Source organism: Saccostrea cucullata, unplaced genomic scaffold (genome assembly GCF_032062105.1).
Source record: "Saccostrea cucullata isolate Sc308-1 unplaced genomic scaffold, CSIRO_AGI_Scuc_v1 ctg506, whole genome shotgun sequence".
In the NCBI taxonomy this organism is placed as follows: domain Eukaryota; kingdom Metazoa; phylum Mollusca; class Bivalvia; order Ostreida; family Ostreidae; genus Saccostrea; species Saccostrea cuccullata.
Window position 1 is genome coordinate 32,566 of NW_026928892.1, and position 263,059 is coordinate 295,624.

General features: G+C 33.2%; 8 protein-coding genes, 1 long non-coding RNA gene and 1 pseudogene across 16 annotated transcripts; 3 read left to right on the forward strand and 7 right to left on the reverse strand.

Annotated features, from left to right (window-relative positions):
* The first annotated feature begins 1,109 nt into the window (after window positions 1–1,109).
* LOC134279080 (uncharacterized) lies at window positions 1,110–5,771 on the forward strand (annotated as a pseudogene).
* A 73-nt stretch (window positions 5,772–5,844) lies between these two features.
* Window positions 5,845–7,593, reverse strand: LOC134279081 (uncharacterized). The gene is made up of 4 exons (XM_062761422.1): window positions 7,328–7,593; window positions 6,717–6,935; window positions 6,274–6,522; window positions 5,845–6,121 (listed from the first exon to the last, which is right to left on the reverse strand). Exons 1-4 carry the CDS (start codon window positions 7,400–7,402, stop codon window positions 5,858–5,860), a joined length of 807 nt encoding a protein of 268 aa, XP_062617406.1. The 5' UTR covers window positions 7,403–7,593; the 3' UTR covers window positions 5,845–5,857.
* A 9,488-nt stretch (window positions 7,594–17,081) lies between these two features.
* On the forward strand, window positions 17,082–17,585 carry LOC134279074 (uncharacterized). Its single transcript, XM_062761416.1, has one exon. It carries the CDS (start codon window positions 17,082–17,084, stop codon window positions 17,583–17,585), a length of 504 nt encoding a protein of 167 aa, XP_062617400.1.
* A 10,899-nt stretch (window positions 17,586–28,484) lies between these two features.
* Window positions 28,485–206,051, reverse strand: LOC134279072 (uncharacterized). 2 transcript variants are annotated; one of them, XR_009994568.1, is made up of 2 exons: window positions 204,207–205,564; window positions 28,485–28,496 (listed from the first exon to the last, which is right to left on the reverse strand). XR_009994568.1 is itself a non-coding variant. In XM_062761414.1 (2 exons), the coding sequence occupies exon 2, from the start codon at window positions 205,164–205,166 to the stop codon at window positions 204,516–204,518; it is 651 nt and encodes a 216-aa protein (XP_062617398.1). In that variant the 5' UTR covers window positions 205,167–205,343; window positions 205,860–206,051; the 3' UTR covers window positions 204,125–204,515. The 2 variants fall into 2 exon arrangements, 1 of the variants encoding a protein (XP_062617398.1); XM_062761414.1 differs by lacking the exon at window positions 28,485–28,496 and adding an exon at window positions 205,860–206,051 and having other exon boundaries at window positions 204,125–205,343.
* Window positions 54,427–59,617, reverse strand: LOC134279071 (uncharacterized). The gene is made up of 4 exons (XR_009994567.1): window positions 59,598–59,617; window positions 58,230–58,266; window positions 55,667–55,725; window positions 54,427–54,549 (listed from the first exon to the last, which is right to left on the reverse strand). It is a non-coding gene; the product is annotated as an uncharacterized LOC134279071 (long non-coding RNA).
* LOC134279075 (uncharacterized) lies at window positions 130,946–140,568 on the reverse strand. Its single transcript, XM_062761417.1, has 9 exons — window positions 140,310–140,568; window positions 140,036–140,216; window positions 139,605–139,690; window positions 139,217–139,354; window positions 137,939–138,585; window positions 137,378–137,517; window positions 137,100–137,281; window positions 136,729–136,942; window positions 130,946–130,994 (listed from the first exon to the last, which is right to left on the reverse strand). Exons 1-9 carry the CDS (start codon window positions 140,413–140,415, stop codon window positions 130,946–130,948), a joined length of 1,743 nt encoding a protein of 580 aa, XP_062617401.1. The 5' UTR covers window positions 140,416–140,568.
* LOC134279077 (uncharacterized) lies at window positions 166,759–167,687 on the forward strand. The gene is made up of 3 exons (XM_062761418.1): window positions 166,759–166,789; window positions 167,204–167,362; window positions 167,491–167,687. The coding sequence occupies exons 1-3, from the start codon at window positions 166,759–166,761 to the stop codon at window positions 167,685–167,687; spliced, it is 387 nt and encodes a 128-aa protein (XP_062617402.1).
* On the reverse strand, window positions 191,573–194,773 carry LOC134279078 (uncharacterized). The gene has a single exon (XM_062761419.1). It carries the CDS (start codon window positions 194,771–194,773, stop codon window positions 191,573–191,575), a length of 3,201 nt encoding a protein of 1,066 aa, XP_062617403.1.
* A 7,517-nt stretch (window positions 206,052–213,568) lies between the features above and the next one.
* LOC134279079 (uncharacterized) lies at window positions 213,569–214,937 on the reverse strand. Its single transcript, XM_062761421.1, has 2 exons — window positions 214,284–214,937; window positions 213,569–213,642 (listed from the first exon to the last, which is right to left on the reverse strand). Exons 1-2 carry the CDS (start codon window positions 214,894–214,896, stop codon window positions 213,569–213,571), a joined length of 687 nt encoding a protein of 228 aa, XP_062617405.1. The 5' UTR covers window positions 214,897–214,937.
* A 15,114-nt stretch (window positions 214,938–230,051) lies between these two features.
* LOC134279082 (solute carrier organic anion transporter family member 5A1-like) lies at window positions 230,052–260,196 on the reverse strand. Of its 7 annotated transcripts, none has more exons than XM_062761423.1 (12): window positions 260,093–260,196; window positions 244,402–245,271; window positions 243,372–243,698; window positions 237,687–237,851; window positions 236,573–236,653; window positions 235,483–235,615; window positions 235,065–235,245; window positions 234,645–234,832; window positions 232,853–232,917; window positions 232,554–232,682; window positions 231,417–231,517; window positions 230,052–230,994 (listed from the first exon to the last, which is right to left on the reverse strand). In XM_062761423.1, the coding sequence occupies exons 2-12, from the start codon at window positions 245,162–245,164 to the stop codon at window positions 230,848–230,850; spliced, it is 2,280 nt and encodes a 759-aa protein (XP_062617407.1). In that variant the 5' UTR covers window positions 245,165–245,271; window positions 260,093–260,196; the 3' UTR covers window positions 230,052–230,847. The 7 variants fall into 7 exon arrangements, with proteins under 7 accessions (XP_062617407.1, XP_062617414.1, XP_062617412.1 ...); XM_062761430.1 differs by lacking the exon at window positions 260,093–260,196 and adding an exon at window positions 257,778–257,801; XM_062761428.1 differs by lacking the exon at window positions 260,093–260,196 and adding an exon at window positions 249,830–249,970.
* Between the last annotated feature and the right edge of the window lie 2,863 nt (window positions 260,197–263,059).

The window sequence follows — 263,059 nt, forward strand, 5'->3', positions numbered from 1 at the left end:
GATGGAATTTTCAAAAAGTTACGCCTCAGGAGAAGAGACGTCTTACAGGCGTCATTTGTATTTTCCGGGCGTCAATTGGCAAGTTCAGATTTTCCGGGCGTAAAATAGAAGGAAAATAGAAAAAAAAATTACGCCTGGAACTTTCAGGAGAAGTAAAAGCCTCTGATTGGTCAATTTAATTATCAATTAAGGGTCATTTCAGATAGGGGTTAAGTTTGAATTTGATCATGAAGGAGGGAGTTTAGTGTGGGTGAAATAGGAAATGCAGATATTTCAAGGTTAAGGCTTTTACACTTCTTCTGGATAACAAGTACATTATCTGCTGGTAGGTGTGATCATTAATATCTGGTACCTATTTGAGTAAATTTGATTAGGATAATGTACAATGATATAGTTATAACTTGTTGACCCTAAAATTACTTTAGATATTTGAGTTTCCTTGCACTCATTTCTGAGAAATAATAGTCTGATAGTCAGGCTGCAGTGAGTTTGAGGAACTGTAAACTACTGAGTAAATGAAGAATTGTATTGACTAAAATGGTTTCAATATGATTACTAAAGTGATAAAATGTACTGGTATTGTAAAAAGTTTGTTTAATTCTAAATACACACTCAATCTTGGATGTTTTTAAGTGTCCCTTAATACACAAAATTTATGTTATATTTCTATACTATATGTTAATGAAAAATGCTGAAGTTTTAGCTTAACATTGTAAATCATAATCTAAATGTTTTTCTTTGTTAACATTGGTAAATATATAGGTTTTTAGGTCACATAGTATTATATAATAAGAAGGACATTCCAGGCGTAATTCTATTCCAGGCGTCATTTTATTTTCCAGGCGTAATTTTTTTCCAGGCGTCATTTATTTTTCCGGGCGTAGCTCATTTGCATTTTTCGCCTCATATTCCTGCCCAATTCCTCTTGGGTTACGCCCGGAATCTGTGTATCACCATATATAGAGAGACAAACTGACGCCCGGAATTCACTCTCCAAGTACGCCTCAATTCCCCCTATATTCCGGGCGGAACATTTCGTACAGGTGCGCACGCGTGCAATGCTAAAATTTGAATGAACTTGGTACCCTTCTGGGTAAACGTTGTTAAACGGATAATAAACGTCGTTTTGTTGATAATTTTGTTAAGAATTTGATCACACTCAACATGACTCGTACATATTCCTTTTCTTATATTTTAATGATTTCATGTCATTATCTGCGTTTATTCCCCCGTATAAAACCACTACAATGCTCTGAAAAACGTTCGCTGAATTTTTGCTTCCTGGACAAAAATTCATTCGGTCATTTGCATATTCCGATGACCTTTGGCTTGACCCTTCTCGGAATCAATTTCGGTTGATGATGGCGGACGCTAAACCAAAATCGAATCGTGGAAGAAAACCCACACTGACTGATTCTGGGCGGAAAAGAAAGAAAAAGGAAACTAATGCTTTAATTAACAGGTCCCGTTTATATGTTGGTGAGCAGTACGATCGCTGGAACACCTTGAAATTGACCCTTCGTCTACAGACGCATGCTGAAGTTGCCAAAGTTTTGCTTGATCGGTATGTATCGATACATTACATGATCAAATCATGTCAGCGTTGTTAGAAATATTGTCAAATATAAGAATTAGAACCGGACTTAATTTATCAATTTATCGTTGTCTTTAATTATCTCAATATATTCCATTTTATGCTGTCTTATATAGGTGTAAATTTTATCAGAATAACTTGTTGCGAGATCGAGAAGATTTTTCAAGGACACTGTTTACATCAGTGGGGCCCCCCTAAGGGGTTTTTGTAAAAAAAAAAAAAAAACAGAGAAAGACACGAGAAATTGAGCATTTATCAAGTTGATTCTCTAAAAATGACATCATATTTATTTTAAATAAATGTTATAATAATATAATATAATTTATTATATCTGTTATACATATATTTAAGGTATGAACAAAGCGAAAAAGATTTTGTACAGCCAGTTCTTCAGACAAGGAATGTTGCAATGGCTACACCTGATTTAACAGTAAAACATGGTCTGACATCAACACCAGGACCTAGTCATCGCCCTTTTTCACACATCCCATGTGATGTTTCAGGGATTTCCAACACAGATTCTACAGAGAGGTAATTTTTATATTATTTGTTGTAAATTACACTCAAATTTTTGGTGCTTGTATGTATGTGTGTTTTCTTCTTTTTTGTGAAAAGCAGACAAACCTTTGTACATTTCATTAACTATTTTAAATATAATTACAATATTTCTTTTTCAATTTCCCTCTGTAATTTCAGTGATGGGGCAATATCAGGCGTAGAAGCATTACCAACCAAGAGGCCAAGGATGGAAAAATCAAAACAATCAACAAGTTTTCTTAATCCTTTAGAGTAAGTGTATAGATATCAAATTTTGTTTGTTTGATCAGGCTATTAATGTACATTGAAAGTAATTATTCTTTTTATTTGCCAGGGTATTCTATTATTATTATATTTGTAGGTTGTCCATTATAGATGTATCTGATTCAGAGTGCTACGAAAGCCACAGTTCTGATGTCGATTACGAGCCAAGTTTAAATATCACTTTGAGGTAATTTTTTTTGCTTTTTCTCTAGTTTCAGTCTTGTTCAGTACATTTAAGATTATATTTGTACAAATATACCGGTTATAAAATTATTTCAGACCCAACAAGGATGGTTTCAATTCTCTAAAGATTGTCAATGATGAGATGAATTATGATGGTTCTGATGATGATGAAGATACAGATAAAATGGAGGAAGGCGATGTAGATCCTGGGCCTGATCTTATCAAGATAACTAACTGTGATGTGGAGAAGCTGACCTCTGATCAGCCATTCTTGGTCTATTACCAATGCCTGGTGCAACTGGTAGATATCTGCATTGTAAAAAAATGCAAAGAATGTGGAGCAGATATAGAAATGTCGAAGAACATCATTGGGTCAGCATTACATTTGAAGTGGGTGAGCAAATTTATCAACAGTTATGATGATTAAGCTGAATATGGAATATTGCAGATAATATTGCAGATATTCAATCTGTGGATATAAATAGCCACTGGTTTGGATGTCAAATTATAAATTGATAAACTGATGATAATCAGCATGTTTTTAATTTCATTTCAGACATGTAGAAAAGGACACATTGTAAAGAAATGGTGCTCGCAGCCAGTTTTGAATATGAGGATGAACAGTGGGGATCTGCAGTTTGCATCTGCCGTTCTGCTGTCAGGGAACAACTTCCAAAAAATTTCTCTATTCGCCAAATTTCTTAACCTGCCTGCAATCAGCAACACGACCTTTCACAAAATTCAGAGGACATACCTAATACCATCAATTGATAAATTTTGGTCAGAAAAGCAGGAAGAAACCATCAATCTTTTTCGTGGTCAGGAATTGGTTATACTTGGTAAATAAAATATGATTTTGTCTAGTGTTAATTGTATGTGTATACATGTACTTTTTAGTTTAAAAGTTGGAACAATTCTTTTTAACACTTTAGGCTTAAACATGGACTGTATGTAAACATATGTATGTTTTTTTGATTAAGCTTTTACATAATTTTGCTTTTTGCAGGTGATGGTAGAATGGACAGTCCTGGGCATTCAGCCCAGTACTGTTCCTACACATTCATGGAATATACCACGAAGAAGATCCTCTGCATAATTACCATGGATAAAAGAATGACAGACCTCAAAAGTACAAATTTAGAAAAGGCTTGCTTTATGAAAGGATTACAGTTTCTTCTAGACAGGGGTTTGAATGTTGTGGAAGTCGTAACCGATGCTCACTTTCAAGTTGCTTCGATCATGAGTAAGTTCCATTCAAAAAATTTCTATCTATATTTAATTCACTATATTCATATTAAATTGTATATAATAATAAATGAAATTATTTTATTCTGCTTCTTTTCTATATGTTATTTTTATTTTCATTTCTCAGAAAAAGATTACCCACACATTTGCCATTCATTTGACATCTGGCATGGTACAAAATATTTGGGAAAGAAAATAATGTCAGTAAGTATGATCATTAAAATACAATGAGAGCATTTTATTCATTTATTAGAAATTGATTTGTTCAGAAAGAAATTTTTTATTTTTGTTTTTATCTCAGATTGCACAAGAGTCGGATAAAAAGGAATTGCTGCCTTGGACGAAAGACATCATGAATCATTTTGGTATGCAGCACAAGTTAGTGATACATATGAAACTTTCATAGTAAGTATTTTCTAAACTTGGTCAAGAATGAAGTAGCCACTGCTACTTAAATTAAATTCTTTTAATATTTTACCAATCATTTTCAGGGTGTATGGTTTGGACTACTTCATCATGTCACTGATGAGCATGAATGGATTTTACCGTACAATGACAGTGGAATAAATGCATGTCAACATGGTCCCCTGACTGAGGAAAGAACCAAAGGGTGGCTGGAAAAGAATTCCCCTGCTCACAATGCCCTCCGCTATGTTGTCATGGATAAGAGACGACTGAACCAGATACACTACTATTTAAACTGCAGGTAAAACATGTTTGATATTAGATATGTATGTACATGTATAGTGTTCAAACTTTTGTGAATGCATTGTTCAGTCTACATAATAGATCTTTTTCATACTTAGGAGTACTGCTGAGCTTGAAAATTTTCAAAATTTGATACTGGTGTACGCCTCAAAAAGATTTTCCTACAGTCCACCCACATACAGGGCTAGGAATCTTCTTGCAGCCCTAGATCACAATGGTCACGCAGAGAGGGAGATAAAGACCAACAAGGATGGAAGTGTTAGGTCTGTATCCAATGTTTATGTAATTTGGAATCTCCATGCAATATTTTAAATGATGACAAGTTTTTTGGGAGAAGCTTGCATTTCATATCACAGTATTTTACAATGAAATGGAGGTTTATAAATCTATTACAGGTATCAGAGGTCTTTTAACAAAAAAAGTGGGATATGGTCCGTCCATGAATTGAAGGTGGATAAAACCTATAGTTACATACAATCTCTAGTGGAAAAGATCGTGAAAAGAAGATTAAATGATGAAGAGGGAATGAGTGGCAATGTTGTCTTGGAAGCAGATGATCCAAGAAGAATATCGAAAACTCTGGCCCGCATTCCTCCTCCCCCAACTGAACAGCTTGTGAAGGAGAGGAAGTCTCGGTTTGAAGATCCAGACAAAACATTGGACTATTCATGGGACTCTTGAAAATATATTTATTTGTTTAGAATGCAGTGCATGCAAATATACTAGATATAAGGTCATGTGATACATCATAAAATCCCTATTAACCGCCCCTGCCACTATAAGCGCCCCCTAGGTTTTTTTTTCAATTATCAGGAAATAAGAGCCCCCTGCACAGTGATTAAAATAATCTAGAATCGTATCAAAAGTCTGCCAAAATTTCAAGAAAGTAAAAATGAAACTTGCCTATTATCCAATTTCTCAGTGGAAAATGAATCATTTAATTAGTATAATTTGGGTGGATTATCTTCATTGAAAGTAAAGTTAGACAATACTTTAGTGGTTCTTTGAATTGTTTTTTTTTTAAAGAATTTTATACTCCCCGCTTGAAAAGCAGGAGGTTATATAGTTTGAAGTTTAAATTATGACATTTATAATATCATATCAAGAATACCAAAATAACTGCCAACTTTTCGGAATTTTCTATTCACCCGGGTGGCTAATAGGGATTATATGATAATATTTTTTACCAACTCATAAATTGTACATTCAATATATTTATTTATTAAAAGACTGTCAAATATTCATGAAAATATTGTGATAACAAACAGTAATTCAAACTCAAAAGTTCATTTATCAAATTGCCTAAATTCAAGATGGAAGGGACTGTTATGCAAGTCTGCCATGCACAAACCCTGTATATTGTCCAAAAGGATCAGGAAAAGTATCCCTGATCCTCCACACACAACAGCTTGGAATCACTCGCCGATTCCCAGCACCAAGCCGACCATACTGCCAGAGGATGTATTGCCTGTAGGCAGTATGACGGTTTCCTCTGTTCCAGTCATTGTCATTTGGAACTGCAAGGACATCTTGCCTATAAGTCCTGGCAACGTGGAGGATTAACTCGTCTAACACCACAAGATCAAAATCCTAAAAGCATAATTGAAACTAATCAAGATTTCATATACCATGTTATTGAGAATGAGGTTAATATCAAAGATTATATATAAATTTAAATATAAGATGAAATTTTAGATAAGTATTTTGTTAATAACACATTATAATATTGAGAATCAACTAACTCTGATCCTAGAAAAGCAGTTTTCTGGCAGCTGTCCACAACATAGCCGTTCTGCTTCAGTTGGCATCTCTCGGCAGTTCCTGCAGGAACACCAGTCTGGACTTCCCTGGTCTGGTGATGGGTGATATCCTTGCTGCACTCTAGTCCTGCTTCCTGCCTCAAGGATGTCAAAAACAAAAGCTGGGTTCTTTTGCGATATATCAAAAAGCAGCTCCCGCACATTCTCTTCAGGGAGATTACTAATGCGCTCCTGGAATTAAACCCACAATCATATCATAATGTAATCTAAAAATTTATTTAATAAATTTGCTACGTTAATAATATTTTTACACTGATATCAGTAATATAAGGATATGGAAATAACGAACAGTATTCAATCTCAACGTCCATTAAACAAATATACAAAACAAGAGCAGAGCAAACACGGACCTCCGAAATTCCTGCCTTCAGTTCTGTGGTTCTTTCTACTCTGGCAGTTGCTGCTATGTCAGCTCTGTTAGGGGTCTGAACTCGACCACCCCGGCCTCGACGTCCACGGGTCAGCCCTCTAACTCTACTTCTGATCGTGCGCCCAGCTCTCCTTACTCTTCTCTGACTGTGCCCTCCTCTTCCTCGTACCACTCTATCTACATTCTCATCACTTATATGTTCCTCTTCAGAAGTCTGCAACATCAATGAGTGACCATGCATATCATTGTTTTTATGTTTTGCACAGTACATTACCATAGCCATGCTTATTCAATAATTATATCCATTTAATCTTTTTATGCAGTGATAATATACGGTATTCAAATAATTGGTGAAAAATCTTCTTTGATTATTCATAGATAATTATACTAGTATAGATCAAATTATCGAAATATTTTTGTTTTCGATTTCCCCTTACGGGGCCCCTTTGAAGTCCGAGAAACGTAAGGCTCATGTTCTTAGAGTAATAAGCATCTTATTTCATTTACCGCTTCCCTGAATGATTATTATAAAAAATATCTTCTGTCAAAATACAAATAAGATGCTTTTGTACAATGTTTCACTAAAAAAAAAGTTCTAAAACTTACATTTTGTGCATCGGATTCCATGCCTGCAGACTTTCGGTAATCTTCGTTATCAGCAGCGCGCGCACTACGAAGCATCTTCGGAACAGGCTACGATGCTTAATTAGGTGAACCAGATTGCTTTTATTTACACACATTACTGGGATATATTGGCATAAGTTATGTGTTTTAAACCATAAAATTTTAAATTTTTGTCAACATGATACGTAAGGAAAACGTAGGTATTGATTAAGACTAAAAAAAATGTGTTTATTTGACCTTTATTATTCCTTTAAAGTCTCAAATGCATAATGTTCGTCTTATTTAATGAAGCTTACAGGGAATATGGCACCAAAAGGGAGATGGGGAGCGTTTGGGGAACATCTGTAACGGTCCCCGTTACAATTAGCACTAGTTTATTTAGACTTGTCACGTGATGTCGACGTCACATGAATTTAGCAAATATACTTGCAGTTTAGAGGTTAACTATAAATTCCAATATTCCAAAGGCATAATCAAGTTAAAAATCTGACTTTAATTTATAATCCTTTTCAACACTATAGGTAGTTTGTGAAAAGAGCTGCAAACCTGTAAAGATTCCTTTTTTAATTGCTAAAATTTAGATTGTTGAACGGCAATTGGAATATTTTGCTTGTCAACTACATTTAATATAGCTATAATTAATTTAGTTGCAAGATTTCATGAGGTTCGCAACACTTTTCAGATACATTTATGCTTCTTGAGTTTATGTGTGAAAACTTGACAAGATGCATTGAGGGTATGCCCTTGCAATAATGCAATTTATTACACAACACAGTTAAGGCTACAAAAAGGAGGCGGAGCCTATTTTGTACGGGAAAACTTGACTATGACATTATACACAATATACGTCATAAACATTTCTTTAAAAACCACAAAATGAGTTTATCTGCTAATTTAACCAGTAATATCTACATTTGTGGTATGTCTCTATTATATAAACATACAGAGAGAAAATATCTTCAATTCTGTATGAAGTTTGTCCGAGGTCAGAGGTCAATACATGACCTAATCGCACGGCGCAATAATATCTACCGATACGTAAAATATAAAATGACCTGCTTTACTTGCTTATCATGTACAAAAATGAACAAAATAAGAAAGTGAAATGATTAATACATTGTAAATAAGTATTTCAGATTGTTGGCTATCGATTCAACCTGTGTACATAGAGAAAATTAACACGTTAGGGGCCTAGCTTTGTTTACATTTTTTTTTCACTTTTGTCAGCTGCACAGTCTCTAACGGTCATCCTTATTTTGGGGGTAGATTTTCATGATAAACTAGTATTTTATCTTTAAATACTACTCACGATAAATGTGTAAATCTGCTGGAAAATATCAGTGCAATCATGCCATGAACAGCTGTCAAACACCCCGGTGTTTTCGTAGTTCAATGTAAACATGGTAAAGCTGTCGCCAGTGTCTCAGTGTTGATCAGCGATTTACAATAACTATGCCTTTAGCTACTGACATCGTAGAATGTTTTTGATCAAATTGCAAATTAACTGGTTCCGACAAGTGTCGCAATCCATCGGATCCACTCATCCCTTTCCGGCGACCGAAATTCCTCAAACTTTCTACCATCAAACTTCGAACGTGTTTCTTGTGTCTTTTCAGCATCGATTATCAATTTTCACGAATAAAAATATTCCCAGACAACAATCTGTTCACTATTACTGATCACAATTAGCCTTTTACGAAATATTCCCTTCGAAATAGATTCCTTAGCCTAATGAATTCGAAGCGTAACCGCCATGCAAGCCGATTTACACCTTGCGTCATTTTTCAAAATCTACGACGGACGGTTAGTGCAATAATTAAATTCGAAAATATTCAATTGACTGTCTCAAATGTATATATAAGTAATAAATAACAAGTTTATAAACTTCAATGGGAATTGAAGTGGGTCAGTACGTGATCAAATCTTCTGAGAAGGCCTTCGGCCTTCACAGGATTTGATCACGTGACCGACCCACTTCAATTCCCATTGAAGTTTATAAACTTGTTATTTATTTCTTAAAGAAATCATCAAACTACATAAAAACTTACTACAGCGTGTTGTTTTGTCGTTAGTAAAATCCCATATAACAAGTTATAAACATGTCACTGATCCCAATACACTTGCCAAAATGACGTCATTTTTTACAACTTGACGTAGTTTGTATGCAGTGAGAGACAGATCAAATAATATTTTCTCAACAAAATATGCATTCTCTAATTAAATAAAATATTAATTACAGATATTCTATGGGCCAATAACTTGAATTAAATGTCTTTTTTGCTATTTTGTTAATATATTTTCTGTACATAGCGTAATTAATTGACACTTACGTATATTTGTATGCAAGTACATCGGAGGGTAATGAGGGGGGGGGGGGTCTTAATAAATCGATCTAGTGCAAGGGCATATACTCTATGGATCAAAGTAAACTTTTACATTTCAACTATAAAACTATTAAGGTGTCTGAAAAGTGCTGCGATCCTGATGAAATCTTAAAAAAACATTTTGATTATATCAATATTTCATGCCGCTGGCCAGCAAAAAAAATATAGTATTCGGTGATACAAGTATAATTTTAACAATGAAATTGCAAAATTTAGAAAGGGTTGCAGCACTTTTTGGAAACTAAAATGCATGTTGAAAATATTTATATACTAAACTTTGAAACTTAACTTGGTTATGCCCTTGCACTAATGATATTTATATGTAACATTAAAACTTCAAGTCGATGTGCTTAAATCGCGTGACTGCCGCATCAGGTGACTAGTCTACATATAAAATATAATCGTCCTCGATATGCAGTTCTTAATCATAATTACAATTATCCGATATGAATAATGTACTTAAAATAATTGCCATCCCGATTACGAATACATTTTTAAATACAAAATTTAGTCGATATTTCCATTGCGCAAGTTAACTGTACTGTACGGAAGCCCATTAGTGCAAAACAAAAATATATAAAGAAAAACGGAATTAATATATAAAGGAAAACCAAAAATATATAAAGGAAAACAAAAAATATATAAAGGAAAACCAAAAATATATAAAGAAAAAACCAAACATTTAGAAAGAAAAACCAAACATATAGAAAGAAAAACCAAAAATATATGAAGAAAAACGGAATTAATATATAAAGAAAAACGAAATTAGTATAAAGAAAACGGAATTAATATATAAAGAAAAACGAAATTATTACATAAAGAAAAACGAAGTTGTTAAAAGTAGAAAAACTAAGATACGGAATTTATTGAGGTGCACGGTAAGGGTCTGAACCCATAAATCATTAGTGCACCGCGTCTGATAGTCCTGATTTTGTTTCAACAACAAACAAGCGTGGTGTTTGCCTTTACATTCAACTTTTCCGTTTTCCATAAACGACATCAATCAGCCAGACTTGATAATGAGTTATTGGGAATGTCGAAATATAATAGAATTTTACCAAATACAGTGTGTACTTATAAAATCACGGCCTCGATTTAAAGAAAGCAGCAGCACTTTTCAAGTTAAGGAATATATCCTTTATCTATATTCAAAAAATGGTTCAAATCTATGCAGTGTATGCCCTTGCAAAAGTACGATTTTACGAGGCATCGCGATGTAAAATATACGTAACCTGTACATAAAACACGATATAATTAATAAAATACATTCTCTTTGTAGTTAATTAACAATCGCACTCAATAAAATCTATAACGTGGTATTTATCGACTATTTAAAATCTGTAAATAATATTCCGTTTAATAATAAAACACATTTTTCATTGATAAACAATTTCTCAATCTGCCTCTCACAGCACACGAAGTACGTCATTTTTACCAGTATGACAGCATGTTTACAAGTTCAGTGCGATGAGTGCTTAGTTTTTTACCAGCTACAAGGGATTTAACTAGCAACTTTTTTAAATGCATTGATAAGTTATAATGTTGTTTATTATGCGAATACTGCTCAGAGTTGCAAATTATTTCATATACACGTATTATGAAAACTACATAAATGTCACATTTTTGTGTGACGTCATAGTATACTTTTCCCGTATAAATTAGGCCACGCCCCCTTATTCAAGCCTTAACAATCCTGCGTTCATACAAACACAACATAGTATCACTTGTCTGGAGAACGTAGGGACAGTTTATAAATAAAAGACTAGAATAGAAATCGCATCGAAGTTAACAGCCTTTTATTTAATTGCAAATGATATTTGAATTGAGAACAAAAGACATTTTTCATTGTACAAAATGTGACTTGATCAGCATCTCACTGTATAAAAACTGTGTTATTTCTGCGATGCCGTCACATTGACAGGTGCTTTGCGATCGATACATCTTTCATAAGCTGTTTTGCGGTATTTAACAAAACTGCATGTAATAGTAAGATTGTTTGTAGTATACAGCTATCCAGCTGTTTGAAACATAATGTAGCAAATAATTTCATTTAGTGGTATATATTTTGAAGACCTTATATTATATGTGACTAATTACAAATTAGGCCCCGCCTCCTTACTTTAACCTAAAATGTGCTATGCAATCTACACTTTTCAAAAGTTATGTCCCATGACCGCCATCTTAGGTGATAAACCTATACAATCCACACAATATCCTTTGAAGTTTTCAGGTTTGTACAGTCCCTGAAACGTTCTATTTTCCTATTTTCCTGTTCGCTCACCGTTCGTTCACCATTCGTTCAGCGTTCCTTCACCGTTTCTTCAGCGTGCGTTCAATGTTCGCTCTCCGTTCACAGTTTTGCGTTCTCTGTTCACCGTGCGCTGTGTTTACCGTTCACAAAACGTTCAACGTTCGCTCTTCGTTCCGTTTACTTTGCGTATTCCTTGCTTTTACCTTTAACTTATCGTTCAGTCTGCATTGTCATTTGGCACTCCAAAGTGAAAGGACAAATCTTTTTTGATGGTAAGGATTCACACGTTTTTTTTAATTAAATAATTAAGATATCGATTTTTGAAAAATAATTATTTCATTACAAAGAGGATATACTATGTTAATATTTCTATTAATTTCTATTAATTTGGCTGTTACTTTATCCATGAAATTTCCCTAGAAAATGATATAATAAGTACCAAAAATTATGCAGAACGATGCTAAAATATTAAATCTAAATAAGGGCAAAGTACAAATGCTACAAGCACAGCTACATTTTTTTTGCAATGTAAAAGACAGCCAATCGTTAATGGATTTTCTTTTACCAGACAAGAATGAAAAAAAAAATTCTAACAAGTATTTTTAAAAATATGCACGAAAACATATTAAAACTACATGTAGATCTTAGAATTATGAACAGTACTGCAGATTTTCAGTTAATTAAATACAGTATATCTAGAGCTAATTAATTTGATAGTGTTATTTTAAATTTAAAAAAAAAGACCAACTGTTTAAAATGTAATAATTACGAGGGTTGTCCGTAAAATTCGTGGATAAGCCAAAAATTTAATAAAAGTTGTGTCATTGATATTTATTATTGGCATATTTCTAATCTTTTACTTAATGGGAATTGAATAATGCAAAATTTTTTCAATTTCAAATGTTTAATTACAATTTTATGTTCATAATTAGACTTGGAATGGAGATCCAGAGGACCGCAAAATTTTGATAAAAATAACTTTTCATTTTTTTTTTTATTTTATTTGTATTTTAAAAAATTCTTGGGAAATCTGAAAAAATTTTACATTATGAAGTTGACAGAAGTTATCACGTCAAACCTGCAAAATGTGAACGTTCAAAATTTCAAAATGGCTGAGGAATCAGCATTAGAACTTATTGAGACAGGATCGGAATCGTTCAAAAAAGAGACTTTTCGGAATAGGTGACGCAGTGAACAGTGATAAAATTCTGCGTTGACTCCGGAAAAAACCTATAGAGACCAATACATTCTGTAAACAATTGGGAAAACATAGTGAAGAAAAGAGTTCACTAGTATTTAAGTGGCATATAATATTTTCGGACGAGATGAACAGTTTACAGGATGACATGCGTGAAGAAAACCATTATTTCGAGATTGCCGTGCTGTAAAATTTGAATTTTGTAATGTGAGCATGCCGTATTACCGTAAATGAAAAGAGTGGAGTGGGCTCATATAGACCACGGTTTGAATTTCGCACGCAATGACGTCATCAAACTTTCGACCAATCTGAAAGCAGCATTTGAATTTTGGTCACGTGACCCTACAGGCGGGAATTTTATTAAATCACCTATGTTTATAGGGGTCAAGGGTCCAAAAAAAAGGTGTCCTAAAGGGTATCGTGCGACATATCAAATGAAAGGTCTCGACGAGTAGAGCTCAGCCCGAGGATGGTCCGGGGTCATTAAGTGCAAAATCGAAAAATTACTCAAAAGGTATCGTGTGACCTATCAAATGGAGGGTTTCGATGAGTAGAATTCAGCCCCGGGGTGTTCCGGGGGTCATTAAGTACAAAATCAAAAGGTTACCCAAAGGGTATCGCGCGACATATCAAATGAAAGGTCTTGACGAGGAGAACTCAGCCCGGGGGTGGTCCGGGGTCATTGAGTGCAAAATCAAAAAGTTACTTAAGATGTATCATGTGACATATTAATTGGAAGGTCTAGACGAGGAGAGGTCAGCTCGGGGTTGTTCCGGGGTCATTGAGTGCAAAATCAAAAAGTTACCTGAAATGTTTAATGTGATATTTCAAATGAAAAGTCTCGAAAAGTGGAGTTTAACTCGGGGTGTTCCTGGGATCATCAGGTGCAAATTCAAAAAATAACCTTAAGGTAGCGTGTGACCTATCTTATGGACGATTCTGGGGTTTTTCCGGGCCATTAGGTGCAGTTTTTAAGACTTTCCTAATAGTATAAATGCTCTGAACAATCGTGAATCTCTTCATTATCAAACAGAATGGCAACGACGCCAGTCCTTCGATCTTCGAAGGGCAAACACCTGTTTCCAAGCAACAAACCTTATGATTTCACCGTCACTTTGCCAAAAACGTTGGTGTAAAAGGAACAGTGGACACTAGAATTATGTGAATTTTATATCACAACCCCTGTCAAGACCACAAAGAAGGAGCTTTTCATCTACTGTGACGCATGTGACATGTCTGTAGTGGGTGAACAATACAGACCATTGCTAAGGCGTGTTGTTTTGGGGTCCAACAAGAATCAAATCTTCACGAGACCGTACCCAGTTCTGATTCAAATCCCAGAGTTGAAAAAGATACGCCTGGAAATAAGAGATAAAGATTATGAGCATGCCACCTTCTTGAATGGCGATATAAGCCTGATTCTGATATTTCGACCCGCAACCATGACCAGTTCCTTTGCTTAAAAACTATAAGAAGGTGATTCAAGAATAAATTGGTCACATTTTAAGAGTGTCTGCGGAAGAGTCAGCATGCATAAAGTCTAGTGCAACGATTGCCGAGGCTGGTTTTCCTAAAAGGATGTCTTAAAGCGGCATCAGCGAAGTGTAAACGTAATGATGGGAATGCAGCCACCACCACCATCGTCGCCACCGCAGGTGATCACGCCGCCTCTGCCACCGCCGCCGGAATTCACGCCGCCGCCATTCAAGCCGCCGCCGCCGCTGAAGATGATCACGTCGCCACCGCCGCTGGAGTGCACGCCGTCGCTCCTCAAGCCACCACCGCCATCAGCGACTTTTCCTTTACAGCAACAGCACTAGGACTTTGTCTTCAGGCATCCATTTACTGCGAATATTTCTGGCCCCACGTGTTGTGGCAAGACGTATTTCTGTAAACTGCTCTTGCAACACTGCCTGAAAATAATATGGCCTCCTCCTGAGAGAATTGTATGGCTCTACAAACGTTGGCAACCACTGTATGATGTCATTCAGAGTACCGTTTATCCCAAGGTCGAATTTATTCAAGGAATACCTTTGGATCTTGATCAAGATTCCTTTATACATTCCAGAACGAGGAATCTCGTTATTTTGGATGATCTGATGTCTACGGCTTCCAAAGATTCCAGAATCAACGAATTATTTACGGAGGGCAGTCATAACAGAAATATGTCCGTCATAGCCATCAATCAAAACCTATACTACAACAAAGATCCCACCTAGAGACGAAATTGACATTACCTGGTCCTGTTTAACAATCCTGTGGACAGACAAGAAGTTATGACCTTGGCTTGCCAGATGTATCCCGAAAATCCTCAACACCTGCTGAGACATTACTTCCAAACCTTATGGATACCTGTTGTTGGATTTGAAGCCCACTAAACCCGAACATCTGCGCATGCGCACTGACGTCTTGAATTCTATCAAACAGCAAGAAGCAGAGAATTTCCATCATTCTTCGACAGATATTACTACCGATCGGACGTACCACGTGTCTGTTCCTTCAACCTACCAATCCATCGGGTCGGATTTTCAACACGTCACCCCTAAAGAAGATATGCCTTCCTGTGACGATTGTGGTCTGGTCTTTAAAAACGTCCACGACCTTCAAAGACATGTGAAAAGATGGTGTCCCGAAAACGGACAAAAGAAAGATGATGTTGCCCTCATGGAGGTGGATGAATCAAATGCCTCCCCTGTCGGACCAGAGGAAGAAAATGATGACGAACACGAAGTCTTTAACTTTCTCATGGAAAGGGCCAAAGAAGACAACGAAAAACTATGGGACCAGAAATATGATAAATACATAAAGGAAGGTCTATTACGAGAAGACGCTCGAGTTCAAACAGAGGTAAAAATGAACTCTCAAGACCTTAAGAAATTCTCTGAAAAGTATGGACAACTCATCCTGTACATCCTTCAGTTACAAAACGGATCCATTCACACAAAAGTCATGGATGATGTTAAAGATTTCCTGTCCGCCGGCTATGACGAACGCAGAGCAATCAGAAAGGCGTTGAATAAGAACCGTCCTGTCCTTGAAGAAATGTGGGATCCCGAGAGCGATTTGGAGATCGTTGATGCTTCCGAAAGACCAAGAGGGAAAGGATGACGATAGCGAGATGGAAGAAGATAGTGATGAATTTTAAGAAGTCTAAATAACATTTTGAAACTATTCCAAATTATTGTTTGAAGAATGGACTATCGATTATATACCGTTGCATTTACTTGAATAAACAGTGAAAAAAAGCATTGTTGTTTTTTATGTCATTATCGGTCACGTGCTTAGGTATTAAATAAGGAGTGGAAATACATTTAAGCTTCATTTTAACGCTATCCATGCCAGAAGAAACATGTCTTGGGAAGATTATCTCAAGCAAGTGTATTACGATCTATCCACAGCTTGTAGTTTCACTGGAGTGAATAGATTATTCCGATACGTTCAAAAAGAGGGAAAATATGGTATCAGCAAGTACAAGGTACGCAAATGGTTACAGAGACAAGAACCTTACAGTCTTCAGCGACCCATGAAGCGACATTATCGTCGTAATCAGGTGGTCGTCGTTGGTTTCGATGATCAATGGGACGCTGATCTCATGGACATGACAAAATTCAGCAAAGAAAATGAGGATGTGCAGTTTGTGCTGTTGGTCATCAATATCTTCTCCAAGTACCTGTGGATGCAACCTTTAAAGGATAAGAAGGGGCCAACGACAGCCCGGGCGTTCGAAAACGTATTGTGTGAGGGGAGGCAACCTCCGAAACATCTCACGGACAAAGGACAAGAATTTCGATCAAAAGCCTTTAATAATGTTTTGAAGGATCACAACGTAGAACATTTTTATTCTCAAAACACCGAAGAGAAAGCCAACTATGCAGAAAGAGCCATCAAGACGATCAAAACTACATGACATTTAAACAATCCCAACGATACATTGATCGTCTTCAGGAATTCGCTCGGAGTTACAACAAGACATACCACGGCACTATTGACACCGAACCTGAACCCGTTAGACCAAACAACGAAGAAGAAGTGCGCGTGTCAACATTCCAGTCTCAAGAAGAGATCCCACTCAAGCAATCAAAGTGGCCCTACAAGTTCAAAGTGGGTGATAAAGTGCGCATTTCAAACATATCATCCATTTTTGACAGTGAATACGATCAAAAGTGGTCTGGTGACATTTTCATCGTGTTTCGACGTTTCCCGAGGAACGGCATTCCAGTATACAAATTCAAGGACTACAATGACGAAGCCATTACGGGGACATTCTATCAACCGGAACTCCAAAAAGTAGACGTTAGAGACGAGGATACGTTTAAGATTGAATGGATCCTCAAGACTCGTGGAAGAGGACCAAACAAGCAATATTTTGTTAAATGGCTGCATTGGCCAAAGAAGTTTAATTCTTAGATAAATGCTGATGACATGTATCCATAACATTGTGCAGTTATCATTGTTTCGCTTAAATTAAATGTATACAGATTTTTATACAAAATATGACTCTGCATGTCTTGCAATAAAATATAAACCAAAACATGTGTTATTTTTATTTGCGTTTGATGACCCCTATAGACCCCTGGGCTGGACGTTATTCGTCAAGACCTTCAATTTGATAGGTCACAGAATACTCTTTGGGTAACCTTTTGATTTTGCAATTGATGACCCCCGGAACTCCCCTGGGCTGATCGAAACTTGATAGGTCGCACGATACCTTTAGGTAACCTTTTGTTTGTGCACTTGATGATCCCAGAACATCCCCAGGCTGAACTCGACTCAACGAGACCTTCCATTTGGCATGTCACACGATACCCTTTGGGTAATTTTTTTTATTTTGCACTTAATGACCCTAGACCACCCCGGAATGACCTCCACTCATCGAGACCTATTTGATTTGTCGCATGATACCCTTTAGTAACCTTTTGATTTTGCACTCAATGACCCGGAACAGCCCCGGTCTGACCTCTCCTCATCGAGACCTTCCATTTGCTTTCTCACTTGACCCCGGACCACCCCCTCGTTAACTCTCCTCGTTAATACCTTCCATTTGAGAGGTCACACAATACCCTTTAGGACACCTCTTTATTGGACCCTTGACCCCTATAAACATAGGTGATTTTAAAAAAATCCCGCCTGTAGGGTCACGTGACCAAAATTCAAATGCTGTTTTCTGAATTATCGAAAGTTTGATGACATCATTGCGCGCGAAATTCAAACCGTGGTCTATATGAGTCCACTCCACTACTAATGAATCGTCTTTGCAGGGACAGTGGTTGGATGATTTCAGGATATGAGATAGGCATTGTAAATTATTATTTTATGAATGAAACTTGGACATTTTGTGCATATTTTTATGATTGGTCAACGCAACATAAGACATGTACTGAGTTAAACGCTAACTATTTTGAGAAAAGTTACAAGTGCTCGTATTTAGCTTTTGACATCCGTGACGTCAAGAATTTTCGTTTTAGTGCTCCGGGTATTAGTATGTATCTTTTTTGTTTCTAATAAAAATATAACTGTTTGTGCCTTGTTTTTGCGGAAAACTTGCATATTTATAAAATGAAACATGAAGTTAATAAAAATAATAGTTTGAAATATTTTGTCAGTATTCAACAGTTTTTATCAATGTTGTTCACGAACTTTACGGACAACCCTCGTAGATACAGTGATTTTTTTCACTTAATGTTTACTTTATTATTAGAGAGGGAAAATTCTTTCCTTAAACGTACCTAAATAAATGTTTGTCATTAAGTATGATTAAGAGCCCCCTTCCCCCTCGGCGCCTTTTTCTCCTGAAATCAAATTCTTAGTAAGTATTTTCAGTATATTCAAATTGATATTAATGTGCATTGTAAATCAGTTTAAAAACGAACATCAAAACTTTCATGAAACAATAGTAGTTCAAAGTATACATATCCCGAGAGTAGTACATGTATTTCAAATTGGCAGCAAAATGTTTCAAATTCAATTTCAAACTTAATCCTTCTGAGTTTATATTCCCATTATTTATTAATTTACTTCTGCAGAAATGCAAAAAATGAATCTAGAAATGATAGGAAAAAATAATAAGTGACTCTTTGCCTTCGGCATGTTCGGTGAAACGAGTTTTCCCCACATCCACTAGACTGTGTCGAATGATTTTGATTGACAGGACAAACACGTGGATTTCATGTGAACCGTGTGATTTTGATTTTTTTTTATTTTAAATCAAAGCCGATGATTACTGTCAAATGGATTTGTTGAATAAAATAAAAAATTTTTACCGCTTGGATATTAAGCAAAAATAATAAAAGTTTTATTTGATACAAAAGATATCCGAGAATTAATGCTCTCTCTCTCTCTCTCTCTCTCTCTCTCTCTCTCTCTCTCTCTCTCTCTCTCTCTCTCTCGTACACTTCTTTGATCAATAAAAATATAAGAGCACATTACTTATTTAGTTTTGAAAATATAATCCATTTCAAATAACTCGATTGTCTCTTTAAGTCATCTTGTCCCAGCATAATCACCTTCGTAAAATGTCTACAAATACATGTAGAATTTAGCTAAAATAATCATCATAAAAGAATAAATTTGACAAATAAATATATAAAGTTTAGCATTTGAATTTTAAAATACGAGTGTATTTTCGCAATACGCAAGCATAAATTTGTAAATTTAAATAAAAACGGTAAATTTACTCAGAATCGGCTTGGCACGGAAATACATGTTTGGTTGTTTCAACCGCGTACAATGTAAATGATTAATTCTATAAGTAGTAATTTAATCTTCTAGAGTCCAAATTATTTTATTAGTTAAAAGAATAAGCATATCTACTATATAAGTAGATTAATTAAATATTAAAATTAAATTAAAATCGTGTTATTAAAATATCGATTAAAACATGTTACGAATGTGCAGAAAAAAATGTTTCTATTATTTATTTATCTATTGTTTATTTATATTTTAGCATCTGAAATTAGAATTATAGAATAATAGAATAATTTCAATCCTAGGGAAAGATCAGAGGCATTCCGAATAATTCATTCATCTTGCGTCCACCGTTCGTTCACGGTTCCCTACATTCGCGTTCTGCGTTCACTCACCGTTCACATATTGTCACCAAGTTGTGTTCAGCGTTTGCTCACCGTTCGCTCTGCGTTCGTTCACAGTTCGTTCCCCGTTCGTTCCCCGTACAGGTGGGAAAATAGAACGTTTTAGGGACTGTAACTTCATCATTTGACTTTTAAAAAGTTCTGTCTTTTGAGTAGTGTTTGCCCCAAGATGTGGCTACCAACACATTGAAAGAGAAAAAATGAAATACAACGGATTTATCAAAGGACGGCGAAATATTTGATAGTATAAAGAGGAGAAATGGTATTTCTTTCCCCTTTGACCTTTTGGTTGACCCCACAAAGGAAAACAACTTTTGCAGAGTATGGATTGGACTCTTCGGAAGCCTCGTCCCCTTCGAATATCGTCTGTATACAGCTTGGCAGATTCTTAATTTATTTAAACCTAAATTACTTCCAAAATTGTAGACATCCTGATTGATGGCGTCTGGATTGACAGGTCTTTTCTGTATTTCTAATTAAGTACACAGTTTTCCTAAGTGATAATACTTTTTGTGATAAAATTGCTGATCACGAAAAGAAAAAAAAAAACATGCAGATATTGACTTAGATAAAACAGCACATCTTTTTACTACATGTTTTTCATTTCAAGTAGTATACATGTAGTATTTAAATAATTCTAAAAAAAAACTTGCCTGAAATTTACTTACACAGATACGCGTCCGTTGAGCTGAAATTGATTTTACATGGAGGATCGAACTTGGTGCAATCGAATGCAACATGATTCTGGACTCTTTCACCAAGCACATTGAATTCCAGGCAGTAACCTGTAAATAATTCGAAACATATATTTCGTTTAAAACAAGTATTGTAGGGTTATTGAAACTATATTGATGAATATTGGAACAAGTTAGCTGTACATATGCACGCGTCTGCGAATGCATTCGTACATGTACAGCCAACGAGTGCCAATATTCACAAATATAAATTCAATACCCGGTAACTCTTCTGTGATATATCTAGAGCATTTCTAATAATTATTAGAACTAAGAATATCAAATTAATGATTTTTAGCGTCGGTATTCAAATTAACGCCTGTCTGTAAATATTTAATATCGCATTATTTCGATGACCGCACTGAGTGTTACGATTTGCAATTGCTTATTTTGTTTTAGTGGGTCTAATAAGTAATAAATTATTGATGAAAAAATTCTTCATTTTTTGTTCGACCAGATAACTTATTGTTTACAACGGGGCGTTCAATTTGAACGATCGTATTCGAAATGTTTTGGGCATGTTTACGTGTACGTAATAAGAAATCAGCGTTCATAAAACTTCCAGATTGGTAGTATTTTATGAGGGACTATTTATTAACTATATAATAATGAATGTCATTTGATACTTAAAGACATAGTTCAAATTAAGTGAAGTTCGGAAAAAAGTATAGGTATTGTTACATATATGAATCTAGTATCCTTTTGATACGAATGGTCGACTTGTTGAACAAATCAAGAGGAATGACAGTTTATCTCACATTTATCTTGTGCAATTTGAAAATAAAACATCTCTATGGTTTTTGCATTACTTATATATCGGTTAGAGTACACCGAATTGCGAGTTTTTTAATGAGTTTTTATAATAATGTATGAACAAATTAAGAACAACTCATTTTCAAACCGTTCATTGGTAAAATATCATTACCGGTTTGTACATATGTGTTTTTATCTGTAACTTTGTTCAAGGAACACTAAACATGGTGAGATTATTTCTTTATATTTATATGATTTGCTTCCTTGTTTCTAAAATCTGTAATGCAACATATGTACCATAACTTTGAGTTTCCATGGCGCATACTTCAATTGTTTCATTTCCAAAAGTATTGATAACGCAGTGGTATTGAAATCTTAAAGGATCCTCCTTACAGCCGTGTTTATGAAGGTTCCAATATCTATCACAATTTTTCTTTCTAGCCAGTTTGTTTTTCTCATGTTCATTTGATGGACATTGGGCAACTCTCGCCATTGTTACCAGTGACAATTCACCACAGGAGAGTAAGGATGGAGTGGTGTAGTCCTAAGATAAATAAACAACTCATAAAGAAAAATTCATAGAGTCTAAAATATAAATTATGCATGCATGATATCCAATGAATTATGGTCGGGTGTGTCTTTTATTGAAAACGTTTTGCGTTCTTCTATCCCCCAATCTTGGCACAAAACCCGTTTTGACGTCATAACTATAGGATATGAAAAAATCAGTTAAATTGATTGGATAAAGATATTCATTAAAGCTTAATCTTTTTCCTGTGTTAAGCAGTCTTTTTGGAATCTTTCATATGCAGCATATCTCATTTTAATTGATATATCGCATGTGCTTTGAAAAATACGTATATGTTTCAATTCGCTGTGGGTTTTTTTACCCATGCAACTATGAAATAGATTTCAATACTATTTTCTTATATTTACATTCAATGTGATTTTCTATATAAAATCCATAAGAAGTCCACAACGTTTAAATCTTTAAAAACATAAGCAAAACCTTGTCCACTGGAGAAACCACATGCATTTTCTATAATCTAGAAAAAGCAAAATGTACAATGTTTTGACTTAATTTAAATAAAACTATAATCTTGTCAAATTTACATAAAAATACTACAAAAGTGGTTTAAAATTAATCTGTCACCTTTTTTTCTCGCAATGACTGTTTGCATTACTTAACTTTGCGTCGTCATTCAACGCCATTTAACGTCACAAATGGCTCTTGCCTCAATTAAACACGGTAGCCTAGTGGTAGAGCGTTCGCTTCGTGATCGGTAGGGCGGGTTAGATTCTCGTTCCCGGCGCTGCGTCAAACCTAAGACGTAAAAAATAGGCAATGACTGTTCCTTCGCCAAGCGCTTGGCATCAGATGTGAAAGTCAGGGGTTTTTCTGATATGACCTTAAAAACATAGGTACCGTGTAACGGTAGGTGCTGGCACGATAAAGAACCCTCACTGCTCAATGGTCCAGAGTGCCGAGTATAGGTTCAAATTTGAAGCCCTTCCCCGGCATACGGTGACGTCTCCATATGTGTGAAGCATTTTCGAAAGGAACGTTAAACAATATATGTTTAATCATCACGCCAGTTTTGAAAAACTCTTACTTTACATTAAATATTTTTTAACGAAATGAGCAATTATGATAAATGAAAATTAGAGAATGTAAATATAGGTATTGAATTAATTTATTTGGATGTCTTTGGTTTTATAACACACCTTGTCGAGCCGACTATTATCATACCACACTTGCGCGCAGTATTCAATTTGTCGGCACGGTGGGTTATAGGATCGAGGACATCCCAAAATATGAATTCAATGCTTAAGTTGACGTCAATGAGGCTACAGTGTCGTAGGTTAAAGTGCAACACTATTGGGCAGTAAGAACTTCAAACACAGAGTATATTTTTGCTGTTTTCAAACATGTAAGATGTAAATATAAAAAAATGTTTTAAGTGTAGTGTGATTTATTGGTGTGTAGATCACACAGTCTTGGACATCGAAATATTATTCATGGAGCGCTTCATGTCCGTTTAGTGTACACATCAATAACTCAAACAATAACTTTTATGTATTTCTTTAATTTTCGCATATTCACCGCATATATAATCGACATGTGTGTGTTTGACAGTAACCTAATACATATCAAAGTTTAATAATAAAAATCAGTTGATAAAATATTTTAAAAAATCAACAACAACAACAAAAGAAATACATAATGTATAGTCTTCAACATTAAAGGAAATTGTTTATGTATTTTGCGATTCGACATTATTAATATAGAATGCATTACAGCCAGGGATTGGGTAATTGAATAAAGTAATTGTTATTGAGCGAAATTCATTACATTTTTCAAGGTAATTGGGAGTAATTTGTTTTGAGCGAGCCTTCAATTACAAGTAGCCTAATTGAATGTATTTAAATACATTTCAAAAAAAGCCATGCATTTTCAATTACTAAATACGATTTTTGCAGTGCCACGCTGCCCAAAGAACACCTGAAAAACACTGAATAAAAATTCACTATAGAAAAAATCTTTTTAAAAAACAAATAAATCTCATTTTTAAAAAGGTCAGTATTTCATTGAATAGAAAAAATATCAAAACTCAAGTAATGAGAATGTATTTCATTACATTTGTCAAAGAAATTGAGAGTAATTAATTACATTTGAAAAAAATCAATGTAATTGTAATTGCAAATAATTGACAAAATTATCATTTTTTATTTTTAATGTATTTGTAAGTAATTAATCACATTTCAAATGAATTGACCCAAAGCCTGATTATAGCTTAAAATGGATTGTCTAGATTAAATTTAAATGGAAATTGGAACAAAAATTGACTCGAAAACATTTCTATCTAAAATCGGTACTCATTGTATTTTCAGTAATTTTTAGAAGCATGCCGGAAAACGATTATAGCATGAGTACTACATGTACCTAGAAAACAAAATCTCTATTTTGTCACAGGAAGATACACATTTACTGGGGAATAGAGTAAAAAAAAAATTGCCCCAAGTAACAGTATCTTATATCGTATAATATAAGTTTGAATAAGCTTCGCAAGTGAGTTAAGGCTAAATATGGATATTTTTATGCAAATAAGCTAATGAAAATTCATAATTTGTATTTTCTATGTACAGAGAGGGTTCAAATTGATTTTCTGATACATACTCAGTACCCACAGTTTATTAATGCAAGTGCACATTACGACGTCATATTATGACGTCATTGTTCTCTCCCATTCAAGGTATTAAATAATATAAACAAAATCATGTCGGCGCAAGGGCCTATCCTATCTAATTTAAAATAAACAATTTATAATATTAAGGTGAATATTCTTAAAATTAATAAAATTGCTGCACAAATCCTATACACTTTCTCAATTGATAAAAATTTTAGGAAACTTACCCTGGACAGTGAATTTTTACCCTGTTAAAACTTAAAACTGCACGAATAGTAAGTAACCAATTGCATTGCCGACATTTGTGCAGCAATATCTTAAATCCTTGGAATATCCTGCGTCTTTTGATACCTTGTTTCTGTAAAACAAAGTAAGGTATGCCCTTGCGCCGAAGCGATTTTGTTGATGTGTAGTACAGGTCGATGACGTCATAATATGACGTCATAATGTGTACTGGCTATTGCATGTCGTGGGTACCAAGAATGTATTAGAAAACAAGTCTTAGCATTTTCTGTGCGGTAGGTAGAGCAATTATGGAATTTAATTAGATATTTTGTATAGAAATTTCCATATGTAGCCTTTACTCACATGCGTTCATTCCTTATAACTTAATTCCAGTGTAACAAAGAGAAAATATTTTCCTCTAGGAACAGGTTGTTGATGAGAATTTTTATAAAAGTGTAATGTTTGGCGTAACTCAATTCTGACGTAGGCAACTTATGTTATAGGAAATGGATCTTTTACCCAATTAAATGACGCATTACATGTACTACTAAAATTCTGTTTTCTAGGTATGATGGGACCCACGAATTCATGTCCACCACTAAATGTTAAATGCTACATATTTAACTAATCAATGATTCTTCATTCACGAAATCAAATCCCCTCGAACCAACAGTAATTACTCAAAACACGAAAATTTGACGCTATGAAAATATGATATTACACTAGTCAGAAATGTTAGTGCTATTTACGAAAGGTTCATAATCTGATAAAATTTAACATTGATAGTATTCTAAACATTAGCATCTGCTATTTTTCACAATTAATATAAGGGTTTGGTCTATTTTATCAGACCCCTTCGGATATTTGAAACAAATATCGATAAAAAACAAGGTTTTAAGTAAAATCCTTCTTGTAACCTGTTTGTTATATCATACAAACTCATTGTATTCGTTAAATAGCATTACTTTTACAGCAATAATAATAATAATAATGGATAGAAATTAAAAAAAATACAAAAGATATCATATTTATGCAATATTTAAAGTTTGTGAATTTCTTATTATGTTTCAATTATTATAAAACGACAAAAATAAAGTTGCATTTGATCATTAATGTTTATTCCCAGAAAATTCTGCACAAAAGTGTTCATTGTTTATTTCAATTCTCCTATATATGATTGTTTTACATGAAGGTGTGTGATATCTGAGACGAATTACTCAAGGTTTGTTTCCGGATTCAACATTTAGGATTTTATTGACTGATTTTGCTTTCGATAAGGTCATAATCTCGATCTGTGGCTCTGTAATTTATTTTATTATTTCAAGATATAGTATTGAAAATCATGGAAAACGAATAAAACTCCATAAATTTACTTACTTTGAAATAATACAAAAGGAAAAATGATAAATGTCCTCTGCACCACATTTCTATCTAACTTGTACAAAATTCCTGTGAATTCACAAATAAGTTTTCTAGTATCCACAATTAAGATGTCTACTTAAAAATCAGACAAAATTTGAGGTTATTGCAGGGGTTCTTTGGCTTTAAATTTGTAAAAAAAAAAAATATAATAGTAATAATTTACTGTTTTCGGATTAAACTGAACACTTGTCTATGTCGGTGTTGATAAAAAAGTATATATTTAATTTAATGCGGAATCAAATTCTCCTTGTATCTCGATTGAGGAAATTGTTATTTTGTGTTCTATTTTTACAAAACTTATAAGCTAACAGCGTTTTTTTTTTCTTTTTTACAAAGCTTTACTTGTACATGTAGAATACAAATCTACATTGTAAATGTTCATTATGTGTTTATTTATTACATGTCTAAGCAGAAATAAGCAGATCAAAAACGAAAAATTCCACGTTGGCCTTAATCTTTTTAACAAGTTTATTTTTTTGATAAAGATGGTTGAGCTAAAGCCAGCGCCGTAGCATTTTTTTAAACACAGAAAGGAAGGTTGGTGATCAACTGGTTGTTTTTTTCTATTGAATCAATCGCTTATAATTTCATGCAAACTTTTAAAAGAAAAAAATGAAGATTTTTTATGATATTGGCGGTATTATTCATGAGGGTGGTATAATGTATAGAATCTTGGCATTATATGACTGTTTTTGTTGTGTAGTTAACTTTAAAGTGTTAGAGGAAGTACAAAATTACACAAGAAATACACAAATCTCAGAAAAAATCAGAAAAAAGTCTGTGTAAGTTAATGACACAACAAAATGTTATCGTACAGTCTCTCTATTCTACTGTAGTTTTCTAGAATGCTTTACACTGAAGTTTTCCTAGAATGCCCGATACTAAAGCCAAGCATGCGTATTCCTGAAATGCGTATACACTAAAGTATTTCTAATTAAAATTGAATGCGGAAATGTTTGCGAGAAAAAATATTTTTTTTAGGAATCAACGTGTGCTTGGTGCAAAGTTAATGGCTAAATTAATTTTTACATTTCATTTCCCTTCAGGATATGTTTTAATGCTCTACTTTGAATCTAACACATAGTGCTTGAGGAGGAAATTGAAATAGGCATAGTAAAGTAAAATATACCTAAAGTTTGACTAAAACATCGCAATTTTTTAAAATTTGTATTGGATTTCGCAATCCATTTTTTTTTTCAATATCTTTTATTTTGGGAGAGCTTTCGAGCTTATAAATAAATTTTAAATGTATATTTTTTTCTGATTTGAACATATTTTATCATGTTATAATGCATTAATGGATTTTGAAGAAGACAAAGGTTATATAAGTCCTCTCAACAGGTAAGAATGTTATCAAAATGTACACAAATAATGCTACATTTAATAACAGTTCATATCATTAATATATTCAATTAGAATTACAGCAATATATAGATCCTCATTTGAAATATCGACATTCTTCCTTAGCAAACAATGAATAATATTTTGACTACGATGTATACATTTACGAAAAAAATTTGATTTCATTTGAAACGCAAAACTAACAGTTTCTTATTAGGAAGCTGGGGGGTTCCATTTAGACATTAAATTCATGTTTTAGATGATGTCGGACCTGTAACACACCTGGTCGTGCCAAAAATGAATGCAACGCGATATCGTATTGGTATAAGGGTAAAGATACATAAAAAATATCTATCTGTCTTAGTAAATTTCTCATTTACTGTAATGCAGTGAAAACTGTTTAGCCTGACACCTGAATAATCTGACACACTGTGAATTCCAACGTTCAGGATTCACCTTACTTGTTTTCATTTCCGAAATTAATTATGAATCAAAGATTCAATGATCGTACTAATTCCTTTCAATTGCTTGGAATAATGTGATTTTATTAGCTATGTTTGTACATGTCTATCTTTAATTGATTGGTCCTGATTTTAGTCATATAATATATATGAAATAACACTCAAATCTTTTAAATCGCCTTTTGTCTGCTCTAAGATTTTCAGTCAAAGTATAAATAGTTTCAGTGTTAAGTTCTTACAAGTTGTAAGCTTTTTAGCTCACCTCAACGAAGTTTGCAGCACTGCTAAGGCTTACTATGAGAAATCAACGGAAAATAAAAGTTCAAAAAAGGGAAATTTTTAAAATTGAATTTATTGTTATTCAGCAATTCTATTATCACGGAACTTAAATACTTATGGAAATAGCATAGTATAACATACTCTGTACTGTGTAAAGTTAGGTCCCATCGATGGACAGTCACATGATGAACGCATAGCAGGTACACGGAATGTAGGTCAATAACAAATTTCAATATGACAATGGCATACCCTAATTGAAATTAAAAATTCAAGCTATTCATTGTTTCTGTGTACTTTGTAGTTTCTGAAAAGTGCTGCTGCTTTGAATAGACTTCGCCTTTTAATACTTAAATATTTTAGTAAATAGGCCAATGTCGAAATAAATTAGAATTTTACCAAATACTGTGTGTACTTATAAAATCACGGCCTCGATTTAAAGAAAGCAGCAGCTTTTTTCAAGTTAAGGAATATATCCTTTATCTATATTCAAAAAATGGTTCAAATCTATGCAGTGTATGCCCTTGCGAAAGTACGATTTTACGAGGCATCGCGATGTAAAGTATACGTAACCTGTACATAAAACACGATATAATTAATAAAATACATTCTCTTTGTAGTTAATTAACAATCGCACTAAATAAAAGCTATAACTTGGTATTTATCGACTATTTAAAATCTGTAAATAATATTCCGTTTAATAATAAAACACATTTTTCATTGATAAACAATTTCTCAATCTGCCTCTCACAGCAAACGAAGTACGTCATTTTTACCAGTATGACGTCATGTTTACAAGTTCAGTGCGATGAGTGCTTAGTTTTTAACCAGCTACAAGGGATTTAACTAGCAACTTTTTTAAATGGATTGATAAGTTATAATGTTGTTTATTATGCTAATACTGTTCAGAGTTGCAAATTATTTCATATACACGTATTATGAAAACTACATAAATGTCATATTTTTATGTGACGTCATAGTATACTTTTCCCGTATAAATTAGGCCACGCCCCCTTATTCAAGCCTTAACAATCCTGCGTTGGGGGAAGCTTATGTGATACCCTCGGCGTCGGCGTCGGTGTCGGTGTCGGCGTCGGCGTCCCGGGTTAAGGTTAAGTTTTTTGGAGCAGTTTTCTTTTTAAGTACTTGTATGTCCTATATTGATTAGACATGCATGGAGGTGTTGCTAGTGTGTTTCATTGTACCAGTCAAAGTTTCAGATGCTGCAATTTCAGCAAAGGAATGACCATGTTAATGTTTTTGGTGCAGGTTAACATTTTTGGTGCAGTTTTTGGTGTAGGTCTCATTTCCGAGTAACTATAAGCCCTATGTTGACCAAACTTGCATGGATGATACATCTTATGATGCATACTACCAGCCTTGCTTCGGATGCTGAATCTGACCTAGATTTTCCGGTTGAGTGAACAGGTTAAAGTTTTTGGTGAAAGTTTCATTTTCAAGGTACAGTGTACTATGAACCCTATTATGACTAAATTGCATGGATGGTACAATTATTATTTAGGATGCATATTACCAGACTTGCTTCAAATGCTTCAAATGCTGCGCGAATCTGACCTACATTTTTGGACGAGTAAACAAGTTTATTGTGCAGGATTCATTTTCAAGTAACTTTGAGCCCTATAATGACCAAACTTGCATGGATGGTACATCTAAGGGTGCATTCTGCTAGGCTGGCTTCGGATACTGAATCTGACCTACATTTTCTGGATTAGTGGAAAGGTTAGTGGAAAGGTTAATTTTTTTATACAGGTTTCATTTGCAAGTAACTTTAAGCCCTATGTTGACCAAACTTGCATGGATGATACATCTTAGGATGCACACTAATGGACTTGCTTCAGATGCTGAATTCGACATACATTTTCCAGATAATAGACCTCGTAAAAGTTATGGGTGCAAGTCTATCACCAAGACACTATAAGGCTTATATAAACCAGTTGCACAAATGATGCATCAAGGGATGATAGCTCTCAATCTTGCTTCAGATGCTGGATTTTAATTACATTTTCATGATGAAGAACTGGTTTTTAGTTTTTATATAGATATATTCCAAAGTATCAAAATTGCATAAATTTTGCATTTTTGGATGTATACTTTTTGTTTGTTAAATGTGTGACTTAATTTGCCTTACTTAAAGACAACACACGTTGAGGTGAGCTCTGTAATCTCTGATCACCTATTTTTCTGAATGTTTTTTGATTAATACAATTTTTTAAATTGGTTTGGCAGCACAGGCTAAATATCTGAATTGCGCTATTTTATTAAACGCTATATTCACTATATGCTTTATATTCTAGCGGCTTTTGTGTGGACAGCAATGCACTAATTCTTGTATACCGCTAAAACATGTATACATGTACATATTCAAATCCAAATATACCGTTCACGGTAGCTCAGTCGGTAGAGCGCTCGCTCCGTGTACGGGAGGTCATAAACTCGTTTCTCGGCCTCCACTGACTTAAGTCGATTAAAAACGGGTAGCAACTGTTCCTTCGCCATGCGCTCAGCACTTTGAAATTAAAGATGCGGGTGCTTTTGATAAAAACCAAGATGCCGTGTCAGGAGCAGGCGTTGGCACGATAGAGATTCCTCACTGCTCAATGGCCCTGAGTGCCGAGTAAAGGTTAAAATTTGAAGCCTCTCACTGGCATACGGTGACGTCTCCATATAAGTAAAAAAATCTCGAGAGGGACGTCAAACAATATACAATCAATCAATCAATCAATCCAAAATATGTTTAACGATTATTCATGATTACGCCGACCACTTACATGTACATGTAAAAACCAGTGGTTGTCGATCTCTTTCATTGACCGACTATACTTCTAGCATTATTTCCAGAACTGGTTTTCACTAGGAAATAGAATCAACATTATTTTAAACATTTTCCTTCCTTCACTATGTTGTTTATAGAACATACATTTGACTCTATGTGTGCCACGTTTTATTCTGATCTGAATTGAGTTTTGTAAATATTGAGAATTTTTTTAGCTTCCCTCGTACATGTATATATAAGAGCTTATCAATTATTATGAGAACGTCAGTCATCTTTGTGCTAATAAGAGAATACATTTGCTGATATCAAAATTGTACTGAAAATATAACTTACAAAATGATGACTATAAACGAATATGCTGATATTTTTATTCATCAACTTTTTGACAATAAATCACTTCATTTCAGAAATTTTGTCATAGTAGAACCAATATTTAGTTTGTACATAAATATATGTGTATAAGATAGAAATTTAGATCCGCAAATAAACCCTCAAGCGCATCAAATAGGATTTTTACGTCAGAGGTCGGAAAGCTAGTCAGAAAGGCCAGAGAAGTTGCGATTGGGTGTCAGCCGAGGATTGCCGATTGAAACTCGCGCATGCGCAGCCTAGCATATGTTTAGGGTTTCCGGTTTAACCTCCCTTATACATTTCCTCAAGGTCCACGCAATTACGTAAATGTATTGTCGTTTTAAGGTCAATACCATAGTCTACCGATTTGAGCAGTATAATATTCATTTCCATAATCACCCAAAGTTTCAAAACTAATAAAAAAAAAAATAAAATTCATGTCATATTTTTGGTTTACATTAGCTGAAGATTTGAAATGCAGCACAGTTAAGATTACTGTAAGGAGACGCGGTCTAATCTTTTTTTTTAATATCAGTGAAATCCGAAAACGAATCTCTAATCCTTTTAAATAATACATTCTTTATCTTAAAAGTCGAAGATATGTCCATTTGTTACCATAACTGTACAGCGAATGACAGTTATTACCTTAATGCAAATATATATAATCGAACTGAATTTGAATTTCTTAAGGGGACGAAGGATGTATGGTCACGTGACTCAGTTTAATTACGTCATAATCTCTGATAAAATATGTACAAAACCTGATTGAAACCACAGAATTTGGGAAAAAAGGACTGTTTGTTTTGAGTTCACCATCTTGTATAAAAATATCTAAAAACATTTAAACTTTCTTCTTATATTTTCAAATTACGGAATAGATTGATCCACTCTTCTGTTTCCCTACACTGCGCGTCAAACGAGTCGCTTACGTCATAGTGGATCTTAGTACAGTAAGATTATATACAAGGTAAAACACGGGTAGTATAATATCATAAAAGCGGGTCACGATCAGTACATGGTAGGATATTCTATGAATTACAGAATACAAAAAAATGTTTTTACATGGTTTTTGACGGAGATTTATTGTAGTTATGTCTTACTTAGCTTATTTTGCAAATGTGTGACGTCATACAAGGGTTTTCCCGTACTCGAGAAATGTAAACATGACACGTTTTTCTCATGCTCATGTTTTGTTTAAACATGCCCTGTGCAGTATTGAGCTTAGCTTCACCAATTGATATTTTTGCAGTTATTAATCAATAACATGACGAACTTGCATTTCGACGTAATTTTTCAAATATTGAATGATAGGATTTTTTGTAAATTAATTTTTTTTTTGTCGTTAAAGTTGTCTTAAAAAGAACATAATTTTCCGTCTTGCTTTTTCGAATTTTTAACCCTATTCATACTCTGAAATATTTATAAAGACACCTGTTCGCTGACATATTTTTATCTATGCTGAAAAAATTCCATTACGGACCGAGTAATGGGTCCAGAAACACGGAGAATCAAAACTTCAATAAGACACTGTGGGACATAGCATTTGTCACTCAATATCTCAGAAATAAATCTAGAATCCTACTGATATATCTGCTTTAAGTTGTGTGGGACATACTAAATAAGAGATATACAAAATATGAAAAAAATTGAATGACAGGTATTTTTTCAGTTAAAGGTCCTACATCCCCTTAATCTGTTTTAAATGCGATGTTGGAACAAATGTAAGACACGAACAATGTAGGAGGGGTTTTGAAAGTGGTGGGATGCCTTGTTTTAGAGTCATTAGATGGACAGTCGGAAAGTGTACTATTCCCGAAAACAGATGGACTCTACAGCTCTAAATTTATTACTGGGATGCGTTGATCTATGTAGATTTTCGATGGAAGGGTAGGGGTAGGTCTTAGACACCTTTCGAAAAAAATAATAATTTCATACTATATCTATTTTTAGTTTTGAAAAAAATATTTTTTAAAAGTGTAGCAAAAATCCCAGGCCAATTGGACTCAATGCTTTCCCAAACGTATTGTTTGAATGGTGTATTCAGCTGAGTAGACATTAAATACAAGTCAAATAACTTTTTAGAAGTAATATCTTTGTACCTTTGTACATATATCAGTCAGGGAGTCCAATGAAGGGAAAAAGTGACTTATTGTGCCAATGTAATTCTAGAGTCGTACCTCTATAGAAAAGATATATGTATTTTTTTAAATAATACAATGTATTTTTAATACAACTACCAATTAACCGTTACATGAAAGTGTGAAACAAATTATTTGTCTTTGTTCCTTCATGCGTAAAGTCCGTCGAGGGTTCAGGAGATACAGTGAAATTGATTATACAAGGTGAAGCCTTATTTTAGTGCTCTACCTGTTAGAATTGAAAGAATTGTTTGATTAAATTTTCAGTTAGAGAGATATATATATATATATATATATATATATATATATATATATATATATATATATATATATATATATATATATATATATATATATATATATATATATATATATATATATATATATTTGATTTTCTTATTATCACAGATCTTACTATGTCGGCAAAAGTGTTACTGTGTCGCACGCATAAAATTTGAATCGTAGCTCATGTAGAACCCTGCTTTAATGTATTCATGCATTGTACTACAAGAATGAATTCAAAACAATGTTGCACGTATCTTAGAATATTTAAAAAAAATATCAAAAAGAATGATAAAAGAAATCTTTTTTTTTATTTCTATATGGTGTATCCCTTTTTCTACATTACAGTATGAGAGTATGTAATTTTATATCATTTCTTTTTTTAGGAAACGACTAACACAAGAAATTTATTGATTTTTTTTTCAAATAAGTATTGCAGTAATATATATTTAAATAATATTAACGATGGAGAAAAATGGAGAAAAATCAAAAATCGGTGTTCCTCAAACACATCTTTTATTCTTTATTTGCAAGATTTTTTTTATTGAAATATCTAATTTGATAGATTCATTAATACAATTTTCTTTGAAATCTAACATAAAACAGCAATATAGATTGAAACTACATCTTCATTTCAGTTTAACAGTTTATATAATGTTCAAGTTGATTTATAAATTCTTCATTCAATGACATGCTCAGAGCCAAATGTATACCTTCAAAATCTATTGCAAGACCGTTTGGCCAATACAAGCCCTTCGTAATAAGATCCTGCCTTTCTGATCCATCATAATTTGTTCTTTCCACTGCTTGAAAAACACCTTTACAAAACTTTACTTGCGAAGTAAATTTCATTAAAGGTGCTCCAAAAAGCAAGGTCATCTTTGTATTAACTTTACAAAAAGTAAAGGTGAAAAGCTAACCTTTACTTACACGAAAAGATAATTAAATATAACCTTTCACCTTTAATGCCATATTAAAGTTCATTAAATAATACCCAGTACATATTTTATAAAAGTCTTAGTTAAATGTTGACTATTGTTTAATACACTTATACTTTGGATTTTCACAGTTGGTTTAAAGAATCTAATCTAGTCAGTACCCAGAATTTTAAGACAAATGTCAAAGATATCTTTATTAATTATCTTGTATCCATTTCCAGTTGAAATTAGAATTAGAAAGGGTCATCGACAGAATCAAACACTCGTCTCATAATTATTTGACAGACTACACATCAAATAATACAACAACTATGTCGTAAGCCAGGTTAGCTTGGTTGGAGCAGCTGGCGTTTATTTTGATACATATTTAACATACATTACATTGAATGTGAAACAATAAAGCAATGGAATGCATTTGTAAAATATTTTACTTGTAATAAATTATATCCCTATCACAGACATTAAAAACCGCCCAGGCAAAAAACCATAGATGGTTAACTATAGAAAACCTGTGTCCATCGCTATATAAATAATGTCTCAAGGGAGAATGTTGGACGTGCATTCAGTGCAATAGTTAAAAATGCACGAACACCCTATAATATTTGCATGTATGAAAAAATCAAAATTAAAATACATTTCAACAGTTTTGTAATTTCTTTTACCAGTATATTTATACAAATTTGTTATATATATTATATATAAAACAAAAAAATAATTGTGTGTATTAAAGAGCACTGGCTTAGAATGATTTGAACACCTTACTGAATACTCATTTCTCATTGGCCTTCCTTTGGCCACGCCCACATATACAACCAAAACCATTAATATACTTTCCACTCATACAATGTGTTCCCGCTCTACTACAAAACACGGGAAAAAATATTATCTGCACCAGGATTGCCTACAACTCTCTGGATTGGATGGCATAGATTTTTTTTATATGTACATTGATATTAATGATATATTAATTAATAATATAACAATGGGAAATATTGGCATATTGATAATTTTCATTTTCCAAACAAAAATATTCTGTATTTTGGCTTCTCATCATATGATGAGTCAGATATACAGCACAAACAATATCCAGTTTTAACCTTGAATATAAACATTATATTGAGCTATCTTTGACATTTGTTTTCCTTTAAACATTCAGATACATGTGAGACAGAAAAAAAATACAGATGATAAGTATAAATTTCACATTTCTGCTTATGAAATGGAGGTCCCATTTCACTTTAAAATAAAATACCGGTAAAATATTATTCATTCTTTATGGTGCATGTACATATATAAAATAAAGCTGTTTAAATTGAATTAAAAATGTGAAAAAAAAATTACATAAAAGGCTATTTGATTTGCACTTATATACAGGCTAATAACATCCTCAACTTGTAATGCAAAATGATGCATTTTACATATTCACAAGCACAAAAAAATGGTGAAAAATCTATTAGAATATATGTAAGGATGCAGTTTGCAAAATGCATGAGATCATGTATGAGTCCAGCTTCACCTAGTGGGCCTGTCTGTGCTTGACTTAGTTCCCAGATAGCATGACTATGTTGGGCCAATACTGGTAAAAGGTTGTATGGTTGGCGTTGGAGGAACTACGTTGGGCCAATGTTAGACCAATGCTACCATGTCAACCTTCTCGACCATGACAGAATTCCTATGTTGGCTCAACGTTGGTCCAACATAAGCATTTTCCATTCACTTTACTTTCCAAGGAAGGAAGGATGCTTTCGTTGGCCCAATGTTGGCCAAATGTATATAATACAACCTTAAAGAAAGTGTCTTTTCAAATTGGTAGTTGTATGTTGGCCCAACGTTGTCCCGATGTTTGTAATACACCCGTAAAGAATGTGTCAAATCAAATTGGTAGTTGTATGTTGGCCCAATGTTGGCCCAATGTTTGTAATACACCCTTACAGAAAGTGTCTTATCAAGTTGGTAGTGGTATGGTGGCCCAACGTTGGCCCAATGATTGTAATACACCCTTAAAGAAAGTGTCTTATCAAGTTGGTAGTTGTATGTTGGCCCAATGTTGGCCCAATGATTGTAATTATTGTAATTGTAATACACCCGTAAAGAAAGTGTCTTATCAAGTTGGTAATTGAATGTTTGCCCAACGTTGGTCCGATGTTAGCAAGAATGTTATTTTGTTTAGGTGTTTCAAAGATGGGATATATATATTGGGCTAAAGTTGGTCCAATTATTATATTGCCAACTGAATGATGGTGTCAATTTTATAATTAGCTGCTGAGCTTTACGTTGGGACAACGTTGGTTCCAAATATTAATCTAGATGCATATTCTGAAATATTTAAGAGGATATTCTATGTCCATGCTTTCCATTGGATGATTGCTTTTGTTTAGATATGATATTTTCAACATTTTAACTTTGAACTTAAGTGATTACAGGACTGTTTTACTCTATTTTTTGAATTGTGTGCATGCTTATTTATTTTTAATAAAGCGCTTAAAATTATGTTTTTTTTCATGAGCGTTATATTCATGAGAATGTAGAGAAAACTGAATAAATGTTAGTTAAAAGTTTTCAGGAAAAGGATGTGAATCCCAGATAGCAGAACATCGTTGTTCCAATCTTACATTATGATTGTATTATCGCTGTTGGGTTACCTTTATTTGGCCAACAATGGTCCAACATGGAATATTGATAGTTGGTTATGTATAATGCGGCCAATGTTGGGCTAACTGTTGGCGTTGAATCATAAAACTAATATCGTGAGAGAAAATATTGTTGGGGGATTGGCATCGGCCCCAAGTTGGCCCAATATACCATGAATCTGGCTGAGCATCTTGGGTAGACAACATCCGGGCTACTTGTACTTTCCGCGCCGTTTTTAATCTGACACGAGCGTAATGAGACTGATGCCTTGCATATCTGCATCCACTTTGTAAGTATTTATAATATGTTTGCTTCGAAACAGCTTAATTTAAACGTTTATAGTTTAAACGATATCGTGTACAGATCTGTGTAAATCGGTGCAGAGGCCAGATGCCGTTGAGTCAACACTGTCCCAGATAGCAACATTGGGCCAACGTTGGGCCAGTGTTATCGGTCACATTGGGCCAATGTTGGCAAATGACATTGGCCCAATGTAAGTTTGCCAACATTGGGCCAATGTGTATAAACATTTAATTGTCACAAATCTGTATATTAACAAATCCGATAGTCTCTAAAATCAGTAATAAATCTACCACCAATCCTTCTTGAAAATACAAGTTAGCTAAAATAAATTTACAAGGCCTGTTTAAATTCTTAAAATTTATCAAAACAAAATAAATTATCAGTGATTAAATTTATTGTTTCTATACAAGAAAAATAAATGAAAGTATAAAATAACAAATGTGTTTTGATACAGCTAAACCAATAAATAATTTGCCCCTTATTTAGATTGAAATTTGTGTTTAGTAGAATAAGTCTACCACTCATTTTAATTATATACACTTAAAGTCGAGCACATGATCAAACATGTTGAAAATGTTGAACATGTTGAAGTTAAAACAAAATACATTCAGTACTAAAACATAAATTGGGTTCTTTCATTTAAAATGTGTTCAGTGTATTCATTGAACCGACAAATTTTCTAAGCATGTGTTTTACTTTGAATAATGATTTATATGGGGTAACATTGAATCAGTGTGATGATGATGATCAAGCGTAGAAATTTTATGCATAAATGCCTTCATCATGCAAGCTAATCGCTTAATCACACCATAAAACAATAAAGACGGTTATTCCTCAATTGACTGCTTAAAATTATTGTGAAATACTTGTAAATTTAATCGAATTTTTACTCTTTACTGAGAAAAGTAACAAATGTATTAAGTACTAAATATACTACAATTTTAGTGCTACTGGAGATTCTAAAAAGACATTGAGAACAAAAATCAAAGAATGGCTAAGGTATGCCAAGGACAGGGATAAGGGAGGCAGAAACGGGCAGAAAAGAAAGGAAGGGGAGGAGGAGACTCTGGAGAGAGAAGAGGAGACTTAGGAGAGTGATCAGATTGAACGAGGCAGTACCTAACTTTTTTCTGTTATATACTGTGACAAACCTGTAGTTCTCTCCTTTTCTGTGTCTGTTTGTCGGTAACAAACACGATGAAAATGCCAGAAACATTTTTTTGTGTAAGTAAACAAAATTGCGGGATCCATTTAAGGGGGCCGACTACAGTTTCCATTGCGCAATATTTCGTGCATCATAGTAAAATGAAGCGTATTTACTGTTTTAATGCAATTTTTTTCGCTTAATTATTAAAATTAAACAAAATTAAGAAATAATAGGTATAAAAATGTAATTATAATTTTATATAACTGATGTTTTAACCGATTTTGCAATTGATAGGCAGGTTGACGTCGTTGCAGTGTGTTTTTGATGTTATGATAATCTGTAGCTCTTAAAGAAAGGGGTAATAAAAATATTATTAAAGAAAAAGTAATAAACATACACTCTTAAAATTTGAGTATATCTCCAATATTTTTATTATGTTTTCATGTTAATCCATTGTGTACGTCATATTTTGTAATACTCTATAAAAATACATGTAGTAAAATTTGCTAATTTTTTGCATTCTGAGATGCCCTCTCTGGTAACAAGGCGGTAGAATTTTGTGTTTCTTACATATATTGTATAACATAGTATTACTCATCAAATATTATAATTTGAACAAAATGTCTATCGTAGTATTTGTATAATTTGCTTTAAAGTGCTAAAAAATTGGCATTTTCCTATATAATCCTATAGTAAATGTACCCGTATTTTGAGACGGTCCCTCAAAAGTACCTGGACGGTAGATTTCCCCCAAACTTGGCATGTAAACTGAAGTTAATGTAAGTTATATATGGTATAAAATTGAAGAGTTTTGCTATTGTAGTTTTCACATAATTAAACTATAGTCGCCCCCCTTAAAAATTATTTTTAGAACAGGATGGCTTTGTTTATTTTTTAGACCTTCTTATTGATATATGCAATTTACTGAACTTGTGCATAAAGTTACATCACAGAGGGAGTATACAGTCATGTAACCCTACATGTTTCGCTTCAAGTGAGCATCAACTTTCTGTTCTTTATCAATGTTTTCTTCATGCACTGAGTAATAAATCATTAGTATTTTATAATACTATATTTTATATTCTGATTTCTTTTTCCTCATTATTTTGATTAATGTAGAGCTACTTACAAGGCAATACTTGTTGATGGTAATTCTGAGATATTGTGGATATGTATTGAACTATTATTCTAGATGCAAGCATATATAGTTTTAAAGGGCTTTTACCATTAAACTGTACTACAAAACTACTATAACCTTATTATATTTAGTTTGTTATTCAATTTGGAGGACAAATGGCCAACCAGTGAAGAAAATTGAGTTGTCCTGATGGAGAGCCAATGAGCTACAAACCAACGTTGGCCAAAACGGTGTTTGCCTAAAATTGAAAGAATAAGTGGCCCAACAGTGGCTCAGTAATATCCGTTCGTTGGTCCAACAATAAGCCAACAAGTTGGTTTGATTAAGGGCCGATGAGCAAATTACCGCTGGCCCAACATTAATTGCTTACAATGGCCCAACTGTACAAAAATGACGTTTGCCCAACATTGAAAAAAATACATTGGCCCAACAGTGGCGCAATATTAACTGTTACATTGGCCCAACAATAAGCCAACAAGTTGGTTTGATTAAGGGCCGATGAGCAAATTACCGCTGGCCCAACATTAATTGCTTACAATGGCCCAACTGTACAAAAATGACGTTTGCCCAACATTGAAAAAATACATTGGCCCAACAGTGGCGCAATATAAACTGTTACATTGGCCCAACAATAAGCCAACAAGTTGGTTTGATTAAGGGCCGATGAGCAAATTACCGCTGGCCCAACATTAATTGCTTACAATGGCCCAACTGTACAAAAATGACGTTTGTCCAATATTGAAAGAATACATTGGCCCAACATGGGCCCAATATTAACTGTTACATTGGACCAACAATAAACCAACAAGTTGGTTTGATTAAGGGCCGATGAGCAAATTACCGATGGCCCATTGTTGAATGCATACGGTGGCCCAATATAAGGAGCATTGTTGGCCCAACAAAGGTCCAATAACATTCTGCTATCTGGGTTTAGATTATGTTTTTATGTCTGTGGTATATGTTAGTGTGTTTGCATGTGTCCAGCTTCACACATTGTCATGTATGTGCTCGACTTCACACGCCTTGGAAAATATGTAATAGGTTGAGGCAGATGCATGTGCATTTGTGTATGTGTCCAGCTTCACGCATTTTCATGTATGTGCTCGTCTTCACACACATGGGAAAATATGTAATAGGTTGTGGCAGATGCATGTGTATTTGTGTATGTGTCCAACTTCACACATTTTCATGTATGTGCTCGACTTCACACACCTGGGAAAATATGTAATGGGTTGTAGCAGATGCATGTGTATTTGTGTATGTGTCCAGCTTCACTCATTTTCATGTATGTGCTCGACTTCACACACCTTGGAAAATATGTAATAGGTTATGGTAGATGCATGTTTGCATGTAATCAGGTATACGCATTTTCATGTGTGTGCTCGATTTACATGTCATCAATGTAAAATATGTAAACATGGTGGTGTAAAACATTTACAAGTGTATGATGCACACAGAGAAAAAAGTTCTGTGTGTTTTGTTGTGCAAGAGTGATCGTATAAATAAACTACAATTATGTCCTCTTGAAAAATTGACAATTATAATAAGTAACACATTCATTTTACATAACTGTACTGAAAATTACACATCCAGTTTAAATTACTGTACTGAAAATTAAATTTGTGTTAAAACTCTCTGGCTGAATAACATTAAAATTCATGAATGCTTGCATGTTCATCTATAAATCTCCAAGATATTTCCTAGTTAGTTTGTAGCGCCGCACCGAGCGGCTTTCAACACATTTCATAATGTCAGTTTGCATGAATAAATTAATTTATCCTTGTTCCTCATATCTTGAAAATAGAAGCCAAAATTCTAGTCTACAGTTTACTTACAGCACATCACAAATAGAAACATTCAGGAAAAATAATTCACAAAAAATAAAATCCAAGTAAAACAATCACATGTACGAGGGTTGTCCAAAAAATTCGTGGACAGTGACGTTTTTGTTAAAATAAATGGTTTTATATTCATCTATTGTATATCAAAATATTTCTCATGAAAAAATAAGTCACAATGATTTAATTTTTATTGATGAAACTTAATATTTTTGTAAAAATCGGGATCCTTAAAGATCGCAGTTTGTGCGCACGGACCAGTCTGACGTTCCGCTAATTTCATTATAACGTCAAACATTTGGATTTTGTCTTAACACATGTTCATTTACACACACTATATTTCTTTCTTAAGGTGCAACGCACTTCGAAGTGCTAGCAATAATCTCAAAGTATAAATAATAATTTATTTAATTTTCAAAATTCAAAATAATGCACAAAAATATACGAGCGTCATCTAAATAAACAGTTTGTATACTCTAACTGCACAGTCCAGTCCGACGCTGCGCTAGATTTATAACAACGTCACAAATAGAAATCTCCATTTTCAGTAAATTACATGTGATTTTAAAATCTTGTAGTATCTTCGAATTTGTACACACCGTTGAAAAATCGTATATACCAATCCCAAATCGATACACTAAATATATTTCAATAAATTTGAGTTGTTTTAACAAATATTTTGATTCTTACGTCGTTTCAACCGATATAAAACTATTTTTTTATCGGATGCTGCCCCATGCAGACGTCCAACGTCGCTTTTTCTGTTGAGTTTTGGCACGTACTTGTTAGGATTTTCTTTTAGTATTTTCGTTGTCTATAGAGTAAGAGATGCTTAAGATATCAAAAACTGATTATAACCCCTTTATTTGTGTTACATCAAATTTTTATTAATTTTTGACTTGTTTTATATAGAAAATAATCATTTTATTCCGGACACTTTATATCAGAGTTTATATCATTTTAACCTTGGCCCGTGCGCACTACCTGCGACCCTTAAAGACCCAAATTTTTACAAATATATTACGTTCCATCAATAAAACTTATATAATTCTGACTTGTTTTGTCATAAGAAATAAATTGATATACAACAGATTTATACAGAACCAATTATTTTAACAAAAAAGTCACTATCCACAAACTTTTTGGACAACCCTCGTACATATAAATTCAAGAAATATTAGGTAATAGTCAAAGTAAGTGAGTAACTTTATCTATCTCTAAAAGTTCTATCTACTAAGTCTTCTATATTTCCATCTTCCTATCTTATTCTAAAATTCTATCGCACTATATATATACTCAAGATCCGTTCCTGACGATCAGGAGCACATTACAAGATCCTTAAGATCAGGAGTCAATACACAGGTCATTGCGATCAGCAGGGGGTTAGATAAGAGGGGGCGATTAATATACAGATAAGATTTAAAGCATAAGTGTAGATGATAATGTGTGAACAATTAAGTAATGAAGAGTGATTTACAATTAAGATATTCTAAATCGTTACAAGTTTACAGATTCTTGATCATATCATTGATAACAGTACACATTCTTGATCATGACATGTGTATTGGATTCCCCTCTCTGACATCTTTTCTTGTTCACCAAATAGTTAAACAGTCATCTAGGTACTAAGGTGTTGTACAAGTCCTAATAATAATCATTTTCAAAATTATAAAGGAAAACAATACAATTTTCAAAGAGGTTTTCATTACTTCTATTGAAATTAAAGCACAAGCTTTTGAAGACATACTTAAGTAACTTAAAACATGTATAACTAAACATAATGGAAAAATATACAATGCGACTCAATGTCAAACATATGATTGTGATACATTTGTAATATCCATGAAACTTACTGAGATACTTAAAATGTTTGTGGTGTGCTTTCACTAAGCTAAGCAATATATAAACATTTCTTGATTACACGTTGAAGTCCAAGGCTTTAAACAAAATAAGTTTGTTTCCTGTAACATTCCCAAAAAATCATGGGTCGGTAGTTGGGATTTTTTCTTTTTTTTTTTTTTTTTTGCTTATGAATGGTGAAAAATCACCAGACTGAAAATATCAGGTGTTATATTAATACAGTGGAAACCCAACATGGCATCCAAAATGGCTGCCTAGCGGCAGAAAACAAACTTCAGAAAGTTGTAGGGGGAAACTGTTGTTACAATAATGATTACTCTTTATATTTAAGGTAAATGTAAACTATGTTGACATATTTTATGTTTCAAATTAAGCTACAAGCTATGCTTTAATTTAATAAATGGAATCAGCTGATTGATCAAACAAAGTTTTGCCATTTGTCAGGGAAAAATAATCCACTCAGGGATAATTTGAATGGGTCGGTCGGGTTACAGGAACCAAACATAATTTTTTTAGGCCCAATCCTCACCTGACTTGCAGATTCATATGGATTGGTTCTATGCTGATAATCCCTTTCAACAATCTCAATCACAACATCTGAAAGTCACCCATCTTCAAACTTAAATCTGCCGCTCACCTCATATGTATATAGACTCCCTGTACAAATGCATGGAAAATAAAATTTTGAATAAGATATGAATTATCTCTTCACCATACCTGGCTTCTTTAAAAAATGTGAGAAAATAATTTAAATACCTTTCTTTAGATCTAGATAAATCATGTAGTGAGTATCCAGCAATGTTGAAAAAAAGTTATCTCTAGAATTTTACATTTACATTTACATTGAATGAAAAATGCATAGTTCCCTCTACTTAAAAAAACTCAAAAGACATTACCTAAAATGGAAATAAGGTACAACTGTGACTAGTGTCTCAGGCAAAACCAATAAACACAAGACCTTTCCATCCTTAGCAGCATGCATTAGCTCCATATTCCTTGTTTCTACAAAAAATATACACTGAAAATTTAAAAAAAATGAGAGCGAAGAGTGTTACATGTACCTGGGGGAACAGAGAGGAAGGAATTTTGAACAGGTTGGGAACACATCCTTATTAGCGAGATCATCTCGCTAAAGCGCGATTATCCCTCTCTAGCGAGAGAAAATACATCTCGAAAAACCGAGATTTGTACTCCGATTCAAACTGTAATCGTGTTAACTTCTTAAAAAGGAAAACCCGGAAGCATGTCAACCCATTCGATAAATATTTACTGTCTCATCTCAATAAATTTGCTTCAAAATCTTCCCACTACTGCTGCAAATCATGGAAATCGGAATAAGTTTATGAACAAAAGCGTAGCCTTCCTATGGAGGACTGAAAGTGATAGTTATCACTACAACTAAACTTACTTCGATTATACCGTTATTGTAATTGCATGTTTACCTTTATTTTTTTAACACGCCTGCTTGAAAAGCGGGAGTATATACAGCAGGATATAGTGATGGGATGTCCGTCACTTTAATATGGACTTTCCATAGGGCATGAAGATATCGACACGAAGTCTGTTTGGTGACCTATAAATTCCAAATCGCCTGATTGACTGATATAAAGTCCCACCTTTCTTACTGTAAGAAGCGCACTCATTGTTTATTTGCTACACTCGTCAGAGTTTCCAGGATCTTCTAACAGATACATGTATATTAATTTTTCTGTATATTTTACCCATGAAAACAATACGTCCAGTGTCAGTTTTAAATTTTCGTCCTACGTAAATTAATCAACCCTAAAAAATGTTTTATCCTATACTATTGCACTGTCTCAAACTTTGTAAGTTATATTGGAAACGTGATATGTTAGACGGCTGGAGATGGTACATGTAGATGGACAGAAAGGTGTGTGTGTGTGGGGGGGGGGGGGTTACTAGAAACAAATACAGTAGGTAGGTTGTGCGACTAGATTTCTTTAAATGTATCATTTACCAAGACTCTTATCAGGCATAGTAAAAGCTATCGACATAAGCGTTTTTAAATCTTTACCATTTTAATTGAAAGTCTAATCGGTGATCAATTAAGACTCCATCTTCACAGGCACCTGACGTTACTTATTTTTCTTTTAATAAAAAAAAAAAATGTACCATTACCTTATAATAAGGTAAGGGTATATTTTTTTTATTAAAAGAAAAATAAGTAACGTCATGTGCCTGTGTCCATCTTCTAATAAGGAAGGTATAATAAAATCTTTCAAAATAAAGAATGTCTTTACCAGTATTCATCTGCCGCCAAAATACAGCTGAAATTTTGCCGACTCGGCATTAAAGAATAACAATCAACACTTTTAGTATTTTTTAATTTCTTTGATTTTTGGGGACATATTTTTCAGAAGCCCCCCCACCCTTTTTAAATATTAAAATGCCACTTGGTCTTTATCTTGTAGCCTATGTTTTGTAAAGTATCTGATTTCTTATTAAAATTTACACATTTTAACTTTTAACTTATGCAGGATCTCAACATATGTTTCCAACGCAATTAAAGTGTCCTCAAACGAAGAACTGTTCATTGCCACCGGTAAAACATTAAGAATTTATGTCATTGAAATACGAATACCTAGGGAATACTTCTTTAAATCATAATTAACAACACGTAAGTAGCAGCAATTTCAACAATGCAATTTCGAATTTCTGTTTCTCTAATTTCGTACAGTTATTAAATGTAATTCAAGGAAACATGTTTACACTTTCAACAGGCACGTTTCTGTGTTAATGAAAAGATGGTAACTGAAAAAAAAATTCGAAGCGACCCCCCACCCATTCTTCCTGCACGAAATAGGGTTTTCAGGTTTGGACAATGGTCAAATTCTCCTCTTCTTTGCATGTCAAGTTTTTTTTCCAGGTTGATTTTTTTCCTTTTCCAATTTGCTTCCGACGCCGTTGAATTATGCTTTCCTGAATTTATAAGTTTACCATGCATCAACATTTGTACTAAGTACAATATCGGTTAGACTCAATATAAACTTTTTTGTATAAATTTCTTTTCAATACACCATTTAATTAATGGTTTACCCATATTCTATATACATCTCAGTTGATACTTGTTTATTAATCATTACTTTTCCACAAATGTAACAACCCTCTTGCGCTTCCGTTCTTCTTTGCGTCAACCAAAGATCAAATATGTAAGCACATATCATGGGTTTGTAAAGAGAATTATTTTTAACTTTTGTACAAGAATGGAATGCTAAGAGCCTGACGAATATAATTTTGATATCTATACAAATTTATATGCTTCAAAAACATATATATGACTGTAAATCTTGAAACCTTCGCTTAAAAGGCACGATTTACACGTGGATTTCAGCCTCTTATTCTCACACGCAGCGGTGATTATCTTAAATTTCTGGCCAATATTGTCAGTTTTTTGTAGTAAATTCACGCTTCAATGTAGCTTTCTCTCGGATTTTCAATACGCACGAGATTTTTTATTATTTCATAACGAAAACAACAAAATTCCCGTTTATGGTAATGTTTTTTCTCCCGCTACAGAGGGATAATCGCACTTTAGCGAGATGATCTCACTAAAGGGGATGTGTTCCCAACCTGTTGAAGTCAGATTAACTATATTTCTGCCAGTGTTGGGACGGATAAATTTCCATAATAAAATGAAACGAATTATTCGCAACAAATAAGACACATGTATTACCTTGCAGTCACCGTCGCACATAATGTACACATACAACTGACAACATCCCAAATCCCTTTCTTTGTTGTTTACTTGGCGGAATTTTCTTTGCCTTTTAGACTGGTTCCCATACATTGCCGTGAATGAATGCGGGTGGTTTCGCTCCAATTACGCGTTCGCGCCGAGTGGTTTCGCACCGATCACTTGTTCGCGCCGAGTGGATTCGCCCCCATTGGTTTCTACTGTATAACTTAATATACCGCTTATCGGATAGTCATTTGATTAATATTTATATTAAGATATTATAAAGAAAAGGCAATTGCAATGAAATGGGAAGTCTTATAAATCGGCATGCATAAGAATCCTTGTTCTACTCCTTGTTCTACATAATTTGATATTGTAAATCAAATGAAAAACAATTACATGTACAACCTTCATTGAAAATTCAACGAGATTAGTGAAATATTTATTTTAACATCCAGTCTTAATTATTCTAATTCGACGATGAAATTTGTTCAAATATAGTCATCATTTGGCTAAAATGCATAAAATATATAAATACAATATGGGATAATTATCCGACACACGACATTAACGCTTGGGGTTATTTAATTAATAGGTACTTAGTTATATAATTAAAAGTAATCGGGGGAAGCCATACTGTATACATGTACTACCCACATCTTACCTGTAGATAAACGGGGTGAAACCACTGGGCGCGAAACCACTCGGCGCGAACACGTAATCGGCGCGAAACCACCCTACAACCCGTGAATAAGTCCTACGTTTATTGGTTTTGTTTACAAGCTTCAATATCAATAAAATCTCCCGCGCATTAACAGTCTGTATTGTAAACTACTACAACATACTTTACACACAATTTTCAGCTCAGTAATTTGTTATTCTCTTCATTCAAGTAATATGTAAACTCTTCTCGAATGTAAAACGAACGATCTACAGACTGTGGACAAAAGTATCGGAACGATTTACGTTAGTGTATTTATTGATGCAGATGTTCGCGTTATTTATAGCTGGCATTTTCGGTGTAGATACGATTTGATGCTACACCTTGGGTATTTTTAGGTTGATGACTACTTCCTGTTTACATTAACTACGTCATTATTTATCGTCTGCAATCTAAAAGTAAGTAAAATCTGTCCCCAAAAATCATGGCTGAGAATCGTCATTATGCATCGGATGGTCTTAAAAAATCCGTTGTTTTATTAGTTCAAAATGGAAATTCTTTTCAAAAAGTTGCAGATATGCTTAAAATGTCTAAAACAACTGTGCATCGAATTTATAAAATTTTTTGTGAACGAGGAACTGTAAAAACTGCCCCGAAAACAGGTAGGAAAAAAAGTTTGAGCGATCGTGACGGGAGAAAAATTTTGCGAGAAGTAAAAACTAACAGGAAAACTCCGCTGGCTGATTTGACGGAAACATTCAACAACAATGAAAACAGAAATGTGTCTAAAAAGACAGTGTGGCGATTTTTGAAGAATCAAAAATATCATCGCTGTGTCTGTAAGAAAAAAAATAAGGATTTCCCCTGTAAACAGACAGCGGAGAGTAGCATGGTGTCGTGCGAAATCAACATGGACAGACGAAGACTGGAAAAAGGTTATTTTTTCAGACGAGAGTCAAGTAACGTTGTTATTGGCAGTGACAATAAAGTTTACATCTGGAGAAAAAGTGACGAAGCATTTAGACCAGAGTGCATTTCACCAATTAAAAACAAGAAACTTTCCGTGATGGTTTGGGGTTGCATAACCTATCAGTGCGTCGGGTAATTAACACGTGTGGAGGGAAACATAAATTCAGATAAATATATTCAAATTATAGATGACAATCTATGGCCAGTGATAGCAAGACACTTTCCGGACAATAATTATATTTTTCAAGATGATAATGCACCAGTTCATCGGTCTAGGGTAACGAAAGCTTTCATGGAAAACAGCCATATCAATACAATGGAGTGGCCAGCGCAGAGCCCCGATATTAACATCATAGAAAATTTATGGTTAAAGATTTAAAGAAAAATAGAACAATCCATGCAGGAAATAACTTCTGTGGAACAATTATATGATAAAATATTTTCAATTTGGACTCGTTTTGATTGCGTAACAATTCAAAATTTATATCGATCTCTCCCCACAAGAATCGACGCGGTACGTAGGGCCAAAGGATACATCACAAAATATTATGGTAAGTTTTAAAAAATAACCTTTGTTTTAATCAGAGAAATGCAAAATTGTTATTCTTTCAAAAATTGTAATTTATATGTATTAGCTTTTACGTAATACGGCTATTTTAAGCATCGAATCAAACGCGAGTATTTTCCAACTATAAAACGACGACGTAAATCGTTCCGATACTTTTGTTCACAGTCTGTACTCTGATAAGTAACCCAAATATGGCACGGTGTATTCTGTTGAAGAGCCAATCATTTCAAATCAAGTGGAGCGGGTCTGCATCGCTATTTTGACGAAGTTTGCAACTTGTGGTTATTTCTTGAAAGCTCATCTAGATTTCAGGAGATTCTTGTCTTGACAACTGCTCAAACTCCCGGATTGGCATGCACTGCAGGTTTGTTTACGATTTCCAGCCGTTTTCACTTTCAGCATAGATCAGTACATTGTGCATACATGTAGTGAAACAATTAAAGTCAGGCAAAACTTCGCTGTATATATGTTATTTACTGCCAGAATGTTAGATTAGTATTTTGATAATTTGGGGATTAAATGTTTATGGGTTTCAGTTTATTCTGTAAAGGTGTATGTCTCTGGAATATTAAACAAGACAAAGAAAAACAAATCTGGAGTGGGAGTAAAATAAGTAGTTAAAACCGAGCCGGGCCGGGAATTTGAAACTGAAACCGGGTTTTTGCTAATTACTGAGAATATACACAATCAGTTGTCATAAAACTTAGTTACAGATGTATTTATGCCTTGGCTGAGAGTTTCAACTCCTAAATTGACAAATAAGTTTATTCTATTTATAACATTTTGTATTTTAATTGTGTCGATTTTGTAAAAATACAGGTTGAGTGAAATCAGTTTGCAGATTATTGAAGGGAAAACATCCAGACGGGGCGAGGAAGACGACAAAACATGATTGAGTTCTTTGGTACAAGCAGATTTTAAAAAAAAATCAAATAATAAGTATCGTGAAATGTTACTTGAACAAACCTTTACATTATTTAGTGCTTGACTTGCTCGGGAGTCATTATTGTCAGATGTATTTGTATAAAATGTTCAAATGCAATTTCTTTTGTATAGGCTCAAGCTACTCAGCCTACCATGATAAAATTAAAAGATCTGCTATGAAGAAGAGGCAGGTTCTCAAGTTTCATATTATAGATGACAATTATTGTTTAGATTTAATTTTAAAGTATTCTTGATAAAAAAGGGTGTTTGGCAGTTCATAGCTATTAACTGTGATTGGATTGTGTATGAATTTTCAAAATCAATTCACTCTTTGTTGACCGTGTACTTCAAACTCATAATTTTTAATAAAAATATTGACTATATATTTGTCCAGGTGTATAAAATGTAAATCACTGTATGAATTCTATTTCAGCATGATTGTCATCATAAATTTGAGGGACTCTCACCTTAAGTCCTTTTACTGTTCCATAATAGGAAAAAGTTCATGAGCAGAAACATGCTATTTGGTAAAAAGGTACATATATCGTAAACCATAACTTGAGTATGATTCTGTACACATGTACAGCTAAGGCAAAAAAAAAATAATTTCTTGGTTCTCAGGCCCTCCCTCATCTCTTCCTAGGGTGCCTCATTGACCCTTTTTATTTTTAAATCAATAAAACATCAACACCAAATCACCTCCCTCATCATTTTTTGAGGTTTTGTACAATGTAAAAAGCTGCCCCATCATGTTTTGGGGGCAATAAAAAAGATTATTATACCTCTTCTGTAATTACTCTACATAAAAATTAATACCATAAAACTGTCTATTTCCCAGAGAAGAGACAATTTCCCTCATCTGAAGACTACTCCCTGGAAAATCGGAGCTACTCCCTGGCACTACTCCCTCATGAATATTTATTAGTAATTTTGACCAATCAAAGTGTTCAGTGGGCGGAGCGTTAACGTTCAAGAAATCTCGAGTCTGTGACGTCATGTTATTAGCAATGTAACTATGACGTCAAAAAATTTCGACATGCGATGTCAAAATCATACTTGAATTCTAGCATAATGAAGATAACGTTAATTCGAAATGTCATTGAAAATACTTTTAAAAAATAATTTAATTGTTTTAGGACACAATAGATTACTTATCATACAATCTTTTTAACAGCATTCATTTGTAATTATGCCTCTACAGTGTTTTTTTAATGTCGGAATATCTGTTAAAAAAATAAATAAATCGCCTATGATTGTTTCGGTGTAATAAAACAGTTATGGAATGTGAACTCGAGAAATAGCAAATTTATGGTTCCCCTCGGCAGTAAACTATTTCCCTTGGCGGCTTCAAGGCCTCGGGAAATTGTTTCCTCCCCCGGGGAACCATAAATTTGCTATTTCCCTCGTACCCATTCCATAACTGTATAAAAAAATGCCTCCTTCCCTTATCATATTTCTTAAAAAAAAGCCTGAGAACCAATTAACTAACTCTTTATGGCCTAAGCTAAATATGTAGCACTATTTTGTTCTTTTTGTAAACTAACTATGTGAAAACCTATGATTTCTCTATATTTCAGGGATTTATTCTTTGTTTATGTTTAGTACCCATAAAAAAATACATAATTCTCAAATTGTAATTTTAGGCTTTAGGATTTTTTTGATAAGGGATACATGACCTAACCCATTCATTCTTCATATAATATATCAATAATAAGAGGTCCACTCATCTTATTAAATAAAAACATTTTCTATTTTTCAAGTTAAAGGTCATATATGAACTTTTTATTTATTAATTAGGTTGTGCATTGTTTTTAGTTTTATTAATCATGGTATTGTGAGTTCTGATAACAGATGCCTTTGAAAATATGCATACTTATGCATAGCACTGAAAATATACTTATAGATTTATTTATTTTTTCTTTTAGGAAAAGCATTAGAAGAATGCCTGCATGGGAAGAAAAGTTTTGGACTCTGAAAAGGAAGATGTGACAAATACATTTTGACAGTTATTGATTTCCACTGAAACCAATATCCACAAGAAAGAGGAACATAGTAGTTTTTTGTTGATTCACAACTTTAAATTCAAGAATGTACTGTTGGTTTTATTATAAAAGATGTCACGTACGAAAAACATTTTCGTGAAATGTACTCTGTCTTCGATACTTATTTAAGTGTATGTGATTTGCAAGATAGGATGTTGGCAACATATACTGTCAAGAATCTTGATGTTTTTTATCTTATGTTTGTAAAAAAAATTTAATAAACAAAGTTAAAGTCAACTTTTTGTTACTTTGTATATATTAATGATGATGTCCAGACTTCTGCAGTATCGACTTGAGAGAAAAATCTTATTTATAAATTGCATAAGGCTTTATTCACTAGAATGGAAAACAGAAATTATTAACTTTTGTGGTAATTAAAGATGGTATTTAATTAAATATAAGATCTGGTAATTATCAGATTTAATATATCCTAAATATAGTGTTTAATGGTTGTAAATATTAACTTTACTTTTTTGTAAAGTCTAAACAATGTGGGACATTACATCATATTTAAGTGAAAGTAAAGTTTATGTAAAGGTTATCTTTTCCAACTTTGACTTTTTTTTCAGAAAAGCCAACAAAAGGCATTGTAAATAATAAATTTACATTATCTTTACTTGTTTTGTAAAGCCACATTTTCATGCAGTGTTCAATCCTTGGACTCTCAACCCAATCCGTCCAATATATAACCCTGTAAAACTAACTATTTTAGGACGTCAGAGAACAAGACGGATATTTTAAATACTATTTGATGTTCAATATATATAATAATTTTACTTCAAAAAATGTATATCAGAATTTATTTGTGTCAATGTGTGATTGCATACATATCTTTAATTGAAAAAGAAAATAAAGGGTAGTGATATAGATAAGGATTACCATATAAGATGAATAAAAAGGACTCATCAGTTATCTTGACATTAAAACACTTTTTGTGATATTATCGTCAAAGAAGCGGACCATGTATGATTTACACAGTTTCTTAATCCGAAACAATTGATCTTGGCTTATCCACTGCTCCTTTATGATCTTATTCTGATAATTATTTCCGTCTAGAGTTACTACAGAAATAGAGCTATATCCCGAATCTGTGAAGAACAGCAACCTAGACACCGAGTCTACGGAAATCCCATCTACCACGGAATCTGTAAATGGAATGCATATACATGTAGTTTACAGTGGGTGCAACTGATCGACATTAAATACCTACATGTAGTATTCCCAATCATCTCATACAACTCTGATTCTTTTGGATGCATATTGAAATTTTTTTTTATAATTCAAAAATTTAATGAGTTTGATTATTTTTCGTTATTTTCACTTACATCAATAGTTAGTGATAATCTCTTCCGAAAATACTTACCGTTTCCAAGGTAACGGACTACTCTGTTCGTTTAACCTTCAAGGTCACCAGATTTCAACTGACGTTATCCATTATCTGACCAGTAAATGCGTTTTTTTTTTTGGCTTTATCGAAACTTATAGCAACAGGATTGGGATGGAAGCCAAACAAAGGTTCACTGATATACGTCGATAAATTCATCTTGTATATCTCGCCTTCTCGAGAATCAGTAAAAAGCAAAAAGTTCCCATCCTTTATTGCTGAAACATAATCATTTTCAGGATATCAAAAGTACTACTTCCATAAAAACTTCTGTGTAGAAAATGTGTCTGTTTTATTATTGTTATTATCATTCAGAATACTATTTGAAATACAGTGAATCCTGTCTACTCCGGACTCTGTGTATTCTAATCATGTGTAATAACCTGTAAACTTTAAGTCCCTTCCGGTTTTTTCGATTATTTAAAATGTTCGCAAGTGAGTTAAGGCTATCTATAGAGTTTTTTAATGTGCACATTATGACGTCATTGACCTCTACTACACAAGTTTTTAAGAAACAGAAACAAAATCTCTTCGGTGCAAGGCCAAACTTTACTTTGTTTTGTAGAATTAAGGTATAAAAAGACGCAGGATATTCTAAGGATTTAAGATACTGCTGCACAAATGACAATTATAAGTTTTAATAGGGGAAATTCACAGTCCAGTATAAGTTTCATAAACTTTTTATCGATTAAGAAAATGCATTGGATTTGTGCAGCAATTTCATTTATATTTTTAAACATTATACATTATTTACATTTAATTACATAGGAGATGCCCTTGCGCCGACGTTGTTTTGTTGATGTGTTTTATTAACATGGATGGGAAAGAGCAATGACGTCATAAGATGACGTCATTATGTGCAGTTGCATTACTATACTGTGGATACTAAGCATGCATAAGAAAATAAATTTACACTTTCTCAGTACATAAAATATACAATCTATTCATTTTTATTAGCTTATTTGCAAAGAAACCTTAAATCACTTGCATTGTCTAAGCTGAAATGTTGTCTTAACGATCCAATTTCTTTGGAATCATTGGTGGCCGGATTAGTCAAGTTTTACTATACATATTCGTATCTATTATTGTATAAGTGGTACATGTAGAATGTGAGTTATTATTAATGCAAAACTCTTATACTCATCATAGACTTTAATATATTTGAAGTGTAAAATAATCAAGATTGCAACTTATTACAGATCCCTTATTTTCTTAAAAAAATATATGTTATGAAAACTAATATGTAATTCACTATTGTTAATCGTCTTTAAAAATAAGAACGGTTATCCTTAAATTAACACCAATTACCTAAATATACAGAACATAAATACTCACTGTATACACTGGTTATAAATCCCAGAAATAGAGAGATATGCATAGTCAGTTTTTCTTTCCTTTAAATATAAATAATAAATAATTTAATATTAATGATTATATATAATAATGTAAAGTTACAAACAAAAATTACAATGACAATACACCTAAATCAATATTTGAGGAAAAAGATATTAATCACAAGGGCAAGTTAAGAAAGAATTCAAATCATATCTCGGGTGTTTATTCTTCTTTTTGAAATTTAAGTCTGATAAGTTTTCAATAAATCTAATCTATTATAAACAATCGCAAAACGAAAATAGACTGTTTAAGGTCAAGAAGTGCGCCAACACAAAGTTATCACATGGCTGCTATTAATAAAATATATTTTCATTCAAAAAAGTAAACTGAGCAACACTGCCGCGGTTTTCGAAACATATCATTTCTTTAAATTAATTATTTAAGGAAGGAATTTAATAGCTACCCATTTCATACGGTATAAACTGTGTTGGGGCAGTTTACGATTTTTCCAACACAGTTTATACCGTATAAAATGGGCAGCTATCATATTCATTGCTAATAATTAATTTTTACTCATTTGATTCAGAAAAAAAAATTATTGTTCTAGCAAGATGACTTCAATTTGTACAAAATTTGAATGTAACGTGAGGCGGATTGATACGTTTTTGACGTAAGTCATTGTGACGTAGGCAACCCATCTGATACGATATAAAATAATTTTTTTATCCAATCAAATACATCGTTACAACCAGAATTAAACTATATAGCTGAAAAAATTTAGAATGCCTAAAACATGCTGCTAGAAAAATACTCTCTGATTAAGGAAAAAAATTATTCTAAGTGACGATCGCTAAAGACTGCGCAGCACAGTTAAGGTTACAGTAAGGAGGCGGGGCCTAATTTGTACGGGAAATGTTTACTATGACGTCACACATAATATAAGGTCTTCAAAATACCACAAAATGAAATTATTTGCTGGTTCGCACAGCTGGATAGCTTTATACTGCATCCAAACTTACTGTTACATGCAGTATTGTCGTTTGTTAAATCCCACACAACAGTATATAAACGATGCATCGATCGTAATGTACTTGTCAATGTGACGTCATCTCGCAAAAATGACGCAGTTTGTAAACAGTGAGAGGCTGATTTTGTACAAAGAAAAATGTCTTTTGTTCTCAAATAAAATATTATTTGCAGTTAAAAAGAAAACTTGGATGCCATGTCTTTTATAGTATTTTATTTATAAAATGTTCGTGCATTCTCCAGACAAGCGATACTGTCGTGTGTTTGTATGCAGATTCATTGAAAAAGTAATGGAAGGGCCCTAATAAATCGATTTATTGCAAGGGCATACCCTCAATGTATCTTGTCAAAATTTTACACATAAACTCAAGAAGCATTAAGATATTTGAAAAGTGCTGCGAACCTCTTGAAATCTTGCAAATAAATTAATTATAGATATATTTAATGTAGTTGACCAGCAAAATATTCAACCTGTCGTCCAACAAATTTACTTTTACCAATTAAAAAAGGGAATCTCTATAGGTTCGCAGCACTTTTCACAAACTACATATAGTATTGAAAAGGACTATAAAATAAACTAAGATTTTTAACTTGGGTATGCCCTTGCAATATTGAAATTTATAGATGTCCTCTAAACTGCAAGTATAATTGCCCAAGTCATGTGACGTCGACATCACATGACAAGTCTAAATAAAAAATCTAAATGTCCCCGACATGTAGATATAAACCACATTACATTTTTTTATATCAATGAAGTCCTAAAAAGAATCGCCCATCCTAATAAAGTATGTATTTTTTATCTTTAAAAATCGCTAATATTTCCATTGGTAACCTTAACTGTGCTGCGTGACAGAATGTCCGATTTGGATACGTAAATAGCGGTTGTTTTCTATAAAAGATATCATGGCTGAAAAAATACCTGTTTATCTTATTCCAAGTCAAAATAATTACACACGACATTCATAATATTTAACCGCCATCCTTTTAAAGAATCTTTTTACACGCCGTTGCTGCAAATTCTCATCACATTATTATCAATTTTCAAGTAATTGAAGAGTCGTCGGTTGCAAGTATCAGATATAGCACAACAGAATAACAACAGTTTGTTTTTGTCGACATTGGCTTGTTTTCATTTATTTTACGAAGTACAGTTATATCTCATTTACATTTACGTCCCATTCGAGAATTTATCACTCATTTTGTGACGTCACCGAAAACATATGATGGTTTTAATTTTAGACCTTTACTCAGGGCCATCGAGCAGCAATGGTTCTTCACGTGCCAACCATGGGACGGGACTAGGGTCCAAAATCCAAAAGACCCACATTTTCTCTTCAGACTGTTCAGCGCTTGGCAAAGTAACAGTTGCTTACTGACTCAGGCCGGTCCAAGCCGTACTTTTAACACAAAAACGTCGGAACAAGAGCTCTAACGACTAATCTGTTGTGATGGCCGATCAACTATTATATATACTTCTAGATAATTTCTCTCTCGCTTACCGGTGAATTTCTACATGTACATATAACAAACAACTTACAGTTCTGTGTTTGTGGAAACGTCAGTGCTTTTATCTGCTGTAATAAGAAATTTAGATACATGATTAACATTCTTTAATGACTGATAGACTTTATTTGTTGACAGAGTCATTACAACAACCATATCTGTAGAATTCGCAAAATGTTGACTTAAAATGCGACAACTGATATCCTTGTTTCATCACCTTTAATTTATTTTATTTCATTTTCTACAAAAAGCTTGCCTCGTTTTACAAATTTTTCAAACGTAAAGCATCCTCTTAGGAAATTGAAATCCACATTTCCATTGAATTTTTAACAATTTTTACATTGCACTTGCACAATGTAATATATTTATCCATTATGACAATAAAGAGAATATTTTATTTCCTTAATTTTATCTAAAATACTCAAGTGTGTTTTACGTTTTATACAATATTCGGGGTTTTTTTTTTAAATACGGGGATAGTTTTATACACACCTACTAACATTGGGATATTTATATGCAACAGACGATTTATAGTCTATCTTTAAAAACCGTTTTGTGGTTTTTTAAATGTCTCATGCGATTGAATCTCACGAAAAGAATGCTATTGATCGGTAAAAAGAGATTACTATGTGTATCATGAATTAAACTGGTCAGACTTGACGAGATATTGGAATATAAGGAACTTTTATTCATAAAAAAAATCCCTTAACAATTATCGTTAACAAATTAACATACAGTGTTTTAAACAGTCTTTTGAAAAACAAAATTCTCATGTATTTTCAGTATGGGTAGTATGAATAAAAGTATACTATTATCTGGATATATATTTAGAATTTGACCTTGATATATAAATTGCAAGACTGCCAAAGTCATAAGATTATCAACAATGTCTGTGTAAAATCATATCAAATAACGTGTCAATTAGCTATCATAAATTCTAATCATGTATCTGCCTCAGAAATAAAAGTATTCTCTCAGGTTAAATTTCTTATATTTTTCATTTCTTAAATTTTATTATTTTATTATTATTGTTGTTGTTATAATGATTACATGTATAAGTATAATTATTATGTTCCTTTATGATTTCTTTTATTTTGGAGGCTCAGAGATCAGAAGACTTGGATGTTCAGTTTTTTTTTAAAGATGGAACGTAATAATAAAACCATTAGTATATTACTAATTTCGCTCCTCCCCTAAAACTTTTACATTAACGTTTGAGAAATGAATGGTTTTAATATTAGAAATAAATATAATCACTTTCAATACATTTACTAATTCTCTTCTCAGTTAGTACTTCTACGTGTCCCCGATCTGAATAAAATAATGTTTTTAATTCAACTAGAAAGGGAAAACTAACCGATTTTTTTAAAATAAGTAATTGTAAATCAGACCTTGTTCTTACCTTCCGTGTTCAGAATCTTTTTCACGTACAATCTGCTGTGACCTTTTAAATATCTGTAAACTTCAAGTGACTTTCGTTTTAAACTGTAAGTTCAAGTAAAGACTCCAAAAAAAAATTCCATTGAAGCAAAATAATTCCACGTCATTCTCCAGAATAATTTTCAGGATAGAAACTTTAAGACTTGTTGGGTCTCATTGATAAAAAGGGAGTTTTCTGCTATTTATTCATAAGAAATATTATTGAATTAAATATTTTTTTTGAAATATAACTATGGATATACGAATATGTATAACATTGATCTGATTTTGCGATCCAATATTTAATTTTTGATTACATGTAAAGTTCTTTTCATTTTCTTGAAGCATGTAATTCATAAAACATATACACATCGGATATAGTTGAAGCCTCTTAGTCCGATTCTAATCGCTAAAAAATAATATATTCGTTTCTCTTCTTGAATGATTGTCCATAAATTGTATCAATTTTTGTCAAATTATATCCCCCAAATTCTTTTTTCTTTTAAAAGATATAAAAATTCAAATGTAAAAAAAAATTAGGCCACACAAAAAATAATCCTTTATTGATACTGCGTGAAATCACCTTCGAAAAATCAAATTTATTGCTTACATGTACATGTATAGCTCATGAAAATCATTTTTTCACAACAAAGCGTTTATACCTGTACACGAGCAATATTGTAAACCAACTTTTATTCGCGTGCGAGATATTTTCGCGAAGTTCTCGAGTTCCTCGTCATCGTGAACTTTAAAGTGTATTTGTCTATTAAAAATGACAAAAAAGGCTTGGTCGCGAAAATTAATCGTTGCAAACTAGTTTATCCCTGGTAAATCCCGAAATAAAGTCGTCACGAATTCAAGTTATTCTTTTCAAAGGTGACTTCACAACAGATATTAAATTTCCGTCAGGAGCTTCTGTTTGTCAATAAGGTTTTTGATCTATGTTTTTCATGTAAGGATTGTGTAATAAAATGTTAAATCAATCTTATAATTTATTTCTATATATTATCTATGTAATGATGTACGTTTTTTGTTGAAGATAATATATGCCTGTATCGGATGTAGCGGCTTTGAATTGTCACCGAGTCATCACTACTAGGTTTCTAACATTTACCATTACGTTCACTGGGTGACGATGATTAGTAACTAATGCAACCACTATTAAAATAATAATATCAATAGTGGTTGAGAGTGCTTGCTATTGAAATGCATTCTCAACCACTATTGAAATAATTATTTCAATAGTAGTCGTATTTCAATAGTGGTTACTTTCTCTATTTGTTATTGAAATGCACTCTCACCCCCTATTGTAATAAATATTTCAACAGTGGTCGTATTTCAATAGTGGTTATTACCTATGTTTGTTATTGAAATACACTTTCAACCACTATTGATATAATTATATCAATAGTGGTTGTATTTCAATAGTGGCTACTAACTATGTTTGCTATTGAAATACACATTCAACCACTATTGATATAATTATTTCAATATTGGTCGTTATTTCAATAGTGGTTGCAACAAGTGACCATTCAGTCATCATTCATGAATTCAGTAATACTATTTGATAAACGTTGATTTATAAAAAAAAAAAAGATTTCAGAAGAGCTGTTGTTTAAATAATATGATGAAATTTTTATAAAATGAATCATTTTTTGCAGATAAGAGTCTTACATAAATGTATGCTTACCGGAAATAATTTGACTTGCATATTCAATCTTGTATTCTTGGACCAAGGAAAGGCAGTCTTGACATTGCAGCCTTTAAAAACTATTTGTAAATTATTTCCAAGTAGTAAAAAAATATAAAATATGTCTTGGCAAATGGCAAACTCTGCATGTACAGTAGCGGTATAACGATCTACGATTGGAGATATCAGTATTGACCATGTTGAATAAGAAATAAGTAAACACTTATTATCTAAAACATTTGCCGTTTTATTCCCCATCCTTGAAAAGTAAACACATATATTCTTAAACATATTCCGTTTTATTCCCCACCTTTGAAACGTTAAATTCTGGTTTAATCATATAATAATGTCAAATCTGAAAAAGACCATGTGGAATATTTATTTTTGTTTGTTTGTTTTTTTTCCCAATTCTTTTTCCTTCAATTTACAAATCAATCATACGGTGTCAAGGAAGGAACAGATAATATTTTAGCGGACAAAAGTCATATATGAATCATCATTTTTCCATGTCCCATGGGGATCCGGGTTAGAATAGGTCCTCAGTACCCCTTGCTTGTCGTAAAAGGCGAATAAATGGGACAGTCCTTCGGATGAGACCGTATAAACCGAGGCTCCGTGTCACAGCGGGTGCGGCACGATAAAGACCCCTCCCTGCTCAAAGGCCGTACGTGCCGAGCATAGGCCTAAATTTGCAGCCCTTCACCGGCAATGGTGACGTCTCCATATCAGTGAAATATTCTGGAGAGGGACGTTAAACAGTATACAATCAATCAACCATTTTGTCATTTAACTTATTCGATGAAACATTTTTTCGAGAAAATGGTCAGAATAATATTAATGGAAGTTTTTTGTTAGTTCCCAGAACGACCTAATGTCAAGCTAAAAAAGTTTGGCAACCTAAATAATATTGTTGTTTGTCTTTGTAAGTACTTTAAGAGTGTTAACATAATTATTCTGTTATGCTAGACAAACCCTTTTCAAAATGAACAGAGTTATAAATCTAATTCTACAGGGATTCTCATATATGAATCTGGGGGAAATTATGATATCACCACATACTCGTATTCATGGAAGAACACATTGTTCTAGATCAGTTACATAAAGTAAATAAAAATGTTTTTATCTTTGAAGAATACGGAAGATTTTGATAGTCGAAGCAAACTACGTTCAGTCTAGAGGGTCAGTAGATTCAATTGAAGTGTAAGTTAAACTATCAATATTTTCAAATCTTACACCACCTGACTCTGCTTACAGTGCTGTTTTTAATCAACTTTATGCGTCATTAAATGTTAATATCTTTTTAACGAAGCGTAAATAATATCATATAAATATAGCCTTCTGATGAGGTCGATCCATAGATTTATCGACTTCACAGAAATGCATATCGACCGAGCGATTTATGCTTGTCTGTGAAGTCGAAATATCTAAGGATTGCCATTGACCGAATTAAAGGGTTACATTTGTTACACTATTTTTTATAGAGATTGACAAAATCACCGTATATTTTATCTCTCGTTTTTTTTTTTTCAACACTGAGAGACTAGAGTTTAAAAAAATAATATGTAAATTAGGGGATTTCCATGTTTAAAAATCCAGTTTGTCTAATTAAGTTTTGTACTGATTTTTTTTATAGACATATCTATTATGTACTAACATTAAGTAGATTTTTCATCAGGGCATCGTTACGTGTATGTCCTACTCACTATAACAGAATACAACAATTATAAATCAAGAGTTGAAGTACTGTAGAAGCAGAAATTTTCGTGGGAATAAAATTTCGTGGATTTATCATAAAAAATAAGTTCGTGGGTATTTAATTTCGTTGTTTTGAGAGTAAGTCTATTCAATATATAGTCATATAAAATTTCGTGTGGGATTTATTTTCGTTGATTAGTGTTAACAACGAAATAAACGAAATTAAATCTCCCACGAATATTTGTGCTTTTACAGTATATATTTTTTTTTAAATTCAAGTCATAATCTGTCTTACCTTTTTTAACGACAGCAAAAAAAAAATTGTTTTACAGTACATTATTTTAATTTTTTAAAAGCACTAAGTCGTTATGCAATTTTTGAATCAGTATATAGTAGCTCAAGACTATATACTTTTATATAATTATTATGTGCATGATCAGGTATGAGCCAATCATTGAGAATATATGAGAAAAATGATATTACTTTTTCATATTTAATAAAAGTAAGAGAAAAATGTTAAATTTAATTTATTTTGTTTAAAGGCCGTGTCACACTGTCACGATTTTTGATACGATTCCACACGACTTACAAAAAACCATCAATCGCCGACAATCGCCACGCTAGCCTAGTATTTTTTGACAGATGGTAATTTTTTCCAGTGTATCACGATACGACTACGATGTCCGCTCAACAATGTACGAGGCTTATACGACAACAGAACGAGTTTTGGCGAGTAATGTACGAACAAAGACGATAAAATGACGAACACAATACGATCCTTATACGAATGTGTACGATAAGACACGACTTTATACGATGCTCTTACGAATACCTACAAGTCTGTACGATGCCTACACGATATTCCCACGAACAGTGACGAGTTCTTACGAATATATTTGGTTTAAGTAGATATATAGAGAGAGGGTTGCTTGAAATTTCAAAGTTGTATAATTATGGAATTAGCTACCGTGCGGAGGCTTCAACTGCTGCAATATTTGAGGGAATTGGAACAGAGTATTGCAGAAAATGACAAGGCAATTGCTAATTTATTTGACGACGGGCGTCCACAGAGGCAAAGAAGAAGATACTGGATTTAAACATGGGTCACCAGACGTACTCATTATGAATACCGGTATTTTGATCGCTTGATGAAAGAACTTGAAACGGAGATTGTATTGTCATTGAAAAACTTCCCAAGAGTAGAGCCAGATATGTTTAGAGAGCTTGTAGACAGATTACAAAAGACAAGACACGTGGTTCAGAAAAGCTTTGGAACCTGGATTAAAGTTGGACATTACACGTCGGTATTTAGCAACAGGAGAGTCATACACAAGTCTGATGTACGGATTTCGAGTTCCACATAATACATTTCCTTGCTGGTTCGTGAAGTTTGTGTAAGTATAATAGTAGAATATGCTGATGAAGTAATTGCATGTTCAACAACTACAGATGAGTGGCAACAGTTAGCTGAGCAGTTCAGAATTAGATGGAAACTAGACCATGTCCTTAGAGCTTTAGATGGGAATCATATTGCTATAAAATGCCCCCAAAATGGAGGTTCATTTTATAACAACTACAAAGGGTTCCACTCCCTCATTCTGATGGGTTTTGTTGACGCTGATTATAAATTTATTTGGGTTGACGTAGGTGCAAATTGTTCTACATTAGACGCTACTGTTTATCAACTCAGAATTAAAAGATGTAATCGAAAATCAAAATATTGGATTTCCAGAAGCTGCACCTAAACCAGTGATAACAGAAACATCCCGTATTTCATCGTGAGTGATGACGCACTCCCTCTCAGTACATGACGTATGAAACCTTTCGCAAGGACTTTGACCAATGAGGAGCGTATTTTCAACTAAAGACTCAGCAGAGAAATACGTGTTGTAGAAAATGCATTTGGAATACTCGCCAAAAGGCCTAGGGGTCATAAAACTTAGACGATTGAGTTCACTTTTGATCTCAGTATCACTTTTACCACAGGAATATAAAGTGAAAAAAGTAAGACTGAGATGAAAAGTGAGCTCATCTAACTTTTGTGGTCCCCAGGTCAGATGGCAATGCCTCTTGGCTCCAACGCGCCAAGAACCAGAAACTATTTCATCTTTTGTCGCTGTCTTCATGATTTGATGCGAATGATATTTCCAAATCTCAAAAACGCGTACAATCGTACTATTTCGCAGTTCACTCGCACGGTACTTGTATTGCACTCGCCGTCAATCGCCTGTTTTCGTATCATATTCGCATGAAATCGTACGGCATTCCTTTTGAGTCGAGAAACACTCGGAAAAACTCGAGGGACACTCGCGATAAATCTTAGGAAAGTTGCAGAGTCGGAAGTTCTACGAATTTTTGCGAGTGTCCTACGAATGTCAAAGATTTACAACGATCATGTGTACGAGTGTACTTCGATTGCTGTACGATCGCTTACGGATAATTAAAAATCGTACTGTGGTCACGATTGTTTCGAAAATGCTCAAAACAATCGCCGCGTTTGGCGATTGGTTGCGATGAAACACGAGTTAAGAAGATATACTACGACTATCTCTACGATGAACGCCGAATTACCGCGATTTTTTAACTCGTACTCTGTCGTAGCCAAAAATCGTGACAGTGTGAGACGGGCTTAAGAGACATTTATTAGAAAGCAGGCTATAGATATTTTGAAATGTATTTATAAATGAATACTTTTTTACACTGCTGCATGACACCATTTCTGCTGTTTAAGATAGTTGATAATTTGATAGATTTCAAAGATGTTTTTTATTCAAATTCGTTGTTTAAGCGTGTGAACCAAATTTGAGTTTATTATGACGTTAATTTAAAAGAAAAAAAACCCTTAAAACAAGAGTCTAAAAAAAGCTCCAACTTTTGAATTATCCTCATATTTACAATGTGTTTTCTTTTTATTGTAAAGTTTATAATCAAATGAAAAAAAAGAAACCCGGGCCGCTATGGAATTGTACTTTTGATTTTTTAAATATATTTCCTCTCTGGTCATTTTGACAACTCTGGTACCTGTGCCTAGTAAATTTTATATACTATGTAAATAAATATATACCTGTAAAGGTTTTTGACCGGAACTATTCATTTTTTCCAATGCATAGGAGGCTACTGTCTTTCTGGGGTTTACAATAGATATTTATAAAGACATTCGTATCAGCTAATGTGACCAATATTCTTCAAAACCTTCTTATTAATATATTTTTCATGAATGCAAATACCTGATATTTTTTTTACGAAGGAGCGTACATGTATATTGATTTTGAATTTCTGGGGATTGCGTAATTCTAAAAAAAAAATCAATTAAATTTCAAAGGTTAAATAAACAAAGGATGCTTGGTATTAAAATATTGTTTCAAATCAGTAGAATTGAATGCTATTAACGACATCTGAATACATACATGTAAACATAGAAGGCTTATATACCAACTTTGTTCATCTGTACTTTAATTTCAAACACGACAGTATTTGTAATTAATTAAATTAATAATTTCTATATACTTTGGAAACTCACATCAAATATTTTAATACTCTTTCCTCGAGCTCTTTTCTGCAGTTTCCTTGAAATGTTATGTGGGTCCGAGGTGTAATTTGAGTTTTACAGCGATTCTCTACTTTGTGTGTGTGTGGGGGGGGGGGGTTCTTTCTACCCTTGGGTTAAGGTCAAAAGTTAAGGTCGATTTCAAGTTCATAGGTCAAGGTCATTTTGGTAAATAGCTAATATCAAGAGGTACTAGTGACCTTGACCTAAGTATTCAGGTCAAGGGTAAAAAGATCTGCTTCAGTATGTTACATGTCTTTACATTTATAAGTTCTTAATTCTGCATGAACATCAAAAGACTTATGTATACTGTCGTTTAACGCATTGTGTGTGCGCGCATGTGCATGACGTCCTTGCATTTACTTTTGATGGTAGAATAATGTAGGCATTCATTATATCTATTCATATTCGAAATTTCACCCTGTATTATTGAGAACTAAGAAAGTTTTAGGCATTTAAACTTTTAGCCAATCAGATTGCAGCTAACGTGCATGTGCGTGCGTTCATGATTATTCTTATATATCATGCTGTAGATCTTCATAATGTATGACTATGTTCAAAATTTCAAAGGATTTTGTAAGAAAACAAAAAAGATATAAAGACTTTTGTTTCAACCAATCGGAACGAAGCGCACGTGCATGTGCGTGAGATCTTGCTATTTTGACTATGTCATCATGTCTATACTACTATTATATCCTTATATTATGAGTTTCAAAGCATTTCATCAAAAATTTAAAAGGTTACGGCTATATCTATCATATTGGTCATTTCACGCGTAACACGTGTGCGCACATGCACGCACGTGCGCACAAAATGACCTTCGTTCCGCACATCTACATAACATACCTAGTGACCCTAAAAAGGTTTCACCTAGATCGGATGAGTAGTTTACGAGAACACTCGCGGACAAATTAGTACCGGAGAAGAAAATCCAGAAAAAAAAGTAAAAACAATATGTTCCCAAACTTCGTTTGGGGAACATAATAATAAGAAGAAGAACCCATGTTTTTGAATGTTGATGAGATACAATATGCCCAATTTTTCGCAAAGAATACTTGAATAAATAATTAAACCTCACGGCTTATCTAAAATATTTTCCATTTAATATGCTCATATTCTTGCAAAGAAAACTTGGACAATGTAACCATTTCTTCAATATTGATCGAGAGACCAGTAAGAACACTAAGTCTTGCAGACAGCGTTGGTAGAACCCTTGCTATATTCATTTCCACGTATCTTTCAGCTTGACATAAAACTATTTAGTTTTATTTGGGAAAATACACATGTATATTTATTTCATAATTAACAGGAAAAAATTAACATTGGATTAAAATGTAATAATATATGAATAAGTGCATATTCTCTTTTTATCCAAAAATAAAGAAAGGGGTGGGGGCGGCAGGAAATGGGAATAAAAGGAAATAAGACTTTTATTACATGCATTATACTTATATAGGGTTTTCGCAAATTCGATTTACCTGACGTCATAATAGCCATAAGCAGGGTTGATGTGGATTTTCAATTGCTTCAGATATGTTCAGCAATTAACGAAAAGACATTTTCGTAAGGTTGTTCAGGATGTTGAAAATGTTTTCTGACTTGGTGGACTGATCATTGAAAACAAAAGTTATGTACCATGCAGTATGTGCGTAAGAAATGTATACAATTTTAGCTTGATACGTTGATATTTTACCAAATTATTCTAAAATAAAGAGATCATTATATGATTACCCCGTGCTAGATGTCTTTGCTTAGTTTTATAACGTCCGACGTGATATTTTTTTTCCTTATGTCCGCTTTTTCTAGCTCATACACTTTTCTTGTTATATAGTAAACCATTTCTTCAATATTGATCGAGAGACCAGTAAGAACACTAAGTCTTGCAGACAGCGTTGGTAGAACCCTTGCTATATTCATTTCCACGTATCTTTCAGCTTGACATAAAACTATTAACAGGAAAAAATTAACATTGGATTAAAATGTAATAATATATGAATAAGTGCATATTCTCTTTTTATCCAAAAATAAAGAAAGGGGGGGGGGGCGGCAGGAAATGGGAATAAAAGGAAATAAGACCTTTAATTACATACATTATACTTATATAGGGTTTTCGCAAATTCGATTTACCTGACATCATAATAGCCATAAGCAGTGTTGATGTGGACGTCAGTTCGGCAATTAACGAAATGACATTTTCGTAAGGTTGTTCAGGATGTTGAAAATGTTTTCTGACGTCAATTAAAGAGATATACGAGGGATTAATCAAAAACTTGGTGGACTGATCATTGAAAACAAAAGTTATGTACCATGCAGTATGTGCGTAAGAAATGTATACATTTTTAGCTTGATACGTTGATATTTTACCAAATTATTCTAAATTAAAGAGATCATTATATGATTACCCCGTGCTAGATGTCTGTTTAGTTTTATAACGTCCGACAACGTCATATTTGTTCCTTATGCCCGATTTTTCTAGATCATACACCTTTCTTGATATATAGTTAAGTAAGGACCAGTTTGCTAAAATTTATTTTTTGAAAGGTATATTTTGGATAAGTACTCATATAGTGTGACTCAAAATCGCATAGAAAATAGGGGGTCAGTGTGCAGTTTACTGATCTACAGGTACAATTAAGTTGACCTTTTTGCACTTAAACTTTAACTCTTTGGTAAATTACTTTAACCTTTACTATATTTTATCAGATGTTTCCATTGCAATGAATATAATATAAGTTTACGTAAAATAGTGTGAATGATATTTATCATTGATCAAATCTTACAAACCAATGCTCGTAAATTATTGTGTGACCTTTTTGCACTGAAAAGTAACATATTTGTGGTATTAAAAAACTAAAAAGGTAATACAACCTATTATTAAATCAAGCCTTTTTACGACTTATGTGCTAATCAGTCACAAATGAAAGAAAAAAGTTGGTGTCAGTGATGTTAATTTTGAAATATTGGTCAAAATATGTGATTTTCAGTCGAAAAATGGCAATTAGACTTATTTGACATATCCTCATTTTGTTTGTTGAAGAAGGGTGTACAATTTGTTCTAAAAATATGAATTAAGACCTTTATTAAATATCCCTAGCAATATCATAACGGAAATTATTTTCCAAATAGAATTGTGTTAGGCTAAAGTTCGAAGATATTAAAATTGATAAATGTGTAAATTTGCAGAACTATCTGCTAAAAGTCCTTCAACCACAATAAATAGTTTCTCATACATCTTGCTTCTTTTTAGCTTTTTGAGCATTTTTGTCGTTGAATGTGTAAACATCAACATTGTTGAATTTGAATATGCTATAAATATTGAATTTTTATACAAAGTTTTGAAGGAAGTTGGTTGAAGGATCTGCGTCAACTTTCCTAAAAAGCTGACGAGTGACATACCTGAAGTATTTTCCCTTACTTATATAGTTATTGGTACAATGAACTTTAATTTAATATTTGTTTTACCTGGCACAAAACCTGACCAATGCATAACACCAAATCGAAGGATTGTTGTCCCTTAAATTCCGGGATTATTATTGTCCGTGAAATAATTGGGCATGAACGTGTGGGCTACAATTAAGTCTCAATACAGATATTTATGTTACATAGTTCAATGTATATTTCAAGTATTGACAGCTGTCCGTCGGCGTGTCTGATCTTTTATCTATTTAAAATTAATTTCTGTACCCAAAAAGTCTTTCCGGTATAAATAAATTGCATTAATTGGTTTTGCTTCCTGCCTTCATTCTAATGTTAAGAAATTTTATTTTCAGCATCATGTCATATCATATTTTTTAAATACTATCCATGTACATGTATATTCCATTTCTGTACTTTTTTAAATAATTGAAAATACAATATATACAATTTTCAATAAGTTTCCATTCTTCTGATGAATTGCATAGAAGCAAAGATGAAAAATATTATTTTAATGATGTTTAGTATGAAGTATTAAAATATGTAAAGTATTAAAAAAAAATAGCGTCCAACACAACCTAACCACTTACAATAATGAAAATGATGGACAGAAGTATGTATTTCATATCATGTTTATTTGGTCTACAGATATTATAGTTGCACGGTCATGCAAGCTTTTTGGAAAGTTTTTACATGTTTTGCATTAAATGAATCTTATTTATATAATCTCAAAAGCTATAAACACTGTGCCGGATAATTATGCCACTTCAAAAGTGGCATTTTGGCGCCCGCCAAATTCTCATTTCACATAAAAATCATGTATACCAAGTGGTAGACCATCACTCACAGAGTTCATAACTACCTTTGTTACAGGTAAATCACACCTGTCAGGTGAGATAATCACCTTTGAACAAAAAATTCCTATGGGAAAAAAAAAATTCCTTTAGGAAAAATAAAATTCCTGAGGGATATTATCAAAATCCTGCAGGATTTCTTAATTTCCTGTAGGATATTTAAGTAATCCTACAGGAAACTAAATTACTATAGGAGAATTCAATCTCCTGTAGGAATACAATTTCCTATAGGAGAGAGAAAAAATCCCTTAGGAAAAATATATCCTATAGGATTTCTTAAATTCCTGTAGGATTCTCTTTTTCAGTCAGAAATTCCTGTAGGACATTTTTTCACTTTTGAATTATTTCTTTGCTCCTAAGGGAGAAAAATATCCTGTAGGAAATTTTAAATTCCTATAGGATTTCTTCTTCTCCTATATGAATTTGATTCAACTGCATTTAGCTACAGCTAAAAATCAGCAGTATACCTTATATTGTGTCAAAGAAAGAATGACTTGAAAAAATATAAATGAAAACACACATTTACAACTGAATGTTGATAAATAACATTTTGCAGCTGACCAATTATTAATTCACACCCATTGAAAACAAACAGCCATCATAACTGTCAAATTCTAAAAAGAACCCCAGAAAGTTTTATATAATGTTTCCCTAGCAACAATGTATTCAGTTTTTAATGTCTACTTATTAAATCAGTAATGAACAAATTCAAAGATTTTTTGTTTTTGCAATGTTTTCATAGTGTGTCTTCAATATTCCAAAAGTATGATAATCTATAATCCACAGTGGCAAGACTTGCTACCAAAATGTATAGGACTTCCAACGTTATTGTAAAACGCCAAATACACTTACGTTTTGTGAAATTATGTCAACGACAAATTTAAAAAGTTTAAAAAACCTTTGTATATTTATAACTAAAATAAACGACACCGTCTGTCCTCCATAAGTTAAATGTTACCATATCCTCTTTTCTTTTATTTTTATTCTTTTTTCATTGTATGTTTATTGCTATACTTTGCACATATGTTATGCCTCTCATTTATGCTATTGTATCATAATTATATTTATTATTTCTTACAATTATGACGACTAATTTATATACTGTACCTCATGTACCACTGATGTTGGTGTGAGTGAAATAAATGAACTTGAGCTTGAACTTGAACAACTACCTTTAATCATTTAATCAATGAAATTATTGTGTTACTGCTTGTCTTTCATACTTTTCATATGGACAGTAGGGGGTAAGGCCTATTAATAACTCACTTAAATAATTATCACATTATATGTTCAATTTTAAAATGTAAATGATGTTTATAAACACAATTTATACCACTGAATACATGTAACACAAGATGATAGATACTCAAAGAAATAGTGGCTGCTATATATTTTTTTAGCTTACCAGTCCTGTTACATAAGTTTAATTTTAATTATCATTCCTAGGAGCTTAATAAGCCTGTAGAATAATACAATGCATTGATCATGTTGATACTTACATCTTACACACTTGTTATTGCATCCGATTGTGATGTTAGTGAACTAATTCAGGAATTTTAAACCAATATCTCAATAAAGTGAATTTAAACGAGACTACATTGATTTAAATGTACGTGAATTAATCCGTAGCTTTTGTACTTTGAGCTTTCTTACAATCTTTGACAACATTCACTGTCTTTCTTCGAATTCTTTCTCCAAAAACTAAGCGTCTTGCAGACCTTGATCGGTAACAGATCGATTCGTCCCCAAATGAGTGGATTCACCCCCAGACATTTCGCTCTATTTCAATGCAGGCTACTAGCTGTTGAAGAATGGATATTTTAGAGTGTTTTTCCTGAGAAGCACATTCCTCTTGCATGTTCGTTAATTTTCAAACCAAGGGATTAATTGTCAATGTATTTTTTTCAGGGGCTGGGTGCAATATGAACTTTCATTCCAGTCCCTGGTTCTCTGAGCTATCCACAATATTATATTTATTAGAAAGATGTTATTTATCATTAGTGCAGTGTCGAGCAGTGTGAGACCAAATTTAACATGTAATAATTTGTCTAAAAAAAAAATTATGATAATTTAAGAAAATCAATATACTAATAGTGATTTACTGAGATTACCCAGTGGGATTTTAACCCGTGACATCAACTTCTTTCTTAGCAACTCAAGAGCAGACACTTTAACCACAGTTCCACAAGGGTGACCTGCTTTTACAAGAAAAACAGCACAATATAATGGAAGCATTCCTTGAGATATATTTTTATTGGGGGGGGGGGGGTTTGCTTTCTAATATTATATCTTTTTCTATATCTAGAAATGTCATGCTCTTACAAGTAAAATAATACAAAATCTGTCATCTTTTATTTCAAAATAAAAAAGATATGGCAATTTAAGGGAACACACCATTGTCGATTTATTCAGTTCAACATGGTAATGGAAGCATTCTTTGAAATAATTTTTCTTTTTTTTTTTTTTTTTTTTTTTGCTTTTTGACTTTAAATCTTTTTATTTTTAAAAAGATCATGCTTTGACAAGAAAAATAATACCAAATTTGTTTTCATTTATTTGAAAATAAAAAAGATATGGCCAGTTAAGGGAACACACCATTGTCGATTTACTCAGTTCAACATGATAATGGGAACATTCTTTGAGATATAAATTTTTTGAGGGGCTTTCTGGCATTATACCTTTTATGATTTAGAAAGATCAAGCTTTGACAAGAAAAATTACACCAAATTTGTTTTTATTTATTTGTAAATAAAAAAGATATGGCCATTTAAGGGAACACACCATTATCGATTTACTCAGTTCAGCATGAAAATGGAAGCATTCTTTGAGATATATATTTTTGAGGGGCTTTCTGACATTATACTTTTTATATTTAGAAAGATGATGCTTTGACAAGAAAAATAATACCAAATTTGTCTGCATTTATTTAAAAATAAAAAAGATATGGCCATTTAAGGGAACACACCATTGTCGATTTACTCAGTTCAACATGATAATGAAAGCATTCTTTGAAATAATTTTTCTCTTTTTTTTAACTTTAAATCTTTTAATTTTTTGAAAGATTATGCTTTACAAGAAAAATAATACCAAATTCGTTTTCATTTATTTGAAAATAAAAAAGATATGGCCATTTAAGGGAACACACAATTGACCATTTACTCGGTTCAACATGATAATGGAAGCATTCTTTGAAATAATTTTTTTTTTTTTTTTTTGGCTTTTTGACTTTAAATCTTTTATGATTTAGAAAGATCATGCTTTAACAAGAAAAATAATACCAAATTTGTTTTCTTTTATTTGAAAATAAAAAAGATATGGCCATTTAAGGGAACACACCATTGTCGATTTACTCAGTTCAACATGATAATGGGAACATTCTTTGAGATATAAATTTTTTGAGGGGCTTTCTGGCATTATACCTTTTATGATTTAGAAAGATCAAGCTTTGACAAGAAAAATAACACCAAATTTGTTTTTATTTATTTGTAAATAAAAAAGATATGGCCATTTAAGGGAACACACCATTGTCAATTTACTCAGTTCAACATGATAATGGAAGCATTCTTTGAGAGAAATTTTTTTTTTTGGCTTTTTGACTTTAAATCTTTTAATGTTTTAAAAGATAATGCTTTGACAAGAAAAATAATACCAAATTTGTTTTCATTTATTTGAAAATAAAAAAGATATGGCCATTTAAGGGAACACACCATTGACAATTTACTCAGTTCAACATGATAATGGAAGCATTCTTTGAGAGAAATTTTTTTTTTTTGGCTTTTTGACTTTAAATCTTTTAATGTTTTAAAAGATAATGCTTTGACAAGAAAAATAATACCAAATTCGTTTTCATTTATTTGAAAATAAAAAAGATATGGCCATTTAAGGGAACACACCATTGACAATTTGCTCGGTTCAACATGATAATGGAAGCATTCTTTGCAATATATATATTTTTGAGGGGCTTTCTGACTTTATACTTTTTATATTTAGAAAGATGATGCTTTGACAAGAAAAATAATACCAAATTTGTCTGCATTTATTTAAAATAAAAAAGATATGGCCATTTAAGGGAAAACACTATTGACGATTTACTCAGTTCAACATGATAATGAAAGCATTCTTTGAAATAATTTTTTTCTTCTTTTTAACTTTAAATCTTTTAATATTTTGAAAGATTATGCTTTGACAAGAAAAATAATACCAAATTTGTTTTCATTTATTTGAAAATAAAAAAGATATGGCCATTTAAGGGAACACACCATTGACGATTTACTCGGTTCAACATGATAATGGAAGCATTCTTTGAAATAATTTTTTTTTTTTTTTTTTTTGCTTTTTGACTTTAAATCTTTTTATTTTTAAAAAGATCATGCTTTAGTTTGACAAGAAAAATAATACCAAATATGTTTTCATTTATTTGAAAATAAAAAAGATATGGCCATTTAAGGGAACACACCATTATCGATTTACTCAGTTCAGCATGAAAATGGAAGCATTCTTTGAGATATAAATATTTTTGAGGGGCTTTCTGACATTATACTTTTTATATTTAGAAAGATGATGCTTTGACAAGAAAAATAATACCAAATTTGTCTGCATTTATTTAAAAATAAAAAAGATATGGCCATTTAAGGGAACACACCATTGTCGATTTACTCAGTTCAACATGATAATGAAAGCATTCTTTGAAATAATTTTTCTCTTTTTTTAACTTTAAATCTTTTAATATTTTGAAAGATTATGCTTTGACAAGAAAAATAATACCAAATTTGTTTTCATTTATTTGAAAATAAAAAAGATATGGCCATTCAAGGAAATTAACACACAATTGACCATTTACTCGGTTCAACATGATAATGGAAGCATTCTTTGAAATAATTTTTTTTTTTTTTTTTTGGCTTTTTGACTTTAAATCTTTTATGATTTAGAAAGATCGTGCTTTAACAAGAAAAATAATACCAAATTTGTTTTCATTTATTTGAAAATAAAAAAAGATATGGCCATTTAAGGGAACACACCATTGTCGATTTACTCAGTTCAACATGATAATGGGAACATTCTTTGAGATATAAATTTTTTGAGGGGCTTTCTGGCATTATACCTTTTATGATTTAGAAAGATCAAGCTTTGACAAGAAAAATAACACCAAATTTGTTTTTATTTATTTGTAAATAAAAATGATATGGCCATTTAAGGGAACACACCATTGTCTATTTACTCAGTTCAACATGATAATGAAAGCATTCTTTGAAATAATTTTTTTCTTCTTTTTAACTTTAAATCTTTTAATATTTTGAAAGATAATGCTTTGACAAGAAAAATAATACCAAATTTGTTTTCATTTATTTGAAAATAAAAAAGATATGGCCATTTAAGGGAACACACCATTGACGATTTACTCGGTTCAACATGATAATGGAAGCATTCTCTGAAATATTTTTTTTTTTTTTTGGGGCTTTTTGACTTTAAATCTTTTATGATTTAGAAAGATCATGCTTTAACAAGAAAAATAATACCAAATTTGTTTTCATTTATTTGAAAATAAAAAAGATATGGCCATTTAAGGGAACACACCATTGTCGATTTACTCAGTTCAACATGATAATGGGAACATTCTTTGAGATATAAATTTTTTGAGGGGCTTTCTGGCATTATACCTTTTATGATTTAGAAAGATCAAGCTTTGACAAGAAAAATAACACCAAATTTGTTTTTATTTATTTGTAAATAAAAAAGATATGGCCATTTAAGGGAACACACCATTGTCGATTTACTCAGTTCAATATGATAATGGAAGCATTCTGTGAGAGAAATTTTTTTTTTTGGCTTTTTGACTTTAAATCTTTTAATATTTTAAAAGATAATGCTTTGACAAGAAAAATAATACCAAATTTGTTTTCATTTATTTGAAAATAAAAAAGATATGGCCATTTAAGGGAACACACCATTGACGATTTACTCGGTTCAACATGATTATGGAAGCATTCTTTGAAATATTTTTTTTTTTTTTTTGGTTTTTTGACTTGAAATCTTTTATGATTTAGAAAGATTGTGCTTTGACAAGAAAATAATACAAAATTTGTCTTTATTTATTTGAAAATCAAAAAGATTTAAGAGAATACACCAATATCGATTTACTGCATTTAACATGGTTTATTATTTTGAAGCAATTTTGAATTTATTACCATATTTATTGCTTTCTGACATTATATCTTTTTATATTTAGGATCATGGGTTTATCAGATTTGTCATCTTTCAATTAAAAAAAAAAGCATAGCCATTTAATGGAAAACTTTAACAATACTTTATTTTTCTGAGTTTTAATGATATGTTAATGGGTGCATTAATGTTTAATGACACTTCAATCTTATAAGATTTAGAAAGATCATATATATGCTTTTAGAAAAAATAAAAAGCAAAAAAATTGCCATTTTCATTGAAAATGTTTTTAATGTTTCTAGAACAAAAGAGAGAAAGATAGATAATATACTAATGCTGGAAAGTGGAGAAATTCTCCCAAATGACAGACTGCGAAAAAAATCTAGCGCCGTAAATTGCACTTTTTTTTATTACGGGACCTGTAGCTTTATGATCAAATCCTAATATATAAAACTATAATGCTACAGTTCTGCGACTTAAATTAATTATATCTCTTTGATGCTATCGCATATTTTAGATCAAAACCTTTAATTATCTATCAAAAAATCATTTAAGATTTGTTTTTAGCACGGATTACACTCCTTAACTTTGTAGTATTTTTTTTTTTATTCACATGCCCATGATCGGCCGTATTTCCGAGAAATCGCCGATTTCGGTGATTTTTGTCATTTTTTTATTTTATTTTTTTTTTTTTGTCTCTTTATTAAAATTATATTATTTATGCTTTAAATTTTATTAAAGAGCAATACCAATACACAAAAGGAATAAATTAAAATATTTAGAAAACATATGAGTCCCTGCAAACACTAACAGTTTTTCAAACCCGAGTGTGTACAAGGCACGTACTGTTTGACGCATGTGTCTTCAAAGCATGCAAATTCACATTATCATGTAGCACAGGTAGCTGACCTGTCAATCAAATCAGAGGTTTCAAATTCAGGTTTCACACCTTTGGAAATATATTGGCCGTAGGATATACTCACACCTATCGGAATTTCAGCCTAAGCGTTATATACACATATATTCAAGAATTCATCTCCACGCCGATTGATCACGACACGTGTCATTTCCTGTTTATTATCCATTTGTGTATACATGCAGCATGCTGTCATGCAAAATTGCACATTTTGTGGAAGTTAAATGGAAATATCAGAAGTGTAAAACATTTTTCATTTAAAATGTAAATAGTGAACATACAATGGAAACGGTTTTTACTGCATAAACATGTATCATTTGCATACGACTACTTTAGTTCTACAAAATTTTGAGCTAATTATTCAGTAAAAATTAAGTGAAAACTGGCATTCGTCTGTTTTTTTAAGTGCCTAATGCAGATTACTGTAATTCATGATATCCCAAGTAACGACCCACCCATTCCCAAAAATATGCATGTAACTAAAAACTAAATATAACTTCCGATTTATGAAATTTATCAAATGTATGAATTAGATTGGCTATATTTTTTTAAAGTTGGAGGAAGATGAAGCAAACATTACATACCTCTGGACTCTTTTTATATCTTACAATTTCATTAAAAATTAAGCCTTAAATTTTCTAAAAGAGCATCCATCAACATGTTTAATTAATAACTTTTGGTACAGTGTTCTCTGAAATGACCATTTCTTATATCTATATATTTTATACACTTCGCAACCCTTATGGCCGCCTCTACCAAAGTCTTGGTGTTTAGAATTATGCATGGAAAGGTTGTTGATTGACAAATTTTGGAAAGTGGAGTAATTCTCCCAAACAGTGCGAAAAATATTTTACGCCGTAAATTACACTTTTTTTTTTTTTTTGCATTACTGGATCTGTAGCGTTATGGTCAAATCTTAAGATATAATACCACAACGCTACAGTTCTGCGGCTAAATACGTGTTTTCAATCTTCATAGCTGAATGGTTCATGTATGCGATATGTCGTCCAAGATATCTGTAGAATTTAGGGGAGTGATTTGCCGTAATTGAAAGTCCTAATGAATGATAAAATGGAATACATAACAAATAAGAAATTAGCAATAATGGCCAGGATTACAAAAGATTCCCTTTTCACATGTGTTATCTTTGTAAATATACATATTGATACAATCTACACTTTATTATAATTAATGCTGAAATGCTCTAACGTCTGTCTTTTTTCCTAATGGAAAGGTGAAGATAACGAAAATATATACATGTATGAATATATAAATATCATCACTCTTTTAATTAAAAAATTAATTAAAGGACAAATACATAATTAGAAAATTAGTACATAGTCATTATTAAGGATCGTTGTGACAGTGAGGAACTTTTGAAAATAAAGAAAAGTGAAATGTATCCGTGCATATTGACAAATGGTGTGCCAAAAATGACGGTTTTTAAGAAAAGTTTCTCTTGAAAATCCATATGCAAGTTGATCTTCTTCTTTCTTTGGAAGTAAATGAGGGGCTCGATTTAAATGAACTTAAACTTGCGGCAAAACGGGAATTTGACCGAATGAGATAATTAGTTTATTAGTATACTATTCTATGCCAAAGTCGGTAGATGGGGGAAAGAATTTGAAATAAAATGAGAAATTAAACAACAAAAATTAGCATGTGCATTACAAGTTTTCATTTATTACTTTGATAACAGTATGCTAAATAATTAATCATGAATAATAATCGGCGTCAATTTCTGAATTACCAGCTTTAAAAACTATTTGTTTTTCAAGAAATGGCAGTCTCTTTAAAATATAATGTTGGGTGTTCTATAAATTTACTTTTTTCCAAATAAATATTCATATACATTGAATTAATATTTATTCTTCCTTTTCATGATACTTAGGTAAAATAAGGTAAACTCAGGTAAATCCTAACCAGAAATCAGACTATAATATTGTTAATATTCAAAACATATTTAACACCATTATTGTTTTATACCTAATTATAAAATGTGTCCAAAACAGGAACACACCGCTGGGAGTAATATAGAAATTCAAAATTTGGGCTACTGTAGCTGGGAATGATATGCCAGTTGGGGTTAGTTGGGGATTTGTATATACACTGTTACGCACGCCTGAACTTCAACGATAGCCAGTAAACAGCAACAGGGCCATGTCAGTCAACATTTTGTTAGGAGAGGGTGTAAAGAGAGAGATTCAGTGCTGTATTTAAATAATAAAAAGAATTTCTTTTCCCCAATTATTTCATCCCTTCATAATTATACCATGTTTCTTCAAGAAATAGTTATAGACTTGACATAATTATGGTAGGATTGCCGAATGGTTTCTCGCCCAACCAATTATAAAATAATTAATTTACTACTAACAGAGACATATAAGAAATATTTTATGAAATTTAAAACTGTTACATTTATTCCAAAGGTGGAATAATGTCAAAAATGTCCATGATAATTTTTTTCAATCAAAATTGATTATCGGGTGTACATGTACGTGTTATTCAGTTATCTGCGCAATTATATGCATTAAAATTTCAGTGATTTGGATTATCTCATAATAATGTGAATGTAGCAGACCGAAGATGATGGCGAGCAAAGAAAAAAACAGGTTTTAGATTGCTTACGGATCGAAAGGGGTACAGGCTAAAATATGTCACAGAAAAGCAAGGAGTTAGTAGAATCGCGGAAAAAGCTGACCAGTTTATATTTTAATGTATAATTCAATTATTTGTCACCGGAAAGCAGGATTTTTCTCGCGGTACGCTGTTTCGAATCTCAGAAAAGTGACACTGCGAGTCTCTGTTGCTAGATATGATCACACTTATAATATGGAACCACAATATTGGTCATATTAAAGTTATATCAACTTTGGATAATTATATCGTGAACTCTAATTATCAATAAATAAAACCCCCATCTCTATTTCTCCCGACATATTAGTATAATAAAAAAACTGGTACACGTGCTTCACAATACATTATAATAACTGAAACATAATTACATGATGAAACTGACACCCCCACCCCCCCCCCCACCCCCCCACCCCCCCGAAAAAAATACAATAGTGTTTTTAGCGAAAGCTGCAGGACTGGATGAGAACTGAGAATGAAGAGAATAGACCCCCACCCCCAATAAGCAAAACTATACATATGAACGATGGACATCGATCTTCTTAAACGCGCATAGACATAGATTTGCTGTAAATATTTTCTCAAATTTAATTATTTTCTGTATAAAATTATATATTGCAATTATAGCATTTACCATCAAAACAAAGTTTTTGAATATTTCTGGACGGGTTTTATTGATATTGTGTATCTTTTAATTCTAAAGGAAAAGAATATTCTGATTAGCAGTATTTTTAATGTTTAGAAATCCTTTAATTCTGAATAACTTCTCCCACCTCAACCCCCATACACCAACACTTAAACTCATTTACTGATATGTATAGAGCAGCCTGGTCTTCCGGGCTGCAATGATATCAACAGAAACTGCACATGCCATTCTTCTGATATATGGCTTAGCATAGGGCCAACTTCAAAAGCCATAACGGTTGTTCTTAGGGAAAACAAAATCATGTAAAATATTTTAGAAAATTATTCAATTTTTAAACAGGATAGTTTTATTTTAAATCAGTAATAAAAATTGAAATCTTAAGTTCTAAATAGTTGTTCTTTCAGTGAACTTTTTAAAATAAATGTAGGTTATTTTATGAATAAGTTCTCTTGTGTAACTTATGAATTATTATACAATAATTTTTAATGATTGAAAAAACCCCACAATTCATCATCTTGCGGAGACTGTGTGTGTACTTGCATGACAACAGCCCTTTGTTCTCTTTAGCTAGAAAAACCCTCTCAAATCACATAGAATATACAAAAAATACACAGGACAGGTGTCTTCGCGGCACGTGTCTCCACCTGAAATAACACGTTAGGACAGGTGCCCGTAGTAAAACAGGCCGTAACAACGTTTTCAAAAGACTTGAAGTTTAGTAGTTTGATTTTATTTTTTTTTTTGGGGGGGGGGGGCTTATATACCAAATTACTCTCATCTCAACATTTTGTAACATTATTGACATTCTATATATGTTATTCGAAATAATTAGAAAATAATCACACATACGCGCGCATACACAAAATAAACCGCGGAACTGTAGCTCTCCAAAAAAAGAAAAATATTGACAGACCGGAGAGCTACAGTGCCACCAATTTAAAAAAAATGTATATTTATTGTGCATTAAAAAATTGCGCTTAGTTTGCGCTTTGTTTCCACATTTTCACTTATATTGAAACAAAAATGGAATCTGAACCCATTCTACATGAAAATCGATAATTTCTGAAAAAATGTACGCTTCAAAAAACACGTGTATTTAAAATCACTATGAAAGACTTCGATAATGCATATACTTCGTAGCTTAGCACTGGTTTATGCGGTCGGTCTTGTGCCAAACCCTGAGCTATGGAGAGAGAGAGAGAGAGAGAGAGAGAGAGAGAGAGAGAGAGAGAGAGCTCGTATCATGCGTCAAGCTCTTTTTTTGTTTTGTTTTCACATATCTTAAAACACATGAGTGAAAAAGTAAATTATTAATGAAAATTTAAAACAATGAAATACAGAATTAAATGAATTGTGTAAATTAAAGATCATGATAAACATCGTATAAATTTTAAAAATATAGCTTTCATGAACGTTTAGAGTTGAGAAATGTCAAATGTTTTTTTCTAAGAGCGGGGGATTGACATCGTCTTACAGTACGCCTCTATTCTTTAAATAATTCCTTACTTTTGTATCATGATGCAAGTTCTCTCTTAATTTACATCCGCAAGAAGCATTGGAGAGGCCATTCCTGATGTCCAATCCAATTATGTGATCTTACTTTAAATACCGGTAATAAAATATTAATTAAATTAGAATTAATTAAATGCACGAAGCATTCTGAGAATAATCTTTTGCTGTAGTTTTAATAATAATATTATGTTTTAGAAGCTCCCTCCACATTTTTTGTTTACGGAAAATACGCAGATTCAAGCATTTAAAAGTAGTGTACCGAACAGAAAATTTACAGGAATCCCCCCTAACCCCCCCCCCCCCCGTCGAAAAAAAATTTAGAATGTGGTGAATATAGGTGGGTTTTTTTTTAATTATTTCTTTTTTTTTGTTTATATTTTGTTTTTGCCTCTCAACTGTTTTTGATGCCCCCCTTTTTATATATGATGCTATGGACTTGAAGTGACCATGGTGTGATTCTATGCATGAGTGCTGGGGACACCGACCTGGAACCCCCCCCCCTTTTTCAACGATTGCTGGATCTGCCCCTGTATATACTAGTTTATAGGTCCCTAACTATATACTGGTAAAATGACTACGATTAGTTCCTTCAAATTGTTTATTTGGTGTGTAGGTTTTGAGACAATTATATCAGTATATTTTGCATTAGATGCATTATTGTAGCTCTCCGAAAAAATATTTTGACAGACCGGACTCACCGGAGAGCTACAGTCAGAATCCTCCCTCCATCTGCACTCTACACTAGTCAGGAACATTTTGAACCTTTCTCTTCGTCATTGATTAAAATATTTTATGCATTCTTCGAAAAGTTAATTACTTCTAAAGATGGTCCAAAAATGGTATAGCTAAAGTTCGCCGGAATCTTTCCTTGCATGTTACTTGTGTGTGGTCGAAGCCCGTAGCCGGGGTTGTCAAGGTACAGATACACAAAGGAAATCAAATATACGCAAAAATATACAGATCTAGCGAACAGAAAGGACAGATTTTTTTCTTCAAATTATATTGCCAATTCGGCGTAAAACATTAATCAATAAAATTATTAGACGTATAAAATCTATATTACAGAAAAATCTCCCCCTCTCTGTGTACAAAAATAAAATAGGGTGGGGTTCCAACCACCAACCCCCCTCTAGATCCGCCCGGCAGTGATATAGGTCCCTGTTTTTACAAACTTTGCTCTGGTAAAAAGGTTTTTTTTTTCTATTTTCACGCAAAACACGGAAATTCCTTTTTCATGAGATCTTTGGGAGGACATGTATATTTTTTTTTAATCGGAGTGTCCTTGAAAATGTGATTTACAGTATATACTGTAGTTCGCTATAACACCCCCTCCAATGGAAACATTTGTTTTTACTATTCAAAATAAAATAAGAACAAAGCAGTAATTCCCTTTGTGTCGCATATTCAAGTTATTACGAATATTTTTTACATAAAAAAATTTCTGAGCATTTGTAAATTGCAAGTCCATTTTTGAAAAATTAAATTCTAAATATCTATATTTTTAGCTTCAGTAGGTCTTATTTTATAACAATATAAAACACAAATTAAACAGGATGAGTTTGTAAATGTTATGATACCTGTACAAATTAGAAAAAAAAAATTATACCCCGAGTTCGATTACGGGGGCATGAAATATAGTGTACACCGTGAAACGCTCATTCGGCTCACCTCGGCTGACTACGGTACCTTACATCAATTGATGTAATCGTCCGAGGTGTGCTGAAAGTAAAACACTTTGAAATCGAAAGTAAGAATAGATAGTTTTCGATTGACCAAAAGTTACTTCCCGTTGGCCGCCATACTGGAGGTCCAAACGCTCATAGTCCTTCATTGTTCAACCAATTTAAATTTTTTATATTTGCTATTCTGAATTAGAAATCATTATTTTCTGAAGTATATAAATTTTTGGAAGCCTCCTTTATTTAAGAAAAATTATTTGATAAAGATTTTCCACCAAATATTTCTGCTTTAGTTTCTTAAACTTGGTAAAACCTCCAATATGGCGGCCAACGGGAGGTAACTTTCGCTAAATTCAGGCCTATCGAAAACTATCTATAAGAACTGAAGAAGATCGAAGGGATAATTCATGCAAGTGTAAATCATTCTGTTTGAGTTTCTTGATTTAACCTGTGTGAATTACTCCATTAACATCACCACCAACTTGACCAAGACCCAAAGTTAGCAGACGGAAGTGCCTTGAATGTGTCAAACTGTAAGTACGGCCTACGGTTAGCATGGTTATATAGTATACCGCGCAAACGGATTAACACAACTTGCACACGTTAGGTCACATTCTGTCACATAACTGTCTATCTGATAACATTTGGAGTGTCGAATTAGGGCTATCTTGTCAGTGTTAGAATTTTAAATAAGATTTGTTCAAATAATGGCTCATTAAAGGAGAGATAATAAAAAATGAATATTTGTCAGTTTGTAGTCATGCATCTTTCAAATATTGGCCCAGAAAAGTTGAAACTTGTGTGAAACATTTATTACATAGTTTAGATTCAAGTTTGTTCATATCGTGAACCCGGGGGTTAGGATGGGCCACAATACTGAATAGGAGATCAAAATTGTACATAGGAATACCATGTAGTTTTTTTTTTTAATAATTTTATCAAGAACAACAAAGATTGGATTAGTTATTTTGATATGGAAGTATTATTATGCAGTATAGATTCAAGTTTGTCACAATATAGAATCAAAGTTTTACAAAACAATTATATTATAAAAAAAATTTCAAATCCTATTTTTGAGTAAAGCAAAACCATGATTAATCTTTTTGATATGGAAACATCCCTAGGTAGTGTAGATGAATTTTTCTTATTCAAATCAATGAAATCATGACCATTAGTGGTAGGATGGGGCCACAATAGGGAAACGAAATTTTACATATAAACATGATAAGGAATACCTTATTTTACCTTGTTTTATACAGGACCACAATGTAAACTAGTATTACAGGTATGTACTAATAGCCTGTGCTATCCTGTTTAAATAAAAAAATTTATTATGATACCTAGCAAACTTTGTCAGTTGATGTATCTTGGATCTTCTGATAATGTCGACCAAAAAGAAGGTCACAGTGACCTTCTTTTTAAATTTTATTGCTATATTGAAATATCTCAGGTACTTATTAGTTTAGAATCACCAAACTTTGTCAGTTTATGCATCCTGGGTCTTCAGATAATGTCAACTTAAAAGTAGGTCACTCTCAGGTACTTATTGGCTTAGAATCATCATCCTTTGTCAGTTGATGCATCATAGGTCTTCAGAGTGTTTTAACCAAAATGTAGTTCATGATGACCTACATTTGGAATTTCAAGGTTTTTTTTAATAGATTGTACAATTTATCAGAAGAGGGATTCAAGGCACTTGGGCCTAATGTTCTTGTTAAACACTGACATCCACACACAAATAAGAGGAAACAGTACAACATACTCAAAATGGGTAGATACAAAAAATCCTATCGGAGTAATATTTTAATTTCTAAGGGAATTTTTTTAAAACTAAGATTATAAAATTAAGAAGAAGATGGCACAAAAAACAATCCTATAGGAATAACTTTCAAATTCCTATGGGAATTTTAATCCTATGGGAAATTTAAATCCTAAGGGAGAAAAAAATTCCCTTAGGAGAATTTTTTTTCCTATAGGATATATTTCCTCCCATAGGATTTTTTTCTCCTTTAGGAAAATAAATTCCCTTAGGAAATTAAATTCTCCCATGGTAAATTAAAGTCCTACAGGAATTTTTAAATATCCTGCAGGAAATTAAGAAATCCTGCAGGATTTTGATAATATCCCTTAGGATTTCAGATTTTCCTACAGGAACTTTATTTTTCCCATGGGAATTTTTTGTTCAAAGGTGATTATCTCACCTGACAGGTGAGATTTACCTGTAACAAAGGTAGTTATGAACTCTGTGAGTGATGGTCTACCACTTGGTATACATGATTTTTATGTGAAATGAGAATTTGGCGGGCGCCAAAATGCCACTTTTGAAGTGGCATAATTATCCGGCACAGTGTTTATAGTATGTGACATTATTTTACAACTTTAGGTTAATTTTTACTGCAATGTCAGCTAATAGAAATATGAAAGGTAAAGTGCGGCATCTAATCATCGACGTTGCTTTTTAAGCATGCAAGAGTTACTTGATCTTGGCCATTCAAAATACTCAATGCATTCAATGAGCCATTGATTCATCTTTCCATTGTCTTTAACAATTCTAACACATGATTGATTCATTTCGAACTGTTTAATAATTGGAAATTTTGTAACCTGCAATTTAAGTTTATATTAGTGAGTATAGGAGGTTCAAATCAGATAATTACTGAAGCAAGTGAAAGTGTTTTAGTTCAATTCGAATTTGAAAATATTTGGTTCAGTGACCAAATATTCCTTGTCATAATGTTTGGTCTAGAGAACAATGCATTTAAGGGTTAATATTTCATTAGACAATTACGGAAATGTATCGTTATATTAAGATCAATACCATAGTTTACTCATATAAGGGGTACAATAGTCATACCAATTTTCACCAAAAGCTATAAAACTGATAAAAATGTTCATGCCATCTTCCTTGTTTACACCTGCTGAGGAATTGCAATGACATTATAATGATAAATATTTACAATCATATTAATTTCGAATTTCTTAATATGTGATAAGTGCGATGTAGAAAAAAATCTCAGGCACATACAGTGTAGGATGGGCTTTGAAAGTGGTGGGATGCCTTGTTTTTTTAGAGGCATTAGAAGGACAGCCGACAAATGTACTTTTCCCAAAAACTGAATGATTCTACAAAAGTGAATTTTATTACTGGTTGGGTTGGTCTTGTCCATTTGCGAAAGAAGGGGGTAACAGACCCTTCAAAAAATAATTCCATACTATATCTATTGTTAGTTCATTCAAAAAGAGTGAAGCGAAAGGCACAGACCGATTGGACTCTTCGCTTTCCAAAATTTATTTGTGTTTGAACGTTGTATTCACCTGAGTAGACATTTAATACAAGTGAAATAATTTTTGAGAAGTATTCTCTTTGTACATATATCAATAAGGAAGTCCAATGAAGAAAGAAATGGAGCAAAGATTTTTTTTTTGATTTATTTTAAAACAGTACCAATTTATCCTATTAAAGAAGAAAGATATAATGATAGGAATTACAGTTATTCTTTCTTACAAAGATTTGAGGTATTCAGAAGAGATTACTCTGAAGAGCATTGTTATGGAAAAAAAGTTATTGAAAAATAAACCTAAAGCAAAAACCTTCAAGAACATGAATAAATGCATAATCATGAAATAAATGTCCTACTCCAGACAATTCTGCAATATATAAATGAATCATTTCAAAACTATATAATTTACAGAACTGATAAAAAAGATAAGCAAACTGATAATTAACATGTTTACAAAGTCAGACACTGGCATAATGAGGCTTCATGGCTTGTATTTTCTTTCTCATGCTTCCAAATGCATCTTCAGGGTCACCAAAGTAAGGATTTACTAGGTTTTTCATCATCATCCTTCCAATCATGTCCAACAAAATGTCAACGTTTTTCTTCTGGTCTAATATATAACAAGTATCACTGAAAGCAACATATCCGTGTTCCGTTTTTTTTTTCATCATAATTTTCAGTTTCGATTTTGGGTTTAGTGATTTTACGTAATCATGATTATTTATGCCTTCACCTATAATTTTTTTTTCCTTTCCAGTAAATACGATAACAATGTATCTAGTTACCTGAATTCCAAAATTTCTCTCATAAAACTCAACGGCTTCTTTGTCTTCCGCTGTAAATTTTCCTATCCGAGTGACAAAGAGAAGTGCTTGTGGACCTAGTTTAGCTAGTCGCAACCCCTTGGCTATTTCATATTTGATTGTCTTTTCTTCTTGGTTTGAACCATACACACCAGGAGTATCAATTATGCGAACATGTTGCCACAGAAAATTTGTAGCTTCTTCAGCTGTTGACTTTAGTGTTCCAGGTTGAACGTTTGATACTTTTAAAAAAAGTACAAGTTTCTTCAAAGACTTAAAGGGAAAAAAATATGTTTCATTACACACATGTTAATTGATTGAAATCAACAAAAATCAAACTTTAAAATGACACTGTAGTAATTTTCTTTCAGTATATACATACATGTATATCTAGTTTAAAATTGCAAATTGCTAAGCTGCTAGAGTATTTTGAAATAACTAATTAATATAACAAGGAACTGATAGAATTTACTCATTGCCTTGACAATGGACCTGGTTTTAAACATTTCTGAAAGCATTAGAAGATACCTAACTAAATATAGCTTATAATGTTATAACTTTTGCATATAAACAAATTTGCACACTGAAAAACAAAATCACTGAATATCATCAAAAATCACAATTTTATGAATTTTGTTTTTATAATTGTAATCATAAAGTAATCAAAAAGTAATCATGATTACAGGACCTTTTTCAGAGTAATCGATTAAATTACGATTACTTGTAATCAGAAAAATGGGTGATTACTGATTACTGATGATTATTTGGCAAACTGTAATCGATTACAGCTGATTACGAATACTGACTACGATTACCCCATCCCTGGCTAAGTGTATAGTTTTGATTACAGAGTGTACCAATGGTGCCTCTTTCAAAATCGTGAACGCCATGAATAGTTTAAAGCATGAACCAAAGTCAATCGTTGTAAAGTTGTTGCATGGTGCTCAAGTGATCTATAAGGCCCATGGGCATCTTGTTACTATTTTATTGGAGTTACGTGTATCTGTGTTTGTTTATACATGTATATTACACTGACCTGTACAACTATAATTGTACGATTCTTTGGCATCTTGCTTTCCTGCATAAAATGAAGTTTCGTTTTTTGCGGCTGCCGAGTAATATATAGCATACGTTCGTCTACACCGGTGTTGACTGATTACATGTACAAAAAAATGTTTTCGTCTTACCCTATATATAAGGGTCTTTAGATATTAAGAAAATCCGAACATATATGGCGGACAAATTACTTTATTTCCAAATTGTGTTCAGTTTTTATCTCGGATATTTTTTTTACTTCAAATACGCAAAAAAGATTCTAGTTTTCTTTTTCAAATTAGAACTGAAAAAGAATTCTCCAACTAGAGCGTCCTAAGGCATATGCATTAAAAGCCGATGATACAGAAGTCTACTGCACAATGAATTTTTCTTCCATATTGCCGATATTCTTTCTTTTGTATAAGGAACCTTCATAAGACACACTTATAACAAATTATCTTGATTAAGAGAAAATAATAAACGGATATATTTCAAAAGAATTATATCTCAGATTTAGATAAATCATTGCACCTTAGCAGTACTGTTAAGGTTTCTTGGAGCTTTAAATTCATTTAAAATGTAACATTACATTGCAGAGTTGATTTTGAGCTTTATTTTAAGTTTATACTTATATAAGAACGCCCATTTCATAGAAAGAGTTCTCTAGGCTTTATATAAACATATTTGTTACGATATCACATGACTTCGTTCATCACGTGACGTTCAATTCTACTTTTTTAAGTGTTTCACATAAGTCGCTTCGGCGCAGGTGATTTACACAATTATTATTAATTTTTTGTCAATCAAAAAAAAAAACTCGTTACATCCTAGTGAATCCTAATTGCGCTTTGGAATAGTTATATTTTTACTCCGTTACAAAATATTTCCCATTAACTTCAACTTACCGACAATTCTGAGGGCATTTTCCGCTCAATATCGTATTTGTTTTAAAATAAAGCCGTCATACATTTTTCCCCAAAAAAGATTCAGTTTGAGGGGAAACTCCTCTCACAGATTTCCACAAAAGATATTATATAAATCCTCATCATTAATCTCCTGTGCCAGGCTCTTTTATGCACATATTCTGAATTCTGCCTCTATCCACTGGTATAAAAGAGGGTAAATGTCAAGTGTATATTTTCGTACGTATTTTTAAAACGCTGAATTTTAAACAAGAGTAATAAAGTACAGTTATCTTTATCATTGGGATATGTTAGATTTTTAAAAAGATGATTTAAAACCGTTTATTTTAAACTTGCTTTCTGTATCTTTATATGCAGATTGAAATAAGATGTAAATTAATGACATTCTCTCCATCATTACAGGTTGCGGTGACTTGACGTTTTCAATTATAACGTCATACTTTTGTAGTTCAGAGCAGTATATGCACAGAGTACATTGTAATATACTCTGGGAAGTTTTTTTCGTAACCGTTTTTACTAAAAAAATTGTTAATTAAAATCATATTAGATCAGAGTAATATTGTTTTATTAATATGATGGTGAAAAAACATACCTTGCTTTTTTTTGTCAAGGGCAGCCAGATTATGCTGTGTTTATGTATTCTCCAACTTCACGATATTTATTTCGCTAGAACGCTTTTATTCTATCGAATATTTCTAGAAGCAAACTGGTTATATTGTTGAGCTTTGATATGGAACATCGTTTGCTAATTGATGTATTTTGTAACATTTAAGAAAATGTTAGTTTCATATCATCGTTTTTTTTTTCATCACGGATACACTGTCATATGTCAAACTGTTGGATATTATTTGATGTTGTTTGGATAACATGATCTGTTCGCGGTATGATCTCTCAATGAGTGATTTACACATGACACTTGGAAAATTGTATTATTTTTCTAATTAATTCTTTAAATTCTAATTGTGTTACAGAGCTTTTAAAACTATGCTTGTTTTTTTTACGAGTTCCTTGTTTTGCTAGTAATGATTACTATTTTTACCATCGCATATGAACAGGATTGTTCCGGAATGGTTGATCGGCAAAGAGAAGTGTTTAACCCCTTTTTACTTTATCTATGATAGCAATCTTATGAAGCTGTCATTATTGAACTTTGTTTAAGTTTTCAAGTTTTTTAGCTAGAAAGATTGCATAAATTTTGACAGCACAACATGTAGAATAAAGTTTTTTCTTTTAACTCGGTTATGAAATGTAACTGTCTTATTGTGTCCTAAAATTTTATAATTACTGTATCATTATAGCATACTGACAGACAATATCAGATGTCGGCACAATCCTGTCAAAAGAATGGTGTTTGGTCTTGCTTTTTCTTGGTTGATGTCGCAAGGTAAATGATGGATTTGTATATCTTACATCTTCTTTGTCTTCAAAAAGTAAAAGGTTATATTTAGAAATGAAATCAGAAGTTTTGCAAAAAATAATCTTTAAAACATTAGAAAGTTCATTAAGCTTAGATTGAATTTATCGTCACTATGTACTGACACACAGTTTCAGAATCTGATATACCCTTGTCACGAGAATATAGCGTAGGAGTGTTCCTTCTAGGTCGTTGTGATGGTGTAAATAATTTTTTTACAGCTTCAAAGATGTATGCATTATTAGTATAGTTGTAACATTCTTGAACTGTAAAGAAAAAAGAAGATATTATTCATAACCGAAAGCATCTCATTTTTAAATTCATAAATCAATTGAAAATCTATGTACTAGATTTGTTTTAAAATATTCTTTAATCGAAATTATTTCTTTGAGTTTTACAATGTTCACATTATAGATTTCAGTAAAAGGCTTTAAAGTATCTTTAAAAATCCATTCTCTAAATATTAGCATAATAAATCCAGAGCACAACTGCTTTATGCTGATCTTAAAATTAACATTTCCTTTTCACAATGATTTCTAAATGCTCTGGCACCGGCAATAATGGAGAGTAAAACTTTAAATCTTTAACAGAAAAATAGATTGATATTATTTTTTTATATACATAAAACGGTTCTGCACAGGGACCGCTTTGACATATTTTTTTAAATGTCTTTTTGTATAAGGTTTTCAGAATGACATGGCTTTTAGAATAGTGTACATATTTACCTTTATATTACTAAAGAGACCAACTATATATGAGGGTTGTCCCAAAAAGTCGTAGACAATGTTTATAACTTTGTCAACATGCAACCAATACTAACCAAATTTTCATAGACATAGTATATTAAATGTTCTTAAAAAATGTGAATTCTAAAATATATATCTTTCATATTAATAATTTTGAGACGATTTATGAAGGCCGATATGGTCTGTCGGCGCACGAACAAAATCCGGAATTATTTACGCATATAACTTTTACATTTGCTTTATTTCTTGGTACTATGTAAATCATTGAACTCAAATTTAAATCACTGAAACCAGAATCAAAATCTTGATAGTGTGTCAAAATTTCATATGAATATCTTTGGTAACAGACAATTGGTGTCAGGATTTTCAGAGTGATACTGAAATCGAGTTTGATGAAAATGACGTTGTTAAACGTGTTACCGGCGCACGGAGATGTAATAAATTGTTATGGATATGGTTTATATACATTAGGGACGGGATAAAAAAAAAAGTACATATGTGACATAACAAACTAGATTCAAATAGAGAAGTTGTTTTTTAAATTGTATGAGATTTAATGAGAGTTTATCCTTTACAACGAAAATAGTTACAGCATGAAAGATGTAAAGTACTGTTTATTTAAGGCACGCAGAGGAAACGTTCTGGACCACGAACGACGTGGTCATAAAAAAATGTGTATTCTCTATTGCGTACAAAATAAAGTGCTCTTTCGGTTTAATTTCCACTGAAATTTGAATTTGTAAAAAAAAAAGGAGAAGAAAAACGGACAGTACTCAATTAAACACAGTACAGTTAAGGCAACACATGAAAAAAATATGGTAAAGAGGTCATAATGAGCTCTGACGTCATGACAATTGCTCCGCCCTGATTGATCCTTATAAGGTTATAGAGCTCAAAATAACTTTTTAGCGATATTTGCAAGAATTTAAAATGAATGGCAATATTTTCATGTTTAAATTGAAAGAAAATTAGTGATTTTCTCATATATAAAATAACATGCCTTTAAAATAATTCTTTTTTTAACTTTTAATGTGTCTTTTGGCTGCATTCGGCTTCAGCCAAGCGCTTGCACTCGATGACACGGATTGTTGTTTACATCTAAAAAGTTCGCGACATCAGCTGAGATTTGCAGTGGATTTAAATGCAATAACCACGCAATCTTTAAAGAAAATGGGGATAAAATAAGATTGATTGTATACTGTTTAACGTCCCTCTCCAGAATATTTCACTAATATAGAGACGTCACTATTGCCGGTGAAGGGCTGCAAATTTAGGCCTATGCTCGGCACTGATGGCCTTTGAGCAGGTAGGGATCTTTATCGTGCCACACCTGCTGTGACACGGGGCCTCGGTTTATACGGTCTCATCCGAAGGACCACCCCATTCAGTCGCCTTTTACGACAAGCAAGGGGGTACTGAGGACCTATTCTAACCCGGATCCCCAAGGGGCGATAAAATAAGAGACAAGGAAGATTCTTCCTTTTACGATAATATGATTATGAGGACAATTTTTCGGAAAATATTGGAAAACTGAGAAAATCTGACCAGCTCCGTAGATCCATAACAGGCCAGGTATGTATGCACTTGTAGGTACATGTGTAGATCTACAATATGCAGACATGCTTTTGTTAACACCAAAGAAAAAAAACGACTGTGTGCATGTTTATTTTAGATGTATTATCACAGTCAGTGAAAAACTGCAATGCAGTGCCTTGTGTGTACCCCCCCCCACCCCCCCCCCATACTAAGTTGCACACTTTTTAGAATTATTAAAATTGAATTGCACTAAAATTGTACTAATTTCCTGTCAATTAGCTCATTTTCTTTGAGAAAATATGTGTAGTAATAGAGGTCATCAGTAATACAAATTTTAAACTACATTAAATGAAATATTTAACATTTCCATCGTTCACCAGGCCTAAACAAGTAATGATGTTGTCTTTTGACATACAAACATGCTACACAATATTAAAAAAATTATTAGTATCTTTATGTTGAAAACATAAAACCTCCACCACAGATCTATGGTTGTAATTCTTCAGAATTTGTAAATTAATGAAAAAAATATTGATTTTCTGTTCAGTTTACATGTACTTTTATCATATGATTGTAGCTGTGAAGAGTTTCAAGCTTATAGGAAATGAATAAATACGAAATGCATCAAATTCTCCATAGGGTATGTATACTTCTAAAGCATTTCACATTTTTAAAGTATGCATGTGCTATATAATTTTGCTTTTTTTTTTCATTTTGGAAAAAGTGAAACTCAGAATTTTTAAAAAAAATTTCTATTGATAATTGTTGTAAATTTCAAAGGTTTCACTTTCCAAGTTTTGTAACACAACTTATTCTTCATTTATATGAAAAACACAAATTCACTACATTATACAATGTAGCATGATTTGTTTGTCAAATGTAATGCCATTTTATTTTCTAATGTATATTTAGTAATCTCATAGCATATATTGTGTTGTAGGCCTAGCTATTCCCCCCAAAAAACTAGACCAATGGATTCATTTAGGCAGAAATTAATCCATCATTTAAGGAAAATGGTATGCTCAATATCAGCTATAAACCATTAAAAATTCCTGGCAAAATTATTGAATTGTTTTGATAATAAAACTAACAGAAGTATTGCATACATCTATATGCATTCTATGTTAAATGTTTCAATGCATTTTTTTAATTTCACTTTTTAAAACACAAATCACTTTCAATAATGGTACAGTGTACTATTTTCTGATTTTCTCATACTTTCAGAATTCATTTTATCCACAAGATCAGGAAGTGATGGAAATAATTTGCACCTGCCAAACATTCATACAGTCTGTCCTTGGATTTAAAAAAAAGTTTACTTAATAAATTTTCGAGATAAATAATAATTTGACTTTTTCATATCTTATTTACTGTACAGGTATTGTAAAGGCTATTAAGATTTGAAAATCTTAACTTGCATACATATTTTGTGTGAGAACTACCATTTGATTCTGAGGGAGGGGGGTGCTGAAAAGTTTTCCAAGTAAGATTTATTTTTTCATTTTCATGTCAATGAAGGACAGATTAATATGTACAGGTGTATTTCCAATTAATACGATGAAAAAGAGATTATTTATTTATTTTCCTCTTCATTGATAAGTCTAACAAGCAAATAAAAATTAAGGAAAAAAAACTATAATTCGTGGAGGGGGGAGATCTCTAGTCTGCAAGTATTTATTTCTAAGATCTGCCACCCCCCCCCTCCTTCAGAATAAAATGGTCGTTTCCAAATACAGGAGTATACCCCAATCCTTTCCAACTAGTTCCTGAAACTTCTAACTTAGTTTAAATCCCTTAACAGTAGGCGGCCGTCTGATTGAAAGAATATCGACTCGAAGGCAGAAAAAAACCCAACTTTTATAAACACAAGTGTGTGTACATTATACCGTAGGCGTCGGAAGCAAATTAAAAGGGGGTTAAGCCAACAAAAAAGGTAAATTTGAATTTTAAATGTCTATATTATGTATATAATTATTTTGCAAGAAAATAAAAGTTGGGAGGTCAAACCCCCCCCCCGTTCCGACGCCTATGCGTACAGCAGTGAGAGAAGGGTATAGATATCTAATTAATGATAGATGGAGGCTATATTTTTATCAACTATTTGTGTTTTACATAAATAGTGCGGCAGTATTTAGACCTACGTGTGTGTAATAGTAATACACATCTTTGATAAAATGCGGGAGGTTTGAAAGGCGTCTTTTAGCATTCATATACATTAAATGTATATAATGCATGGAGAACAAATGCACAAAATAGAAAGAAATGTCAAGGATTTTTAATGCATACTATATTTTCATTTAGTAAAAAAAGAGTCCAGGCCTGTCCGCATGTATTCTAAGGCCTATTAATTTAAATTTAAGAGGTAAATAAACTAGATCAAGTACAAAATAGTTATCCCCCATGCTGGGTCAATAGTGCGTTTGAAAACTATAATTAGATTGACTCTTCCAAGATTTCAAATTTTAATCAAAAAAGTGCACGGGCAAGACGACGATCTAAAAAGTAGGTTTTTATTTTAAATTATTTATTTTATTGTATAATTTTCAAAAAGTGATGCTCATTTCGTTGTAATCCTTTAGTTAGTTTATAATTCCCGATGAAGTAAGAAAAATACCATATTTTTTTCATACACTACTGTTTGTTTTAGCTGAATAACTCAATTATATCGGAAAACTAACTGAATGAGCATCACTTTTGAGAAAGTATAGATACATAGGGACAACCTAAAACATTGTGCAGTTAATTTTTTGTTTGCCTTGCACTTCTTTTTGGCTAAATTTGACATTTCATTTCTTGACATAAAATCGGAGCCCACTTGACTTTAGATGGTCACGTGATGTCAAAATACACCGATGTGAAAAGCGATGGACATACTCTTCAAGATAACAGATAGCTATTTTAACTAGAGTTTCTTGCTAAAAAATAAAATTGTTAAACATTAAATGTATCGGATTCCGTGAGTTTTTATAGAAAATGTTGCCTTAACTATACTGCGAAATAAGAAAAAGGTCAAGAGTGTTTTTTCACTTAAAAAAAATATTAGATGTTAACAGACGCACGTAAAGCGGGAAAAAAGATCATGACGTTATGAGAGACGTAAATTACGCCTGCTTTCGTGCGCCGATTTCATACTTGCTTTATTTTTTCCATAATTTTCTTATTTAATGTGATATCATCATGAAACTTGAAAAGCCTGATCATAACATGTTACTTTTCACTGTGACAAGATAAAAAATTTAATGAGCAAAGAGAAACTGTTTTCTCTGTCTACGACTTTTTGGGACAACCCTCTTATGTACGAAAATATACAAAAATTTACTTAAATCTGTTAAAAATAAACTTTTGTTAGTTCTAGATGAAATGTTTTGTACTTTGCCTTCTTGATTTTTCAGAGATATAATAAGAAAATAAATTTCAAACTTTAAGATACTTTATTCCAAATTAATCAGAATTTTTCATTACACAATAATTTTAAAGGATATCGATTTCAATAGATTCTAAATGGATTTTTGTAAATAAAATAATCATAGTAATACTACTCATATACTTATAAGACAAAACCCAGAGAACAATTTCCCAATTCCACCAAACACAAGTACTTTCTTGCATGCATTTTATAAAATCAATTTAAGGTATGTACCCAATATATTCTCTGACCATTTATTTCTTTTCTTAAAACTTTACAATTACTTAAATTTCTCAAATCATGGCTCTAACCCTTGTATTCCCACTGAGAAGACCAAATCACAAAGACACGAAATATAATCTTGCAGTAATTACTTAAGGGTTAATGTATTAGTAAAGTTTCATTCCTTAAGAGTAATGGGGCCGGGGCTCCGAAGGAATTGAACCTTATGATATCTTAAATCCCGTAAGACCGCCTTTCTAAATGCTTGTATTTAATATTTGTTGATATATAGGATACACTTTACATGTAATTATATTACATATAAGTAGTATTCGATTCATTTATACTACAGAAAATAAGGTGAGAAAAGGTACTCAACATAGTCTAAGCAAGTGTGTTTCCATGTAACTGCTTCGATAGCTCAGCTACATGAGTAACCGATTCAAAAGGTTTTGTGGTACCAAGTTCGGTTAAAAAACAGACATGAAATAAAGAAACACCAATAACCATACTTCAACATTCATGCCCAAGAAAAAACTCGTATAACATTTTTTGAAAAAGTTTGATCAAATTCAAGAGATCAGAATTCTTGTTAACTGGGGTAAATTACCCATCAAGTCGGTGTTTGCTCTACTCATAATTTACATCGGACATTTTGAGCTTGATTATTGTTAGTTATCATCACATTTCACATTTGTTCAACAATAAAGATTTTGACATTGTTGAGCAATTTGAAATTCAATATTTATATATTTAGATTAACATACATAAAAAGGCTTCATTCGAATCGTAGAATGCACCACATGGTGTTCTCTCAAATGTTGTACAGTCCAAAAAATAATTGGGTTGAATTATTCCAGCGTCTTCATTGAATTCTGTACAATGTGCTATGGAAATGAAATACAGCATAATTATCAAAGGGATTCAGGAACCAAACTTCTCAACGACAAAAGCTTCAGGGAGAAATAGCACTCAATTTTGCCAATATTTGCGTTCTTACTTATTTTACCACTTACAGAAATTAGAGTTGACATGTACCATGCTGTTTTCAGTATCGAACTACCTACATGTATCGACCAGTTCTGCTTTTCCACCCGATACTCTTGCATTTCGTTTCCATAGTTAGTTTTTTACGCCGATTTTTACAAATTGAACCATATTGATTTATTCATGATGAATTTTGCAAGACTAACTGTTTTGCCAATAAATACACACGTAGAAAAGTAGAATAACTAACGTTATAAACTTTGCATTTAATCAAAACAAGATGCTATGGACCAGGAATAGTATAGCTACCTATCGACCCGGGAGGCAGGGGGATGCAACTCCCTACTATATCACATTGATTAGTCAATCTTTTTTCCATTATAATGATAAGTCAATCAATTGATTTATTACAATGAAACAATTTGTTTTTGCTGAGTTGCATCACATCTGCATATACGTTTTTGGAAACAATGTCCAATTGTTTGCCATTTATCAAACATTTTCATCTTATGTTGGTTTTATTCAGCAATGTGTTGGTCACACTAAAATAAATGATAATGAGATATGAATAAACAGCTTAAAAGTACGCAGCTAGGTTAAGGTCGCCCATAGGAAATATGTCTTAATTATTCCAAAAAATCAATATAAAGTTTATAGTTTTTAACTGGCATGAATTTTAATTTTACGGGTATTGTAATAATGCAAATGTATGTATAGAGCCTCAACCGAGTTTGGCCAAAGCGACTTCAGGTTCATCAGCTGTATGTCACGTGACAGGGTTAAAATTATAAAAAAATATGTACGGATACAAAGATCGTAAAGTTCAACGATATGCGGATAATTTTTCACTATGAAATTGATTGTGTTTTCTTTAAGACAAATTTCTTACCCCAAAAAGTGCTTGGAGCAACTTCCTCATGCCCGGGAATGATATAAAATTTAGTTGCTTTTTAATGAACTTCGTGCACTTACACTATTCGCATTGAAATAATGTAAATTACAGATAAACCCAACAGCGCACAACTTGCTCCCAGCACTTTTCAAAATAGTACGGACAATAACTACAAGTGTGTATGAAAATATCAATTCATAATTAAGCGGATATCGTTGAACTTTTGAGGTTTTCGAGGGGTTGTGTTTGTGATTATAGTACGTTTATGTAAAAACAAAACCATGACTGCGGCTTTATAAGAGACCAATTCGTTATCAAATTAATATAAATGTGATATATTGAACAATGCATTCAATAATATGACTGAATTTTAGTCAGATCAAACTTATTAAATTTTATTTTTCATATTTACATGTTGCAATAATAGCTTACTCTGCGTCTCAAGTACAGAGAAACTACGTGTCAACCTAGTCTATGGCGTCATTTCTGTCAGAACAGCGAGATCAAGTTGGCTTTGATTTTACATTCAAATAGTGTTACAATGACAAGATAAGTTACACATTAATTTGTGTTTAAATGATAATGAGTAATCATAGTATGTTAGAATGTATGAAAAACAAAAAAAAATTAATTCGCCGAGATTCATTTGTACATTATCACTGTTACGTCATAATAGATTTCCCGAAGCTCTGCATAGACTACAGTCACACGGTAAGATTTTAGTCGAAAGAAAATCGGATGGAAAATCGGATGAAAAATCGCATCGTGTGACCGCACCTTCATGTACATTCATTTTGAAAGTCCTTACACTAGCTGCGTAAATGTACACTAAAAAAATCGGGGTGAATATCAGAAAGAAAAAAAAAGAAACTGCTGCTCTCTGAAATAACCAGTTAAACTTAATTTACACTTAATTGATATTAAAGCATTGAAAATATTTTATAATTGCTAAACATTCATGTTAATTTCCGTTTGTCACTGTTGGTGTGAAAGAATATAAAGATTTTGTGGTAAATGAACATTTTTTTTTTGCTTATTATTTTGTAAATTCTTCAAATTTCATTGCTTTTCTTTAAATCTAAAAATCCTAAACAAAATCATTTCACAACACTTGAAACAATAAGTTTTGCAATGAAAGCAGGATTAAAATTTGTTTTTTTTTTAATCATTTATTAGCAAATATATTTACCATATTTCTCAAGAAGGCGCAACTATTGGATCGCCTTGTAAGGAAAGGAAGAAATTAAAGTATCTAATTCAAAGAATCTGTGTCCCCCTTAAATAATAAGAAGTACATGCATGGATATACAAGAGGAATTTGGGAAGAGGAACTTTAAGAAAAGTACTTTTAGACTGCTGGACAAAGCCATGAAATGTTATAACATCAATTTCATAATTTCATTGGTATAAAATTTCATTGCAAAGTTTTTTGAGATAACGCTCAGAATTGAAAGTGTTAAACATAAACAAAATGATTTTTTTACCTTGACATTTGCCCTTTGAATTCAAAATTACTAAGGATCTTAATTTAAAAGGGCGAAATGAAATATCTATATAATTTTATCGCAAAAATTCAAACGATTCACGTGATATCCTGTGGAAACGAAGGAGTTAAAAAACACAGAATCTCTTACCTTCACCTTTGACCATTTGACCTCCAAAAGTGGTCTTTCAATGTCCACAAGTAGTTATCAATAGAAAAAATTCAATTTCATATTTTAAATGCTATCGATATAACGTGCGGAAACTGGCGTTTTAAAGAAAGACTGATATACGACGCGACGGACTGAAAAACAGACCAAAATAAACAACCCTTCCAGAGAGAGGGGACAACAAAGTTTATGTAACAGAAATAATTTACTTTATGGTCTTGATAATGGTCTCTTATGCTTCAACAAATTAAACACAGTATTAATTCAAATCATATTGCAACATTTAAAAAAATACCTATGATTCTAGTCTTTGGAGCACAAACTTCGAGGCTTTTATTTCCGAATTCGTTTAACACGCAATGATAAAACATATTATCAGGATCTTTGCTACAGGTGTTGTTTTTTCTATACTTATGGCAATTCATTTTTTCCGCTGCATTTTCCATCTCTGTTCTTGTTGAGGGACACGCGTTAACGATCTTCTTAGTTTTTATAGATGTTTCACATTTGTTTTCAGAAATTACAATACTCTGTAAATGAAAAATTTTTTTTAGAAGGAACAGATAACATGCCATAAAATGATGTTTGTATTACCTCTTAGAATGTGAAATGTGATACATGTACAGCTCCGAGAACCCGTCAAGGAAGCTCTAAACACCAACAGAAACCGTTTTGTGGACTCAGAGAAAAATATATTATGTAAAGATATGCATATTGAGATTTCTTTCATTCATCTTGAACAAAGGGTGCGTACCTTGTTAGCGCAGGAAAATATTCAAAGACAATGAACTATTTGTGAGCAGAAATCAATGTTGTTTACTAACATTGGAGAAAATGACGAAAATAATTCATTAAATTTCTTATTTTGATATAACATAAATTATGTAATTACATGTAACAATAACTAAGATTTTTTTCACATTCGGGAGCAGATCACTCTAACTGCAGAAAACTAAAAAAAAAAAAAAAAAAAAGTGTGTAGTGTTTAGAGCGTCCTAAAACTCCCATAGTTTTTCGCACAAATTAACGTCACATTGTTACAATGCACAATTGTCTAACAAGGTAACAAATAATATTTTACAAGTGATTTGCAACTTAATTTTAATTTTATTTCACTAAATTAAAATATAATGAACACATAATAGTTTGTGGAATTTTGATATACTTTTGGCTAATAGATTACGTCAGTTCCCAAATAGTTTTCTATTGTTTCTCGCCAACTGCATACATCCATCTTTGCATCTATTCTTTTAAAGCCGTCTTTTGTCTTACATAGACAAGAAACATTGCAGGTCATATAACGTCTGTATTTTTGTACATTAACGTGACTCTAGAACACAAGACGATAAACGTATTTCTCACCTGGACGAGTGATTTCCAGGTTAAAAAGCTGGCATCTTTTCAGAGTAATTTTCTATAATCTAGCAGTAAGAAAGATAAGTCCAATCGCTAAATGTAACGTTTTAGACCGTATGATTTATTTTACTTTCTATTTGAACAATTTACTATTTTAAAAAAATATGCAACACTTTAATATTCTATCTTTTTGATTGATTTCTTAATGCAAGATTGTCCTTTTTGGAGCCATATTTCGACAAAATCAAGACAAGTATGGTATCTGTGAAGTAACCTGAGAAAAATACTGACCATTTAGGAAACACTATGAAAATTTCAACTATATTTAATTTTTAAGAATCTGTGGTAGAATCAGACGAATATAACACCATACCATTAATTTAAAAGGTTCCCTTTTAAAAATCGACTTTGAAAACTTAAGATTACAATTTTTTTAAGACACTTACCTTCTACTTGAGATATTTTATACATACATGTATTAGGGTTATCTCATCGTACTGAACTTTGATAATGTTATTTTCTTTCAGGAAGAATATGACCTTAATTTATGTGAAAAACCATGTGAGGTTAAAAAATATGCGGAACTGTATACATGATTTTTTTTTTAAATAAAAACATACAATAATAGACTTTTACTCAACTATACAGCTAATGTTTTCATGTAAGGCTAGACCCTTAATTCAAACTATACAGCTAATGTTTTCATGTAAGGCTAGACACTTATTTCATCTTAAAAAAAGAACTAAAATTGTTTTACCCTCATTCTGCATATGTAAAGAACGAGATTGAAAGAAAGAATAAGATAAAAGATAAAGAGCAAAATAAAAGAGGAGTCCAAAGGGGTTCTCTTTATCAAAAATGCACATTATAGCTTACCTTTATCATCAATGTCACTAGAATGAAAACGACGACAATCCTTTCATCCATTTCACTGTGTCAAGCAACGCCTACCCAATGCAATAAATTGTACTGCGTCTCATTTTTAGAAAAATGCTGGAAGAAGATTAAGAAGATTACTGTTAAAATGTAATTTTCACAAAGTACACATAGTATTGAAAAGAATTATAAATTAAGCTTCGATTTTTAAGTTGGTATTGCCTTTTCAGGACTGGAATTTATAGATGACGTCAATACTGCAAGTTTATCTGCAAAATTCGTGTAATTCGGAAATCACGGAACAAGTCTAAATAAACAAAACTAAATGCCCGCAACATGTAGATTTCAGATTACATGTACATTTTCTGATATCAATAAAGTCCTCACAGTCCCTGAAACGTTCAACTTTCCCATTTTCCTTTCGCTCAACGTTCGTTAACCCTTTCCTTCAGTGTGCGTTCACCGTTCACTCCCCGTTCACAGTTTGTTCCGTTTACTTTGCGTTCACATTGCGTTCACCGTTCACCTATCGTTCAGACTTCAATGTCATTCAGGACACCGAAGTGAAAGGATTTATCTTTTTTAATTTAATAACTTAGATATCATGTTTGAAGAATAAATATTTCATTGCAAAATTGTCTACTATATTTCTATTTCTATTATTATAACTTACACTGTAGCTGTTACTTTATTCATGAAATTTCCCTGGGAAATAATACATTAAGAACCTAAATACCAGTAGAATGATGCTAAAACATTAAGTTCAAATAAGGACAATGTACACATGCTTCAAGCACGTAAAAATTTTGTTGTAATGTTAAAAAGGACTGTTCGTTAATGGATGGATAATAATTCAAGTCTTTTAAAAGAAAATACACAAAATATTATTTCTAACACGTATTCTAAGAAATGCACGAAAACATATTAGAACAACATGTAGGTCTGAGAATTATGAGCAGTACAGCAGATATTTAGTTAAAAAATATCTTAAGTGCTAATTTAATTTATAGTGTGATTTTAAATTTTAAAAAAAGACAAACAGCTTAAAATGTAATCATTAGATTTCTTCTACTTTAAGTTAAGTCTTTTATTAGAGAGGGAAGATCCCTTCCTTCATCGTACCTAAATACATGTTTGCCATTCAGTATTATTAGGAGGCTCTCCGCCCCCCCCCCCCCCCCCCTCCCGGCGCCTTTTCTCCCGAACTCAAATTCATAGTTAGTATTTTCAGTGTAATTTAATTCATTTTTAATGTGTATTGTAACACAAGAAAATCAGTCTATAAACGAACAACAAAACTGGCATACACGGTGAAACGAAATTTCCACACCTCAACTGTGTCGAATAATTTTGATTGAAAGGCCAAGCACGCATCTAGCACGTAGACTTTCCTGTGAACCGGGTGAACTTGAAGATAGAAAATAAAATCCGAGGATTGCTGTCAAATGAATTTGTTGATATATTTTTTTTAAATGATTACCTTTACTGCTTGGTATATTAAGAAAAATAATAAGATTTCTTCTTCTTTGAAACAACAGATATCTGAGAATGTAGGGAGGTATCTCTCTCTCTCTATCTCTCTCACTCTCTCTCGTACATTTCTCTGTTCAATAAAACTATGACAGCACATTACTTTATTGAGTTTTGAAAAATTTATTACCGGCCGCCAGGAGGCGATCGGTTAGTTACGAAAGCCCAGAAGGCTCATTCGAGATTCGAGTTTCCAAATACGAGATTCGAAATTCGAGATTCAAAATTCGAAATTCGAGATTCAAAATTCGAGTTTCGAGATTCAAGATCCAAACGAACCAATCAAAAGCGGGTTCAACATTTGATTATTTCCCTTTATTATGTCTTTACTATCAAGAAATAGTTCAATATAATTATATCAAATGGGTCATTTGATTAAGTTACAATGCAAGAAAAAGTGTTATATATATTAGAGGGAAATTTAAATAATTAATGGAATTTTGATCAGCAAAAAATATTTTTATTTATATTATAGATTCTTAAATATTAAATAGCTTTCATATATCAGGAGTATATATATTTTTGAATTGTCTACTAATCTTAATTTTTATGCATTTCCTGTGTTAGGAAAACCACAGGTACTTGTGAAAGGTAACCCCCCCCCCCCTCCCCCCTCGATATTCAACCCTAGGGCTTATTAGACATTTTTTTCACAAGTTTTATTTATTAAACTTATTCATCATGTATACAATAACAAAAAATTGTAAAATCCCCAGAATAATCGCTCAACACCCCCCCCCCCCCAAATACCCACTATACATTATAAGAGAAGGACATGCCACTCCAGTCTGTTTACGTTGTACCCCCACTGGTGTTAAATGCATTCATTTTGTTTTAACTTTATATGTCGATTCACACTGTCTCTACATATACAATGTATTTCCAGGGGCGGATCCAGGAATTGAAGTTAGGGGGGCGCCAGATTCAGGCAGGGGGTCTGGGGGCCGCCTTGAGGCCCCCAGTGGGTCCAGGGCAAAGCCCTGGTGGGGGCCCAGGGGGCGAAGGCCCCGGAAGCTCTTGGATTCTAGAGGTTTTGTAGTGTAAAAATTAGGTCTACCGAGTAGACATTTAAAACATTTTCTCGACAAACTATGTTTTATGCTAACTTGGACAATTTTAAGGGGGCGCGCGCCGGGTGCGCCCCCCCCCCTTTAATCTGCCACTGATTTCTGTCTTAGTCCATGCTATCGGACTGACTCTGCATCACGTAATAATCCCCCATTTTTTCCGTAAACAGCTTCCTTTCTTGTAAAGTGGGGTAATTTTTTGTTTTGTTTTTTTGGTTGAGCGATTATTCTGGGGGTTTTACGCCAGCGATTGTTTTCGTATTGTAAGGCTACACATAACAGAGAAATAAGACCCGGGGTTCAATATCAAGGGGGGGGGGGGGTCTTGTCCACACGTACCTGTGTTTTTCTAAAAATTAAGACAAGAAACACGTATTGACGTAAGCGTCAAAAATCGGCCGCAAACCAATTAATGTTCCTTTTATGAAGCAACTAAAGACTATGGTGGTCTGTTTTTAAAATATCTTATATTTATCTTTTAATATATATCCTCGTGATATTAAAAGCTTGTGCTCAGTATTAACCCCTGGTACTCTGCGTCAACAACTTTTGAACCGTGGGCCTGTATGGCATTTACATTAAAAGTTTAAAACTAAAATTAAATGTAATCTACAACTAGATATGCAGTGTAGTTTAATTTAATAAAAATGCAGCAAATATGTTGGTATCCTTGCTCTCTCTTAGAGGAAAAAACTAAACTCCCTCTAGATCCGCCACTTCATTTCTTCTCTTTGAGTTGTAGCGGGAAAATTCTTGGCACATTGTAAAACGTGCATTATCCTCGTCTGCTAAGGGCCAAATCTTGTAATATTTTGTAGCCTGCTAAGTCTTTTAATGAATTTACATTTAACCATATTTTTCAAAATGTTTATATGTGTACATATGTACACGTCATTTTAAAATAAATACGTACAACAAATCCCGTTTGAATAGAGAAAGTAAAATTGTGTAATATGCTGTACATAACGCGGTCTTTGATTTAGACTACGCCCAACACATGTCTTAATTTTCTCCGCACTTCATTTCTAAGTCAGTATTGGATGAATTATTTACCTCATTCTTCATAAGAATTTTTAATTTTATGTTTATTGTCCGTTTTTCTTTAACCTTAAGACCGTCTTTTTAATATACTATTATATTAATGTTAAATATTTTTTATTTAAATTGTTTTAACTCCGCAGAAACGCACAGCGACTTCGAACTTTCGTATCATATAACCGACCATCTCCTGGCGGCCGGTAATTTGTCATCAATACAAAAATATAATTATATACTCCTGATATATGTAATCTATTTAATATTTAAGAATCTATAATATAAATTGAAATATTCATTGCGGATCAAAAATCCATTAATTATTTAAATTTCCCTCTAATATATATAACACTTTTTCTTGCATTGTAATTTAATCAAATGACCCATTTGATATAATTAAATTGAATTATTTCTTGATAGTAAAAACATAATAAAGGGAAATAATCAAATGTTGAACCCGCTTTTGATTGGTTCGTTTGGATCTTGAATCTCGAAACTCGAATTTTGAATCTCGAATTTCGAATTTTGAATCTCGAATTTCGAATCTCGTATTTGGAAACTCGAATCTCGAATGAGCCTTCTGGGCTTTCGTAGTTAGTTGATATGAAAGTTTGAAGTCACGGTGCGTTTCTGCGGAGTTAGAACAATTTGAATAAAAATATTTAATAACATTTATATTATAGAATATTAACCAAAGATATTCTAAATGTTTAACAAAAAGCACAATAATCATAAAATAAAAATTTTATGAATAATTGGGTAAATATTTCATCCAATCCTGATTGACAAACTTGGACATCACTGAAGTGCGGAGAAAATTAGCACTAAGTGTCTTATGTAGGCATAGTCTAAAACAAAGACCACGTTGTATATCAACAATTTTACTTTCTCTTTTTAAACAGCGTAGACAGGATTTGTTGTACTTATTTTAAAATGCCGTGTATATTTATACATTTCCTATGGAAATTTTTCAAAAATTTTATGAAATATTGATTTCTTAAAAGCACAGAATTGTACGACAATTATGTCCATGAGATTAGGATAAAGCGCATTTTTACAATGTGCCAAGCATTTTCCCGCCACATCTCAACACCGAGAAATGTAGTGGTGGATCTAGATGGATTTGGGGGGTTGTAAACATCCTCTAAGAGAGTCCCACATATTTCATAATTGTTCCGTTTAAATTAAAGTAAAACTAAAGCTAAGTTTAAACTTTAGTTTTATACTTTTATGTAATAATTTCTTGAACATCAAACTTACACCAGTGTTCGTTTGTACGAAATTGCGTGCAGAGAAGCAGAGGTCTATGGACAGTTTCCTTATACTTTTAATATTGTACATACATTATTAAGAAAATCGGCAATGTCGCATGCAAGTATTTCATGTCACGAGGATATTTTAACAGATCAATGTAAGAAATTTTAAAAACATATCACGCAAATTTCTGTTTCGAATTACTTTATCAAAGGAAGAATTTATTGGTTTGCGGCCGATTTTTGACGCTTGCGTCAATATGTTTGTTGTCTATTACTGTAACAAATAATTTGATTGCCTCTTTCCATCATCTTGTCCGAGTATAATCACGGCCAGGAAATGTCTACAGATACATGTAGAAGTTAGCTTAAATGATCATCATAAGAGACAAAAATTGACGCATAAATAATATTTTGCATTAGAATTTTAAAGTTTGAGTGTATTTATGCAATACGTCAACAGACATGTGTAAATAAAAAGAATCCGCTATTTTACTCAGAATCACCTTGGCACGGAAATACATGTTCGATTGTTTCAAATGGGTAGAATATAATAAATTCAGTCTATAAATAGTAGTATAATCTTTTTAATTCCACACATTATTTTTATTAGTTAAAATAATAAGCATATTTACTAGATAAGTAGATTTATTTTATATTTATATTGCACGCGTTCGGTAACAAATACGCGTTTAACGTCAATTATAATCGTCTTATTTATATATCGATTTAAGACATATGAATGTGCAGAAAACAATGTTTTTATTATTTATCTCATTATTTCTTTAGTGTTTATTGATATTTTAGGACCTGAAATTAGAATTATAGAATAATAGAATAAATTCAATATAAGGAAAAGATCGGAGGCATTCCAAATAAAGTATCAGTCACATTATAAAGCGATGGGGTATACGATGAGAAACCGATGCGTTTTTTGATGAAAATGTCGTGGTTGCCGACCGGACACCACTAGTGATCGGACGGTGACTGAGGCCATTTTGCGAATCGGCGGGGTCATCGGTAGGAAATAATTCGTAGTTAAAATTCAGCGATTTCTCCAAAGATGCCTCACATCGCTCTTTATCGGCAACCCATCATTTACACATTTTTCAAGGATCGGCTGAAGTATGGCCGAGCATCGTCCAATATCCGTTGAATCTGAGGTCAACGGGGGGGGGGGGGGGGGGGTTGAGTAGTGTTCAACGGATAACGGCCGATAATCGATCGATGTTCGAGCAAACATTGGCCCGTAGTCGACCGATGTACGATCGATTTTCACCAATGTATGAGCGATGTAATATACATCAGCCGATTGTCCTGGAACATCGTTTTATTATTAGCAATGCATCGCCGGGCCTTTGTAAGTCCGACCGGCAACCACATCATTTTTATCATAAAACGCATTGGTTGCACATCGTATACCAAGCGCTGATAATGTGACTGATACTTTAAGGACTACTAGGCCGATGTGGACCGATTTGGGGGCACCGTTAACACCACGGATTACCACCGATTACCACCGGTCTACGGCTACCGTCCGGTAAATGTGACCTAGGCATAAATCGTTCATGTTGCGTTCATCTTTCGTTCACTGTTCACTCACGCTCGCTCTCCGTTCGTTCACCGTTAGTTCGCCGTTCAGGTGGGAAAGTAGAACGTTTCAGGAACTGTAAAAAAATTGTCCATTTTTGAAAATCAATATTTTTGTATCTCAAAGAATTTCTCGATAATTCCATTTGTTAGCTTTGCAGAACTGCGCTGCAATATTCCTTACCGCAAGGAAATTGTGGATTTAGCATTGTTGCCGTACCCGATGACATTGATATAAAGATTTCACTTATATTCAAAACACCACAAAGACAATTTTTATAGTTGTTTAATGCTATGTTGACATCTTACACGAACTATCACGTTACGGGAACGATTACGCACGATAAACGCACGAACGAACCTGTTAGACGAACAATCTTTCACGTGACACGATCTTTCTACTTTAAGTTCCGGTTAAGAGCCTCAAAATACTAAAAACGAGAATAACTGGGTGATTCTGATTTACAGATCTAGGTTATTGGCAACATTCAGTAAATGAGCATGAATACAGGCAAACGTCTCATTGTTTGATAAAATGTCTTAAACGAATAACTCATTCAAATTTTTATTTCAGTGAAGTAAAAGAAATAAGTTACAATTACTGATTAAAAATCAAAATGAGCATCTTCTTTCTGTTTACGTCCGATCTTATTCTTGATTTAAAGTTCTTGAATTTGAGATAACATCTGTCGTCTGTCATCTGATGTTCGAGAACAAGAAAATTCCAGACATGAAAATAAAATACATTGACAACACTTTTATTTATGAATAAATATCTAAATATTTAAAGTAATTTGTAACAGTTGATTTAAAAAATACTGTAAAACTACATATTTTCGAGGGGACAAATTTCCGTGGTTTTAGGAAAATATATTCGGTTCATGGGGATTTGATTTTGTAGTTGAAGAATTGTTCGGTAGTTATCTATGTGAAAAATTGCATTTCGCACTGGACATAAGTTCGTGAGTCTCTTCATACCTTGAAAACTAATCCCCAGGGAAAGTTAGTGATTTCACTGTAAATGTACATGTTCACAGCGGAAAGCATCATAGCAAAGAACTAAATTTCTCGCAATATCAGTTCCTCGTTGTTTTGGGGTTGTTTTGGGGTATGATTCAATCTTACATGTTGCATATGAGAGGCCCCTGTTTTAAATCCCATATGTTTACTCTTCTTCCTTTCCTATCTTATTTAATTTTGTAATTGATTTTAACATTTGGCATATAAAATGAAGAACTTTGGACGTGTGCAAAGTATTATTACCGTTTAAAAATTTTATATTGAAAGTGTACAAATTTTAAAAGATGAGCAGTCAAATATCTAAATCCTTATCTACATATCTTTTATTTGTTTCAATACATAGGTAAATAAGTTTGAAATTCCAAGAACGTGGGAAGGGGTTAAGCATCCAATGTAAGCATCCTCCCCTTTTTCACCTTATTTGGGGGACACATATTCTAAATTAGCTTTGTTGCAACCACTATTGAAATAACGACAACTATTAAGTAATTAAATCAATAGTGGTTGAGAGTTTATTCCAATAGCAAACATTGTAAGTAACCACTATTGAAATAGGACCAACTATTGAAATAATTTAATCAATAGTGGTTGAGAGTGCATTTCAATAGCAAACTTAGTTAGTAACCTCTACTGAAATTCAACCACTATTTAAATAATTATATCAATAGTGGTTGAGAGTGCATTTCAATAGTAAACATAGTTAGTAACCACTATTGAAATACAACCACTATTGAAATAATTATATCAATAGTGGTTGTGAGTGTATTTAAATAACACACATAGGTAATAACCACTATTGAAATACGACTGCTATTGAAATAATTAATTTAAATAGTGGGTGATATTCATTTCAATAACAAACATAGGTTTCATCCACTATTGAAGTAATGTTTACTTTTGAAATAAAGATTTCAATATGTATTAAATTATGGTTTTAGTGTCGTAATATTATCAGCAACTATCAAAATGATTATCTAAATCACCTTTAAAATTATAATTTCAATAACTATATATATCTTCATTCAGGACAGATGATACAAACAAAATATGGATGCCTGGATTGGTATATACATTTTTTGGTTTGATTTCATTGAAAATGATGCAAAAAATATATTTCTAGAATATAAAGAAATTGTAAACCTTCCTTATTAATTTACACACTCTAATTTTTATTCTATATATTTTTCACCCATAATCCGATGTTTGTAAAATTTTGGATAAAAAATTAAGAATCACGCAATGAAACTTTTCCCTCAATAATGGTCGTATTCGAATAGTAGTTGAAACCTATGGTAATCATATAAAAAAGCACTCTTCCCCACTATTAGATAATTATTTCAATAGTGGTCGTATTTCAGTAGTGGTTAATATCTATGTTTGTTATTGAAATACACTCTCAGCCACTATAGATATAATTACTTCAATAGTGGTCGTATTTCAATAGTGCATTATGTCTATGTGTTATTGAAATGCACTCACAACCACTATTGATATAATTATTTCAATAGCGGTCGTATTTCAATGGTGGTTACTAACTATGTTTGTTATTGAAATGCACACTCAACCACTATTGATATAATTATTTCAATAGCGGTCGTATTTCAATAGTGGTTACTAACTATGTTTGTTATTGAAATGCACTCTCAATCACTATTGATAGTATTATTTCAATAGTGGACGTTATTTCAATAGTGGACGTTATTTCAATAGTGGTTGCAACATAGCTTCTTTATAGGTAATGGATCTGTTTTTTACATACTCATGAACAAAAGAAAGGAATTCATTCACAAATATATCATACTTCAAAACATAAAATAATTTTTTTTCCAAAGTGTCCGCGAATTTGTTAAAACAACCATTGTATGTTTGATCTTTTAATTGGCTTTTAATGGTCTTAGTCTTTTTTCTTCTGTTAAAAAAACTCACAGGATTATCTTACATGTACTTCTGGAGAGACTTTTTTATAGTTCACTTGTATGTTACCCATATAACTACACTTTTTGTGTGAAACAATTTGTTTTATAAATTTCAAAAGAAAGCTAGAGCAGAAATTTGAAGAATAAATTAACGGATTTGGGCAAATGGTTTAAGACAATTTATGCTTTATACTTGTGTTCATGTACATTAATATATATTGGTTATAACAAAAAAAATCTGTTATGTCGGATATAACACGGCCCGAAGCGCTTAGCTGACCTAATGGTTAGTTTGAGGCTTATGGCTAATCGATTTAATCTAATTTTAGATCAATCGGAAAACAAGCCAAGTTGAATACAACCAAATGACATAATAAATTGTCGACACTAATCACAAAATCTTAATTAGCTTTTAACCACGGACTGTTTTAATACATATGAGGAAATAACAACCATTAAAAATGCGGAAATCTGAGAAGTTTTTCATATATTTTTGAAGAGGGAAATAAAATACAAAATGGAAATTCGAACCAACTCATCAATAAACTGCAAATCGGAATACGTCATCGACTGTTCCATCTGTTCGACGAGTAAAACATATTAAGAGCCATTCCCAGTAACCACTCAAATTTCGTTGCCACGCATGGTGACCGATTTTGATGAAAGTTCACCCATGCTTAGTACCTGGCATCAGAAACAAATATCAAACAAAATTTTGTTGCTATGTGTCTCGGTTGCTTTGGCAACAGCCGGAAAATTTTGAAAAATTGAAATTTTCAGCCACTTTAATTCTTGACTGTGGCTTAATAAAAACTAGAAAAAGCAAACAAACCATTCTCACAAAAACATGACACCATGATTTTACTTATACTGTAAAGAGATACTGTAAAGAAACTGTTTAGAATATATCTCTAAGTAACCAAGGGTACATTTGGAATACATTTAAACTGCTGAAATATGCTGAATAACACTCCGTATTCACTAATGGTAGGTGTTACATGCTTAAACTCAATCAACGACTTTAGAAAAACAATGAAAATGTTTGACCTTAAGTATATAAGTATAAGCAATATTATTCTATAAATAACTTTTATGGTTGCCATGGTAACACAGTGTAACCATGCAAAACAAGTAACTAAGATTGGGTTAATGCTACTGTTTTGAGGAAAAACATGAAAATTTAAGACAGGCAAATATGCATCCTTAGGACCTTGCAACACCAAAACCATAAGAAAAATTGGATATAATTGCTACTTTGCAGTGTTACCATGGAAACAAAGTACCAGTGCTTAAAAGTGAATTATTTTTCGCTGCATTAAGAATTAAATTGTCATTTCATTAAGAAACAAATTAAAGGAATCATCTTGAATAGTACTTATCTGTTAGAACTGAAGTTGAATATCATATATTGATAAAACTTGATGAATAAAACAACATTGTACGAGGGTCATTCAAAAAGTTCGTAGACTTTTGTCCTAACTTTTTTATTTAACGTCATATTATATCCAAATTTGGTACAAATGTTTTAACAACAGATTCAAATAATTTGAGTAAAAAACTTAGTATGTATCTTCATATTTATTAAAATAACGAAGGATTTAGAACAGCAAAAATGGGGTCACGGAGCACCGTCAAAATTGAGTAATTTTCTAATTTTCACTTAATAGTATTTACAGCTATACTTTTAATAATTGGAGCTGAAACGAAGTAAAATTTACATGTTTAAATAAATTATTGCTGTAATAATTTAAATGAAATCGGGTTATGTAATATCTCGCACCATTTAAAAGATATCAGCTTCTAAATGCATATAGACTTGATTAAAAAAGGCAAAAAACCATGACGTTGGAGGACGTCACGGAGCAGCAAGTAGCAATAAAATTAGACTTTACATTCGGGAAACTTCTTCTACAAGCTTAAAAAATCCTTTTAAACCAGAATCTGTATGAAAAATAATCTGTGTATTTGTATTAAATTGAAAATACAATTTTTGAGTGGTAGCGAGTTTGAATCGGACGATGGATCGACTGCAAAGAAACAGGTTAAAGTTAAAAATATTGTCAAAAGATAAGAACGCCATTGAACGTAACGTGTGCTTCAATGTTGCAGAAATAATAGAGTTGCATGGTAAATTAAAGAATTCGAAAACAATAACATTCTAATTCAATCTATATTTGTACAATTGTTAGCAAACTAGGTGCTAAGTGTTTTGGATATGTGTTTTGAATGGAGAAGACGCTACAAACCGTGTTTGAAATATGAAAAAAAGGGTATACTTTTGACAAACTTTCTCAGCGTTGATTTTGACGTTACAATATTGGTAAACCGTGCTCCGTGGTAACAAAACATGTTGCTTTAAAATTTGGCTAACATGAGTTCTATCTAATCAAATAGAATGAAACTTCACACTTCGACAAAATAAATGTTTATGTTAACAAAAATGTGTTGATCTATAATCTTGTAATAAAAATATGACGATGAGAAGCATCGTCTACGTATTTTTTGAATGACCCTCGTAGATATGGTTCCCAAGAAGGGAAAATGTTCAATTTTGTGAACTTTATATCAATATTTAACCCTGTGTGCCAACTTCTTGCATCCACTTAGAGATTGTATGATAGTCAAAATTAAAAGTCAAGTTAGCTGTTGATAAATATCAATCATAAAAGTTTTTGGAATCTACATTTAAGAATACGTACCCAGGTAACCAAGGAAATAAAATATTTTTCAAATTTTAAGCATATATTTTCTGCTTATTTCCATAGCTCTATTTAAAGAATCTAATCTGATTTTTTTTTCTTCAAATGGGAAAACTTGGATGCACACCAACATCTAATAAAATTGATCATTAGTTATTAGGAAATGTGCATTTTTTTAAAGATAGGATCATATTTAAATATACAGAGTGTTACTTTGAAGGCTCTCTGGTATTAAAACCTTCGCAACTATTGCCAACCAAAATGAAATATCATATATTGTTCTTGGCAAATGTTTCAAGGCTCTTTTTTCTATTATTTGGTCACATTTCATCCTATAATTGCTATTTATTTTTACGTGTATGACTTTATAAAATTCAATGAATATTTTTTTTTTACTTTTGAATACTTTGTTACCATAGTTACGTATGTAATAGTTGACCAAACATGTTTATCATGTATTTGAGACATCTGACCTTCAACTTTAGGAAACAGTCATTGCCTATTGTTTGCTTTGCTGCAAATGTTAAGTATAGGGCTTTAAACATGTTTAAAAATGCCATTTTTCGAACTTTAAGACATGTTGCCATGGTAACTATAAAACATAGCAACCAAATTTAGCCTGATTTCAGTTAAGGGTATTAATGACTTTTATCATAGAGAGTTTGGAGAAATTCTGAGGCTATGCGTGCCAAACACCTATATAAAATTTCAAATCATTACAGAGAATGGCTCTTAATATTATATTGGACAAACGGGAAATGACAGGCTTCGTATACACTAACAGCAAATTAAATGTCCTTGTGTACGTAGCTCACCGTGATGTGAACATTTCGCAAATGCAGCTAAGGAATATATAGAATTTGCACTTTTTACAATCTTCCTAATATAAACGAAATTATAATCTTCTTTGACAAAATAAGACTATTTAACCCACCTCTTTATAGGGATGTGTGTATGTGTTTAATATATTATAATATTTTAAAACTTCCTTAAAAAAGCATAAATTAGTTTTGATAATTCAAAAATCAAGAATTAACGTCATTTTCTAATTATCTCCATTTGATTAATTTCCTGCAATATATATGGATCCATGTTGTACAGTTTCCGTGCAATTCACAAAAGTTAAAAAAGGAAGAAATATTGCTTTGAATTAATAAAAAAAAATATGTTTTTAAATCTAGAGGCATATCTGAGGACATGATCGTACATATTCGTGTTTATTTTATCATATAATTAAATGTTTTCAGAATTTTTACGCTATTTCATTCCTTATTCAATAACACCCGCACTCACGCACAATTTAAGGTTGGTGGATATATCTTCACTTAACAACGTAATGACTTAATTATTGATATACCCATTAGCCTTAAATATAATTGGAAACTATTCCTAGATAACTGTTTTATTTTTAAAAATAAATGTATCGAAAAGTTAGAAGTCTCCAATTAAATACAACATGAATTTAACTCAAACATTAAATATACAATAGATACCACTGAAAAGGGAAAACCATTCCTAGATGTTCTTGTTATAAAATAGAACACAAGGATTATTACTGATAAATATTAAAATGTCACCGATATACTCAAATATCTACATTTTGATTCTTGTCATCCACGTCATACTTAAACATCTTTCCTTATAACGTCGCCAGACATAATTTGCTATTGTATGTGAAAAGAAAATATAGAAGACATTTGTTTATGAACACTTTTTACTCATCTTTTAAAACAGAAATATCCAGCCAAGCTCATACATAATTAATTTCTTAAATCCAAGAAAAATGAAAGATCAGATCTGGTATTAACCATAAAACACAAAGATAAAAATATAATTTACTTCTCTACACATTCCTTATCTCTAGAACCAAGGGCCATTTACACAAGGCTGTCTTAGGACTAGGATTCGTCTTCAGACCGAACATTATCTTAAAATTGCACCATAGCTGTTTCACAAAACTGTCACAACTTATGATAATCTTAAGATCCATCAAAATCTTAAGACAACTAGATACATGTCTCAAGTCTAAAGTGAAACTGGCGACAGTATATTTTGGCTTAAATCCGAAGAAAAATTAAAGATAAACGGTTTTTAGTGATATAACAATTCTTTGGACTATATAAGGCCAGACAGAACGATAACCCCCCCCCCCCCTTCAAAAATAATTTGCCAATAAATAAACGATAGATTACCTTAAGTGTACCTACTTTATGTTTTTCCACCTTTTTTTCATTTCAACGATTTTTCCTTTCCGTGTGTCCCCTCTTAACTGAATTTTAAAATATCATGTTAGAATCATCTTTTCTATTTACAGAATAAACCACAAATCATAAATTTTATTTTTTTTTAGCAAATTGGTAATGTTTTTGTAAACAATGGTATGTCCAGGCGGCGCAACCTCGAACACGACATTTTTGCGACTTATGTGTAACAGAGACAAACTCTTTTGATATGAACATTTGCCATCAAAAATCTAGTTTATTCAGATATATATTGGGACACAATTGTTCCACAGAATTTGAAATTTTCACTTCATTTTGGAAGTTCTACAAAATTTTATCGTATTTTTTTCACAGAATGTCCAAATAAAAGAGGCTTTGAAAATGACGTCAAAAGGGGGAGAGGTTTCAGTTTCAAACATTTTAATAAGTTTTGCCCCTGAAAAAACTGGTATTGACCTAAAATTTGTTGAACCTGGCTACAGAGAAATAGTATGTATCCAGAAAACTTGTCTTTTAATGTCAAAATAGATTCAGAGAAAAGGGGATACACATTTAATGTCGATTTGCAGTCAAGGTGTGAAAAATCAATCACGTCAAAGAATGACGTTGATCATGTGTTGTAGATATTGAACTCCCAAAAGAAAAATATGCCAGCACAATCAAGCCAAGATCGCTCCCAATGTATTAATCCATTTGAATATTATATTCATTGAAGGTCACTGTTCATGACATTGTAAAGTCATATAAACAAGGTGGGTTTAATTCCTCACTCAGCTCCAGGGAATCTCATCAAAAAAAGTGTATGTGGTAGAAGAAGCGGACATTGAAAAAACAACGGACGTCATGGAAATAAACGACGACAGAACCCGGTGATCATATAATCTCATTTTCATTTAATGATAATTTGGCAAATAATGAACGTATCAGGCTAAGATTTTCAACATTTCTTTTTTTTTTCTTTTTTTGTTTTATTTTCCATATAAATTTTGAAAGCACAGAATACATAGTACAAATTTTATAGCCTCAGTCAACGAACTTTTTGATAACCCCTCGTATTAGTAATATTTCAATGAAGAAACAAATAAAGACAAATCACATTCAGTAAAAGTTTAAAGGTGAAAAGAAATTTAAGAATATGTTATCTTGGGGCTAAAAGTGTAATATAAATTTAAGAAAAATATACCGAGCCAGGTGAGTAAAAATCAGCCTATGTGATATTGCCCAATTTTTTGTCATTTCGATCTTCCTCTTAAAATTCACCTGGCTTGGTATATTTTTCTACGGTTTATATTACACTTTAAGCACCAGGATAACATATTCTGAAATTTATTTTCCCTTGTAAACCTTTACTGAATGTGATATGTCTATATTCGTATTTTATTGGAATATTACTAATATTTTCCAAATATATTTCATTTTCCAGTTCTTCGAAGAAAAAATTCTAAGAACCATCCACTTTTCTAAACTTGTGACATGATATTTAATTTTTTTCAAAGAAAAAAATGTTTGTTTCATCTGTCCTTACTTTTAATTTATTTGGTTATTTTATGGTGATTTTTTAAGAAATTAGAAAGTAGATATTTCATTCAGTCGTACAAAATTAGATGAAAATCAAATAATTTTTTTCATGGGTATCCATGATTAATCTACCGGAAATGTGTATGAAAATCATTCTGTAACATTATGTACCGTATGTACATGCTTTCATCATTCTTTCTTAATATTATTGAAATTATAAAAAATATATACATGTATAATTGTCTTTTCTTCATGTGTAAGCATTGTTATTTTGTTTCAGTAGATGAAGCGTTTTAAAGACACCTTCAACGAATTTTATGAATAAAATTTGAACACGATTTAGATAAATTGCAAAGGTTCATATACTCAAGTACCTTTAATTAAAAAATATTTCATAAATTTCGCAAGTAACTACTATTTCTGAGCAGGAAGACATTTACACAAATTTTATTCATTTTTTTGATGGTGATGAAATTCATTCAAATTTGATTTGATGACCCAATCCCCAACACACACAAACTCACCCTGATTAAATTAAAGTTGATGCAATAAAATATTTTTTTTCCGAGGGTATATCTGCAAAACAATGGAAAGACAACTAAAATTCGTGCAAACATAGTTTTAACAAAAATCATTGTGAAATTAAGGATAAAATTCGTCTTAAGATTAGTCTTACGATTACCTATACTTAAGATAGTTTTGTGAAACAGCAGTGATAAATCTTATGATTATCATAAGTCATGTCTTAAGATGATCGTCAGATCTATCTTGGGACAAATCTGACGGTAGTTTTGTGAAACCCAGCACAGATTGTCAGCTCTATTGTTAACCAAGTAAGAGAATCAGTCATCATTTTATTTAATGCACAATCTATCTTCCATGTTAGTAGACGTCTATCAAATACCCTGAATATTCTACTATTTAACAAATATTGAAAGAACGCAATACAGTTAAGGTGCGCAATGGAAATATCGACTAAATTTTGTATTTGAAAATGTATTCGTAATCGGCATGGCGATTATTTTAGTATATTATTTATATCGAATAATTGTAATTATGATTAAAAACTACATATCGAGGACGATTATATTTTACATTTACACTAGTCACGTTATACGGCAGTCACGCGATTTTAGCGCATTGACTTGAAGTATTGATGTTACATATAAATATCACTAGTGCAAGGGCATAACCAAGTTAAATTTCCAAGTTTATCATATAAATATTTTCAACACGCATTGTAGTTTCTAAAAAGTGATACGATCCTGTCTAAATTCTGCAATTTTGTTGTTAAAAGTATACATGTATGACTGAATGCTATATTTTTTGCTGGTCAGCGGCATGAAATATTGATCTAATTAAGTTATTTTTAAGATTTCATCAGGGTCGCAGCACTTTTCAGATACCTTTATAGTTCAAAAGTTGAAATGTAACAGCTTATTTTGATCCATAGAGTGTATGCCCTTGCACTAGCAGGGTTCTCCATGAGCTGTTTTACTGTGTTGCTCCCGACACAGTGAAATTTTCTCCGACACAGTAACGATTCAAATTTTATGCGTGCGACACAGTAAAAATTTTGCCGACACAGTAACATCTGCGATAATTAGAACATCTAAACACACAAATTCCTCTTAATGAAACTTGAATCAAACAATTATATCGTCTTTCAATTCTAAAAGTTAGAGCACTTCATTACTAGGGCTTCACCTTGCAGTATCAATTATCTCCTAGACCATCGCCGGACTTCACGCATGACGGAACAAAGACAAATAATTTGTTTTCAAACTTCCATGTAACGGTTAATTGGTAGTTGCAATAAAAAACATTGTATTATTCAAAAAAAATATTTAAAGATGTAGTTTCTAAAGAGCCATGGCTCTAGAATTATTTTAGCTCTCTAAATCAGACATAATATCGTACCGAAGTCATTTAATTGACATAAATGAATTGCTTAAAATTTGAACATGTTCAAGGAACTCTTGAAATATTTTACTGTTCTGAAGTTTTTTATTTTGTAATGCGATAACTCGATCAAAAAAACTGATAAATAATCTCAACAAATTTACTCTCAAAAATGTTAAGTAGTTTGACTGTATCGGTCAGTATTTCCTCTGCTTTTCAGAACGTGTTTTTACTTTAATCAATGTGTACGACCACACTATGTGTGTAACAAATTAGCGATTTTTGAATAAGTGTGTGAATTCTTATGTATTTTAATGAATAGTGATTCACTTGCGAATTTGATCGCGAAAATACCGCGAAATTTTCTTCTCGTAAACTCTGCAACACAGTAACATTTCAAATGATGGAGAACCCTGCACTAGGTTGATTTATTAAGACCCCCACAGTACCCTTCGATGTACTAGCATACAAATATACGGCAGTGTCAATTAAATACCCAATGTTCAGAAAATATATTGACAAAATAGTGAAGAAGACATTGAATTCAAGTTATCGGCCCAGAGAATATCTGTAAATTATATTTTATTTAATTATAGAATACAATTTTCGTTGTGAAAATATTACTCGATCTGTCTCTCACTGCATACCAACTACGTCACGTTTTAAGAAATGACGTCATATTGACAAGTGTATTGCGATCAGTGACTTGTTTATAACTTGTTATGTGGGATTTAACTAAGGACAAAACAAAACGCTGTAGTAAGTTTTTAAGTAGTTTGATGATTTTTTTACTGGTTAGATTAGCAGATAAACTCATTTTGTGGTATTTTAAAGAAATGTTGTATGACGTATATTTTGTATGATGTCATAGTCAAGTTTTCCCGTACAAATAAGGCTCCGCCTCCTTTTTGTAACCTTAACTGTGCTGCGACAAATTTCACTGACCAACTATTAAAATACTCGATTTGGAAGCTGTAAACATGAGACAGAAAAAAACTTGTAACTTAAATGGATGAATATTTACATAAAACACAAATGTGGCATGTGATATACAAAATGTTTCATACGTGATAACATTTCCAGTGTGTAGCGATTATCTTGAAAAACAGTTTCGCTCTCTTTACTCAGTAGTTCATTTTGAAACGATTTATATTATAATCATTTTATTAACATTAAATTCCACTGTTCGATCATTTTCAATGTTTTTGGCATTTGAAGTTTCTTTATTTAGGTATCTATCTTTAAATCAAAAGTGGCCCATTTCAAATTTCCCAAGTTTTAAAATTTATACAGGATTTTTTTTCAATGACGTTATTTTTATTATTTAAATGTGACAAAAAATGACAAGTATATAATCAGATGAAAACGTTTTATTTGATTGTCTTGATTTCATTTCTTGCACTTTTAGAAAGACTTGTATAAAAATTTGGAGTCATATTTCATCAAATCGGTCACGGTAGCCTAGTGGTAGAGCGTTCGCTTCGTGATCGGGAGGCCCGTGTTCGATTCCGGTTCGTCGCGTCGCGACTTACCTAAGACTTAAACAATGGTTGTGAATGTGCCTTCGGCAAGCGCTCAGCACTAAAAGTGAAAGTCACATGTCTTTCAGATATGACCTTAGAAACGTAGGTCCCGTGTCATGGTAGGCATTGGAACAATTGAGAGCTCTCACTGCTCAATGAATCTAAGTGTTGAGTATAGATCTAAATTTAAAACCCTTCAACAGGCATACGTTAACGTCTCTATTTGAGTAAAATATTCTCGAATGGGACGTTAAAAATGTACAATAACGCATCTTGGATAAGGCTGCCCGCAAAATATCAAACTATTCAAACTGTAGTAACTTCTATGAACTGCCTAGATATGACGTCATAATAGAATATGACGTCAAGTCACTGCATATTTGAGCTGACATGACGGGGAAACTGTCATAGTTTTTACACGGCATGTAGATTTATTTTGGGGATTGTTTATTTAATTCAAGTGTTAGCATTTTTAAGCTCGAGTGTCTTATTATGATGTTGAACATTTGAAATTTAAATATCCTCATTCCTTTTCCTTGTCCGATATGCACATATTCAAACAGTTCAAAAAATATATGTGAAACGCTCCTCTTACACATCTGTAGACAGAATTAGAATTTATGAATCGTGTTCATATTGGACGGGCACAAGTGATAAACAAGGACAATTTGAAGATATGCTGCGTGAATCTACAAGAGAAGTATGTCCTGTAACTGAATATTGCTGGGAGGTTGTGTGTAGTTTATCCATTTTTGTATTAATCGCGATAAACAATGGTAAATACTCTTTTTTAATGTTGGTACGTTTAATTTCTCTCGAAATATTTTCTAAATGAGTAAAAATTCAGCCTGCCCCCAGCACTTTCTATGTACTAGAGACCACGATGAACTGATCTATGTAACAAACTTTGCACAATGTTTTTGTTCTGCAGTTGTGCCGAAGCGATTTTTGTGCAACAATTAGGAATATCGTCAATCTCCGTCACGTGATCAACACAGTCATGTGACATACAAGCTTTACGAAAAAAAAACCTGATTATACTTTTATCTCAAGTTGTATGCAATTTCAAACAAGATTACAAATAAAAATTAAAATCTTGCTCAGAGTGAAATGTATATTTTCAAGGCATTTTAAGCCTTTTGACAGCCTTATCATAACTGCGAAATCCTTTTAATCAGTACTGATAAGTACGCGATGCATGGTGATTTTGATAAATTTTGTGTTCCGCATTGTAGGACAGATGATACAGATAAACTTTCATCAAAAATTTGAAAATAACATCTTGAGCCATGTTTTAGTCAATAAAATGAACAAGTTTCACCACGTAGATTTTAATTTTGTTTTTCAAACTAAACAAAAACGGGATTTGATGTGAAAAATATGTGTAAAGATTGATGCGGATAGTTTCAGAGATGTAGAATTTAGAACATCATAGAAGGTTTACAATTTCTTTATATTCTAGATTTTTTTTATTTGCATCATCCTCAATGAAATTAGTCCAAAAAATAAATACCAATCCAGGTATTCATTTTTTTTGTATCATCTGTCCTAAATTCGGTTTTCAAGAAATGAAAGTCAACTTAAGAAAATAGAGATTCTGTAAAGTTTTAGATAATAACAAGTAATCGTATAATACCCCTCACCCCAAAGCAAAAATATTCTTTCTTAGGAAATCAATATTGATATCTTTAACTTCAAAAGAGTAAGATCTTGGGGGTTTTATTGCATGTACTTCAAAATGCAAAAGAAGTAAAAGAGTGAGAAAGAAAGAGAAAGAAAGAGATATTACCGTCATTTTAAATCATTTCATCTTTTTGCCATCAAATGTATTTTCCACTCATTATCATTGACTTTAACAGGATGTAAAATGCTTCCTTGTTCCTGTCATGGTTTGTACAAATACGATCAAATGGTTGCGTCATTCTTAACGGAATTGTGTTGAAAAGCTGAAACGTGTTTAAAAAATTCTATTTAAGTATTCTATTATTATATATTCAACAAAAAAATAAACGTATATTCAGACTAAACATGAAAATCTAAGTTTCCAGTTTAATCCTTATTTTATAGAAATGATTTTAATGGGTTTCGATAAAAATGAAACATGTCCTGTGTTGCAAGTAGAAAAGTGAAGTTTATGTTATTGTCGACGCCTGAAATTCTAGCGGCATACCGTCTAAACCAATCCATATGTCCTTTGCAACGTCTAAGCGCTGGTGGATTTCCAATGTACGTTTGTCGTGCACGAATACCAGCTCCTCACAGTCTCTTGCAAACAATTTATGCACTTTTATGCTGATTTTGTCATCAAGCAATTGTAGCAGCAGTTTTATAGCAGCTCTGAATCACGTGAGGTGCTCAAAAGTGGAGACTGACTGTCTTGCCTGGGTGTGGTTTTCTGCGGAATCTTGCCAATTCTTGATCTTCCGACGTTAGTTTATTGTGCTGCAAAGCCTTTTGACGTATTCCAAACGCAGTTGAAACTTCCTGTTGCGTAGCTCCGTTTAATATCATCGTTAGCCTGGTTATGTTCATCTTTGTAACGGCGTGGCTTTGTAGCATCAACACTGCTCTCAGTTCTTAAGTATCGCCTTAATAGGAGTGTTAATAGTTTTTCTAAATCCAAAATATCAACAAAAATAGACATCTGATTTAGAAGAAAACATGAAATACACATACGCTCTCATAAACACTTTTATTCAAGGGAGGTAATTAAACACTTTGGTTTAAAAACCTCATGTTATATTTTAAATAGGTTACAAGCATCTAATGATATAAAAGATAGTTGTTTTATGTACATTTTAAAAAATTCTTTGTCGAGTAAAATAATATGCGTTTCTTTTTTTTCTTTTTTTTTTTTTTTGTTTATTGTGTGTTCCACTGTGTTGCACTGTTATTTAGAGTAAATAAAAACTTTTACATAAAGTTATGCTAAGGAAATGTTTTTTTTAATGTCTTCTCCTTTTGCAACTTCGCGGCTCTTTTTTGTGACCATTTTGCTTTTCAGATTAGTTGGTTTTTAATAAACAGCAAATATTTTGAAAGATTCTATCGTAAATAAAAGTTATATGTTTGTTTGTATCAGACTCTTAAATATGACTTTTTAATATAATTGTTTTTTAGGTCTTTCCACCTTTCTGTTGAAAGACCTCTTGAAATGCTTATATTTCTTATTTTATTTCTCACATTGGCTTTTGAGACCGTAACACTTATGAAAAAACTTTATAGATCATGATACTGGATATTTAAAGTTATTCCGAAAAACTACCCCGTATGTTTGAACTTTGACTCCCTTCAAAGTTATTGCCCCTTACGCATGAAATGATTGTTATCGCTACTCCTCCGAAACCGTAAACCGCAGAGGTTCCAAACCTTTACTAATGTGTGCAACTAATTTAGTAGATTTTTCAATCAAATATTGCGAAAGCATTCGTAAACTCCTAAAATGAATATTGCCCCTGAATGTTTGCAATGTTTACGAATATCAAAATACTTTCTAAAACGACGAGTCGCAGGGACATGGGGCCATCTGCAAAAAAAAAAAAGTTGACCTTTGACCTTAAAATCTAGGTCAAGGTCAAAGATCAAGGTCATTCAGAATATGAAAAATGAAGCTCTTTTAATTTCATAGCTCTTTTGTTATTCACCAAATTCTTAACGTATTTGCATCTGTAATATGTATTCTTAAAACCATTTTAAGACTTCATTCTTGTGCCGTAAGATTGACCCCTCTAAAAGTTAGTGCCCCTTTCAGTGTAAACCTTTGTTATCGCTACTCCTCCGAAACCGTAAACTGTAGAGGCACAAAACATTCAACAATGCCTGCAACTCATTTAGTACACTTCTCATTTTATTTTTGCAAAAGAATTCGTAAACCATTTCAAGTAGTTATTTCCCCTGACAGTTTATGATGTTTACTAAAAGCTAAAAGAAGTCATAAAGACATGGGGACAATGCATGAGATTTCTTGACCTTTGGCACTGAAGATTAGGTCAAGGTCAAAGTTCAAGATCATTGGGAAAATATTTAAAATTTTTTTTAATATGTTTCTGGTTTTTTTTTATGACATGCATGTTTCAAGTTTGATTTATGTCGATAACTATTAATTCAATCCAAATGGAGATGGTTGTTTAATCTTATCAATGAGTTCACCCTATCTGTCAAAACGAACTCGTCCATGTTTTCATAAATTGTAAAGAAAGTGTTCACACGGAAGTTCGAGTGTATCATAAGCTCTGTATGATTAACTCAATTTATTCAAACTATCAACAAACTCAAATGAATTTTTTTACACGAAATCTCATTTTTCATTATCCACCAATCGTTTTTCTCAGAACTATTAATTATTCCTTTCCACATTCCATCACAAACATATAAGTACAAGTGTTTCTGTTCTAGTATTTAAAAACGCACGTATAAATCCATGTTCTCAACCCTCGCCTGTCAATCTGAAGGTCCCGAGTTCCAATCTAGCTTGGGACACATTTGAAATTTTTGGCATTTTTCTTCTTTTTTTCAACCCAAATGACACGGAAAGTCTTGAAAAGGTGGAAAGACATCTTATTGTTCAGTGAACAATTAGTCTACTAGTTCTTATTGTTATTATTGGTTTACACAGAAGTAACATGAAAAAATAAATACAAAATAAAACTTTGTTGGTAGAATTATTACTATTAATTCAGTCATTAACCAGAATTAAGACTTTCTGTTAAATATAAAACTCAAGAGCAAAAAGGACAGTGTTAAACTGCGTCGTACAGATATGTACTGAACTAGGCACTGTGAAATACTGTGATGTACTGAAATGTACTGTAGACCTATATGTGTACAGGTAATATTAGTAATGTATTTTGAAGTACAGTTATCTGTACAGAAAAAAAATCTATGACAGTGGAAAACAGTGACAGCGTACTAGGAAGTATTGTAAAGTACTGTGATGTACAGAGGAAACGTACTGTGAAGTACAGGGAGGTGCTTGGAAATGCAGTGCCTCTGTACAGTGATGTACTGTAATGTATATGTATGAAGTACAGAGGCAAGTGCAGTGATTTACAGTGAAGGTACAGGGTCTATCAGAGATTTTCAGAGAACAATCAGAATATCGGGGAATATCAAGTTCAGCAGTGATAGATAATTTACCTTAATTTGACCCATTTACATCATCTTTCATTTACATTTCCGTCAGTTTTCAGTGACATTTCCGTCGACATTGTCAATCAGTTCAAAATGATTTGAATTTTTAAATTAGATTTAGAAACAACTACCTTCAAATGATAAAAAAGTAATGATCCGATATTGGAAATCAAAACTTTGTCCATTTTTTTTCTTTCTGTTTATCTCTAAATTGACGATAAATATTCAGTTTAATAAGCTATTGAATATAAGAAATGAGTCAATCTGAAAAAAAAAAGGTTTCAGTTAAAATGCCCTCAATATAAATAAGAAAAAAAAGCTATCGTATTTAAAAAAGAAAGAAGGCACAGATGAAGGCTAGGCCAAAATGGATATGTTTATTTGCATAACAGTCAAATTTGCATTTCTTGATAAATTTAAATATCAGTATAATAGTCTAACCCGACTGAGCAGTTATAATCTATTTTATGCAAAGAAGCAATAATAAAAATTATTTTTGTGCATATTTATTTGGACTTATATTCAGAGCCCATTTAGTGTTATTTTTGTGGATTTTGAAAGGTTATTTTCAAAATATTCTCTCATTTCTTCGTCTGAAACTTTTTCTAAATCGAGATGTGGAATCATTAGGACATAGGTTATTTTTCTCACTTTCTTCTTCGTTGAACCAACGTTTTCTTTCCTTAGTGTTGCCAGTAAAGAAATTGCCATGTCAATTTTTGAACTTTCAATAATTTCATCGAATTCTACATCACACAGAAAATCAATATTATTTTGGCTTATTTCAGGAAATGTATCAATAAAAGCGGTATGCTCAAGTCACCCGTTTCATCCATAGCTGCGGTGTTGATCAAAGCAGACGTTTCTTTTGGGTCAGTGTGACGTAGAAAGTGTTAAATTATTGATCAAAGCTCACAATAGCTATACAAATGATTATTTTATTTAAGAAAAGAAAAAAAAAGATTGTATTGTGATTTATTTGCGTAAAAATTATGTATTGAATGTCCTTTGAAGATTTATTTATAATGTTATGCAATTCCCCTTTGGAAAGAAGTGCCCGGCCCGGGAATATTTATTCCTTCGCACCTTTGCAATGCATGCATTTTAGAGTGGATTTTTCTGTGCATTCATATTTCTACGCGTGATTAAACACAAAAATTAACTGCAATTCAAATTCACAGTTGGGTTAGTAGAAAAACACAACGGATATAAATATTTACTTATGTAATAGGTTAAGTTTTTTCTAGAAATTTGTTTAGGATGTATTTATCTAGTATACAAAAATATTAGAAAAAATAACTGTAATGTATATGAGCTGTGAGCATTAATATTAAAATCTGAGAACTGTGTGTCTAATGCTCATTTGTCCCTCTGATTTAAGGTGTTCCAGCACATCGATTAAATGACAATACATTGTAACTCTGCTTAGGAATCATCAATTTCAATGTATGCACAAAAGACCAGAATACCAAATTTCAGCAAAGTCAGGCAATGTGTGTGTCCTTATAAGGTTACAGGCTACAAATTTTTCCCTTATTTCATTGCCAATACAAGTAGTTCCAGTTTTAAAATCAAAGTACTTGAAAGTACTGGGAAGCGATAAGCATATTTGATTTGAAATTCATCAAAATTATTTTCAATTTAAATTTCCTGTTAAATTGAAATTTAAGCAATATGTTGACAGTGCGACAGCGCTAGGGCAAGTACAGTTGTTTGGTACATAATCAAATATCTTAGTCCTGAAAACTTATTGTTGGAATATGAAATTCAACATTGTCTTATGCCTTTTTATTTGAAGCATTTTTCATTTTCTTCTGTCAAAAAATCAAAAATCTCGTGTAGAAATATGTTCTTTCATCAATACGTTGTACGAATCTATTAGAGGTAGTATTTGCGTATAAATTGCTTTTTATTGGAAGGCCAATGAAACTTTGAGTATTTTAAATAACAAATTCATTCCACCTTTACAAGTGATTGACATCATTTTTGTAACATCGTCATGTGACAAAACTCTATGTAGATGAAATGAACATCCCTAGAATTAACGCCCTTTTTGTCAGATACACTTTTTAATAGGTAAATAAACATTTGATTTTAAAACTATTATCTTCATCTTTCGATGCTATTCTTTAATCTCTGATTTTCAAATACATAATTTATGGCGTATTTGCAGTAACATTCATGTTGGTATCAAATATGTTTTACTCTTTTCATTTGTAAATATTTTTTTTACAGTAAAATTTTTAACATGTACACTTTTCTTCTTTGGAATAAAAAAAATTAATTTAACCACCAAAGCATTTTTGACTATTGTTAAAATAATTTTAATGGTTCCATATTTTTACGGACGCTTGATGCTTTGCACTATTCTTTACTTGTGTATGTATGATCTTCACTACCATGCAAACCATGATGAGAGGGAAAAAATATCTACGGCATTGTTGTGCTAGTTGAAAAGGAATACTGAAAATATTTGCTTGAATTATTTTCTGCTATTTCAATGATAACTTATTCAATGGACCAAGAAGGAAAATATATGCAAGTATTAATCTCAAGTACATATAATAATTTTATAAATCTTCAGGAAGATATAAAACATTGTTTTATTCTGTTTTTATTTAGTCTTCATAAAGAATCGGCAATACAGCTGAGGCACATTTTTACATATACAATTTCTTCATTATAGTTCTTACTTCATACATTAAATGTTTGCTTAACATTACATTAGCCCTATTCCTGTCAATTGCTAAAAACGTTAATTAAAGTTTTAGCATTTTTCGCCATATCCTGCACACTACACACACGATATTAAAACATATTATTCCGAAAAATAAGTTTTACTATTTGAATGGATTCGTTGAAAACACAACCACCACATGCCCTAAATGTCTTAACAGCCACAAAAACTGCTCTCCTTTCGAATTATTGACATAATAAGTTTTACTCATATGATACAAGTATAGAGTACAACACAAGTAACGACATTAAAAAGACAGTCCATGAATGCATTGCAATCTGTTACTAATTGATATTTAGATGCAAAAATCAACTTCACTGGTAGCTCTCAGCATGGTGCAAGGTGGATGCCTGAAGTAAGGGTCTACAAGAAAAACATAATAGTTTATATGGATATAAATGTAAGTTAAGATAAACGCCATTATGTAAGTAGAACATTGTTAATCGATTTAGTTTTATTTAATACTGAATACTAGTAACTCACTGCCAGTTTGAGATTTTTAAAACTTAATCATTATAACCCCATCTGAGTTTTAAATTATGTACTTATTCAATCACTATATGACATTTACATGATAAGAAATATATTGCTTTTAATTTAGTATTTGTGCAAAAGATGCAGCAATTATTATGATAACAACTGCTTTTATCTTCTAACTGTGGAATATGCCTTTACCTTGCTAATTGCTTCCTATTATCAGAAATACGCGTAACGTAGCAGTACACTAAAATAGCAAGAACAGAGTCAGGGATTTCCAGTTGCATATTTTTAGAATAACAAGAGGAGTTATCTAACTTGCTTATAGTGGCGCTGGTTTCAGAACGGAAGTAGACTTACGCTGACAGAAAGCACTTTGCGCTGCGCTTAAAAAGAATATTTTCCTTAATCCTTTAACCCCCAGAGACGCATTTGGACGCACTTTCGCCATCACAGATATTAAACTGTTGGCGTTTTGTAAATAATTGAGATACATCAAAACAATTGATATTTTCTTAAACTAGAGAAGAATCTTAACATTTTTGCTGTATAAAAGTTTTCTATGTGATGCTAAAAAATTATCGTAAACTTGAAGTGAACATTGAATATCCTACCTGGAAGTTGAAAAACAAAACGCATAGATGAGTAATTTCCGACTATCTACTGTTGGCTTTATCTTATTTAGAACACAAAATAAAATAAAAATAAATGCCATAACCCGAAAGCTGGGAACTTTTCCTAAATTTCATGATAAACGTTATAACGTACATAACGTCTCCATATGAGTGAAAAATTCTCAAGAGGGACGTTAAACAATATACAATCAATCAATATAACGTACATGCATAAATTACAGAGATATTTCTTGTTTAAAGTTGGATCTTTTACAAGTAAAACACACAAAATGCAAGTTGACATTTTACATCTACAATGAAATTGTTTATGAACGCAGTATAAAACAAACTGATGCTTTTGATACTTGGAACATATTTATCTTTTAATGACTTATTTGTGAAGAAAACTTAATTTTCGACATGATCTGAGCTATAAACATAAAAAAAATTTCAATAGCTTTGGGAGAGAAATATGTAAAAATATTGAGTCAAATGCTAAATGTAAGTCGTCCATTATTTATACACTGAATTGACGACGGATTTTCTGTGAATTCCCAATCAAGACAAGGAGCACAGAGCGGGTGTGACCGGTCAGCAGGGGATGCTCACTCCTCCATGGCACCTGATCCCACCTCTGATGTTTCCTAGGTCCTTGTGTGTTCTGTTCCGGTTTTGTATTGTTTAAAGGTCTTTGATATTCAGAACTGTTCCTTATCTCCATATTCTTCTCATGTACATGTACATGTAGTAAAAGTCATAGGTTAGCGCCCCGATTGCGTGCACCCTTTGTTTCAGAAATCCCTGTCGAATATGTGCCATTCCTACATGTTCTTAGGAACAATTAATCAAATAATTCAATATTATCGTTACCATTTTACATATCATTTAAAGTGAGAAAACTAACTAAGCAAATTTACTCCTGGTCTCTCGAACTTCTATCTCTCGAAGTTCTCTATCTCTCGAACCAAAACCTGGGTCCCGTTACACATATTTCCTTTCATCAACATTTTAAGTTTGTTTTTTTAGTGTTAATATTTTAAAACAACGTACAGTGTACTTTGAAAAGAGAACTGGTTTTTGTGAAGGTGACAGGTTATACACATGTAACTCAATTAGCTTTTATTTTTTCATAAAACAATTGAAATATATCAAAAGCATCCATAATTATATTGAAATCTGGAGGAATACTAGCAAGTTTTATTTTTTTTCTTGTTGATGAGGAACATATTTTATTTACCTACCCAAATTACATGGAATTGAGGGGATAATAAAATCAGGCTACTTCCGTTAGAATTATTTCTTTTTCTGTAACCATAGTAGTTATGTACACAGAGGGGAAAAACTTGAACGTACATGTAAGATCGAGAAGCGATTCAGATTCAGACATTTCTACTGCGACTTTGAATACAAGAATAGGTGAAAATCTATGCTTCTTATCTATTATAAATATATTTATAGATATACACAATGTACTTGATTGCTAGCTATATAGTGTGTTTATATGTTACATATGAGCTACATGTATGTAGGCCTAAACATACTTAGTATGCGTTCGTCGTGAAACTTAAAGTGCTATCTGTGATTTATCATCAATTTCTCAAGCCATGGTCTTTAGTCCACTTTTTGCCTCCAGACTAGAAGTTGATCTCATTTTTACATTTAGGATGTGGTTAGATAGTTTTGCACTAGAAAAAGGGAAGTGTGTGTATCCTGAGCAACATTTTTGAAGTGTATGTATTTTTACCGCGGATAAGCTTAAATTTTACACTTTTTTTTCCAATTTCCTGGGGATGGGGGGTAGTTTACAGTTTGAATGACATAACATCTTAGTCTATAATATACTTAATATTTTTCTAAACCCTTCTAGCGATAATGAATTGTTATTCAAAAAATTCATTCCAAAGCTTTTGTCGATTCATAAGGGGAGGGGCGTTTCTTTGCAGATATTATTTTACATTACTTAAACATATGGAGAAATGAAGGATCATCCACCCATATCCATAAGTATTTTGAAATCTGATTACTGTTTTATAGTCTGGTGACGTTTTAACAGATAAAGATCTCTAGCCCCCTTATAAAAAGATTTGACAATTCGACACCGAATTAATACATAAATTCCATTACTGGTGAAGACATGTTTGCACTAAAAAAAAATTTCATTTTTATTGAACTATGAGGGTGTTAAATCGAATCGAAAGGCAGTGTGCGTATTCTTTTCCATGGCCCTATGGCCGTCTTATAAAACTTATTGATGAACTAGTGTTATTGTATGTTCGAGTACATAATTGTTACAGATCGTTGGAAATGGGAATTATCGGATTCAGTTTGCTAGAATCTGCAGGCAAGGAATTTTATTCTATGATAAAACGCTAGTAAATGGGGGGTGGGGTTGATATCAAAATCGACTAGTCATTACACATGTAAATGTAAATCAAAAACATGTGGCACCGTTTAGAGTACCTATTGTTCCATGATAGGGAGGTCTTGGGTTCGAATCCCGGCCGCGACTTACCAAAATCGATAAAAGTGGTAGCAACTGTTTCTTCGCCATATGTGCTTGGCACTTGAAGTGAAAATGCTGGTTCTTCGGATAAATAGAAATGAATCGAAAATAAGAAGAACTCTTGCAAAATTTAAGGGTTGAATAGTGGTCTTTATGCATGATAGCATGACACCTTACCCAATACCTGTCGGCGTCTTGATGAAAAGTGAATAAATTGAAATTAAGAAATTTGTAGAAATCGAATTAGTAAACATAAATCATCTCTTGCATCGAGAAGCATTGCTGTATGTTTATGTCTAATATGCATTTTTAGATATTCTATGTTAATGTTATTTATATTGAAAACAAGGTATACATGTATTCAAATCCTTCAGTTATATAATAAATGTTTACAAACATTATATACTAAAACAATTTTAAAAATTTGTTCTTCGTTCTGAATCACTGAACAAAAATATTCCCAAGAAGAAGGTATGGTTTCCATACATATTTTGCCCTGTGATTTTCTAAAAATGAAACTGGTGTAAAAGTTGAAAACTCATGCTTTTTAAATAATTGAAATGCAATGCAGAGAAATCATACAAGTCATTTTTCTCATATGTGTTTTAAATACTAATTATGACGTCATAAACATGTGCATTTTTCCGTATTTCTTAAAAAGTTGCAGAAGACACCAATTTTCAATGGAATTTTCTTTCAGATAAGATTGTCCACAGGCATCGCCCACAAAGATCTTGAGATATGTGATTTGTTATTGAATTTTGCACAAAATATAAAAAAAATTAACGTGGGCGACGGCTGTGGACACTGTTTTCTAAAGGAAAATCACCCTTGAAATGTGCCACTTTGAGGCTTTTTCCTTTAATGACGTCATATTTGCAGAATGGTAAACCTTCATGCCATATTCTTTACCGATTTATCAGAGTCATTTATTTAACTAATATTTAAGCCAGTTTCAAAACTTTTTTATGTCATTACATTTTTAGGGCGCAATAAAGCTAAAACCATACCTTCTTCTTTAGACTATTCTTGGACACTTTGAACACTTCACAATTGTACTAATTTAAAGACACTAGGTTTTTTAACACACTATTGTTTGAAATATTGAATTTTGAGATCTTGATATACAGGACATTTTAATATAAAATGGAATTCATCTTCTGCAATCTTCAAGTCACCTAATAAATTTTAAACATTTTCTGTTATTTCTTTTTTCATTAACATATCTACCTTCTTCAACCCGTAACTTATGACTAGACAATCTAAATAATGTGAACATTTTTATGCATGTTTAATAGGTTTTGATAAATAATTCTGTGAACAAAAATGGTCTATAATATTTTTATACAACTTTCCCTTAATAGCTATCTTAAGAGTATGGATGGTTTTTTGACTATACACATCAAAGGATCTTTAATTAATCAAAACAGGTTACTTAAAAGTATCAAAGATTTGGAACAAGAGATAACGTAAACCAGACTTATGAAATTCAGTCTTAATTTCAGTAATTTTTACAACATGCTATTAAGGATGGATTCTTCCCATATTTCTTATAATTGCAGAATCTTGATTTTCTGAATACTCATTATTCAGACTGTGTTTACTTTTTTAACATCGAAAAACTTTGGTGAAATCGGCCTTGATTTTCAGTCAAGGTCATTTGAAAGTCAGTCCTAAAAATAGTACTTTTACACAGGAAAGTATTGAAATTTTGGCATAGGAATAAATTTTGGTGTCAGAAAAAATACCTTGCTTACTAAAATTAAAGTTTTAACTCATTATTGATCACTAACTTACATGAATTGAGTTAATGGAAAGAAAACATGAAATCATCGATATTCAACAAATATACTTAATCCGAATTTCCTCGAATTTTCTAAAAAAATTCTGATTTTTCATGAATTCACATTAAATTTCATCTCAATTTTTACAATTGAGCATATAATGTCAAATATTTACATTTCTCACTGTTGATTCATCAAATGTTTAAGATTAATTTACAAGGTAAAAATGATAAGGTAATCGGACTAATTATTGAAAAAAATTAACCCGAATTTTCTCTAAATTTTCTTAAAAATCATAAATGTATGAATTATTTTATAATATCTTCCTAAAAAAAATAACCACATAAAGATAACAAATCAGGGATATAAATGAAGACACCTACCTTTATTTATTATACTTATATAAATAAATATTTATTTCACAGGTATTTCACACAACTGACATCTAAATTCCGAATTTCCTCTGTCATATAATTTATGATTATAGTGCTAATCATATGGGAAAAATCTTTCATGTCGAAATTTTAGGAAATTTTTCATACAATTTATTCATTGAAAAATTTAGTTTATTCAAAGGAACTTAATTTACATTAAACAGTTAAATATTAAGGAATAATTAATAGCTAGATTTGATAAACCTTTAATACTTATTAGAAAAATCATAACTTAAATAAATAGTCTTAGTGTACAAAATTAATGTACTGGTCCTTGAAATGTACTGAAACCTTGAGAAAAAATCAAGAATGGAATCGACAGCAGCAGTGAGTTTGAGAGCATTAACTTCAACATTTCTACAATACATTTTTCCTGCTAAAAATGTAATTCCGGTGACTTCTGCAGCTTTCTGTGTGATAGGAACCTCTGGCGTGACATATTCTGAGAACACTTCCTCTTCAAACACAGCTGCCATATGTGTGATATGAGAGGTCCTTGCTAAAAATGAAGAAACTTAAACTGTTCATAATATTCACAAATGTTCATGTTCTTCTCCAATTTATTAACATAAGCATTAGTTTCAGTAATGCTGAAGGGAAAAAATGTTTCTATGATGTTTTTTTAAAATATTAAACACAATTTAAAAATCACATACCCAGTCCTGTTGATTCAAGGTAAAAAAAGATCAAAGGATTCTCTTTAGAAATCTGTAGAGGCTGTTTGAGGGGCTGGGTAACAGGAGCTGGAATGGTTTCAGTGTCATTCCCAGTATGCAAACCAATACCGCAAGAGTAAGTTGGCCCCTCTCTTGTTTCTTTGCAGGCTATCACTTGTTTCCTTAAATTTTGTAAAAATAAAATCTTATGTATTAACTTTCAAGAGAAATGTAAAATTTTCATACATATTTAAAGTATATTGTATCAACCTAGTCACCTTTCTGCCTTGAGAAATAATCTCCTCCTTTTTGCCTTCGTAGTTAGTGGCAATGCCTTTTTACGACCAGCAGACTTGTCCTTTTTTGCAGTCAATTTTTTGGTGTGTCCGCCTGGTGATAATCCCATTTTTTTGTTGACCTAAATTTAAAAAAAAAATCCACATAGAACATATACCCAGTATTGCATTACATGAAAGCTAAATTTCACAGATGCACGATGATTCATAATAGAGTGATCAAAATAAGGCAACACAGCCAAAAACAGTTACAGAAAGTAAGAATGACTACATTTAGCAAATTACCCTGTGTTCCAGAGGATCAAATGAGTGATCAAATCTATTACTGTGCTTTCATCAATTTTTGTTTGCTTCAATTTTCGTGGATTTTGTATATCAGACATTTTCGAGAATACAACTGAATAATTTTTTAATTCAATGAACATTTAATTTCATGATTCTGCTCAACAACAAGATTCTCGAAAATTGATGCTCAACGAATATTGATGAAACCACAGTAATCAATAGGATGAAATTTAAATATATTTAAGTTATAAATTGTACCTCAATCAAATACCGTTGCCCTAGGTTTTTCTGTGCTACACTACCTGCAACTCTGTAGCCTATAGTACGACTGAAGAGGTGGGATTTAGATGCCTTGGAAGCTACTGTCTTGTTGAAGTTTTCATTTGCTTGGGTGCTTCCAAGATTGGCAAGGTTGGTGCTATGTTTCTTTAGTCTGTTGAAAATGCTTAAAAGATCTTGCTTTAGGTTCTCACTCTCTAAAGGCCGTCCATAGGGTAGTAAACTGTATTTCTTTGTTGTATTTCTTTTGTGGTGGCACCACATTTCACTACACTGGCTGTGGTCGTTGAATGGGTGAAGAGCCAGAGCATCAAGGCCTTTCTCTATCCCGGTGGGATTCCCCTGGTTTTGAGAGATCATATAGTTGAAAGACTTCTGAATGTATTTTATCACTTTTGATGAAAAACTGTTGTGTTTCTTTTGCAGCGCATAGAGTGAATTGGATACATTTTTTTTAATATGATTTTTGTCGGAGTGCTTTTTGATGCTTGGGTCTATTTCTTTATGAATTCTTGACATTGTGGTTGTGTCGTCATCCCCAACTAGTGCCTCTACTTGAATCCCTTTCTTCAATGTTGATTTAACCAATTCCACCACCATGTCAGATTCCATGGACTTGGAGCTACCTGTAAAAATTGCATGGACTATTATTAATCATTGAATTCCAAAGGAAGCTCTTCTTTTAAAATACACATATCATTTTATTACAGAGTTATTCTGTCAGATCATACTCCATATGGGACAAGCTTAAACTAGAGGTACTGTGAGCAATGAGCTCACTAAATGACACTCCTTGCCTCCCGTATGTATAAAATAGCAGTGTCTATGTTTTGCTATGGTAAACCCAAAATATGTGTCCAATCAAAAAGTAAAATAAAAGGTGTACAATGCCAATATGTAATATATATTCTGTGAAAGTTTCATTAAATTTCACTCCATGGTATAAGAGGAGTTGTGAATAAAAGATTGGTACCCAAAAGCGTAACAGACAGATGGACGGACGCTCAGGTGAGCTAATAACAGAGAGTGCTAATTTCAAGCATCTGCGATGAGTAGTTTCAGAGAAAACTGATACAAAAATTTGCTATAGCTAAACACACTGACAGAAACACAAGGATAAAACAGTATATCCCCCTCTCATTAGAAGCAGGGGTTTAAAAATGTTCTAAGAAAGGGCTGATTTTAAAGTAGAAATATCAAAATTATTGGTGCAAAAAAATACTGAGATCAATATTAAATCTGAGGAATTATAATTACCTGTCCAATTCCTTTTGCATTCATGTGGAACTGGGGCTCGGTTGTTTTTTTCTGCTCGTTCACAAATTCTACATGATTTGTTCCTAAAGCTATAACCCACAATTTTTCCCGTCTGGCTTCCTATCATTGAGCAGTGTCCTGTAACATAACATAAAAAACATGAGAGAATGTAGCTAGTAATCAAGCATATAAAAGATCTTTGTGACACAACTTTGAGAATAAAATTATGTTTAATGACGGTAAATCAAATATGTTTCACTTTAAAAAATACATCCATACTGGTAATTATTATTCTTTAAAGATGGTGCTTTTTCTTACTCTCTTTTTGCCCCCCCCCCCCCAGTAACTCTCTCTACACTCTACATCTATAGGTATAAAAATAAATTACCAGTAAGGCTGTCATATGACCTCCCACTTCCTCGCTTTTGCCATGCCCCATCTACACTCACAGTAATGGAGGAAGATTGATTGCTCCTTAAAAATTAAATAATTATTAATTAATTAATATATTTTAGACAAGAGGTAGGCTCATAGGCTATGATTCACAAGAGTACTTGCAAGCAAGAAAAAATCAGAAATTAATACCATAGTGAATGCTATCATTGGTTTTTAAAAACATTTGAACATATACATGTACAAAATTAAAATTATTGAAGTTCTTGCAGCGTGAAATTAAAACAATTGGCGATTGGTATTTTTTCAACATATTGTGATTCACTATTCATTATTAATACATGTTTAATTAATCCAAATACATATAATGTTTTTCACTGCACAGCATTTTTTACCAAAATTTACTTGATTAGTACATGTACTTACATAGATGTTGTTAGGACTTCCTGTTCAAGAGCTTCCTGAATTGTTTCTGTTGCAACTGACTCTGTGGCAGATCCAACCTCTTCCTGCCTGCTACTCAGTAATGTTCGACTGACAGGTGGGACATTTAATTCAGCAAGTATTCCACTGATCTGTTCATAACCAATACCAGTATGTTGGACAGCTGCAGAGGAATTTCAAATAAATGCGTAGAAATAAATATAGGTCAACAGGAATTCACAAACGTAGAATATTTATCAATGTTATAACAAATCACCTGCAGCTAGCTTGCTGTTAGCATCCCAGACTATATTGTGTCTCTTTCCAGTAGGCACATTGTTAACATATTGGCATTGGGTATTCATGCATGGTATCTTGAGCATAGCTGCAAGACCAAAGGTTATAATTCCTGTGCAATGAGACAGTTGGAGGGGTAGACCACACTTTTTACACCCGGACAGTCCATCTGCCAGCACTCCTAATTCAATAACTCTACGTCCTGCCCTCCAGTCCTTGTCCAGTCTAGGCTTGTTTCTTTCCTAGGAACAAATCTCTTACATTTAAAACATGTATGTTAAACATAGATATCTACATTCTCCTTTTTTATTTATTAATTCATATGTAAATTAAAAATTTGAGTAAAAAATGTCAAATCTTGTCTGTTTTTATTGATTTATTCTTGTAAACCTTTTTTTCTAAATTCTAGATAACACTTAAAATAAATTAAATGGAATTGTCAGGGAACATATACATATTGTTTTTCTTTATTTGTTACTGTGATTTATCTCTTTTTGTGATTCAATACTGCTGAGTCCATTTATTGAGTCAAATATTACAATGTTGAATTTACTTTTTTTTTTCCACATTCCGTTTGATTTTGCACCCTTACAAGGTACCTTACTTTTTTCCAAACACACAATAAAACAGCTAAAGACTGATGAACAATCTGAATATTGTAGTCTCAAATGATTTATTTAAAAAAAAAAAGGAATTGTATTATTCATAATTTATATCATTAGTATCCACAAACTGATCGTTGCTGAACTTGTGTTATGTAGGCCCTATATACACTGAATTAAACTGATCGCGGGAATAAGCAGACGATGGTACAGTATTAAAACATTTTTATTTGCATGCGAAGTAGGCCTTGTGTAGAAATATAAAGACATAGTCGATTTCAAAATGATAAAAAGTATCAGACATAACTTACATGCTCACTGCATACATCAAACGAAGCGACGTCAGGTAAAGGTACACCGTCACCCGCACTGCAGACCACAGACGGCCTATCGCAGGGGTTTTCATTTGGTTTATCGCTACGGGAACATTCATTCTGTGAATAATTATGATGCAGAATCACATATTCTTTTTGCCACCGCTGTCTCTGTGCTTCTGTGACTCTTTCATACTGCTTATACTTGGTAGACTTTGCGAAACGACCCTTTTTACGGGGTTGCTCCATAGTTGACAGCGATGTTTACCATTGCGACCGGTTGTCGCAATACAGAGAAAATAGATGAAATATTTATTTATGTGATTTAAAAAAATCTTATATTTTGCTTAAAAATAAAAATATCTCAAGTATTTCATCTGATGGGAACAAATAAGAAATTTACATTTTACGACATGCATAATGTATGGAGACCCATTGACGACGTAAAATGCTGACAAGAATCCATCCTTAATATGCAGTTGTTTGTATTTTTAAGTTAATGCAAATATTTCAAAATTTGAAATTTCCTTGAAAGATACAAAGGTAATCTATCTAATCATAATACACCATGCTCAGATAAAGAATTTCATACTCAAGACTTTCTTACAAAAGTTACTATGAATTTTTTCAACAATAGAAATAGGGAAGCGAAAGGTCACTGAAATATAACTAAACTGTCTCCGCGGATTAGTGACTGAAAGTTAAAATAAAATTGTGGCTGAAAAGTTTTTAAAAGAAAACTGAAAAATATTCGCCATAAGGTGATTGAATAGCCACTGAAACGTCACTGAATCTGCCTTTCTGTTTTGACTGATACTTTCTGTGCGACTTCCCTCTAAGGATAAGGTTCAATCTCGAGCAAGACTTCCGGGTAACGTCCCATATTGGGAGAAGTTTTCCTCTAAATGACACTTATACCGTGTATTATATATTATCATACCCCATAATAAATATTCTACACAACACGATATCTGATCGGTTCTAGGTTATCACGTGGTCGGGCCGTAAAACTTCATATTTCAAGGCCGTCGGACTGCTTTTCATCATATTCCACCACTTCGGATACTTAGTGCCTTTTCCCGCAATAATTATCGTTCGTTAAAAGAAAACTCCCCAGAGTAGTAGACGAGAGTAATAGACGTCACAATAGCATGCTTTACGTCATTAAATTGATGATAAAGTGTTGGCCAAAAAGTTTAGTATCGTAACGTTAAAAATGAAAGTGAATTTGAGAGCGGTGCCGAATTTGAAAGTTTATGTTTATTTCAAAGGTTTTGCTTGTTTCGGTATACTGATCAGTCATTGTTCGCCCTCGAGGAATATGATTTTTCTTGGCTGAATAAGTCTTCATATTTCCCTCACTATCATGCAACAAATGTATATTTCGTTAAAAAATAATTTTCTCCAAAGGATTTATATATTTACTTTATTTTACTTTTATTTGATGTGGTGTGACAATTTCATAAATGATATCAAGATGAATCCTTAAAAATAGCAAGTACACTTGATTTTGTAACATTGAGCAAAGTACTGTGCAATAAAACTCCAGCTAGTTGACCTCAAATTATTTATTAAAGATACTATAATTGAATAGTTTTTGGCAAATTGTAACATTTATTATTACTTGTATTAGAAATTGGATCCAGAAATATCCACGGAAATGTCAAAATATTTTAACTCCTTGTTTATTTGATCAAGCTGTGTTTTAGCACGTTCTATCATTGTCTCTAATAATGGATCATCTTCTGGGGCGTCCTCTTTTTTTCTCACCGATAAACTACATTCCTTTCTAAGTCGACCCATAGCACAGTTAAGTCCTTTCAGCTTTTCCAAAATACAACACACTTCTCCTTCATTACCATTAATACTTTTATAAATTGTATAGATTTGTTTCTGCATGCACTCAATTGAATTTTTCAAAACGTCTGCTCTTTGTGACAACTGGAATATTAAATAGACAAAATTGTTTGAAAAAAAAAGGTTAGAACACAAATAATCTTTGTTCTTAATCTAATGTATCAAATATTTCTCAGGTAGGCAAACTCCCCGAAAATAAATTTATCAAATCATTGTTAGAATTGAATCGTTTTACATGTTTTAACTATTATAAAGAAATGCAAAATTTTCATATTTTGTTTATAATAAAATATTTACATTCAGTGTAATTTTCTTTATGAAATCCATTAGAAATTCATGACGTTGAAATCTTTATATAACACGCGAAACCTCGTCACCGCGCGTTAGAATACACAATAGGAACTATATACATTTTCTATATTTTATGATCACTAAAATGTACATTGTTTGACACAATTTAATTTTAAAAAATTAACCCTGTTAATTTATTGTAAAAATGCAACAAATGTGCAATTAATAGAAATTTGTTACTTTTTCCCCTCGCAATGTTCGTTTGCGTAATTTAACTTTACGACGTCACAAACGGCTCTTACGTCTTTTAAGCACACCAGTTTTGAAGGGCGCTAAATTCACATTCAAGATTACCGAAATAAACAATTATGAGGAGGAAAAATTAAAGAATGTAAATATAAGTATTGAATTAACGCGCGGTATTCAATTTGTCGGCACGGCCAGGTGTGTTATAGGACCGAAGACATCCCAAAATATGAATTCAATGTTTAGATAGTGCAACGCATATAATTTCGCAAAATATCCGATGTCTTCGATGCACTCCATATATGTAGTGGTATATAAGTCCAATTTTATGAATAAAATAGTATCAATTACAGTCCCTGAAACGCTCTACTTTCCCACCTGAACGGTGAACGAACGGTGAACGAACGCAGAGCGAACGGTGAGTGAACGATGTGTGAAAGCTGAACACATATTGGTGAACGATGTGTGAACGGTGAACGATAAGTGAACGCAGAACGCGAGCGCAAAGTGAAGGGTGAATGAACGGTGAACGCAAGATGAACGATTTATTCGGAATGCCTCCGATCTTTTCCTTGCATTGAAATTATTCTAGTATTCTATAATTCTAATTTCAGGTGCTAAAATATAAATAAACGATAGATAAATAAATACAGTGCTGCTATCCCACAAATTGACATGGGGTGGGATCGGATAGGATTCAGGATTGAGGATTTACGATAGAAACATAAAGAAGTTAATCCAATCCAATCCTATCCTATCCTATCCTATCCTATCCTATCCTATCCTGTCCTGTATCCTACAGCCAATCAGATTCTAGCAAAAGTTCATTCATATTCCAGAGTAAATTAGAAAAACGAAACACAATATAAAATGTTTACAAAAGAAATATTTATAAAATTTCAATGGGAAATAAAACATTATTTTCTCTAAACACAGATTTACATTTTAAACTTCGAGTAACACGGCGTACGATCTAACGGTGAACGATCACCGGAAGAATTTGGGAATGTAAACAACACTCGGAGTTCCTCGGATGACTCGTACCTCGCACATAACCTCGGACGTCAACGGTGATCTACCATCTTGGTGATTCAATCATGTAATCTTATTTATTTTATTTTTTTCAAATGTCATACATTTGAAATCGAAGTTATTTTGTGGCACAATCAACAGATTCTTCTTACTGTTGAAGCCTACTAACATGAGGTTGTAATGAAAACCTGTTTACGATAAAGAATTGCACAAATTAAGTAACATTTTCGAAGAACGTTATGCAGAGCGAAATATAAAATGGGTGATAAGGCAGTTTCCGGCGGAGAAATATAAGGATCTGATGCGTATTCCTCCACTAATCACATCCGAGGTTTGAATGGAGCGCAGCGGAGTCAGCCGAGGATTGCCGATTGTGTAAACAGCGAAGAGTCCAAGTGTAGACAGAAGGGGGGGGGGGGTAAATATTTACAAATACTCTGTCATATGATTCAATCAGCTATCAATGAGCTCTAAGACTAAAACAATCATATGTATAATGCCTTAATCAGGTTGTTACTCTTATCATTTCCCTAATAAGGTCAGGAAATAGTTTCGTTCATTTCAGTGTAATTTATAAATAAATGTAGAATCACCATGACCATTTCTAATGCTACTGATTAAATGTTTGATAAGCTCACTCAGCAGTGCACTTACATATTGTACGTGTATGTATGATGCATTGTGAGTTATGAAACATAAGTTAATCTTTTAATATTCATCATTACAGAGAATGGATTTTCCTGCACTCACACTTCATCACAGTATAAAGGATTTTAATCTAAAAAGTATGTATGATTTTTTTTATCATGTATTTTTACATGGTCATTAAAAAACATAAACATCATTATTTGAGTTGAGCTGACATGTCTGCAGTTTCTCGGAATAAGCGATTTTCTTCTTTCAAAAATCTTGAAAGTAAAACTGTAAGAATTTTTCTGGTCATCATGTTGTTACATAATGAGTGCTCCAAGTCACACTTGCTCTCAGGTCGCAAAATGGTGACCTAAAAATTTTTATGGTCACCATTTCAGAATTTTTGGTCGCCATAATCAAATATTTTACTCGCCATAAAAAAAAAACATTTTGTGAATAAAACTTGATAATTTAAATTAGGATATGTATTATGTCTTTATTGTATCATAGATTACTTATTACTGTGACTATAAACATTTGCTAGGTTGAATGAAATATTTTATTGAATACATATTGTACAGAAGAACACAAGTAATCTGATTACAGAAATAAAATTTTATCAGCTTGACAGCTGTTGAGACAGAACTTTGCCTGCTGTTTGTCATGTTTACTTACTACTACGTACCTAACCCATTACACAGTCATTATAAATGCCGCCAAAACACTCTTTATTAGCATGATAATACAATCATGATTCATTGTGATATGCAACCAATTGATCAAATGCTTCAATAACAAGGTCGGATCTTAAAAAGTGTACGAAGTTTGGATGCCATTCTATCAGGAACATTATTTGTCCACGTCTCTGGTTCAGATTCTATCAAACTTTGTACAGCATGCCATGCTGTCATAACATTACGTGATCTAAGTCCATGCAACGCTTTGTAAAGTGTATTTAAGTAAATGTCTTCAAACATTTTCTTGATAAAGAATCTTTACAAATGAAATCTCGATCCCGATCTTAAAAGTTGGACGTTTCCAGCCCAAATTTTCTCAGTCGCGAAAATGCGAGTGTGTTTTCATTTCTAGTCGCAAAATCAATTTTTTGGTCGCAAATGCGACCATTTTAGTCGCAACTTGGAGTGAGATATTTTCTTTTTGTTTTTCATAGTCAAATTTCAAGACCAAAAAAAAAAAAAAGAAAACCAACAAAAAAACATTAAATAGATAAGGACAAGCTGAAAATAGAGAAATTATAAAAAGTCACTAAAACAAATGTATTCATACTTGTTAGCAAGTTAACAAGATAAAATGAATTTTAATGTACAAGTAAATTATGTTAAGTAAGATTTTTTTTTTTCATTTATATGACTGAGGTTGCAATATAAGATTTTATTATTCATGGTTTCTAAATACATTACATTATGGAGAGAAAAAGGTGAAATTAAAGCCAATTGTACATGAAATGTGAAAGATAATCACAATCGAAAACAATTTAAATGTGTATGAAATGTGTATGACAAAATTTACAATCTACATGCCTATATGTTTTTTTTCAGCAAACCCTGCACATTTGCAGCTGTATAGAATGCATTTTATGTCATATGCTGTTAGAGTAAATGATAAAAGATGTTCAAACCAGTGCCAAAGAGTCCTAAGTCTGAAATCATGGTGCTTTTATTAAGGAGATCAGTATTTGTTTTCTGTGCATTGTTGACATTTGTGGAACTGTTCGATTTATGACAATCTCTCTGAAAATAGATCTGACATTTGAATTTCAATTTGAGCGTCAGATAAAAAAGCCAAATAATATGCACGTAAAACATTATACAACTGTATAAAAAAAATTGATAAACTTCAACTTAAATAAAGTTCATGTACATGTATCTTTTATCCTTGCATTGAAATTCATAAATGCTGTACATGGATACGTTTAATGACTTTGTCTCATGGTAATGGACTATTCAATTGTTAAACATTGTTGAGGAATCACCTTGAATAAAAATATTGTGAACTTGATAAAGTATTTTTCCTCATGTAAACACTGAAAATTTTAAGATCAGATGTCAAGGTCAAATACAAGGTTTACTCAAGAATGTGATATAAATGCTGTAAATACTGTGAATTCTTAATTTCTTATGCATGTTTTATAAGATCTTAGGAACATGTGTGACCTCACTACAATATTTATTACTGTCAATCTGTCAGAAAATAACAATTTAGAAAATATATTCTATTAAACATAAATTATTAAATTTTCACTCATAAAACAAAATTGGAAATTGAAATACATTTGTACGTCACTGAGCTGACCATAAACTGAGAAAAAACTGAAGTTAAATCAAAAAAATAAAATTTTGATTATCTTGGATTTTATTTAGCAAATATTTATTTTGCATGTTTGAAGATTATCACATACAACAGATGATGGACTGAAATTTTAAATAAGAATAAATTATGAATTCAAATAAAAAATCATACATTTAATATTTGATATTATAAGACAATTTCACATTTAAAATGTTTAATATGTGAAAGTAAAGATATTCTAGATCTACATTTTATGTGTCTGTTTGGTTTATGGTCTAGTCATATCTTCTTTTTTAGAATTGCATACAGAAAAGCCTGTTATACAGGCACAGTTGCAATGTAGACTATACATGTACATGGATGTTATTTTCATGGTACTCAATTTAGGAAAAAATAAAATTTTACATGAAACATATACTTAATTATTACCGTATAGGGCTATGATTTAAAAAAAAAAAATAGTTATAACACGCCGGACGCAAGTCGAGATCCCGGGTCTTCCAATCATTGTTAGTAGGAAAAATTAAAACACCAATTATATTTTTTCTTGAATTCTTCTAGAAGCCCAATTTTTTTTTTACATATGTTCGCAAAATCAGTACTTGTCCACGTTAAATTACGATCTGTTTGTTTACATTAATTTTTAACATGGTGATGATAATCATAAATTTAATTTGTGCGGTGTGTCGGGAATCTCGATTATTTTTCTCCATTAAAGTATATAACATCTGAATGAATACCATAACTATATCTAATTTTTTTCTGGTTATTCCTTTTTTCGCTCTGTCAAATTAATTCCTAAATATTAAAAAAACTGAGAGTTGCAGGATAGGATAGAATTAGACTGAAATCACAGGATAGGATTGTGGATGCAGGATTTACGATAGGATAGGATAGAATTGTCAACTTAAAGGATAACAGCACAGTAATAAAATCATTTTTTTTTTCGGCAAAACCAATGTTTTGAATCGAAATTTTAATAACAAAATTTTAATTGCCGTAAAACATGTGAATTTTTTTTACCAATCGCATGATTTTTAAATATAAAATTAATCTACCTATACAGCAAGGATCTGTAAAAAGAAAATCGTAATTTGTCCTAAGCTTCGGTTACTTATACAGTGTAGATATATGAGAAGATTTTTTGGGGGCGACACTGATCCGTTGCTGCATCTGAGCTAACTACTTCGTGTTTGTGTTCATGTGCATTAAAACACTTTCAGTAAACTTTTTTATATTTTTTCCTTGTTTTTTTAATTAAACTTACAGTATTTCCATTTGGTATGCTACTATTCTGGTTACCACCTGAAAGCAAAATGAATGTATTCATACACATGATATATATAGGGCAAACTTTCAGTTTAATTAATTATTTTGCATATAAATCACCATATGTAGCCTTAACTCACTTGCATATGTATAATTTTTTTCTTTATTTCTCTAAAAGAATTTTTTTTTAATCAAAAATTAAAATATCATATTTTTTAAGTTGTTTCAGTGCGAGGGACGAAAAAATAATCAAGGTAAATGGTAAAATTACAGAAAATAACCTTTTCAGTAGACCCAAATTTACAAGAGTCATTTCCTGTTGGCCGCCATATTTAGGGTCAACATTCTCATATTCCTTCATTATTCAACCAACTTTTTTATACTGGTAATGGTGGGGGAGCGCTAGCATTACTTTTCTTTAAAATATACATTTGTAAGAGACTTCTTTATTTTATAATTTTTCTTCCATAAATATTTTCCGCCAAATGTTTCTGTTACATCCCCTTATATTTGGAAGGACAAAGTGGAAAAGCTACAGGGTTGACCACCAAGATGTCGGTCAACGGGAAGTAACTTTTATTTAATTGGGTTTACTATAAACTACCTATAACCTTACATTGTATAAACAGTTATCGAATGAAAAGACAAAAACTACATAAAACCTCTTGGAAAACTGTATAGTCATGCAAGGCCTTTTCTAAAATAATTAACTAATCATAATAATCATTTAAAGATTATTAAAGGATCTCCGATGAACTCATTTCCCGATACCTCAAGACATTGTTTCAAATGACCTTTAAGAATGATTCGTTTGCTAATTTGAATGCAAATGTGAAATTCCCTGTTATGTAACAAAGCATTGATTTCATTAAAAATTATCTTTAAGAACGCTTTTAGCCCATTTTTTATCCAATTTTAGAACAATCGGAAATCATGAAAATTAAGCTTATTTCAACCTAATGACATAATACATAGTCGACGAAAAACACCAAAATCTTAAAATCCGTTTCCCAGGGCCCGTGATACTACAAAGAAGGATATTCCAATCGTTAAAAAATGTGGAGATCCGAGTGCGGGACGTGTAAATATTTAGAGAAGGGGAATAAAATCCAACTCAAATCAGGAATGGAAATTTGAACCGATTCATCAATGTATTGTAAATCGAGAAACAGCATCTGGTCTTTTATCTGTCAGATGTGTAATGAATATTATATCTGACAAAAATGAAACTATATGGATGTGTTCGTGTACACAAAAAACAAATTAAAGACCCTAACGTGGTGTACGTAATACATCATGCTGTGAACAAAATGCGGCAACGGAATATTTAGGATTTTCCTTTTTTTATTAACTTCCAAAAACTATGAAAACTATTTAATCAAACTTTTTTAAACCCAAACAAACTTAATCGCAAATGATACTCTATTTTATATCTTAAAATTAATTTGTATAATGTGTGAAAGTTAGTGCAATAGATGTACATTGACTAATACGCCAACTTAACGCTACCTTGATTTATTATAACGTCACAATGACCTTTATGATTTTGACGTTACGAGGTAAATTGGTTACCATGTCTTACTCGATCAAGAAACGACTGTTATGTTTAAGGTTTATCTTGGAAATTCCTTTGAAGTGGCATATGATAATTTATACAGTGTTTAGGAAGGAAACAGTTTAAAAAAGAATTTTTTTTTTGCTGTTTATTGTAAACATGCTGGGAAAAAGATCTGTCTTTACTAAAGCAATTTGATAAGAAAGTCAGATAAAAAGTTTAATATCTCAATAATAAAATATTTATAACATCTCGAAAATATTATGTAACTTTGACTTTAAGCATATCACTTAAGATTAAAAAAAAACTTCTTAGTTGATTTACATTAAAAACCACGCGTCTAAAAGAGGAGAGTCGGGTTGTAATTGTAACAATGCTTACTCTGGTAATATATGTTTTTAATCACCATTCTATTGACCAGATTTGGCCATTTTTTGACAAAATGTAGTACTTGCCTTCTATGAAATTACCTGCATGGCAAAAGATATATGACTTGGACAAATCTTTTTGCTGTTCTTGGCAGAACACTATGGAGCATGTCACGTGACCGATAGATCATGTGTTTCGCACATCGGCAAAACAGTGTCAGAGTATTAAAACTGAAGTTATTAAACACTGAAACAGAATGTCATTTTTAGGGCAGTAATTCAATTAGTTCGCAAGGTTTTGATCACCACTCATACATCATTCAAGAATGTGGGGCTGTTCATTTCCCGCTTATTTTTTTTTATGCTATAATAATTATTAATAATTTTGCAACCCGACCTTATTGAAATAGTGTCGGAAGATATCATATTTAAAGGATTTATCTTTATTATCAACGTACACCTAACGTCAACGCAATGTTAATTTGAACTACAGTCGATTTACATATGATCATCTTCACATGTTCACCGTGTCCAAAATATCAGAAAATGGTTCAGGTACCTTTTCAGTGTAAGCAATAATGAAATTTAAAAATAATCGTCATTTAAAAGTAAATGAGTATTTTAAGTATACCTTAGTCGGAAAATAGCTCTATCTTTATAAAGTCTTTTATTTGTTCAAATTTATTTTTTTTTTCTAAAAAAAATTTGAATGATTTTTTGAAAGGTTGTTTCTAAAATCATCGATTTCTTGTTTTTAAAAAAAATGAAAGAAATACATATACCTTATATTTTCTGAACTGCGATGTAAAAAAACAAGTTTGTTCATAAAAAAAAAAAATTAAAGCTCCTCCTACAGAGGGCGTTTAAGGACTTTTCATTTATTTTTAAGCCTGTTTCCGCAGGTATTTAGTTTTGGCAGGTTAACGCTCACAATTTTCTTATACACTCGCAAAAAGGATTCTACATGGGTCAATGGCTATAAAAAAAGACCCATGAGCAACACCGCTCACCTGAACAATGTGGCTAGGAAAAAAACAGAAACCAGTTTATTATTGAAAAGTTTAAACACAATAAACAAACCAATTCTTTAAGCGGAAAGGTTATGATGTGAACAAATTTGAATCTACACTAAATAAGGATGCTTGCATATTTCTTTGACTACCTGTGGCTTTATTGTCCTTTATTGATCTTTACATTGTAGCTCAACCCTTCACGAGAGGTCATCACTTGAACAAACTTGATCATGAATCTACATTATCTAAGAATACTTCCAAATGAATATGACTAATCATGGCTTTCCCATTCTTGAAAAGAAGATAAAAAAAATTCTACATGTTTCTTTGTAAGACTTTGATTCCATGTTGTGACCCCGCCATACCTCTGGGGGTAATGGTTTGAACAAACTTGAATCTACACTACCTGAGGATGCTTCCATATATATATGATCATTCATGTCTTTGCTTTATTTAAAAAGAAGATTTTTAAAGGATTTTCCTATATATTTAATGTAAAACTTTGATCAGCCATTGTGGCTTTGCCCTTACCCTGGGGGTCATGATTTGAAGAAATTTGAATATACAATGCCCTAGGATGCTTCCATACAATTATGATCATTCAAGCCTTTGTTATTCTTGAAAAGAAGATTTTTAACTTAGCTGAGCAGAAGGCTCAAGTGAGTTTTTCTGATCACATTTTGTTCGTTCTCCGTCCATCCGTCTGTCTGTCCGTCTGTAAACTTTATTTATTTTCGACTTCTTCTCAAGAACCACTGGGCCAATTTTAACCAAACTTAATATAAAGCATCTTTGGGTGAAGGGAATTTAAATTGTTAAAATGAAGGGCCATTGGAGATAATCAAGAAAAGACAAAAATGCAGTGGGATCGTTAAAAAATCTTCCTTTCAAGAACCACTGATCCAGAAAAGCTGAAACTTATGTGGAAGCATCCTTGGGTAGTGTAAATTCTAAATCGTTCAAACCATGACCACTGGAGGTTAGGCAGGGCCACAATTGGGAAGCAAAGTTTAACATAGAAATATATAGGTAAAATCTTTAAAAATCTTCTTCTCAAGAACCACTTGGCCAGAAAAACTTATGTGAATGCATCTTTGGATTGTGTAGATTCTAAATTGTTCAAATCATGGGGGGGGGGGGGGGGGGGGGCGAGGGCATGATAGAGAATGAAAGTTTAACATAGAGATATATTGGAACAAAACTCTTACACTCTTGTTCTCAAGAACTACTTGGCCAGAAAAGCTGAAACTTATTTGGAGGCATCCTGGGGTATCCTAGATTCCAAATTGTTAAAGTTATGACCTGTGAGGTACGATGGGGTCACGATAGGTATTACAAGGGGGAAATATACATGGTCATGGCTTCTCATGTTAGCGATGTTGCGCATGGGCCTTCTGTTTAAGCATTTTCCTGTATATCTATGAAAAAACTTTAATCGGCCATTGTGGCCCCGCGCAGCTACCCCGGGCGTCATGATTTCAACAAATTTTAATCAACACTACCCTAGGATGTTGCTCTATAAAATTCATTTTTTCCTGACACAGTTGTTCTTGAGGAAAATCTTTTTAAAACATACAAACAATTTTTCACTATTTCTGAATTATCTCACCTTGAATAAGGCCGTGGTCCTTTGTATTAACAAACTTGAATCCCCTTCATCTAAGGATACTCTGTTCCAAGTTTGGTTGAAAATAGCCCTGTGGTTCTTGAGAAGAAGTCGATAATGTGAAAAGTAAACGACGACGACAACAGCTACAACGACAACGACGATGACAACGACAGACAACGGACACATTTTTATCAGAAAAAGCTCAATTGAGCTTTCGACTCAGGTGAGCTGAAATAGACATATGCATCTGAGCGACTTGAGTCATGAGTTATAAAATTGGTATAAGAATTACACAAACATGTATATAGCTGTAAATTCAATATGTGTGGTTTTTTATTAAGACGTTATGCGCGATGCTGGTGACGTTTGACGTTACGCTTTCATAGCGCTACTGAACAAAATTGACGTATTGCTTCTCATAGTGTTACTTGTTTGACTGGTACTCTATCGTTATTACTTTGTACTTGAAATATGAGTTTCAAAAATATAGGCTATTTATAATTAAGCTTATGAACATTAAGGACACTTTGAATTTGTATGTAAATATGATGAATTTGTTATTTATTGGAAGCAGCAATAAACGCATTTTCATGTACAACGTTCAAGCAGAACGAATTTTACGCGTCAAAAACGTCCACTGGACAAACATGTTGAACCTCCTAAATGTTGCATAAAAAAATAATTAATAGAGTAAATTTATTAATCTGATATTCAATCTAACCGTTTAGGGTAGCACATTGTGAACATTTAATTATTTCTGTAGTCAATGGGGAAGAAAATTTAGTTAAGGACTCGAAAAGAGACATTGTCTTATTTTTGCACGTCATTTTAGACGTTGGATATTTCTGTTGAAGTTTTAGTCCAATCACTAGCTCCAAAGCATGCAGTTTTATATCAACATCAATGATATATTTTAAATCTATGGGAAAAGCACATTATTTTGATATAATTTGTTTTATTCAAACGCCATTGTAAATGAGCATATTTATTGTTTTTATTCATATGCACGGTTTTTTACTAAAATCGTTACAGATTCTTCATCTGTAAAAACTATCGCTTTCTATTTCTTGTCAACATTTTATGGAAACTCGTTAATGTAGTCACAACCGACATGAATTGCTCTTGTTTTGTGAGAAAAATAAAAATCCTAGTTTCATTTTTGAACGCTCTACACACGAAAAATGCGCGATCCCTGCTAAAAAATGTAATGCGTTACACGCTTAAGATACCTTTTTTGCGTTTTGAAATTCTACTTTTTGCATTAAAATTATCTAAATCTTATTTTCTTACTAGAATCTGGTAGTTCTATTGAACATATATCCATTCATACCAAATTCCTCCATATTGCGAGCATATTTTTTTTTAAAATCAGGGATGAGTTTAATATGTCAGATTTTAAAATTGTAAAATGTCACCAACATCGCGCGTAATGTCTAAGTAAATCTATACATATCAATAATGGAACTCTTTTTCACTAACCTAAAGCTGTGGTACCAGGAGCATTTAATGATCCTTTTCCCCCTAGAGTTGCCTCAATTTTTCCGACTCTTTTATGGTTTAGTTGATATGCATTTTCCAAGGAGTCAATCCATTCATTAAGTTTGTCTTTCTCTGTTTCTTCATGAGACTCCGGCTGTGTTTCAAAAAGTTTCCTTTCTACTTCACTTATTAAGTTTTTAATACAGTTCAAATTTATATCCAGATATTTAAAATGTCCGTGAAGTTGGCATTGTTTCTTCAAGAGGTCAAATATTTTTTTGTCTGCCACATCTATGCTCTGTCCCATTGCATTTATTTTGTTTTCTTGCATCTACGTAAAAAAAAAAATTATGTTGGTCTTTTACATGTACATGTATTATGAAAAAATGTAGCATTATGAATTAACCAGCAAAAGCACTAAATGTCTATTTTTAAAGCTCCAAAAGTATATACCACAAATCGAGTTATAAGGTTACTATTCTTTTACAATTATATTTTTACAATAATTGCTTTAAAATTGAAGCACATTAATAATTTTCTCTACACACAATTAAGCATTCCAAAAATATATTTATAATCTGTTTATAGCAAAACCCGTTTAGTACAAACACGGATATTGCGAATTCACGGATATAACGGAGTCATCTTGGATCCCCACCTGTATAAATTTAATGACATTTTTTAGGGTTATTACGAATTACGGATATATCGAGGTAATTTCACAGGTCCCTGTGACTTCGTTATAACCGAGTTTTACTGTTTATTTTTAGGGAAGTTTTTGTTTATTAATCCCCCTTTTTATAATTGTGTTGATTTTAATTGTTTATTATTATCATAATCATTATTATAGAAGTTTTATCATCCTCTTGACATTTTAGAAAATCGTAGCAAAAAGGGAAAAAATCCATTTGTTTCTTCAAACAATACGAAAAACTATTTTTGAATGAAGACAGATTAAAGAAGTAGCCTTTAAGAAGTAGCCAACAAAATACATGTAGCATGTTAATGAATAAACATATGAAAAGCATATTAATAGACAAATTTGTTAGTTACATTTTAATATTAATTAAAAAAAAACAACGAATTATTTATTTTGATAATACAACTCTCATCAGGATGAAAAAGACATTTATGAGAAAAGCATGTTGAATTTAGATGAATGATTGAACTCCAATATTACTGACTTTTTTCGTGCAGTTCTGATTTTCGGAATATTTTTGGAATATTTTGGTTAAGAATTTGGAGCATAATTGTTTATTTGTAGCGTTTGAGTTTTCGTTAATTATTTTTTGTGTAACCGAGCTGTTGATTCGTAAATGAAGGAAATAAAAGAAAGCCAACAATCTTTATTTGAAATCTTTCAATGTGTAGTAAGTAAATATGTTTATTAGCTTTTTTAGCATTGTTTTGTAAAATGTATTCAAAAAATCATTTCATAACTTTACCTGGAGGCTTTCCTTTAACTTTTCACTTCCTCCTGCAATTTTCGATGAAAATTCTTATAATTTACAATTACCTTTGCATTTGTTCAAGAGTACATGTTCAATGATAACTAAAAGCACAATACTAGTAAATGAATCTAAATCCCAAATGTTCATTTTCATAAAATGTCCATTTTTTTTTTACAAATGTGTTGAAAAGGTACATTAATTAGGAAACAGGCTATATAAAAGAAACCCTTCCCCCGTTTAAGAAAACAAGTTGTCCACACAACTAAAGAAGGCGTCGGTACAGATCCCATAACTTGGATTTGCAGAGGTATCAAATGTATTCATACTGAAGCAAAGAAACAATAACTTTGGACCAAGAATTTTTAACTTTTTTTATGAAACAGACAACAAATACTGTTTTGCCTGATACACAGACAAAGGGGGCTAGCATGCACTTCATATGAAATTCGCATGGATATCGTGCGAATTCTTCGCATGAGAAGGAGACAAAGAGGACCATCATATTCGCATGAACATTTCATGCGATTTTGACATGAAATTCGCATGAATATCATGCGGGAAAAATTTGCAAGATATTCATGTGAAAATAGAACCCATGTTTCATATGAATTTCCTGCGAAGACAAGCATATTATTGTCCCCCCAGAAATCAATCTCAAGCTATTAATTTTGAGTTCCTTAAAGCTTTTACTTGGAAACAGAATCTTTGCTTCTTGTCAGTTCCTATACAGTATAAATGATTTCTACTTGGATAATTTCAGTAGATTTAATATTTTTTTCTTTTCCTTACAATTAATGAATGATTATGCAAAAAGTTAATTTGAATTTTAAAGAATCAAAACTTGTTTCTTGACTCCCTAACTAAATAAACCAAGACATTTGTGATAGTCACGTCAAATTCTACATTGAAAACTGAAACATTTGATCGTTTTCTATCTTCTTTATTGGGGTTCTCATCACATAAATTTCTTCATCTTGAGAATTCTGTTGAGAGGGTGTTGTTAGTAAACCTGAAAATACAAATACATGTATTAAACAATAAGTTTATTAAAATGCAATATGGGCAATATATTTTTAAATCAATTATGACTTCCCTAAATGGATCCATCTTCCCAAGTCAAGTTTTTCTGATCCGCTCCGCTTCAATTAAACCCTTGACTGAATACGGGGTTTACTGTCACGCCATCTAGCAAGATGACACATTTTAAACTCTACTGACCTCTGCTATTGACCAATCAGACAAATTCAATAGAGAATTTAAGAGAATATTGGAGTTCGGTAGCAAATTTATTATAATTCAACTAAAAAGTTGAGACAAACCTTTGATTGGGCTACATGTATTTAATGATAGAGTATTATTCTTGGGAGTAAAACTGGTGTGTTTTGTTTTTTTGTTTTTTTTGTTTTTTTTTTTTTTTTTTTGTTTAAGATTTAGTTTCAGATTAAATAAAGAAATGATTTTGATTGGTTCATGCAGATTTGCATGCATAAGGCCAATCAGAGGACGCGTTTCTAACCCCGTCAAACCGAGTCTATTTGGCCAAGGGTTTTTGTGAAGCGGATCAGAAAAAATTTGACCTGGGAAGATGAAATGGACCTTAAGGACGCGTCAAGTGATCGAGTCAGGTGGTGATTAAAAAAAGAATTTGCTGTGACCATTTCCGGAATAAGGAGCGTGATATGATTGCGCTCATGACAAAAGGGGTCTATTTTTCGAAAGCAGAGGCATTATAGGCTATTAAGGGTTTAGCTGCAGATCAGTAGCTCTCCGAAAAAATTATATTGATAGACCGGAGAGCTACAGTGCCACCCATTGAAAAAAAAAAACTGTATATTTATTGCGCACAAAAAAGTGCGGTCGGTTTCATATTTATTTCTCCATGTTTTTAAAATTTTACTAACCGTGTGTTTCTAACATATTCTTTCGCTGTTTCCAAAATCAAAAATTCCTCTTAATTGTTGTGAATAGTCCTCCTCACCCTAATATTGTAATCATCGAACATTTCGCTTATTTATACAGCCATTTTGGTTTCAAAGATAATTCGGTCAAATATGCTTCGTTCGGATGTCAATACGAGAGTACTTGATAGAAGATAAAGGGTTTTGTTTTAAATCTCTCCTTATTTGCAGTTGAAGTAAGAATTTGGAAGAATTAATAAAGAACCGAGCGCACTTTTTGTGCGCAATAATTATAAAGTTTTTTCAATGGGTGGCACTGTAGCTCTTCGGTCTATCAAAATATTTTTTTCAGAGAGCAACAGATCTGCAGCTATTAAGGGTTTTGTCCATGCACAGAGTGTATCGGTGAGCGTTGGCTACATTTTTTTATCCACGTGCTTGTTTAACGATTTGACACGTAAATAGCTATTGTGTATCTCTGAACATTGAAAACCCATTCATTTAAAATAATTTTAATTTTGAACTCTTTAGACCTGGAACATATCTAAAATGACTTTTGTACTGGGTCAAGTCTCATCTCTAAATATCGGTACAAGGTACCCTAATTTCTATCCATTATGAATCTCAGATTATTTTCTTTGTTACTTAGTCAATTTCAAAAAAAAAAATAATAATTTTCTTATTATTTTTCTTTGAAAAAAACATGTTTACAGACAGACAAACAGACATTGTGATTCCAGGACAAATTTACCACTTATTTGTAGGAGTAGTAAGCCTTATTCTAAGGGTCAATTTAAGATGGCATGAGACTATTCAATTATATATGTGTGACCCGATAATCCTGACTTTTGAGATAACTCAATGTTTCAATGCGCCTACTGTTTTCAATATACCCAAATCTTTCCCATTGGAAAATTGTTATTCTGTATATTTGAGTAAACTTGAATTTCCATAACCTGAGACATAAAAAAAAGCTGTGCTACTTGACAAAGTTTGTAATGGTTGAAATTAGCCAGGTGTGGTTCAAGAGATGTCAAAATAGAAAATGAGAAATTTTACAAAAGAAAGACAAATTTTGACAGAAAAATACGGCTAACTTTAATAAGCTTCCGGCTTTAGTGAGAAAATTAATGAAATATAGCTTAGTCATAATTGTCAAAAAGTGTCCAAAAAATTCATACAAAATATTTAAATGTACTTTTGTCAAATCAGTATTATTTAGGAGTTAGGACTTCTCTGGTACTTGAGGTTGGATCCTTGTAATCGTTCCTACAGAGAAACTAGAAAATGTCAGATAGTGTAAATTCAATGACATTTTGTTCATTATCTCTTGATTATTTTATTATACATGTATTCTATAAATTATAGAGGACCATATTTTATTAAAAACATGCAAGATCAGCAAAAATCAGTTGAATGCTTATGGTTGTGATATACACGTACATTGTGTAATAACAAAATTGTAATACATGTAATAAAAATATTATTTTCATATATAAGTACAGCTCGACAAACTTTTTAAGCTCACATGGTTTTTCGCACAAATTAAGGTCACATTTTTATAATAAAAATTACTATTTTCGAACCTCAGAACGATGACACGGCCCTACGTTATATTACATATATAATGTCAAGTATAAATGTCCTTTAAAATTATTATCTTAAGTTTCCAAAGTGGATGTTTCAGAGGGGAATTTATCAATAAATGGTACGATGTTTCTACTATAGGCCTCTACCATAGGTTATTTACAGATAATATAAAACGTGATTTCTTTGATTCAATGTAGTTGAAAATTTTAAAATTTCTTCTTAAAGGTGAGTATTTTTTAAAATTCTTTGCTCATTTATTATACTCATCTGGGTTTTGTCGAAATGTAGTACCGAAAAGAGATAACAATGCTGAAAGAAACCATACTACAGGGTAGGATTATGAAGTATTGTTTATTTTTTTAAATAGTAAATTTTTTCTATGAAAAGGAAAATTCTTATGCATTTACAGTTTGAAACGTTAAAATTTTGGTGTGGGGTGAATCTTTCATGATTCTAGATTTTAGAAGGTGACTCTGAAAAATGCCACCTTATTAACATACAAAGCAGTAAAACAGATGAAAAATACTATTATCACCCTGCGCTAAACAGTCAGACTGTATAGAAAATACAAGTTACAGTAGCTGTACTGTGCCCGTATCTATGTTTCTGCAAAGAGCTACTGCTTTCAAAAAAACGGACAAAAAGATAGCTGCAATTGGTAAGAAACCACAAAAAATCAAATGGAAATAGTTGTTATTTTTCAGTCAAGAATATATCAAAGTTCGAGCAATTGATTTGGATGAATTATGTTTTGGTAAATGAAATAAAACTCAAATAATATAAACAAATACTTTTCAAATGTATTTTGATGTCTCAATACACAATATTACATTATAACAATGTGACCTTAATTTGTGCGAAAAACGATGTGAGCTTAAAAAGTTTGTTGAGCTGTATATATTTCTGCAACAAATATTTCTCATTAGATTTTTACCTGTTTACATTTATCATATTAATCGTCTTTGAGAAGCTGTCAATGTAGTACAATGAAGAGCCATCTGCTCATTCCTAGAAAATACCTGTAAGTGTAGTATAAACATTTGATAAATATTTTTTTAAATATATTTATTTCTACAATAAAGAATATACAGCTGTACAGTACAGCGTATTTTAGGGAAGAAACTAGGACTTTCAGTCTTGCCTGTTAAAATCAAGACAGGCCTATATACATGTAACTAAGTAAGCCGCTTCATATCTGCATATATTTTGGAATTCACAGAATTGTAATTCATATAACAGCTGAGATTCATTTAAAGGTAGCTCTTTTATATGACCTCATTATCTGGTAGACTAATAGATAGTTTTAGACAGGCAAGAATTTAGCAAGAGTTACTTCCCGAATCTTTATATCTACATTCTTTGGCCAGGATATAATTCTGCAGCGCTTTATATTACTTGATGCAGTTTATATACATGTACCAGACCCATGCGCAACAGGATTTCAAAACAAAATATTACACCTAATATTGTAAGAAAAGCAAAGAGCCTGTGCCAGGTACATCTGTCAGTTTCAATACACTGCATTTACGTTATCTATAGTTGTCAACAAATATTCACAATAAAGGTATTACATCAATCTGGTATAAAAAGAAGATGAAAATCTAACAAACTTACACAAAATACATGCATGCAGTTGCAAACATTCTGCTCTTTCTTGTCTGCTTTCTCAGCCGCATGATGACGTCATATGTGACGTACTGCATTCGATAAAAAGCTGTCTCTAGTTCCGTAAAGAAATTTATATCCCTTAGTCACCAAAGTTCGTCTCTGACGCGGAAATACATTGTCAAGATTAAAAAAAAATGAAAACCCAAAATTAGAAAAGTTTAAGTATTTCCAGATTCTGGGATGAATACGAAACTGATCAGCCGAATGAGCCAAATTTTACTTGCACTTCCTGTTACAAAAAAATCGAGTCAGCGACAGCAGCCTCAGCTCTCTCCTGAATTTTTTTTCTAGACTTTCCTTTTGGCTGATTGTGCTCTAATCCATTAAACAATGGTAAATATATGTATCCTTTGTCAGTTGTTTGTTACATTTTGCATTTTAATGCACATTTTTATTAATATTCCGTTGGCAACGAAAATTTTAAGATTAACCATATTTTGTTCTCATCTCATGTTCGTTTCAGGTTCTACGTAACGCAGCCAGGTACTAGTAAACAGATGAACCGAATGGTCTTTTTATGCTTAAGTATAAGTCACATTATCCAACGATGGGGTAAACGATGAGAAACCGATGCGTTTTTTGATGAAAATGGCGTGGTTGCCGGCCGGGCACCACTAGTGATCGGACGGTGACTGAGTCTTTTTTGCGAATCGGTGGGGTCATCGGTAGGAAATAATTCGTAGTTAAAATTCAGCGATGTCTCCAACGATGCCTCACATCGCTCCTCATCGGCAACCCATCATTAATACATCTTTCAAGGATCGGCCGATGTATGGCCGAGCATCGTCCAATATCCGTTGAATCCGAGGTCATCGGGGGGTTGAGTGGTGTTCAACAGATAACGACCGATCATCGTTCGATGTTCGACCAAACATTGGCCCGTAGTCGACCGATGTACGAACGATGTTCACCAATGTATGAGCGATGTAATATACATCGGCCGATTATCCTGGTACATCGTTTTATGCTTAGCAATGCATCGCTGAACCTTTGTAAGTCCGGCCAGCAACCACGCCATTTTTCATCATAAAACGCACCGGTTTCTCATTGTATACCACATCGCTGGATAATGTGACTGATACTTTAAGGACTAGTGGGCCGATGTGGACCGATGTTGGGGCATCGTTAACACCACGGATTACTACCGATTACTACCGGTCTACGGCTAACGGCCGGGAAATGTGACCTAGGCATTAGCGACATCTATTTGAAGGCTTCACCAAATCTTGGGTAACAAATTTAAAGAGTGTGTTTTTATCTGACACATATGATATGAAGAGAGTTGTAAACACGACTTTTAAAATATATCACACAAAATATTTTTGGACATAGGTCCAACAAAAGATCCAATCCACTTTGGAATTAATTTGAGGTCTATTAGATTCATTGTCATCAATTTTGAATATCACAATTACAATAGCTAGTCGATTTATAGAGTAGGTCAATAAACACACTATATTTTGTCAGAACTCTTAACGTGTCTCTATCATACAGTTATGGATGTGCTGAACATAGGGTCTTCTGGTTCGCTCAAAACATACACCGTATAACCCCTATTAACTGCCCCGGGCGCTTAGAAAATAGCAAAAAGAGGGCCGTTATTTGAATATTCCTTTTTTAATATTCAATGCCATATTCTAACTTCAAAATATCTTTTGAAAAAAAAAACAAATTCAAGGAAGCACTAAAATAATGTCTAACTAATGCCTAATTTACAGGAATTGGTCCCTTTGACCTAAACACTTTGAATATTAGAATGGGCAGTAATTTTTATAACAAAATTTTCTTGTAGGAAATGCTGTCCAGGACAGAAGACTGAAAAAAAGACTAAAAAACTGCCTTAAAAAACACAGCCATCATTAAAGTTAATCGATTAAAAAGGAACATCCGAACAATATGATATTAGGAACTGGCAATTTGAATCGACCACTGTGGCAGAAACGCCTAAATAAACATTGAAATGCTCAATTTCTTTGTTCAGAGCTTTTTCTCTCTTGGTGTATTTTAAAATACTTAAAATATTTATGCGAATTTTGCACATTAAACATGAAAAACTAATAAATTTAAGATCGCATGCATATCATGCAAAATTATCCTCACATGAAAATCGCATGAATTTCGCATAAATATTGTATGAGGACATTCGCACGTGGAACTTTCCTCATGTTTTTCGCATAAATACCATGCGAAAGGGCAAAGGTATCCACTTTTCCCCTTTGTAATTACACAGATTTGCACTGACCATAAACAACTTCTACTTTTCATTTGTTCATGTTAGGTTCGATATTGTCTTATTTTCCGTTCATGTCAAAATTTTACACAACCGAAGTCATCTTGCACGGAAACGCAAGTGTTAAAGATAGATAAAAATTCAGACGGAAAGACCTAAATTATAAGTCATCACGTGTAATGCAAGTTTGGGACAAAAGACTGGTCAAAGTATTTATTACGAAATAAAATATCGGAATATAGAAGGAGGGCGAACTTAAGCTTGATAGTACGACCGAGATTTTGTCTGGACTAGTTAAGGTTTTTCGTCCTAATAGTAGGCCTTTCAACTAATTTTTTTAGGCTGCACAATAAGTCATTTCACATGGTAAAAACATTTCATTGAAATATTTATATGTAAATGAAATTATTAAATAAGCTTAAGATTAATAACTCATGCATACATTTATTAAATCATTAAAAATTTTGATTATTTAAAAGTGACTACAATGATATGTTTAAGGAAAGGTAGCTCAAGTGTGAAAATGACTAATCTATTTCCGATTAATGAGTTATAATTTTTAGGAATAACATATAGGTTGTTTCAGCATTGGTGTTGTTATATACACAAAAGGGTTCCTTACATGTACATAGTCGTTGAACGAAAACTCCCGAGAGTAGTAGACGTCATAATAGCCATGTTTACGTTACAAAACTGATGACAATGTGTTGACCAAAGGGTTATATAGTAACTTTACGTTAACGATGGAAGTGAATTTGAGTGTTGTGCCGAATTTGAAAGTTTATGTTTATTTCAAAGGTTTTGCTTGTTTCGGTATAATAAACAATTCATTGCATGATAGTGAGGGAAATATGAAGATTTATTCAGCCAAGAAATATATTCTGCTTGGGCGAAGCCCTCGGGGAATATGATTTTTTTCTTGGCTGAATAAGTCTTCATATATTTCCCTAACTATCATGCAATAAATGTATAATGTCATGCGTGTGTTGCATTTTTGCCCTCTCTCTATAAAAATATATATTTCTACAAGTACATGCAACAAATAATTACTTTATGTGTGTTACTTAACACGAAGAAGAACGCCCAAGTAAAACAATCTAATCAGGTTAAAATTAAGAAAGAGGGGGGGGGATAGATTTCATTTTTTATATTTATTTATAGAAAATACTTATATGTGATTTAACGCTGTCCGCAACTATAAAGAAAATAAATTTAACATAAGTGCTTATTTCAAAACCATTGGATTCCACTGACAGAAAAAAAACACTTTTGAAATGCTAAAAATGACTTCCGTATGAACAATTAGATACCTCGGACCTGCTCTAAACAGGTTTCAACAATGACTTATAATTCATAACAGCAAACCCTATCTGCAGTTGAAAGACCTACTAATAGAAGATATTCTACTAATTCTGATGGTTAAGATTATTTTTTTTTAAAACTTAGAATCCAACTTTGAAACATCATGCTGTGGTTTCATTAATATTCGTTGAGCACCAATTTTCGAGGATTTTATTTGGTAAGGAGATCCACGAATTTTCATTGAATTAAGAAATTTGTTATTCATTGTATAGCCAATTCTTTCGTCCACGAAATTATGTATCCTCAAAAACGTTTGTTATATTAAATCCACAAAAATTATCGCCAACGAAAATTAATGAAACTACAATATCTCGCTCCTTTCTCAACACATTTGGCTCAAATGTACAGCATTTATAGACGTTACAAAACAGTCTCAGAGTGCTGTCAGTCAGTTATTACCCTTTAATTAAATATTTAGCAGTTTTAGTTTCCAGACAAAGGATCTGAGATTACAAAGCTGAAGCAGAAATCTTACCGAATTATTATAATACAGTCCCTTAAAATTCTACTTTCTCATTTTTCCGATTCTATTCGCTCACCGTTTGTTCACCGTTCGTTCAGTGCACATTCGCTGTTCATTAAGCATGCCTTTTCAGTTCTCTCCCCATTCACAGTTTTGAATTCATCGTTAGTCATGTGCTCACATCACGAGCACCGTTAGCAAAGTGTTCACCGTTCACTTTGCGTTCACTTTGCCTTCAGCGTTCACTTATCGTTCAGTCTTTATTGTCATTCGGAACTTCGAACTGAAAGGACTTATCTCTTGAAGGTAAGAATGCAGGTTTTTGATTTGATAACTAAGATATCGTGTTTGGAGAAGCATTATTTCATACCAAAAAATAACTACAATACTTTTATATTTATTATTTAAACTGAACTGTTGGGTTATTTATTTAATTTCAATCTCTGGAAAATAAATTTTGTTATACGTACATTAAGTACCTTTGCGTGTGTATAACGATGCTAAAATATCAAATTTAAATAAGTGCAATATACAAATGCTTCAAACACGGACACCTTTTTTTTTGTTAAACTAGACAGAATGTTAATTGATGATCAATTAGTCTTTTGATTAAACAATTACAGAAAAAAATTTTAAAAATACAAGAAAAATTTTTTTTCTTAACCCCTTATCTTTAAAATATACACGCAATCATGTGAGAATTAGATCTGAGAATTTAAGCACAGGTAACGCAATCTGTGTATAAGACCGCGTCCCCTCCGCGGTGTGTTAATCCTTTCTGCGTTACGCCGTTGCGGGTTTTCATTGCGGTGCGTATCTGTAACCCTGTTTACATCGCGGCGGGGACAATTACCGTTATTCTTCAGCTTAGAATTTGTTACCTGTAAAGTCTTAATTGTCTTTTTTTATCATGTAGATAAAGGAAGTGGTGGTGGTTGGGTGGATTAAAGGTTACGACTCCATTTATATTATGAATACGATCAAAGGGCTGTTTTTTAATATCTATTCATTTTTTTTAAGGATTTTCAAAGTGTATATAATAATCGTATATCTCTTTTAGCAATAGTCACTGAAATTTAATTAATTATCTTTTACGTCTTATAACAGCAATATCACATGAAATATCGTCAAAACATTATTAGTTACACAGTCAGTTAGTGACCTAATACGGACTCGTACGGGGTGTGAAATGGAAATCCGCATTGGGCGAGGAGAACTGTGTAACGAATTTATCCCGCTGAAGACATTTTTCAATATAAAAAAAAAAATATTTGTGCATATTATGAAAATATTAGTTTTAATCCAATAACAATCAACATAAAATATCGTTACGGTAACAAGAAATTTAACTATAAACTACCTACGTTGACCGTTTCTTAGCCGCCATTTTTATTTACAATAACAACGCTTCGAACGGAATCGCGTGCCCTATTTTCATATTATGCCTCGACGGAGAGGTAATATGGAAACGGAGAGGTAATACGGAAAATTTCAGGGCGTCATGTGATTAGCTTTTATCCAATCAGTAATCGACAAATTTGTCTGAAGCGGGATAATATCAAATATTATAGGGTTGCTTAACTTATATTGGTGAATATTGGCATAAATCTTGCGTTCATATAAGTCACTTATAGATGAAAAGTACACTGAAAAAGAGCTTTTGTTTGAGGATATACGCACATTGCACGAGGAAGAGGAGATCCGAAAGGAAATGGACAAAAAGAAATGCCTTGAAAACGCTAAAGCTGTCAACTTGAGAAAGAGAGCTATGGAGAGATTGTCACCAGAAAAAGGTAAATTGATTTCGTAAACCTGTGTTTAAAAATTTAATTTTGATATTTTTGTTAAAAGGTTATATAGATATCTTGGCATTTTTAGGATCATAACCACGAGAGTCCCCGGTCTTCTATATGTAAAACAGCGGCAGGAAGGAGTAGCAGCGCTGTTCTCTTCTACATCCGATCTAGATCTGACAATGACAGACAAGTAAAGCGCGAAGAAATGGACAAAAGGAGAGAGGAACTTAGGCTAGAAAGAGTTTGCATTGGAGAAGGAAGAAAGAAAACAAAGAATAGGAATGGACAAACAACACAATATAATGATGTTAAGTTTATCTGAGATGATATCACATCGAAAATATAAAACTCTTGTGTTTATTGAAACTTTCAGAGCAAATATTGATGACAACAATTTTGTCTCTGTTTAATCTATTCAAAGTTAAAATTATAAATTTTATATGTCTATATTTTTTCAGTTATCCACGAATAATTTTGTCACTGGGTATTTTGGCAGGACATGTCTATATTAATGCAATCCCGATAAGTAATCTTGTAGACTTGTTGGCTCTAAACCAAAGTAAATACTCGTCTCGATTCCGTATAAGCACAAGTGACAATTAGTGAGAATGGACGCCACTTAAAAGTACTTTCCAACTGACTGCAAGTACAACATCTGGTATTTCCGATAATGAAGTAAAGAATACAGGCTTATAATTTTCCAGAAATATACAACTTACGTCATTTCTATCTGTTACAATCAAAACATTCAGTGATAGACAATGAAATGGGCGGTTACAATTCGACGCGGACGTGGGGAAAACATCGGATTGAAATTGCAGATCGAAATTCATTTTCAATCCACCTCAGCTATACCCTAGAAGGCACATTATTACTGATTGACCAAGAAGACAAATAATTTCAATTTTGGTTCGGTTTAATTTTATTTTTTTTTTGGTCCAGTGTTTTAAATAAATTAATATTTAAGGGACAAATATATCATTTCTGTTTGGTAAATATATGTAAATCTATGTTTTTTTTTTTGGGGGGGGGGGGGGGGGGGGGGGGGCTGAACGATTTTTAAATAAAATTGTCCAACAGTTTTCAGTGAAAATAAGTATAAAACTCGTGCACTCTATTAATTCTAGAAATAAAATATATTGTCATGTTAAGCCATGACCTGACTCGACAATTTTTAACCCCTCCCCCCCCCCCCCCCCCTTCTACATGTAGAATCCTATATCTTCTGAAAAATAATCTTTGTTTTCTGTGATCTTTCGCGTTATTAAAATCATAAGCTAAAATTCATATTAATGTGAACTTCAAACAACATGTGTTTGAGAGTTGAAATTAGTTGATTTTTGGATCATATATTCACTCTTTGCTTTGAAAACAGCTCAGGTGGTTTGAAAATGAATTTTTATCTTCAATTTCAATCCGATGTTTTCCCGAAGACCGCGTCGAATTGTAACCGCCCATTTCATTATCGATCACTGGATGTTTTGATTGTAACAGATGGAAATGAAGTAAGCTGTATATTTCTAATTTTGCCAGTTAATGTTCCGCGGTCTTAACTTTTTATCCAGTGGAGACATTACTTTCATATGTCACTTGTGTATTCCTTGTGTTAAGACACAATTCCACCAAATGTAACCTTTTGACCTTGACTTGGAGTTTGACCCACTTTTACATAAAAATTTCAAATTTTTACTTTAGCAATATCTTTCGAACAGTCGATATCAGGATATATATACTTCACATATGTATTCTTTTTGGAAGTCCTTTCATTGGATACCAACAATCTTGACCTTTTGATCTTCACTTTGTAGATTTCCGTACCTGTGAAACAACTTTAACCTTGCCCATAACTTAGGAACGGTAAGGGACAGGGCTTTCTTACTTTATGTATGTTATCCTTGAGAGAGGACCCTTCATTGGATACCAAGCATTTTGACCATTGGACCTTGATCTTTGAGTTTTACCTACTTTAAAAGGCAAACCTTGACCATAACTTTTAAAAGGTTGGGACTAGTGTTTTCATACGTCACATACTTAATCCTTGTGACAAGACGTTTCATTTGATAACAAGAACTTTCACCCTTTGACTTTGACCTTGGAGTTTGACCTACTTCTAAAAAATTTAACCTTGGCCATAACTTATGAAAGGCTAGGGCTTCCATACTCTACATAAGTTTTCTATGTGGCAAGATCTTTCATTGGATACCAATTACCTTGACCTTTTGACCTTGACCTATTCATAGAAATATTTTCCTACAAGTTTAAAGAATGGCTTATATTGGTGATTTTTATTCCATAAACGTTCATGTTTTATGATTATACAAAACGACAACGTCACGGTGTTGAAGCATATAACGTCAACGTAATGACGCGACAGCATTGATTAAGAAAACAATGCTAAATTGAAACGGCTGTAAAAAAAGAACCAGAAAAGATATTCTTATAAAATAAAATGTTTTACAACATACAAATCTTAGAGTATAATGTAAGAAAGTTCAATTTATTTTGATGACTAGGCTGATTTTTGCACTTCGTGAACTTAGCTCTTTGTCTAACAATTCCATCAATAAATACCGAACAAAGGGACACCTGTCATTTGAACAGCATGAAATAATTCATCCAAGCTCTGATTTGATAGCGGTTAAGGTCGACTTAGAGATGAGAATGATGATAGAAAACATATCGTTAATGATAAAGGACACAATCTGGTCTTCCAAATATTTTGCCGATGTCAGAAAGTCTTTAAGGATAAGCAAGTCTTTGTAGCAAAATGCAAAGCCCTTCAAGTCCAGAATAAATAATCCCGTTCTGACATATATCTTTATCGGGTATGTGTAATGCATGGAATACAATGCTTATAACATATTTTTCAAACATGAAAAGTAATTTGCACTCATCCTTCGTTCACCTTTCAAGATTAAAATTCTTTTCAAACGTTCTTCTGTCTTAATCAATAATAGAAAGAAAAGAAATTCTTCTTCCATTACTCCATCAGTAGCAGCCAGCAGGCGTAAATCTTCCATTTTCCAAAACATCACTTTGATTTGACAAAATGTGATCTATAACATCTTTTGTTATGTCACACGTACGTGTACATGTTTGAAACAAAAGGCCCATGGGCCTAATAGTGCACCTGAGCATCATGCAATAACTTTTAATTAATTGCATGAATTTGACTCGTGTTTTAAACAGGAGGCCACGAATTTAACAATTACTTATCATAACTGTACACTTAGCATGCTTACATTCATTTGGTTACATACAACCAGGTGCAGAAAAGAAGATTATTAAAGAATTTTTGCAATTTCATTATATAATTGCTGTGCTGAACATGGATCATCAAATTCGAAAAAATACCAAGTCATGTTACCATCAACTACGAAATATTGGACGCATTCGAAATTTAATATAAAGGAGTGCTTGTTAGATCCTTGTGTACTCACTTGTAACCCCTTGTCTAGATTATGGCAATGCCTTACTATACGATATATGCACCAGTTCCTTAAAAAAAAATCAACGGATTCAAAATACGGCCGCTAGGATAATTACTCGTGCCAAAAAAAAACATGACCATATCACCTGTGTTAGTTAACCTACATTGGCTCCCCGTAGAACATCAAATACAGTACAAGCTGCTTCTACAGACTTTTAAAGCTTTAAACGGAACATCGCCACTATATATACAAGAACTGGTTCAGGTTACACGCCTAGTAGATCTCTACGCTCAGAGAACTTCATGTTCCTCTTTCAGTCGCGCGTGCGGACTAAATGATACGGCTACAGGTGATTCGACGTGGCTAGTGCAACATTGTCAAACAGTCTTCTCAAAACTTGAGATTGGAAAGAAATTTTATTCGTTTTGAAAATAGTTAAAAAATTATTAAAAGCTTATTTATTTACTACTGTTTCCCAGATTATTCTTAAGAATCTATTTAAATTGTTTGTTTTTTTTTTTAATCTTAAATTTAGATAATCTAATAACATGGGACATTACAGCAATTTACATGTACGAGGGTTGTAAAATTGTAAAGTTTGACAACATTGATAATTACTGACAAATATTGATAAAATATGTGAATCTATATTTTTTTTCATTAAATTCATGTTTCATTTTATTAACATGCAAGTTTCCCAGATAGCATGACTACGTTGGCCCAACGTTGGCTAATGGTTGGACCGTTGGCCGATGGTTGGGGTTGGGTTTACAACGTTGGCCCAATGTTGGGCCAATGTTAACATTACACTATTTTACGCAGAGGCCGACGTTGGTTGGGGACACAACGTTGGCCCAATGTCGGGCCAATGTCAACATTACAATTTTACTCGGAGGCCGAGGTTGGTTGGGGACACAACGTTGGCCCAACGTTGGGCCATTGTTGTTGGCTTGTCACCACTAAGTCGACATATTTTGATGGGAGTACAACTTTGGCCCAACGTTGGGCCAACATTGGTGAATCACGTACTTCTTTTGTGGTAGGTTGTTGGGCATACAACGTTGGCCCAATGTTGGGTCAATGTCAACATAACAGCAGTTTACTTAGAAGCTGGGGTGAGGACACTACAAAGACCCAACGTAGGACCACTTTTACAACGTTGGCCAATTGTTGGGTCAGTGTCAACATTACAATATTTTACTCAGAGGTTGGTTGGGGACACAACGGTGACCCAACGTTGGGCCAATGTTGTTAGCTTGTCACCACTAAGCTAACAGATTTTGTTGGGAGTACAACATTGGCCCAACGTTAGGCCAACGTTGGTGAGTCACGACATTATTTCGATACAATATTTTGTATAGACAACGTTGAACCAACTTTAAGTGAAGTCAGAATTCAGGAAACATGTGAACTGTTTGCAATAATATCGGACAAGAAGATGGAAAAGTGAAAGAAAAAGAAATAGTAAATTATGTACATTTAATGTTACATATACCCAGATAGCATGACTATGTTGGGCCAACATGTGATAAAGGTTGTGTGGTTGGCGTTGGGGAACAACGTTGGGCCAACGTTGGACCAATGTTACCACTATTACAAACATCGGGCCAACGTTCAACCTTCTCTACCATTATAAATACACTTTCTTTAGGGTGTTGGCCAAACATTGGTCCAACGTAAGCAACTTCCATTCTTGGAAACTAAAGTGAATAAGTTTCCAAGGCAAACAAGGAATTCCCTGGTGTTGGCCCAACGTTGGCCCAACGTTGTTTCCCCAACATAAACCATACAACCTTTAACAAATGTTGGCCCAACATAGTCATGATATCTGGGTTATTGTTTTCCGTTCCTAACAGGCGTCCTTATCAATCGCTCCTTGTGAGTAATTTGGACTCGGACTGTTTTCAGTAATACAACCTTGAAACAATGTGTCTTATCAATTTAAGAGTTATTCCCCATGGCCGCCATGTTGTAGGGCAACTCTCCCAGATTCCTTCATTATTCAACCAAGTTCAATTTGTTATACTGATTACTGAGGTAAAGCTTTCACTAATTTTCTTACGGAAATACATTTTTTAAAGCCTCTATTAATTCATAAATTTGAGACTGTAAATATTTCCCCCCATATGTATTTGGCATATATGTTTAAAATTGGTTACTCAAAGAGGAAAATTCACTGCTTTGCCCTACAAAATGGCGGCTAAGGGGAATAACTCCTAGGCAAAATTTGTCACATGATAACCATCTATTAAACACTTAGCTCAAACGGTATACATAGTATATATATGATATATATGTATGATTTTTGAAATCGTCTTCTACAATGCAACATCACTAAAGATTTGGATAAACCCAGATAGCATGACTATGTTGGGCTAACATTTGTTAAAGGTTGTACACCGTTAAAGAAAATGTCGTACGGAATAATGCTGGCCCATTGTTGGTCCAACGTAAGCAACTTCCATTCACTTTAGTTTCCAAAGAAGGAAGGATCATGGCGTTGGCCCAACGTTGGCCCAATGTTTGTAATACACCCTTAAAGAACGTGTATTTACAAGTTGGTAGTAGTGTGTTGGCCCTCCGTTGGCACATTGTTTGTAATACACCCTTAAAGAAAGTGCCTTATCAAGTTGAATTAGTATGTTGGCCCAATGTTGGCACAATGTTTCTAATACACCCTTAAAGAAAGTGCCTTATCAAGTTGGTAGCATTATGTTGGCCCAACGTTGGCCCATTGTTTGTAATTCACCCTTACAGAACGTGTCCTATCAAGTTGGTAGTAGTATGCTGGCCCAACGTTGACACAGTGTTTGTAATGCACACAAGTGTTATTTTGTTTAGGTCTTCAAAGATGGGATATTTATATTTGGCAAACGTTGGCCCAATTATTATACTGCCAACTAATTGATGGTGTCAATTTTATAATTAGCTGCTGAGCTTTACGTTAGGACAACATTGGTACATTCTGAAATAATTGAGAGGACTTTCTATGTCCATGCTTATCAGTGGATGACTGCTTTTGTTTAGATATGATATTTTCAACATTTTAACTTTGCAATTAAGAGATCAAGCACCAAAGAGTGTTTTATTCTATTTTTTGAATTGTGTATATGCTTATTTATTTGTAATAACCCAGATAGCAGAACACAGTTGGCCAAATCTTACATTATGGTTCTATTATCTATGTTGGGTTACCTTGATTGGGCCAACAATGGCCCAACATGGAATATTGATAGCTGGTCATGTATAATAGTGCGCTAATTTTGGGCTTACTGTTGGCATTATATCATAAAACTATCATCATGAGAGAAAATATTTGTTTGGAGATTGGCATCGGCCCTACGTTGGCCCAATATACCATGAATCGGACTGAGCATCATGGGTAGACAACAACCGGGCTACTTGTAATATCCGCGCCATTTTTAATCTGACACGAGCGTAATGAGACTGATACCTTGCATATCTGCACTCACTTTGTAAGTATTATTAATATGTTTGCCTCGGCACAGCTGAATTAACGTTTAGTTTTTAAACGATATCATGTACAAATCTGTGTAAATCAGACACGGGGAATGCAGAGGCCAGGTGCTGTTGGGTCAACACTGTACAGATAGCATGCTTACATTGGGCCAACGTTGGGCCAATGTAATCGGTTACATCGGGCCAATTTTGGCAAATGGCATTGACCCAATTTAAGTTTGCTCATCGACCCAATGTTGGCCCGATATGTTGGGCCAACGTTGGCCCAATGTAGAGTGTTATTTCTACAGATATTGGCCCAACGTCGCGCCAACATTGGCCCAATAAATGCGACATTGTTGGCGAAACGTCAACAAGAACATTGGGCCGATGTTGGCAAATGCCGTTGGCCCAGTGTCATTTTGCTCCTTGGTCATATGTTGGTCCGATATATTGGACCAACATTGGGCCAATGTGTATAAACATTTGATTGTTACAAATCTGTATATTAACAAATCTGATCGTCTCTACAATCAGAAATAAATCTACAACCAATCCTACTTGAAAAATCAAGCTAGCTAAAAAAAAATTTAAAATTCTCATAATTTATCGAAACAAAATAAATAATCAGTGATTAAATTTTTTGTTTATATACAAGAAAAATAAATGAAAGTATAAAAATGTGTTTTGATACAGTTAAAACAATTAATAATTTGCTCGTTATTTAAATTGAAATTTGTGTCTAGTAGAATACATTTCCGAAGTCTACCACTTAATTTACTTATATACACTTAACGTCGAGAACATGATCAAACATTTTGAAAATGTTGCAAAATTTATTCAGTACTAAAAATTAATTGGGTTCTTTCATTTAAAATTTGTTCAGTGTAACGACAAATTTTCAATACATGTATTTTATATGGGGCAACATTGAATCAAAATTGTTGTGATGATGATATCAAGCGTATAAATATTATGCATAAATGCCTTCATCACGCAAGCTAATCACTTAATCACACCATGAAACAAAAAAGACGGTTATTCCTTAATTGACAGCTTAAACATATAGTGATATACTTGTAAATTTAATCGTATGTTTACTCTTTACTGAGAAAAGTAACAAATATATTAAGTACCAAATATTACAATTTTAGTGCTACTGAAGATTCTAAAAAGACATGCAGAACACAATCAAAGAATGGCTAAGGTATGCCAAGGACAGGGATAAGGGAGGAAGAAACGGACAGAGAAGAAAAGAAAGGGGAGGAGGAGACTCGGGAAGAGGAAATGGAGACTTAGGAGAGGGATCAGATGGAAAGTGGCAATGCCTAACTTTTTTCTGTGATATAGTATGACATTCCTGTAGTTCTACTTTTTTTTGTGTCTGTTTGTCGGTTATAAACTCGATGCAGATGCCAGAAAATTTTTTTCTGTAAGTAAACAAAATGACGGGATTCATTCTAGTATTATTTTAAGAACAGCTAGGAGGGCTTTGTTTATTTGTTAGACGTGCTTATTGATACCTGTAATTTACTGAACTTGTGCATAATTTACATCAGAGAGGGAGTATACAGTCATGTAACCCTACATGTATAGCTTGAAGTGAGCATCCACTTTTAATTCTTTATTAATGTTTTCTTCATGCACTGAGCAATAAAATTATAGTATGTTATAATTGAATTTTATATTTTGATTTCTTTTTTCTCATTTTTTTTAATTAATGTAGAGCTACTTACAATGCAATACTTGTTGATGGCAATTCTATGAGAATATTGAGAATATGTATTAAACTATTAATCTAGCATATATAGCATATATAGATAGTATTAAAGGCTTTTACCATTTAACTGTACTACAAAACTAGTATAACCTTATTGTATATATTTGTTTGTCAATTTTGAGGACAAATGGCCAACCAGTGAAGAGCAAATGAGTTGTCATGATGGAGAGCCAATAAGATACAAACCAATGTTGGCCAAAAAATGATGTTTTCCTGATATTGAAAGAATAAGTGGCCCAACAATGGCTCAATGATATCCGTTCGTTGGTCCAACAATAAGCCAACAAGTTGGTTTGATTAAGGGCCGATGAGCAAAATACCGATGGCCCAACATTAATTGCTTACAATGGCCCAATTGTTCAAAAATGACGTTTGCCCAATACTGAAATAATACAATGGCCCAACAATGGCCCAATTTTAACTGTTACATTGGCCCAACAATAAGCCAATAAGTTGGTTTGATTAAGGGCCGATGAGCAAATTACCGTTGGCCCAACATTAGTTGCTTACAATGGCCCAATTGTTCAAAAATGACGTTTGCCCAATACTGAAATAATACAATGGCCCAACAATGGCCCAATTTTAACTGTTACATTGGCCCAACAATAAGCCAACAAGTTGGTTTGATTAAGGGCCGATGAGCAAATTACCGATGGCCCAATGTTGAATTCAAACAGTGGCCCAACATAAGGAGCGTTGTTGGCCCAACAAAGGTCCAATAACATCCTGCTATCTGGGAATGTAGCGGAGGTCGAATTGTCTCCAAATGTTTTATGGTTATATGTAAATATTTGCTTGCAATGATAAAAATTCTCAGGTAATATAGGACTGCGAGAGAGTAGCATTCATCAAAATGTATGATAATCAACTAAAATAAGATTCCTCAATGCTAAATTACATAATAAAAAATGAATTTATCAGAATTTTATTCTTGTCCACAGCTCGAGAGTACTAGTTAGTTTTGGTCTGTCCATTTGTCTGTTTATCATTTAATCTGCTTGACAAGTCTATTTGTCCACAAAAACTTGAACATTGCCTAAATGTTTGATTGGTGATAGGGGTTCAATTACTTGTTTTTAATTATTCCTCGTGACAAAACTTTTTTCGTTGATTTGCTATAACCCTCTGGACTTGAAATAAAATATTGCACAGAGTCTAAAACATCTGCTTCTAGTTGCAGATTTGTAGCTCGCTGGTCTGGAAAAAAAATGACCGACCTCATGGACCTAAGGGCTACAGCATTACCCAAAGAAAACAAAATGGGTAGCACTGTAGCTCTCAAATCTGCTACAGTTCTGCAGCTTATCTGTTTTACATTTAATAGTCATTTTACTTAACTACAGTGAAAGATGTTAATGGTAACCCAGCTACAAAACTTTACGAAAATCATATAATTATTGAATCGTCCATAATCATCTGCAAAGAAAGTCCCCGTGCTGATTCGGTAATTCTAAATATTTACAATTGCAATTTTTTTCCCTTCATATAACACTACTGACAGGCAATGCGTATCTATAACCGTATATTTATATTCAGTATAATTTTCTTTATGAAATCCATGACGTTCAAATTCCTATAACACACGCGAAACCTTGTCATCGCGTGTTCGAATACACAATATAGGAACTATATATGCATTTTCAATACTTTATGATCACCAAAATGTACAATGTTTGACACAATTAAATTTTAAAAAAGTAACCGTGTTGAATTAACGAAAAAATACCACAAATGTGCATTTGAAAATTATGACACTTTTTTCCACGCAATGTTCGTATGCGTTATTTAACTTTACGACGTCACAAACGCCTCTTACGTCTATAAAGCATACCATATTTGAAGGGCGCTAAATTCACATTAATTAAAGATAACCGAAATAACATTTTTGTAGAGGAAAATTTATAATATGTTAATGTAAGCATTGAATTCATATTTTGGGAAGTCTTCTGTCCTATTTTTTTTAAAAAATGTGCACCAATATATCTGGTTCACTTCTTCCTGGAAAGAGATTTTGTCCTCCATTTGCAGATAATTGATTTTCAATCTAGTAATCTTATTATAATACACTGTACTTCATGTTATTTTTTTATTGTCCGGGTGATTTGATAGGGAAAGAGTCAAAAATGTAAAAAAAAAAAAAAACAAAAAAAAAAAAACAAACAAACAAACAAACAAACAAACAAACAAACAAAAACCAAACAAAAACAAACAGCAATCGACAAATTTCAAACAACGACTTGTATAACAACAGTTTTTTTTAAATAGTGAAATAATATGCACACGTCTCTCTATTAACCAAAAGAAAATACGTATTGGTGAAAGTTAATTAGTTTTTAATGGTTGGTATTGACTATTGGTCACCTATAAACACAAAAGAATATGCTTTGTACACCTTCATTTATCATACACATTTTTATCTTGATATGAAATAAGAAGAAACAATGTAAATACAGTTAAAAATCTCGTGCTTTGTAGAAGGATCAAAAGGTTTTTCAAGATGATTCTAAATTAGTCATTTTGATCATCGATTGTACCAAACGTTGACTCTGCACTATAATACAAAAAGTCATGTTTTAATTAAAGCTCTCCCCCTTTTTTAAAATTTCCTTTCTCTTATTCAAGTTATTTCAAATTATTAATTACTTATATATCCTATTTTTATATGCTTATTTGTTTTATGAATATGATAACTCATCGACATCTCATTTCTAAATAACAAAGAAAATTGTATGGGTTGTAGCATTTTTTTCCCAACCATGCTTGTCTACTATAGTATACCATGGCTTTTGAAAATTTGGGAAGAAATGCCTGGTAATCTTAAAAAATAGAACGTTAAGTCAGAAAGAAGATGGGCGCATTTGGCGTGTGATCTACAGGAATCATTTGTACGAAACATTTATGGTTTAAATGTCCATGATTTGGTTGGCTGGTTACGTAGCTGGTCAGACTTTACAAACAATTCCAAAGGGTTTTTTTTTTATTTAGTTTGAAAGACCTTGTGAGATTGAAACATTTATGTCCGTTTTTCCTAGGGGTACTAAAACATAGTAATGTTTCAAAAAATCAACACCTAAAATATGCATAGACGCTTGATACGTGTACATGTCACAGTACATTATAGAATAGAAGATCGGAATTGATTTCGCTCGAGAACCAAACTGAACCAAAATTTATATAAATCAAAATTTTAATACATCAGCAGATGAAACAAAACTAACAAAATAAATGGTTGTTTGCATGAAAAAAAAACCCGCCCCATTCCAGGCTCGAACCAAAAACTTTTCGCATCAAGTGCACTGCACAGGTTATCCAACTTACTGAGCTATCACCGCTACATATATATATACCGGTGACTTTAAAAGGACAAAGACGCACCACATTCACACATTTGGATTTTTTTGGGGAAAGTTCATTTTTCGTGGTCTCTGGGTCTTCTCTCCATTTTTTAAAAAATGTGTGTTTGTTTCTTTGAATTAGATACACACAAATAATGTTTCAAAATCATGGAGAGAAGACCCAGAGATAGAAAATTTTTAGAAAAACATGTTTCAAAATGTACAATTTTGTACCGAATACCTGATCTGGCCAATTTTCAAGTTATTTTTTAGGAAATCAACGCACAATTTCAGGACAATATTTTACGCTTCTGTCGCACAGGAACTCGATAAATAAAATGAATGTTAAAATTTCATGTGACATGTCAATAAAATTTTCACTTTTCAATTACGCCCAGATTCCTGCCGAATACCAATCAAAAGCGCCCTCGTTCTTATTACATAAATGCAGTAAGAGAAGATGCATTAAATGGTAGAAAGTAATCTACTGGGTTTAAGACAGTTTTTTTTTAAGTTAGAACATCAGCAGCGGTTAACGTCATTTCTATGTATTCTAAAAAGTCGCAGTATTTTCAGTCTGCATGCATCCTCATTTAGTCTCTGAAGTCCTTTATGACATATATCTGGACACTTTTAATGAAAAAGTCTGTTTCCTAGAAAGATGGTTTTATGAGTGCTTTTTTTTCAAAAATCTTATGCACTAATATTGATGATTTCGGAGATCTTCTGTTTGTTTTGTTTAGTTTATAAAAATCCATAGATTGCTTTCGGAGGACAAAAACCTCACAAACTTATTTATGAAAATGTTATCAAAACTTCAATGGAATAAAATTTATAATGGCTTTATTTTATAATGTTTATATCACAGTGATATTGCAAGAAAATGGGCTGTGAAATACAGTTGTAATTTTATAAATATTTTATTATTGAACAAAAATATAGACATCGAAAGTCGGGACATGTTTGTAAAGATAACACTTTTACTACGTGTATATTTCTTATGAATAATACATTTGTAAAAGTCTCTGTTAAATATTCATAATTTTAAGATTGTTTATATTTTCCCATATAATTCTTGCAAGTGTGTTTAAAATTGCTTGCTCAAAGAGGTAATTCACCACTTTGTCCTACAAGATGGCGGGTAAGAGGAATAACTCCTATAGGCAAAATACTATATGTCATAGGAAAAGGGTCTGCATGTTAACAAAAGAAAGACATATTTCTGTTGTAATGACCATGATGACAAAAACGCTTGGTAGATTTGCTATACTTGTATCCCGACTTGGTAACAACATAGATAATAAAGGCATACACACAGTCAAAACACCTGTTCAAGTACATGTCTGGAAAAAAAAAGATTTCCATAGATAGAAATAAAGACTGAAAAAACATAAATTGTATTAAGAAAGAGATTTGGTAAGACATCGTCATTATTGGAACCCGCGTTCTGAATTGTATAACTTCAGTTAAGGTATTGTTATTCGAATTCGATTTATTGTGCTTAAAAATATTTAAAACTATATGCATTATAACTATTTAATAATATTCGGGGTTTCTCGATTTGATGATTGTGATATATTATTTCAAACTATATATATATATATATATATATATATATATATATATATATATATATATATATATATATATATATATATATTTATATATATATATTTCAAAAATATACTATTATTTCTTGAAGAATCTCCTCCTTAGATAGACTAGTGGTATCTGATTAATGGGATTTTAACTCACAGAATTAAATATCAGCTCATCTAAAATACACAATATCTTTTATGTCAAGTTCAAATGGATATATCGAATTTAAAAGGAATAAAAATATTGAAATTTGATAATTCATGCAAATACAATAATAAGTCTTTAGATAATGGAGTGCAATCGGTACCCATGAGACTTCCGGTGAAATGTTGGGAGACTTACGGTGGAATGTTGGAAGATTTGATCTCCAACAAAAAAAAAAAACATTGATAATGTCAGTAAAAAGCTAAAACATCATTATACCAATTTTTGAGAACTAGTATATATATATATATATATATATATATATATATATATATATATATATATATATATATATATATATATATATATATATATATATACATCAAAGTGCTTTTGACCAAATAATTTTCCAATATTGATTAAACACGGTGTCTATAATTAATTTCTTTCTCTTTATTTAACGTGCCTTTAGATATTATTTATTCATATTAAACAACATAGAGATCAAAGCAACATATCACAATTGTATACAATTACATCATATTCGGTACGTAAGTGCAAAAATCTTTACTTCCAGAATATTTTTAAATTAGCAGACAGGAAAAACGCCAGGAATAAAATTATGGTCTGGAAAGTATTGTAAGCTCCCCACGGATGGCCATCCTGGAATGGGGACTATACAAAGTAATTACACAACACTTCTCAAGGTTACTCCTTACTGCGAGTATTTCTTGCTTCTATTTCTCAGTAAGGACAAGGCTTGGTATCAGTTTAATAATTGGTTTAATAATTAGTCATTCAACAGGAAATAACAGTAGATAAATACACATCTATTTTGGATAAATATAGATAATTAATATTCATTTTGGTCCATAGTGTCAACCTTACTTTACCTTATGTTACCTTAAGTTGATTCTGCCCGCAGCTCTTCTTGGTGCTCTATAGGCAGCTCTACTTTCTCTTGATGATATATAACTTGTCTTTTTCCGGTATACGGTCCATGTTCTTGGGTATAATCATACTTTAGAGGGTGGTGTTCCCAATATTTATCCAGTCTATTTTCAAATTGGTGTACATTTTTTGCTATCACTACATTGTCTGGCAGGCTATTCCACAGTTTCCACGACTCTGTTGGTGAAGCTGTATTTTCGAACGTCTCTATTACATCTATGTTTCACTAGTTTAAAACTATTCTCTCTAGTAATATACGTTTCACTTAATTGAAATAATGTAGATGTAACTCTTTTATCATAAACTCAATGGATTATTTTATTTTTAAATGTTTCTATCATGTCTCCTCTCATACGCCGGTATTTCTATGTTGGTAATTTAAGAGTCTTTAGTCGTTCTTCATAATTTTGATCTTTCAGTTGTGACAGTATTCTAGTAGCTCTTCTTTGTACATTCTCTATGGTTTCAATGTCCTTCTTTTTGTATGGTGACCTTACACTACTCGCATATTCAATATGTGGTCTCACAAAAGCTTTGAATAATAAACAGAATGATTTAATATCAAGATGAATAAATGCTCTTCTTATTAGGCCACAAATCTGGTTGGCTTTGTTGACTTGCGTTTGTATATCCTTGTCAAAGCTGAGATTGCTATCAATTGTTACTCCAATATCTTTTTCACTCTCCACATTCTCTAGTGCTGTGTCACCTCCTTCATATTTTCTCATACTATACTGGATACTGTCACACGTTTTGTTACTGTTGTGTATTTGAATTACTTTGCATTTGTCAGGGTGAAATTTTAAAAGCCAAGTTTTGCTCCACATGAAAAGTTTGTCCAGGTCAGATTGTACTATTTTAGTATCGTTTTCATCTGTAATTTCTTTGAATATTTTCGTGTCGTCTGCAAAGAGGAATACATTTGACTCAACACACTCTGGTAAGTCATTTATAACTAGAAATATGTCCATAGGACATGAATGCCCCGCCGAGGATATATTAGTAAAGCAACATGAAAATTTTTATGTATATAAAACTTGATCAAATATCCAGAATAGTGATGCAGCTGAATTGCTTGTTTGGAAAATATAGGTCAGATCCAGCATCCGAAGCAAGTCTAGTAGTGTCCATCCCTAGATGCATCATCCATGAAAGTTAGGTTCAGGTAGGGCTTATAGTTACTTGGGAATGAAAATATATGTCAGATCCAGCATCCGAAGCAAGTCTAGTCGTGTCCATCCCTAGATGCATCATCCATGTAAGTTTGGTTCAGGTAGGGCTTATAGTTACTTGGGAATGACAATATAGGTCAGATCCAGGATCCGAAGCAAGTCTGGTAGTGTCAATCCCTAGATGCATCATCCATGTAAGTTTGGTTCATGTAGGGCTTATAGTTACTTGGGAAAAAAATATAGGTCAGATCCAGCATCCGAAGCAAGTCTGGTAGTGTCCATCCCTAGATGCATCATCCATGCAAGTTTGGTTCAGGTAAGCCTTTTAGTTACTAAGGAATGAAAATATAGGTCAGATCCAGCATCCGAAGCAAGTCTGGTAGTGTCCATCCCTAGATGCATCATCCATGAAAGTTTGGTTCAGGTAGGACTTATAGTTACTAAGGAATGAAAATATGGGTCAGATCCAGCATCTGAAGCAAGTCTGGTAGTGTCCATCCCTAGATGCATCATCCATGTAAGTTTGATTCAGGTAGGGCTTATAGTTACTTGGGAATGAAAATATAGGTCAGATCCAGCATCCGAAGCAAGTCTGGTAGTGTCCATCCCTAGATGCATCATCCATGCAAGTTTGGTTCAGGTAGGGCTTATAGTTACTTGGGAATGAAAATATAGGTCAGATCCAGCATCCGAAGCAAGTCTGGTAGTGTCCATCCCTAGATGCATCATTCATGTAAGTTTGGTTCAGGTAGGGCTTATAGTTACTTGGGAATGTCAATATAGGTCAGATCCAGCATCCGAAGCAAGTCTGGTAGTGTCCATCCCTAGATGCATCATCCATGAAAGTTTGGTTCAGGTAGGGCTTATAGTTACTTGGGAATGAAAATATAGGTCAGATCCAGCATCCGAAGCAAGTTTGGTGGTGTCCATCCCTAGATGCACCATCAATGCAAGTTTGGTTCAGGTAGGGCTTATAGTTACTTAGGAATGAAAATATAGGTCAGATCCAGCATCCGAAGCAAGTCTGGTAGTGTCCATCCCTAGATGCATCATTCATGTAAGTTTGGTTCAGGTAGGGCTTATAGTTACTTGGGAATGTCAATATAGGTCAGATCCAGCATCCGAAGCAAGTCTGGTAGTGTCCATCCCTAGATGCATCATCCATGAAAGTTTGGTTCAGGTAGGGCTTATAGTTACTTGGGAATGAAAATATAGGTCAGATCCAGCATCCGAAGCAAGTTTGGTGGTGTCCATCCCTAGATGCACCATCCATGCAAGTTTGGTTCAGGTAGGGCTTATAGTTACTTAGGAATGAAAATATAGGTCAGATCCAGCATCCGAAGCAAGTCTGGTAGTGTCCATCCTTAAATGCATCATCCATGCAAGTTTGGTCCAAGTAGGGCTTATAGTTCCTTACGATTGGACCTGCTCTAAAAACTTTAACCTGGTCACTCATCTGGAAAATGTAGGTCACATCCAGCATCCGAAGCAAGTCTGGTAGTGTCCATCTCTAAATGCATCATCCATGCAAGTTTGGTCCAAGTAGGGCTTATAGTTCCTTAGGAATGGACCTACTCCTAAAACTTTAACCTGGTCACTTGTCTGGAAAATGTCGGTCACATCCAGCATCCGAAGCAAGTCTGGTAGTGTTCATCCCTAGAGGAACCATAGCTCTCATCAATATCTATCAGCAGATGAGGTTTGATGAAAATATCTTGGATAGTTTCTTTTAAACTTAGCTTTGAACAGAGCTAAACGCAAAGTGTGACGGAAGACGGAAGGACGGAAGGACGGAAGACGGACATGACAAACACTATATGCCCCGGCCATATTCATGGCGGGGCATAAAAATCACAAACAGTACAGGCCCGAGCACATATCCTTGTGGAATTCCACTTGTGACTTTGTGTCATTTCGATTTATTTCCATTTACTTGTACACACTGCTTTCGTCCCCTAAGGAACTGTTCAATCAATGTACATAGTTTTTCACATATCCCATAAGCTCTCATTTTTGTCAGAAGTCTAACATGTGGAACCTTATCAAATGCTTTCATAAAATCCATATAACCTGCATTTAAAACGCCTCCTCTATCCAGGATTTCAGTCCATTTATCGAGTACTGTAATTAATTGTAAGGTTGTTGATCTCCCACTCAGGAACCCAAATTGCTTGTCACTAAATAAATCTAAGCTGTCCATATGCTTGATTAATCTCTTCCTAATAATCTTCACCATCATCTTGCATAGTATACTTGTTAAGCTGACAGGTCTGTAGTTTGATGCCGACTTCTTGTCACCTTTCTTAAATAGTGCTGTAATTATAGCTACTTTCCAGCTATCTGGTACTTCTCCTGTCTCTAGTGATTTCTTATAGATCAAATACAAAGGTCTATCAATTACTGCTTTCAATTCATATAGAACTTTTGGGTGTGCCTTATCTGGTCCTGGGGACTTAGTAGTGTTTAGATCCTGAAGTAATTTCTTCACCTCTTCCTGAGTAATCGGCTCATCATCATTAGACCTTGTGTTTTCAATTACTAGTATATCAACTAGTGGTAAAGAGTTCACATCTTCTTCTGTAAAAACACTACTAAAAAGTTCGCCAACACCTCTGCCTTGTCCTGATCCTTACTAGCCACAAATGTCCCTTCGGATGTTTTTTCGTGCAATTCTGAAACACCGCTTTTGCTCTTCCTTTTGGAGTTAACATACTTCCAGAAGTTTTTATTGTTAGTCTTTGCTGATTCTGCTACTTGTCTCTCTTTCTCCTTCCTTTCTTTGCGGGTTAATCTTTTGACTTTATTTCGGGCTTTACAATATTCTCTATGCTTTTCTTTGCTTCGGTCTTCCATATATCTTTCCCATAGTCGATGTTTTCTTTTTATGCTCCTAACTGTATTTTTGCTCGGTGGAATGTTTCCCTTTGTGTTTCTTGGTCTGCTATTGGGTATAAACTTTTTTACTGCGTTATCAAATCTGCTCATAAATTTTTCCAGCATAGTGTTTACATCCTCACCTTCCATAATATAATCCCAATCGATGTCTAACTCTTTGCGCATTCCATCATAGTCTGCTTTTTAATAGTTCAATCTCTCACAGTTGGTATTTTCATACTTGAAGTAGCAACTATATTTGAATGTTATCACACTGTTGTCACAAGATCCTAATGGGTCTGAGTATTCTATATCACCAATGTTGTTACAATCGTTCACTAAATATAAGGTCCAACAACGAGCTGTCCTGACCATGTCTGTGTCGGGTATTTTTATTTATCACCCGATGCAGGTAATTGTCTATAATACATTCCAGAAATTCTGCAGAGTTGTCATCTCTTGTACTCCATGAAGACCAATCGATGTTTGGAAAGTTAAAATCTCCCAAAATAAGGAGATGTGAAAATTTGAGGTCACAGACTTTGCCTACTAGTTCATTCAATGCCTTCATATCGAGTTCCGATGAAGATGGGCTTTTGTAAATACATCCTATTAATAATTTGTCATTTCCATCCATGTTGATCTTTATCCAGGTACATTCACTAAAGTCAGAGTCCAAGTGTATTTCAACAGCATTCAGGTTTTTCTTTGCGTAAATTATAGTTCCACGTTTTGCTCCTGTAGGAAAATTTCCAGGAAATAGTTCATAGTCCGACAAATCCAGTTCTGCTTTGTTGACAGAATATCTCATGTTTTTAGGTAAAACTTCAGTCACTGAAATAATATCTGGTAATTCACTTACTGTTAGGAACCTATTCTTGAATTCGTCCAACTTGTTTAAAATACCATCGGCATTTGTATAAATACACTTCAGATTTTCCCTTGTCCCTTTAAAATCTTGACCAACGGGTCTTTTTAACGTATTTACACAGCTATTTACATTAGCATTTACTTTGTCTTTTAGTCTCTCTGCTTTATTCTGATTTTCACAATCTTTCTCTCCCATGGTGGACCTTTTACGATGAACTTCACTTTCCCCGATTTTTCCTTTTCGTTTAAAGCTTTTGCTTCCAGCACCTTTTCCCTGTTCTAGTCCCTCTCAGCTTTTGACATGTCATGTGTAACACTCAGTTTTCTAAGCCTACTTTGCGCTGGGATATTTTGTAGCTTCGACAGATTTCTCATGACGTGTTGTTTGCTCTCAACATTCATCAATGTTACCTTGACTGGTCTTGCTAAGAATGTTACCCTGATAACTCACTATCCTCTGGTGTCTTCTTTTTCCCATGACGAACCACATTCTTTATACTGTCTGGATCTACTTCAATGGCCTTGAATAAATCAATCAATACATTTGTATCAAATTCTTTTCTTTCAAAAGCTTCTTTCCCCTCAGACTCCTCTATGCCATATATGATAAGGTTTTTTTTCTCTCAATGCACTGTCTCTTAGCTCAGTAACCTTACTATTTATTGACTCCTCGATGGCTTCACTACTTTTGCTTGTCCTTTCTGTATGTTCCTGGGAAGATAAAGCTTCAGCAATCATGCTCTCCACTTTAGAAACGCTGGGTTTCTCCTGCATATCTGTCTCTATTTTCATCATTCGATCCTCCATAATTTTGAAAATGTCTTGCATCTTGCTTCAATTTCTTGATCTACCCGTAAATTTTTCAACACTTTCGTTACACAATTCGGAGAGAACCAGTGCAGCGCTGGGTTGTTAAAGCTGCCATACCCCTTATCAGAGAGTTTCAGACACGTAGTGCAATAATATTTGTTACAGTACTCACATTGTACCACTTTGTCATCATCTCTCATGAATATCTGTGTGCACACTTCACATTTCCAGTTTTCCTTTCCTTTCTTAGATCCTTTACCTTTATTTGCTGATGAGGAAGATGATCTTTGTTTCTTTACTTCTTCTGCATCGTCTTTATTTGTGTTATTTGGCATTTTCTATTTATAAATTTTGCGCCAAAATGTCACAAAGGATTTCCTTAACTCATTTGACGTACCTCTAAAAAAATTTCCAAGGATGGTGGCTGTGAGTTATATACTCAATTTAGATGTTCCCTAATCACAACACACATCTAATTTATACTCTAAACCACTGCAAATTCACTAAATAAGGTCTTTTAATTCTTTTTGCGCGTCCATTCTACCGGAACCGGAAGTCCCATGTCCCGGAGCCGGAAGTCCCATACCTTCAAGGATAAAAATGGCAATAAAGTTGATTTGGCATTTAAAAGCTCTAAAAATAAAACATCAGGTGTCCAGTGTGTTGGGAGATAATTAACAGTTGTCTCACCTAGTATTTAGCTTAAACTGCTATGTGCTGCTGGTGCAATTTATCTGTCCGGACGATATTCAATTAGCCCTGTCATGGTAAAAATGTGCAACTACCATTAAATCCCGTTTAAAGTAAAATCCCATGATAAATCTTAGTAAAACATATTCAAACATTAATTCTTTGGATATTCACAAGCAATTATAACATCGAATTGCATAACAAAATACAACTTGCTCAAATACGAAACTCTGGCTAATACAAATATAAGATGTCGGCGGATGTAAACAACTTCCATGACTCCAACAATCGTGTGCAATTATGGCAATCGCCAATGTCAAGCGCTTATTTGACTCATAAATAATCAAGTAAAATACAGCAACATGCAAATATATTCTGAAGGTATGCACATGAATTCATAAAATATAGGATTTCCTGTATAAATCCAAACAACAAGTATGTCAAATGTGCTAAAAATAGACAATAAATCGTTGAGTAAAAAATCAAAGGACTGAAATGTAGTAGTGTAGTTCATGCATAATAAAATCCACCCAGATAATATTCCCAATAAATGTTGACACTATTAAATCGTAAAAAAATAAACTAATTAATTGAATTTTACCCCAGGCCATCACACTTCCCTCAACCGAAACTCTTAATTCTCCTGAATTATCCTGAATATAAGAATTTCTGCACAATATAGGAAAACACACATATAAATTTTTAATATGTGTCTGTACTAATAGTTAATAAATGTTAATTTTCTTTCTGATTTAGTCACTTTAACTTAGAGGAATTCCAGCATTGTCAATAATCTACACTTGTAGGTGAAATCGTCACGTCTCTTCCACTGGCTGCTTCCACACTCCAGGAAGTCCACCACTATTCCATCCTCCTTTCTCAGCAAGTACATGTGTACCATGCAGCCATGTCCCCAAGGCACCTGCCAGGACATACTCGACTCTGAAGATGGGGCACATTCAACTTCCCTGGAGACGAAGTAAGCGCTTTAGGCAAGGCCAAATATTAAATCCATCCAAGAGGCCGGAATGCCTCATGCCACATCCATCTGTCTGGCTTCTCCCTAGAGTGAGGGCTGCAAATTCCACCTGTGGAAATGGACCTGATTCCTTTGGTTGGCATGGCACAGAAACATTTCTGGTGGAAGTAGCATACATCCCTGGGCCAGGATGTGTCCAGGCTCTAGTGGCTAGTGGACCTATGGTTGGAGGGGAGAAAGTGTTAGGAGTGGACATGGTGCAGGTCTAGATATGGTGTGTGGAAATGTTGCGGTGTTGGAGGTCCATGGGATGGTCGGGGCTGTCGAAAAGATGGCAGGAGTTGAGGGAACCTCTGGAACATGGGGTAGTGAGGCGGTATGGCAGGAGGACTGTGTTATCAATGGATGTACAGGCTTTGGAAGTTTTTTCGTCTATCAAAGGATTTGGCTAGGTACAAGAGTTGTGGACTGCAGAAATGATTATGATTGATGAGTGGAGGATCTGAGATTCTATACAGGGAAGGATTTGATGTCACAACAGCTAAGTATTAATAGATAACAAGAACAACTACAGCAATCAACTTACATTTATATTCGTTGAAATATCTGGATGCAGGTAAACTTAAATCATCAACTGGTTACACCTGTGAGGTGCACTGGCCAGGTACATCTCAGTGCCTACCTCTGGTAAGGGCCATAGATTGCACGCGTCCATCACCTCCCTACATCAGAGGCGTGGGCCATAGATGGTGCACCATCCATCCCCTCCCTCCACCTACTGATGCGGGCCATAGACCGTGCACATCCGTACCTCCCTCCACCAGCACCAAAATACAAAAATAAAAAAAATATATCTGCATCCAGTATCAATCATAGGTTAAATCTTCCACTCAAGTCTAATTTCGGCTTTGGCTTGGTACAGTGGTTTGGTTAAATTTTTGTTGATATTGGTTTTGGTATGCCTGGAGCCTGTGAGGGCAAGCTCTCATGAAGTGATTTGGAGAATCGCATATATAGCAGTTTCTGTGTGCTGGCTAGGGCCTATTGTTCCTATTTGAGCTGTGTTCTAAGCGATCTAATCTCGTAATGAGACTCCAAAGGGTGGAATTAATTTCATTGTTTCCTTCTTTTTCAGGTTTCTGCTCGTCAAATGGCCATTTTGCTCTCGCGTTTGATTCAACGGCACGAACATTCAACTGGCGCTTTTCGGAGCTATCCCCAAGAATGGATATTTTTTAACCTGGTAAATTCCAGGGGGGGGGGGGGGGGGTCCTGATCCGCGCATGCCTGTCATGGTAAAAATGTGTAACTACCATTAAATCCCGTTTAAAGTAAAATCCCATGATAAATCTTAGTAAAACATATTCAAACATTAATTCTGTGGATATTCACAAGCAATTATAACATTGAATTGCATAACAAAATACAACTTGCTCAAATACGAAACTCTGGCTAATACAAATATAAGATGTCGGCGGGATGTAAACAATTTCCATGACTCCAACAATCGTGTGCAATTATGGCAATCGCCAATGTCAAGCGCTTATTTGACTCATAAATAATCAAGTAAAATACAGCAACATGCAAATATATTCTGAAGGTATGCACATGAATTCATAAAATAGGATTTCCTGTATAAATCCAAACAACAAGTATGTCAAATGTGCTAAAAATAGACAATAAATCGTTGAGTAAAAAATCAAAGGACTGAAATGTAGTAGTGTAGTTCATGCATAATAAAATCCACCCAGATAATATTCCCAATAAATGTTGACACTATTAAATCGTAAAAAAATAAACTAATTAATTGAATTCTACCCCAGGCCATTACAGTATTTTAAAAAAGTGTTGAATAGGTCATTTCTAGCTAGTCGGTCGGGAGAGGACAAACAATTTTTCAAAAATGGTCTAATTTTCATGAAAATGAAAGTATGGAACTCTGACTTGAAAATTATAAAAATATTTCTACCAAAAATTGGCTAATTTTTACCAGCATCGAAAAAAGAGGACCAGAAAACAAGGCAATATTAGAAAATTTCACTATTTCATGGCTGAAGCTTAAAAAATCAATACTACTTCTTCCTGTGCTTTAACATTTACATACATATCAGTCTTATATAGAGTATCTTCTAACATGCTTCTTAATTTCATGAATTATGCTCTTGTACTCATCTCTTTTTTCAAAGAAAAGGTGGCCAAATTCATCTGCGAAATTGCTGTACTCATTAAAGATTCTTCCTGATCTCCTTAAAGCAGAAACACCACTTTTCCAGTCTAATTTATAATAAGGGTAATTCTTTTGCTTGCTGTGCCATCTGAAGAATATATCAAATGTTGTTGAAAAAATGATATTGTCATCTTCTCGAAAAATTGCCCTTACATTCACATCTGCCCCTGCCTGGAGTAGGATCCTTACTTTCTCTACTCTTTCAACAATTAATAAGCCTCTCTCATTCAGGAGTATGTGCAGCAATGGTCTTGCTTCAATATAGCTGTTCTTGTCATCATGTATCTGCAGATTTACATCCAGACCACCCTGCAAAAGATTACTGAGTCCATCACTGTCCAATGTTCTGATTAATGTCCATAATTTTGTTACCATCCACCAGGCATTCCTCTTTGAGATTACAACATCATCTTTGCTATCCATTTTTACACTGGCATGTCTAATGAAAACCAGAGTGTTAAATAGGTTTAAATTTAAATCAATTCTGTCCTCAAATTTCAACAATGCATTCACTAAATCTTGTCTGTTTATTTTGTATGCAAAATGCAGTACTGTTGCATGGAGGTTGACCAGTCCACCAAAATGAAGATGTTTCATCAAACTCTGTACCCATGACTGAGAATTTTGTTCTAACGCAGCTACCAGTGGTGTTTTCATCCGCTTATTTTTTTTATTGACATCAGCTCCAATGTTCAGTAACAAATTACACATTTTCAGATTTCCATCATTGCATGCTGATACTAATGCTATATCTCCCATCCCATCACTCAGATTGACATCAGCACCCAACTTCACGAGCTCTTCCACAACACTCAGATGACCATTTTTGCAGGCAGTCACCAATGGTGTATTCCCCGCTCCATCTTGTAAATTGACCTCACCGCCAGCTTTCACCAAGACATTCACCAAACTCAAGTACCCACCTTCAGACGCTGCTACCAATGGTGTGTATCTATCATTTTCCTGCATTGGGGTCGTCTTCCATAGCCATTGTTCATTTTTAAAAGTCACCATTTCCTTTACAAATTCATTACAGCATACCAATAATGGATTCCTATCTCCATATTTTAAATTTACATCAGCATTTAAGTTGACAAGCTTCTTAACCATCATCAAGTGTCCATCCTGACAAGCAACTACAAGTGGTCTTCTTCCTCTTCCATCAGGATGATTAATATCTGCCCCTACACTGAGTAGTTTTTCCATCACATCCTCATGTCCACATTTACATGCAGTTACCAGTGGTGTATTCCCTTGTAAATCTTGCTGTTCGACATGTGCTCCAGCATTAATAAGCTCTTCCACAACTTGTACAACTCCACTTTGACAAGCAACTATCAGTGGTGTATGAATATTACTCAGGCATATACTGTCTATGGACTCCCTATCCATGTGAGGAAGAATTGTCTTCACAGTGTCCACATCACCACTGTAACAAGCCAATACAAGTAACCTGGTCTGCTCTATATACTTGCAATACATTGATAAATCTGTAGTATTTGACCTTTGTTTCATTTCACTGATTATGTTTTCATAATGTGGATGTCTAGAATCTTGATTTTCCATAAATAGTTCTCTTTTAGTTTCACCATGATTTTCTGTTTGCTGTACAATTTGCTGCAAGATCTGACAATGTCCATACATAATAACCCAACTGATAACTCTTATACTGATCATGTTTGTTTTATAATGCAAGTTCTCATCCATCAAAACCTCAAGTCTTTTCAGTTCACTCCTCACATTTGACTGCTTCTGACTTTCTGTTATCAAATGATACCCTTGACGTACTAAGTGTAGGCCACTTTCTTGTTTCGAGAGGAATAAAGATTTGATATCAGAGTAAGGTTTTTTTTGCAATACATCAATGAATGCCTTTATTACTTGTGGATGTTTCAAAGAATCGTTCATGAAGACATCGTACAGCTTCAGTTCCTGTATGTCTCTGTAGAGCCTCTCTGCAAACATAGGATACTGATCTTCATTTAACCTCAGATACAAATCATAGGTATCCTCACCTGCATTTCTTGTACTTGCTTTAACATTCTTTGCTATTACATAGTTTGCTATGTAACAACTGTCCATATAACGTAAAATTTGGTCCAGAAACTGTTGACCATAATGAAATGCACAGATTTCATAAATGTAATCATGAATAAATGAGTACTCTGCACCACTCTCTTTTGTGTAAGTACCTTTCATTGCAGACAATGCATCCATAAACTTGAATGTATCTGTGTGACTTTCTACCTTACAACTTTCTAGCACAAATTTTTTCATTTCCATAAATTGAGCATTGTTTTTGTCCCTTAGAATTTCTTTTGAGAGCATATCTCCATTCATCATGCATATGATAAGTGTTGCATAATTTATTTTGTTCTCTGATCTCATGTTATCCAATTCATCGAGGAAGCACTGAACAGGCATCTTGAAAAACTTTGAACCCAGAGATCTGAATTTTTGGTCTTTCACAAACAATTTACAAAGAAGAGGGAACATTGGAGATGCAGACCTAAGCTCTGAACTGGTCATTAAATCTTCATCTAATCCATATTTCTTTAAGATTAGTTTCTTGTCATGGTCATTTAAATCATGCTCAGAATTGCACAGCTTAATGACATTGTTGTCTTCAGCTAAAAAGACATTGTGACATAAAACCTCATTAAATACAATCTCTCTACATGTCAGCAGCAATTTGGAATTTTCATTAATTGGTGTAATTATTCTGTCTTTATATCGGAGAATGATATTCAATTCCGACTGTTGAAGGCCATATACACCCAAAGCGTCTTCCATAACAAAAACCTGTGGATTATTGGTATCACAATAATCCTCTATCTTTCTGATGTCATTGATGGGCAAAACCTGGTAATTTTCACTTTTGAGCTTTAGTGCAATGTGACGAGCTGTAGCCGATTTGCCTGACCCTGGGACTCCAACAAATATTACATATGGTTGGTCTCTCACTTTTTGCATCATTGAAGGGAAGCTGTGGGTTTCCTGATAAAAAGTGTCTTCCTCTTCCCATTTCTTGAGGTCCAAGTTGTGCAGATCTGAAGATAAAAAGTTTAAGATATTAAATAAATTCATTTTTGGTTAGAACATTTTGTTTGACATACTCTAAAACTGATTCCCAAACATTTTGAAATTTTTAACTTAAGATATTTATTTTGTGTATAAAATAATTAAAAACAGAGTCTGTTGAGACTGTATCTCTACTGGTTTAAATTCATGATCATTATAGCTCCCCCTACCCCCTCCCACTGTCACCCTGACCCATGGGCCAAAATCATCATTTTGGGAAAGGCACATTTTCTCATCATAACAATGTACTCAGATCATCGACATAATACCCAGGAGCGGAGGAGGAGATTTTCAAAGAATTAAAGTATTTTCACTAAACAATCATTAGAACTCTGTACGAACAACAGAACCATGCACTCATCCAGGGGGCTTGAAATTCATAACTTTGATGATGCACCCTGCCTTATTATAACTATGTACACAGTTTAGGCCGGAATTAAAAATATCTTTGTTTCCCCTAACCCGACCCTAAATTCTCAATTTGGGTCGGTAGGTAGGTAAACAATTTTATTTTCTGACACCAGCTTTAAATATAATAATGGAAAATTACCTTTATAAATAAGAAAAGTACAAAAGAAAGCGATTTGTGAACAAAATGCTAAGTATCGTAAATGTGCCGTTTTAAAGCAAAATTCATGATTAATTAATTCACAATTGTTATTTAATTGAACTTGTGAAATATCTTACGCCATTACATTTATATAAATTGAATAAAATAGACAAGATTCTCAAATACGCAAAGACCAGACATACGAGTATATTTTTTCAAACCTTCCATCAGCCTTTAGAGCTTACAGATGGTAAATGTACTTTTTTGAGGGCCATGAGATTTGTAGTGGTTCTGGAGCATTTTGCTTTGGAGTTTAGAAGTAAGTGGCTAATTATAAATTACAGGTTCTAATCCCAATGAGTAACGTTGAAAACAGTCCTTCAAAGGGGACCATAAAAACTTATGTCCAGTGTCGCAGAAGATGCTGACTCAAAAAAGATCCCCTCTGCTTAATGGCAAAAAAAGTGCTGAGTACGTCTAAATTTGGAGCAATGTGGAAATGTTTAAATGTCGTCCTAACAAATCTCGAAGGGATTAAAAGCAAAGAAACAAGCAATCTTCAAGGGCCTAATTAAAGAAAAATACACTGGATGTCTCAGGAAGCTGAATCATGATTTCAAAACTATTTGGAAAGAGTATGTTAACAATATTTAATTTAACCAAACCGAATCTACAAATAATAAAAATTCTATATACAAAATCACGAAGTTTAACCACTAAATAAAGGCATGAGGAAAGGACATCTGAATTATATTTATCAGGATGAATATGCAGACATATTCACAACAACTCCTATGGTCCCATATTGGCATATATTAAACATAGGAACATAGATGAACTGGTTATTAGATCAAAACTCAAATTAGATAAAATTTAGTGAAATTGAATGATGTGTTCACTAGATGGGCCCCTCATCTACTCATGAGGCGGGCCTTACCATGTATTACAAACCTTAAATTCAAAGACATGGATTGTTTGTTGTTTAATAGGGATGGGTATCGCCAAAAATTTCGTATCGCGATATATCACGATTTTTTCTCACAATATCACGATAAAATCATGATATTTTTAAAAGCAGTGTTTACAATGATTTTATATGAAAAGTCATTATTTTTCTAAAAAAATTGATTGAAAAACAAAATTTTATCTTCTTGAAATATTTATGTATATAAAATCAACTATGTTTGGATGGTAAGATGCCATTCTTTTCACGTTTTACATCATTTTTATACTTTCTGTAATTGTAATTTGAAAAGATTAAACAAATAATTGAATAATTTTGGACTTTATTATATGTACTTAAATACCGGTATTTAGGTTTCCGTATCACGATACGTATCACGCAACAAAAAATCGCAATATACCGGTTTACCGATAAAATCGCACATCCCTATTGTTTAACGTCCCTTTCGAAAATTTATTCACTCTCGTGGAGACGACAAGACACCTCCGAAACACTCTTAATTAGTCATGGTAAATTTTATTATCGAATTGTTTCAAGAATGAAGAATTCCAAGTAGCTAAAAGCATAAGATTTAGACATCGCCATTGTTTTATGAAGAGCTAAGTAAATGTCCTATAACATCACATCTGGACGTCATTTTGTTTCCAACAAATGCTTGAAAATCACAGTTTAGAACAATGTCGGCCGTTCTAATAACAAGAGGCCCAGGGGCCACAGCGCTCACCTGAGCACATCGGGCTTGAATTTACTCCCCCCCCCCCCCCTCCAGGCGTTCATCATTTGAACAAACTAGAATCTATATTACCTGAGGATGATTCCATATAAATACCCTGGGTATCACTAATCATAGCTTTGAAGTACTTGAAAAGAAGATTTTAAAAGGTTTCCCTATATATCCCTATGTAAAACTTGGGTCGGCCATTTTGGCCCCACCCTATCCCCAGGGCTGGGGGTCATGATTTGAAAAAATTTGAATCTACACTACCTGAGGATGATTCCACATGAGTTTCATCTTTCCTGGCCAAGTGGTAATTGAGAAGGATTTTTAAAGATATTTCCTATATATTCCTATGTAAAACTTGGGTCGGCCATTTTGGCCCCATCCTTGCCCCGTGGGTCATGATTTAACTTGAATCTACACTACCTAAGGATGATTCCACATGAGTTTCATCTTTCCTGGCCCAGTGGTTCTGGAGAAGAAGATTTTTAAAGATTTTTCTTATATATTCCTATGAAAAACTTGGGTCAGCCATTTTGGCCCCACCCTTGCCCCAGGGGTCATGATTTGAACAAACTTGAATCAACACTACCTGTGGATGATTCCACATGAGTTTCATCTTTCCTGTCCTTGTGGTTCTTGAGAACAAGATTTTTAAAGATTTTTCCTATATATTCCTATGTAAAACTAGGGTCGGCCATTTTGGCCCCATCCTTGCCCCGGGGGTCATGATTTGAACAAACTTGAATCTACACTACCTGAGGATGATTCCACATGAGTTTCATCTTTCCTGGCCCAGTGGTTCTGGAGAAGAAGATTTTTAAAGATTTTTCCTATATATTCCTATGTAAAACTTGGGTCGGCCATTTTGGCCCCACCCTTGCCCCGGGGGTCATGATTTGAACAAACTTGAATCTACACTACCTGAGGATGCTTTCACATGAGTTTCATCTTTCCTGGCCCAGCGGTTCTGGAGAAGAAGATTTTTTAAAAATGCCATTAATTTTTAACAAAGTCATGATTATCTCCCCTTGGAAAAGGGCATGGCCCTTCATTTGAACAAACTTGAATCCCCTTTACCCAAGGATACTTTGTGCCAAGTTTGGTTGAAATTGGCCCAGTGGTTCTTGAGAAGAAGATGAAAATGTGAAAAGTTTACAACAACGACAACGACTACGACGACGACAACGACAACAACGACAGACAACGGACAAATTTTGATCAGAAAAGCTCACTTGAGCCTTCGGCTCAGGTGAGCTAAAAACCGATTTTGATGAAATTGTATCTTATAAAACTTGGTTAACAATAAAAAAAATATTTGAATCATCTTATTTAAAAAATCTTTTCAGTCGGCGCGATTTAATTGGGTCGGTCGCGTTTATAAGGGGAAACAAAGGTATTTTTTGTTTTGGTCTTATCTGCTTAATACCCAGGAGCAGAGGAGAAGATTTTCAAAGAATTAATGCATTTTCACAACATAATCAATAGAGCCATGCCCTTACACCAGAACAACTGACTCAGGGTTTGTGACATTCAAAATTTTGGAAAAGACACCCTGCCTCATCATAACTATGAATAGTTCATTGGCTTAATTCCCAGGCATAGAGGGGGAGATTTTAAAAGAGTCAATGCATTTTCACTACATAATAATTAGAGCCCCACCCTAACACCAGAACCCCTGACCAAGGGGCCCTGAAATTCAGAACTCTTCCTCATTTTAACTATGTACATACGGGTAGTTTATTGGCTTTATACCCAGGAGCATAGCATGACTGACAAAAATGGATGAAAACAGATAGCTACAGGTCACCTGAGTGACTCAGGTTACTAGTCACCTAAAAAGCTGAGCTGAGCTTTGGGCTCAGGTGAGCTTAAAAGACAGTTTAACAATTTGAATGGCCCTAACATACACTAAATCACTACATGGTGCACATTAGTCATTAGTAATAATTTTATAAGTATCAATTGTACTATCTTACCTTTAACATTTGGAGGAACTGGAGGTAGTGTGAATTTCATTATTTTCTCTGAAAAACACAAAAATATTTATTAGTTATATTACATGCCATGATATATTTTCACAGTTGGAAAACAAATGGAATCAACTTATCTCATAGTAGAAAACTACATTTCCTTCTATGACCAATAGGGCCCAGCCAAGCAAGGTAGAACTCTTGCCCCTGTGGTCAAGATTTTACAAATCTGGTAATATATAACCTTGCTTAAGGCACAACAATGTAATATATTTTCATCCTGGATGCCTAGGAGCAGAGAAGGTTTTCAAAAGAATTCAGATTTTTAAAGAACTTATGCAACTAGTTTCCAACTATCATTGATTCCCTGGCATACCTAGACTTGCTCAAGTCTCTCTGTTTTAGTGCTCTCTTTGTCATACTTTTTGATTGTGTCAAACATAGTTTAAACTTCCCCACAAGCTGTAAAGAACACTTGAACACACACACACACACACATATGCTATTTGCTCTCCACAACTAGTTGTGCAAGGGGATATATTCCATTGTCCATCTCAAATATACGTACATACATGTAAATGCAATAAATAACAAGGCCACCGCTAAGCGGAGCATCCCCTCGCAGGAACATTACTTGTATGGCAATATGTCATGAGAGATAAATTCTCTAGAGGGATGTTAACAAGAGGCCCAAGGGCCTTGAATGAATCGCTCTTTTGATAAATTATACAATCTATCCTAAGACCCAAGATGCATCAGCTGACAAAGTTTGATGATTCTTAGCCAGTTAGGACTTAAGATATTTAAATGTAACTATAATTACTATAAGTAGGTCATGGTGACCTAATTTTTGATTGAATTTTTTTAAGGACAAAAGATGCATTTATTGACAAAGAATGATGATTCTAAGCCAATAAGTACGAGATATTCAAAAGTCCAGGGTCACAGTGACCTACTTATTAGTCAACATTCTCCGAAAACCCAAGGTGCATCAATCTGACAAAGTTTGACAAATCTAAGCAAATGAATACTCTAAAACTCTTAAACACACCTCCTAACCTTATAAGCATAAATCGGAAGAATTTATCTAGAGATAAACGTAATAAAATACGAACAAAATCCGTAAACTTCCGAACAGCTTTCCTCGCGAGAATTCAACGAGAGCAACATGCCAGTGGTGAAAATCGATCGAGAAATTCAACATGAAAAAAAGAGGTAAAACTTTATGTTTTCTCGATTTATAAGGTTTGTAAATTGCAAAAAGTTGAAAAACAAATGTTTCTTTACTTGAAAAGTGACAGTAGGTATACGGTTACTCATTCTATCAAGTGCTATTGCACTTTAAAGTGTCAAAATTATTTGCACCTCTCCATTTTGTAAACATGTTTCCATGTGGAAGGGAGTATTTGTGTCGGTAAAGATTAACCCACATACATTGATTTAGTAAACAAAAACACTCATAAGTAGAATTTTATTTATTTTTTTCGATTACCAGCTGTAGCACGAAATGGCTAAATATTTTAGGGCATATTTGTCAATTGATGTTAATAGTGTGTCTTGAATTGAAGAGAAAATGCAGGTGCGCGCTACAGGCCGTTCCTACTTGTCAGGTAGTCTACCATGCATGCATATGCAGAATTACCCATATAAAAGTCATTATTTTTACTTATCAATACCCAGTGATTTGTGAGAACCATATACATGTCTGTGTGTTTTTTAAATACCAAGAGACTAAAAATTTATTCTAACTGCACTCATGTGTTCTTCTGAATTTCCTCTACACATATACATGTGTTATAACCTAGATAAAGGTTTGTTTACATTTGTTTGCAGTTTTAATAAAGTCAGCTGTTTATATCAATCATGCAGTTTTCACTAGAGCCTACTGATCAAACAAGAGATGTTTGTAAAACACTTATGCCCCCCTCCCCCCAAATTAGAATTTTTTTCAGTCCAAAAGGGCATAACTCTGTCTAAAATGGTACGATCCTACCCAAAACATTTCTTGACCTAGATATTCAGCTGAAAAATTTGTATACTAAATTTCATTTCAATATGTGCAACCTCTGCAAAGAAAATGAACGGAACTGCAAATAAGTGGAATTTTTCTAAGTCCAAGGGGCATAACTCTAACAAGAAGGATGCGATGGAACCCAAAACAGAACTTGACCTAGATATTTATCTGATATAATATCCAGACCCTGGGACCATGAAATTCACAATTTTGGAAGAGGCACTCTTCCCCATCATAACTATGTACTTAGTTAGTTTATTTTATATCTAGGAGCAGAGAAGAAGATTTTCAAAGAATTAGTGCATTTTCACTATATAAGAGCCCCCCCCCTGCCCCCCACAACTGAACCCCTGACCCTGGGGCCATAAATTTCACAATTTTGGAATAGGCACTCTTGCCCACTTTGTACTTACTTAGTTTATTTAATACCTAGGAGCAATGAAGAAGACTTTCAAAGAATTAATGTATTTTCAGTAAATAATCAATAGAGCCCCGCCCTAACACCAGAACCCCCAACCCTGGGGCTATAAAATTCACAATTTTGTAAGAGGCACTCTAACCCATCATTACTATGTACTTAGTTAGTTTAATAAATGCCCAGGAGCAGTGAAGAAGATTTTCAAATATTTAATGCATTTTCATGATATAATCAATAGAGCCCCACCCTAACACCAGAACCCCTGACCCTGGGGCCATGAATTCACAATTTTGAAAAAGGCACTCTTGCTCATCATAACTATGTACTTAGTTAGTTTATTTGATACCCAGGAGCAGAGAAGAAAATTTTTGAAGAATTCATGCATTTTCACTATATAATCAAAAGAGCCCCGCCCTTACACAAAAATCCCTGACCCTGGGGCCATCAAATTCTAAAAGTTTGGAAAAAGGCACTCTTGCTCATCATAACTACCGTATAATCCCTATTAACTGCCCTGGGCGCTTAGAAAATTGCAAAAAGGGGGCGGTTATTTGGGTATTCTCTTTATAATATTTAATGTCAGATTTTAACTTCAAAAAATCTTTTGAAAAAAAAAATAAATAAAAGGAACAACTAGAATAATGTCTAACTTTACTTAAAGTGAATATAATCCACACAAATTATGCTAAATTATTCATTTTCCATTGAGAAATTGGATAATAGACAAGTTTCAGTTTCAATTTCTTCAATTTTTTATACAATTCTAGTTGATTTTAATTACTGTACAGGGGGCCCTTATTTCCTGAAAATTGAAAAAGACCTAAGGGGGCGCTTATAGGGGCAGGGGCGGTTAATAGGAATTATACGGCATGTACTTAGTTTATTTAATGCCCAGGAGCAGAGAAGAAGACTTTCAAAGATTTAATGCATTTTCACTATATACAATGTAATCAATAGAGCCCCACTCTAACACCAGAACCCCTGACCATGGGGCCATGAAATTCACAATTTTGAAAGAGGCACTCTTGCTCATCATAACTATGTACTTAGTTTATTTAATACCCAGGAGCAGAGAAGAAAATTTTCAAAGAATTAATGCATTTTCACTATATAATTAATAGAGCCCTGCCCTTACACCAGAAACCCTGACCCTGGGGCCATAAAATTCACAACTTTGTAAGAGGCAGCCTTATTCAACATAACTCTGTACTTGGTTTTTTTTAATTTAATGCCCAGGAGCAGAGAAGAGGATTTTCAAAGAAATAATGTATTTTCACTATATGATCTATATATAGCCCCGCCCTAGCACTAGAACCCCTTACCCCAGGGCCATGAATTTCACAATTTTGGTAGAGGACTCAATGCTTATTACAATCATGCAAACAGTTTGACTGCTTGATGTCCAGGAGTAAAGATGAAGATTTTTAAAGATTGCATTAATTTAAGTGGTTTTTGCCCCACCCCTCAGGCCCGGGGGGGGGGGGGGGGACCATGAAATTCACAATTTTTGTTCCCCTTCACCTGTATATGCTTTATGCCAAAATTGGTTGAAATTGGTTGAGTGGTTTCAGAGAAGAAGCTCAAAATGTGAAAATGTTTTATTTTTGACAATCTTTGGGGGTGTTGTTGTTGATCCATTTTCACAAAATGCAAAGTGCATAGAGTCATGGTTAAGGGGGGTCATAACATGGATATCTGGTTTGGGGTATTCAAGTTTAAAATAAGATTAAGAAAATACAAGAGGCCCAAGGGCCTTGAATCGCTCTTCTGATAAATTGTACAATCTATCACTTCTATTTGAAGCCTCTAACCTTAAGTATCTTAAGACCGAAGTTTCATCAACTGACAAAGTTTGATGATTCTTAGCAATTAGGACTGAAAATATCTTTAATAATAAAGCTATAAAAAACCATAAGTACATCACAGTGACCTATATTAAGATTGAAGTTTTCTGAGGACTCAAGATGCATTAATAAACAAAGATTGAAGATTCTAAGCCAATAAGTATTTGAGATATTCAAAAGTAGGTCACTGTGGCCTACTTTTTTGTCTACATTCTTTGAAAACCCAAGATACATCAACTGACAAAGTTTGATGATTCTAAGCCAATAAGTACCTGAGATATTTAAAAGTAGGTCACCATGACTTATTTTTTGGTCGACATTCTCTAAAAACCAAAGATGCATCAACAAACAAAGTTTAGTGATTCTAAACCAGTTAGTACCATAGATCCTTAATTAAAGCCATAAAATGTCAAAAATTAGGTCACCGTGACCTAATTTTTGGACATCATTCTCCGAAAACCCAATATGCATCAACTTACAAAGTTTGATGATTCTAAGCCAATAAGTACCGTATATACTTAAACTTAAAAGTATAAACCAGATCACCAACACTTCGTGAGAATGCAGCAGTAAATTTATTTTGTTGACCGGTTTCGACCTGTGACGGTCGTCATCAGAACAATCAAGCATGTAAATTTATCTACTGAAGTAAAAAATGCGGATGACGTTGCTATATACACAAAAATTGCGGATGGCGTTGCTACATACAAAATAAAATGCGGAGTGTTTTGCACATATGCGGACTTGCTTAAGAATGGTACTTTATACAAAATATACTCAATTTACGTTTCCTCTAAAGTTTTTTTCTGACTTAAGATTTAGTCAGTAGCTAATATTATTGTTTTATGATTGATAAAAATGTCCATAAATTGTGTGGATTATTATTCTTCTGTTGCATCATCAAGCTGTTTCGGTAGACTGTGACGTCACAATGGAAAAAAATACGGATGGTTTGTACATATAGAGTGCGTAAAATTATACAAGTGGACATTAGATTACATTTCCTATAAATGTTGGGATAACATAAAATGTAGTTTGGTTTCATAAATTGCTACTTCTGAATAGTTCTATCTTATGGAGGATAATAATTGTTCGTAAAAATACATTAAAATAATTAACATGTATTAATATCAACAATGCTAATTTCTTTAAAATGTTCAAGAGTTCATTGTAGTTTTATGACAAAATTCGTTCAGACGAAATGTGAAGGTACGTAGATCCTTGCTCCAATTCGTCCATTACATCAAGAGGGGGGTGTAGTTAACAATTACTGGGATTTTTTATTGTCCTTGAATGCTTTTGTTGATTCCTTATCGGCTTCCTTCTTCTTCATAAAGTTTGGGATTGCGGTTAATAGATCGTTTATATGTTCCATTTCGTTAGTGTTTTCTTTGTTTTTAAGCTGGGATTTTAAATCAAGTATCTGTGTATTAATCGTATTAATTCTTGTATTCCAATATTCATAAAGTAAGCGGATGAGGCTGCGGCTAAAATTAAGGTGTGCTTCCTCCCACTTTAGGAGAAATAAAGCATTACTGTCTGGAATTTGTGGAATGATTTTGGCTCTTAGTGTTTTTGGTATGAGGTCCTGTTGTTGGCATTTATGCAGGTATGCGGCATGGCTTTTAGTTCTTTGGAGTTTGATATGAAGTTTTCGGAGTGTCCTAAAAATGGCAACATTTTCTTCTGATATTTTCGGTTTCTCGGAAGATTCCACTGGATCGGATGTTGCAATAGCGGTTTCTTTCCCTGCTATTTCTTGTTGAGATTTGTTAGTTGTTTCTGAATATTCTATATCCGTATCAGATTGTGAAGAATTGCGGAATCTTTTTTTGGGGTTGCTGATGTCTACCTTGAGGGATTCACTCACTTTCTGGTTAATTGATTCTTTTAACTTTGGAATTGAGTTGGTGGCCATAATGTATAGCGCAGTTCGGAATGGTGGATACCTTATGGTATGCAGGGGTCCCAGTAACAATGTAGAATACAAAACAAAGAAAAGTTGGAGACCAACACCTTGAGGTTAAAATTGCGGAAGATTCTCACGTGTGGATACCGAAAGGTATTCAATAGGGTCTGTAACTAAAGTTATAAACTTAAAAGTATAAACCAGATCACCAACACTTCGTGAGAATGCAGCAGTAAATTTATTTTGTTGACCGGTTTCGACCTGTGACGGTCGTCATCAGAACAATCAAGCATGTAAATTTATCTACTGAAGTAAAAAATGCGGATGACGTTGCTATATACACAAAAATTGCGGATGGCGTTGCTAAATACAAAATAAAATGCGGAGTGTTTTGCACATATGCGGACTTGCTTAAGAATGGTACTTTATACAAAATATACTCAATTTACGTTTCCTCTAAAGTTTTTTTCTGACTTAAGATTTAGTCAGTAGCTAATATTATTGTTTTATGATTGATAAAAACGTCCATAAATTGTGTGGATTATTATTCTTCTGTTGCATCATCAAGCTGTTTCGGTAGACTGTGACGTCACAATGGGAAAAAATACGGATGGTTTGTACATGTATATATAGATATATATATACATCCGCATTTTTTACTTCAGTAGATAAATTTACATGCTTGATTGTTCTGATGACGACCGTCACAGGTCGAAACCGGTCAACAAAATAAATTTACTGCTGCATTCTCACGAAGTGTTGGTGATCTGGTTTATACTTTTAAGTTTATAACTTTAGTTACAGACCCTATTGAATACCTTTCGGTATCCACACGTGAGAATCTTCCACAATTTTAACCTCAAGGTGTTGGTCTCCAGCTTTTCTTTGTTTCGTATATACTTAAATAAAGCCATAAAATGTCAAATGTAGGTCACTGTGACCTACTTTTTGGTCATCACTCTCCGAAAACCTAAGACGCATCAACTCACAAAGTTTGATGATTCTAAGCCAATAAATACCTAAGATACTTAAATAAAGCCATAAAATGTCAAAAATTAGGTCACCATGACCTAATTTTTGGACATCATTCTCCGAAAACCCAAGATGCATCAACAAAGTTTGATGATTCTAAGCCAATAAGTACCGTATATACTTAAATAAAGCCATAAAATGTCAAAAGTAGGTCCCTTTGACCTACTTTTTGGTCATCACTCTCCGAAAACCTAAGACGCATCAACTCACAAAGTTTGATGATTCTAAGCCAATAAATACCTAAGATACTTAAATAAAGCCATAAAATGTCAAAAATTAGGTCACCATGACCTAATTTTTGGACATCATTCTCAGAAAACCCAAGATGCATCAACTTACAAAGTTTGATGATTCTAAGCCAATAAGTACCGTATACTTAATAAAGCCATAAAATGTCAAAAGTAGGTCACTGTGACCTACTTTTTGGTTGTCACTCTTTGAAAACCCAAGACACATCAACTCACAAAGTTTGATGATTCTAAGCCAATAAATACCTAAGATACTAAAATATAGCCATAAAATGTCGAAAGTAGGTCACCGTGACCTACTTTTTGGACATTATTCTCCGATAACCCAAGATGCATCAACTTACAAAGTTTGATGATTCTAAGCCAATAAGTACCGTATATACTAAAATAAAGCCATAAAATGTCAAAAAGTAGGTCACCATGACCTACTTTTTGTTTGTCACTCTCCGAAAACCCAAGATGCATCAACTCACAAAGTTTGATGATTCTAAGCCAATAAATACCTAAGATACTAAAATATAGCCATAAAATGTCGAAAGTAGGTCACCGTGACCTACTTTTTGGACATTATTCTCTGATAACCCAAGATGCATCAACTTACAAAGTTTGATGATTCTAAGCCAATGAGTACTGTATATACTAAAATAAAGCCATAAAATGTCAAAAGTAGGTCACCATGACCTACTTTTTGTTTGTTACTCTTTGTCATTGTGACCTACTTTTTGGTCGACATTTTTCAAAGTCACAAGATGCATCTGCTGACCAAGTTTGACGATCCTAGGTCTGAAGGTAATCAAAATATGCCTTTTAAACAATTCGAAAACAAATGCCTGCAAAATTCAGAAAGTAGGTCACAGTGACCTACTTTTTCATAAATATGTTTTAAGGTCCCAAGATGCATCAATTTACAAGATTTGATGATTCTAAACCTCTCAGTGTCTGAAATAATTGGATTAAATGTTTTAAAAAGAATTAGTCATAAAGTTCAAAAAGTAGGTCACGGTGACCTACTTTTATGCTGACGTTGTGCAAGGACCCGAGATGCATCAACTGACAAAGTTTGATGATCATAGGCCTTAAAGTGCCCGAACTATGTCTTCAAATCAATTTGAAAACAAATGCCCACAAAATTTAAAAAGTAGGTCACTGTGACCTACTTTTGAGTTAACATGATGTGAAGTCCTGAGATGCATCAACTTAGAAGATTTGATGATCCTAGTCCTAATAGTAAGCAAAATATAAACGTTTTTATTATTTGTAAATTTAGGTCAACTTTGAAGTGACCTTGAGACCACGCCCTTTGCCCCAGGGTCATGCCTTGAACAATTTTTAATCTTCAACATATCCTGATCCTTGTATGTAAGTTTGGTGAAAATCTGCTTGGTGGTTCTGGAGAAGAAGATTTTTTAGCAACCAGTACTTTTGGTTTTATTTTCCTGATTATCTCCCCTTGTTTTAGGGTTCCAACCCTAATTTTAGTATAAGTGGTAGCCCTTGGGCCAAGGATACCCTGTAACAAATTTGACAATGATTGGCCAAGGGGTTCTTGAGTTATGGCCCATTTTCTAAAAAGTTAACGCACACCGCACGACGCACACCGCACAAATGGCCATAGCATTAGTTCTTTGAGCCTTTGGCTCAGAAGAGCTAAAAATGTTTTTCAGCACTTATTATTTTTTTAAAATATCGGGGTAGGGGATCTTTTTTTTTTTTTAAACAAAAATCAAATTGGATAACATTTCAGTGGGAAGGCATACCATGCATATGTAATTGGGCAGTTTCCCTTATACCTAGAAGAAACAAATCATGTATGCTACATGTTTAAGTTTCAGTAATTTACCTAACCAAGTACGAGGGTTGTCCGTAAAGTTCGTGAGCAAGCTAAGAATTACATTAAAGTTTCGTCATTGATATTTATTTTTAGCATATTTCTAATCCTTTACTAAATGTGAATTAAGAAATGTTAAATCTTATTCAATTTCAAATGTTTAATTAAAATTAATTATCGCTTTGCAAAATTTTAATTAAAAAATTATTTATCACTTTATAAATTTCATTTAAAGTATTTATAAAATTCTGCGGAAATCTAGATGGCTTTTACATTATGAGGTTGATAGAAGTTATCACTTCAAACCTGCAAAATTTGAAAATTCAAAGTTGTAAAATGGCTGAGCAATCAAAGTTAGAACGTATTAAGATGGATGAAATTGTTCATAAAAAAGGATGGTTTCGGAATAGGTGGAGCAGTGAGCAGTATCAAAATTCTGCGTATAGACATCGGATAAACAGCTACAGTGACCAATTCATTTTGTAAACAATCAGGAAAACGTAGTAAAAGAAGCTGTTCAATAGTATATATTAACAAGAGGCCCAAGGGTCTTGAATCCCTCTTCTGATAAATGATACAATCTATCCGAAGACCCAAGATGCATCAACTGACAAAGTTTGATGATTCTTAGCCAGTTAGGGCTGAAGATATTTAAATGTAACTATAAAATACTATAAGTAGGTCATGGTGCCCTACTTTTTGATTGAAATTTCCTGAGGACACAAGATGCATTAATTGACAAAGATTGATGATTCTAAGCCAATAAGTACTTGAGATATCCAAAAGTGGGTCAAAGTGACCTACTTATTGGTCAACATTCTCTGAAAACCCAAGGTGCATCAACTGACAAAGTCTGACAATTCTAAGCCAATAAGTACCCTAGAATACTTAAATATAGCCATAAAGTGTCACAAGTAGGTCACCGTGACCTTTTTTTCGATGATCCTTCTCCAAGAACCCAAGATGCTTCACAAAACAAAGTTTGATGATTCTAAACCAATAAGTACCCGAGATACCTAAATATAGCCATAAAATATCAAAAGTAGGTCACTGTGACCTACTTTTTGGTTGACATTCTCCGAAAACCCAAGATGTATCTACTGACAAAGTTTGATGATTCTAAACCAATCAGTACCTGAGATATTCAAAAGTAGGTCGACATGACCTACTTTTTGGTCGACATGCTCCGTAAACCTAAGATGCATCTACTGACAAAGTTTGATGATTCTAAGCCAATAAGTACCTGAGATACATAAATCTAGCCATAAAATGTCAAAAATAGGTCACCGTGACCTACTTTTTGATTGTCGATCTCCAAAAACCTAAGATGCATCAACTGACAAAGTTTGATGATTCTAAGCCAATAAGTACCCGAGATACTTAAATCTAGCCATAAAATGTCAAAAGTAGGTCACCGTGACCTACTTTTTGGTTGACATTTTTTGAAGACCAAAGATGCATCAACTGACAAAATTTGACGATCATAGGTCTTATAGTATTCAAAATATGCCTTTTAAACAATTTGAAAACAAATGCCTGCAAAGTTCAAAAAGTAGGTCACAGTGACCTACTTTTTAATAAATATGTCTTAAGGCCCCAAGATGCATCAACTAACAAAATTTGGTGATTCTAAACCTATCGGTGTCTGAAATAATGGGATTAAATGTTTTAGAAAAGATTAGCCATAAAATTCAAAAAGTAGGTTAAGATGACCTACTTTTAAGTTGATGTTGTTTGTGGACCCAAGATGCACCAACTGACTAAGTTTTATGATCATAGGCCTTAAAGTGTCCAAAATATGCCTCAAAATCAATTTGAAAACAAAAGCCCTTAAAATTTAAAAAGTAGGTCATCGTGACCTACTTTTGTATTAACACGATGTGAAGTCCTGAGATGCATCAACTTACACGATTTCATGATCCTAGTCTTTATAGTAAGCAAAATATCAACATTTTTATTATGTGTAAATTTTTGTCAACTTTGAAGTGACCTTGAGACCACAACCTTTGCCCCAGGGTCATGCCTTGAACAATTTTTAATCTTCAACATATCCCGACCCTTGTATGTAAGTTTGGTGAAAATCTGCTCTGTGGTTCTGGAGAAGAAGATTTTTTAGCAACCAGTACTTTTGGTTTTATTTTCCTGATTATCTCCCCTTGTTTTAGGGTCCCACCCCTAGTTTTAGTATAAATGGTAGCCCTTAGGCCAAGGATACCCTGTGACAAATTTGACAATGATTGGCCAAGGGGTTCTTGAGTTATGGCCCATATTCTAACAAGAGGCCCAGGGGCCACAGCGCTCACCTGAGCACATTGGCAAGGAAAAAGCACGTATCAGATCAGAACTGAAAGTTTACTGAGGTGGGGTTCATGATTTGAACAAACTAGAATCTACACTACCTGAGGATGATTCCATATGAATATCACTAATCATGGCTTTGAATACTTGAAAAGAAGATTTTAAAGAGTTTTCCCATAAATTCCTATGTAAAACTTGGGTCGGCCATTTTGGCCCCATCCTCGTCCCGGAGGTTATGATTTGAACAAACTTGAATCTACACTACCTGAGGATAATTTTACATGACTTTCATCTTTCCTGTCTCAATGGTTCTTGAGAAGATCTTTAAAGATTTTTCCTATATATTCCTATGTAAAACTTTGATCGGCCATTTTGGCTGGCCCCACCCTAGCCCTGGGGGTCATGATTTGAACAAATTTGAATCTGCACTACCTGAGGATGATTCCACATGGGTTTCATCTTTCGTGGCCCAGTGGTTCTTGAGAAGAAGATTTATAAAGAGTTTTCCTATATATTCCTATGTAAAACTTGAGTCAGTAATTTTGGCCCCACCCTAGCCCCAGGTGTAATGATTTGAACAAACTTGAATCTACACTACCTGAAGAAAATTTTACATGAGTTTCATCTTTCCCGTCTCAATGGTTCTTGAGAAGAAGATTTTTAAAGATTTTTCCTATATATTCCTATGTAAAATTTGGGTCGGCCATTTTGGCCCCACCCTTGCCCTGGGGGTCATGATTTGAACAAATTTGAATCTGCACTACCTGAGGATGATTCCACATGAGTCTCATCTTTCCTGGCCCAGTGGTTCTTCAGAAGAAAATTTTAAAGTATTTTCCTATATATTCCTATGTAAAATTTGGGTCAGCCATTTTGGCCCCATCCTAGCCCTGGGGATCATGATTTGAACAAATTTGAATCTACACTTCCATAGGATGATTCCACATTAGTTTTATCTTTCCTGGCACAGTGGTTCTTGAGAAGAAGATTTTTAAAGAGTTTTCCTATATATTCCTATGTAAAACTTGGGTCGGCCAGTTTAGCCCCTTCCTAGCCCCGAGGGTCACGATTTGGACAAATTTAAATCTACACTACCTGAGGATGATTCCACATGAGTCTCATCTTTCCTGGCCCAGTGGTTCTTGAGAAGAAGATTTTTAAAGAGTTTTCCTATATATTCCTATATAAAACTTGGGTCGGCCATTTTGGCCCCACCCTTGCCCTGGGGGTCATGATTTGAATAAACTTGAATCTACACTTCCTTAGGATGATTCCACATTAGTTTCATCTTTCCTGGCACAGTGGTTCTTTAATGAGAAGAAGATTTTTTAAAATTGCCATTAATTTTTCTCTAATTCATAATTATCTCGGCGTAGCCCTTCATTTGAACAAACTTGAATACCCTTTACCCAAGGATACTTTGTAGCAAGTTTGGTTGAAATTGGCCCAGTGGTTCTTGAGAAGATGAAAATGTGAAAAGTTTACGACAACGACGACAACGACAACAATGACTACAACGACGACAGACAATGGACAAATTTTGATCAGAAAAGCTCACTTGAGCCTTCGGCTCAGGTGAGCTAAAAAGTTAACGCACACGGCACGACGCACAACGCACAAATGGCCATAGCATTAGCTCTTTGAGCCTTTGGCTCAGAAGAGCTAAAAAGTGGCATATGATATTTTCGGACGGAAGGAACAGTTTACAGGATGAAATACGTGAAGGAAAACCTGATGTGAAAATGAATTTCGTAATGTGACTATGCCTTATTTCCATAAATAAAATCGTTTTTAAGTGGACAGAGGTTGGACGATTGCTGGATATGAGACAGGCATTGTTAATATTATATTACGTATGAAACCTGAACATTTTGTGCACATATTTATGACTGTTTAAAGCGACATAAGAAATGTATTAAGTTAAACGGTGACTATATTGAGAAAAGTAACATGTACTCGTACGATGATTTAGATGTCGGGTAACGTCAAGAAATTTCATTTTAGTGCTACGGGTATGAGTATGTGTCTTTTTTAATCTGATAAAAATATGACTATTTGTGCTTTGTTTTTGTTGAAAACTTGCATGTAAATAAAATGAAACATGAGTTTTAAGGACAACCCTTGTATATCTCACAGTTCCAGGCAATATGCATGAAATTTTAGAATACCCACAGAAACAACATTTTTTTCGTAATGAAAAAAAACAACAAAATGTTCGATCGTTAAAATGATACGGACCTACTGACCCGTTGGCTTGTCCTGCGACATAGTTAGCTTATTCTAACTAAGGAATAACGTTCACCCCCAAATTCTCAGACACTTTTGGGAATCTGGTAATAAAACTGCACGACGTTCATCAGATTTTTTCAGTTACTTAGCGTTCATTATGACATGATAATTCATAGGTACAGACTGTCTCAAAATAATATGACAATGTGCAAAAACGAAGTAAAACTTACTGAGCAAGTCTATCGAAGCGACCCAAATTTACCAGGTTGTTGAAACGGAAGTTATTTGTCAAGTCGTACATAACACATAAGTTCATTGAACAACCCAGATTAGCGGAAATGAGCATTGTCAAGTCGTACATTAAATTTCAAGGTAAGAAGGTAGTAAAAACGCTATATTTTAAGAAATATTTCATCAATTAATTTGAAAATGAATAGGCTTTGTCTTTTTACAATGCCACACAAGTATGTAAAGGCTGAGAGAGGTTAATGCAAAGGTTCTCAGTAAATCTTGCCCACAAGCTGTAATGGACACACGAAAACACACACATTTGCGATGCAATATACCCTTCGCAACTAGTTGCGGGAGGGGATAACGTTCAAAAAATTCAATAGGAAATTAAATGGGTCAGTACGTGATCAAATCTGAGAAGGCCATCAGCATTCACAGGACTTGATGACATGACTGACCCAATTCATTTCCCATTGAAGTTTTTAACTTGTTATTAATTTTTTTTATATTTATATGATCTACCACCTTGATGTATTTTAATCCATTTATACCATACCATTCAACTTCTTCACATTTTTCTCAACCTCTCCACCTTTTTCAGCATTTTCTTCAAACTTCTCTACAAAATATAATGAAAAAATACATGTTCTACACCAAATGATTAATATATAGATATCACTGGAAACAGTCTTTCCCAAAAGCACCAGTCCGTCGGACAAAACAGGTGAAAATCTTATTGGTCCAATGCACTATCTAGTAAAATCGGTCTGTTTGTCCGAGGTTCGGTTTGGTTTTAAATTTTATATTTCTATTTCATCATATAGACGCTTGATCTCATACCAAAACACATAATGTGTTTTGGTATTAGCTTAAGCGTCTATTATTAAAAACGTTTTGTTGAATATGATTGTTTTAAAAACTACTTCCGCCACGATGTCTCTAAAATATTTTGATGGGACACTACCAGGAAAGAAAAAGAAACATTTCAGTTATTCTTTTAATGTAATACATGTACCTGTTTATTGATTCATATACGTGTTCATATGCTATGAAAAAACATTGTATATGATCATTATATGAAAAAAGTTTTGGACCGGTGAATATGCGTTTGGTCCTGTGAAATTGTGTTAACTGTCTGTCCGAATGTCCTGTGGCGATTTTTCTTTTTCGTGAAGACTGTGGTTATTTGAAATTTTAACCTCTGCAATCTCAGTTACATAATTATGTTTAATATAGATGTACAAAAAATATCTCATTTACGTTTCAGATTGGTAACCATTTCTCTGGTCTGCAGATCTTCTTCTACTTGTTTTCTCAGTTCCTCTTTGTAATGCTGGTCACGTAGAGGATCCATGGTTTCATGTCTTAGGAAATCAACTTCCCTCTCGTACTTACATCCATTATTGAGGAAGGTGTCTAAATTAACAACTGCTGCTCTGATGGTAGACCAGATACGACTGAACTCTGTGTTAGAGAGGGAAGAAATAGAATGAAAACACTGATTTCTAGCCAAGCGAATAGTTTCAATACAAGCAGAGGGAGAGCAGTCAGTTGGATCTGGATCATTACCCCAACCCTTTAAATGTGGTGTTATACCACACATGTTTCTTAGCAATAAGTAAAGTAGAGAGATATCCATATCGTCATAATTGCCAGTATAGGTTCCGTTTCTGGGTAAAATTAAATCTCTCTGTGGACCCGTTAAACGAGGAAGAAAACAAGCTTTTTGTTTGATGACATTTGGAAAAGTTTGTGGCGGAACAAAATGTCGTAAAACATCGCGAAGTTCATCCGTGCATGGACCTAAGATCAGTCGACATGCTCTGTTGGCATTTGTTGTCTCCTCAGTGGACAAATATGCAGAGGTGGCCATCTTTTGTAGTCAATAAAATCATTTCTCAGAAGATTCCCTTATAATTAACTGAAAGAGAGTAAAGAATATTGAAAGAGTATAGCATTTGCTAATTTTATGTCCCTGTAATCTAAAATTTGGTAGAATATAGTTTTAGCTTGCTCTGTCCATCTGTTTGTTAGTTTTCAAAAATTTTAACATTGCCCATAAGACTAGATTGGTTTGATCTATGGCTCTTATATTTTACATATGTTTATCCCTTGTAACAAGATCAAAATATTTGACTTTTTGTTCATGACCTTATCCTTAGAGTTTGACACAATTTTGCAAGAATTTACCTATTTAACTAGCTGCAGATCTGTAGCTCTGCTCTCCGAAAAAATATATTGATAGACCGGAGAGCTACAGTGCCACCCATTGAAAAAATCTGTATATTTAATGCGCACAAAAAAGTGCGCTCGGTTCTTGATTAATTCTTCCAAATTCTTACCTTAATTGCAAAAAAAGGAAGATTTTAAACATTCTTTTCTCCTCTATCAAGCACTCTCGTAGTTGACATCTGAACGTAGCATATTGGACCGATTTATCCTTGAAACAAAAATAGTGCTCGATATCAGTATAAACTAGAGGTACTGTGAGCAATGAGCTCACTAAATGATACCCCCCGCCTCCCATAATGTCCATGTGTTGCTATATATTGTTTTACAGTAATGTGTAAAGAGGAATAACTCGTCCAGAAGCTTCTATACATATGACGTCATAGGTAAAGATATAATGGCAATGTCCATGTTTTTGCTATGGGAAACCTAAAATACGTGTGGAATAAAAAAGTAAAATAGGAGGTGCACAATGGCAATATATAATAAAGATTCTGTGAAAGTTTCATTAAATTTCACTCAGTAGTGTAAGAGGAGTTGCGGATAAGAGATAAAGCGTAACAGACGGACGGACAGACGGACGGACGTACAGACAGACGGAAGGACGGACGGAAATCCCGATTACTATATACCCCCACTTTTCAAGCGGGGGGTATAATAAGCGAAATGTTCTATGATTACAATATTAGGATCAGGAGGACTATTAACAACAATTATAAGGAATTTTTGGTTGTGGAAACAGTGAAAGAATACGTTAGGAACACACGGTTAGTAATGTTTTGAGATCACAGTTTAAAAACATTGAGAAATAAATCGAGAACCGAGCACGCTTTATAGTGCGCAATAAATATACAATTTTTTTAATGGGTGGCACTGTAGCTCTCCAGTCTATCAATATATTTTTTCAGAGAGCTACAGATCTGCAGCTACTATTTAACAGACACACAGATAGGGCAATAACTATAATACTATTTATATACCCACAAAATCTCTTACTACGGATTAAACAGTCATAAGGATTCTGAGTGTAGACTGTTAAAGCCAAAATTCAATCACCTAAAATACCAGGAGCAGTTAAATATTTTAAATAACATATTTTCGTATCTTAATTTTTATACCAGTCTAGACGAACTCCAAAAACGGCGTGAACTCCAAAAAAGAAGTCTTTGGCTCCGTCATGCATTGCGGCAAAATGGCTTCCGATGTAAACAAACGATGGATTGTCGTTCGCTTTCTCCACAAATACGACTGAATAATGGCTGTATTTAGTAAATTGTGACTGGATTTCAATTTTTGTTGAATAAATAATTGTACCCATTAAATTATTCAGTGGTTTTTGGCTTATTTATCGCTCTGTATTCTTGCATAATAGTGATTTGGGATATACGTCCGACACCGGGATTCAATAAAGTCGGTAAGAATTAATTTTGTAACTTTATTTATTGTCCCGTTGATTTAAATCTGATGCCATTCATACTATAAAGATGCTTAAATTTTATTTCTAAGACACTTAATTATATATCGTATTTTTTTTTTTATGAAAAACCGCACAACTTTGGCGGCAGAGCAGAGATATTTACAGGTTCGATTTGAAAAGACTTTTAAACCGTAATTTAAAAGAATGATTTTTTAGTTCACTCATAGATTATAATTCTAAAAATGTTTTCATGATTATATCTATTCATATGTGAAAACATTTGGTATATAGCGATGGTGATAACATTTCTTGAAAACTTTCTTCAAAAAAGCCAAGGAGGAAATGTGGAAACTGAATTGATTCTCATGTAACTGTCACCTGATCGACTCTTATTTATGATTAAAATCATCAATTCAGTACTTTTTTAATTATTGGTAAGATGTATTTACAATGCAGTTGCTCATTGGTGATCTAAACATGCTGAAATTCATTCGTACACGATAAACATGAAAAACAGAGGAAATTCGAACTGAAAATTCGCCAGCGTTCCTTACTTACAAAATAAACTTCTAAAATCAGTAAAAGTAGTTCTAAAATGACTAACTTAGTCACTACAAACAAATTTTCAACCACAGAGATGTTTTCGTAAGATAACGACTGTTTAATTTGTATTTTGTATCCTAGTTATACGATGTCTGACTGAACCTCGAAGTTGGTCAACTTTGACTTGAAATTAAAAACTATTTGCACATGAAATCAAAAGTCTAACAAATACGTTCTCTAAAACCATTTATTATTAATCATTTCTGAGTACTTACATTATTGTAAGGTAATCCAATTTTTTGCGAAAGCACTTTTTGTAAGAGCCCACTTTTCACGACTTTTCACTGTGTTTTGATATAACTGCGCATGCGCGGGACTCTTTTTTCGGAGTCTTTTCTAGACTGAAATTCTCACTTCCGTTAACGCCGTTTTTGGAGTTCGTCTAGACTGTATACATGGCGCATATATGTGAGCTTAAAAATAATAAAAATAAGAAAATTTAAGTGTAGAGACACATGATATTTGTTATCTATATGACTGTATGTCACTATGTGATCAACATATTGAATTAAGAAAAAGATCTTACTCGTATCAATAATTACCATGCTTATTAAATTTAAAAGTAATTTTACAAATGAAAACCTTTTATCCTTCTTTCAGTTTCACGCATGAATGAATTTAACATCAATCCCACTTGCATAATCATTATATCATGCCGATCCCGATGCAAAATGTGGTGGTGTTTTGCAAATGGTAGATCCAGGCTTTCTCGACAAACAATATTTTTGAAATTAATTTTTGCCAAAAAATGTTTCCCATTGCGGCTTCAACCCCCCCCCCTTTTTTTTTTTTTTTTTTTTACAAAAAAGCACTGAAAGCCTAAAATTTGGCGAAAATCTGTGGATTCCTATCAATCACGTTCATATATTTACATGAAAAGTGGAAGTGTATAGATCGAGTGTGAATCCGGGGGTGCAAGATGTTTCGGGACCACGACGTTTCGGGACCTGACAAATACGACGTTTCGGGACTAGCGACAAGACGGTTCGGGACTTGGGTAAAGACGATTCGGGACTTGTGTTAATTTTTTTTCGGGATCTCAACAAATTATTTTATTATGGTGATATTATACAATTATTGCTGTTTTTGAGGTCAATACAATGATTTAGCCATCTGAGGAGTACAATATTCACCGAGCCCGAAGGGCGAGGTGAATATATTGTACTTCGAAGTAGTATTTTTCTAACATAGTTGGATCTCAGCCAATCAGAGGGATGGAAATTATTCAATCATATAATAAAGCATGTTATTCTAAGTACACCATATACGTAATATTTCAAGCTAAATCTGAATTTTAATATTTATAATAAAAATTGTCATAAAGATATACTTTGATGTGTTTTTTTTTTCTATAACAGATGAATAAGAATAAATCTTTTACAAAATTCATTTTTATTTCTAAAAATCTTATCAAATTTTTTTATTAGTTATTTTTTCTTGAGTGTGTGGTAAGGGGGGGGGCAAACTTTAAGCTTCTCAGGTTGATGATATATATTTTAAAAATATGAAAGTGATTTCCAGCTACCGTTTTATATCTTTAAAAAATATGTCAGTAAATTGTTAAAACAACAACTAAGGTCAGGTGTTGGTGTTACGTACATGTATAAAAACACCGCCGGTAAATGGCAACTAAAAAGATTGTATGGTTTCTTTTGAAATTATTTTAAGAAAATAAAATTCTAAGAATATGGAAAAAATATCGTTTTCTTTATTGGTAAATGAAATAATTTAGAATCAAACAATATTTATAAAATAGTAATGGTTTTCCCATCATCAAAAGTTTAACAAAATATAAAGGTTTTCAATATGTTTTGAACTTGATTTTGTCTATTTTTTTCCCATACGGTTTCAAATATTTTTTTTATCAAAAAATGTTTCCAAAACATTGTCAACGATCATAGGCAGTTATGCCTGCTGTTCAATCCATTTCTATGAATAAATATATTTTAAACTAAACACTGTAAATAAACATATTTTACAAATGTTGCGAGAACATTTTTCCTAGATTTAACAAAAAAATGCCATACTTTAAAAAGCATTTAATGGTATAAACACCATGATTTCATTTGATATCGTTTCAAATATTGTCTTTAAAAACATTCTAAACTTCATCATAGCTTTATCTATTTAATATGTTTAGGTGGAAATTTGAAATTTAAGTTGACCTGTTAACGTTGTCATTTTTAAAAAAAAAAAAAAATCTGGAATGTCTTTTAAATACTTTTACAACGTACAAGTAACATGAAAAATTTAATATTTGCAAATTAGATAATATTTAGTATTTATTTACAGTATCATTAACAGTGTGTCATGTGCCTAATTATGTAACACCACATAATATTACGCACGGGTATCTACATCGATAATTGAGTTTCATTTAGATTTGTAGTCTGTGTATACACAGTAAACATAAATTCAGGCGTATCCATATCATTGTAGACAAATTAACAATTTTGATAGTACAATAATAGCACAGTAATATGTAACGGAAATATTTGGGACTTTCGAAAGATTAATTTTTTAAAAATAATAATTATAAATTCTATAACCGCCCGTTTTTAGTGTCTATTTCTCCACTTTGGCGATTACTAGGGAATTAGCTCAACACTCGCAATATTTTCCACATTTATTAAAGTTCATAGAACATAAAACAACAATCTGGGATATAGGCTACTCTTCACTCCGTACAATATGTATATGGGGAAACTCGCTAGATAATTAATTAAACGGACAGACAGACGAACCTTATGACTTTGAGGTAAACGTTACGGCTTTACGAACACTTCTTAATCTACATGTATCTTTTCTCTTACTCTGATTCTAACTAACTAACTTCTATTATCTAAGTAACATTTTATAAAACTTTTTCTTTACTTTGATTGACATGTCCAATTATAAATTAATCAATGTGTTCTATCCAATCACTGTCAATCTTTATTACTCAAGACTGACCATCGCTAAAAGTTAACGCCCATTACTTGACCTGCGTTAATCCGCTAATTGTTATCTAAACGTTTTAACTCAATTAGTGTCAAACACTCTTTTGATCTTGAAATATATTGTCCATCTGTCCGTACTATCTGATAAGTATTTGTCCTTAAGCAATATTTAATGGCTTTGATTTATTATTTCATTGTTACAGTTAAGACTTTTTATAAACATTGAGTTACATTTTATCACTTCCGTATCAAGAAGAATTTCACAAGATTGCGTATGTTAAATACATTAATTAATAAACAAGCCGAAAATAGAAAATATATAGAAATGTGCAAAACATACATTTTGCACGGTCATAATTCTATAAATTGATGTTTAAAAAGTTGAATATGGAACATTTCAGATTCTGATTTAAAACAACTACCCGTAAAACGTAAATTTTTTAACTGCTCGTGTGCTGGCTTGAGCCTTTGTTAATTCTGTAAACAAAAATGAAATGAAATACCTAAAATAATTATTAAACCAGAAGTCTCTGTCGAGACTGTAGCTCTACTGGTTTATACTTAAAACAAAGGAAGAGAAAAGTAGCAGTTGGCACTTGAGACTTTAAATCAGCAATAAATAGAAAAATGATCCTTGCCACTCATCAAAATAAAAACCAATGCACAGAATTATGTATCTTAGTATAGTCTACTTGTGTGCCAAGTTATACTGAAATCAGACCAAAACTGCAGGAGCAGTAGCATTTTGAAAGAATTTCACAGAAATTTCTATTTTCAGTAACCATGGCAACATTGTTCATTGAAATCAAAAACCGATGCACAGAATTATGTATCTTAGTGTAGTCTACTTGTATGCCAAGTTATATCAAAATCAGACCAAAACTGTAGGAGGAGTAGCATTTTGAAAGAATTTCACAGAAATTTCTATTTTTAGTAACCACGGCAACACCGTTTATCGAAATCAAAAACCGATGCACAGAATTATGTATCTTAGTGTAGTCTACTTGTGTGCCAAGTTATACTGAAATCGGACCAAATCTGTAGGAGGAGTAGCATTTTGAAAGAATTTCAAAGAAATTTCTATTTTTAGTAACCACGGCAACACCGTTCATCGAAATCAAAAACCGATGCACAGAATTATGTATTTTAGTGTAGTCTACTTGTGTGCCAAGTAATATTGAAATCAGACCAAAACTGTAGGAGGAGTAGCATTTTGAAAGAATTTCACAGAAATTTCTATTTTTAGTAACCACGGCAACACCGTTCATCGAAATCAAAAACCGATGCACAGAATTATGTATCTTAGTGTAGTCTACTGTTGTGCCAAGTTATATTGAAATCAGACCAAAGCTGTAGGAGGAGTAGCATTTTGAAAGAATTTCACAGAAATTTCTATTTTTAGTAACCACGGCAACACCGTTCATCGAAATCAAAAACTGATGCACAAAATTATGTATCTTAGTGTAGTCTACTTGTGTTCCAAGTTATATTGAAATCGGACCAAAACTGTAGGAGGAGTAGCATTTTGAAAAATTGTTTACAGACAGACAGACAGACAGACGGACGGACGACGGACGCATTACTATCGCATAAGCTCTTCTGGTCTCTGACCAGTAGAGCTAAAAAGGAGAGAAAAAAAGTCTTAGAAAGAAAAACACGTCCGTGGTCTTCACACAGCAGTTACGACTGTATTCTACAAACTCTCGTATCAAACACTATAAATAAATCAAATACATATTTTAAAAAAATATTTTTTGAATTAAAATTTGGTCAATTGTTAACCAACTATTTTATAAAGGTAATATATCAAATACTAAAATAAGAAATTAAAGAGACAACACCGCGGGCGTTTGATTTTCTCGGCAGGCGTGCTCCATGCCGTATGCAAACTTTAAAACTAATAAAAACTCCAATCTGTGCTTTTTAAATTAAAAATTGTGTATCAAACTAAGAAATTATACATGTATAAACTTAAAAACACAAGTAAACAAGTTTTATTTCATTTCCTTAACAAAATATTTAGAAGTCCCGAAACGTGTTAGCCCAAGTCCCGAAACGTGTTAACCCAAGTCCCGAAACGTGTTGTCAGGTCCCGAAACGTCGGGGTCCCGAAACATCGCGGTCCCGAAACATCCAGAATTCGAATTCGGTCGGTTGTTTGCATGTCCGTCCTTCCGTCCGTCTGTTACGCTTTGGGGTACCCATCTCTTATCCGCAACTCCTCTCATACCACTGAATGAAATTTGTTGAAACTTTCACAGAATCTTTATTACAAATTACCATTGTGCACCTCCTATTTTACTTTTTGATCCGACACATATTTTGGGTTTCCCGGCCACAGCAAAACATGGACTTTGCCATTATAACTATATGGAGGCGGGGGTATCATTTAGTGAGCTCATCGCTCACAGTACCTCTAGTTTCTTTAATGTAGTGCATGTAGATTCTAAATTGTTAAAATCATGAACCTTGGAATAGGGCTCACTGAACCACAGGGAATCATTTCTTTTTATTGAAATATATATAGGAGCACTGGGCTAGAAAAGCTGAAATTTAAAGTGAATCATCCATGCACCTCCTATTTTACTTTTTGATCCGACACATATTTTGGGTTTCCAACAGCAAAACATGGACACTGCCATTTATACACATATGGAAGGCGGGGGTATCATTTAGTGAGCCCATTGCTCACAGTACCTCTAGTTATACCCCCCGCTTGAAAAGCGGGAGGGTATATAGTAATCGTTAATTCCGTCCGTCTGTACGTCTGTCCGTCCGTCCGTCTGTCTGTCTCTCTCTCATCCTCTCATACCACTGAATGAAATTTGATCCAACTTTCACAGAATCTTTATTACATATTGCCATTGTGCACCTCCTATTTTACTTTTTGATCCGACACATATTTTGGGTTTCCCGGCCACAGGAAAACATGGACTTTTTCACCAGTTATAACCATATGGGAGGCGGGGGTATCATTTAGTGAGCTCATCGCTCACAGTACCTCTAGTTTTTTTTTTTTGTTTTTTTTTTTTTGGCCTGCCAGATATTTTTGTGGACCCCCTCCCATTCCTCGGGTTTGAAATCGTTGCTAACAGCCTGAAATCTCAAACAATACAGCTCAACAAAGTTTTTAAGCTTACATACGTAGTTTTTCGCACAAATTAAGGTCACATTGTTATGATATAATATTGTGTATCGAGACAACAATTAAAATACATTCTGAAAGTATTTGTTTACATGATTTGAGTTTCATTTCATTTACTGAAACATAATTCACACAAATCAATTGATAGAACTTTGATATATTCATGGCTGAAAAATAACAACTATTCTCATTTGAATTTTTGTAGTTTCTTGCCACTTGTAACTGTCTTTTAATCCGTTCTTTTGAAAGCAATAGCTCCTTGCAGAAACGTAGACACGGGACGGGTACAGTATAGCTACTGTAACTTGTATTTTCTGTACATTTTGACTCTTTAACTCGGGGTGGTTATAGTATTTTACACAATTATTCACTTTTGATGAGGTCTACTCGTGACTATACAGACCTGGTCAGGTATTGGTTGACCGAGGCCGAAGGTTAACCAATACCTGACCGAGATTAACCAATACCTGACCAGGTCTGTATAGTCACGAGTAGACCGAATTCAAAAGTCAACTAGAGGTACTGTGAGCAATGAGCTCACTAAATGATACCCCCCGCCTCCCATAATGTCGATGTGTTGCTATATTGTTTTACGGTAATGTGTAAAGAGGAATAACTCGTCCTATCAAATGTTATCCAGATGCTTCTATTATGTGACGTCATAGGTAAACAAAAAATGGCAATGTCCATGTTTTTCTCCGGGAAACCTAAAATATGTGTCGAATAAAAAAGTAAAATAGGAGGTGCACAATGGCAATATGTAATAAAGATTCTATGAAAGTTTCATTAAATTTCACTCATTAGTATAAGAGGAGTTGCGGATAAGAGAAAAAGCGTAACAGACGGACGGACGGACGGAAATCCCGATCACTTTATACCCTCCCGCTTTTCAAGCGGGGGTATAATAACCGTTTTATTAAATGATGAGGAATTTTACAACACTGCTGACTCTTTCATTCTTGTCTCCATCAAATATAAACACCCATAATGTAAAGTGTAATTACACTTTTTACATGTTGATATACTTCAACAGCTAAACAAATAATATGTTTTACGGTGTGACCGTTGGGGCGAGCGCAGTTTATTTACTATCATAAACCTACACATGTACTGTCTATCATTCAAGAAAAAGAAAGCAAAAAGAATAAAACAAAACAATAAAAAGAAATCATTTCCCAAGCATCGGGATCGAGATTCCAAACTTCTCGGAAGTTTCCGACAAAATCGGAAATACCCGAACCGTTGAAGTGACGAAAGTATGACGTCAGATAAAAAGTTCTGTTGACTTAGGACGCAAACGCTAGTTTTATGGAGAAGAGATTGCATTAAATCGTTCTTTTCAAGTAAGTTGTTGCTGTGTTTTAGCCACCATGTTGCTATGCACTGCAACATGTTTTCCGAGTTTCACGGAAGGTACCGACATAACTTCGTCAAAATTCGTAAGTTTCCGGTGACGTCATTTGTATCATTTCCGAAGGGCAAGGTGAAGGCCGGTGTTGTGGCATGGGGGTATTTTTTTGAATAAGGTAAGGCAAAATCATTTCGTTAAGATTTCGGTAAGAAACAATGTTCCTTTAATTTTTATACTATTTTTGATTTATTCGCATAAAGGACATTGGGTAGTGCAGGAATTCTGGGAATGTTGCACAGAGAAATTTGGCTGACGTATGTACAGATTTCAATCCGAATTTCCTCTGTTCATACACGTTAGTCTATTGAGCTCGCTTCGCGAGCGTCGCTTCGCGACGCTCGCTGCGCTCGCTATTAGTTAAAAAGTTTAAAAACAATATTAATAGCGAGCGCAGCGAGCGTCGCGAAGCGAGCTCAATAGACTATATAACGTGTAAGAACAGAGGACATTCGGAATGAAATCTGTACATACGTCAGCCAAATTTCTCTGTGCAACATTCCCAGAATTCCTGCACTACCCAATGTCCTTTGCGCGAATAAATAAATAAATAAAATAAATAATAACGTACAGCATGAAAGGCTGTCAGTTTGTAGATATTTTTCAAATAAACAAAAAATAACTCTGCAATGTTTTTCGACCAAAATTGCACTAGGTCTATAGTTTCAACCAGACGCTCGGCTGTCTCCGTAAGTTCCGACGAGCTCTGACGTCGTATGACGTCACAGGTAGTCGAGACGTCTTGTGCGGCTTGATGTCTGAAGTGGCTGATAAATATTTTTCAAGTTTTTTTGATGGTACAACTGCGCTCGCCCCAACGGTCACACCGTAAAACATATTAAACAATAAATACTCAACCATTTACTTTCAAAAGTTCGTAATCTCCTTGGTAATGGCGTCTGACATGTTTACATTCACACCGACACATGCTTTGAAACACGCAATCTGATTGGTCGAAAAAGCTGTAAGCAAATCTATGGTTGGTCGAGAGGGAAAACCCGAATAAACCTCCCAGAACGTCATTTGAGGTGAACTCACTCTGAGGTACACAAATGGCGTCTAGACCAATGAGAGAGCACCAAAATTCCTTATCATTTAATAATTCATATGTTTGACTGCTTTCTATGTTAATAAGGTGGACTTTTTAAGTGTCAACATCTAAAATCTAGAGTCATGAAAGATTAATCCTACTGCAAAATTTTAACGTTTCAAACCGTAAATGCAGAAGAATTTTCCTCTTCATAGAAGAAATTTACTATTAAAAACTAGAGGTACTGTGAGCAATGAGCTCACTAAATGATACCCCCCGCCTTCATATACCGTTATAATGGCAAAGTCCATGTTTTGCTGTGGCCGGGAAACCCAAAATTTGTGTCGGATCAAAAAGTAAAATAGCAGGTGCACAATGGCAATATGTAATAAAGATTCTCTGAAAGTTTCATCAAATTTCATTCAGTGGTATGAGAGGAGTTGCGAATAAGAGATGGGTACCCCAAAGCGTAACAGACGGACGGAACTAACGATTACTATGGGCGCGCTTGATTTGTCTACACCTTACAATCGGTGTACACTTTTTCATAATCAAGTGCAAAAGTGTACACTTTTGGTGTACACCTTCTTCACCCTGTGCAGAGCATGTGTAGGTAATTACACCGAAAATTCAATATGGCTGACAAATGATGAAACAGTAAAACTGCAGAATTTCTTTTTCTGTTTTTATACCCCCCCCCCCCATTGAAAAGCGGGAGGTTATATAGTAATCGTTAATTCTGCCCGTCCGTCTGTACATCCGTCCTTCCGTCTGTTGAGAAGAAGATTTTTAAAGATGTTTCCTATATACTCCTATGTAAAACTTTGATCGGCCCTTTTGGCCCTACCTTACCCCCGGGGTCATGATTTGAACAAACTTGAATCTACACTACCTGAGGATAATTCCACATGAGTTTCATCTTTCCTGGGCCAGTGGTTCTTGGGAAGATTTTTAAAGGTTTTTCCTATCTACTCTTATGTAATACTTTGATTGGCCATTTTGGCCCTACCTTACCCCCCGGGGTCATGATTTGAACAAACTTGAATCTACAGTACCTGAGGATGATTCCACATGAGTTTAATCTTTCCTGGCTTAGTAGTTCTACAGAAGAAGATTTTTTAAAAATGCCATTAATTTTTCTATAATTCATAATTATCTCCCCTTGGAAAAGGGCGTGGCCCCTTCATTTGAACAAACTTGAATCCCCTTTACCCAAGGATACTTTGTAACAAGTTTGGTTGAAATTGGCCCAGTGGTTCTTGAAAAGAAAATGAAAATGTGAAAAGTTTACAACAATGATGACAACAACAGACAAATTTTGATCAGAAAAGCTCACTTGAGCCTTCGGCTCAGGTGAGCTAAAAAAAATTAGAATCAGAAAGTATTAGTGTTTAAACTTTATTTTTAAAAACAGATCAAGTGTCACATTTGATCAATTCTAGGTAAAACAAAAACCAAGATTAATAACAAATTTCCAAAAGATTCATTATTTTAACAATTAACTTATGTTGGAAAATAACTGCCAAGAACAAAAACATGGAATACAGAGCAAATGCACAAAAATACAGTAAAATTGCATTGATAAAGAAAAGACTCAAAGATGCAAAATATTATGTAGCATCTAAAACTTCACAAAAAAAAAGAAAAATATCTGTTTAATTATCAGAAGCAATGCTAGATTACAACTTTCTCTTTCATGTTTATGCCCTATTAACTACCAATAAAATAATTAAAACTTTCTAATAAACAAATCAATTCTATTAGATTCAGTTTCAGCCTTCTATTTATAAATTCTTATTTTCAATAGATTCTTACATCCAATAATTATAATCATACATAAAATAATACATCTCATTTTTTCTTTCAGTTTCATTTTTCTTTCAGTGAGTACATTTTTTTATCATTACAGTTAAAAGCAACTTCAACTGTACTTGGTTTTCAAAATTATTCATTACGAGAAATTATTAGACATGGATGAAAAAAAGATCTAACAAATAAACAATTCATGCTTGTAATAAAATACAATCAATCTGGCAAGCATTCACTGTAATCAAATAAATAAATTAGGACTACTATTTAAATTAGCCTTAGCCGTAAATATTGCGTTATTTCTAACTTATAATTAACTAGTGCTAATTGTAACGGGGACCGTTACAGATGTTCCCCAAACGCTCCCCAACTCCCAAATAGGACAAAATCTATGCATAAATTTGAGACTTTAACAACGCCAAGTTCATTCAAATTTTAGCATTGCACGCGTGCACATGTGAATGCATGTGCGTAATGACCATATCATCTTGTATACACAATCTATACATTTGAATATACTAAATATTACAGCATTTAATCCAAAAGTATTTAAAAATACGCCCATTCAAGTGCATTTTTGATTTAACTCATTTCACGTGCACGCACGTGCATACATGAGCATGGTGTCCATATCTTCTTGTAGACGTCCATTACATCTCTCTATGTTCTAAATCCCACTCCGTTTGGTTGAAAACCAAGGCAGTTATAGCTGTTTGAAGTTTCAGCCAATCAGATTACAGCGCAAGTACACGCACGTGTATGCATGTGCATGGCGACCATATCATGTTGTAGAAGTTCACTATATCTATCTATGTTCCAAATCCCATCCTGTTTGGTTGAAAACCAAGGGAGTTATAGCTATTTAAAGTTTAAGCCAATCAGATTGCAGCACACGTGCATGCACGTGATTTTATGATATATGCTATATATCATGTTGTAGGATATATTAATGCATGGCTATGTTCAAAATTTCATAGGATTTCGTCGAAAAACAAGAGAGATATAGAGACTTTAGTTTCAGCCAATCAGAGCAAAGCGCACGTGCATGCGCATGAGATCTTGCTATTTTGACCATGTCATCATGTCTATACTACTAATAAATAATCAAATTATGAGTTTCAAAGCATTCCATCAAAAAATAAAAAAGTTACGGTTATATCTATTATATTGGTCAATTCATGTGTTGCACGCGCACGCTCTTGCAAGCACGTGCGCGCAAAATGACCTTGATCCCACAAATCTACATAACATGTCTACTGACCCTAAAAAGGTTTTACCTACATCGGATGAACAGTTTACAAGATCACTCCCGGACAAAAAAGTACCCAGGAAGAAGAAGAAGAATAATAATAATAAGAAACAGAGTAAAAACAATATGTTCCCCAACTTCGTTTGGGGAACATAATAAAATATATGGCTTACTAGCAATCTGGCAAGAACTGATTATAACTTTGACTGAAAATTTCTAATATGAACACTTTTTGGGATATAATTGGGAATAACATTTACTGTATTCCTCCTTGAACACATGTATATTGCATTGTTACTTATATTCGGGAGTATTAATAAATAGTTACAGTAAATAATACAAGATTATATAAGCTCTGACCCATTTTACAATATTTTCTTCAGTCCTTTTTACAAAGCAAAGGGTTGGTGACATATGCATTTATCAATAGTTTTAATAATTTAAAGCAATATGAGCTGCATGTTTGACATAGGAAAATTTTATTGCAAAATTGTAATTAACTAATCTAATGACAGAACAATAAATCATTTATAAAAATCTGTTGTTCATATTTGCAATGAAAATTTTTTATTAGCTTTGATTGAAGAAAATTGAATTATTGTCGTCCTGTACAATAATGATTTCTTATATAAAACTGTGTATTCAGTTGAAAAGAAATATTTCTTCTGAAACATTTTAAACTTTATTTTGGGCTTATTGGTCATAAGGGTTTAAATTACGTACAAATTAATCATAAAAGCACATTTTACCAGCAAAATAAAATTTGCAAAGATACAGCTCATATTGCTTTGTTGTCAAAACTGATGTTACTTTCTGATGATCAGTAATAAACTGCCAGAGTTTTTTCCCTTGGAACACTTTTTTTCTCTCTCTACAATTGTACCTTCTTTCAATAGCTTAAAATAATTAATATTTCTCATAAAAGGTGCATGTTGTTTACATCTGTGAATAATGACATTGAATTAGAACTTAAATCTTATTTTCTACCTCGTTGTATTACAGAACTTCAAAAGTATCACCAAGTAAACAATTCAAAGGAAAAAAACGAACGGACAAAAGAATAAAAGTGAAAAATAAAGTTCATGTTTGTTGAATAATTCATATTCCTAAAAAATTATTGATATTTTGTATATGTTAAAAGATAGTAATTGAGCCGGCTTGCTTTAAAATTCATATAAATTTAAAGAATAAATTTTTAAAATTAACCTGTTACTTTCCCTTTTCTCAAGAGAACTTAAACTTTTTTCAATTTAGACAAAGGTTAAGAAAAATACACTTGACTGCAAAGTTTTCAAAATACATGTATACATTACATTATAGACCACATATCCTTAATTTGTTCTATTCCCTTTCCCTGATACACATGTTTGCTACATTGTTCTAACTATCACAGCAACAACAACAACACAGAGAACCCATACAAGTCACAAAAAACATGAATTTCACAAATATTTGATAATTTAAAAACACAGGACCATAAACTTCACAAGTATTGAACAATTTACATTGTGATACATAGGACATAGGACAGTATGTTATAGATATGTACATTGCACTTCTAAAGCCGATTCAGTAATGCCGTTTCGGGCGATATTTCGTTACTGACAACCATTATAAGTCTGAATATCTTTGCTATGTGCCTATACAGTCGGGCAATAAAGAGTCAACAAGCTGTCATCATCGTTCGGCTTGGAGAAAATTCTTTACATGAGTTATAATAGCTATATTACATTGTATATTACATTGTATATATCGATAGAAGGATAACAGAACAAGAACATAATCGTAATGATATATATTATAAATATATATATATATATATGTACATACATCATTTGACACATGGGAGAAACAGTGGCCAGAGAAAAAAAAATGATATTTTTAACTGATACTGACAAAAAAAAAAAATGTGATACACAAGTAATATTGTTCACGTTATTGAATGACAAAGATTGGCAATACGGAGTGAGGCTACATGTTTTGATTAGATAAATATCACAGACAGGACTCATTAGGTGCTTGGTGGTCCTCTACCATGGCCTTAGTCTGGTCTCCTGATCCCCCCCGGGGGTGGGCGTGGCGCTGAGGGTAGTCAAGGTCTAACTTGTTTATGGAATTCATTGAAGACATGATATCACCGACCTGTAATAATGAAATTGTCACTTATGTATTCGAAACTCATGTAATGGAAGTAGACAGTAAAATCACTTCTTTTCGCGGGCATCAAATTTTCATTTTCTGAAGAAAAAATAATTGATTTTGGGAGGCATTGATTTATGGTTACATAAGTGACAAGATGTTCTTTTTTGAAATTGCAGCAATTCAAGGAAGATGTGAATTTTTAGGTCTCTTCACATCATGAAAATTAAACCCTCACAAAATTTAGGATTTAAAAGTCAATTCATTAAATGCATGCTTTTCTTATCATGGAAATATTCTCTACAAAAAATGGGAAAAGATAATTTTAATACAGATAAAACAAGAAGAGAAATGAGATAAAAGTTATTCCCTATTTTTCAGGCTTAAAATCTTTATTTCATCAGATATTTAAGGTTGGAACTTACAGGAAGATTTAACTGTAAATCTCTTCTTATCTGTCGACGCATCAGGATCCACACCACAAAGAAAAACACAGTTCCCATAAATTTCAGACCAGCTGAAATTCCTGAAACAAAAGAAAACATAGAAAATATGTTATGTCAGTATTGTCTGCGGCTTTAAAACTTATCTGGGTTCTTCAAGCAAAGGAACACAAGACATGCACAATGTGCATCATGACAATGGGCATTTAGTACCATTTACACCCCCCTTCCCTTTTCCCTCTTTGCAAGTGGGTGAATAAGTGTAATGTATACAATAAATGTAAATAGGATAAACTCAAGAAAGAAAACATTAGCTCTAAATACCTTTATGTGAAAAGGACAAAATAATCAAATATGTAATGTATTAGACCTGTCCTGAGACTGAATTGTGTACCCTTATCATTATTTTTAAAATGTTGGTAGACTGATGTCTGTTATAGTTTTTTGCCTCTTAAATGTCCATTTTCTTAATTGTAATATATTTCGATATGACATCAACCAATCATCACTTTCTGACTTAATGTCTGAACCTCAAGGCCATGATTTGCATAATTTTTGTAAAGGGTCTCATGCTCTTCCTTACCATGCTTTTACTGCGAAATCACTAATTTTTGTGGGGGTTTAATTTTCGTGGTTTTCCAGGTATGAAGATACCCATGAATTTACATCTTCCATGAAATGTAATTTTTCAGATATAACAACTCAACAATTATTAATCCACAAAATTAAATCCCAACAAACCTGCATTTTTTCCTCAAACCATGAAAAATTTGACCCCTTGAAAATAAGTGATTTTACACTAGTTTACGGTAACTTACAGATGGGCAACTCTTAGAGGATCTTATGTTGAATACATAAATTAACTAGCAATTTTTGCTAAATACAGAGATTCAAAACTTAAAATAAAGCAAAACATTACATTCAAACCATGGACACAATTTCTCCAGGTGTTAAACCTTTTCAAGACATATAATCATTTTCTATACAATAAATCCCATTCAGCTGGTCATAATTCATCTGCGTGACGACTAAAGTGATCTATTCAAAAAGCCCAAATTAATTATTTATTATCTTTATACATCTTTAAACGTTAACTACTCGGAGACTAGACAAACATACCTATATATCGATATCTGAACTGTACAATGTCATAGATAGAACAGGACCCAGAACTTCCACACCAATCCCTCCATAATAGACACGCTGTATCAATGGTGTTCCCAAACATTATAGGAGAAGGGATGTAAGCTGTAAGTAAGATGTAAAATATACATCAAGAATTTAATCAAATTATAATTACACTCTCACATATTATTCTTTCACCTTAATCATGGTGAAAAGTGTGCTTTTCATAAAATAATAGCTTGAAGAAATGCACTTTAAGAAATGTACAAAAACTGTCCCTGGCAGACACCTACCAAACAATCTCAGTATGACAAACTGAAGACCCAGGGCAAAACATCTTTCCTCTTCATGGACAGACCTACAACAGAAAAAAAAAATTAACAATATAAAAAATTGAATAAATACAATTAATATTTAGAGTAATTTATTTTCATTTTCTAATGAATCTTAGAAAACACGATTTATCATGAGAAGTGGAAACTTTGTGTGTTGTATATCTCTCTATCTTATTGTATATGCATCTCTCTATCTTTTTGTAAAGTTGTCATTTACTTAAGGGTAATCATGAGGAGGGGCATATGTGTGCTATTGTATATCTCTGTACCTTATTGTATATCTCTATCTTATTGTATATATCTATTTTACTGTATATATATCTATCTAATTGTATATATCTATCTCACTATGTATATCTATCTATCTTATTGTATATATCCATCTTACTATGAATATCTTTGTATCTTATTGTACATATCTATCTCACTGTGTATATCTCTCTATCTTATTGTATATATCTATCTTACTGTATATATCTCTCTATCTTATTGTATATATCTATCTCACTGTGTATATCTCTCTCCTATTGTATAACTCTCTATCTTATTGTATATATCTATCTTACTGTATATATCTCTCTATCTTATTGTATATATATCTCTCTGTGTATATCTCTCTATCTTATTGTATATATCTATCTTACTGTATATATGTCTCTCCTATTGTATATCTCTCTATCTTATTGCATATATCTATCTTACTGTGTATATCTCTCTCCTATTGTATATCTCTCTATCTTATTGTATATATCTATCTTCCTGTATATATCTCTCTATCTTATTGTATATATATCTCTCTGTGTATATCTCTCTATCTTATTGTATATATATCTCTCTGTGTATATCTCTCTTATTGTATATATCTATCTTACTGTGTATATCTCTCTCCTATTGTATATCTCTCTATCTTATTGTATATATCTATCTTACTGTATATATCTCTCTATCTTATTGTATATATATATCTCTCTGTGTATATCTCTCTATCTTATTGTACATATATCTCTCTGTGTATATCTCTCTATCTTATTGTATATATCTATCTTACTGTGTATATCTCTCTCCTATTGTATATCTCTCTATCTTATTGTATATATCTATCTTACTGTATATATCTCTCTATCTTATTGTATATATATCTCTCTGTGTATATCTCTCTATCTTATTGTATATATCTATCTTACTGTATATATGTCTCTCCTATTGTATATCTCTCTATCTTATTGTATATATCTATCTTACTGTGTATATCTCTCTATCTTATTGTATAGGGATGGGTATCGCCAAAAATTTCGTATCGCGATATATCACGATTTTTTTCCCACAATATCACGATAAAATCATAATATTCTTAAAAGCAGTTTTTACAATAATTTTATATGAAAAGTCATTATTTTTCTAAAAAATTTGCTTGAAAAACAAAATTTCATTTTCTTGAAATATTTATGTATATAAAATCAATTATGTTTGGACGATAAGATGCCGTTCTTTTCACGTTTTACAACATTTTTATACTTTCTGTAATTGTAATTTGAAAAGATTAAACAAATAAATGAATAATTCCTGGACTTTATAATATGTACTTAAATACCGGTATTTAGGTCTCCGTATCACGATACGTACCACGCAACAAAAAATCGCGATATACCGGTATACCGATAAAATCGCACATCCCTATTATTGTATATATCTATCTCACTGTGTATATCTCTCTATCTTATTGTATATTTCTTGTATATCTGTAATTTACCTGAGGGTAATCATAAGGAGGGGCATCTGTGTGCCAGCCACAGTAAAGGTGAGGATCACCAGAAGAATTAGGAATGGTAGCAGGTTCTGACAGGTGGATTTACATGGTCCACTGGTCGCCACAGGGGACATGATCACCTCGGGGGAAATACTCGAGTTCTCCATGATACAAGAACAACCACTGAAATTCTGTAATCAAATAGACACTTCAGAATTATTATTTGTTAAAGGAAAGATTTAAATTACAATTGTGGTAAAGTAGAGTAGTTAAATTTTTCTGACCAAATGCGATGGAGTTATATACTTGTGCAGTTTAATTTCACTAATAATGATTTTTCCACAGTGAACAAAAACATAACAGTATATGGATTCTATATACAAGAAGTTTTAATTTTATAAATGCCCTTCACTAGCACCCTACCACCATCTTTTCCTCTGTTGTGATATGTGAGAAGAACTGGGTACAGCCCGCGTGACAAGGTGAAAAATACGTAATGCCATTAATGCCGCAGATGGGCTCAAGGTCATTATTGGAGCAGGAACAGCCAATATTACAAGTGGACGTCAGATTGGCTTCTATCTCAAACTCCTCCAACTCGGAACTGAAAAATTGGAGGGTAAGAAATATAAACTATTGAAATTGGATGAATTGTTGACATTGATAAGGATGCTAAAATTTTCAGCTCTCAAAATAAGGACGAATATTTATTTTTTTCTACAATGATAAAGTTTTAAACATCCCTATCTTGATATTACATATCATGCAACCCCCCTCCCTCATCTGGCAATGTTTTTTGGTCCAATCTCTTCATGTGGGAGATACTCTGGAGACTCCATACCTGTTCATGTTGATAGAAGCATGATATGGAAAGGTGGCTCCTGCTATCTTAGGATTCTCACATCCCAGCACCAGAAAGGACAGGAAACCCAGCAAAGCAAGGGAGTCCAGCAACAGGGTCAACTGAATGGCTCCTGGAAATTTAACCAATACAATTACAGTCAAACCTTGGTACCTTTAGCTTGATGGAATTGAAAAAAACAACTTCAAGATGTCCAAAGATTCCAGATAAAGAATAAAGGGTTGGGACTTCAAAATTACTTCAACATATCCATGGCATTCAAGATATCAGTGTTCTAGATACCCAATTTCAACTGTAGTTTACAAATAAAGGAGTGTCTTATCTCTCATTGGTTGATACTGCTGAAGAAAACACATCATGCTGAAGTCATAGAACATCAACAGGAAGAAGAATTTTTATTGGTGAGTCATTTTTCCTTGTTTGACTGTCAACTTCAGACAATTATTGACTTTTGTGGGGTCAACACCATCATTTAGCTGACAAAAACAAAGTTTACTAAGCCTACTAATTGGACAGGGTGTAATATTGGTCTTCAAGGACAGCTGAATGATTGTGTTGACAAAGTGCAAGCCAATAAAGGTTTAATTATATAAACACAAAAACTATTCTCATCAGTTCACATCAATAAAAAATAACACAAATTTCAAAGTCAGATGGTTGTCTTTGAAGAATTTTCCAATTATTCCTAGAATCCTGGTACATGTTCTAATTTTAAGTATTTTTGGGGGTGGGGTGGGAGGTTGGTTTGAAATGTGCAGAGTTGATGGCAACATAACAGTCCATGAATGTATATTGTATAGTGCATGTATTCACCTCATGAAAGATCACTGTTTCACAGTTAACATGAAAAGTCGCAAAAAAATACAGCACTTCATTGCAACCAATTTAATCTGCATTACCCTTTCATTGACATTCATCTCACAAAAATCCCATCACATTGAAGTTGTGTATGCCAAATTTCTGTCTTATATCAGGGTAAAAAGAAATGGGAAGAAAAATATACCAGTATTGAATTCACTTGCAATAAATGTGGAGTTCTGCTTATTTACAAATTACATGAAATGTTTACCTTTTGGTTTCAACTGGAACCTCTTCAGAAGGAATCCCCCTGTTAAAATACCAATAACCGCTCCAGGAATGCCAATAGCACCTGAAAGAATTTCATTGTTTTATTCTACTTCTATTTAGCACAAATTTAATTTAAAATGCTTAACTAAAATACTATGTACAGGGAAACATATTAACAGAACTGCCAATTTCCCAATATCAAAACATTTTTTTTATTAAACAGATTGAAAAAGTTGTGAACTGGGGCTACACAACATGACAAATCTGAGCATCCTTTAATTGCTTAACTTCTGCCCCCTTCAACTTTCTAACTCATATCCGACCTTGCTTTTAGAGCAAATAATCAATGGGCTATTTTCCTTTGACTGCCTTTAAACCAATGAGCAAGAGAGACTGAAAAGTTAATAAGGTGTATTCTTGTAATGTAAACACATTTACACATACGAGGGCATGTTACTCTATTCCATGATATATAAGTGTATTGTAAAAAATTATAATAAATGTTTTTGTACTTTAAGGAAATCAATCAATTCTGCTTGGTCAAGAGAAGTTTGAGGAAAATGCATAGGATCCATTTGGGAAAAAAAACAGTGTAGTGAAAGATGACATTGAAAACTTTTACCCCTCAAAAACCTTTATGAATTAATCAACATAGCTGCACTTTATTGACCATTATTTTCCGCAAGGTGAAAATTTTCCATGTTACTCTTATAACGACATGAAATATTAATGTGTCAGTTTTCAGGCTCACTGGTCCTCTTGGGAAGAGAGATAACTTCCTTTAGGATAATTTATTTTCATTCATTTGTTGACAAAAAAGACAATTTCAGTTAAATAATGCACATGATGTTTGCTGGAAATTTTGTGCATTTTTATTATTATTGAATAGATTTCTTTTGGAAAATCACACACATTGAAGCTAAATTTTACACAAATGAACCAACAGGAAGTTCTAAGTGATAACGAGCAAATAATAAAGCTTCAGCATGTCCTTTTACATGTTTATTTCAATAAAGTTCACTTTGTTGTGTAGAAAGCATTGGGTAAATATTTAAAAAAAAAATAAACTCCTACAAATGTTTGGCTGATTTCATTCATCATTGACAAAATCTCACCAGTAAACAGGTTGGCCATGGAGGTGGAGGTGCCAAACTGTGTTTCTAGGTACTTAGGGAGGAACACCACAAAGCCACTGACTATGGAGATCTCACAGCAGATCCCCAGACAGGTGATCAGGTACACCTTGTTCTTCAACAGGGACAGTATGGAACGGGGAATGTCTGCAAAACAAGTACACAGATTAACTAGGTTACACTGTACTCATACAAACAGGGACAGTATGGAATGGGGAATGTCTGCAAAACAAGTACACAGATTAACTAGGTTACACTGTACCTATAACAAAACAGAATAGTTCTTTATAATATGTTGTGGTTGCTGAGTAAAGAAATGCCAGATGATTAATAATCAGAGCATAAGATGATGAATTATATAAAATTTAATGGAGATTTCAAAAACAAAATTTCTACAATTAGGTGACAATACAGAGATACGACTTTACAATACCCTTAATAAGACATGGTTTTGTATTTTTCTTAATGACAGGACATTGTCCTCACAAACACTCCCAACTACTTTATATATTATGTCCTAGTGTAAATAAGTGCATTATATGTACTGACAAGTCTATAGGTACTTGAAAGTGCAATAAATAAAGTAGAATATTATTCATTACAACTGCTGCTCAGTGTCTGTCCTTCAACTGATTTTTATGAAGTGAAGAGATTGTGCAGTGAAAAAATATAATTATGATTTTTTTTTTTTTATGAAGTGTAATATAATAACCTTACTGCAAAGTTGGAGGCTATAATTCCCTGGTTGAAATCTTGCACATCATGGGACAAAAGCTGGACTTTCGAAAGCGGAAACAAACATATTTTTTTTCTAGGCCTAATAAGACCTCACCCTGGACTTTCGATCATAAATGGAAGTGAAAACTTGTCCTAAGTCAAATAGAAGAGAGTCTTTTTCTCATGCAAGAATTTTTACTGATATGAATAATTACAAATTTACATGTGTATGAGTACCTAAAAGTATTTTTTTTTCTCCAAATCTCAACTATAACCAAAAGGAGGGGAAACACGATGGACCAGACCAGCTACAATTCGAGATCAAACCCTGATGGCTCCAAGGCTCAAATTTATGTTATGAACATGATGAAGAAGTATGAAAACTCAGATTCCCTAAGACTTTTTGAGTCATGTTGACATGAAAATCATACACATATAACTAAGTATGTGAGGCCACAGACATAAACATAGAGTAATGGAGGAAATAATAGGCTTACACCACTGTCTGATGATAAGTACGTCTAACAAGCAAAGTTAAAGGTCAAGTTTACTATAATTGCCCTGTACTTTTTACTGTCTAAGTAATTACAGTACTCTTTAAACATAATATCAAAATTTTTATAAATATAAATACATGTACTGAAAAACAAATTTCCTCTCTGACGAAAATGAAAGAAAAACAATGACAAGTGACATTTCTGAGAGTAAAAATATCAAATTCAATAATTTCTTTTTTCCAGACAATAGCGTCTACAGAGCTAATTACTACCATTCAAGAAAAAAAAACAAGTTCGCAATCACATGCTATAGATGAAAGAGACAGAAAAAGAAACTTGATACAAATTCAATACTCCAGGTTGAATGAAATCTTCAGGTGAGGAGAAATTAGTGAGCAGTGGTTTTAAGAGATGTGACAGAATAATCAGTTGGCTGAATCCCCATGGGAACCGTTGTCCATCATATTAGTAGAACTAAAATGGATTGTGATTTCCGATCAATACCTCAGCTGTGGTATTACTGTCATTTAGCAGGGCTTAGAGCCCAGATTAGCTTTTATTAGTGTTTTGGTAACAAAATCTCAAATCCAACACATAAAAGATTAAGATTCATACTCAAAACTTGAGAGCCTCTCATCTTTGGTGTCACTGAAGAGGAATTTCAGAGACACCTTACGTTGTTCTTGGAGAAGAGTTGCCTTTTTCTTCTTTATGAATAAATATTTTAGCAAATCAAAATTATTAATTAAGTCTTCTTTTTATTTAAAAAATGATATGAATGTCATACTATATTATTGTAAATACATTTAGTTTTATCTTTTAAGTGCATTTTTAAACTAGAGCAGGTTTATTATATATTATAGTCTTACAGACTTGTCGAAATTTTTTAATTACTGTCAGACATTTGGTCTGACAAAATTGAATGTTCTGTCGGACCAGTCAAACTTTTGTCAGACCAGATACTTGTACCTTTATTTTGAAGCTGATAAAGTCATATGAATAACAGCACCAAAATGTACTTTATTATTTTCAATAGTCTTCAATCTAACAAGTTTCCTTTCTTTGGATAGAGAGTCTTTAACATAGATATAAATGACAAGTTTTATGACTTTGCTATAACAAATTCACTCAGCTATCGTCAACATGCTGCGTACGCGGCCACTTTTTCTGAGTTTGTGACCTTTAATTACGCAACCCGATCCCGATCTTTATTAAAATTGCATTACGCTCAATTTCTTTCAAACGGTCATCTGGACCGACGTTTTCTTAAATGTTATCGGTCCAGACAAATTTTTACCGGCCTTGCCGACAGGACCGACGGATTTCGACAAGTCTGGTCATAGGACAATAATTTGAAGGCAAAATTACACTGAAACCTTAATGCAAAAAAAAAACCCAGAAGTTTAATTAACAGCAAATTCAAAATGACTGCAACTTTAACTTGCGATAACATTTAACTTTGAATTCTTAAAAATAATTGCACCTACACAATTTTCATCGAAATTGTTGGTATAATTACCAGGGTATAATTTTTCAATTTGCATGTAACTGTTTACAATCAATACTTCAAGTTTTCTCAAAGATGAAGTCAAAATCAATTTAAAGCAGAGACGTCACCATGGTATTACAATTCCATAAATGCTGAAATTTCACAAGACTTTACATCATTAAGCCAAAAAATGAAGCAATTTAGCACAGAAAGATGAATGACACTTAAAAGTAAATGCCTTCCCCAGCCAGTAATTAAGTTCAATGTGATTCTGATTGCACTTCATTCTTCTTCAAATCTGTGACTGTTATTGTAAATTTGATCACTTCTACTATCTTTTTTTCATTGTCTTTTTAAAAATATTTTATTAGGGGTTTGGTGGAGGTGGGTGTATGTGTGTGTGTGGAGGGGTTTGTGTTGGGTTTGGGGGGGGGGAGGGGGGGGGGGTCAATGCCCTAGACAATAATATGTTTATGTAGCTTCATCTTGATATAGTTCTATATGTGCTACCCTCACTGTTTTCATTTTGTTAAAGGTTAATTAATATTGTCTGATGCTCATATACCCTATTATTGTTTTATTACTGTATACAGGGAAATTTTCACCCGTTTTATTTTCACCCCTTTTGCCCTCTTCATGATTGGGCAAATTTAAAACGGGATCAATTCAAAGAACATAGCATAATTTCTTAAACATAACTATGACTGCCTGGCCAATTTAAATCGGGGCAAAATTTATTGCTAGTGCAGAAGGGTGAAAATAACCCTGTATACAGTATTTGTTTTACATACAAACAACCAAACATCCTTAGTCAGAGAATAGATCCACAGTTACCCTGGCAAGAAAGAGTTATCATAGCACTACCCAGACCCTTACATTTTATATCCCACACTATTGACAGAAGTTTTCTCATTCTCCTATATCTACTATGTTCTATACTGTGTTTTAGTGTATAGAAATCTTTAGTTAATTAAATGTTCCTATTTATTTTCCATTAGACTGAAATGTCGAACTTTCATTGGTTTAAATGCATGACATGACTAGTGCTTTATTTCTGTTTGTTGCAGCTGAGAATGATATCCAGCAATATAAATGATGTCCAGCCATCTAATACCTGGAATCATTGATTACAGGGTATATCTCTCTCCTTCTAGGTCCTCAAAAAACCGTCTACAGAAATATAACAGGTTGATATATCTCATTGAAGCTTCACAGTCTTATGAGATCGACCAATGATAATTAATGATTTGTTTAATTAAATACTGTAGATATACTTTTTTCCACGGGGTCGTAATTCTGCAGAATCTCTATTTCCTTTTATTTGCGGGTAGAAAATTACGCAAATTTGCTACTTTTGCACTAGATGCCATTCAGTAGGGATGTGCGATTTTATCGGTATACCGGTATATCACGATTTTTTGTTGCGTGATACGTATCGTGATACGGAGACCTAAATACCGGTCTTTTGGTACTTATTATAAAGTCCAAAAATTATTCATTTATTTGTTCAATCTTTCAAATTACAATTACAGAAAGTATAAAAAATGTTGTAAAAAGTGAAAAGAACGGCATCTTTACCGTCCAAACATAATTGATTTTATATACATAAAAATTTCAAGAAAGTAAAATTTTGTTTTTCTAGCATATTTTTTAGAAAAAAAAATGACTTTTCATATAAAATCATTGTAAAAACTGCTTTTAAAAATATCATGATATTATCGTGATATTGTTGGAAAAAAATCGTGATATATCGCGATACAAAATTTTTGGCGATACCCATCCCTACCATTCAGGTATATCAAGTACGATAAATTTACCTGGAAAATCTGTGGCCGCGATCATAGTGTAAATTACGGTAAGGCCTAGAAAAAAAATATGTTTGTTTCCGCTTTCAGGCTGAAAAAATATAGGGTAGGTAGGTAGGCAATTTTTTTTTTTTTTGAAAAATTTTTTTTGCTTCTTTAATCAAAACGTGTGTAGAAGTAACATTAATGACAAAAGAAATGGTGTTTTCAAGAATTACTGTGACTTAACTTATAATAGAAAGGTGACCCAAACTTCTTTCTGTCTTGAAAAGCTTGCAAAGTTGGAGGCTATAATTCCCTGGTTGAAATCTTGCACATCATGGGACAAAAGCATTAAAAAAATATTTAGGGTCGGCACTATGAATTAGGGTCGGTTGGGAAAGCGGAAACAAACATATTTTCTTTCTAGGCCTAATACCACATGAAAAAAGTACTTCTACAGTAATTGAAGACCATAATGATGATAATGCAATAAACAAATGCACATATTGAGATAGTTAGGTGACATTTACTTTGGGATACAAGTTTTCATAAACCAGTAACAGAGATACAGATGGCAGTCAGATGTCACTTTTACACCAATGAGATTGTGGCAATTCAGTCAGAGGGCAAATAATCTATATCCATGCAGTATTGTGTATCTATAACATTTAACAATTTAGAAATATTCCCTCTTGTTCCTATATTTTGTATCCCATACTTTTTAGTCTTGCCGTATTCGTTACTGAGCTTACCTTTATTACTGTTTACAGGGAAATTTTCGCCCCCGTTTTATATTCGCCCCTTTCGCCCTAATCAATGTGGGTGAATTTAAAACGGGGCGAATTCAAAGAAAACAGCATAATTTCTTGAACAGAACTGTGACTGGGGGAATTTAAAAACGGGGCAAAATTGTTTGTTAGTGCAAAAGGGCGAACATAACACAAGGCGAAAATAACCCTGTATACAGTAGTCTTACAAAACTTGTTACTGTGCTCACCTTTGATAGTCTGGCCGTACTCATTACTGTGCTTACCTTTAATTGTCTTGCCGTACTCATTACTGTGCTTACCTTTAATTGTCTTGCCGTACTCATTACTGTGCTTACCTTTAATTGTCTTGCCGTACTCATTACTGTGCTTACCTTTAATTGTCTTGCCGTACTCATTACTGTGCTTACCTTTAATTGTCTTGCCGTACTCATTACTGTGCTTGGACTGCTGATCTTCCTTCTTCTCTTTCTTCAGTACATCCTCACTATATTTATACTCCAGCAGCTTGGCCTTCTCGGCCACCAGTGTCCTGGGAAATGACAGGAAAGGGAACACAAGAAGCATAAGGAATGTGCCACACAAGATAAATCCTCCCCACCAGGCCCCAATCCACTCGGGGTCACCAGGTCGGATGTTGACCTCAAAGCTAAACATGTCTACGTAATACTGCAACAGCAGCGCCCCCAGTCCATATCCCAGAACAGGGCCCAGAACTCCAGAGGCATATATAAAAGCTGTTAAGGACAAGATAAGACATTAACTAATGGACTTGAAAGAAGCATTTAAAACTAATAAATTTACAAGTTCACAATGTCTAATTGTAATTAAAGTATCTGAACATTTCTTGTGCAATGCATGTACATAGCTTTCTTGTCTGACATGCATGATTTTACCAAAGTCTCAGATGAGATTGTAGCTCTCTCTACTGCTTGGAAAGCAGCGCAAAGCTACTTTTCCTGTACTTTCCTCCAATCTCAGTGGAACTTGGCAAAGATGTAGACTTCAGAATAGCTAGTAATAATAACTAATTACTAGTATTATACTTTTATGTAAATAAGTTGAATCTGGTTTGTTGAGAAACATTTGTTAAAAAACATTATTAGTTTCTATTATCTGCTAAATATTGAAGCCAGGCATTTCAGCATACCAAGAGTCAACATTGCTTGACGAAGGGTGATACATGCATTCAAAAAAATGTCAACTTTTCGGAATTTATGCATGCAAGGCTCACTGTATTTGTATAAAACTCTCAGTATATTATAATAAAACAGCATCATGTAGTTGAGTGAACATTGAAAATTTTCAACACTTGAAAACCATTGTTTACCATGGCTTTACCTCCGTTGACAATAGTTTTCTCTGGGTGAAAATTTGTAATGTTACACTCGATTACATGCAACATTTATATAATGTTTAACTTATCCAAAAAATGCTTACCTAAATATGCTGGAGCTTTATCTTTATGGACGTGATTGTCAACATAAGTTGTTCCCAGGGTAAGGATTGGGGTACTGCCAGTGCCTATCATTATCTGGGCGGATATCAGAATTAAAACGTACATCCAATTCCCTGAGTCATTGTCAATACACCCATCCCCCAAGGAACCACTGTTAATTTTACATATGTTTTCTTCTGTGTTATTGACGGATAAACCTCGATACACAGTATATTTTTCGGCAATAAAATGAGGCAGAGTAAACAGGAATGCTCCGAGGCCCATGAAAAAGATGCCCGTTGCGATCCATACTGGAATGTGACGTCGCCCTCCCAAGTAACTGATAAACACAACCGCCACCAGTGAACCAAACTCATAGGATGCTGCGATAAGTCCAGAGATAGAACTACCAATTTCAAACCGTTTTTCGATTGTTGTAAGCACACTGTTCAAATATCCTGTTGACAAGGTCCCTGAGACAGCCAGAAGCACACTCATACACACCACAAATGCCTTGATGTTGAGGCATCTTTGTAAACACTGAGGCCTCCATCTTCCGATACCAAATCGAGTGTCCTCACCCCGACTGAACTCGAGGCCCTGCTGTATGTAAATGTCTCGCTGCGTGTTTCCCTTGACGAGTAGGCAGCGACTATGAGCAGACACGGAGGAAACTTGACTTACGTTTCCAGGAGTTCCGACATCTTCCTCCGGCACCGGAAGGGTGAGACTCTCCAATTCCTGTAGAGTGGGCCTATCAGCCATTAGGAGTATGTATTGTACGGCTCTTGTTGATCTGCATTCATCCAAACACTTGTATGATCCATGCTATCAGATTCCTTTCCTCTTCATTATAATGCTGCTATGGTAACCTGTAGGACAGAAAGAGAGAGAAAAATATGACAGTGTATTAAACTCTCTTAATAGCTCAGAGAACATCAAGTTTCCCTTATACGACATCAAGTTCGACACAATACCATTAATTATTTCCTATGTAGAGAAAATGTTCCCTGTCCAACTATTGTGGCAATCAAGCCAACAAATGTGCGAGAGAAAAAAAATCTCACAAGGAAAGAAAAGGAAAAGGTAAGTTCAAATCACATGCAATCACACATGAATAAAACTTCCTTACTGATAATGACCACTTGAACACAGCAAGTTTTAATCTTTGTAGTTGTCTGGACTTTTCCACTCAGGATAAATAACACACTGCTTGTACAGAAGATAGCTGACATTACTCTATTATCTAACATGTATCTGCAGCAGTATTAGCAAACGGTTGATAATCGTACAAAATAAACAATAATGTCTACCCAAATAATGCACCTGCCTTCAATTCTGAGTGCAGTCAACAAATCACAAGGTATACAACTGTGACCTAGATCAATATTTTTAAATGGGTAACCTTTATCAGTATTTACTCATAAACTTAGTATCATGTTTTTTTTTTATAAGGATATATCAAAATTAAAGAAAATTTCGACAAGATTTGTATTATAAATGCACGCAATCATGTATAAAAAAAATTTTGATCAAACAAGTACAATAATTTAACAAACAGCAAAAGAATAGAAAACGTATTTCATGTAATTACCAAATTTTACCTGTAATAAAGCTGACATACAGAAATGGGGGGAAAAATTAATAATTTCCATATATGAAATGTATATAAACTAAATACCTTTATCATATGTTTATGCGTCATTAATATTTTCCATATATGAAATATATATACCCTTTATCATATGTTTATGATTGTGTCATTTCAAGAATCAGTTTCTTCAATAAAACCCCTAGGAGATAAGGCTTTCCTATTTACTTCCTTCTTTCCTTTTTGAAATGTTTCCTGTCTAATTTCCTCACATTTCCCATCCTGACATCCTTACTTAAACACAATATGACCTAGCTTATCTTGTTACCCACATGTATAAAGACAACTTTGAACATTTAAAGCTTCTTTAAATGTTCTCATCACTAATGCTACACATGCCAAATTAATAAATTATTATGATTTACAGAAATAACAAATTAAGCAAAAGTTGCAACTTTACTACATGATCTCATTTATATCCTGTATGGTAGAAAAATTCACTATATATATAAACATCAAATTAAGCAAAAGTTTTTACTGTTAGGTTTTATTAATTAACTCCATGGGAGAAGAGAAACATTGGGCCTTGAAAGTTGTTGGTCCTAATCCAGGCCCTTCTCAAGTTCTGGTATATCATCCATCACGGCAACTTTACTACATGATACCCTCATTTATATCCTGTATATTAGAAAATCCTGTTAGGATTGTATTTCCTAAAATTATGTATCAGCTAAACAAACCTTCTTATACAAAAAAAAATTTATTCTTACTTGTTGAGTTTCTACAGTTTACAGAAAAATTCAGCTATATAATATATAATTATGGCTGTATATATACAGAGCTAGCTATTTTTTCCCCATGTAATTAATTAAGTAATTGCAGCACCTAGGTTTATTTTTCTTTTTTATATTTATATATATAAAATATGAATCCCCACGGCCATAGAAAGGTACCTAATACACAAGTCTCATTAATTAAAGCTGAAGGCTGCAATTTCCCTGAATTTACAAAGTGTCCCAACAGTAAACTTCCTTTTTTATCGTGTTTTATAATTGGTTATACGTAATTATACAGATAAATTTTGTTGCCTACAAATTTTGTCACAGAAGGTGAAGCATGATTTGGATTTAATAGATTAACAACATGAACAAGGCTCCTCCCTAAGAATCAAAATCTAAATGTTCAGTTGTTTCAGTCCCAATGAAAATAAGTTTTTCCTAAAAATGTACCAATAAAATTTTCCATAATTAAATATTTGATCCAAAAATCTCTACTGCATGCATTCACATGTTTTTTTCCAGCACGTGGTGAAGACCACACAAAATTTAATTATAAGGATGACCCCTTTCGGAACTACACAAATTACCCAGCAATATTCAAATATACAAATGTAATAGTACAACATAAACTTACAGGTACATATACATTATTTATCACAGATAATCAAATAACTCAGAGTTATGAGTACTTGAGACGTAGAAAAGAAAATAAAATAATTATTATGATAATTAACGACTAACCTTGCTGCCAGATTGGGGGCTTAAATCTGTTGAACTATGTCAGCAAAACCTTGTTTTGCCAAATTCTATTAGACTCAAGGTCGTAAACTAGCCAGTAATTGACCAGAGGAAACGGTTTCTTGTAAGCAAACTATAAGCTAATCAGATGGACAGCCACCGGCAGTTCTCTTATCATCGCTTCTGATGAGCAGGTTTCTAAGATTCCTTCCTAAATCAAAATGCAGACAATAATACTTCCTCAGAAATTCCATTATTGATAAATTTCTCCTTCCCTACTTCTATCTCCTACCAGCCATTCTTCCTTCGAGGAAATACTACCCTGATTCTATTGGAAATAAATCACAACTTATTTGAGATATAATCGACACTATGTATACATTGTATTATCTCGCCTTGATACAAGTCCAAGAATAGGAGCCAATACATCTTTTATTGGTACAGAATGTATATAGAAACTACTGTCTGAACCCTTCACTGTTAGGAAAATTTGTTTACATGTAAAGCCATCAAAATCTTGATTTGACCGTGGCCCATTAAAGATGACCTTGCACCAAAAGACAAGGGTCATTAGTTAGTATTAACAGTAACCTGGGCTGCTGATTGCAATTTTTTTTTTAAATGTGAAAGCCAATTAAGTACCTTATTCTCTATCAGAATAAATACAAGAGGAACAGTGAGCAAGTACAAATGACCAGAAATGAATGCAATTGAGTTTCAGTAAACATATACATACATGTACATGTATAAACATAAGCACAGAAATTCATCACCTGCATTCCTCTTCCATCAACAGTTATGATCAATCATAACACTTTTTTCAGTTTCAAGTTGTAAATGTTTTGACTTTACACCAAAAAATAGACAAAAATCTCTTTAACATGCATTGACATATATTGACTTCACACATTCATGCATAGCTAAAATTTCAATTACCTATTCCTTTGAGGAAAACTTAATAAGTTTTCGTTCTTTATTAAATTAAAAAGTGACAATAATGATACAGTTAATCTTTCTTGAAAATACTGGAGAAGGAAAAATACCAGCAAGTTGATTTTGGGTTACCAATTTGAAAATATTAAATGCACCAGTAAGTTTTCACTTTCTTTTAAATGAACAAAACTGTCTTCATTTTAAAAATTTCGATGTCTCAAATACCTAACTTTTTAAAGCTTCGTAAGCTTCATTAGATTTTAACGAACTCAGTGTTACCAACCTCGGTTTAATGAATCCAACGACAGAAAATGAAATAGCAATCAACCACAGACAGAAAACCATCAATCTCCTACACAAGTTTTTAACGAGACACAGAACAAAATAAATGATTTTGTCTTTTCACTGCGTGATCAAGCTTTCTAATAGAAACCTTAGTATTGTACAGTTTGCAATTTTTTCCTCAGTAAGAGGACATACTAATACATCATTAGCCCTGTGCTAGTAAGTAATCAATGCAATTTGAAGAAAATCAGAAATTTTCAATAAAGAATGTGTGGCGATCAGATGGGTTTGATTGCCATGTGTCCAGACAGGTCAGAGAGCACCTGACCAGCAAGGGTGTAATTTCAGTACATTTTTGGTGGAATTTCATAGGTAAAAGCGTAATCAATCATGTTTTCCTATTTTTTATTTTTTTTTTGTTTTACTATAATACTTTATTTTCTTTCAGAACAATCGATATTGTATATTGCTAAACAAAGCTGGCATAAACTTTTCTTAATTTTTCGAATCATCATCTATTGGCAAAAAAGTATTGTAAAATACCAGTATCCCCTGTTGAAGCAACAATTTGTATCAAATCACTTGATTGAAGGCTTGCGTTTGAATGTTATAACATATAAGTTATAAAATTGTTTTTTTTTTTTTTAATCTTTTTAACTCTCACATATCTTCATCTTGTTCTAAGAAATGTTAAAATAAACCTAACTGAACATAGAAATGGCTGTACCTATGAATTTACTATGAATTCAGTAATTAAATATAGGATATACACAGTCATGTACAAGATAAATGTTAAAAATTATAATATACATGACAGGAATTTAACAAGCATTGAATGATCTAGGAGATCAAGTTCAATGAGTTACCAATTATATGAAAATAATTTTACATTCACATTAAATTATATTTATACATACATGTTGCATGCCCCCTGCTATCAAAATATATTCAACAAACAATATGTCAAAACTTTCTTAAGAAAATAAACAGCGCAAAATGATATTTAAAAAAAAAAAAACTTAATTAGTAGAGCAGACTCTTAACTACAATCAATAAATCCTCATAAAATTTGCATTTCATTCCTTTGAAATTTGTGGATCTTACTTGTAAAAATCAATGATTAAATGCACCACTAACTTCTACGAATCGACATGCAAACAGTTTTATTCTACCTGTTCCAAATACACTGCACATCTACGATAGACATATAGTACACATGTTTTAACGGCCCATGATGACCTCCGACTGTGAAAAATAGCTGAAGGTCAAATAGAACTACTCATAAAACACGACTTTATCAAAGGCGTACATTACAACTTCTAATCATGGTCGTTAACCATGACTGTCTTGTACATAATGTGATATGATATACTTCATGGAAATAAACTTAAACTTGTTAGAAAATTACGACGCAGTTTACTAAAAAAAATATTTGTCAATGTTCAAGTCATTGTGGTTATAGAGTTTATTGCTATATACCTATACAGTGATATATATTGACAAATGCAATGGAAGGTTCTCATCAGTTATATAAATATTTATTCCTCAAGGAGATGAAATCAGAAATTGCTTCAGGGCAATTAGATATTTTTCAAAGTATTCATGAAATGCAATTGCTTTTTATATTAGTTTAGGCAAACATATTAATATATGCTCAACTTCATTTTGATACTTATTGATATGATTGAAATACATGTTTGATAAATGATAGGTAACAAAAAGAACTTTGACTACAAATAATAAAATAATACAAGGAAGAAACTTTATGGCCTAAACTTGGACGTGACCTTATATATCAATTGTCTTATACCCTAAATAATTCCTGAGGGGAAAAAGAAATTCTCATCAAAGACATCAATTATTATGCAAACAATTAAGAAATTGTGGCTTGGATGATGTGAACTTGACCCCAGCATTCTATGTATACTGTTATTTTTATTGTCATTATTCAAATTCCATCAAGACAAGAAAGAGGGGAGAGAGAGGGAGAGAGAGAGAGAGAGAGAGAGATATCAAACAAATCACAAAGTATAATCAAACAAATAATTTTTTAAAGTTGCACTATATTTCAGGATCTCTGAGTACATGTACAATAATCATCTTACCAATGTATTGTGTATTTTTTTTTTCATTTAAATAAAACAAAATATGAAACTAGAAACTGACTAAAACTTTGTGTTTTTTCTTTATCGTGCTCAGTTAAGAGCATCTAAAATAAAAACATTGATGAATTGAAATAAGAGCTTAAAATATTGTCTATATTGTTTGAAAAACGACTTTCTCAATTAAAGAAAATTCTGATTGATTTTGATAGATATACAATATGGTATATTATGCATTACAAAAAGCATGTTAGGAAAAGGAAATTTCATAACTATATTATATATTATTACTTGTTATTACTGTACATTCTTGAGATGTCAGGGTCTGCATTTTAAATTTACTAAATTTTTCTATTTTCATCATGAGATCTGAGGTTTGAAATTTGAGCTTTTTTAAAACTAATTTTTTTTTTTTTTTTTTTTGGTGGAAAAGAAAAGTAACATTTCATCAAAATTAAAATTATTATCCATTGAAATAATGGCAACCTTAAAGTCCATACTTAAGTAGATAATTACACTGTCATTGAATTTCAAATAAGATGCCTATATTACTAACTTACCCTATTACATGTATTTCCATACTATGATCTATACATTTACGGATACATGACAAACACTTAGTCTCTCTTGTTCACAACCTGTTGCACACACATGCAGTGATACATCGAAAAATATGTGGGCGATCCCCTACAATCAACCCTTCAAAGGTGTTTTTACCACTAAAATCTACAGGGCCATATTAATTGGTAATGGGGTATTGAACACTTTTCCCCAAGCAAACTTCAACCAATAACAACTGACAGCCAAGTCAGCAGAAAATGGCCTCATTACGAGCAGGTGGTCGTGGTTAAATTATTTTCCTATTGATCTTTTTGATCAGATATAAGCTGCACCTAATCCAGGGGTTCTGCTATGGCTAAACTTTTCACACTTTCCATGTAGATGCAGATATATGGTAGGTTCAATGCAGTGCACCCTATTTTATGTATGGGTTAGCTATACGTGTCTCAAGCATTCAGAAATTGCAATGAATGCAGAATTTCCTTTCCCAAGAAACAATTCATTCATTTTTCATTACATAAGTAATGGGGAAAGTACAAAACACATTAAGGATCTTATAAACATTTATTACATACTTAGTAATAAATACAGGATTTTTATGCGCCCGGATCGATAGATCCAGGGCGTATATTGTTTTTGTCCTGTCTGTCTGTCTGTTTGTTTGTTTGTTTGTCTCGAACTTTAACCTTCATCGTAACTTTGAACCATGAAAGATAGAGACTTCATATTTGGTATGCATACTCCATTAATTAAGCTCTTTCAAATGACACCAAGGTCAATGACTTTGTGACCTTAACTGTGGCCTATATGCTAAAAATAGCTTTTTTCTGCAAACTTTAACCTTTGCCATAAAGGCCCTGTCACACCAAGCTGCGTTCACACGGAGTCATTACGGCGTTGTTAAATCTTTTAAATCGCCGTGGAATCGCAGAGAAAATGCACAAATTTCTGTAAAATTTTCATAATATGAAGATGTCATGGCGTCCCTACGGCGACGGACGCGATTCTACGGCGATCTCACGGCGTTTTTCTGCGTTCCCACGGAGATCTCTCGGCGATTGACTGCGCTTCTGCAGAGTTTTCACGGCGCGTTAGGAGTTTTCACCTCGTGTTCACGGCGTTCTCAATGCGATGGCTGCGTTCACGATACGTTTACAATGCATTCTATACTCATTGACTTAAATTCAGAAGGAATGTAAAACATTTTTGTTTAAAGATTCAAGTTACACGATGAGAAGACTTCTAATCATGCCAAGAAATATTCTTATTAATAAAAAATATTCTATTTACATGATTCAGTACTTAATTATTAATAGTTTTATGATAAAACTCCCTTTTTTCAATTTTATCGGTTCAGAGGTGTTGTTAGATTTTCTTTGATAATATTATGAATGTAAAAAAAATAAACACGCTGAAAAGTTTTCTACAAAATTTAAGTGAAACAACAGAACAAGTTCTAATGTAATTTTCTCTTCCATTTTTGTTTTCACTTAAATGCTCCAAGTGCAACAAATACGTTGGAATTACTGCTGATCAAATATGATCCCATTGCTCTTGTTTTGTGAGCTGGCTGACAACGCCCTAACAACGCCGTGAAAGCGCATTGTGATCGCCAACGTACACTGTAGAAACGCCAAGGGAGCGCAATGATCGCAGTGACGACTCCGTGCTGTCGCCGTGTAATCGCAGTCCAAAAAATCTCAAGACGATAAATCTTATTAGAAGCGCCGTAAAAACGCGATAGAAACGCAGTGACATCTCCAAGGACTCCGCGACATCTCCGTGAGGTCTCCGTGGAAGCGCGGTCTACTATCACTACGTTCGTGCCGCGATCATGTGCGTCTTCACGGCGTTCGTACGGAGCTCCCACTACGTTTCTGGAGATCTCACCGCGCTGCTACGGCAATCATACTACGTTTCTACGGCGTTCTTATCAGACCGCGATCACACGGCGCGTACTTTGTGCATGCCCAAAGTGATCGCCGTCCCCTGGCGTTCTAGGAGACCCTACGGCGTTCAGTGGAGATCTCGCCGCGTTGTCACAGCACTGTAGGAGACTCTACTGCGATCACCTCGGCGTTTTGCATTTTTTGAGGACGCCGTGCAGTCGCCGTGAGGACGCAGCCCCGGTGTGACAGGGGTTTAACTTTTGAACCATGAAAGATAGAGACTTCATATTTGGTATGCTTACTCCACTAATCAGGTTCTTTTAAATGACACCAAGGTCACTGACCTTGTGACCTTGACTGTGACTTTAATGCTAAAAATAACTTTCCGAAATTTGTTGCCACTGGGCGCATAGTGTTTCACAAACACATCTTGTTGCATATGCGATATGCCTGACATCACAATAGCTGTATCAGCCCTGCAGGGCTGATATGGATTTGCAGGGCTGATATGGATTTGCGGGGCTGATACGGATCAATATCACACCCCTAGAAAATTAAACCTAAAAAAACGGTACTTGTGATCAAACACATATTTTGGGGTTACATAAATTCTTAATTTTAACTTTTTGAATGTAAGGCTAGGATAATTTCATTAACAAATAAAAGATTATATTTTCAAATTACGGATCGGGTACATTTGAAATAAAAGAAATAGAACAAACCCAAACGTACCGTATGAGACAATAGACCGTGTGCATGTAAGAAGTCGGTGTTTGATTATTTACTTATTTTCTTCTCAACTTCATGTGTACTGTATTTTATTACTAAGTATGTAATAAACATAATAAAACATACCTTTTTCCACATCACATCCGGTATCAGCCCTCGACCAATATCAGCCCTCAGGCCTTCGGCCCTCTGGCTGATATTGGTGCTCGGGCTGATATAGGATGTGATATGGAAAAGGGTATGTATTATTCTCGGTATGTATTTTCCCAATTTGCTGCAAAGAGATTCTGATATTTTTCATATCTGTTATTTGCAATTTTGAAAGGAAGTTCAAGACTGATCATACCCTGAAATGCAAGGGGAGGGGGTATTGCTTATTTTATTTTATGTACCATACTGAAAAATTACTGACAACTCAGATTTACCAATAAGTAACAAAAAACTGCTTCAGATGTTGTAACACCATGGCAAAAGATTTTTTTTTTGAAAATCTTTTAAATATTTATGTTCACTTGTACATCCAACTAGCATGCCAAGAGCAGTTCTAGGGATTTTTTTCCTGGGGGTGGAACTCTCCAGGGAGGGGGTGTCAATAAATACCCTGAAGTTTAAAAATAAATAGAGGTCTCATCATTTCTATTTGAAATTTCCCAAAACAAACAAAAGATAAAAAGGACATACCCTGAAACAGGTCACATTCCAAGCCCTAAAATTGGAAAACGAAAACAAAGAAGGGGATGCAACTAATATAGAGACAGGATTGTTCCTAAGAATTAAAATAGCATGGGACATAAGGATGGGATCTGGAGTTCCTCCTCTTAACAACAAGTGAAAAAGAATACCAGAATGACCATAGGGATTACATCATCATGGGCAGGGAAATCCCCCCTCCCTGTGAGGTGTCACAGGAGATGGACCTGAGAGACAGGAGAAAATGTTTTCTGATGTCATCCCAGTCATCAATGGCCTAATTACCCTTTTGGATTGACATTTGTTTACTCTGCCTCCTTTATCAGTACAGTGTATTGTCGAAGTCCATTCAGTTCATAATATTTCAACATACAGACACTCTAACCTTAACTTTTAAGATAAGTGAATGGTTTGTGATGAATTTGCAATTAGTCACAATGAGTATAAGACTATATGTCATTCAAACATGTATATTATAATTTTTTTTTCAAATTTACGAAATTTTAAAAGTGTAATTACTATAACATATTTTAAACATCAAAATGCAATACACCTAGTTTATCTAAAATGATAAAATCATTTCAATAATCATATTATCTTAACCTGTCCTATATTATTTTAATACATCCTATAAAACTTTAGACTTATTTACAAGGTCATACTCACACAAAACAAAGAAAACATGATTTTACATTTGATAACAGCAGGGTCATATGTAAAAGTGGAACTATACTAATGCATGCAGAATGGATGCCTCAATCAAGTGTATACTAATGACAACCACTAGAAATCACAATTTTTTTTTTCAATTTGTCATATTACTTTATTATAATCTGATGGTTGAAATATAAATGAAATTTTTGAAATTGTAGACTTATAAATTTGCAAATTATACTTAATTCTACTACAATTATTGGCTACTTCAAAGAAAAGCTGCGGACATTATTCTCCAATAAATCACGAATGTCATCAAAAAATTATCAGATCAGAAACACGTACAAAACCTGTGCAGTTGAAATGTACATTTGACTTAAGAATGAAATATGTATTTAAACCACATTGATGTGTCGTCTTTTGTAATCTAATCACTGTACACCTGTATATTGCAGAAAGTAGCTGATGAATGTAGATTTCTAAAGCCAAGCGGGACTGTTTCCTGAACCTCCCTCCGCCATATTTAAGCTCCGTGATCTTGGTAATAAAGTCGAAAAATAGGAAACTGATTTTGTTATTGTATATTCAAAAAGATTAATCTTTTTAAGATACAAACAATAAAAGGCTAATTTTAATGCAGCGAAAGCTCAAATTGTCTGCACTCTATTCAAAGGTAAACAAACAAATTTACACTCTGGTGTTAAATGGAACAGCATTAACGCAGGTGTGATAATTTGTTTCTAAATTTAGAGAAACCCCAGAATTGCAAGGTTTAGTAGCCCACATGGCGATCAAAGATTACAAGTTAGTTTAAAACCCTGATATGTATATATGGTTATGATTCTGATGGTTGAAATTATATAGAAAATTTGAAATCTTAGACTTATAAATTTGCAAAGTTTACTTAAAATAAATTATCAGAATTCGGAGGTTATTCTGCAACATTCACGAAAACGCGGACTTTATTTCTTAAATGATCAGAACTTAATTATGCTCCAAAATTCTTATGGTTAGTCTTTAACAGCACAGCAACTATCAGAATTTCAGAGTATAACAAAGATCTGATTTTAAATTAAATTTATAATAAACCTACCTGATACTAAGTGCCCCTATTTTTTTTCAAAAATGGACTTTGTATTAGGAGTTATCCCCCTTTGTACTCCCCGCCTAGTTTACAGTGTGAACATTTTCCTCCTGTTGTTGGAGTGTCTTTTAGCCTCTTCTATCACATTAATGATGATATCAATGAAAGAAAAGATGATAAAAAAGCCACTCATATGATAACAATTTTATCGATTAAAAAGCCTACCCTAAAGACATCAACATATTGTACATGCTTTCATAACTATTTGATAAAGCACTCTTATGGTATGCATGCCTTTAATATTATTTCCAATAAAAGCAACTTCATTTATCAGAAACTAGCATGCACTGGTGAAAGTCTATCCCTGAACATTAATTACAGGGACTCTTTAATTAATGGGGGCCTCATCCATCTATCACTTCTGTAATTTTCTAACTTTGCACTAATGGACAAGCTTATAGAAACTTACCACGAAGTGAAACCCCAGAGAGACCTGATGAGGGATGAAAAATGGTAGGAAACTGAAATAAATCTATATTTAATCATGATCCACTAATAGATTAATTAAGCTTCCATAAAGCCAGATGGAGAATTTCAGCATGAAAGATAGATTCTTTGCCAAAGTGTTTATACTGTACTTTTAAGTTACATATGCCAAGATCTGATAATACAAGACGCCTTACTTCAATTATGCTAAATTAAAGTTTTAATCTTCAAAGAGTACTCCAAGATAATTGTTTATCTACAACAATTTAGAACAAAATGCATTTAGACAATACCAATCTTTCATTTACTTGTAAATTTCTTGATTTATTATGAATCTTTCATCTTCTAGTTAAATTTAAGGCTGCATGAACAAAGATGTTCCTTTGCCAAACTGTTTAAAGACATGAAGTGTATTTGATTGTAAAATTACCTAGAAAAGATAGAAGCTGACAAATTTGAAAAGATTATCAAAGATTTCAGATATTAAACGTGTATATTTTTCAACTCTAATAAAGTAAATTTATACCAAAACTGTCAAATAGAAACTTGTTACATGTATTTTTACATTACTTGATTAATTTGCAAAATGTTATTTTCCAATTTTTTCTTTGCACTTTACTGCATTTTCACCCACAATGATCACTGAAGCATATCGTTCCTCTAATTCAAATATGCATATAAATTTCTGGGGTTAGATATGCAAAATGGGATAGAAATTATGTTTTGAAGGAAATTTATTTTGAAAAATCATTATCCAAAAAATATTGGTTTCAGTTTTATATTCTTTCTTAAAGCTTCTTGACAGCACTTTGCATGATACAACATTCATATCATGGGTACAAATGTATTTGATTTACATGCCAATGATGGCCAATACATGTGGGGTATGCAGTATTGAAGTAGAGCACTGTTCATAGTGTGCCACATTTTGACCTCAAGCTTGTTATTCTTCCTTTTTTTGGTACAAGATCCATCAGCAACCCTTCCAACCATTCCCCTAACTCTTTCCTCCAAACTGATCATAAAAAATATGAAAATTATATCATATGAAAATGTTAATGAAACCTTATTTAAAATAAAATGAAAATGGTTTTATTAATGTTCACTATACTAGACAGTGGTATACATATGCATACATGTTTTGGAGGAGAAAAATTAACATTTTTTCTTGCAAACTGTGGGGAATAGAATTGAGCTCTAGTAAAGCTGCCAAAATTTGGTTAAAAGCATCAGTAACAAAATCTTTATATCCATTGAATTTATCACAAAATATTAAAAAGTACTCCAAATAAACAACTTTTAAAACATGTCTTTCACTGAATGAAGCCGGTCTGCATCAAATTCATTATTCTAAATTATAATGATTCAGAAATTTTATTTTATTAATAATGTACAGTGTAATATGCGCAAACTGTTTGATCATATCTTTCTATGAATTCCCAAGGTATATTATTATATGCAGTGATAATTACTCAGTTTATAAAGGATTGTGCCAATGCAGTGTTATTGTAAGTTCTGCGTGCTTGGAGATATACATGTAGAAAGATTGTCCGATTCTGACATTATCAACAACACATGCTGGTTACAACCAGCCTGATGAACCCCTACATATATTGTTTAGATACTAATATACAAATGACATGGGATGTTACATGCAGTGTATCTATTTATACCTTTGATAATAAATCAGCTACATTTTAGTTACTGAGTTTTCAATGATAGGATGCAAAAACATATAAACCTATACAAGTACATGCTTTAATTCTTAAAACTATAAGATATGCTCAATACTTACTTGTGCATAACTTAATTTTACAATTGCAAAGTTACATTTGGAATTTCAATAAGGATATTGAAAATGCATGTTTGTGTATAAAACTGATTATGTAAGAGAAAAAGGCTTACCAAATAATTAAACTGTCTATTTACAAATCAAACTAGTTAATTATTTCCTGTTGACAGTTTGACGCTAGTTTTTAGCCTTGATTTTTTTTTCATTTTATTGTTTACATTGTGCATGAACAAAGATTTTGTCATAAAAGAATTAGAAATAACACAGTCACATTTATTTTCACTAAGGTATATTCAAATTTCTCTCCACACACTTATTAAAGAAAAACATTTCAGCTTGTGAACAACATTTTTTAGCCTTAAAATTCTCAGAGGCAACAGAATAAATACATTAATTTTAACACATGGCATTGACCTTCCAGATTTCCCTTATTCTAGCTGTTCACCTGGGCTAGCACATTGTGGTATTTTGATGTAATAAATTATACAAAAATGTAATTAAAGTTTTAATTTTGTTGTTTTCATCCTTAATACAATCATACAAGTTGGTTTACTTTAATTGCCCTAAACATGTAATATGTTAAATTTCATGATCATATTTCTTGTATTCAAAATTTTATGAGGAAATTAAAAAATAAAATTTGTTTAAATATGAGGGAAAGTGTGGTATATTGTAAGAACATTGTAAGGGCTGGGAGGAAATTTTTTTTTAACTGGTGTCAGGTTCAGTTTTGTAATTCTCTCCTATGTATGAAGAGCATATAGGTACAACAAAAGAGGATAAAAATTAAAATTTATATTTTTAAAAAGAGAAAGGTCCGGACTTCAAAGAGGAAAAGTGAAGGCTCACTGACAAACGGAAATTTTTTAAATATTAATTACTGTATATATATGAAGCAATTATATTAAGAATGCTGCATCCAGACTGCACAACCCAAAGCCATACATTGTGCCAGCACTATCAAAAAAACTACATTTATTATATACTTTGCACTCTGTAAGCCTTCTCAACATTTTCCTTTCACTCACAAAGATGACATAACAGTGCATAAGCATGTCAGTGATACTCATAGTCATACAGTAGTTGTGAATGAAAAGTCATGTTACTTTAAACTTCTCAAAAAATGATTAATTTATCCATATCAGGTAACAAAAATGCAAATTTTAAAAGGCCTAATGATGATGGCCAGTTTCTACAGACACTTGTTATGGGAAGATAAGACAAGCATCGTCTCGCGCCTGTTTTAGTGTTTACAAAACCGAAGGCCAAGGGGAAAACCATAAAATATTGTTCTGACCAAGGATTTATCATTTACACTTAGTCAACGATTAAACAGTTTCAAAGAGTCCCTTTCATTTGTAAGAATTTATAAATACAGACCTTCAGGTGATCACAAACTGGTTTATTCGAACATCTTCTCAGCTGTTTGACGTTTTCATTCAAGACATTATTAGCGGAAGTCACTCTGATGAGATTGCACGAGATGACTGTGGGGAAAGATTTTCATTGGCTAAAAATTGATGCTCGAAACATTTAGCGGGAATTTTAACTCTCTCTCTCTCTCTCTGAATGTATTTTAAAAATCGTAGACCTACATCGTCGATACAATGGCCTATTAAGAAAAAAAATGAATAGGGAATATTTATTTAACACGGGTATGTACTTTTGGGGGGGGGGGGGTTACATCCGTTTTTGTTGAAGTACTGTAAAAATCAGGGGTAATTTGGTAATGTTTGTGGGCTAAATATTACAGAATGATTTGGTTATGAAAAGGAAATTGGATTTGACAGACGTTGGAATTAAACTTGACCACTGACGTCTTTTTCAAGAAAATATTCAATTATGAATCAAATGTGTCAGACTCTATGGTATCTTGTATCTCACGGATCTCGATCTAACCAGGATATATCGTATCGACATAAGAATGGAAATAACCATTGTAATTTGACAATACGTCGTCGATATATTTAAATTTCGAGTTGAAGGCTGCAACAAGTGTTTTCCTCTTTTCACACATAAGATTTTGCACAAATTCTGCTTCATATGAATATAAAAATAGGTCTGCTAATTAATAACGGGGCGCTTCCAAAAGATTGTTGGAAGACCTGGTCTCCAAAAACAACAGATATTGTCAATCAGAAACTCAAGCATCTTTCTGATGTCAACTTCAGAGTACATGTACTTATGTGTACAATCAAGATGTTTTTAAGAAAATAATTTTGCAAATGACCATTGACAAGGTAAGTAAATTTACGACTTCCATTTTTATTGAAAAAGCGGCTGTTAATGATATAAATAAAGCCTGGACTTTAATTTATCCTGGGAAATGGTTGTGTATAAAGTTGAAAAGTCGCAAGTTTTTAAGCTGTTGATTTTGATAAAATTTTGTGATTTTAAATTGTGCAAAGGTTCCTTGGAAATTTTACGTATCCACATTTGATTTACACCACAGGGGCTTGTCACGAAATATTTATCTTGTTTTAATATAGTAACCCCTGCTATAAAAATACATTTTTATAGTAGGGGTAACTTTATTATACTTTATTGTCACGAAATATTTATCTTCTTTTAATAAAGTTACCCCTACTATAAAAATGTATTTTTATAGTAGGGGTTACTATATCAAAAGAAGATAAATATTTCGTGACAAGCCCCTGTGATTAAGCTAGCAACAAATAAGTTGGATGTTGCATGGATATCATCTGTCCTGTTGAAGTCCACATTTCACAAATATTATAAACATGTTTGCTCGATACAGTGATCTTGTCAGCATATAATACAAGACGACTGATGTTTGAAGCATTTATTTTTACAATGACTTGTCTACTGACAGATTTTTTCCCGTTTCCCTGATTACGACATGTAGTACATGGCAGGTAAGACCCGTTAGTCTGGAGGATGCTCATTCCTCCATGGCACCTAATCCACCTCTGATGGTTTTAGCGGTCCATGTTTGCTCTGCTCTAAATCTGTTCAGTGTATTGTTTTAATCATGATGGTTGTTTGAGCTTGGTATCTGTTCGTTATCTTCATATTGCATGATATTATAACTTAGCACTTCACATAATAAATAAATACCAGTAGCTATATAAAATAGAGGGCATTAGCTAATTGCAGATACAAGTGCAAATACAATTTTCATTTGGGGGGGTGGGGGGAGTGCTTTTAATTTGTATTTTGCGACAGAAAAAAATTTACTTTTATTTTATTAAAAAAAATTGATGGATATAATATATTGGTACTGAAAGAGGTTGGAAGACTCCACCCCACCCCCACCCAATCCCCCCCGAAAAAAAAACAAGATGAGTTTGTGAAACACTGAAGCCCCATATGGCAACATAGTGAAGATAAAAATTTTCTTAAACGCATATTAAATATATTGGTACCCAAAGTAAGGTCTTCTCACATGAAATACAATTGTGAAATATGACAGCCATAGCAATACCTGTTCAAAGGTTATGGCCAAGGATAATTTTTTAAAGGTAGGTCAAACTCCAAGATCAAGGTCAAAGATCTTGGTGTCAAAAGAAAGGTCTTGTCACAAGATTAAATAATTAAGTCCACAAAATCTTTAACATTGCCCATAACTTTTGATTTAGTAAAGCTATGACTTTCATATTTCACTTGAGTATTCCTTGTGACAAGACCTTTCTTTAGGTACCACCAAATTTGACCTTTAGACCTTGACCTTGGAGTATGACACACTTTTACACAAAAATTCCAAACTTTTACTTTGGTCATAATTTTTGAACGATAGACGTAGGATTTTCATACTTCATACATGTATATGTATTCTTTGTGACAAGACCTTCCATTTAACACCAACAACTCTGACTTTTTGTCCTTAACCTTGGAGATTAATGTACTTTTATAAAAACTTTAACTCGACCATAACTTATGAAGGGTGAGGGTTAGGGCTTTCATATTTTTTTCTAATATGTAATCTTTGTGCGATGACCTTGGAGTTTGACCTACTTTTCAAAAACTATAATCTTATCCATAACTTTTGAACAGGTAGGGCTAGGGATTTTATACCTCACAAATTTAATCCATGTGACAAGACTTTTCATTGGATACCAGTCTGATTAAACAACTTTGATCCTTTGACCTTGGAGTTTGACCTACTTTTAAAAAAAATTAACCTTGGCCGTAACTTTTGAACGGATAGGGCTAGGGTTTCAAACTTCACATATGTAATCCTTGTGAAAAAGACTCTTCTTCAGAAAACAACAACTTTGACATCGACCCTGGAGTTTGAGCTACCTTTCGAAAAAAATTATCCTAGGCCATAACTTTTGATGCTAAAGCTTTCATATTTCACATTGTATTTCATGTGAGAAGATCTTA

Bases quoted from the DNA above. Each gene is read 5' to 3' on its own strand.
- LOC134279081 (XM_062761422.1), bottom strand. From the start codon at position 7,402: ATGCTTCGTAGTGCGCGCGCTGCTGATAACGAAGATTACCGAAAGTCT. The intron at 6,523-6,716 runs GCAGGAATTTCG...GTTTAATTCCAG, and splicing joins AAAGAACCACAGAACTGAAG to GAGCGCATTAGTAATCTCCC. The intron at 6,122-6,273 runs GTTAGTTGATTC...TTATGCTTTTAG, and splicing joins ACTGCTTTTCTAGGATCAGA to GATTTTGATCTTGTGGTGTT.
- LOC134279074 (XM_062761416.1), top strand. From the start codon at position 17,082: ATGACATTTAAACAATCCCAACGATACATTGATCGTCTTCAGGAATTC.
- LOC134279075 (XM_062761417.1), bottom strand. From the start codon at position 140,415: ATGCTCAAGATACCATGCATGAATACCCAATGCCAATATGTTAACAAT. The intron at 139,355-139,604 runs GTAATTTATTTT...GTTATGTTACAG, and splicing joins GTCATATGACAGCCTTACTG to GACACTGCTCAATGATAGGA. The intron at 138,586-139,216 runs GTAATTATAATT...CAATTTTTACAG, and splicing joins ATGCAAAAGGAATTGGACAG to GTAGCTCCAAGTCCATGGAA.
- LOC134279077 (XM_062761418.1), top strand. From the start codon at position 166,759: ATGGAAATCCGCATTGGGCGAGGAGAACTGT. The intron at 166,790-167,203 runs GTAACGAATTTA...AGTCACTTATAG, and splicing joins CATTGGGCGAGGAGAACTGT to ATGAAAAGTACACTGAAAAA. The intron at 167,363-167,490 runs GTAAATTGATTT...TATGTAAAACAG, and splicing joins GAGATTGTCACCAGAAAAAG to CGGCAGGAAGGAGTAGCAGC.
- LOC134279078 (XM_062761419.1), bottom strand. From the start codon at position 194,773: ATGAATTTATTTAATATCTTAAACTTTTTATCTTCAGATCTGCACAAC.
- LOC134279072 (XM_062761414.1), bottom strand. From the start codon at position 205,166: ATGGCCACCAACTCAATTCCAAAGTTAAAAGAATCAATTAACCAGAAA.
- LOC134279079 (XM_062761421.1), bottom strand. From the start codon at position 214,896: ATGGCCACCTCTGCATATTTGTCCACTGAGGAGACAACAAATGCCAAC. The intron at 213,643-214,283 runs GTAAATGAGATA...TATATTTTGTAG, and splicing joins AATGGTTACCAATCTGAAAC to AGAAGTTTGAAGAAAATGCT.
- LOC134279082 (XM_062761423.1), bottom strand. From the start codon at position 245,164: ATGGCTGATAGGCCCACTCTACAGGAATTGGAGAGTCTCACCCTTCCG. The intron at 234,833-235,064 runs GTAGGGTGCTAG...ATTTGATTACAG, and splicing joins CAACAGAGGAAAAGATGGTG to AATTTCAGTGGTTGTTCTTG. The intron at 232,683-232,852 runs GTAGGTGTCTGC...TCTTACTTACAG, and splicing joins TGTCATACTGAGATTGTTTG to CTTACATCCCTTCTCCTATA.